Here is a 288358-nt window from a genome sequence, read left to right on the forward strand (position 1 = left end):
TGTTATTTAAGTTTGTGTCATTGAATTAATGGAATATGAGCATGAGAAACAAAACCATCCTGGCAAAGAGTTCTTAGTCCTGCATACTTTCACAAGTATTATATCATTATAATTAATAATAATTGGATGGAGCATTTCAACACCACCACTACATTGATTTGGACACCGTAACATCATTCAAAGAGACGAGTGTAACCACAGCTACTTAAACTATGTGTGACGCACATATTAACTGTTTACTGACGGAGGAGGTAGAAACAAGCTACTTTTTGCAATAATAAACAACACAACATCTCGAGATGAAATCTGCAACTTAAAATGAACGTGGGCCAAGGGCATAAATTGAGGGGGGGTAATTGCCTCTTTCCCTACTTCCTAAACTCTACTTCTGCCCCCTCGCTTGGACCACGGCCATCTTCAAACTCGACTTTCATTTTTATCTCATCTACACACCTGTGGTTTTGTGACTGCATCTTGCACAGTTGCAAAGCTATTGTGCTGACAAAAACAGTCTGCAGAAAGACATATTAACAAAAGATGAAAAAAATAAAGACTCAAAATGGATTCACTCTCTCAGACACACACACACACACACACACACACACACACAATACGAAAACAATACAACAATACAAGCCATTGTGACGTAGCGTTTGGTAACAAAACTCTTCCCTAATGTGTAATGCCAACTGGATATAGACACCATGGAGGTGACACAGAGGAGATTGATTTAACACTCACCCGCCCCTTTGGCATGCACCACTCTCTCTGGGATTCGTTCCCGGTCAAAATGAGCCATCTCATCTGTAAAGACCACATCTTGGACCAGCAGAGGGCCCCTGGGTCCTGCAGTCTGCAGGTTCAGCTTGTCTCCCACTGGATGGCCAGCCCCTGTGGTCAGTGTGTCTGACCTCTGTTGCAAACAGAATTCATGGTTAAAAAACAAACAGTACAGTAAGTACTTACTTAAGATATGTTGACAAATTACATCACATGTGCATGTATCACAATCTAAATTTGATATCATATTGTAAATAAATCATCATATAGTAGGTCAGATAACCCAAGATGACAGCTTCAATATTTTGTTTTGTTAGAAAGAAAAAGTAAAGATCCAAAAATAATATAAAATACAGAAGTAGCAAATCTTTATATTTGTCAACACAAGATACCCAATGTTTGGCTTTAGCTGATGGCAAACAATCACAATTGTTTAAGATTCACTTCTGTCAACCAACCAACCCAACAAATTGACTAAATGTTTCATCTCTCATAAAACAAACAAATAAACAAAGTTTCCCAACTACACTAATCTGCAAAAACATTAAAACCACTGGCAGGATGAAGTGAATATCATTGATTATCATGTTACAATGCAATGTTCTGCTTGGGTGAAACCTTGGATCCTGACATATGTGTAGAAGCCACTTGGCTCGTTGCACCCACCTATACACTGCTGCAGACGTCCAAGTTTGGAGGCCAGGTCGGTGCCTTGTGCAATGTCAGGTGGCATCCACATGAATGCCAGGGTCCAAGGTTTCCTAACAGAACATTGCACTGTAGAACGCCATTCAATTCAGTGTTACTTACTTGCAAGCAAACTGCATGCATATTTCTACAGCTGACCAGACACTGATTGTTGCAAAGTTGCACCTGATGCACCAGCTAGGTCCACCAGATAAATGTGCTGAGAACACTCCATCTTCATTATTTTCACAGCTGTTTGTCACATATCATTTTATTTATATTCATTTGAAAAAGGTGCACTCTGCTTAGTGTGAGGATTATCACAACACTGCCCAGGAAACCTGCACAGCTGCTAAACAGCTTGAATGCAAAAAAACAAACAAAAAAAAAAAACAATATTGAGACAGTAAGTTACAAAATCCAAACTAACTCAACATGAAGTGGTGGGAGGGGCGTTGGGTCACTTAAGGTGATGGTCGCTATTTGCTCCGATTTCCTCTGGTTATATAACCCACATGAGTAAAGTTCAACTACAAACATGCCTCAAGACCATGGCCTTGTTTAAGGCTGTTTGCATGTTTCTTTTAAGAAAAAGAAACGGGTTTTGGTCAATGCCACATAACGTTATTTCATATTAGACTGGCTAGCTTAGCATGTAACGTTAGCAAACGACTCATGACAGGTTTGCTTCTGAGCGCTTTAAAAACGCAACGACTGTAAACATCACCTGAACACACCGTTAACAGTAACGTACTGGACACGTTAAAACATTATGAAGTCGTCTGCAAAGCCGGGTTTCGGTGTTGAACGCTAGCTCACCAGCAAAGCTAGCTCTGTGTTGTTAGCTTGTTACCCTAAACGACCTCTCACCCATTTATCCCAAGTCAGGCAGCGCTGCGCAGAAAAAACACTAGCTCAAATGCAGGGAATATACAGACCTGGGAGACCCTGCTCTCCTTCCATATCTTCATTTGATCGGTGGCTTTATCTCTGTTGTCAGCCATTTCGACAGTTCAGCGCCTCTGGACGTTAAGACCACACACTGCTGGGTTGGTGTTGCAGGGACGCTGTTATCTGTCTGACCCGATGTCTGGCAAATTCTTCCTGGACTTTGCTCCATGTGACCCCGCCCCCTCATGCGCCCCTCCATCCTGATTGGCTGAAAGAAGGAAACTGACCTACTTTTGAGACAAGAGGAGAAAGCCATGAACTATACTCTTGTCTTTACATAACACAAGATGTTATCTTTTGGCTTAGTTAAAAAAAAACTGTTTTAAAGTGCAAAAGTCTTACAAGAGACTGTTTTTAACATCAGATAGTAAAGCAAGACCCACCTTCTCACTTTTACCATATAATTTATATATGTAGGCCACCAAAGCACTGTACTTAAAGGACCACTGTGTAAGATTTAGGGGGATATACTTACAGAATGTGATAAAGTTTTCTTTATGTATAATCACCTGCAATGCATGCAATGGATTTTTAGGAATCAGTCTCGTACACATTAATTTTTCATGCCAAAAAGTTTTCAAGAACTCTGGGAAACATGTATATAATATTTTAATATCCATATATTGTTATGTGTTCTTATTATCTATGGAATGTGGCCTCTGTGTGTGTGTGTGTGTGTGTTTGTGTGTGTGTGTGTGTGTGTGTGTGTGTGTGTGTGTGTGTCTGTGTGACTGTTGTTATGATTTGTATTTTACTGCTGCCCTTAGCTGCCCAGGGATTGTAGATGGAAATTAGCTAGTAAACTAAATCTGGTACAAAGCATCTCTTTTCTTCTGAGACTAATGTTATTCTGTACATTGTCCCTGATTAAAATAAGCTTAATAATAAATAATAATAATAACCTAAGAATAGGAATTGTCTCCTTACCTTAACATGAGCTGTTTTTATGTACTAAGCAGTGGGACTACTGTTTCCACAGTAGTCCAAAACGGACAAACTGGACTCTAGAAAGGGCCATTCATACTTTCATGTTTTGTCTCAGCCCCCGTAGTTAGAAGCCCAACTGCAATAAGCAGCGCAGAAAACTGCTTAATTCAGTGTTTCTTATGGTTTAAATAACAGGGCCCATTTCTTTTGGTGAGACCTCTGCAGATAATTCAGTTTCTGGTGAAAACCTCCTTAAGTCTTTTATCTAGTCTATTTTAAATTATTGGATTAAAAAAAGTGACCATATCCAGCATGTCTTGGACGAGTGGCCGGCAGCTAAATGCCAAACTGCATTTGAAATGTATCATTGTAATGTGCAACTGCTGTATTCAGTGTTTTTACCAATTGAAATCATAGAGTTCGCTTGTTTTTGGAAAGGAGAAGACCGCTGCGGATAATTCAGCACATAGTTAAAACCTCCTCAATGTCTGGTTCAGAGATAAGGTAATTACACATTAACTTATCAGAGAAAAGGGGTGAGCATACAGCAGCATGTGGTGGGTGAGCCGCCCATCTCCAAGATGCCAAGCTGCGTCAGAAATACATTATTTTTAATGTGAAAGCTCTTTATTCAGTGTTTTCAGTGGTTTTAATTGCCTGGTCCATTGCTGTCAGGAGGAAGAGACCTCTGAGGATAGTTCTGCTCCAGCTAAAAACCTCTTGGACGATAACACAGAAGGAATTTAAGCCAGGAGAAGTTTTAGCTGGTTGCAATCTGTTAGACACCACTAAATGTCCCTAAATCTTTCACACTTAAACTTTAAGTAAAATTTTGAGGTAACTGCACTATATCAGTGTCATTACTTTCTTCTTTATACTCCACTAGATTATGAAGGCAAATAAAGGCAAATGCCTTTTACTTCACTACAGTTATTTGATAGCTTTAGTCAGGCTATTTTCTTTGCAGATTTAGATTATTATTTTAAAATAACAAGTTAAGCTTTTTAAAATAGTAAAATAATAAAATTAAGCTACCCAGCAGTATATAAAGTAATTCAAATTAGGTCCACCTTCATCTGCTGCAAAATTAAAGTGATGTGGGCAATTCTGCATAATGAGTACTTTCACTTTTGGTACTTTAAGTAGGCTATATTTTGAAGTCAGTAAATTCTTTTTACTTAAGCAACAGTTTGAGTGTAGGGCTTTTACTTGTAACAGAATATTGATACACTGGGGTATTGTTACTTTAAAGACTTACGTAAAAGATCTAAATACTACTTTCACTACTGTCTTTTAGTGCTGCATACAAATGGAACTCTTGAACTTGTGTTTATGGTATGGGAAGTTGCAAACACGAAGTTGTGAACTCAACAAAATTTCCACCAAGAAGGTTGAAAATGCCACAGCAGTGTGGCTTTCATATGGCCTCTTCTTTTTAACACAATAAACATGACCCCATTTGAACTTTGCAATATTCACAAACACATTTATAAATACAATTAGCACAAACAGTTGCCACACAAATAGCCTTGAGTCTTTGGGGTCTCTGGAGTTCCTGGAGCACCTACATGCTACTCACACACCCTGTACCTGTTGTACGATTTACTTTTGCGGTAAACACGCAAGATAGTATGAAGACCTACTTTTTTTTCTCCAGTCACGGTATCCAGAAATAACAGCAGAGTGAGACATCTTTCTTTTTGCCGACAACAACAACACAAACATGCGGTCAGACAGTTACTGTTGAATTGCTTTTATTTCAAACAGCATTCACACAATACACTGTATTCTTGAGGCACATTCACATCAAGTGCTAAATAACTCCATGCATGGTCAAATGTAGGCTACAGCTTTGTTGAACTGATTGCAAATGCTGATTGTAAATGAAAATATTGCTTCATTATTTGGCACAGTAGGAAATATTGTCTATTATGTGACCACAGGTGTGTTATTTTTGGATTGATTTTCAAAGTGAGGTGAGGAATGCAATCAGAACGTGACCAAAAATGTGTTCTAGGTCCTGCTTGATTGAAATGAAAATCACAACAGTGCAAAAGGCTGATGATTCTTGAGTTAGCAGATATTTCACATGATAATTCACATTCAAAAAGTTACAACTAAACAGCACTATTGCACAATGTTGTAGAGAATATCTCAGACGTAAAAAGCCACCTTGACATTCTGACTTTTCTAAGACCCCTGTCACACTGTCTTCATTTTAACTTTAATTTTTTTTAGCAGTAGGTACTATTGGTTTCAACTAGAAAGGCCCTCAGTGCTAACAAAAAGTTTGCAGGTATCTTAATGACAAAAGCTAAAATGAGTGTGACAAGTGTCTGGTGATAAACAACTACAGATTAATTCAGAATATCAAGGTGTTTCCTCTAAGACAAAAGGAACTGTAAACCCATTTAAAGGGGTTAGTATACTTTACATCACAAGTTAAATTCCCAGAGGTGTTTTGATAATATTTCATTGATCAGCAACAATATGGGTGTTAAATATAGTGTTATATAAATGAAGTTGGAGTTTGATGTTTATTAAAGTGTATTACTATGAAAAACATAATTTGCACCCAGAATTTAGAGAGAAAAATGACAATGACAAGAATGCTGTAGTACACTATTTACACTATTAAATATGCTTATGCAACTTGTATTGCATTAATCATGGTAAAAATAGAACAATGTAATATGATATTTATATGCTGATTACATCTGATTTGGCCACCCTGTTAACAACTGCTACAAATTACAATTATTTCACCTGGATAAGAGTACCTGGATTTTTTCTTTTCAAAAGCACAATAAATACTTAAATCTCTATTATTTGTCGCTCTCACTGTTAACAAATCACACAAGCAAATCCAATAGAGCTTACTCAATCAGCTTTGAGACCGCTACGAAATCAATCAAGAAGGCGCAATCAATGACTGGTTTGAAAAGACAAATGAGTGTTTTCCTGAAAGAGAAGCGATTTCACCTCTCCGTCCAGTCGGTCATTCTCTAGACAGCTAGAACAGGCTACAACCAGAGTAGGCACCATGCAGAGAGGGGATTACGCCTGCCTAGTCTGGGTTCTTTTTGTTTTGTTTGTTTTGCCAACACAAGGACAGAGGATTAACATTATTTCAAACTGATCAATGATTTTCAGTGTGTTATTTGGGTAATTTGGCATATGCACTGCCTCTTCCACCTTTACATATAATGCACCCCAGACTTTTAAGAAGGGAAAAAGTTTCCACATAATCATGTTTTCTTTGCCACTGTGGAGATTTGGGATTCAGCACAATTTCCAAGCCAAGGAGAGAAGGTAAGGATGTAGGGTGCACGCCATTTGAAAACTCAGTTACTTTAGTGAGTAATTTGGGTAATTTGGCATATATGCTGTTCTTTCAGCAATTACACATTATGCACCCCTAAATTCTGAGAAGGGAAAAGGTATCCACATATTCATGTATCCTCTTCTGGAGTATCAGGATTCAGCACAATTCTCAAGCCAGTGGAACAAGGTAAGGATACAGGATGCACACCATTTTAAAACTCATCTGTTACTTTCAGAGTGTAATTTGGGTAATTTGGCATATGTGTTGCTCCTTCCACCCTCACGCATAATGCACCCAAGCCAGAATGAAGCCAAATACTAAATACAGGATTTAAGTGTATCCAAGGATCAATTAAAACAACCCGTTCAGAGTCAAACACTGGCTTTTCAGATTCCTCTCCCATACATGAAGATAAGGTGTTGTTAATTTGTTACTCACCAGCAGAACAACCCATAGCCCACACAGTATCCTCCTGTGGGCCAAAAACTCTTAGTTAAAACAGATTTGAGCATGGCACCAAATAAGGGAAGAGGTGAAAGGAAAGTGAAGAAGCAAGTGTTTTACTTGAAACAGGTCGGTATGCATGAGGGCAAAGAGGGCTAGATCCTGCGCAGAGGGTGCCACATGGACACGGGTTTCCTCAGAGTGGCCAGCATCTGGTTCCAGTGGGTGATCCCCATCCCGCTGGCTTCAGGGCCGATGATCACGTGACCCAGGTTCTCGCCCCGGCCGTCGTCTGTGGCCTCTGCCACTGTCACCCTCAGGGAGAGTTCCTGCAAACAGTGTTACAGAGTTACACAACCTGCTGTGTAGGAATGACTCAGCATCTTTTTTACAGCAGGGCTCATCCAGATCTTTAAGAAATCAGCTAAGTGGGCATGTGTAATAATAGCATTTGCTTTTTTTTATGGTTTCTGACATTTTAACCCCATCATCTTTTACTCACACTGAATTTTATTACTGCTTGGTTCATTTTGAAAATAGCCAGAAGTGTAAGAGCAGTTACTTTGTGCTTACAAAATGCGAAAAAAAAAAGTATGCAAAAAAAGATCAAATATGTCCCAGTAAATTACATGTCAAATGCAGTATGCCCAAAGTTCCAGGATGTTCGACTGTAACCGCTCTCATTTTGCAGTATGCCTGCCACTATGCATTTCTGGCAATTCTGATCCACAATCCTCTGCGATGCAGGAGATACGTCACATTGACTGGGCCAAAGACCAATGACAGCTTATCAGCATGTTGACAGCTGTCAGACGCCGCAATGACCGATGACTGACATTCAAGTCACTAATGACCAGTCAAAAAGTAAAAACAGGAGTATTATTTGTTAAAGTCAGCAAAAAAATCACATGGATTACCAACAACACAAAGACATACATAACTATAAAATAAAAAACGACAAAGAAATACATATGGCATTTATCATTTGTGAATATAATACAAACTGTATGTTAGATCTACTAATATATGCAATTATTACTTGAAAGTTAAAACTACATACATTACAAAGGAGCAACAGCAGTGCTTTATAGGTCGACTTCTGTCCCTGGCGAGTTTGGCAAATGGCATTTTTTTTTATCTCCAGGGAAATGGTATATAAGAAAAAGGGTCAAAAGTCATGCGTCAATGTATGACGAAGTAGTATGCGCTGATTGTGTGCATACTGCATATAACATAGGCCGACATACTTTGTAAGTACGAATAAAAAATAAAACGTATTTCACAGCAAAGCGTCTGTGTTATTGCTTTTTCTGCAACCATACTAAATTCTGTGTTATTCTATTGATATATTTTATTATTATCCTATTTAAACATTATTTATTTCTCTTGAGTTATGTCATCATCTTTTTTCAAAAGAGCAATTAGCACATATGCTGAAAAAATTATAAAAATGTACATATAAATACATACACAATAAAATAAGACCCGAGAACCATGAATATGACAGTCATAACTATTTAAAATTAAGTACATGGCAAACTCATTTTACCAGTATAAAAATGATAATGAAATGTTAATTCCACTTAACATCCATTGACATGTTATATATGTCAGCTGCATGTGCATACTTGTATACACAACTGTTCATGTTTTATTTGCTTAAATAATTCAAGCACTGATGTTAGAATTACTATTGCCCATGCTAGTTTATTATTCTGTTTTTGTTGCAAAGTTTCATCATCCAGGACTAGCTTAGTGCCACAGTCTAAAGTGTCACCTGCAGGACGATGGACGGCACAGAGAAGATCATGGCTTCATTAAAGATGGGGTTCGTGTCGTCCCTTTTGGTGGAAGTCTTCTTCTTACTGATCTTCCTGCCGTCTTGCAAGAGATACACTTTGACAAACGGATCTAATGACGAGAAGGCACAAAGAAGATTACAGCCACATTTTAAGCCTCTAAAACCCAAGCTACACATGTACAAACATAGACAGCCCCGCACACAGAGCATGTAATAAACTCCTCATTAAAAAGTAATTAATTAGAGGCACAGTCTTTTGCACACAATTAGCTCTGTGGATGATAATGACAGTGTTTCATTGGGTGACCTTTATCAGTACAATGTTAGTGTGGCACTTATCTGGACATTTAATGTGATGAACAAGTCATTTAAGTCCCATCTGCCTGGCTGGGTATGAATAAATGTGTCCTCTAGGAGTTGACATTAAGAGTGTGTTATTACTGAGTCACTAAGTGTTGTGTTCACTCACAGGATATGAGTGATAATGAAAATTTCTGTATAAATTAAAAGGCACAGAGATTTATATGTACAAAGTGTTATAGTCATATTGACAGTACTACATACTACTACTACTACTACTACTACATACTATTAGTAGTAAACTTTAACTTTACAAGACATATAGAATTGGTAACTAACTGCATTGTTAACTAATTGATTTGATAACTAATTTAGATATTTAGATTAGTTTAAGTAATAATTGATATGAGAGTATATCTATAAGGAAGCTGGATAATTAATGAAGTTATACTGACTAATGAAGAAGGGGTGGGATTAAATGCATTTTTTACTTCAGCCCACTCTTTTTTGGAAATGTGAAATCAAAACTGCCAAATGCATCACTATTATTATTTTTTGATGTTTGTTTGTTTTGGGTTTTTTTTGGTACTTTTCTGATATTTATATTATTAATTTATATTTTTTTCTAATTTTGTGGTATTATACTCGTTTGTAGTTGCTATTTTGCTTTCCTTGTTTTGTTGTCTTCTGTTTGTTTACTTACTCTTTTACATGTTTACATGTTTGAAATAAAGATTTCAATCAATCAGTCAATCAGAAAAGACACTCAGGTAACTTCTATTCACACACATTTACAAATAAAACACAAACAGCAAACAAACAATTGTTCCTGACCTGCAGTGTTCTTGCTGTTGGTCCACACCAGGTTCTTGCACTTGGCCACTACCACTGTGAGGCGCTCTGCTGTCGGCAAATAGCTGAGAGACAACAGGATCTCTCCAACCGCGTCCACAGCCTGCAGAGTTGCACCAGACATTAAATATAACATGTCATGTGCCAGTGTTAAACTTCTCTCTTAAACTGTTTTCAAGGTTTCTCAATTGCAGCCTTCTCCCAATTTTTGGCATCTTCTCAGTTCCATACGATTCCTATCTCCCCACTCACTTAAAGATCATTGTTTTTCCCTCTCTATAAGCTCGCTGCTCAATGATGTTTAAAGGGAGGGATGATACCCCTCCATCACAAAGCCAAAGATGTGATACAGAAGATCAAGCTGGAGAAAAAAATCAGATGCACCACCAATGGCTTCATCAAGATATTTCATTAAAACTTAGGACCCATTAATAAACTATGTGAATAGTCTACCTGGCCTTGAACTGTGAACTAAGACCTCTACAGGTGGTCTGTCTCATATGGGCTTAAAAACACTATTTGTACCTTGGGATGATGTTAATGTCTTGTTTGATAGACAGAACAAATCTCTATAACTTAAGCCTTAAAAAAACTGCAACTGCATTTTGTTATTTAATTATTAGTTTGCCATTATCATTAAGAAAATGGAAATAGAATTAAAAAAAATCTTCATTTCATTATCTTCCTGATCTATTGTTTTATTATATTGTTCATATTTTTAATGCAAATTTAATGAATCAAGTTATAATTGCTTTCCAAAACAGCTTGATGTGTTAACTGATTAGAATTAAACACAGTAAGTTTAATTAACCTATTCCATTGGCACATTTTAGGCTGCACAGCCATGAATATTGCTGTTATAGATACTGTGAGTCAGATTACAAGAGTCATTTTGTTTAATCAGGTTGATGAAGAGATGAAAAGTTGATAGCAAATTTAATAATCATTCAAGTTTGCCTATGGTCAAATTAAAGCTAGAGTTGGTAACTGTGTTTAAAAAAAATTGACATATATTATGAAACTGTTACTATATACTGACAGAAGTACATGAGACAGACAAACAGTCAGAGCCAAGCAGTCTCTATAACGCAGCTGTCAATCATTGATTATAAACTGCGAGCAAACCGTCAAACTAGGCAGTGCTAATCACCTATGAATTAAGATTCTGCTACTGCATTGTCTATTTCTTGCCTTAAATCCTTTCAGAAATGTATTTGAGTGTACCTTTCAGATGTAAAATAAGAGTGTTTATGACTCTGCAGCCATGTTCAAAACAGTCAAGCTGAAAAACCAAGCACCGCCCACCTGTCAGGTCACAAGCTTCCCAATTTTATGGCTTAACAGTACACAAAAATATATTTCTGACACTTTCTGTCACATTTGATCAGCACTGCCTGGTTTGACCACAGTTTACAGGCTGTGACTGACATGATTGACAGCTGCGTCACAGACCCCTCAGCTCTGATTGGTTGTTTTCATTGCGGCACAGTGGATGAATGCCTTTTGAAGCAGTACGAGGAGGCAGAAGAACATGATTTTCTTCACAAATTATCTGTTTTATGTATTACTGTGTGAATGTATAACCAGATTCCAGATTTTTTTTAATTTTTATTAATTACAAACTAAAGCTTTAACCCATGGTTGGATTTTTTTTACCAGTGAGAGTGTACAATAAGTAGCACAAAGCAACAGTATGGTTGTGACAAATGAAACTCTGGGATCAGATTATCTGTTATCAGTTACATTTAGCAAGGAATTTTTAATGACTATGATGTGTAGTTTCGCTGAACATCCAGCAGAGGCTCTCAGACACCACCAGGCTTTCTTACACAGTATTTAGATACTTCAATGTAAAGAGCAGCTCGCATCATACTGTAAATGTGCCTAAAATCTGGCATTTTGTTTCTGTATTGCATTATCAAATTGTACCCTTTGACACATACTGCATTGTAACTCACCTTATTAATATCTTGAAGGTAGAGCCAGGCGTTGAATGGTCTAATGGTCAGGTCCAGGTCTGACAGCTTGAGATCTGCTATCCCTGCGCTGATGTTTCTCTCGTCAGCATCAATGCCAAAAGCCGCACAGCGCAGGCTGTACTCCTCCAGCAAGGATGAATCCATGGGGACGGAGAAGTGCTCATCAAAAATCACTGTGAATGCATTTGTCTGGACCTATGAGAGGTGGAATAGAATAGAATAGAATAGAATAGAAATACTTTATTAATCCCTCGAGGGAAATTGTTTTTGTTGCAGCAGCAAATAAGAGAGCAAGAAGAGCAAGATTTGAAATGTAGGAATTTACAATAGTAAAAATTTACCTCCCAGATAATTTAGCTGTGTGTCAGCTTTAAGTAAGTTGTAAATGAAAGTAAAATGATTCTTATGACTTTGGCACAAAACATACAGAGGTAATAAAAACACCCACACAAACATTGTTGCTTGCAATGATTGTGAGATAAATCACAAGAATCAGGCAATAAGTTAACTTTACAAGAAAAGATGTAGGCTGTAACATCTGTTGGTATCTTCATCCTCCTCCCTCTTTCATACCATTTAAGAGTCAGGCTATCAAGCACAAAATTGTACTTACTTTTTACTTTTTTACTTTTTATTTATTAAATGATGATTATGTCTCATTAAATTGCCAAAAGTTCTGGTCCACATAGGCTTCGAGGTATCAGGGTGTAGCCCTTAGAGGCAAATATCTTTTAACTTCTAAAACTGTACATATTGTCTTATTGTTGGTTGTGTTTCCATTTTTCAATTATATTTGTATGAATTAATATGCACTTTATGGTACTGTTTGTACTTTTTGGTTAGATGCCAAACTGCAGTTTGTTTTACTGCTGCATATTGTGCACACAGACAATAAAGTTCAATCTAATCTAATCAAATCTCATTAAATATAAACTAATTTAATCTAATATCTCAAAATCATTGCAAATAAAACCAGAATTATCTTAGTAAATGAGGCAGACAGTGAGGCCATAAAACTGAACAGAGCTCACTATGAGGAGCAACAACAAGCTAAATATGTGGTTAAATGTGGTTTACCAGAAGAATGTCTGACATAATGTAGAAGAGACTGCAGAGGGGAAATTACATCTTTACAGTTTTTACAATAAATATTTCGGGTCTGCATTGTTGAGATTATGTAGTAAATTACAGGCAAGGGGGTCACACTGCTATTTGCACTATGTCACATTTCCAAACACATTTCTTTCACTTGACTGCGACTAGATATTTTTCTGGGTACAAGTGCATTCACATTTTTGGCATTTTGTGCAGGTTTTTTTTTTTTGGCAGGACCTAGGCAGGACGCCTGTTGAGCTACCACTGTCTGAGACCAACAAATATCAAAACAAGTTACTTTTTAGCGACACATTTTTCAGTGGCTTTTCAGACCCCAAACATGGGTGGTTTTTGGCGATCTGTTGCTGTTGTTTTTCAGCGGGGATAGTGCCACAAAAAGGGGTTTTTACTTTAAAGAGACATCCCCTGCCAATCTGCAGACCACTGTTGGAGACCAACAAACAACATAACCAGTAGTTTTTTGCCAAGTCATTGCGGTGTTTCCTGCAGCTTTTTAAGCACAAAACATGGCTGTTTTTTTTCGTGACCTGTGGCTGTTTTCCCAGCACCTTTTGAGACCCCAAGAGTGCTTGTTTTTTTCGCTACTCAATGCTGTTTTTCCAGTAGGAATAGTGCCACTAAAGGGATAGTTTTTTTTTTACAGAGATTTCAACTACCAAGCTGCCAACCATCAGACAAACAAACATAACCGTTTGTTTTTTGGTGGTCATTTGAGGCTTTTAAGGCACAAAATGCAGGTGTTTTTTTTAGTGATCACTGTGTTTCCAGTGTTTTTTCAGCCCCAAATATGGGTGTTTTTTAATGACCCATGGCTGCTTGGTTTTGCCACAAAACCTGCTGTTTTTTATAGACATTGCTTTGTTTCCTATCTGGATGGTGGCTTGAAAAGTGGTTGTATTTTACAGTGACACCATTGTTTATCCAGTGGGGATTGTGCTGCAAAACAAGGTTTTGATATATCTGCTACAAAATAACATCCAAATGTAACTTATCCATTGTTTGTAGAATCATAAAATGCCAGCATTTTTTCAGGCAAAGGCACAGTGGCCAGCAGCGGCTGTGTGGCTACTGGCTAATGCTAATTTCAGGCCATCAGATGCTAGTGCTGAATTGAGGGTTTAGCGGTTGGAAGTTACCAGGCAACTAGTAAATGAGGAGGAGAGGATTTAATAATAGCCCCTTTTCACACCACTGGTTGTTCTTGAGGTGTGAAAAACAATAGGAATATTTCTGCTAACAAATACAGTGAAGCAGAATAAAATGAAAGTATGCGTCATGGTCGGCAGGAGTTGTTTTTAGTTAAACAACTCACTGTACAATGAAAGGATTGTGAATTCAGAGCACAGGGTCTGCAGATCAGCCTGTAAGGCCGACCTTGGACTGAGCCTCATATCTACCAGCTGAATAGCACCACAATAATACATCCAACACCTACAGAATCCAGAAAAAGGCCTGGCTGCCGTTGTGCAAATATGTACAGAAAGATATAAAGCATCCAAAGCAGACAGTATCTCTGTGCCGGCACCCGAGCACACAGACTTACACTTCTTCCACAATATGTCTGTCTGCACTGTTAGGCTTATCGCTAAGGGGGATAACAATTGCGATGCGTGCGGTGAAAATGAGGCAATAAAAGCTCAAAGAGAGGCGTGTGTGTGTGTGTGTGTGTGTGTGTGTGTGTGTGTGTGTGTGTGTGTGCTACAGCAGACAGAGAGAGAAGAATAAGAGAAGAGTGGCATGCACATTATTAAAGCCAAAACAAAAGCAACAATCAAATAACTGGGGAGAAAAAGGGATGGGGGGGGGAAATGGGATGAAAAAGGAAGTGATAGACAGGTGATGGGTGAAACCAAAAACAGTGACAAAAAAGAAATGCTGGAGAAGAAAGCAAACGAGAGAAAGCACAGGAGAGAGAGGGGCTGGCTTGACCATTAGTGCGAGAGGAGCTGATGTCAGCATTTCTTTGGTCTTCAACACTCCTCGACATTAAAGAGGGAGCCACTAAAGGCACTGCTCCCATTATCATTACACCCAGCCTGAACGCATTAATATAACACAACATGCTCAAGTGAAGGGAACCGTGGTGAGTTCTATGTCATCCCCATCAGCCTGCACAAACTGCACACAGCCACATTCACATGAGGCGAGATGCTGATGACTCACAGCCAGGCAGGAATTAGTGCATTTTCTGGCAAAGTCTCACGAAGAGCAGAAGGCGAGTGGCAGGTGTAGCAGATGGAGGAATGTAGCCCTGTTCTCTTCCTGTCCGAATGGTCATTTCAAATTAGATTCAAGCTTTCTATAAAATTGTTTAAGTGGAGAATTCAAGGAAAAAGTAACAATGAAGACAATCACATCTCTTCTAGGAAAAAGAAAATATGATTAGTAAAAGAAATACTCATCGCAAGTCAATTAGATTATTATTATTATTAGACACTAAGATAAAATGTTTAACTTAATAGATATGGTTTTTCTAGATCGTAATAGTAAGCAGGGGTGTAATTTACAGTGGGGGAACACAGGGGACATGTCCTTTGCACTTGCACAAAAAAAAACAATGATTCTGGTGCGCCCAGTAGCTCCGTTGGTAGAGCTGGTACAGTTGGTTCTGGCCTCGGCCCTTTGCTGCATGTCTTCCCCTCTCTCCCTCTCTCCCTTTCAGACTTGTACTGTCCTATCACAATAAAGGTAGAAGCCTAAAAAATCATCTTCAAAAAAAAAAACAACAACGATTCATCAAAAAGAAGAAACAGGGGAAATTGCATGAGTCAGTGTGTGTAATTCTAAAGGTAGGGAAGTTGGATTGGTATTTTTTTTTAAATTGTAGTAAATTACAGAGCGAATAAATGGAGAGTCCCGATATATAAGAATAACTTCATAAACTAAAAATAATTTTAAAAAATCTGAGTGCAATCTTCAAAAAATATAACTGTCTGTTATAGGGGAGCTCTAAGTGTCTAGTTTAAACATCGTAGGATGAGATTCATTTTTGAATCGTGAGCTCGTGAGTTAAAATGTCATTTTTGATATATCTCTAAAAGTATAAAAGAACTATTTTGTATACTTTGTTAATGCATGAAAATATGCACTTTTATCCTCAGTTAACACTGACATTTGAAATTAACTGTGCCAACATACCATCATATATCACCTCGGGTCAAAATATCTTTCTTTGATAAGGAACTTAAAATCTCTGCCAATGACAACTTTGTATTAAAGGCCTCTTGGCTCTAGTTTATAATTAATACATATTATTTATATTGCTTTGAAGTGTAGGGCACTATTTTACTTAACTTTTTTATCACTTCTTGTTGTATCTTGCTCTATAATATAGTGAATAATAATAGTGAATGTGTGAATAATCAAAAAGAACTATCTATTAAATGAAATATCTTCTGAAATATCTCATCATTGATTTCCAGAGATTTCCCTAAAGGAACTGACAGGATATTAAAGTCTACACTGTCACAAAGTACATGTGTTGCCATATCACCCAACCCTATCTCCGCTCACCTTTATTATATTGTGACTTGCAGTATCATCATAAACACTTTAAACCGACCAGAAAAGGAATCGCTTCTCATAGTAAAGATCATTACATATCTCAATGTAAAAAAAGTAATTATCATTATAACCTAACTTGCAAGTAAACACAAGTTACATTTCTCACTGACTAAAAGTCAATCACATCTCCTCCTAATGAAGGTAAAGGATGTGAAATGAACCTCTCTGACTGCATCCAGCTCCCAAAGGACTCACCACTCAACTAAATGAAATGGGCTCTTCCGTCAGACAGGAAAAGATTGGCTTGTCAGGCTGCAGGATCAAGCCTCTCACCCCGCGGGACGGATCACTGTCTCAAATTCACTGTCTAAAATTCAGCCAGGGCTACAATCTTCAACACAGTTCAAGCAAGCCAAAGCTGCCCCCTGAGCAAGAGAGCTTCAGCCGCTACAGCCTCACTGCACCCTCTCAATGTCAAGAGACACTTTTATCCCCAGTCCTTTGCCCAGTCGTCACGGCTTAACTGCTAATTAACCATCTGAGAAACTGTTTTTTTTCTTTCTTTCTTTTTCTTTCTTAGTCTACTGACAGTTATGCTGAAAGTCACTCACGAGGAATTTCAATTATTCTCTAATTTTTTTTAACGATCATGTTTGATAGGGGCGGCACAGTGGTGTTGTGGTTAGCACTGTTGCCTCACAGCAAGAGGGTCCCTGAACGGGGTTCGTTCTGTGGGCGGGGTACTTGTTCTGTCAGTTCTGACAGAACAACCAATCTGGCCCCGCAATGTCTGTTTTGAGCCATGATGGCGGTGTGGCTTGGTCGGTCCAACACTTTAGTCAAGACTGAAACATCTCAACTGAATGATTATGAACAAGAGTGTTTGTATTTTTTCCATCTATAACATTTGAAAGCTGATTATTTGAAAGCTTTTTTATAAAGCAGTGTTAATTTTCTAGCAGTCCTCTTCTTCTCTGCCTTTTTCCTGGTTTTTGGTCAGATTCCTGAGACAGTGGAATAATGTCACACCATAAAGTGCTGAGTTAACATTTCACTTGCAGAAAGTTCCCTTGTCTCCAAGTCAGTGTTTGTTTTTATTGATGGGTTTTAGGTTAGATGCCTGAAATAAGGCCTGTTGTTAACACATTTGGTTGTACAACATAAAATAAGTTTGTAAATACCCTGTTCTTTATGCGTCTTCAAAAATGGTAGCTGCAAACAAGCAGCTAAATTAGGCTACAGAGGTTATCAGGGACAAGGAAAGTCATCACGCTGAAAACTCATCTACTCATTTCTATGCCTTTACAGCCTTGTTGTGTTTGCACTTGCCCTAACCCTAACTTGCAAACTATTCTGCCACAAACGTTACTAATTGACACAGCCATCACCACTAGCTACATTAGGTCATGCTAAGAGGAGAGGCTTAGATAGAAGATGTAAGTGCACAAAATCAAATTACAATTTGGAAGCTTAGTGGTGGTGATATTAAAGTAATGCAACCATGGTGTAGTGTGTTTGTAAGCTAGCGTTAGATTTTTTCCTTCTGGCAATTCCATTTCCGCTTCAAGAATCATGACAGTGGCGTTCATATTTGAAGATTATCTAGCTGAACAAAACATTTAATTGTCAAAAACTATTGCCATTACTTGCTATAACTATTACTGCCACAGAGCTTATTTTACACAGTAATCCAAAATCCAACGGAATAATCCCGTAGGCTTTTGTTGAGGGAAGTAAGGTGATGTTTCCTGAAAATAGTCATCCCTGCAGCACTCTATTGGCAGGAATGTGTACTGCTTCATGTGCATGGGCACGCACGTACGTCCTCTGGAACCCAGTCTTAAAAGCACTGCTCAATAGCCCTACTAGTGACCAAAAACTCTGCAGGATACCTTTAAGTGACTCATTTCCTAACTCTAAACCCTATCTCTTTACTATTCACAGATACAGTGTCCACCAATTGCAGCCTCAGCAAGAGAAACGTGAAATACGTCTGAGCTAAAATGAAAAACGCCATCAGGATCAGACCATGAGATGGTCAAGCTTTCACGCTCAATGCCAGTCTCTGCTTACTGAGGAGAACCACTGTTTATCACTCCAGTGCTTTTTCCTTATTATTTGAAGACAAACATACACATACAGCATAATGACAAAAAGACAACAGCTTTCTTACCCTTGTGACTCCCACATTGATCTCCTCTGGCCCCAGGGAGACTCTGATGAAGCAGCCGGGGAAGTCTCCCTCCTCCCTCTCCAGCAGGTCTTTGCCCTGGTGAAGAGTGATGTGGAGCATTCCCGTCCCCTGGCCCGGATGCCTGGACGGCTCAAACTCGAGCGTGATCTCCAGCTGGCCGACCGTGAAGTCATGGCCAAAGTTGTTAGCGATGGAGGAGATGGAGCTGAGCGAGTCGGTGGAGATGGATCGATTAAGCTGAGCCATGCCGGTTGGGTCCAGCTCCCTGCTCATCAGCTCCAGGTGGCCCAGGTCCCTGAAACCATCAGGGGTGTCACCGAGGGCCAGGCTGGGTTTACGGCTGGAGGTGGTTGAGGTCCGCCGGTGGTTGTTGGCAGCCACTCTCTTCAAGGAGGAGTTAAAGAAAGGATGAAATATTTTTTATAAGGACTGAGATGAAAAATAACTCACAAAGAACTGTTTGCAACTACAAGAAGAACTTGTAGTTTTGAAAGTTGAGATTTAGTGGATAACAGTTACTCACCCCATATTACATTCAATTCATGAAGAAAATTTTGTTTTTTTCTTACATGCCTCCATGGTGAAAAAACAATCCAAACAGAGCAATTCTTGATGAATTGAGATCACAGAGGTCCTCGTTTAAGATCATTTAAATTATATCAAAGCATCCTTTTAGTTACTCTCACAGAACTCATGCAGTATAATCAAAGTCTCATTTATCCAGTTGTGTGCTCAGTACTTCCCAACTTTTCTGTGACCCCTTCAAAAACAGACTCCATAGAGAAAACAGTAATTTTACCTCCCTTAACTTTAAAATGAAGAATTAATTCGGGTTCACCAAATTCACACAACAACACAAACAACCAATCAAGGCACTGGTGGACCAGCAACTCCCATATTTAGAGATGTAAAATTAAAGTATGTTTTTGACTGTGAAGTCTGGCTTTAAAGAGAGCATTGATAAGTTTTACTTTCATTTCAGTTCTCCATCAGAAATGGCTGTATTTCTGGTAAGTACTGAGGATACGACCGAATAAATGAGACTTGGATAATATTGCACAGGTTATGTGAGCGTTTATCAACAGACGTTTTGATAACATTTTGCTGTTGTCCAGTGTAGTTGTGTATGACTTCAATTGATAAAATATGTTCTTCGATTTTGAAATCTTTGTTCACCAGAGGCAAAGGAGAAAAAAAGTTTCCTCTCCCAATTCAACGGAACATAAAATTATTTTTTAAAGTAGAGATAGTCAATCATGTGCCATTGAGGCCCAAGACTCTGAGGTAGAAACTAAAAGCTATGAATTAAAAAAAAAAACAACAACAAAACTTTGCCTTTGATTCAACTGCTGCCTTCTTCCCTCGGAAAAAAACCCAGCTCTTGATGATCTGTGCCACATGATTGCTCATCTCATGCCCCAAGCAAAGAAGCTGGTTGATTTTGCCACTAACTTTACAAAACCTCTCCCATCCTTGTCTTTTTGTACAATTCATATAGCTTGATTCTGGTGTAAATGTACCTTTTGTCTGACTTCTGAGAAGGAGGTTCCATATTTTTCTTGAAGATATCGATAGTCAAAGTTGGGGAAAGGGGACGGTGCAGGGAAGGTGCCAGATTTCCACAACTTCCAGATGTTGAGTCCGGCCACACCCAGCAGAACAAAGAAGCCCACCAGGTAGATCCCCACCTCCCAGCCGGGCGGGTTACGCACCACTGAAACAGAAACAAAAAAACAAGTTGTCCTCACTTCATTTCATCAATGGTAGCGTAAAGTTTGTCCTCATAACTGCCTGTATTTTATATCTGATGGGGAGGTTTGATTACCGGTGGAAGTGCAGAGTTGGGAGAAACCCAGGACAGAAAGTTTAGTGAGGTTTTTTTTATTTTGAGACCAGCAGGAGTCTTAACAAGCTATCACTGAGCACAGTCAGCCACTGTTGCAGGCCTTGTCATTTAGCTCTCAGCATTGAGATGACTTTGGAATCGTTCAGGATGCATAATGTAAATCAGACAACAGTTCTGGACAAAATGACAGACAAACTGAAACGCCTCTCTGAATAAAACGTCATTCATGTTGCATTTTCGAGAGGGATTACGAGCCTATGCCAAGCTGGCTCTCTCAAGATGAATTGCTCCTGTGGGAGGACTTTGACAGCTTTATCTCTACTTTTTAACACAAGAGATAAGACAATTATTGGGTCAGTCATAATGTGTTGTAGCATTGACTGTGTTCAGCGGGAGATGAGGCCAGAGAAACTGTAAAGCTTGCGTAAAAATGTGACAGCAGCTGTCAAATACACCTGAGATCAGACGCACAAATGCAAAATGACGGACAAAAAAAAAAAAGATACACACACTCACAAAGACGATCATGCAGAAAAAAATCAGCAAGGGAATATGCTGGAACTGTCCACTCACCGCTCAGATGGTAGCCTGATATATCCCCACTTTGAGCGGAGGACATGGTGCTGCAGCCAGCCTGGAAAAAAAACATCCAAACAATAATCTCTTCAAGTGGCTTTTTATGTCAGAGACCATAACAGAGTAAAGTCTGACACATTTGGGGCTGCTGCCAGACTTGGTCTGGGGACAAACTATAAGAAAAACCACAACATTTATTGAAATTGCATTTTTGTTCATAATCCCGAATAAAATTGGGTTATTGTTCTTCTAAAATATATTAAATATTCCACTTACGGAAAAACTAATTCTATTTGCAGAGTGGAATTACATAAGCTTTTTATGCATAGTACAAGAAACATTTTTAAAAACTCCTTAAAACATCTCTTTTTTTCTTTTGCTATCAGCATGAATCACAGTACATGTGGCCAATTTAACCCGCTTTGGGCCACACGGCAAAATGTACCATGGGAAAGTAACAACTCCTGACATCCACTGCTGCTTCAGATACATGAACAGAACAGGTTGTATGCACAATAACATGCATGCATAGCAAAGGACATCAGGGCTACATTTTTGCTTTGGGCCCCCTGCACAGAGTGGCCAAAAGAGACCCAAAAATCAGCAGTTTTCATACCACCTAAAAAATCCACCTACTGATAAGCAGTATACTGTCAAATCAAAGTGAAAAAACCCATCAGTGAAGTCACCTGCTGAGGTGACTAGTTTGAATGAAAACCTGCAGAAAATGGTGCATTTTACCAACCATACTCTTAACAGGTTGATACCACATAAGTACACATAGTAGTGTCTCCTGGTTGACAGTGGGTTAGGTTCAGGCAACTCGTAGGTTAGTTTAAAAATGGGACAGTTCACCCCAAAATCAAAAAGTACATATTGTTCCTCTTACCTGTAGGGCAATTCATCAGTCTAGATCATTTTGGTGTGAGTTGCTGACTTTTGGAGAAATCAGCCATAGTGATGTCTGCCTTTTCTACTGTATAATAAAACACTAAAAGTGTCAACAAATACAAAACTCAACAGCAATGTCTCTTTCCATAAATGATGACCTGGTTACTCAAGATAATCCACAGACCTTGTTGTGAGCAGTTTTATGTAGGAACTATCTTCTTTCTACTAAATTACATGTGCCAACCATATCATACCATGCATTTACTCGTAACACAATAAGATGTAAACATTTACGGCGTCCTCCTTGGCTAAGCTGTAACATTAGCTAGCTCAGCGGTGCTAGGTGACACTTCCTCTACCTGCAGCAATTTTCATCCTACATTTGGTTAAGAGGAAAAAAAGTTCCTATATGAATCTGCTGACAACTATGTGTGGTTTATTTTGAGTAACTGGGTCATGATTTCTCAAAAGAGAAATTGCTGTTGAGTTTTTCAATTTTTGTTTTTTTTTTCTTTTGCAGTTTGAGCATTTAGTTTTTTGAGTTCCATTATATTACAGAGAAGGAAGACATCGCTACAACACTCTGCAACTCTCAAAAAAAAAAAACAAAAAATGTGTTGAATATGTTGAATTTTTGGGTGAATTGTCCCCTCAAGGAAAAAATGTTGAGCACTTCACAGTTTTAGCATTACACTTGTTGGATTCTTGATTTACAGTTTAAAAGCAGAATTGGAGATATTGTCTTTTTTAATTCCACACATTCTTGCTGCCTGTCAAAACCTGGGGCCTACATTACCCACAATGCAACTCGACTGCCTTACAGCTGGGTCAGAGATTCAGGTGCGTAATGCTATAGCAGCTAATGTAGCCTGGAAGCCGCCAGTCTCCAGCAGAGATACAGCACAGGATACAGAGGTCTGGTAAGCATACTTCTTTATAACCCCACATCTCTGATTAGACTGCATGGCTTCCTCTGAAGCCACAAGAGACTTTCTTTAACCTTTTCACATATGCAGCAGACCAGTAAATAGTCCTTGATGTGAAGAAAATTCATTATGTAACCAGTTCAACAACAGGTTAAAGACAGGATGTCTGTAATGTCCAGTGTCAAAGTCTGACACTTTTTACACTCAATCATCCATTTCAACCTACTGGCTAAGAAGTTTTGTCGGTGTATGACAACATCATATTACTTCTATCTTTGCTTGACTAGACAACAGTCATTAAGAAGTCAGTAAATCTACAAGAGGTTCAGAAAAACCTAAACACACCAAGTTCTAAGTCTTTGAACGAATGACTAATGCTGCTTTTTTTTGTCTCATCTCACTATTTTTACCCAAATTCATGTTGAAAGACTTGGGAAAGACTAAGGGCATATTCTACACAAACAATCAAATAAATATATAAAATCTCAAATAATAATACATTATGTTGTGCTCCAGACACATTTTCGTTTGTCCAAAATGTATTCTTTTCCTGCATGAGCATATACAGTAATGTGACTGAAACTGCAAGGACTCTTGAAGACAGAATTGTGGATTTGGGGCCCTGGGGAAATTCAACGAGCAAACACCTGACTACTGACTTCCTTTTCACAGTAACAGTGATGATGCATTATACACATGAAAGACATAGTATTAGCTTCTAATCATACTGCTGAGATAAACAGGAAATGAAATGAATGGTACAGGGCTTCTGGGAGAACTCAATGATTGCACATTCACTGTCGGACCATGCAGCTATTAGGTTTATTCAGTTTAAAATAAGAAATCAATTTGGCTTTCATGGCTCTTTCTTAAAAAAGCAGCAGGGGCTGTTTTTCAAAAGACAAAAGAGAACAATATTTCCCTGTGCCCCTCTCTTCCTCCGCAAACTGTAAAATAAAAAACGATGGGTGCTGGCGTGTGACTCATTCCTCCACCCAACCTCCCCTCCCGCTCCCCCGCTTGTTGGAATCTCCCCATATCTCGGTGGCTCGGGGGGAAAAGGGAGCATTACACTAATGATATAGAAAAAGGCTGGAGGGGGGTTGGGGGGTTGCCGACTCAATTCTGCTGAGCGCTTTGCAGACCACAGCCATGCAGGCCAATTAAAGTGGCTGACGCAGTGCAGGGCCCACTGACAGCTGCTGATATGCCATTAGCAAAGCATGGGGAATCTCTAGCAGTCAGGGAAGTGTGAGCGCAACCACCACCCCATCTCGGCCCAGTATCTCTCAGATAAGCTTGGTTCAACCTAAGGCAACATATGAGAGTAGAGGAGGTCCAGGAGAAGCTGAAGAAAAGGAAGAAGAGGAGGATCAAGGATGGGAAAAAAAGAAGAGAGAGACAGCAAAACATGTTTCAGACAGATTTAGTAAATAAGGATGAGGCAGCGTGGGCGCTCTGGTGCCTCAGCGGGCTTAAGGTGGAGGAATACTAACAATGAAATCCAACTTGCCTTAAAATGCATTTGAAAAAAAGGAGGCTCATACTAACTCACTGCAGTTTTGTAAAGTCTGTTTGTGAGTTTGGTGCAGGTGAATTGGATGTCATTTGATTAGTCGATCACCTGTCAGTATCACCTCATCGTCACTAACCGTCATCATCCAAATGTGTTTATTTGAAGTGATTTTTAACATTGATGACTTTTGTTTATTCAAAAGCAGATATTGTTAGAGTTTACAACCTTTAAATGATATTTAAGGTTTTTTAAAGTGAGGTACTTATCCATTGTCAGTGCATTACCTACAGAGACATCGGTCGACAATCGGCACGCCCCAGTATGGAGAAGTAGACTGCAACAGAAGCTATGCAATGCTCTGCTGTGGAGGAAGGCAGCAGAAAAATCTATTTTAGCCACTTAAAAATGTAAAATATCTATATATTTTAACCCCTTTATCTTGCCAACAGTCAGCACAGATGGAAACTTCTGTACTGTTCATTTCATCTGTATCTGTGCATATTTTCTGACAGCTCATGGATACAAACGGAGCAGTACCACTGGAGATTGTGGGGGTCATTACGTTCTCATCCCAAGTCGTAACATGTTGCCACACCGCGACCAACTTCCACGTCTACATATTTCACTCGAGGTATCCTTCTGTGTCTGCTGTTGACATTTAGGAATGCGACTACCATGATGTTATGCTGCACGTGTTTATGTTTTGGCAAGAACAGCAACATGGCAACCAACGCAAGGTGTCAACAAACACACATGCTGGCATGGATGGCTAGGATTAGAGGAGGAAGGCGCGTGGGAATGTGGAGGAAAAAACTCCATCACATTAAAACAGGAAGCAAATATGGTACCACCAAATAAAAGTCCAGGGTTTGTTGGACCCATCCATTGCCCCTCGTGCTCCTAATATTACCCGTTACCAGTTGCGTTTCAACCTGACGCTGTTCTGCCACATTTTATAAGGATGCAACAGGTTCTGTCTGGCCGCATTCTCAAGTGATCCAGCGTGTGCTGTCTGGCCATCTGTCGGCGTATAATAACACGGAGACCAGTTCTGGCAGGCCAAGTTCTCATCTGAAATCATCCATCAAAATACATTTTGCTGCTGCCGCTGGCGGCAGCACTACATTGCTTATCTTCCACGTCAGTACTCCTGCCTCTCCAAAATGGGGGGCGTGCCGGCTGACATCTACTGTTGGTACGACACTGACTATGAATAAGTACCTCACTTCAACCTCACTTCAAAAAATCCAAACTATCCCTTTAAGGTGGATCCCCAGCACACTGCCTTTGACAGAGAAGAACATAATCTGCTGGTGACCTTTGCTGCTTGCTATCCCCCCTCTCTTTCCCATTCCCCTGTCACCATCTAACAGATACAATCTAAGCAGAAGGAAGATGGTATGAGGCTGAAAATAGTTTGTGTAATAAACTGAGACAGAGAGAAAAAGAAAAACAGACAAGCCGATGCTAACATTAGGGAGAAGGAACAATAATGAGGAGCATGTTAAATTTTTTACATTACAGAGTTACTTTTTTTTATTGCAATGATTAAGCTGAAACCCAAAGAACAGGAGCAAGAAGTATGCGAGTCTCGATCTGAACCACGATGTCTTATTTCCATATCAGCAGTTGTCAGGTGTGTCATATTTTCTCCTTTAGATTTCCTGAGGCTGACAGCTCGTTAACACATGGCTGTGAAGGGTAAGGTGAACATTTGCGTAAAAGCTTTCCCACAGACGTGTCATCTTCATGCCCACATGATCTCCACTCTCTTGCTTCTTTAGATTTACCTCACCGCTGCTGCAGGGGATTCTGTGTCTGATAACATTCCTCATAAAGCCTAAAACGACCGTCTTCCTCCACTGCACACAGAGAGCAGTTGTGCGGAGGATGTTTTAATTACCGAGATATGCATGAAATGAATATCTTGTCACAATGTCAGCTTGCAAAACAGGCTGCGATGAGCGTTAAATGGCATGTGAATAATGAAATGGAATAGAGCCTTTGAAATTTGCGAAATACAATTTTCCAGAACAGTAATGAGCCTGTCAAAGGGAAAAAAATCAACAAAAAGGGAAAAGTCAGATTTAACAATAATGCATGATTATCAACACTGGAATGCCAAAACAATACAAAGATCTTTCCCCTGCCTCATGGGGTGTAAAGTCAGGTCAATATTTTAGATAATGTGCCTTTAGTTGTTAGGAAAACATTGAAAATTTAGTTCTTCCTTGAAACTCTATAGGATGTGTTTACATAACTTTAGACTGATGTAACTGGTATGATGTCTTTTAATATAGCAGCAAGTTTGGGCAGTTTTATTGTTTATGTGCTTCCCCAGTAGATGTTGCTTGCATTAGTGTTAAGTAGAGCTGTGACAATAATTGCATTTTCACAATACTACAGCCATGCAACGCTACTGCAGTGAAGATATCATCGACGCAAGTTAACCACCAAACTGCATTAATACGTTGCTTTTTCACTGTGGTAATAGTTGCTGGGTACATCAGTCAACTATTTAGTCACAGAATCCTGATTCATATTTGATCAGCACAGCTCGGTGTGACCGCAGTTCACCTTTTTGCAGGTACATGAACACAGCACACGTAAAATCATCATGCTTCATTTCTATCCCTCCGCAGAAGTTTTAATCACAACATGGATAATTAATCAGCTGCTGCAGAGGTAGTGAAAGTAAACTAAACAGTTTTGTTTCACTTTTCACTGTGCCTGGTGTTCTGCTGCTCCATCTGTGACAACAGTATGCCCTGCGCTCTGACGGTGTGGTGCTATATATTACTGAATGGTAAAGATATTCCAATAGTGCTCCTAATGAACGCTCTAGCATCTAAAACTTTCTTCATCTAACTCAAGGCCCACTTAACACATTGAGTGCCATTGACATATATATACGTCATTTAAAAGCCAACGCTTGAGTGCCATTGACGTATTTATACGTCAAAGTGTGTTTTTGGCGGCTGACACAAGGAGGCACTCTCACGCTACCTGTGTGTAAGTTGTAGTACAAAAGACGGCAGATCAAAACATGAATGAGTAGACAGGATCAGAAAGCAGAGCAATCTGTACGGAGGTGATTCGAAACTACAGCAACGAAGCTACATCAATTCAATATCGGCATGAAATGGCTCCCAAAAAACGGAGAGGGTCAAGTGGCCAGTTTCGCCAGCGGACGCTGGAAGAAACTCTCATGGATCTCGGTCTCCCCCCCTCCCTATGCTCTTGACTGTGTGTCCTGCGGGGTCCGAAGCGTTTACTTTGAAAAAATGAGAGTGTTGAGAGTGAGCAGGCCCGGCCGCCCGAATACTGCAGGTAGGAATAATGGAATAGGACTCCGGTTCTATCTTGTGGGTTTTCTCTCTCTGAACTGGGGCCATGATTTGTTGCATTGTGCTGTACTTTGCATATTTACACATTTACACACATTTGTAATACAATTTTCAGATGTCTTTTATGTCATTGAAGGCAAAACTATAACATTCAAATCACTGTTTTGCTTGACAGACTCCCTTTCACAAAAATGCATTTTCTCAGCTTTCTAGAAAGAAAGTGGTATTTTTGATGAAACCAGCCTCTATTCAACTTCAGATAAATCAAGAACGGAACAAGGTGCAAACAAACGTTTTTTCCATGACGAAAAGGAGAGTTTCTTCTTTCATTTGAGCTATTCTGTGTTTCAGAAGTCTGAAATATTATTATAATATAATAATATTATATTAAATATTCTGTGGGTCTTGAAAGACGACTTAAAATGGCCAGAAAAGCTGGCACAAGCCACTTTCCATCATATAATAGCGCTGGCACTCAATGAGTTAATGGTGTCATCCACACCAACTGAGCAAACTCCCATCTATTTGAAAAGACTGTTAAAGAAAACTCAAGAAAAAGCTAAAAAAATGAAAATTCTATATGTAGATCCTCTCTCCACTTACTTTCTATTTTTGGGTGTACCTTATGACCTCTATAGCTGAGTGAAAGATGTTCCCCTTGCAAGACAAGACACACCACATGATTTCTATTGGTACAACACTGTGAACTGGCTTTACAGGTCCATCTTTTTTAAAGTCTACTACACTTTAGTGTTGGCACTGGCGATTTCTTAGTAGTTCCTGAACTTCAGTAGCAGTCATCCTTCATGCTTGCATCTTCCAACAGCCTTCAGTACACAGAGGGAAGTTAGGCCAAATTCGCTCTCTGGCGTAATTTTATATTTATTATTTATTATTATATATTTTGTCCTGTAATCAGAATTACAGTTCTTGTTGGCAATAAAAACCACTGCGACTAGGGAGGAAACAGACACCACCAGCAAGTGTCTCTATCCGAACATAAAGCAGCTCAGACAGAAACAACAAACCCAAAGCACCTGCTCAGATCCGACACTGAATGTAAATGTGCCATAGCTGCCACCATTTGCTCCTAACAGCTAGGAAAAAAGAAAACAAGAAATTCCCTTTATTGAAGCTGAATGTTAAAACAGGTCCGATCAATAACAGCAGACACACAGATTTATGTTTGCACACACACACACACACACACATACACACACAGAGCAATAAAGAGGAGAGAAATTGAGGAGTGTAGAGGTTAGATAAGGAGAGAAGCAAGAAAAGGATGAGATAATAGAAAGAAGTGATTGGTGAAAATAAAACAAGATGAGAGTCTGTGTTGAAAAAGTAATAAGAAACAGAGAGCAGCTGGGAAGAGAGGAAGGGGGAGGAGGGGGAGGGATCACAGACCCGTCAGCTCGCTCTCCCAACAACTGATCAATCAACTTTGCTTTTAATCTCGCCAAATGACTCATAATCAAATTAACTGCCTCGCTGCCGCACTCTGTGAAACGGCCAGATATAACACTGCACAGCAGTCTCTCCCTCTGTCCTGCCTCCTCACATATCTGCCTGCTTCCATGCCAGCTACACTGACTTTCTGGTTTAGACAGCTCATTTGGTGCATGGTTAAGTAAAAGTAGCATTGCACCGGCTGGCGCCGACTTTTATATGTCAGCAGCGGCGCCAGCTGAGGCAGGAAGAACCTGCATGCTACAGCCAATCAGCTCAATCACTCAGAGTTCAGACAACAAACCCTGAACTCATATATTCTCTGGCAAGGATGCTTCAAATCTAAAGACTGATAAAAGTGTGGAGAAGGTACTGAAATCACAGTTACGGTAAAGTCGCTCCAAAGGATGTTTAAACAAGTCCGAGAGTCTACAGACAGCTACCAGCTCTATTATCACTTTTTCCAACGTGCTACCTTGTTGAAGAATAAGAATAAGAGATGGAACAAAAATTGTTGTTGGAGTAATGATTAATAAATACATTTTCTTGAGTAACAAATCACTGTCAACAAACTGAAATGTTGAGCACATTATGGCCCTTAAATAAAAGTTAAGATCAGAGATCAGCAAAGTTATACAACTGATCTTCAGGAGACACACATTTCAGGACAATCCATTCAACTGCTGTCAAGATATTTCACTTAATTAACCAAAAATGTCAACTATATGCAGAATGTTCTCGTGCTCTGTTTGTACATTTGTCTCTGAAAACTAATGCAACAAACTTCGCACATATCACATATAATCATGAGCCAGTGATTCATGTATAACCTATGTATTTGGGTAGGCCGAGGTCATGTTATAAGTGCACTGACGCAATAAAAAGAAGGAAGAGCTAAAATAAAGAGGCAGGTTGGGGCAGTGAATAAGTCACAAAATACTGGACTTTCTGCTAGTTTGGTCATTTTGAGGTGGATCATCGCCATGTTTCTTTTCCTAAACCTAACCTACATAAATCTATTTGCCTAAACCTAACCTCTGTCTTGACGTGAAGAATGTGGCATCATTCACTGGGCTCTGATTCACAGGATATTGCACAAACTGTTGTATGAGGATATGCTGCCTTATGGTGGCCTAGAAGAGAAGTCCAAGATCACCAAAATCAGCAGCACTCATCCACTTGGTGCCATGAATGTCTTGAACAATGTGATCACTTGAACCAAGGAACTAACGTGGCTAACAATACAAATGCTGACTTGAGCAAAGGAGGTTGTTTAAATGTGTATTGATTGGACGTCACTGAAACATATGTTTAGCTCTCCATCAGATTTAGTGTACAGATCAGCCTGGGATAAACGAACAAAAAGATCATTTTTGACCATCAAAATATCTTAAACTTTCATTTGTATGATTAATTCTTATAAATCTTGCAGACATAACTGTGAGACTAACAAAGATGTTCGACTTAACATTGTTAAACAAGATGTTTGCAAATTTGTTTAACTCCAAATGGAATCAATGGTAAAGGCGTCTTTGAGTGTAGCAGCAAGCAAAGAGCTGTTTGAGCTCCGTCTACTTTGATTATTCAGTCGAGAGCTACTTAAACAACTCACACAACTGGAATTTAATCTGTCTCCAAAAAATCTGGCGGGTAAATATTTTCTCTCCTTCTTTGCGGAGAAAAAGGATTATATGAGAAAAATGGAAAAATACGAGAATAAATACGAGAAAAAGGCTGCTGACTTCACTCTGAACCACATTAAACATCAGAATGTTGAAAAGGCTAATATACAGAGGGGATAAAACTTTATAAACACAATTGAACCAGACAAACAGAGACAGACTGCTTGTTTGGTTGAATTAACTGCAGAATAATTAGTCAAAATCATGTTTTTTTCCCCTTATTTTATCCTGAAAAATTATGACAAAGTATGTTAAGTTTTAGAATCAGCTTGATCATGGTTTGACACACGTGGATGCATTCAACTACAACCACTGTCAGCGAGGTAATTACAGAAATTGCTGTGTTTCCTATTTATTTCCACACTTGGATAGACTTTTCCTCATGCCACTGATTTTTCATCACTTTTGCAATCATGAAGTCTCTAACTCTGTGTTCAAGGCTGAACCCATGAACTCATTACACCTACTACTTATCAGATTAACAACCTCACAATTAGGCTAATACAGGACAGGGAAAGCACTTAGTGTTACAAAAACGTCTGTCAGACCCAACTTAATGTTTTGGAAACAGGTTGATTCACTCTCAGTAATGTGAAGGTGGGCGGAAGCTTAAATTCTCCAAAGTGGGGAAGAGCAGATTTGAAGCCAAGCCCAAGCTTATTGATTAACTATTGGGTAACTGCAGTCAGATCCAAAGGTATTTGGACAGTAACATAGTTTTTTTATGCTTCTTCTCTGCATCCTAGTTTAAATTTGACTTTGAAATCACAGATGGGACAGAGGCGATTTAATATCTGCTAACGACGTCAGCCCTCCAGCTGGTTAACTGCTGTAGTGTAGCTGTTGGAACTGAAGTGATATTACAAACTATTATTAATGCCTGCCCACACAGATACTGCACCAGTTAAATTACTCAGACAATGTTAGTAGGTAAAAGTCAGTTTGACTTTCATTTTCGTGTATTTTCATCCATATGAAATGAGCTGTAAGAATGTGCAACGGGTTTTGTTCATTTACAAAAGTGAAAGGACATTTTGGAAACTACTAATGAGAGGATTGATACCACTCTTGTATACAATAAATATGTAACTGGAGCCAGCTGTGAGTTAGCTTACTGTAGCGTATTATTACGAGAGGAAACAGATAGTCTGACAAAGGTAACATAATATGCCCAACAGCACCTCTCAAACTCACTAATTACACCACAAATGGCTGGAAACTGCTCCCAGCCAAGAAACAGCCCAGCACTTAACCCTCTATAAAACTATATATTGTCATTTTTACATACTGGATTTTGCAAGGATTAAACAACAAGATTCAGCATGTCTGAAAATGATGATGATGAAATTTTTCTCCCCTCCTGCTATTTCTTGACATTTCCCAATGGCACATTGTCGCTCGTCCTGGGTTTAGCGCCTCCCAAGACGACTGTGATTAGTTTAAAGAAATACAAACAAACCATAGTGTTTTTTTTTCCTCTTAGTGCACAATAATGATATGTTCAGGCAGACCTGTCCACTGTGCTGGAACAGTGGTGAAACAAAGTGTGGAGGGACAGACAGACCCAGGGAAGCTGTTTACCCTTAATTTGGGCCTTAATGCTTATGCAAATACAAATGAAAAGTGGTACAAACAACACTGTTAAAAGGAATACTCCACCAGCAAAATGACCATTACTATATCAGTTACTCACCCTGAATTACTCGATTGTGAAGAAAACGTTTTCCCGCATGTCTCCACACTGAACGAAGAAACCAAAAAGACAAACATTCCTTATGAATAGATGCCATTGGGAACCATGTTTGACAACAGCAAAACTATATCAGAACATACACAGACAAACAACTCACACAACTGCAGTATGATCCAAGTTTCATTTATGCAGTCACATGCTCAGTACTTCCCAATCACATGCATTTTCGCTAAAAAAAAGTTGCAACATAAAACACTTTCGCCTACGAGCGCGCCCTAAGCATGTCCAGGAATGATCTTGCAGTGAAAACGTACCTGATTGTGAAGTAATGTGCATAAGACTGGATAAAGAAGATTCGGATTATATACCAAGAGTTGCGTGAGAGTTTTGATGTTTTGAAAAAGATTTCCTGTTGTTAAATATAGACCTCTTTTTGGATTTGCCGTTCCCTGCGGAGGTATGCAAGAAAAACAAGTTTTCTTCACAAAGTCAAGGTCACACGTGGTGAGTAACTGATATACAAATTATCATTTTGCCAGATGAAGTTTTCCTTTAATACCCGATAACCTTTAGCAGTCTCAATCTCATAAATGTGATTCATCTTACGATACTTTCTTTTACGATACCCTCTCCAGCCTGCTGCATTTCAAGGCATCTCCAGGAGAAGTGAGCTGTAGCAACATTTGGCAGCAAACTGCTCTGACCACAGGCATTCACCTTAAAATGAGGCAATCCATAATACCATCTATTCTGGAAATATTAGCAGCGATACATTAAGGTGTGAGCCAGCACTCGATCTTTGGAAAGAACCATTTTGATAATGGCAGAGGGCCCTAAAGGTGTTACAGTAGACTTACAGAGCCACAAGTCTCCCAGGTTCATCTAAGTGCTCTCAGTTTTCTTAATGTAATAACACTTTTCTTCCGAGGAGTTCAACGGGGACACAGGAAGGGAGAAGGTGGAGTGTTAGGGCTGCAAGTGTGTGTGTGTGTATGTGTGTGGGTGTCTGTAGAAACAGGGGGAAACCCATGACAGAGAGCGAACGAATGGCAGAGATGATTGCGAGTGCTGGTGGAGGAATTGAATTCTGAGCTGGTCGTATTTCAGCACAGCGAGGAGGAGGAGGAGAGAGTCCCAGTGACACACACACACACACACACACACACACAGAACAATATTTTACCTCGACTGCCAAGCCACTTCGCAAAGACCTCCAGCATCGTTAGAAAGCTGCAGGAAATACACTGGAAGAGCCAGCGCATTGAGATCATGTTAAAATGACTGATTTTGGTTTCTGAATTTGCTTCGTTTTAAAATCACAGCTTTGAGAGACAGGCATTTTACTCCCACGTAACTTTAAACTGTTAACTGATGCCAAAAGTTTTCCACATAATCAGTATGCAACATTTAATTTCTGAGATTGAACACAGAAAGGAAGCCAAGAGGTAGAAAGTAATCAGTACAGGTGGCTTCAGGGGGAAACAGGACATCTACAAAGCCAGAAAGAAGGACAATCAGTCAACGTTAGTTCCAGTAAATACAACTACAACTCGCTCCAAAAGCCACAGACATTCAACCAATCGAAACCCTCTGAAAGCCTCAAAGACAGACACCAACCAGAAAACATTCAGTTATAAACAGGTGCAAATATCTGCATCACTTTATAAGAATAACGAAAGCAACATTCAAAACCCATGTAAGCATCTTTATTCTGACAGTGTTTACACTTGGTTTTAAAATGAGTCTCGGTGGATCAGATCGCAAGTGAACAGTGCTGGATACAAGTGAACGATCACTAAGTTACATTACAACCCCATTACTCTGGGATGCATTTGACCACATGTCTTCATAGTGTTACTTTTAATGTGTCCTGATGTGTCCCTGACAAGGACAGGACATAACCAGGTAAATATGTCCATGAGTACAAGATGTGGAAGTTGTTTTAGTGACCAATGCTCAATAATTTGCCCACTTAACAACAAATTAGCCCTTGTTTGATGAGACAGAGGGGAGGACATGCAGCAAAAGGTCACAGTCAGACTCAAACCCGCTGCAGTCGGACCACAGTTCCTACACAGTGGGCGCCCGCTCTACCAACTGAGCCACCATTCAGAAATTTTAGTAAACCGACACATTTTCTGGCAAAGTTAAAGCAGAGCCACAAGTCCATTCACCAACGTCGCTTTTTTTTTTCCTCACTACGCCTGCGCGAAATCGCAAACAGAGCGTCTAAAAACGCCATGGCAACAGGACACTGGATGTCCCCGAGTCAAACTAACATTAGCAACACGAAGTTATAACGAAGGAAGTGTAGTTTCTGGCTGGTAGCAACGCAGCAACATGAAACGTTAGCGAAGGTAACGTTAGCTATGAGGTTAACACCAGTTTAAGTAGCTAGCTTACCTCCAATTCTCTCTGCAAAATGGACAAGCCATCCTGTCCACGTCCTGCAGACCATCTGCGAGTCCCTATGCGCCTCTGTCTTTCTTGCAGGCTTCGGCCGTGGATGTATTACAGAGAGTTTAGGCACACAGGGTTGCACAGACTATCAAGACAGCAAGCTGCTGCCTTGTTAGCATTGTTGCTAATATCTACCGCGGAGCTTTCAAACTAATCTTTATTGACAATTGTCAACAGCCAGGTCGGGCCGTTTATACGCGTGCAGTGTGAGCTGTCAGGTCTGGGCTCGATCATCACAGTGTGAGCACATTAATCGTGAGCTTTGGCTTTACATCGCAGACGATTTGCTCAAACAGTATGAGTTGGAATCAACAACAAAATTTCTAAAGTCATACAGTGAATGCCCATCCTAAGTGACAAAGTCTGAACACAAGAGATGTATTATAGACGATAGAGATATGAATGTGTCTCAGCTGTCCACTCAGCTCAGTTACCAGCAGAAAATGTTGGCATTTTATATTTTGGCAAAACAAGCAAGATTTGAACATTTCATACATAGCAACATTTCAAAAGCATGGATGGTGTGTCACCTAAGCAAGATGGCTGCCAAGTTGCAGACAACAGTTGATGACCAACAATTTTAACAAAATAAAACAAAAGGTTATTTTTTTTGGCATGCTATTGATGCATTTCCAGTGGCTTTTCAGCGACCAAACATGGGTGTTTTTTAGCAAAGTGTTTTGCTAAGCGGTTGTTTTTTTTTAACTTGACATTGCTGCTGTTCTGTTTGGATAGTACCAGCAAAATCAGGTATTTTAGGCCCAAAATATAATCAATTTACAGCCATAACCAAGTGTTGTTTGTGTCTAAATCTAACCGCACATTAACCACAGCATTGTTGAAATGATATGTTTTTATGTAGTCACTACCATATAACATACACATGTAATGTAATGTAAAAATATATTTGTGGTTTGCAAAAATGTACAATGCCAACATTTATTCTGCGGTTGAGTTAGTCTTCTTGTCAAAAATGTTTTAAAACCAAGGATCAGTGGGACAGGGTCCCAACCTTTTAGGGCTTTTGATCCTTGAGAGCAATGCAATGGCTGCTTGAGACTCCTTGTCACAGGTTGCATAATGCCTGAGCTGCAACCTATTTAACCTGAGCCTTTTCAGATTATTTCATTAAAATAGTTTTTAGAGGCCAGTAATTCTTTAATGACACAATATTTCTAAATTATACCAAAATTTAGATGGTTAAACCACAGTAATTAACGACAACCTCCTGCCCATTCTGGCAAGGGTAGGCATCTTTGTTGCATGTCACCCCCTGCTTCTTATTTCCTGTCATCTTTCCCTTGCCAACCTGATAATAAAAGCATAATAATGCCACTAAAAGACAACAAATAAGTTGTTTTGGGTTCGTAAACCCTGGGTTAAAAAACAATGTTTGATTTCACATAGTTAACAATCAGAACAATCATCACTGTAGTATATTTAAGCCTCGGAAACCTGAGCAAATTGGCAGAGAAATTAACAAAAGATTAGTCTAAAGTACAAGAAAATTACCTGAAAATTAGAAGAAGAAAAAAAAGTTTAAAAAAAAACAAGGTAATGAACTGGAAAAGAACTCAAAAGTTTGAATAATTTATCATGATAACTATAAATATTGTTTTTCTGCTATTTTCTTTTTCCTGTTAGACATTATCTCCCAGTTTTTAAAAAATAACTTCCTAAATCTACTAATTTCTTGCAATTTGTGGAACATTTCTTGTCAAGTTGCTCATTGCTTTTTATCCCGTGTTCTGGAAATAAATCTCCCCATTTGCTCAGAGTTTTAGGGTTTGAATACTCATGAAAGGCATCTGAAAGCAGCACAAGAAGTTTTGTTGCTCCAGGTTTCAAAGTGTTAAATTCTGTCACAGCTATCTGTGTTAGGATCAAATTAAACATTGAATGTTTGTTTTGGGGTGTTTTTTGAGCAGAATATATTCAGCAAAGATTTGCAGAGATTTACAGATTTGCCCTGAAGGACTTTACACTGTGCAGTATGCTACATTTAGACCCTGGACTAGAAGGATACCCGGTGTCGCAATGGTTTTATTAAGTATCCAAGGCATAAAGATTAATAGCAGCTCTAAAAAACTGAGTGAAGTCGATCCTGCAAACAAAACACTGTGTGATCCTTCATTTTCATTGTCCTCATTTCACACCACATCCCCAAAGCTGCCAATCAAACCTGCATTAAGTTCTTTTTTCACCACAGTTTGCAGTTGGAGTTGAGCAGAGTGGTGCTAAACGGACAGTTCCTGCTGCTCTGGGTGCCATTTGTTATCCCTCCTTTAACCCCTGTAGCTACAAGAGGCTGCCGTGAGCATCACTTTACTCCCACAGCCAGTAACCCTCTCCTAGTTCAGGTCGACTTGCGATGCGGATCAATATTTGGGTCGACTAAAAGAGAAATGATTAGAGTCAGGGGGGAAAAACGTCGTGGCAGAAAAAGCCTGCTATCCCGTCTGCTGAGATACATTCACTCGCTAATGCTTCACGCTTTAAATGAACCCTTTCACTGTCAATAAAGAGGCAGAGGAGGAGAAAAAGACGCATGCAAGTCCCAAGTCTCGCCATGATGCGTGTTGTGCACGGAGGAGTGCAGGAGCACAGCGGCTTATAGCAGGTGGTCTATGGGGCCAAATGGCCTGAGTGAGCACGCATTTCTTACCAGGAGTTTTCTTTTGGTGCAGTAGGGAAGAAGGAGGAGGAGGAGGAGGAGGAGGAGGAGGAGGGGGGGTAGACCAACTCCACCGCTCTCCCTTCTTCAGGAGCCTCTCTCCATCCAATGACACCGGTGCCGGTCCGGTCTATGTATCCCGGGGGCTGGAGGAGGGGAGGAAACACGGCGTTCACGCACACACTCACACACACACTCCTCCCGGAAGATGGGGAGGAGTGTGAGGAGCAAGAAGGATGATGAAGAGGAGGAGGAGGATTTATCTTCCACTCGGAGGTGTCCGTGTGTTTGCGCTGCAGCTCGCTGGACTGTGAGAAGCTGGTGCCAGAGGCATTTCTGTGTGAGCCGCAGCTCACCCTCGACCGACCGACTGCAGAAACAAAGTCCCACCCCTGCAGCGCAACTTCCACCGCCGGGCCGCTCAATAACACGACCACCGCCTCCTCCTCCAAGGCTCCAACAGCAGCAGCAGCAGTCAGCACTAAGGAGGACCTGCCTGCTGCACACACGCACACACACACACACACACACACACACACACACACACACACACACAGCCTGTTACGCAATGGGTGCATGAAGGGGGGGGACTGGAAGGGGAGGTGTGTGTATTTCAGGGACACCCAAACTTTTCTTCCCCATCATCTCTCTTCACAGTCATGACCACAAAACCCTCCTAACCCCAAATTTTTTCCCAAGATCAAACCTCCTCCTCCTCCCCTCTTAATCATCATGTCAGCTGTTAGGGATGATTCAGTGTGAAATTACATAACTGTCTACACTGGAGGTGGGCAGGGTGCAGTGATGACACCAGTGATAGCAAAACGCTCATCTCTATCAGTCCTCTCAAAGTGGTAATCCCCAAACAAGCAAATTAAAGGTAAACTGCTCCTCACCCAAACGCCATGCAGTGCACAACTACAGTCAGTAAAGGGTTAAGTGGAAATTTGAGGGGCCTCTTTCTAATAAAACACTTTTTTAAAATGAAGGGTTTATTGGTGTCAGTAAATCTTAAATTATTGATTTATGGATCACTACACTCAAAGGAAATTCCCAATTTGGCAATCAAAACATTATTAATTATTACTGATATTTAAAGCATAAGTAAATGATTTTTTACCCATTATTAATGCCACTGGCTATAATCCAAGTAGGAAATTCCTTTATTTTACTTGGGTAATTCATTACATTATTTCACTCTATCCAACAGTTGAAGGACATATTTTTATTGTGCATTTTATGAGGCAGTTTGGAAAAATACAGTTTTGTAGATAAAGTGTTTGAATGTAATATGATGCCAGGTTAACATTTTCATGAATGATGAGAAGCTCTCTGTAACTAACTAAATAAATTCACCGTTAACTACTGGCAGCTGTAGTTGCCAGCATCCTGCCATTATTTTAGTGTCAATGCAGTACACTACCTCAACTGTGTGTTACTGTTAAATTCATCACACTATTCTACAGTAGAATTTGAGGTGTATAGCAGTAATGTTGGCTTCAAAACACAGGAAGATTTACAGTTTCTTACTGTATTTGGAAAAAACGGTACATTACTGTTGGCTGTATTTTTACGGTAGTTGGTTACAGTAACAGGAAACACTCCACTTTACAGTCATCCTAACCTCAACCTGCTAATATTACTCTATCTTGAAGATTTATTGTATCTTTAACATACATTTCCACTTTCATTAGATCAGCTGGAACAATCATCATTGAAAGAAATGTAAATGAAAACTAACACTGATGCTGAAGTTTGATGAATACTGGTGGAGGTTTGTTTCAACATTCGGGGACCCACACATGAGAAACGAGGGGTTTAGGGCTCCTTTGCCAATACATTTTGAGCATCAAAGATTTTTTCCTGCAGTCTGGTGAATTTTTATGCACCATTTGTTTGCCTTTTTTGCATACATTTATGATGTGAACGTGTTTATTTGTGTCGAAATAAATTCCGCTGGTACTTTCATGTTTTTATTGGAATAGGCATAGACTTCCCCAATAAAATCTACACCAACGCAAAGGACAATATCCCATCAGGTTATCTTTATTTTAACCCTTTGGACCTAAGCATATTGGTTTGATTTCTTCAAACACGGGGAGAGGGCAACTTAACAAAACATGGTGGAAATTAGTAAAAAAAAAAAGTAACAAGAAAATTAACTGAAATTACGTAAATAAATAAATAAATAAAAGTCAAAAACAAACAATAAAATGACCCCAAAGTGCAGAAAATTAAAAAAAAATGACAATATGTATTTTTCTCCTGTAACATAATTTTAAATAAATAAAATTATAATGATTATAAACATTGTTTCTGGACATTTTCCCCTAGTTTTTGATAATCCCAAGTTCTCACCTTTTTAAAAAATAATTTTCAGGTTATTTTTCTCATTACCTTTCACTAAAATTTTGCAATTTGTGGGATATTTCTTGCCAGGTTGGTCATTTCCTTTTCCCCCATGATTTTGAAAGATATTAAACCAATTTGCTCAGGTTTCAAAGGCTTTAATGGTTTGTGAGAGGCATCTAAAAGCAGCACAAGAAAACTAATGTTGAACCAGGTTTTAAAGGGTTAACTAACAGATGTTACTAGTTCTTTGCTGCCTGCTGAAGATCACAGCCTGACTGCAGTGACCCCTGACCTGAAGTTTAACCTGCTTTGACCTCATTCAACCAGATTATTGTTCAATGGCTCATAATAAAGGTAATAAACTTACTGAAGCATCACTCTAGATCCAAAGTGAGAAATATGAGGATTACTGCAAACAGGAAACAGCCACCACAATGTAATGCAGTACAATTCCTTTGGAAGAGATGCACAACACCTACATTGGAAATGGACATAGTAAATATCAAAAGTTTTATCCCTCTGATCAGTCAAACAACATTTTGCAACAGTAAATTTTTTTTCCCAATTCTGCAGATGAGGGACAGACTAATCAGCCCAGTCAGCAGAAGAAAACGTTGGCATTGCACATTTCTTCAAACTAAAGATATGTTACTTTGGTACGTCTCATATGTATCATATCAACATTTCTAAAGTAACACAGTTTGTTAGTTAACTTTGACATCAGGAGGTGGATGGGATGCTGGATATTGTGAAATCTAGGTGAGCCGCCTGCCAGGCTGCAGATCACTGATCACTGTTTTAGACCAACAAACAGAGTTTTAAGTGGAGGGTATGCCCCCAACACCAGGTATTTTAAGCCAAAACATGATCTTTTCTGAACCAAAACTAAGTAGTTTTATGCCTAAACATAACCACACATTAACCACAGTACTGTTGAATCACACCTGCTACATAGTAATGTGCAAATGTAACACATCCGTGGCTTGCAGAAACGTTCATTGCCAACATTTTTGGGGGTAATTGTGTCAAAATAATGTAAAGACTTGCATCAAATGTAGAACACGATGCAGTGAGAGCACATTCTGTGCTCTGGTGAACACTTTCTCTGTGGGTTTTTTTTTGGTGGCCTTGTTCTCAGCTGCAGCTGTGACAACGGATGGCTGACAAAGACAGAAAAACAAGCAGAGCATGAAGAACAGGATTAATGACATCTAAACTTGTTTGCTGACATCACATGCCCTCTGATCAAACAAACCTCTCTCGCCTGTGATCCGGAACTCCACTTGTGGTAATTTTGCCTGACCTGAAACACATGAAATCTAGATACACCACAGGAATAAAGTAAAAGCATCCTAAAAATACAAATGCAGTTTTCTTTCACTGTGTGGAAATGATTTCTTTCCACTCTTTTGAGTAACAAAAATGAATGAGGCAGAGTGAAGTATGTGAGATGAGAGTATAATGTTAGCATCATCTCAGCTGTTTGGTTTAACTTTGTCCTTGTCCTCCCTTAATCATTTTTCTCTTTTATATTTGTCCTGCAGAATTCACACAGCATGTTTGCACAGCTTTTAGCCACACTGAACTCATTACGGCATGAATGCAAATTTATGCCACTTCACAAAATAAACACTGACAGTTTTTAAAAGGCCTGACAGCAGGAGAATGGTGCATTTGGGGTTTTCTTAGCCTTTTGAATGTCTCCATCTGGTGGTGAAGCTACTGTATTGATGCTGGTAAAGAAACACCTCAGACTTCACTAAAAGCAATGTAGAAAACACCTACTGCACTGAATCTGGTTGTGACTGACTTAAAATTCAGTGTTTCAGGTGACTGTCATTAGAGTAATTAGACACATTAGACTAATATAATAATGTGAGTGTTTTTAAAATCTTACTTACCTTCACGATTATGTTTTAGAAGAAGTATGTATCCCTAATTTCATTAATCAATAGTGAGTTAGAAGGAAATTATTGTGCTTTGGGGTTGATGTTTGGCACTGAAACTAAACTGGAGTATCTTTGAATCTCAAATCTTGTGTTCTAAAAAACATCAATGGAACCATGTAAAACGAGACCTAATTAATAACTAAATAACTCTCTGGACATTTGCATACTGATCTTAATCTTTAAAATACGCTGGCCACTTTGAGATATGCCAGCAAAGAAACATAAGATATGCAAGTCTTTAAAGTGTATAAATAAAAAATAAGTCAGACACTCAGACTGCAGGTTTCTCTTGAGTTTAAAAATTCACAGGGCTTTGGTTGATTTTCCAAAAAACCCTGAGAAGATTAATATGTTTCTAGTTTTAGTATGGTCACTGTAAATAATTTAAAGGCTCATTATCAGCCCAGGGCTCGAGGATAGTTATTTTTGCCAAAATCATTGGACTGATGAAATCCGTTCAGGTCCAAAATTAGTGGAAACAACGTTTTTTCAATGCACAAACTCAAAATAAAATACTCAGTGAATTTCACTTTAAAATGACTAAAATGGCATAAAATCATTCTTAATCTTAATCTACAGATTAGGTACAGTAACACTAGTTGAAGCTTCTACAATCTGTCCATTTTCTAGAAACTCTAGTTTTTCTTTTTAGGGTAAATCAAGTGTAAAAATCCAAACATTATTACCTATAACTGATATTCATTATATTATATGGATATTGTGACATATCATCTTAGGTTTTGGATATAATATCCAAAATGTGGTCTTTACCTCATTCAAAGGCTGTATTACAGTGAAGTGATGTAATTTTATGAATTTACCAGACTATTGTAGCTGTTCTATTATTTGCCTTTACCCATTTAGTTTTTAAATTCACATTACTGATGATTATTTATCAAATATCTCATTGTGTAAATATTTTGACAACGCAACAATAGTCAACAATATCAGCGCAATATTGATATAAAGATATTTGGTCAAAAATATTGTGATATTTGATTTCCTCCACACTGACTAGCTCAAACGGGACACTTCCACTAGATTCTCTTTTCCAGAAGAAGCAGTCACATAGTGCATGATGGGAGAGTTTTTTCATTCCTGATACCTATTCCTGAATTTGCATATAAGCCAATACTGAGTACCGTTCCAATACCATTGCATTATTTAAAAAAATAAATAAATAAATAAACCTTCAACACTACTTACCCTGTAAGGATAAAAAATAATTTCTATATGGGTGTGATTCAGCCTGCGTAAAACATAAACAACATGAGGAAATACATACAGAGAATAAATGCTATCCAACTTTAACAATAAATAAATAGTTTAATTTACTTTTTACAGTCAATTAATTCTTCGTTGTGCTCTAAAACAGTAGCTGCCAGTGGCTGCAGAGTGCTGTGCAGGGTACTGTTAAAGAGCCGAAAAAAACTGATTTCCAGGAAAACTGCAGTTAAATCCGGTGTAATGGACATGTAGTTGCAAATGCCAATCCACAATTTAGTCAGTATCAGAGCCATTTCTGACACTCATATTAGCATCAGAAAAACTCTAGACTGCGTGCATTTAGGCATATTGCCTATTTCTTGCCTCAAATGTTTTCAGAAATATATTTTAAAGGGTTGTTCAGATGGAATAACAGAAAGTTTGTGAGCATGCTGCCATGTTGTTTCCTGAAACAGCAAGCAGAGAATGAGGGACCTCCCAACTCGCACTGTTCATCCAATCAGGTGCATCCCACAGTTGGGGACATCACTAGTAGGAAGCCATCAGTTAAGTTAGAGCCCGCACCCCCTCGTGTTCTTCATGGATCTGATGAGAGTGTACAGAAATGGATAGGATTAATCAATGCTTTATTAGCTTCAACAAAGCCAGTAGTTAACAATTCAAAATCCGATTTAGATATCCCTTTGTTTGACTTGAGTTATTAATAAGACTCCTTCACTTCATCCAACATTTTTAGGACACATTTCAATGAATTTTACTTTTATAAGCAGCTTGTAAAATTATACTTCAAGAAAGTCACATCAAACCAAGTGTACCACAACAGCAATAACACACTGGCACAGAGTGTATAAAAACATATATTTATTGTTCTGTTACTGTTGGTTAACTTGATCAACAATAAATGGCGGCAGGCCAGGAGACACAACTGTACACATATTAATAGAAAGCCTTAGAGAGCTTCTGTTTTTCTGTTCAGTGGCAATTAACAATGCAAAGAGAGAAAAACAAACACTGTTCGCTGCAGGCCGTACAGTTGATGAATGCTGGGTTTTTAATGGTGCGTCCAAAAGTCTTCCGTCAGCCTCTTCTCAAAGTGGTTCGTCTCCTAAGCAGATAACTTTACAAGAGGGGTAAAAATACTGTACATTGTTCTGTATCTCAACGCTCCTTGACATGTAAGATCTTTTCCATGTATCCTTTGTTCAGGACAGTGATAACTACTCACCTTTACATTCCCCCTTATCGAGCGAGGTTGCAGAAAGTCAAGTAAAGCTTTAAAGATGGAAAAAAAAAAGATATTTAGACTCTAAAGACAGAAATAGAGGTGCTCCGTACTCGACAAAATAGTGTGTGGATTAAAATAGATAAAGGTTATATATATTTATACTATATATACTATATAAAGGCTTAAATCTCTAAATACAAGGACAGCCACCAGTGCTGTCCACACACATTCCTCAGTACACAAACCCTTTAATGCAGCAACAAATTCACACCTGCTTTGTCTCATTTTCGTGGACCATTAAGTCTCATATGCAGTAAAAGGATCATAGGATCCTGATCCCAAAAGTTGACCCAGAGCAAATAAAGTAAACTTGTGGATGCAGAGCCTTTTGGTGGAAAGCATCGTCCACCTGGATGCATATCAAGGGAGCAGCACAGACGGACACCGAGTACTGTTTAGATCTGACGCTTTTTGGGGTTTTTGATCGTCATAAACACAAGGGAACGCGTATGAAACCCAAAATGTTTCTTCTACTTCCACTCACTCCAGGCTGAAAGGTACTGATCAGTGACACAGAGCTCATTTAATTAAAGCAGAATGAAGCTGATGAGCGAGAAGCAGCGAGTATCAATGCAGGATCTGCCGTCCCATTGGCCGGATATCAACGAAAGTGGACGGGAAACAAAGGCAGGAGGAATGGAAGCAAGTCTGAGTGGTAGAGTTTCACCTCAAAGTTGTGGTTGATTATTACAGTTTATATGTGAAGTGGTTCGGTTGAAAGATAAAGTGGATGAGACCAGGTCCAAATGTCTGTTTCAGTCCAGGCAATCTTCTACATTCCACACGCTGCAAAACAAAATCCAGTTCCTCAAAAATTCACGGGAACGTTTCTCAGTCTCTCCTGCATCGTCGTGTCCCCGGTGTCCATCGAGGAGCACTGACGTTCAGACTGAATGTGCAAATGTCATCCGTAACGCACAACCGTTCAAAAACAACTTGACAAAAACAATAGACAAAGAACTCTGCAGTCCCTGAAACACCCCTGTCTCCCATCCACTCTAAAAAGTTCAGTTTATGTGCCACAAAACTAATGGAAGAAATGATTAGTGAAAGACTGCATAAAAATGTTCATACTTTGTTACCTCCAAGGGTAATAAAAGCATTAATTGCACATATAAATGTGTTCCATTTTAACTTCAAAGCCTTTAAAACTTAAGAAAACTACAGCTCTGCACAGAAGTGAAAAGTACAATATGAAACAAGAGCATTTAAGGGTGTAAGTGATTTTTTTTAAATAATGAGTGACATCTCGCTGACTTGAACTGAGGTTTAGCTGTTCGAAATTGGGACTGACAACAACTCAAGTTGCTGCAATCTTGTCTGACTGCATTCTGTAGCAAACATCTAAAGACTTCTAAAGTATCTGTAAACTGACTTTCTGGCAGATCTTTGGCTTCGGTGGTAAAACATATTTCACGTTTGCATCTATCCATGTGTGTGTATATATCAGTCAGATTATATAAAATTTTGAAGAGAACAAATCCATCAATGGTTTAGAAGTTCATTTTGACCTTTCCTTTCATTTTAAATGGCCTCCCTTCATTTTTTAGAGGTTTCAAATCTGCACCTTTTGAAAATTGAATTGTTGCGAAAAATTAGGGCTGGGTATTTTAAAATTAGAACTAGTACCAATACCAGAACACATGAAGATACCAGGGTTTCCCACACATTAATGTATTTCTGGTGGCCTGCCAACATATAAAAAATCTGCCACCATGAATTGATTTTATATTTGCGCAGATGTTGGAAAATATGCACCTATATAGAGTATATATATATATATATATATATATATATATATATATATAGCATTTACACAACAGTTTTGGAGTGCAGGGTGTACTCTGGGCACACATGGAGCAGTAAAACACCAGCTGCGGTACAGTTCATTGTGTGGGTCCTAAAGTCTGCAGCAGCTGCTCCTGTCATCCATCGATCTGCTCAGCTCTGACTGGTTAAACAAATGAATTATTTTCTCCACGACTCAAACACCTCAAACTGCTGCTGAGGAAAAAAAGAAGTCATGATGAGTTCCACCTGCACTGTGTTCTTGTACCTGCAAAAACATCTGAATTTAGAGAGGGGACACAGAATGATGAAAAGGGATTCTCAAGCAAAAGATACAAAAACCCAGAAAGGTTGCTAACACCCCTGTCTTAGCCGCCACCATAGAGATTCTAATTCTGTACGAAAGACTGTATTTGTCATTCAAAAAGTCATTAATTATTAAAGAGGCATTTTTGTGTTTAATAATTAATTACTTTCTCTACATTTGCTGATAATTAAACTTTTAGAACTTGCTTACTTTACTTGCCTGTTAGACATTCCCACCGCCAACGTCTGTTAATGTGATACCAGTGACATTTTAATGGTCACGCAGTGCAGCACTGGGTTAAGATTAGTCACAGAGCATATTTTGCATAATGTTAGACACGTTCATTTTAAGGCCCGGAAAACTGTTTTTTTTTTTTCAATTTTCTAACTTTCCCAGACATTTCATGACCGTGGGAACACTAAATAATGAATAGCATGTAGTATAGTCATACTTTCAAACATTTTGGAGGCTTCTCGTTATGCTGAACAGCCAACTCTAGATCTAGGTCCGAAAAGGATCAAATGCAGGTATTGCTTGATTGGAGAAGTTTTGATATGACTCAGCACTGCGTTATTTTGGTTGACGCCTTAAAGAAATCGAGTACTGATACCCAGCCCTACTTAAAATACAACACTCAAGTTTTCTCCCCAGAAAACGGGTACTTTGAGGGAATCTGTCTTGAGATCACTATGAACACTATGAAATCTCAAAATTATTCAATTTGATAGAGCCTCAAATAAATCCAGGAGACTGCTGCCATGCAAACTATATCTAATATGTAGTTATCACAACTCTTCTTGCAGAATTTGGCAGAAAAAAACCCCATAAAAAAATAGAAATGCTTCACATATTCAGTGAATCTCTTCAATCTGGAACTGGTGGAGTGTTTTAACACACATGAGATGTGACCAGCTGAAGAGCAAGATGAAGAATGAAGAGATGTCTGGCAAGTGACGGCTAAGAGCCACAATGACTTGAACTTGCTGTAATGTTTCAGTTTGTCATGGCCTGGATCTGAGAACAATGTCAGACAGACACCTCATTTGCTTGACTCTCAAGCATCCCGCTGCTGTTAATGAGCGCTAAGAATAACCCTGATCATAACCCTGTTTGATGGGAGCACAGCCGCTCACTCTCTGGATCTATTTGTCCATGAAGAAAACACAGACATTTGCAACAACCAGCTGTTTAGTTTTAGGTGAGCACTGCTGCAACAACAAAGCTGACTATTAGCTTACATCACACATTAGCGTCAGCAGAGGGACCACACGGGGGAAGTTGGATCTGTTTCCATAGTAACTGGAGGAACTCAGAGTGGCTGCGACTGAGTCAGGTGGAGGGTGTGCGTTTGATGTGTTTGGGTTTGGCTCGGTGCTGCGTGTGCTGACTGGCTCTGGGGCTGAGGATGTGGTTGCGGCTGCTGCAGAATGTGCACCACCCGGCTCAGGGTGTCTGTGGTGGCAAATGCCAGATACTGGCAACACAACCAGTCCTCCAGGCTCACGCCGCAAGCCGCATCCAGCGAGCGCTCCGCAAACTTGATCATCATCAGTGTCCTCTTCAGGTCCAGCCAGTTTTGGAGGGTGGCCTCGCGCTGGCTGGAGGTGGCACCTGACATGGGGCCCGTGCTGCTGCAGCCAAGCGCCTGGAACAAGTCCTCACGAGGGCCCCAGAGCAGGCACTGCAAGCAGGCCCTGGCCTCGGACATGCGGATCCTTTCGGAGGGATTGACAGTGAGCAGTAGCCTGGCCAGCTGCTGCAGACCCTGTGAATAGAGCGATCTGACAGGCAGCGGCGGCAGATCCGCCCACGTGTACTCCCGCTCCTTCAGCTCCGGCGTCTCCTCGAAGGGGTTGGGTCGGTGCAGCATCTCATAGATCAGAATCCCAGTCTGGAACTCGTCACACTTGCGATACTGAGTTGCTGTTACTATTTCGGGTGCCAGGCGTGACTGGTCGCGCAGCGTACCAGGGTCAGCAGCCATGAGAGTGCTCTTCTGTTTTGCTTGGGAGAAGTTACTGATGATGAGGCGGGCGGGGCAGGTGGCGTTGGCAGCAGCAGTAGCAGCGCCGGCAGAGGTTGCACCAGAACTGCTGCTGCTGCTGCTGTTGCTGTTGTTGTTGGGCTCAAGAATTTCCAGATTCCAGGGGTTGCCGGGTTGGCAGTGGACCAGCAGCAGGTTTTCCAGTCGCAGGTCGCAGTGGGTCACATGATAAGGCTTCATGTGCTCCAGGCCAGAGCACAGCTGCAGCAGCAGGAGACAGACCTGGCGCTCGTACAGCTCAGGGTTATGAGTGTGCCGAGCCGCGCCTTCTCGGACAAAGTCAGCCACCGTCTGGAAGGGCACCTCGCGTGTGATGACCACCACTCGGCTCCTCAAGCGGCCAATAGTGTTCATGTGACCTGCTGCTGGGGTTTCATCTAATTTACCATTTGGAGCTTTGGAGTCCGTCATCTTGGTTTCAGTCTTTATATCTTTCTCTTTCTCCTTCAGCCCGTTTGCATCTTCCTCCTCATCCTCTTCATCCTCCTCACCTTCTTCCTCTTCCCAGGGCAGCAGCCTGGCAGGGACATCAGCCAGGAAGTGTCCACAGTCCTGCTGGATGTTGAAGTGCACAGCCAGGCTCTGTCTCACTGCGAGGCTGTGAAAAAACTGCTGCTGGGTCTCCTTCACTTTGCTCCGACAGATCTGGGGAAGGACAGAGAGAATGTAATCATCAATTTTAAGGTTTCAGCTGGAAAACCTCTGATAATGAAGCTATATCTAAATTAATGGGAGACACCCCACGTGAATAGGGTAGAATTTTTAACTAAAAAGATATCACCGTGAAACTTCCCAAGTTCTTTTTTATTTGCATTACAAGTTTCCTGAAATATATGTTTAAATATGCAAATTATGCACTATCTAGTTAGATATGGGCTGATTTGCATACATTTCCTTAGAAAATCTGAAAATTGGATTAACTAAGGTTCAAAGTTCTTGTTTCACTTTGTAGTCATGTTGGAGTCAAAGAGATATCCAAAATTCCCTCTGCAAAAACCTACATCACTCCTTTTGTGGGAAAATACTGTCAAAAGCCATTAAAAAGCACCACGTTTTTAGGAATAAAATGCTATATGATCTGGCATTGAATGATATATGATTTAGGGTTAGTGGAGATTTTTGGTTCACAATGCGAGAAAAAAACAATTTTGAATCTTGAAACGCTTTTAATAGAAAACACTTACTCATGATCAAATCTTGATAGTTGATTTCTTCAAGTAAGAAAATTATATTCTGTATTACAAGTTTTCTGACCTTCCCAGTTTAAATATGCAAATGCGACATTATCTAATTAAGTATGCACTTATTTCCAGTCAAAATTAAAACAAACAGCTCAAGGTGTATTGTGGACATTTTCTTTCCACTAGTCTGAGAGAAGACGTGTTATTTAAGCAAAATAGCCCCAAATATAAAATTAAACAGTGCATTAAAAAACTGTTTTCACCTGGGTTGTCTCACCTGAACAATACACCAAATTACCAATATTGCTTTACAGAATATTCTAAATTTTTGAAAAACTGAATTGTCCATTTCTCACTCGTGGGTGATAAGTTGGGCACTCTCTTTGGCTCTTGTACTTGTCTGGGCGAACAGGGAGGCAAGAGCGCTTGTCAGTGTGGTTTGGCCGTGTAGTTGTTGTTGAGGAGTAACATGTGTAGGCGGAGCTGACTGGAGCTCCTGATGCTGCATCACGTTATTTGTACTATTTGTGTAGTTCAACACTCTCCTGAAATATTCGTAGACTCTTTTTGTCTTTCTTATTATCTTCTCACCTTTATATCTTTCTGACTTAATGAAGCTCAAACAACGCCAAGCTTCCAATATGAAACTGGAGGGTGCAACTTCTATTTTAACATCGCCTGTCACGGGGCCTTTGCTTCTTGTAGACAAAAACACAGAAAAAAATATTCTAGCCTTCTTCTTTAACATGTCATTAACTTTAAAACGTTGAAGGTTGATGTTTGTACCTTTGTTCATTTAAATCTTAATCTGCAAAGCCCTGGTAAAAACTGGTAAAAAAAAAAGACTGCTTTTAATTCTAATGAAATAAAATGATCAGAAATTGCCTTTCGGCTGCTGTGGGAGATTTTTCAACCAACAGCAATCTTCTGCAACATCGGGGGAAAAACACCATTTTAGAAGCAAACACACAGAAAAACTCCAAGATCAAAGATGTTTTCTGTCTCCAAACTCTCTGTTCTGCTCTGTTTCTCAAGAACATTTCCAATAATGATATATAGAGCAGAGAGACGCATAGAGCGAGCAGACTTCAGGCTGTCAGCGACAGCAGCGAGAGCGTGTCTCCGTCTCCTAAACCGCAGTGACAGCCCTCTGCAGCTCTCTGTCTTTCTACACTTTGATCACAGCACAGAGAAGAGAAGCCAAGTCGAGGATAGGATCGGTCTCTGCAGACGTCACAACATTCACTAAAATACCAGCAAAGGGAAAGAAGTCACGACATATTACTTAGATATTTTTGGCTGAACATTATTTTAACTTTTTTTTCATGCAAGTTTACAAGTAATTATCTTTCAGAGATTAGTCTTTGCACTACTGACACCAAAAACACCAGCAAACCTTTAAATAACAACGATATAATTAAAACTGATGCTAAGATTCTGAAAAAAAGAGAAACATAGGGACAAACAAAATTAATGAATCAATTCTAACAGCAGGTAGAATATTAAGAGGTAAATCTTGCTGTTATTTTTGATTTCATGCATTTTGAAAGATGGCATCATTCGCCTGATTTCATCAGTATTATTTGAAGGTGTACTGTATTTTTATATATCAAATTGATGGAGTGCAGACCCAGTAGGAAAATGATGCAAAAGAAAGAATTCCAGCAGACTATCGGCACTAAATATGACAAAAATGAAACAAGGTTCTTGGCACTCGACCTTTGTCGGAGCCTGAGGTTGAATTTGTTTAGAATCACTGATTATTAGCTGGTAAAAAAAATCTAACATTTCACAAAATGTTTATTTCACATATGCTAAGCAGGAATTCATAGATAAAAATAAAATGTTTCCATGAGAATATTTTTTAAAGCAATATTACATCAAGATTTTAATATGTAAAATACATTTTGTCAAAATCAATTTAAAGGCTTTTTTACGACTGAATTGAATTAAATTGCTTCCACATTGACAGTAACATTGTCTTGACACATGTGGATAGGATGGGCCGTGAACAAAATCATTAACCCTACGAGAACTGGTTTACCCACCCTTTCAAGTGAACTACAGCCACTCTTGACAGAAATTGTTACATGGCACATGTATGAAAATTTACAGACAATTTAAATCAAATTATCAATAATATACTCTTCAGAATTTCCTCAAAACAAAGTATGGACTCATGTAGCACTTATGATGGAACACTTAATATGTATATTCATTGTATTTAAAAAAATATAATCATAATACGGCATAAAGTAGATAGAATGGGGCTAGTATTGGTCTACTTATAAAGAAGTAATCCCTCTAAATCATTGCTTATAACTCACTAGAAGTCAGCAGTGTCGTATTTTTCTGCCGAGGCTCTGCTCTCTGCCTGTATTTTCTTATTTTTCTCATATTTTGCTGTGGTGTTTATGAGTGTGTTGGCCCCAGCCAAAAAAAACAGCACACAGGTGAGGTCAGGACTTTATAAAAAGGTAATGATCAGGTAGCAGGAGTATGTGCTCATGAGAAAGCTATGAAAATTGCAGAAACAGCATCTAAAAAAAACCCCAACAAATAAGTATAGCGAGGTGAAGCACCAGGGGGACAAAGGGGATGGTAGTGTATATTTTGTTAACAAAACTAAAAAAAATATACTTCGACATTTTTTTTCATGGCCCAAAAGACAAATGAAATATAAATTAAATGTAGCCTTTGAAAATGAGAATTGTATGTATAATGTATAACATTAACATAAAAACTAAATAATAATGCTGAAGACTAATGTGATGTTAGGTGAGCAGAAAAACAGAGATGAAGCATTTTCATCAAAAGACTAACTCTAAATGAAAGTGCCAAAATGAACACCAGAGGATGGGGATGAAGACCAATGCTGAGTCGGCGTGTTTTCCGTTGGACATGTAGGTGCCGGCAGTTAGCTTAGTAAGCCTGCCAAGGTATTGACCTTTCCAAAACAACAAATCTAACATTTCTACAACAGTGTCTTGCAGTGAATGTGTAAGTAGTGAGGGAGGATGGGCAAAGTTTGAATGTTGTGTTTACAATCAGAAGCCAACAATTCCTGCCCAATATAAAAGGGTTGAATGTAAAGACAGTCGACTGTTCAGACATATTCCCAGGTCATCAAATACAGATGCTTTAGGTTGGTGGTTTGGTCCGTCTACCAACCCAAAGCGTTGGTACTTCATGATCTCGGAATGAAACTCAGCAATTGACCATCTTTCTCCAGAGTTACATACAGCACCTTTAATTTCACTGTAACACATCCCAGAGTACTATATCAGACAAAACGCTTTACACGTGTAAAACAAAGTGAAACCTTTGAGGAGCAAGGCTGCAATAAGACTGTTCTCTTACGACTGCAACTACCTCAATCATTTCACTTTATTGCTTCTATTAGCAGCGAGTTGAACCTTGGTAGTCTCTTTGGCATCGTTCATGTACAGCTTATTATTAGATTGTGATGTGGGATGAAGCTCCTTCTTTCAATTAAACTGTGTAATTCTTTAGGAATGTGCATGTGCACTGGATGTTTGTTTGGACATGTTTGCTCTGAGACTACAGCTGCCACCTGATCATTTCCCAAGCTGAGTTTTCACTGTTAAGATGTCTTATTTTGTAAGCAGAATTGCTGGTTGTGACAAAAATCTCAAGTTTAACAGGCAATCCATTTAATTCGTCATTCCTTGTTGTTTCTTAATGCTGGCATTTCAGAGATATCTTAAAGCTTTTAAAGTGCACCGGCTCATTCACTGAATTCCTCCGAGAGTCAGGAATTCACACAGACATGCTAAAGGTGGATTTTGAATAATTAGCACTGCTTTAAAAATATCACAGCATGTAAAATCTCATTTGCAGGAGGATCAACTACACTTACGGGGTTAAGGAAGGCAGAGACACAACTGGGCCACATTAAAATGGAGAGTTGGGGAGAGTTTAATTGGGAAGCCGGGGCCTGTTTGTGTTCGGCTGCTCCTGGTTGCCTTATTTATGGATGAGCATCATAAAAAACAAGACTTTCTCCTGAAAGCCTGCTGCTAATATGAGGGTGAAGCTTTGAAGTGCTGTGGAGCGCAGAGAGAGTTTCATATCCTGTGAATAATGCAACCTTCATCCATATCTGCTTTGTATTAGCTTCAGAACTCTTCCTTAAGCTCTGCCCCCAACTCCCACCTCTCCCTCTCCTTACACACACACACACACACACACACACTGCTTTAAAAATATCCAATAGAACACACACACACACACGCTCTGACAAAACTGCTACCCACGCACAATTATATATAAATATATATATAAAAACAAACAAACACATGCACACACCGGTTTTATTGCACAAGGTTGTGCCCTAAAGGCTCAAAGTTTAAGTGCCAATATTTCAGCCCAAACACTTCCTCCACCTCAGCTAAGGGAGTGGGAGGAGATTCCTCAACACAAAAACAAAATACAAGGATTAAATAAATCGAAACTCCAAATGTATCTTAAAATCCATCCTGATGCAGGGAGTAAGCACAGCAAGGACTCAAAAAAAAAAGACTAATGAGACACTGAAAGTAAGGGGTTTGTCACAGTATTTTGGTAAAAGCATAAAGTTTAATGTACTCTCTTTAGACAAATTTTCATTCTTTGGAAAGTGGGACAAACTAGCTTTTGTTAGTGTTTGTTTGAGGGTCATACAAGTCTGGGGATTATAAAAAATACATATTCAATGCAATGTTAGGAATAAAGTATTACTTATCAGAAACTGCAGTAAATTAATACATTATTAGAGCCAAATTTGTGTCTCTCATTACGAATTCAAGGAATATTATCATACAACAAACTCTGACTCCTAAAGTCACATCTAGGGTTTCACATGGAATCAACACTAAAAGCAACAATTATTTTCATTATTGCTTTATCTGCCAATTATTTCCTTAATAAATGGTTGGTATATGAATCTAATGTTTATATTCTCGATATCTTCGAGCCTACAGTGAAATCTTTAAATGTCTTGCTTTATTCAAGCAACATTTGGAAACACAAAGATATTTCATTTGTAATGTTGGGATGAAAAAAATATCCGAAATGATCAATCGATCATCGAAACAGTTTCTTTATCTACCAGTTGATATTTTGTAAATGGACTAATTGTTTAATCATCTACTGAACTACACCCTTCAACAGTATCACCGTGCAGAGGAGGCGTGCATCCACTCATGGTTGAGAGGCTTGTGCTATTGACAGCATGAGATGTAAACAATAACGGGTTCTTGGACGGCTGAAGTGTAAATTTAGCTATCTCAGTGGTGCTAGGTGAACTAGCAGTATTGATTAGCTAAACACGAGATGGCATACATCTCTATGGCCGATATCTCCATCACTTGACAACTCACACGAAAACAATCTAGACCGATAAATAGCAATACAGTTAAAAGGAAAAATATGTATTTTTGTTTTTGGGGTAACTGTCCATCCAAGTTGGTAGGCAAACAGAATAAATCTGCACATATAAAAAGGGGCCGATTTGAATCTGAAAGAACAATCTGATCTATAAACAGAACCAGACATCTCACCTTGATGGCGTAGTTGACCAGCGGGTCCTTGGCGTAGGAGGCAGTGTAGTAAACAGCATCCCCTGCCTCACAGCAGGGTTTCCCAGTGGTCAGTCTGAAGTGGGACCAGCTGTCAGTGCCGAATCTCAAGTGATCTTTCTGACCGGCCATGAAACGGTCCTCACACTTTGCTGCCAGCTTCCGCAGCGTGTCCGTGTGGAGACCCCGAATCCTCCCCACCACCTCATCCCAGCTGTCCAAGCCCCTGTACAGAGCTGGTCTCTGGGGTTTGCAGCCTCCAGCACCTCGTCCTGTTGTCCGACCCCTTCCAGCCAGAGACTCTGTACTTGGGTAGACCCTCCTCTCTCTGCCAGCTGAGACACTGGGTGCACCCGATGCAGGCTGAGAAATCAGAGAGGACACGCTGTTAGTCGGGCGGCCCTTGTTGGCAGCCATGGCAGCTGTTGGTCTTTCCAGGGAGTCACCGCTCTCGTGGTCATGGACTCGATGGGGCTCGGAGCTGAGAGATGAGCTCTGACTAGCTGTCTCCCAGGTGGAGTCCAAGTCATAGATAGGGTTGGCCACGCTCAGGTTGGTGCCCCCAGGTCTTGCCTCAGCTCGAGGTCTCAGGCCTCCCTGGACTGACTCTTTGCCTCCAAGGCTCGGTTCAGTACTGGAGCGAGGTACGGCCTTCTTAGGTAGTGGTGGTGGTGTAGCTTTAGGGGCCGGCTGGTCAGCGAGACCGTCCAGGTCGATAGAGGCCAACGTATCATTGGATGCTTTGATGTTTCGTGGCTGTTTCAGTGGGATCATGTTGGCTCTGGATTGACCTGGAAGAAAGCAAAGATAACATGAATAAGAATTTAAAAAAATCAAACTGATTAAAACCACTGAACTCTGAATGTCAGTCTGAAACAACAGGAAAGACAGTTAAAATAATTTTGGACCTCCATTCCCAGAAAATAAAATTACAAGATAATGTAATGTCAGCACTTTGCAACTGCATTACAATTACCAACCCAGGCAGTCTGCCTTTGTGCAGACAGGTAACTAAGTATATTTACTTCAGCCTTTTAACAAAGCACTATTCGGACTAGTACAGTACTATGCTGCTTTACAGTTTTACTCTCCAATGTTTCTGGGGAAATTTTGGACTCTACTACATGTATTTTATTGCTACAGTTACTTCATTGCAGATTAAACTCTAATTTCTAAGAATTAGCCACTTGTTGCCATTTACATGGTAGATTTGGATTTTATTTTCACCTTTGACCACATGACTTATTTTCCTGGACAGAAAAGCATTATTGGTAAAAATGTGGGCAAAGAACACTAACCGTTTCCAGATTTAAGATAAGACTTTATTAATCCCACAGCGGGAAAACTCACACACTACAACAAGCTCAAGAGTCAGAAACAGTAAAAATTCAAAAAAAGTGATTGAGTGTAAAACGAGGATGAAATACTACACAATGCAATTAAGATAAAGTAAAACATAAAGTAATACAAAATATGAAATATAAAATCTATATCCACTATTTACACCTTTTACTTATACAGATACTGTGTGTACTGTAGTGGTAGAAGGTCACTATTTTGATTTTAGGTGTAAGATTGGTCCTACTGGTCTGATAAATGAGACTTGTAAAAGGTTAAACAATGTCAAACAAGACCATGTTGAAACTGTGTATGAAACTGGCATTTTATTTCAAATAACTGCTTTTGATTTGAAAAAGGAAGTGGCAGCATTCACTCTCAATTTCGCTTACAGTACTGGCTCAATTGATGCAATCCAAGCAAAAAGCTCATCTAAATATATCTTAAAATAAAGAACAATACACTTACACACAGTCACACACTAAAAGAGACCTGCTTTCTCTACAGCTCTACACACTCATCAAGCTCCTTTTTGCTCGATTTAACACAACTCTACCCTCTTTAGCACAGGTCGGTGACGTAAAGGCTGATTTATAGTTGTAGCGTATGTTGTTATGAGCACGTGTACCATTGTATAATTATTATACTTGTGCCGTGGTGTGTCCACTCTGAAACTAAAAATCTAGATGGTGGTGAGGTTTCTATGCTACTGTGTGGAGTTGGCTGTTATATACAGTTATGACTGAATTTGATATTTTACATAAACTCAAACCAGAATTTCTAACAGATGGAAAAAAAAAACCAGTTTAAAAAAACCTGAAACACAAATCACTCTGCCTTTTTTGGCCAACAGCTTCCCTGAGCTTCTTGTTCCTTCCATGGCGTTTTTAGCCACCCACTGGCTTTCTGCCTCTCATAAAGACGAGTGGCAGACACGAGGTTGTGTGCTGTGGCACGTGAGGGAACTGGTGTCCCTGAGGAAAAATTCAAGCCAGAGAGCAGGACAGCTGGGCACAAGTCGTCCCTCCAACCGTCCAGCTGCCCGACTCAATCTGCAGTTCTGTTCTGCAGTGAGGCTTAAAGAGGCAGCATGGAAAGCACATTTATCACTAGCTGCGAGTGACCTTATTTTTCTGGGATGTTGGTGGGAGGGAATTGGAGAGTTGAGGGGTTGATTGGACTCCCTCGATGCTCTCTGGAGTCGAGGACCACAGAGGCAGATGGGTCAGAGACAAGAGCCTGATGAGATGAAAAGAACAAAGGAGCTGTGGCGCTTGCATGATGGGAATGAAACAGCCTGATAGTTTTTAGTGAGTGGGTACACAAGGTCACTGACAACCCTACTGCGCAGCTCCTAACTCACTGGAGAACACCCCAATTTCTTGGAAGATCACGATGAGAGGCTGCTGAGCATTTTAAAGATCATGCTTCCAAAGTCACATCTTTCGCCAAATTACTTTTCTCGTCCCTACGGTGAAGGCACTGCTTAAACAAACCATTTCTCTTTGCTCAGTGCAAATGCTACCGGTTACAAATTCTTGTTAAATGATATGAGTGACTCCTCACGTGTGCGTCACACTGCCATCATCTTAAGAAAGCAAAAGAGGCCTTAAGAAAGAGCTGTCAGGATGAAGTAAATGAGTCTTGGTAATCCTCACTGGAACGGGTATATTTAATGTGTTCTTCCACCAATCTGCAGTAATCCATCCACGAAAACAACCCTCTCCCTCGTCCAGTCGTACGGATCTTCTATTGCAGTAATGTGGCTGCGACTCTAACTAAATTACATAAGACTAACTCAGTCTGCCAGACTGTCATTTCTAAATCAAGGATACTTTTTATAATTCATGTTATGATGAAACAACCTACATGGAGGAATAGAAAACCTCATATGAACATATCACCTTACAACAAACAAACTAATGACATAATGTAACTATTAACTATTTACAATAGTGATTAATCTGCCAGTTATTTTTGACTGAGCTTTTGCCATGAGGGCCCTTCAGGTTTGTTAGGCTTGCCTGAAGAAATAAGGCCTGTGGAATCGTTGACCTCTTTTAAATTAATATTTTAAAATCCATTTTACAGACTTGTTTTCATGTGATGTTTTCTTGTTCTTGCAAGTATTTTCATTATGTTTATGGCTTTTATTTTTTCAAATATTATTTACTTAAGCAGATTTTTGTTATTGTTTTTATTTTTTATTTCTCATTATAATATGTATTCTCTCCACTTCATCTATTTTCTTAATTTTGCCTTTGTTTTGTCTTGCTTTGGATTAGCATTACTGGCTTTCTACCTTTCTGTTACCTTCGGGGTATCTTACCTCTGCTTTGCAACCTCTATTTTTAAAAGGTGCAATATAAATAAAGGAAATATTATAATTGTTATTATTTACTGTTGAAAAAAAATCCATCAAAAACATTTTCAGAGCCTGGGTTGAGACCTTTAAATGTCTTCTTCAAATAGTAAATAGTAAAAAATCACGTGTACCATTTTTTAATGTCAACAACTTTTCAGTCATTTAATCTCTCTGATTTCTTAAACTGAAAGACAAGCAAGCACAGTTGTGCTAGTTCAACATGGCATTTTAACTTAACTACACAGTATGTTGTAATCTTACTGAGAACAAATATCATTAGTTTTGGAAATGTTAACTGTTAACTAACCTATCTGTGTCTGGCAATTCTGACCAAATACCTTGATATCAATGTGACCGTTTGTAGGGCTGACTGTTGATGCTTTCACAAAATATATACAGAACGAGATTTTAGACAAATATCCACCAGTTATGTGAATATGACTGAGTGGGTAAAGGCAAATCACACCACCTTACTGTAATGCAGCCTTTACAACCAGTTAAAGACACAACTTGTGTTACCATATCCAAAGTCTAAGACAATATATACAGACTCAAATCACAGTATTGATATAATATTGATATATTGCACAGCCCAGTTTAATTAAACAAACAGCGTAACAGATGACTTTGTGACAGATGCATGCTAAATTTAAAACCCCAAAATAAGCCCCCCCTCTCTCTCACAGACACACACACACAATTTATGTGTTCCAAGAAAATGCTAAACAGTACAGGTATTTTCTTATGATTTTAAACACACTGCTGTTCAACTAAACTTCTTTTGACCTGAGTCCATCTCAAGGAGATAAAACAGCAGAGAGTCCAAATCCCTCTGAAATCTGTTCTGGATTAAAAAGATAATAGCATTTTCTTTGCCTCTCAAACACAGCACTTCATGTGTCTGACACAACTCTTTTGCTACTGCTTCATGTCTTCTCAGTGCAAATGTGGGTACTATTAACACATGAAAATTGAAGAGGCATCACACATTATCTTGTAGGGTTGGGCTCATCATTTCCATTCGGTCTCAGTATATTTAGAATATAAATTTAAACTACAACTCACAAATGGCTAGGAATAATTTACTGTTAAGTCATCTCTTCACGGATGGGACATTATGTCGCATTAGCACTTTCAAATTTAAAGAAAAGAGAAATATTAAATGTACTGTTCTTCAAATCATGCATATATAAAACAATACTGAAAATACCACATTAACGCCATCCATTCATAACTCTAGAGACCAGTATTCTCCAGTATGTGCTTGTAAGGGGAAGAAGGAACTTGTTGCCGAAGCAAAGTACCATTCAGCCATCACGCTACAGTAAAACGATGGAGGAGGTGGGTAGCATGTAGAGGAACGGGGGGAGGAATGAACGAGAGCAGAGGAGTGGGTGGCTAGAGGTGTTAAAAGTGATGGAAGTGACAGAAAAAGAGAAATACAAAAGAGGCAAATGGGTTAGCAGGACGCACAATGATAACATAGATAAATGAGGGAGAGGTAGAGAAAAATACTGAGAGATGAGGAGGAAACAACAAGAGAAACAAGCCTACCTCAGTTCCACTAATACCTCAAAGTTTTTAGGTAAATGCTGTGGAGCAGCTGCGCAGGGAGGCAGAGTGAAACGCTTGTCTTTGCTTCCATCCCTGAGAGTCTGCACGGAGCCGCTGGTGCCAACAGGCAGGCTCAACGCTCCCACCAATGCTGGAGATCTCTCACTGACTGAGGCTGTGAGTGCTCTGCCTCCTACTGCCTGATGCTCTGATTAAAACACAAGTGCGTGTATACTGTATATATAGCCAGAGAGGGAGAGAGAGACAGAGTGTGAATGTGATTCTCTACTTAAATTTGTGAACAAATAGTATTACTGGAGGCGCAAGTGGTTTGCAGAGAGAGAGGAGGCATATCAGTTCTATATCTGCAATTCTGACAAGTAAGACAGACAAGACAGAAGTGAAAACTTCAAACAGACCTGGACCCTATTTTCCCATGTTTTTGTGTCCGAATGACATAACAGAACAACAGTTTCTTGAAATCCTGTTTTGTGCAGGACTCCTGCAGCAGGCAGTGGCGAAACAGGCTGCAATGTAACCATTTAGGGTATAAGTAAATTATATCCACTGAGAGGGCTCGTTTTTGCCACTGAGAGGCTCAATTTGACAACATTATGGAAGGATCCCTACAGAGAAAGCTTTATGCTTAAGAGTATGATCCTTTTTGTTTGGCAAAAACAGCCCCGAAATCAGTCTTTAAACCCACAACTCTCCATGTAAATAAACAGTCATTTTAGCATGTATATAGACAGCATATATTTTCACATTAAAATGAGTGAATTTAGCCTTCATTTCAACCACATCAGAGTTGCTGATAGTTTAGAAAGAGACTGAAAAGACTGTTTTTTGTGAGTTTTATTTTGTTTCTGTTTACTTTGAAAGAGGCGTGACTGGTGATAAAATTGCTGTTTATTTCAATGGAATCTGATGGGTTTGGCAATAGTTAATTGGGGCTGTTTTTGGTTAAATAAAATGGATCCTACTCTTATAACAAAAACAAAAATCTCTTTAGAGATCATTGTCATAATGTTGATAACAATCTGAGCCTGTCAGTGGCAAAAACAAGAACTTCTGGTGGACATAAATCAATGACAGTTTCCCATTAATGCTACATTGCAGCTGGTTTCGCAGCTAAGGGCTACAGCCCTCTCACTCAACTGGACCAGTTAAAAAAACCCATCTCCATTAGTCACTTAGACACAAAGTCCACATTGAAAAATACTGTTGTTATCCTTTAATCTTGAAGGCTGGACACACCCTCCCAAACAAAAAATGATGTACTGTTGTTGTACAATGTTTGACGGCAGATAAACACACACCCTGCCTCGTTCCTCATTAGCAGCATGCAGAAGAGTAAAATTAGGCTGCAGGCAGCTCATCATGCATCATCCAGGGAGCTTTTAACACATTCACAATATATCCTTCTACAGTGCCTCTGTGCAGCCGGAGCTCCACAAATACACACATACACAGGATACACAGTTTGCATGTATTGTAAAAAAATATATATAATTAGTACAACACTGACATATAAACACAAACAAACACTTTGTCTGTGAAGAATCCTGTAACAGGAAGCTAAGACCCATGTGCCTTTTAAACCTCATTTAACCATACAAGCAAAATGTGTAAACACACGGTGAAGCACCTCAGTACCGCATCTGCTCCACAAACCCACACTCTCCATCTGACCACTTTGTGCTTCAATTTCTTTTTTTTCTCACACACACCATTTTATCACAGCGAGATCCTTTCCCACACACACAGAGCTCCATGTTTTAAGTGCCCGGCTATGTTTGACAGCTGTGCCTGCCTCTCTCTTACTCTTGCTGATAAAAAAAACCCAGCCTGGTCTTAATGTGCTCATCGCTCCACCACCAAACCTGTCTTACTGAGCTGCTGACAAAATCTAATGATATTATTGTCCACTGACAACTTCTCACAATCAGGCTCCAAAACAGGGTCTGTAATAGAAGAACTTTGTCATCGTGGCATTTGAGGAATGTAATGTTGAAGTCTGCAGCAGCACTATAAAACCAAAGATGTGGTATTCTATGGCTATATCTGCGATTGTCATGAGCTCCCGAGACAAACAAAATAAATAAATAAATAAATATATAAATAAATAAATAAATAAATAAATAAACACCATAATAAATCCAACAAATTTGTCTCTCTTGCCATTTGGTTTTCTTGCTTCCAAAAAGAAGAAAAAAATATCTATATCTGTGCACTGCTGTCTCTCAACCAAGTCTCTCTTTTTTGGGGGGGGAAACAGAAGAATTGAGAATAAAAACGCAGTATGCTAGTTTTTTTTTTTGTCTTTTTAGGATAGCAGGTGTACCTACAAAGGATTTTTTAGATGTGCTTGTGTCTCCTGATGATTGTCTAATATTGTGCTTTTACTTTAAAGCGAATAAAACTTTTCCTCTGTTATTTCTGCATCGATCTTTAGTTTTAAATGATGCATGGACATTAAGAATAAGATGTAAAAGAATACATAAATAGACAATTGTATTATAGGTTTGCCTGTGTCTATTTCCTACTGTAAACTAGTTTATCTGTGTGTCTGCTCTTCTGACTCCACTCACTATGTTCATTTACACTGGAAGGCTAAGATTACACAACGTGTCTTTTCACTCCCACTAGAAGCTGTTTGTATTTGCTAGAAAAGATTAGACTTGTGTACTACAAGCAGAGGAGTTACATGAAAATGAGTCAAATGCCTACAAGTGAAAAATTCAGGCTGTGGAGAGACTTTCACGCTTTTTTTAAAGTGGACTTGAAAATTGTCGTGTCAGACCACACAGTCAGGAATATTTAGAGAACAAAGACATTATAATAATTAGTCCCAGATATACAGTAATATGAGGTTAAAAGCTTTTATGACACTAATAGTGGTGCTGCGGTCAGTCGTGCAGTACGTGGTCTTGTAATGTGGTTATAAGTGCAGCCCTACTTTAAATGCATCAATCTAATCAAACATGGTTTTCAGAAACAAGCGAAAGAGTCAAAGACTATGAGACAGAAGAGAATACAAAGTCTAGAATTTAGATGAAAACAGGAGGGTTATCTGTTGATTTATGTTACTGGTATCACAACTTACTGGTATTGATGATAACTGTGATATTTAAAAATGAAATACTGACACCATGTAAATAATACATGTATGATAATTAGGGTTGCAGCAGAATACCAGTTTCAAGGTATGCCATGGTATAAAAAATGATGGTTATCATATTGCGTTTATATTTATTTATCTACAGTATCGAAAGAAATTGCAACGATATAGAGAACCTTTATTTTCAAAAGGGAGACTTTTTACACAGACTTCCATTAAAAAAGAAAACAAGTTTTCAAGTTTCAGTTATAGTAATAACCATTTGTTCAACTAAACAACAAACTGTTGTTTTCATGACATTTTCTGACACGGTTATCATACCTTGAAAATGTCATACTGCTGCAACACTTAGATAGTGTTGCATGAATAGTCTAGTGCCCCTCAAACCTTTTCTGTTTCTTTATGTTCTCACTTTGTCTTCCTCCTCCAACATCATCTGGTTGCCTTTTCACTGTCTGTTAAGTGTCATTTCAAATTTTTTATAGATATAGCAATAATATCCTTACATGACTCTTTAAGCCACGATAATCGTGTATAATCGTGTAGTTAAGATATTTCACCAACCAACTCTCTGTACCTTTCTGCATCTAAAATAACTATGCCAAAGAAAATCTTTCCTGATAAGAATTGGTCCCTGTCCTATAAGGAAAGAAGCAGCCCCACAAAAAGGAGAAGTACCCCTGGGGCAAAGATTTTCACCTCCAGCTGAAATAACATATTTCGAGTTATTCTAGATTTCAAGTGTGTGTGACAAGATGTGTCAAGATGTGTTAAGCTCCAGCTGTTTTAGTAGGGAATAAATTATGATTTGTCACATGTGGAGGTGTGCTGATGCTGAAGAAAAGTGAAATCAGCCATTTAGAAAAGAAGCAGCAGATACTGAGGACTGACAGGTTACATCATATAGGTAAAATGCATCCACTGATTCCAGTTACCCTTTACAACAACGCTAACAGAATAGATACACACGATAGTTTCTTTCTTCTTTTTTTTATAGATGCAAATTGGACATATACCAAATACCATTTGCAGTCCAAACACTGTGGAGTTTACCATGTATAGCTTTTTTATTGCTCTGAGGGATTGTGGTGTGCAATCAGAAGCTTATTTGCATTTTTTTTCCATGTTTCTCTTCACAGTTTTTATGAAAAGTATAATTTGAGCTGCAAGAGAACCTTGTTCACTGTAAACAGTGTCTTTTTGCAGGAGGAAACAAACAAATTTGGGAAGCATAGAGCCATAAAATCCAGGTGAAAATCAGTTAACGCATAAAGTAGTGGCAGTTATAGTGTGCAGTCATTTTGTGAGGAGTGGATTAGCAGTAAGTGAGTCCAACGTGGCAGAAATATGTTCATTTGAATGATAAAAGCTACAGTTTAAGTACTTGCTTTGAGCTTTATGAAACTCAAGTTTCAGACTAATAAATCATCTTACATGCGTCGTTCTTACCAAGGTTGCTGTATGTGGCACTGCACTGGCTGGATGCGGGAGAGTGGGAGTGATGGGAGTGATTCCCGTCCTCCTCTGGCTCTCCGAGGCTGGCACTGCCATCGCTGGCTGAGGCTGGTGTGGCAACCTGGTTGGCATGACCCTCCTCTCGCTCCCCGAGCACCAGCCCCAGATTCACTCTGGCAGGCAGGGAGGCGGCACCGGGCAGCTCCCGATCCCTGGCGCTGCTGGCACTGACTGGTACCTGGCTGTGGATGACAAAGAGAGGCATTGCTCATTTAGTCATGAAAATGTGGAATACTTGCTCCATTAAGAGTCTGCTTTAATTAGTACTGTTTTTCTTCTCGCTTTTTTCATTATCTACATGTTTCCCACTGCTTTGACTAATTCTCTTGATGATGAGGTTTAATTCTGCATGAAAATATCTGCAAAACAAGTCAGAAAAGAGCGGGATAATAATAGCGAGCTCTATTGCTTAGACAGTAGTGTTTGTAGATGATAAACGTGCTGCTATTGATAAGGGCTTCAGTCTGCCATTGTTCATTTTGTCTATCTCACATCACAGGATATGAACAAAACACACAACAATGTGTTTTATCTGGGCAGTTTTTTTTTTTTTTTTAAATCTTTTGAATCATCGTCTGCACCACTTCATCAGCTCGCTTCTTTCGTCTCAGCAAGTGATGAATTAGAGGTGGCATAGCTGTAAGTGAGGGGCTTTTGAAGCCTGCTGTGGTTTATATGCAGCCACACATATGTTGCCTGAGGGGAGGTATACGAACGATGCAAAGCAGGTCACAATGGCGTGTGATAATATGATTTGAAGATCCCTCAGTGACAGTGGGAGGCTATGATTTGAGGTGTTGAAAGAGGTGAGATGAATTTTATCTGCCACAGCAGATTGAACAAAAGGTGTGATGATGAGGTGACAGAATTAAATGTGATCATTAGCTGCCTTTCATGAAAAAAAAAAATCAGATGCTTAACAGAGCTATAAGTGTCCTGAGGCTTTCTTAAGCATAACGAGATAAAATGGTGAATTAAACAGAAATAAAATCTGCTTGTCAGCTGACTGACATATTTAAAGTGCGGCAACATTGACATAAACTGTCACCTCAAGACATTGTTGCAAGCATCGTGGAGTGTGGTATTATAAAACACGACACATGTCCTCTTTGATTTGTTGCATTTTATGTCTCTGTTGTAACTCTGCTCCTCAAAATGACTTACAGCAGATAAATACATAATGTTGTCTATTACAATGGGTTGCCATAGACTTCATAATGTACTGACGGCGGCCCGGATGAGTTGTGGCCACTAGAAATCTGGGTCATATCTTACAGTTACTCTGTGTGTTATCACTGAGAGTGTTGAGATTGCACAATGACTCAATCACAGTGTGAAAGCCCTGGGGATGCTATGATGAGACTTGTCGTATACTGAAGCTCATTGCTGCAAGAGATGCGAGTTGTACAGGCGATCTGCCACATACAGTATGTGTCTCCTCAAGGAAAGCGACAGGATCACCATTGCCCATGAGGCCTGTGTGCAACGCTGTGTTATTACACTGTGAGAAAAAAATGTTTCTGACATGTCTGACATGCTTGGAAACCAGTTTGAATTTAAAGGTACCATGGGGAGTTCTTGACTATAGGTAACTCCATGAATCAATCATTTTTAATGGTATGGAATTATACAAGGTACAACTCTACTTGTGGACTGTCATTTCTTTCCATTGCTGGTTTTCCAATGCCTGTAGAATGGCTAACAAGATGCTAGTGTGACTGTGCCCATATTCTCCATCTTTTCCTATATGATTATTGATGTTTGCATTTGAAAACCTCAACATGGCTGGCAGCTAGCAAGTCTGCAAGAGGACAGTTTCCCATGAGTGACTTGCTACCACCATCCAAAGCCAACCACAAAAAGTACACTTGCAAAATGGACATAAGAGCCCAAATTTAGCACAAAATTATGCAATCTAACAAATCTAAAAAAATGATGTAAGATAGTAACAAACAGAAAACACTTGATGTGCAATAGCATTTGCAATTTGCTTTGAAGAAGGCAAGCCTATATGTAACAAATGGCTGAAGCAGGAAGTAAAGAGTGACTGCAGCTGCACAAAAACATGAACTGCTAAAAATGAAGTAGAGCAATTCCTTTTTCTTTTTAATTAGAGTTAACCACAACATGAAGTCACAACCAGTGTTTTCTTCACAGTCACCTGGGTATCTATGTCTTGCTGCTGTACGCTGAATAAACCTCAACAGCTGGTGTTTCATCAAGAGCCATCTGGGATCAGTCTGCCCCTCTGATCACAGTAAATAAGATACTCAAAGCGACTGGGTTACTGCCCTCTGATCTGATAACAGTTCAGCTATGGTCTTTCACTGTGATCTGACTGAGACATTACAGCCTCAGGCCACCTGGGTTGTGACCACCCAGGTAGAGTGACATTCTAAACTACTGTAGATTTTAACCCTCATTGTAATACATTAAATACCTGCTACATGGCTCTGTGGCAAGTGGCTGGCCCTGCCGTCTGTTCTAATTTTTACATGTTGTTGTGGTGGCATTTTGTTTATTATTCTGGCACCATTGCTTTAATCGATCTATTTATCTTTTCTGTCCTTAAGCTGAATAATAAAAAGCTTTAAAATATGAGCTTAAATTAAAAACAAAAGTAGACAGAAATAAAGAAAAACAAAGGCTTAAGGTCATAAAAAGTTCACTGAGTTGGTTTCATAGCCGCGGGTGTTGTCATGGGTGGAGCTGGTTGACAGTAATGTTTGTATTAGTCTGAATCATATGTGTAATTTCCTCTGACTGGAATCTTCATTACACATGTTGCTAATATGACTAATGATTTCTGTGATCATCGGCAAAAGTTCCCTGTCAGGAAAAAGTGCAGCTCAAGGGACGACATTGCTCAAAGAGGGCTTTGTCTAACTGAATGTTTGGGGCCTGAAGCACAGTTTTTTTTTTAAAATAGTGTCCAGCGCACTACTTATAAAAAAGCTGGCAAGTTATTTGCAGTCATAAAGAGACTAAAATTAAGTGCTAAAGCCTTCATGTATACATTGAATTTAGTTTAAAATTTTAAATAGCTATTTACACCTTCTTAAGCATCAACTTCAAGTACTTTTTAAGGGCTTTCCAGGCCTAATTCCCTCAAATTTAAGGACCCAACACAGCATAGTTTGAGACACAGATCAAGGTTAGATACTGCTGCAACACTGAGAATATTTATAATAAGCATCTGGCTTTATAGAAGCTCACAGACAACAATAAATAAGAGAGAGAGGCTTCAATGTGTAAGCACTTTTGTGTTACGATGATGGCAGATTATATCAAAGGAACTTCAACTTGTTAATAAACTCAAGCACTTTCAAGTCAAACTTATTTTGTAGAGAACATTTATAACAACCTCAGAGATTTTTAGCAGCCCATGTCTCTTTATGTCTTTTTTCAAAAACGCTCAAGACCTTTGTTATTTCCCCTCAAGTTCACAAACTCTCAAGGATTTCAAAGATCTGTGGGAACCCTGGATGCAGAAAGAACATGGAACCAAGTTTAAAATTCAATTTGTATCTAAAAGAATGCTAATATGGTTAAAAAAATGGTGGAACAATCCCATCATTTCTTCCAAGAAAAGGCATGCGTCATCTACAGAGCAAATATGATTTGAGCCAAGTTATTTCTCAGTTTTTACTTGAAGGGTGACCATTGTTTTCTCAGTGGACATTTTCTTTTAAAGCGAAACTGCCGCTGACATGGTTGGAATGCAACTTTTTGGGATGTTAAGGTCAGCAGAATCTAATAACTCGATCTTGTATAACTCCAAATACAATACTAATCTGAAAACAGCCATTTTGTGCAATAACACTGACACCTTGGAGACAGGGTTTTCATATGAAAGCAGTGTTCTTTCATAAGAAACAGTGCTGACCGTGACGTGATAGAAAAGTGAGCGCTCAAAGAAAACACCGAGTTTCCCATGTGCCTGTCTCTACCCTCGGGCTCTGTGTCTGAGGAAAACACCAGATCTGACATGTTTATGATCTGTCTTTGTAGACCACAAGCCCTCTGTGTCTCTTTTAAAGTAGGGAGTCGATCAATAGCCTCTGAGTTGCCACAGTGCATTACTTAAGCTCTTGCTAGCCTGCCAGCAGCAGTCAGTTGAGATTTAAAAGGCCCATCACAGTGTTGTGAGCCAACTGGAAAACAAAGAGTAAGTAAAGTGTGGAAAGATAGAGGTGTAAAGAATGAGTAAAACTACAAGCAGCATATACTGTAATACAGTGTCTTATGATAGATTGCAAAAACAAATTAGCATAAGAATTGGGCATAAAATATGCCACTGGCCTGACAGTACATGTTTCCACTTTTATTCTTCCTCTGCATTGTTTGCATGAATAGACATCATTACACAGTTCTGGTTTTGACTAACTGGACATACTGTACTTTATCACGCACAAGGCTACGGCTAACATTTATTCTCTTCAAAACCAGACTGCTTATGGATCAAAGTCAGTAATAAAACTATCCAAAATATCACTAAATCATGAAGAGGACAATCCCCAGCACATAATCCTTTGTGGATACACACCTTGAGAGGCCCTTGACACTATAAATACCTTTATGGCTGCTACACATTTCAGTGTCAGGACCTGACTTGTTCAGACAGCATGAAGCTGCCCCAGTGCATTTCACTCTTTCACAGACCTCTGCTGCATGAAATGAACAATCACTGGTCCGAAACACAAATCATATAATCTCAAAAACGTCTCCTCCCTACTAAGTCAATATGACTTCAAATTGGCTGGATGGTCACAGGTATTTATACAAGTGAATGAAAGAAGAGGCTTTCATTTCTTACCCACTGTACTGGCTCACACAGCTTCCCATCTGGAAACCTTGACTACGAGGCAAAAGGTGAATTGTTGAGAAGTGAGTGCAGGCTGGCCATTGTTGGTATCAAAAAGTATTATCCTGCATGTGCTCTTTCCTTGTCTTCCTCTGTCTGCCTCTTCGAATGCTCTTACCTGCCTAAGGTAAGGTAATGTGTGTTTGCCAACGCTGAAGAGCACACCCACTGTTAGCCAATAAAACCACTTCCAGTCAAGAGAGAAGAAAAAAAACAAGCTGAGTTAACCCCTCATCTGCCAATCAAAATAAAAGGTTGGCAGAATGACCTGTGTAACCTGTGTTTGAGAGGTAATGACTGACCTGCTGGTCTGTTTACCCAGAGACAGATTATATCGGATTTTAAGAAGCATATGTAACAAAGTCCTGTCTCTTACTCAAAATACATTGACACCAAAATTATTTAGTTTCATATGGTGACATACAATATTACCATTGTAATAGTGGGGAGAAGAAGCAAGTGGGACTAAAAACGTATTTTAAAGAGCAAAACTTAACTAAATAAAAGCTAAGTTTAGAAACAGCTTTGGTTGCACAGAATTTAATTTTTCAGAAAGATTTTAAAGCTATGGTACATTGCAGTAGCACTGATTTGAAAAAAACAACAACAAATCTATAAAACCTTCATCAAAAGTGGAGGGACTTTGAAGTTGACAATCAGACGAGCTATTACAAAAAAATCCAAACCCTCCCTGTCCCCCAAGCGTCTGCGTCTTGCACTGTGAGGCATTTATCCACATTTCACAAACACATTCCTCCTCCAGACTTTGATTTTGTCACATCTTCTTTCACATCAACAAAAGAAGCTCAGGCACCAAGGGAGATGTTTTGCTTTTTTCTGTTCATGGGTCAACTCAAAATCAAGGTTCCAATACCTGAGATAAACAGGAAATAGAGAGTGGACTAACACTGTAACCCACAGCCAGCACACCACAGAAATAACTTAGTTACTCATTGACAAGTTACAGACAAGGCTGTAAACAGTAGGTCACAAAAGAATGTATGTAGGAGACAGGTGTGAAATTGAAATGTGAGAGAGAGTATGGATGGGATACTATGTGATTTTATTGCAAATTGTGATAAAAAAAAAACAAACTCTCAGAATAAGGTGGTTGGTGTGAATTTCTGTAATCTGGATAATCATGAATATTTTATCCAACAGTGACCTAAAGAGACTGCTAGACAACAACAACAAAAGACAAGCTGCATACAAACCCACCTCAAAAATTGCAAAAGATCTTAATAGTATAGTATTGGCATATTTTTTATCTAAAGATAAGATAAGATATTTTATCTAAACATTATTTGATTGATTTGTTCACTACAAAGACAAAGCAAAAAAAGAAATATGCAATAAAAACAAATTGATCCTTAACAAAATGTAAAGTAATGTGATTCCAGTATGTTTTAGTGCCATTTTATGAGATTTAAGTATATTTTGATGATTGTTGTTATTTTGGCCAGGATAACTGTGACATGACATTATTGTATCATCCCATGACTGCAAGATAGCATGTAAATGGATCTCTTTCAATACTGGAAAAACTGATCGTAATAAGTGTGCAATTATTAAAGAAAATGTCGTTGGTTGTATCAAATATAAGTGACTACATGCTTTTGTTGCAAACTTCTGTTCAGCATTTTAATGTTGAGGCAGATGTCCCCTGATGCTCATTGCTTATATTGTTCATTGAAAACCCAGCTTAATTTTGAGGATGCAGACAAAAAACACACATAATTTCTCTTGATTCGATTAATTCATCATCCTCCATGTGAAGGGCGTGAGAACACCAACCAAGACATTGTATATTTTGGCATCAAAAATTTGGAGAGTATTTTCCAACACATATAGTACACCATCACAATTTTAGCACAACATTACCTAGACATCCCATATTAAAAGAAACTAGTACACACTTGATTCTTATACCACTTTTTATAAAGTGAGAAATGAGACAGGAACTTCTGGAAGAAATAAAAGATGACTAGAGCTCAAACTTTAAGAGGAGAGAAAAAGCAGGGAAGCTAGAGAAGAGACAGAATGGGGACGAGCTCTTGACGGGATGGAAGGGAGAAATGTTCAAGAGTTCACAGTGCTCTGGGCTCAAAGGATAAAAGTGCAGCACAGAAGGCATGGAAGAGGGGCGAAAATTACACGAAACAGAGACTGTGATGGTGGAAAGCCATGCACCTTGAAAACAACCCAAGAAGATGTAGATAATATGAGGGCGACGGGGATGCAAAGAGAGAAGAAACAAATACAGGTGGTGTAAGGTGTATGTCAAATTGTAAGAAGATGAACAAGAACATCTGAAGAGGTTGTGTCTGCACTAAAAATGTGTGTAAGTGTGGCGAATGCTACAGTCAGTAAACAGTCCCACAGTGCTATTCCATCTCATTGTGTGGGAGGCTGTGGGATGCGTTTTGTGAAAAACAGCAAGATGCTAAATGACACTCTCCCAAAACAACCCCCAAAATACATCTGAGTCCAAGTTCTGCACAGTCTCTGCTTTTAGTTAGTTTTGTTTGCTTGATTACAAGTATGATCATGACACACCAGGAGGAGGAATTGAAAATATACTGTGCAGAGTATTCAGCTTCAGTAAAGAGTGGAAGCTTTGCAAAAGCTGTGTTAAATGTATGCACTTGTGCATACATTTAACACAGTGGCTGGCATTAGATAGTTGGAGGTGTGTGGTTGTGAGTCACTTTTCATTATGAGGAAATCAATGCATAAGTTTCTCTCCTCTCCTGCTGACCTCAGATAGCTAGCAAGGTAGAGCTTTTCAAATGTAAATAACAGTAAACATCAAGGAAACGATGGAGTGGAAGGGCACAGCTGAACAAGCATCCTGCTAACCATCATACAAGCCTTGTAAAACAAACTGGTCGTCTGTCGTGCCGCAGCAGTTTCCAAATGGATAGCAGGAATTGTAACAGCGTTTCCCACTCATTCATTTATTTGCAGCGGGCAGCTACAACTAAATCATTTGCCGCCACAAATAGATTATTGAAGCTGGACTGGTTATTAGGAGCGCTATTAAAATATATAAACCATGCCGTTATTTATAGCACACTTAGAGCAGAGACGACGCAAGCGGAACTTAAGCGTCCATACTGCCTGTCGTAAAAGATTGCTTTCACTTACAAACTGCTCCTCTCATCCATCCATATGATCTGAGCCCCCCTACCGCCAACACATACGCAGTTATTCTGTGGGAAACACTGTGTAATATCATTTGATTCCTCAAAACTTGACTAAATCAAGGACAGCACCATTCAACCAGGTGTTTCATTTTTATATATGCCAATCTGACAGAGCAGAAAGAGAGGAAGCTTGTTACTGGTGGGACAGTGAGTGCTATCCCATCCCAGCTCTGGATTACTGCTTTATGCCCCATTGCCCGTGTTCTGGAGGAGAGACCACGCAGCCATCTTGTTGTAGTCAAGATATGTACTCGAGAGCTGGGGCCATCAATGAATTGAGTCTGTGCTAGATATGTAAAACATCAGGAGTGACTGTACCCAAAACTACATAAATCATTTCACAAACAGAAACCGTGGATCACCAGAACAATCCAGGAAACCATTAACACACACACTGCAGCCATTCGGGAAACATGGATACCTATGAAGAAGCAGCCTACAATGTTAGAAGAGGCAAAAAGTATTAAATTGTTGGAAGAGCTGACAGGATAGCATTTTATTGGAGTAGTACTTTGTATGATTTCATTTGTCTTATAAATGATTGATTTATGATAATGACATTTACTAATTAGTCAGGTTGCATCAAATATTAGTCTTTATTAGGTGGGAACCATATCCATTTGTAGAATGTTACACACGCTGAAAATACAGCACGTGTGGTGAAATTTAGCACAGGAAGTAACTGTTTCCAACCTACTGCTTATGCCAGGTACATTACAATGAGCCAGACAACTCATTATTGAATCACTCACACTTTTGGTGTGGAGTTTAGTGGTAGTTTACTGGATTTGTAAGTAAAAAGGCAATTATTTTTTTTATCCCACTGGCTTGAATCATTCATGATCCAATCCCGCTGTCATTACACACTAAGCTTGTAAATATTTTGCTAAAATAATGATTAATATAAATGGATTGTGAGTGTTTTCATGGTGTATTATACAAATGATTAGTACTTCACATTATTAGCAGTGCCTTCGCTTTACAGCTTTCCTGATAAATTATTTTTTGGGCCACTGCTGCATCCATTTGACTCATTACCACCTTTTAGCATTTCTGGGCACTTATCTTTATTTCCATGTCAAAAAAAAAGTCACGTTCAGCAGAAACAACCTGATAATTTAAAATCACAAAATAAAAACGTATCAGACATGTAAGGGTTACCTTTATCTGGCACCAGTAAAGGCAGGGTGGGGGCTGATCACAAAATTTCACCTACTTTTATAGTGCCAAGGAAAAGAAATCTAGACAGAAAAGGTCAAAACTCCAGCAACACTTGGAGTCAAAAGAACAACTTCATTGTAAGACTTACACATTTCGGCCCCAGTGTTTTCACCATTAGTCACACCGAAGGAAACTTACTCCAAGAAATTATACACAAAGGGTAACATCAGGCCAAACACAAATAATGACCTTATGATGCAAGAACAGAGACACTAAACTGCCAATAAGACTGACTGCTGTGACTGTGTGTGTGTGTATGAGGCTTTCATGTTAAAGGGAACATGCCATCTATAGTAAAGTGATTAATAGATTGAAGGTTGATCCGACTGCTGTTGGATGACTTGTCAGACACTGAGATCCCCTCCTGAAGGGAGACCGGAGCACAGAGCCTGCTGTTCAGGTAATAGATGACATTAAGGAAGAAACCACATAGGCTGTGAAGCCTATGCAGTCACTGGGCAAGTGGGTAAGCAGATTTGCCAAATTAGGAGCAAACACCTCCTGAATCTGTGATGAGGGATCTGTATGATAGGGGAAAAGTACCCTGGGGCTTTCGTGGCGCAGCTGGCAAAGGTTGAGCATCTTAATTTTAAGCTGGGCACCATGAATGCTCTGAAGGGGATGCATGTGGGTAATGGTAATACGGGCACTGCATGCCAAATAATTCATTAGCTCAACAAGAGGTGATGTAGGAAGAGCCTGTGAGGACTTTGATAAATTACTAACAATTCCACCACAGGCCTTAAAGACAAAGGCATGTTTCGGTGTAAAAGCTATATTCATCTTGCAGCAGTGCAAAGTATCATTCACCTCTTAAAACACCTATTAAATTGTTTTCTGTAGGAGCAACTTCCCATTGTGAGGTTATTCTTTCTACATGACTTCAATAGCAGCCTAACTGCACTCTGTATAAGGGCCAAAATCCTACAGATCTCATCTACTCGATGTACATGTGTATACCTAGCAAACAATAAGATTACATTTTTTATCCTTATTAACCCTTACTGATTACAAAGAGATATATTTACCTTAAAGGGATAGTTTAGATCTAAGTCATTAAAGTGGGCTACTATGAGGTACTTATCCATTATCAGCATTTTATCTACAGTAGATTTTAGTCAGCATGCAAACACTTTGGAGAAGCAGACAGGGGTACCGGAACGAAAGCTAAGCAATGTATAGCTGTGGTCATGTGCAACAGCAAAACATATTTTTTCCAGCAAAGAAAATCAATACGAGTAGAAGTATATGCTATGCTTGGAATATTTTCACCAATTCACCTTGATGCAAACTAACAAATCAATCAGGGCAGCAGTAGAACAGCAGCTCCTGTGTTCAGCAATGTTAAATTACAGTTTTTCACAATGGAGTCTAGTTTTGACGAGAGCGATAAAACAACTTCAGTTCCCGCTCTGTGTGAAAATATTCTAAATATAGTGTACACTTCAACTGATGGTTATTCTTTTGGGGGGTGGCTGCAATATATTTTGCTGCAGCCCCCGTCCACAGTAGTTCATTGCTTAGTTTCTGAGTTGGTACTACTGACTGGTTTTCCAAACTGGTGGCATACTGACTGACATCTCCTGTATGTAATACAATGACAATGGATAAGTATGTCACACAACCATACTTAAAAAAATGAACCTTTTAACTATGTCAGTTCTTGGTTTGAGATTATTTAGGAACCCTCTGCAAAAGGCCCGAAAATTTAGCCGCTTAATAATTTTTATCCCTTTGTTTTCAGAATTCTGCAGAAAATCTGAAACCACATTTAACCAACAAATACCTTTTAAAACAAATGTCAAAGCAAATTTATACTGTTACAGGCTTTACTGTTGTCATAGAAGCATCATTTAATACAGTCAAACAGAGGAGAGAGTAAAACCTTTAAAAATTTTGGACAAATACCTTAAATTCTTGCTGATGAGCTCACATCCACTGGTGTGTGAGGGTGTTGTTCGCCCTGGGCTCAGAGGTCTGGGTTCTTTGCTCTCATCAGGTGTCTGTAGTGCATTTTCTCTGCACTCCTCTACTCGTAGCTCGCCTTCTCCATCACCAAGAGTGCTGCCACTGTCTTGTTTGTAGCTGAAGATGATGGTTGGCTTTTGGGTGGGATCCTCTGGCTTGGCCTCAGTGAACCAGTGATGCTGTTGGATTGGTGGTGGTGGAAGCATGTGAATGACTGTACCATCAAGCCCAACTATCTTGCCTTTCTCCTTTTCTCTCTCCACCCTCTCTCTCTGCTCATCTTCGTCTTTCCGCCGACGAAAAAAGCTCTTAAAAGAGATCCAGCGTTTGGGTTTGGAGCTTTCTGCTGAACTACGTCTTCCCTCTCCACCTGGACTTACTTCACCTTCACTAGGTCGAACAGGAGAACTTGAGGCAGAACTCTTGGTCCAGTTGCTAAAATGCCTCTGGAGGATATTAGAAGCATGGTAGGGGGAGGATGTAGATCTAGGAGGGGGGAAAGGCGCATTGGGCTCTGACCGGGGGCTGGAGAGTGGGACAGCAGCAGAGGCACTCTGAGATTTAGACAAAACTTTAGAGGGCGTGTCCTTCTTGGCTTTGGAAAGACAGCCTTCAGTTGTGGAGAAGAGAGACTTGGGTCGAGTGAGGGTCTCCTTCATGGCATCAGGTGGGAGGGCATACAACTCCTCAGAACTAAGGGTATTGGCTTGCACAGAGGGTGACTCTGGAGGAGACTGGGGAGGCTGGATTGAGGCCACAATCTGTAAAAGCACAGCACTGGCCTCCTCCCTTTGGCTTGCCTCTGTCCCTGAGGACAAAGCTAAGTCTGTGTTATCATCTTTACTGCAAGTAGCATCTCCATTTGTCTTGCAAGTGTGAGTAACAGAATTGGCAGTGGGGCTGGTTTTAGGTTGGTTTGCAGTAATAGCAGGGGAACTTGTCGATGCAGTGGGAGAGAGGGCCCCAACTGCGGAGCTCATCACAGTGCTTGTCACAGTGCTAGAGTCTTTAGTGGTTCTAGGTTGTAAATTTGGTGCTTTTGAAACTGCCTCGGGTGAAGTTTTTGTCTCTTCAAAAGAGGCTCTCTCTGATGTGCCTCTACCAGAGATAGTTTTCTCTGTTGAAGAGGACTGGACACTCTCAGAGGATCCAATTTCCTCATAAGTATGGCTGGTTACCCTACCACCTACCCCTTTTGGCTGTGTCAGTTCCCCGCTGAGTCCTAAAAAGCTCTTGTACACGGCTAGGTTGTCATATGCACTTGGATTGATAACAATTGGTACCTTAACAGCATTCTTGGAGCTGCGGGCATAGGCAGGCTCATCTCGAATAATAATGGGAAAAGGAGGCATGCCTGCATTATTGAAGCTGTTAAACTTGATCTCTGATAAGTTGGAGGATTTTACAGGAACAGTTCTAGAGGAAGACAACCCAGCAATTGGAGAAGTGGGAGCTGACTTGTGGCTGCAGTGTTGAGTAGGAATGGAGGGGCCAGGATTACTCCCAACACCTATATCCACTTTAGGTATCTTTTGGCGAGGACTTGTGCTTGATGTCCACACTTCTTGATAGCGTATGTTCCCTGATTTCTTTCGGGAGGTGCTTGACAGAGCTACAGATGAGGGTGATGTTGGCATCACAGGAGAAGAAGGAGATAGAGGGGAGGTTGGAGACAATGGCTGACCAACAGGAGTGCTACAGAAGGATGTAGGACTGGAAGGCATTGACAGGTTTTTGGGTTTTGGAGTAGATTCGAGAGTTTGCTCATCTTTGTTGGCCATGGATGCTGACACATCCACAACAGTGTAAGGCTTACAGATCAGTGATTTTTCCAAATTCACTACACGGTATGGCTTAGCTTGCTCCTCTGTGGGACTAAAACTAATTGTGACTGGTTGACCTGGAAGGGCCTGGGGCATTGGTGTGCCTTCTCTGCCATCCTGATCTTCTAACCTAATGGCCAGCACAGCCTTGTGCGTTTCAGTCACCTTGAGTGGACTCAGTGCTCTGTGGATGGGCTCCTTTTTTAGGGGAGAAGTGCATGGGACAGGCGCCCTAGAGGATGTAGGCGAATGCAAGCCATTTCGAAGAGCACAGGGGGCACTGCTCCCACTGCTGGATGTTGTTCGGGAATCTTCTGGTAGTGATGACGATGATTCTGGAGAAGTAGTAGACTCTGAATTTGACAGGAAACCACTGCCTTGCATGTCATGGGGCCCATAGGGTAGAAGAGCTCCATTGGAGTCAATGGATGGGTATCCATTCAAGATCTCATCATAGCTATCGTCATAGTCGACTGCACAAATCCGCTGTAGTGAGCGGTTGCGAAGTGGCACAGTATTCCACTTTTTCCCTGCAGCAAAGGGCACTGGAGACAATGTGGCAGCACGGAAATTTGCAAATCGTGGCTGGCCTCGCATACGGATCTCCATGGCCAGTAACTCTTCATCACTTTCATCCCAGCTCTCATGTTCATCATCATCTCTTTCTGTCTCTTCCTCCTCATCCTCCTCTTCTTCTTCATCTTCACTGGAAAACTCTGGATAGCAAAAGCGACCGCCCTCTGTGCTGATGATCTCAGAGCTATCGCTAAGAGATACCCGTTTTTGAGCAGTGCCACCACCACAACTACTGCTGCCTCCCATGGCCAGGCAGCTTGAGGCTGGAAGACCTCTTTCCAAGGACCGCTGGTACGAACTACTAATTCTTCCCCAAAACAGGTCCTTGGAACCAGAAAGGGGAGTAGGGCTAGGGCCAGGGCCTAACCCTGCAATCTCCTTTAGAACATCTGCCAGTCCACTGTTGTTGTTATTTCCACTAGGGGTCCTAGGGCTAAGTGGTCCATAACCCTCAATCTCCTCACTGCCATCCTCTCCTTCATTGTTGTTGCTGGGCCCACTAGGCCTCTTACGGTTCAGTCCATTGCGATTCCAGACTGTGAAGGCTGATGTTTTGCCCTGTTCTAAGACATTTGGTGGTCGTTGCAGGTTGCCATCTGAATCCAGTCCTACAGATGAGCAGGGCAGCATCATAGTGGGCTTAACAGCAATGGTTGGCTTTTTAGCCACTGGTGGACGGAAGTGTCCTGAGCGGGCAGACCCACTGCTAGCCCTCTGTGAGTTGATGGTAAGGTTAGTGTTTGCTCTGGCGCTAGCAGGGGGTGGATTTTGTTGCTGAATTGTTGGAGGCCTCTGCTCAGAGGGAGGCTTCCCTCCACCACTCTGAGCCAGACAGTGCAGACTCTTAGGTTTAAAGCAGTTCTTGCACTCGCCTGGCTTCCACACGTGCTCAGTGAAGGTGCTGCAGGCGGACATGGCTGCTGGTCCAGTGAGGCAGCCTGCTGGGTCAGTGGACAGGAAACCCCCCCATGAAGCTACGGGCTACAGAAACTGACTGTAGTATGATGAATACTAATTAGGCCTCCAATGTGGGGGACACTGGACCTGAAAAAAAGAACAAGAGAGAAAGGCATAATTAAACATATGATTCAAAACATTGATTTGACTTGTTTAAAACAAATAATTTAACTAAACAAACTGCACTGAGTAGTTAGAGACCTAAGCAGGACCAAAATAGTGACCCAAACAAGGAAAATTAAATCCCATCATATATATTTAAACCACTCACACAGAAAAGTAAACTGGTGTAAAGAGGATACATTTGTGTAGAAAAAGGGAATAAAGGGGAAATAAAATGTGTGAAAAGGAAGGAATTAAGATGGCAGTGTGACATTTTCTCCATTAGGTGGCAAACTTTCTCTACTTAGCAACCAGTCTATCTTGTGGGGCAGTCATCAGTCTCCTTCTAACTCTTTACCCTCAACTGGACCGCTAAGACTTGAAGAGCAGAGGGGCAGAAGTGAAGGGGATTAGGAGAGCTTATTTCAGAATTGCTGTCCTGTGTTGTTGTTGGCTGTTTCAGCTAGGCTTAGGTGAGATAAAGGTACTGATACTGCTCATTGAATCAAAACCTCAATATCCTAAATCCTATGAACTACATGAGTTACATGGAAAATGGAAATCAAAAGTGCTTCGGTTGAGTTCAGATGTACTGAAGTCTGACAAATGGCATAGAGGAAGAGCTTTTGAGTGTACAGAGGCCTGAAAGTAGAACAAAAGTAACACATTGTTTTGAAGTTTTGGCTTTGTACTCCAACAAAGTAGACCTGAAACTGAACAAGTGGGAGAAGTGTTTGTGGGTGCTTTTGTCCTTCTAAATGGAAAGTTTTGCTTGCCAGCAGTTGTAGTATAACTATATATATATATATATATATATACATATATATAAATTATTTTGTTATTTTTTCAAATATCAAATAAATCATTTCCCTCTTTGCTTCACATGTTCAATAAGTAAATACCAACGTACAATTCACAATTTAGTCTTTGTAAGATAACAAAGACTGACATTTTAAAATGTGGGTACAAGAACAGTCTCAGGTTATCAACACCAGCACATACATATCAGTCACATCCTGTTTTCTTGGCCCACTTGTGGCACCAGGAAACCACATCTTTGTATGTTTTTTAATTAAACAGTGCAGAAGTGCCCAATTTAAAATACTTTCAAGTCTATCACACAGACCAGAAGACTTATAAATAATAAAATTTGAGTGCAAAAGTTATTGGCTGTTCAATTAATATTTCTTCAATACCACACTAACATCAAATCAATCAACAATAAGGGTTGTGTTCTGCTAAAGTAACCAACTAAAATCAAGTTAATATGTAAGATGGTAGAGTATTCACATTATTTTGTACAACTGAAGTCTGTTTTGGGCCAGTACTTCAAGGACAGTATTATATTTATTAGACAAAAAACAACTAGAAGGGTAACACATAAAACATTAAAAAACCTTGAGAGTGGGTGGGAAGAAATGATATCAGACTTAAATAGCACAGAAAAAAAGAAAATGAATAAAGGATTTGGGATGGGAAGAAATTATGTCAGACTTAAATAGCACAGAAAAAATGAAAATGAATAAAGGATTTAACCGCCATTATCTAATAAGGGTCATCAAAATTTCAAAATTTAAAAGTGTATTTCAAGTCTCAATGCTGTGGCTGTTATTGTGGTCTTGGAAACACTTTTTTATTTTTGTGATTATAATGTGGGTTTTATACCCATCTAGTCGCACATTACTAATGCAGCTAAAGCCATGTAAGCCTTTAGGTGAGATTAAAATGCATGGCTTGCATTTAAAATCATGAATATATGAAGTCCTCCAGATTTTGTGGATACCAGGCGTTTAGTTTAGTCATCTATTTAGCAGTTTGCTGTTCTCACTGAAGCTAGACAAGAATCAAATTTTAAGATTTCGTTTTTCTGTTGTACCAAACAAAAGCAGTCAAAAACACTGAGCTCCTCCTGAGGAAAAGTGACAGGCAAGATGTTACAGGTCTGCATCTGTTTCTGACTGTGCTCCTGGCTGCTATCAGAAATACTTCAGATCTTTTTTTCCTCAGCCAGCAAAACCCGATTAAGTGATTTTTTTGCTGAACTGGCTAGCAATTGGCTGGAGAGAGACAACACATTCAGCTGTTTGACATGTGAAGGTTGCCAAGGGTTTATTATAAGCACTTAACCTGAATTCACAATTGAATATTGTGTACTTTTGGATAATGCTTTCTTAGTTACACTGTTAGGGCAACATTTAAAGAGAGATGTCTTTCAGGTATTGAAACATACCATTCATGTAATGAGCAGGCCTCACAAGGATGGCGCACATACAAAGTGCATGACCTTGACACTTGAGGTCATAGTTCCTGTCCAAACTCTGTCCAAAGATCGTGATTTCAGTAAAATCTTTAAAAAAAAACAAACATACAAAATACAAAAATAATGGTGTAGTCACTACGACTGGATAATGTGTTGCAAGATAGCTTCTTTTGGAAAAAAAAAACTAAAATAAGCTGTCAGAGAGCATTTTGCTGAAACATTTAGTATCAGCATTTTTACCACTTGCCTGTTACGTTCATATAATTTTTTCATTATATTACTATAAAAATAATTCACTCGGCATTATGTCTCCCTCAAAGCATTTTTGCTGTCAAATTAGTTGTATGAAACCTGTGTCAGTGAGCCTTAGGGAGTCCTCAGAGGTATTGCAGGGGAGACACTGAAGTACTGTTTGAATTTAAATCTTTGACACATTAACCTGAATCCAACACATTATTAGCAAATATAAAAATAACATTTCATTTGCAGTTCACAACGTTAATGACAGAATACAGCTAACTAAAAATCACTATTCAGCACTTATCCATAACCACGAGGTCAAGCTGTTAGATAACATTTGCTTACTGTTGAAACACATTGGGCAATTAGCTGTATTATTATCCCAAGTGTACGAAATTCTTGTGAGCCACGACAGAACATTTTAAAACTTTTCAATCAAGAGACTTTTAGACACCATCCATCTGGGAAACCACAGGTGAAAGTGCAGAGGGTGAAGCTAATGCGCCTGGCCAGGCTACCACTGCTGCTGAGTTGGCAGTTACAGGCAAACGCAATTGAGAGAAGATCTGAAAATATACAGAAAATTATGTCAAGTACAACTCAGTTTTATACAATATATGTAGCAGGGGGTTATTACTCCATCTCTCTTTGAACTAAAGCCTGAAAAATGTCCTCTAGTATATAAAAATAATTTCAAGGAAGCTGCACACACTGGGTGGTACATGTCTGACAGAGTGCCTTTCTGGATGATGATGAATTTAAAAAAAACAAAAAAACCCAATAATGGCCACACAAACATTGCACAATGACTCCCTGAGGAGTGTGACACACAATAATTGAAAGATGAGTTCAATATGCTTATAAACACTGGCCCTCCATCTCTTATTTCCACCAAAATTAAACCAACAGAGTGTGTGATGATTCTGTCCTTTTATGGGTGACCCAAGCCTTCATTTCATCAAATAAAGACAGGACTGCAATTCACTGTAGGGCTGATATCGACAGGCGCGGTATATCAGTCATCTCATCCACCTAACAAGGTCACAGGTGTCAGATCCTGTACGGAAGGATGTTACCATGACAACACCCTGGACCTGCCCAGGGCCAGACACAATGAGGCAGGAACTCTTGAATCAAACTATGCTGACCGAGCCCTGGTAGGCGGGGGGAAGATTTATCCTGTTACACCAAACAGGTCACATCCTCGCAGGAAACAAAGACTGTAATTCAAGCAACATTACTCAAAAAATTTCCGTGGCATACTTTCAAGCTTTCACAGACAACCAAAAGCACCACCAAAAGAACTACTGAGTCCTCTCCATATGTTGCTCTCAAAGTGAAAAAAATAGTATTCTGCTCATTTACAGCAGCCAAAATCATTAGCTCCTTTGACACTGCCTGTTAAAGGCAGGAACATAACGTTGTTATGCCTCCTTGCCCTTCTGTGCAGGGTCAAAGTGTTTTGATGACTTCCAGAAAATAAATTCACTGTTATGTTAAATTATGTCGAAGTTTATCCATGGAAGATTACTCTAACAATCTCATCACAAACATCAGAACTTCAATGACTTTTCCAAATATGTCAGTGAATTTGACTAATCCCATGACTTTCATAGGCCTGGAAAATATGATTGTGAAATTCCATGACTTTTCCAAGTTTTCCATGACTGTGGGAACCCTGTATATTAGGAACTATTGGAGATTGGAGGGACCGAGTTGTGCTGCCATTTAGCTGCCATGAAAGGTAGTAACAGTGCCAAAATGGTGTCTGTATAAACAGGACAGCCGGCAGGATGGAATAGTGGGGCAGGATGGGTGTGATGTTTTGATGATGTGTTATGTATGTGACCCACAGCAGGAGATTTCCAAAGCAGCAGTTAGTTACTAACTCATAGAAGAAAAACAGCAGTCTTAAATGTCTGCAAATTGGAAAAACAATGAGACTTGGGATCTCCTCAGCTACCATATGTAAGGGATGTAATTGTCATATTAATGCAATTGTTTTTGTTTGGAAAATGCCATGGACATATATGTTGGCCAACACTGTTGTGTTAAATGTCAAACCCACCACACCTCTTCTGCTTCAGTGATGCCAGCATGCCGTTTAAAATCACTCACTGAAGTGACAGGACGCCGCCATGTTTTGATTCTGGGTGAAAATGCAAAGGCAGCACAATGAGGGGACTTTGGAGCGTCCCTATAGCTTGATCTGTGCGAAAAAAGGATTTTTTTCTCATCTCCAGGGCTCTGTCCTCCTTGAAATACAATGGGACAAATTTAAGACTTTGTTTTGCACAGCTGTAATGCAGCTGCTGCACAAGAATGTTTCATGAGAAAAAACAAAGGGAAACAGATGAATAAAACAAGTGGTATTAACATGGATATTTTAATAATTCTTTGCACATTGAGGAAAAAGCTGAATTGCTTTTGTGACATCTGCACCAGACAGACTTTCTTTGTAACTACATTATTTCTTCCCTGACAGACAGCAGAGGGGGCGGCAAAGGGAACAGTTTTCTTTTGAAATCTAGATAAAGCCTCTTTATTGTGTTTACTTCTTCAAAGAAGCTAGATGGAATTATGAAAAGCAGCTCCCAGGCTGCATTCTAATAAAATAATTCAGTTCTTCTTGCCTTTGTTGTTTCTGATCACGCTTCTGAGAATCAACAAATATCCAGTATATGTCACATACACTTTTCCGCCGACAGAAACCCCAGTGGTCGATGTGACAGCATATTTTACTTTTCCCTCAGCCACCACTGAAATTCCATTGTTGTTTTGATTTCATTTTTTCTTTTCCTTTCATCCGCAGTGGGGGCTGGTGTGACACTCCCTCTACCAGCCAGCAAAATATACTTATAATTTAGTTTCTCATTAAGCCAAAGGCAAATAGTAGTGCCATGTTGTTACTGACAAGACTGTGCAACATTTAATCTGGAATGACCGTTATGCCCCGGGGACACCAACAATCCCATCTGCCCGACAACCCTTTCTGAAATCATGCAGTCCAGTATTTTTAGTTTGCACAGCTCGCAGTGTGTGGCGCATCATTAAAATATGATAACTCCACACACCATAGAGGAAGAGGAGGGAAACCTCTTTTGCTTATGTAATCATCTTTGTTTGATTCTATCGGTGGTTATAATCATCGCAATATAAGTGTTCCTACTCATGGCCATCAGCCAAATAACGGACTGCTATTTTTGTGTTCCTTTTATTATGTAACAGATATTACACAACACAATAGAAATGTGATGAATTACAACGAGCATATCCGTTTCACTACAAAAACCTCCACAACACGTTTTCAGTACCACAGTGGGGGATGTGTTGCATAAACTGTGCTATCAAACACTCACACAATATTATAGAGATATTTTTGTTCTCTTCAGGTGGGATTGTTCTATAATATCGACAGTGTGTTATTGATCCAAGCTTTGCGTGTGTCCACAGTTTGACTATGCAATATATTTGATTGGAGAGACGTGAAGCAACACTAAGATGCAGGCAATTATTGGAAAACAGGGTGCAGTCGTACATATTTTATTTCGCCTGGTCCTCTTCCCCAGCTCTCTCTGACTTCACTGTCAAATACTGTAAAACCAATGAAATGAAGAGTTATAATTAACTACCTCTAATACTGGACAAAACATTGATTTTACATTGCATATTATTTGTTGAAAGGTACAAAAAACATTTAGGCTATGATTTGTCTGCATTGGTGACACATTCCTATTGATGTCTGCTTAGTTATTCTCCTCAGTCTTGTTTTTGTTTATCACTGACTTGCTTGTCATGCATATTTAATGTGGTGGAGGCATTAGAGTCGATAATTTAAATGGATCCCTTATGTATAAAGACTAATGACTGTCTGAGGTGAAGGGAGGCCTGCTCTCCATCAAAGATATAATTTTATCCTGTAAAATGAGATTTATTTGTACTCACAAAGATGAAAAGACAAAGAAATCTACATAAAGCAGAAAAAAACAAATGTGAAATATAAGATTCCAATACACTGTATGTGTACTTTAACTGTGAGCTGTGGAAAGATTTGTTTTTACTTTCAAATTCTTACCCCACTTCCAATTATTGTCTTTAAATACTATTTAAAAAAATAAGAATGATGGAAAATCTGTTTATGTTGATACAGAAATATTTATAACGGATGTATTACTTAAAGTTTATCATATGTTTTTGTCTAACGTAACCAAATATTTAATTGGGGAATTTAAACTGGCAATTAGAGCGTGGTGCTGGGAAACCAGTCGCAGGTGCAGAGCCTGTGGATCAGCACAGTGTGTGTGGGGGAGCAAGCCAATCTTAAGAAGAGCTAAAGCCTTGTTTATTTGTTCACTCTGCATAATGCTGCATCCTTCTGTGCTACAATTATTCTATTTTTAAAGTGGTCAAATGCATATTTTAGGACACTGTTCTCCTCTTTGCAGATTATGCTGTTCGCAACAATCTGGCACTGCACATAATGATTGTAATCTGTCTGTTGGTGACCAGAAGTTTCAGCCTGGAAAGCAGATGATTCTGTAAACTCATGTATTGTTTGCTCAGAAAGACGCATCTGGTCACTCTCCCATTCGGACAGATTTCCACCAGACATGATTTGGCCCAGTCATAACTTTTTATCTAATATGGGCCACATTTAACAAAATGACAACTTGCTGAGCCTTCACAAAATGCATGACGACATCATATTTGGCTTGTGCACCCTAGTTCTGGGGACACTATGGTGAGAATAAACCTAACCTAGATAAGAGTGAGTGCTGTGAGGGACTTTTGACAACAACCAAGATGGCTGCAGCTGATTTTGAACTTTCTATACAAGTTATTTTTTTCAAATTCTGATGGCAAAATGGGCAACACTCGTTCAGACGTACTGATGCCACACCATCACAACTCACCTGCTCGCTGTAGACTCTCTGCATTTGTCTGTCACTCAGTGCTACTACAGGTTTCCTTACTCTGATTGGTTATAGGTCTATCCAATTGCATCCAGGCTATTATGGCACCCCTTGCAAATCAAAAATGAACTTAGAGCTTCCAGTGTAACTTGCATTTGCTAGTCGTTCTTGCGATTCCAGGCTACAGAAGTTAAGATTTTCTGCCACTTAAAATGAAGATTAGAGCCACAACGATGAAAAGTTTTAGGTTTTGTTGCATGTAAATGCTAAACTGTGATACAGCTAAAGAATAATGTGCGTCAGTGTATATTTATCCAAATAATACTGAACAATACTCAGACACTGAGTCCGTGTGTAACCGCTGACAGAAAGTGCACATTGACATGCACACAAACACTTCTTTCTGCAGCAAGTAGCTGTAAAAGGTGAAAGGTCAGGTCACAGATGCCTTATTGCAGAGGCTGCACTCATTATCCCGGTTGTTAACCTCAGCTGCCCCCTAGTCTCTCCTCCAGTCTCCTTCTCCTCTCATGCTCAACTATTTCTTTCCATTTACCAAGGCTCTTCCTTCTCATCTCTTCTTCTTCCAACTCTATTCAGCCTCTTTCAAAGTTTTTCTTTGCTGTTTGTCTTTTCCCCTCTGGCTCAAAATTTTCCACTCTATTCTCTCTCCATCTCCTTTTTCCCTACCCACTCACTTTTTATTCTGGCTGTTACTCTTCAGGCTTTTTCTCACTTTTGCTCTCTCCTCTGAGATATGTTAATCTGCCTCCCTTCTGTCTGTCTTTGCCTCAAACAGCGCTTCAACAAAGGACTGCCAGACTTAAATTCTGCAAATCACCACCACAAAAACCCAAACTTTAAAGTGACCACACGCAAACAACCAATTAAACCCCTATAACACAACCCTGAACAGGAAAAGCAAAAACTCAGTCACATTTTCACTGCACTCATCAGACACCAAACTTGAATACAGTGAACACCAAAAACAAGTCTTGACTCCAATCAGATTTCTGATGTGTAACTTTGTATGTGATTCCATCCTGTATGGGGCAAAATATAATATAGCAAATATAGTTAATTACAACAATATGAAGCCTTGGATGAAGAAAAGGAGTAAGAATACAAATGCCACCTGCTTGTCCACAAGGACACCTACTACTACCATGTCACAAACAGCATCATTTATCTATCTTCACATAAATCTAACCAGACTTTGAAAACAAACACACATTAATAAAATATAAATAAATAGCTTAAATAATTTATTTGTCCACATATCCACCCAGTGAACTCTGTTGCTGTTGACCTGTGGTTATGCAATATGATTTTATCCTCAACTGCTCTGTCCATGGTTGTCCACATGTTTCTTTGAGCAACGCGCTAAACCCCAAATTGCTCCTGTGCCTGTGTGTGTGTGTGTGTGTGTGTGAGAGAGAGAGAGAGAGAGAGAGGCAAATTGTAAAGTGCTTTATTAATGCATTTGAGTCCATCCATAAATTGTAATGATTTTTGAAACAGTTCCCAATGCCACTGTTGCTTACATTTGCTGTTGTGTCTGATGCACCTACCCACACACACATGCACGCACGCACACACGCATGCACACACACAATGCGCTAACTTGCTTCTCTTGATCGAGATTTAACTGTATTGTATATTTATACTTGTGATGTAATTATGGCTTCAAACTGTTGAATATTATTACAGATTAAACTGTCAATTACTTTGTTGAACATTTTGCTGATAAAATTAAAAAAGCCTGTCACTCGGAAGCGTTTTTTATATGGCCAAAAGTCTAAAATTGAAAATTATTAAATTTATTTGTTATATAAAAAAAAATCTCATTTGATTGTTGCTTCTATAGATCTATCACTAGGCCCCGCCCCTTTGTGATTGCCCCTCAAGCTGTCAGAGCTACCATGTAGCCCACTGTCACTAACGGCACTACCTAAAGACTGGCGATTTTTTCTTAGAAAAATAAACACTACAATGGCACAGGATTAATTTGGGGGATAAACTAAGCAGCAATTTCTGAGAGAAGCAGACAAAAGGAAACTAAAAATGTGTTTGTAGGATGCATCCAGGATGTCAAAAGCAGGGTAGGTCGCAACTCACACACAGCAAAAGATGCATGTAAAGATTCAGTATTTCTTTAGTAGCTAGCTTAGCACAGAAGTACTCAATATAGCAATTTAATTAATAACATATATTTATAGAAAGCTATTTGGGTAAGGAGTATCATGATTACACAAGCCTCAGGCACAATGATTAGCTCTAAATCCACAGATCTCGCCTAAAAATGAAGAAAATCTGAAACGTTTGCATAACTCTATATAGCATGGCCTTATAGTTGTCAGACCCTGCATCGGAGCTGGCCAATACCAAGCTTTGATTGACCAGTCTGCATTTGGAGGCGGGACTTGGTGAGGTGTAAATTGTACTTAAAAACTGTGCATTTATCAACTAATTGATCATTCATTTTCTATCAATACAAATTCCCTTTAAAAGGATCTTTATTCAAAGGTTTAATTTCTTTATACTGTATGTAAATATCTTCAGCTGATCATTTCATTGTTTTCTCCTACAAAGTTGTTTTTAGATGAAGTGAGCATCCCCATCTGTGCTGTCAGAGGTTCTGATTTGTGAGTAAGTCACAAGAAGATAAAAAGAAATCTCATGGCGGTACGAAGACAACCGAGGCGGCTGGCGCACTGAGCATGCACGACACAAAACACATGCGCACAAACAAATGCCATTCGTGCCTACATGCACGAGTCATAACCCATATTCCCTCAAATATGCTGCAAATCCAGCAGTGCCACTTGAGGCTTTCTCTCTATGAGAAAAATCTGAAAACGACAAACCAGTCACACAGATGACAAACACCATACAAACCAAGTTTTGCTTCATCAAAAACAAAGAGAGTCAAATAAAATATGATGGGGGAGTTCCAGAGCTGGTCTCTGTTGGTTTTTCCGCACTTGCTGGCGCAGAGTTAGCCATTCAGATGAGATGCAGTGTTGGCCTTCGATCTGTGACCATCTGCTCCTGATTTGATAGCAGCAAATACTGTCTGGTTTAGCGCCAGACAAGATATCACACAACACCTGCTGCATGGTCCCACTACCACCAAGACACAGGCCCCATGGGACTGCCAAGCGAGACCCAGACTCGTACTAGGATAAGAATAACTTCTAAGGAGCCAGTGCTGGGCTCGAGCTTTATTTACTGAAAGCTACCGTGGCAAGACTTATGCATAAAACATTTCCCTCTGTGTGTGACTATAAATGAAGAAATAGTTGAAGAAATCAGTTTAGCATGCACCGAACCAGCCCTGATCTTTGCAATAAGGTGAACGCAATCACGGTGCAATAGAGAGAACAGATGAGAAAGACGACCTCTTAGTGTGAGAGCCACTTCTTCATTTAACCCCCAACAGTCACACAGAAAAGAAAAATAAAGGGGCATTTCTTCAGGTATTTCTTTTTCAATATGGTCTTTTGATCCGACTTGACTGGAGTCAAAGAGTGTGTTTACTGGGAATTTTAGAATGATTTTAACATGACACAGCAGACAAAACAGCCAGACAAGACTTTAACTTTCTTCTATATAATCAGATCAAATTTATTTATTTTTTTAAGAAAAGACAACACCAAAGTGCCTTTGCTTTGTTACATATAAATGTTACACAAAGGGAAGTTTTAGAATATCAAACTCCCACAACTATACCATCCTTTCATCTTTTCCATTTATCCTATACGCCTGAGGCCTCCCTCATCACTTCCCCTATCAGTTATAGCTCAGTGAACCGACATGCCAGAGAACGAGTCACTCTGAGGGAAATACAGCATTCGGGACCCCTCAGAGACCGACTGTGAGGATGTCACTTTGCGTTTAGCACCAGCACATTTCAACTGGGAAGAGTACCATCACCCCAACCTGATCTCGACCTCGTTTCTACCTGGCTTGATTGATCCTGACTCAGGCAGAGCGGTGTCTGACTGTTTGAGTGGCTAGATGGAGAGAAGGGGAATCGATAATGGTGTCTCTGGGTGTGTGTTTGTGTGTGTGTGTGTGTGTGTGTGTGGAGGGAACATGTGACTACTGGAGACAGGCTGAAAAACTGTATGCAAACAGTGTCTAAATGTGAGCTTGTGAGAAGGCGAGGGAGTAAGAGGAATGCAACTTCTCTGCATATTTAAATAGTAATCTAACACCATGTTTTAGCTTTAACACACCAACTTCAAAAATTCAAAACATGCATTCAAATGCTCAGCCTTGGTAGCAGCAGTAATGAATCCGCTACTGCTTGTCACATGCTCTCAAGTCCTGAATGTTTTGTTGTTGTTTTTTTTTTTTTTCAAATAACAGCTCCAAAGATTTGAAGCTTTGAACTACTTGTTATGGCCCTATAGATTCAATCTCTTAATTTTTTGGTCTACTGAGCAGAAGTGCTTGAGTTTTTATGGAAAATTTGCTACTAACAATTGCTGGATTGAACACTATACTGAGGCCAGGATAAGTTGATAGTATAATGAAGTTTGTGCATTGAGGCTTTGGTGTTAAGTTACTGTTGTGAAGGAGAGAATCTCTGCAAAGTGCATTTCACATAGTTTTTGTGATCCATATACAAAGCATGTAAATTCCCTGTGACATTTAAAGGACAACATTCACACAGGGGACAAGCTTTTCAGCATAATATGAGGTATTGATACATACAGTGCCAGTGACTGAGGTACGGACTGTGAAACATGGCGAGGATAGACAACAAAAATGAGACAGTGTCCACGGACAAAAATAAGAGATGGAGAGATTGAGATGTAAAGAAGTGAGGCATCAAAGCCACACAAAGAAAGCTCCCGTTAAAATTTGAAATCAGGGTCTACCACACTGATCCGTCCACAGAGAGGCAATGTTTTCCCCCCGAGAGAAGTCAGTATGCCGAGGACAGAAGCTCATCTCCCACCCAGAGCACGTTCATAGCGAGGGAGTGGGAGCTCGCTGAGCCTGGTACATAATAGTGGAATAACTGAGGCTGAAAGCTGAAGCCATGAGGAGATGGGATATGGGATTTTCTGCTGCTTTATGGCAGAGGGCTTGAATGATAAGACAGCCGTGGCAGTGGGATAGACAAGAGCAGAGCAGATATGAAATAGGAGGGGAACCGCAGAGAGAGAGAGAGAGAGAGAGAGGCCAGGCAGTGGGAGAAAGCTGTGCGCTCGGTTATTTGTTAAGGCAACACTAAGCCAGTATCTGCCACCACATGTTATGTTGAGAAAAATCAACCATAATTTATTCTTACAGTGTCACATCAGGAGCTTCAAGATGTTTTTTTTAGGATAAAAGCAATATCGGCCAAGAAGCACTGTATTGCTGTTACAGGTCATATGTTTGCTATCTATGCTAACCTGTTTTGCAATGTTTACATGCTTAAAGACCCCCTCCAGTGAAAATCACATTTTTAACCTTGTTTATATGTCCATTTGCTAAGTTATATACAAGACTTATCATGAGTGAGTAAGAAGTCAATACCATGGCTGAGCATTTGCACCGCAGTGTACCAATGACAGTGTCAAGAAGGCAGATTGAATCTTCCAAGTTTTGTTACGTCACAGACCTACAGAGCCAATCCTGTCAATTTGCAGAGTGGGACTTTCCATATCATTAGAATAATGCTACAATCAAGGGGGTACAAGGGGTATCAGAGAAGAAACCAGGTGCAACTGTCGTATTTTGCGAGTTAAGCTCCACTTTCATGTCGACTTGTCAGAGCTGGCAGTCATGAACAAGGTGACATTAGCATCATATTATCAGCTGTTTGAAAATGTACACAGTCAAAGGCTCATGATATCTATAACTCTTTACAAGCAGAGGTTTGGGTGTTTGATGAGCAGAGTCAAAGGCAAGTAGGTACACTCAAGCTGCAGGCGAGTGACTGAGGGCCCCGGCTAAAATGAATACTCATAGATAAACAACTACTAAATAAGGGAAAAGGTGTAGAGTTACATCTAAGCCATTTTCAGGCACACAGGGGTTATTTCTATGGAAAAAATGAAAATTTTAATTTAATAAAAAAATGTGATTTTGATATGACTTTAAGTTTAACTTTAAATTAGTATGTTTCTTTCACACCTGAGTAGTGCTTTTTTCTCTCAACCAGGAGGTGTTTGAGTAACGTATAAGAAATCATTTTATTTGATCATTTCCTTGCTGTTTGCTCAGTCCCATCTGTTTTTGATAAACCTTTTTTCTCAGGGTGTTTTTCATTTCACTACTTTCCTTGCAGGACCAAAAACAATGCTGAGAAATCTACAAAAACTCCTTTAACAGTGAATATAACAGGATAAAAATGTTAATTGAAAAGCCAAAGCAACCCCCCTCTACCTGAGGCAGTTGATGCCATTAAAAAAAGAACAACTTTACAGCAGTTTGCTATCTTTGTATTACAGCCTGAGCAATATGGACTTCTGATGGTGATATGGGTAACAAAAGTTATCCTTTGTTATATGTAATGTGCTTCTTTTTTTCTTTTCAAACTATGTAAGAGAAACACTGTTTCAAAATTACCTTACATAACTTTTGCATTTCTGTACTACAATTTCTTGTTTATTACAGAGTGGTGCAGGAATGAATCCTAAAACCCTGACATGAGTTAGCATTTTTGCAGTTTTTCACTCATCTCAAGGTCACTGGGTTTTTGGTTAGGTGCCTTAGATAAGATCTATGATGAACATAAGCTGAAGAGAGTTTGACTTCTTAAATAAATTAATATCCCCCCCAATAACTCTAAAGCTTTAAAAAGGCAGGTGCTTACAAGAGGAGAAATGGGACTACAGAGATTGGAGGGGACATTAAATGTCACCTGGTTGTGACGCTGAAGTCGTGAGACCATGGAGTAGTTTGTTTATAGTCTAATGTTATCTTTTTATTTCTGGCAAATGCATTTACGCTTCAAAACTTGTAAAAGTTGTGTTCATTTGTGAAGATTATCATGCTGAACAAAACATAGGCATCATCAACTTTTTTTTTTTTTACCATATAATCTATTTTCTGCAATAATCCAAAATCCAGTGGAACAACCCCACAAGCTTTTTGCCAAGGGAACCAGGGGGCTGCCAACTTCCAGGGTGACCTACAGAAAAAACCTAATCCCTGCACCACTCTATTGTCTGACATATTCACCAATAGCTATAGGTCTTGGTCTATTTATAGGTCTAGCTCTTATCTGCACTGCAAATTCATATACTGTATCAATACACCCATTTCCTAATCTGTCCATCTATAAATCATTTTACCTGGTCATTGCAGGGAATGTTATCAACATCCAGTACAACTATAGGGTGTGAGCAGCAGCTCAGCACTTTGGTGAAGGGCACTGTTGACAGCAGTAAATGAAGTGCAGACTGCACTTATTGCCTCCTTTCCTCAGATTTTCTCAGCTCATCACAGGATTTAAAGTGATGACCTTCAAACATCTCCACCAGCTATTCAAGCACAGTCACCACAAAGTACAGTTAGTGGTGCCATTGACTAATCTCTGCACTTAGTCATGGGTGCTGAATTGTGCATAACGTGTCTCTTCCATCATAAACTAAGGTTGGAAAAAAAGCAGAATGCAGAACAGGCAAGAAAAGTGAAATGAAATTACGTGACAACAAGAGATTCAGCAAAAACCTTCCTGTGCCATGTTTGAGTGTGGGTTTATGTGTACACGACTGCTGGCTCATGCCAACTAGCTTACAGCCTCAGTAGCAAAGCCACGAGTCACAGCTGACTTGTTCAACACAATTTCCAATTTCCACCAAATTTCAGCTACTGTCCAGAGTGATTCTGCCAAAGTGCCACTGTATGTCACTCCAGTTTCGAGGAGCTTTTCCGCAAGTATGACTCTCATTAGCTGCTCAATTGAATTGTCTGTTTTGAGTAAAATCAGCTATTCAGCTGGTATGAAATGTGTTCCCTCGTTTATTAGTGAAGTGGAGGTTTAATGGACTGAAAAAGCATTCTCCTCAAAATGAAAGTGAAAAGTCCTCTCTGCTGAGTAACTTTCTCTTTATTGAGATTGACGGAATAAAAAAACGAGAGAAATCTAGAAATGTGAGCCCTGTAACTAAAACAAAGGGTGTTATTTTAGTCCATAACATAAAGACAAGTGAAACAGACCGATCACATAAAGAATCCAGATGTAGGCTTGAATTGGCAAAAGGCAAGACTGAGATATCATTCTGTTTCATCTCTTTTTTAAGAGTTGAAAGTCAGCTATAAAGTCCACTATAAACTGAACCTCTTTTGGCTGTAATAGGTGTAATAAACACTTGGTGTACAAATATCAGCCTCTGGCTCACAGTAAATGGAAGAGTTCTTAGGGTGGCATCTTTAATTAGGGTAATCGAAGCTTGTTTTCGATCTTTATGAGAGAGAAGCCAATGTTCATAAGTACTGATTGAACCAAGGCAAGTGGAATAAAAGATGGATTCTCACAGTGAGTGGGGAATCAAATAAAATATAAATTCCATACAACTGATGAACAGCCAACCATTACGAGACGCAAGTTGGCAATTATTAACTGAAGTGATTCATGCATCTTGAGTTCACTAATTTGGTTACATAAAGATGTTTTAATCATTCCATTAAAGTTAATGTGATTTGTATGAAATGCTGCAGAGAGAAAAATAGTCTGGAGGAAAATATGCACAGCTCAGACAGAGCTAAGTCAAAGAAAGCTCCAAATTCAGATCTCACTGTGAGAGTTATATACCATCAAATGAGCAACAGTGATTGACATGGTATGTAATCTACAGAATTTCCCCTGAGAGTGACTTTCACAATCCAAACAAGTCAGTGAGCTGACAACACACAGACCACCAAGGAAGCCAAACAAAACAGAAAGGAGGTGAGACGTCATTTCAGCTCTGTCACAGAAAATACATGAATAAAAGTCAACATCTTATGAGCCAGTTTCTCACTTAATGTACACACTAATGCTAGCCAATGTGGTAACGTAAATTGCGTATTAGAAGCATTTATGTTTTGTCACATAGAGGAGGACTTCCTTTTATATATGTAATTACTCAAAAAAACACTGGCTCATATTTTGGTGTAACTCAACACATGCAGAACAAAGAAACATCTGTCAGCAGGCGACAGTCATGCCACTTTTAAATTTGTAAATTTGCATGTAGTTCTAGTTTAGTTCAATGATTAACCCATTGATCAATTAGATGTAAACTAGTAAGCTAATCAACAACTAATTTGATGTGGATTAGTTTAGTTTAGATCAGTTTGAGTATTTTTTTAAGAAAAGAAAAAAAACCCCATTCTGTTTACAGCCTCCAATGTGATTAGCTCTTAATAAATTCACTTAAACTTAATAAATTCACATAAATAACACCTAACCCAACTACAATAATTTAACACTAGATGGCAGTCACAGTACTAAAAGCTAAATAAATAATGTACACAATCAGGTATTGAAATGAGGCAACGAAATCTGCGTTGTGACTCTGTCCAGAGTGTATGGGTCACATAGGTTTTGGTATCCAACTTGAATCGACTAATCAAGAAAATAACCAAAACATTGAAAATGAAAATAATTGTTAGCTGAAGCCGTATTTGCATTCAGGAACAGTTAACAGTTCCCTCAGATCTCCAGGAATGTCATTACACTTTACACTGTAGTCGTTGGGGACTATTGATATTGAATTTGATATCTGCAATAAGATAGAAGACCACCTTAAAATACTTAAGAAATAGTTTCCATTGTGGATTTGACTTTACAGTGTTCATGCTGCATGCAAAGGCTCATCCATATTAATGAAACACAAGATGGACTGAGTGTAATGGACTGAATCCACTGTGATGTACTAAGTGGTTAGATGGCTGACTCTATATGCATGTTGTGTGTTGTGTGTCTTTGTGTATTTTTGATCATATGCATGTGGCTGTGTTTTTCGTGTTTGCTGGCCAGTCACAAAGCCTGACAGAATAGCATACAGTGAGTAACAAGCATGGAATACATTATCAAAATGAACTAAAGTACTAAAAGCTGTTCCTGTCATTCATGTGCATGGAAGAAGTGAGAGATTATAGATTGCCATCACTCACATGAATGCCTCTAATCCCAGGTGTTGGACAATATCAATAGAGGATGCATATTTAATGCTGACAGTCGATGAGCTTAAAGCCCCCGTTGCAGTGAGAGTCAAACACTACCGTCTATTTTATATTTAAAGAGAAGACAGTTGTTTCACTTGAGATTTTATCTTGTAAACAGCTACAATTGAGCTTTAAATTAATGGTGGGGGCATAGATACTGTTTCATTAAAAAGATACACTGCTGCTGAAAATATACTATATAGATATATATACTTCAAAGAATACTTGTCGTGTGCTCCTCACCTCCTCTTTGTTTTATTGCTACTTCCACTGCCAAATGAATCCATAAGGACATGGAGTGGGCGAAATCAGTTGCCAGCAATTTGAGCACACATTTTATCCACAACATTTACCAGGCCTGCTTTTCAGTGCCTTCAAGCCTCAAGTCTTCCCAGAGTAAACAAACTAAAAACACGGACTGCGCAAGCCCTTTCAGTAGTGGTGTTGACAGACAGTGATGAGTAATGTGACAACCAAACGACCTCATTATAAGCTTACCTCCCATAGCTGATTCACTGACAGATCCGACTTGGAACAGCCAATGCAAAACCAGATGATACTGTCAAAACAATGTCCTCACTGCAGTACTACGGCTAAGTCATTAGCCCTTGGCAGTTCCAACTGTCACTCTCAAGTTGTTTAACCATCTCATATGATGGTTAGATGCACTTTAGTTTGAATATAGCCAGTGGGGACCTCAACTTTAAGCCCTTGATTCTCTTGGACAAAAAACAGACTATTTTTTAATGTTAGCTGTAAATATCAAGCTTCCCGTTGTAGTTTTGTTTAACATGCACCTGAATGGGTAAGAACATACGTATCTGGAATGTAGGACATGCCCTTTTTCCCCACATCTATTTTCAATCTTTAAGCTAAGCGAAGAAAAATCTGACATCTTTGTCAGAGTGAAGGCTGTTAGTAAGACCCACTGTGTTAAGGGTACAGTTCACCCCAAAATAAAAAACACAAACAGCTCTTGTCCATGAGTAGATGCATGCTTCCTCCTATGCAGTGATACAGTTGGAAGGCGAAGTTTTGGTTCTACATCAAACTACTCATAACAAGGTCTGTGAATTATCTTTGGTAACCGGGTCATGATTTCTGAATGCTAGTCAGTTTTTCAGATGTTTATTTATTTATTTTTTTAGCCACTTAGAGCACCACAAGCTGAGTGCATCTAGTTCCATCATACTGGAGAGAAGACAGACATCTCTATGGCTGATATCTCCAGCACACTGCATTTGACACCAAAAACAATCTAGACTGCATGATAGCACTACAGGTTAAACAAAAAAAAGTTTTTTTGATTTCGGGCCGGACTGTCTTTTTAGGGTATTAACCTCTATGTACCCTGACACATCAATGTGAAACATATTTCATGCAGAGAAGCTGTATAAAGATGATAGCAATACAGTTTGATAGGTTTGCAATTGCACTCAGTGGGCAGGCTTAGCTCAGAGCACCATCTGGGTCCATTGGGGTAGGAAACAGAAAGAGAAAAAAGAGAGAGTCACAAGCAGAAACTTGAAGACTTAGGGAGGGAGAGCAAAACTAAAAGAAGAAAAGAGGGGAAAAAAAGAAAGAAAAGAAAGCAACAACATTCCAGTGCAGTGTTTAGTATTGTGCAAGCTCTGGGAGAGTTGCTGCAGTCTGCCCTGGGAAAGAGCCAGTGCAGGTCTCTGGGGAGACCAACCCGCTGGCCTCCAGACAAACACCAGCAAAGTGGCAGAGCAGACACAGCCAGATGTGTGGGAGTGCATTACACACACAAAATAGCTCGGAGATTTATGTACACACAAACACGCAAAAGACTCGAATGACACGTAAATACAAAGTTTCATTCCCAAAAAATGTAACAACTATCTTGTAAATGTGATACCTACTCAAGGTGAATTTAAGATTAGTAAAGCTGTTGGTATCATCACACCTCTGCTTTTTTAAGGTGCTAGATGTAGCATTTCTTTATAAAAACTTAAAAGTAGAAAAGACAAAGAATATTCGAGGAAAGCTGGAACCTGCAGGAACTGGTTATGTAAATACAAATGTATAATATATGGTGCCCTGAAGATGTGTTGTAACAGTATTAATATGCTGTATGTAATGCAATGCATACTGTAGCTCCACACTCAATACAATGATGATTAACCTTTCCATTTCAGAGCAGAGCTACTTTTTACCTTGCTAAACATGAATATTATACTATGAGTTAAGAGATATTCCTACTTGCCTGATTGAGTACTTTCAAAATCCCACCATTCAATATGCAATTGCTGGATATTTGCAATATCTAAAGAGCCAGTTACATGTTCCGATTGTAAATACAAGGCAGCTTTTGTAGAGCTATCCGCCTGCTTACACAAATCTATATGTGCATAACTTCGACCTGATCACATAAATTCTGAACAGGAACAAAATGTTCCTTGTACTCCACAAAAATCACAGTGCGCACTGCCTCGCTGCTCACAAAGTCCTTGTCACTGGAGCAGGTAAAAATGTGCAACATGATATCATCACAGATTAGAGAGCTGGCTCTGTACTTTCCAGCTTTTGCAGAAGCTATTTGTATCAAGGGAAAACATCCCAACTGTCCAAAATCATGTGCATGTTTTGGTAGTTCCAGAGAGGTTTTACTTGCTCTGGTCAAATGTGAGCCACGCTTCTTTGACCATAACTTGCATTCAATGCAAGGCTGAAAAGGCAGAAAAAGTCATTTGAAACATGTTCAGTCGCTGCTGTATTAATGCGCAGGTCATGGGAAAAGCTCATGTCTCATCTGCAGTGAACACATATGAGCTGAAAAATTCAAACCTTGAGTTACTACAAACAACTGCAGCAGTGTAGCGGGTCTGTTCTAATGCACAATCCGGCTGTATGGCTATAAATAACAAGCATGTCATCATGAGATTTTTTTTCTCTCTCTTACAGTTTTCTCTGTCTCTCACCCACACTGCCACGCCAACACACACATACTCTTTCACGTGCACACACACACTCATTCACTCTCACTCACACTCTCCACGCTCTGGTGTAAAACTGACACGGTGATTAGCCAGGGGCAGGTGATGACTGTGGAGAGCTCGTGAAGGTTTTCTCCCCCCCTCCAACTAACATCGTCCCTGCTGCCGTTCCCTCTGTTTCCTGTAGAACAGAGGCATGTTTGGCACCAGGAGACATCGAGGGTACAGCATCACGCTGGGAGCTGGATATTCCTGGGAGGCCAGCGGGGATGCAGGGAACAGCAATCAGTTAGGATCACAAAGAATTATTTTAGCTTCAGGACTGCAATATCACACTGACACACACTTGCCAACACTGCGTGCACTAGTCGCCTTTACTAGCAGCGACAGTCTTTCAAGGCAAGCAGCACTTTGATGTGATAAAGTTTACTCTTCATTTTGTCAGCTTCGTTCTCAAACTCTTCACTCTGTTCAAGATCTAAAACAAGCAATGTGTAAAAAGAAACTAAGAAAGGAACTCACAAGTCTGCTTACATTAAAAAAATAGTTAAAGGACTTGAAAAGTTGTCAGACTGCCAGAATTATTTTTACTTAAAAAAACAGGACAATAAGTGCACTTTTTTTTTAATCCCGTATCTATTTATGTATTTATTTGTTTGTTTAGCTGTTTTAACGTGATTTTAAAAGCCTAAACATTACTTCTCCCATAGTAAAGTAACAATAGCCTGTTGACAGCGATAATATCGGGCCGTTATTCCGCTTTGAGGGGGTCAGCTGGCAGGACGGGACCATAGACAGGACGGATATCACATTTTGATAACGCATTATGTATGTGACTGACCGCAGGAAATTTAAGAAGCAGCTAGCAACAGTTTTGGCTGACTTTTTGAAGAAAATGTCAGCAAATTAGGAAAAACATGAGGTTTTGGAGCTCCTTGCCCTCCGAGCAGAGGATAAGACCAACTGCCATATAACAGACACGGTAAATGATTGTTATTGCCATGTTATACCATTGATATTATTAAGAAAGAGCTACCAACACATATGTGATATGTCTCACGAGAGGCTAGCGCTGTCGTGTAAAATGTTTCACCTGTCATGACTCTTTTTGTTTCTGTGACGTTGGGATGCTTTTTAAAATCAGCTGCTGCAGAGTATTCTCAGAGAACGGGTCACATGATAGCCTACGACAAATGCATGCACAACAGTTCGCACGGTTTCATACAAATTAGCTCCCCATGAATGATGTTACATCCTTACGTACAATTATGGAAGTTATGTTCAGGCAATAAAAGTTACTATGGTTAGGTTTAGGAAAAGAAACATGGTGAGGATGTATGTAAAATGATTTAAAGTTCACACTGAACACGTGTTTCAAGGGGAAAGTCCTGAGGCAGAGTCAAACTTTTGAGAACCGAGCATCACCCTAACCTGTCTCCTTACAAGACCACTTGGGATTGCTTCCATCCTTGTAACTCTGATCAGCACATTGGTCACGAGATTGCAGCCTTTCAAAATACCAGGGATATGTACAAATTTGGGTGCATTACTATTCCTAGGAAAATGTACACACAGCTTTTGAGAACACTGGATGCTGCTGTTGTTCGGCTCTGTGTAAAAATACAAAGGCGGTGTAAAGAAAGGACTTCACTGCAACCCTATAGTGGGACTCGGTTAAAAATGCTAATGTTTAAAATGGATTTGTGACAATGGTACCAACATTACCAATTTACAGTATTTTACAATACCAATAAACATCGTAAGAAGATATTAAGAGCTCACATACATGTTAGTCTTTGACACTCCTTTTACAATAAAATATCCAGGCTGTAATCAGTCTTTTTAGAGTACATGCATAAGAAACAGAATACAGTACACTATATGGGCAGAATATATAGGAAGCTACAAAAGACAGAAACAGCCCCAAGACAAAACCCAAGCCATTGGAGAAACTCGTCCTACTTTCTTCGAAGAACAAACGCCTCTTTCTGTTACAGTGCTTGACTCAAGGAGAAATGAGAAGGGGGGAAAAGATTTGATAACAGTTCCCAATTACCACCATAAGAAGAAACAGTGTTTTTGTGTGTGTGTGTGTGTGTGTGTGTGTGTGTGTGCGCATGTGTGCATGTGTGTGCAGAAATTCTCCTCTGTTTCCCATGGTGGGGTTGGACTATGTCAGGCTGACTGTAAAAGGGGACAGGCTTATTTCACTAATGATTTAACCATGGCTTTGTCTGTTTCTCTGCCTGCTAACTGTGCTCTCTGGAGAACGGCTATGCTAATCCAGAAATCTGGCTCCACTTTGAACAACATTCACAGCTGTCTTTTTGTGTTATTTGAAATCAGGGGCTTTATTCCAAAATGTGACAGGCTCTGATGAAAAAAAAACCCTCAATACCAGAGATAATATAATCATTGTACTCCTTAATGAGCTTCAGTTTTATTTTAAAGATTAACTTCTATGACGTTGCCTCTACTTGTGTCTTAACAAGCGGGTCCTTTTGCATTCTTTTCCTTGTTTTTAAATGTATTTTAGCATCCCGAAAAAGAAGCACCAAAAAATAAACACCAGTTTAAGTGTGCGCTACATTAAGATTTTTTTTACTACTTCACCTTGCCATCAGACAACCATTTCCTAGGAACCTGAAGCTGTTATATCTTCCTCCTCAAAGCCACCAGACTGTTGTCAACAGCAACAGGAACTTTACCTCATAGCACAGAGCTGGTCTACCAGTGACTCGATTGTTTAGCAGTACAGGAGTATATATAGCAACACCATTGTGTCGAAACCTACATCAGGTCACATGGGAAAATGTTTTTAGAAGGGCTTCAGAAAATACAATTTTTTAAGAGCTAAAACATACATATTCTGACCAAAATTTGGATTTGGGGATTTAAATACATCAGGAACACTACTGTACAGCTCAAAGAACCCAAAACTCAGAGTCACCCTTTAAAACTCAAAACATAAATGGTTCAAGTTGGAAAATGATAAACTCAAAAAAGGGATGACATACAGATTCAATGAAAGAGCTGCAAATCTGTGTAGGCCTGACCTGCATCATGAAATAGGCAAAACTCCTGCAAAACATTTTTAGAAAGGGTCACGCAAGAAGAGACGCTGATCCAGCTTGCTCGTAGCTGGCAACAGTGTCATAATAATCAAGAGAAAAACAACAACATATTGAGGACCAATCCATTGTTATTTACAGTATTTTCCAGCAACTACTTCCAAACAAACATGTAGCTTTCTTTCTTTGCAATGTGAGCAGTCACTCTTTTTACTGGCTTTGAGGAAGATGATGAGGTGTAGGCCAAGAAACGACTGCTGGCATCAACAGCCTGGAAAGCAACACCACATCATCCAATTACATTGAACACAACACCTCCCTGCTCTTAACTGCCAAGTGCAAAACAAACCAACAGCAGCAGAAGCGAATGGATGCCAGAGAAGGCAGAGGCAGCAGGAGAGAGCTAATGCCATCCTACGCCACTGACACTTCCAGGTGAAATGCACAGGGGACGAAGGCAAGCAGCTGCCTGTTGGTCAAAAGCTTTGAAAGAGAAAGCATATGTATGCTTAGTACAGCAGCTCACACAAGGTACAGTACATCTGCCTTTGCCTGAACAAGCATTTCACCCCCCCCCCATTTCCTCCAAACAGCCCCAAACCATTTCAGCTGGTGCATGTGTGTGGAATAGAGCCTGATGGGTCTCATTTAAAAAATAAAAAAAATAAAAAAATTCAAAAATATGGTTTTACACACTTCCTGGTTGTGAGGGGGAGTTTTGCTGCCAGCCAGTCTTTGCTGCTTACTACATGTATTTTTTTTTTCCTTGGCATGGCGAAGAGATGAAAAATATGTTGTTTCAGCACCTATATTGCACAGGACACATGTAGAATCCTCCAACGAATCTCTCCAACGATCTTTCCAACTCGGTATTCATGAGAGCTTGCAATATTTTTCAAATAACATTTTTTTTCTGCAAAAATGGCTTGACTGGAAGAACACCAACTTCTTTGAAAGTACGCTAAATACTATCTTTCCCTTGTAGCACTTGGCAGCCCCATGCTATGCATTGTCCCGAAGAAAGTCCTCTGATTTATACTGTGAAAACAAAAACGTATCCTACTATTTTTCTCAATATAGTTCAGCCCTAGTTTCTGTGTGTATCTTCAAGGTCTCAAAGCACCAAAGAAACGCAAATGTTGCAGACAAAACTTAAGAGGAAAAAAGTTGTCTGCTGTTCCTTTGTAAAAGGTCAAGTGCAACAAATGAAGGATCTGTTGTTACACACACACAAGCACGCACACAGCAACATCTGTGGTGGGAGCTGAGGAGACACAGCACATGCAAACAGAGCACAACCCAAACCTGCCGAGACACAACACAGATGGCTGCTCTTTACCCAGCTGGCATTGAGACATATGGAAAGATAGATCATTAGTTCGATAATAACTGCATGACAATGTTAGTAAAGGTAAGTCATCAACAAAAACCTCACAAGTTCAAATAAAAATTTGCACTTATGCACTAATCTATACTTTTGTATTGACAATGTAATGTGAAAAAAGTTGGTAAAAAATGCCTGGAGAATGAGACTATTAACCCTCAACTGGTTTACAACACACACACACACACCCACACACACACACACACACACACACAAGTTTTATAGTAATAAGGATATACGTTTTTTCTTTCTTTTTTTTTTAATAATCACCACAAACCATTGAGCTTTAGTTTCTGACTGTCTGACTGACTAACAACAATCCAACATCCACACATGGTATCATAATCTAATATTCTAATATATCAACGATAGTGCATCTCATCTGCGCATCTAATCAGGACATTAAGAATCCATTAAATAGATATGATACCAGCTGTTACACTTCCATTATATATTATATCAAATATGGATAGAGTAAGTTGTTTTGAAATCATACACTAATGAGAAAACTGAAGAGCTTGTGATCAATATAACAGCCTGGCAATCATTAAGTTGAGGACACTGGCCTCATGCATTTCATGCATACAGTTTCTGTTTTGGAGAAAGCCAGAGTTGCCACACTAATGCCAGAGTGTGCTCAAGCTGTGTGGAGAGTGGAATCAGCACAATAATGAGCACAGCATGAGAGTCTAATCACGGCACGACTCTGGTCCATAGGGAGTCACTAGACTCTCGGCATCAACATTTAGAGTCACAAAAATGTGTCTTTGCAATTCAAAACAGCGTGACAAATAGAGTCACAGAGAGGCAGCTACTGCAGAGGATGAACCAAGGGTTTGGTGTGTCATTAATTCAAGTGGGAATGCTGCATAGACTGACTAAACAACCAGGAGAAGCTTATGAGGGCAAGTGGAAAACACAGATGGGCAAACAGACGAACACACACACACACACACACACACTCACACAAACACACACACACACACACACACACACACACACACACACACACACACACACACACACACACACACACAATAAAGAGTGAACTCACAGTGCAATGAATCAAGAGGCAGCACGGGCAGCCATGAAGTCCAGTTGGTGAACCTGCAGATGAATGAGAGACAGAAGAGGGTGGACAAAGACGGAATAGAGAAGTTAAACAGAATGAGATTGTTAGAGAAAGAATGAAGAGACAGGGTGATAGAAATGGAAAAAGAGTAAAACAGGGATGGAGGGAAAGAAGAAAGATCATTTTGTTAGTTTGCCTGAGGCAGATCTCTTAACATCATGGCTCATTTCAGAGCAAGGCTTTGTTCTGGCATGGCATTACAGAACACATATCAGCTTCATTGGTACATTTAGCACCCCAGAAAATTAATTGAAAGAACAGAGACGCTTTATTATGTTGGACACAACTTGATGCATATGAACTAATTTGAGCTTAAAGGGGCCCTGAGGACTAGTGCTGCTCCGACCTTCAGTACGACAAATACTATTTACAGATAGTGTTTTTTTTAGTTTGCTTGGCATACAATGTGAGATGATGCAAGTGAATAATAAGTGCCTGAAAGTTTTTACTGGGGACTACATATAATTGTTTTTATTGGAATGATTCATTTCCATACAGCCTAAAGAAGGTGTGGACAACAGATTAACTGACTGAATGAATGAATGAATGAATGAATGAATGGCTTAATTTTGAACCCAAAAATAAATAAATAAATAAATAAAAACATATTATTAACAAACAAACAAAAGTACAGTGTGAGAAAGGGAGTAGGTAGAAGTCAAACTTACATATCCCTATCCCTTATACTTATTAACATAAAGACGCATACTTAGTGATGTTCTTGATTTAACCACAATAAACGTTATTTAGTATGTGTTGATGACAGCCAAGTGGCATTGCAACAGCAACAGACACGATACTGAGACATCTACTCCATGGCGACAACCTAATTGTCAGTGAGTCAAACCATTTCTCGCTGACCTCTCAGACAATTTGAAATTCCTTAAGATTCTGGACAGAACGTGCAGCAGCTCCGGAGATGGAGTTTCCACCAAGTACTTTACTTATTTTTGAAAGCTGTATCGTTCATTAGGAGAACTGTCTATATATACAATCCCAACATCTAAGACACAATTTCCACAGAATTTAAGGAAAATACAGTTGGAGCGCTGTCTGTGCTGGTTGTTGCACTGCCACAAATATTGAGCCTATACAGTTTATTAGAGGGTATAATTCTTTATGCGCTATGTTATATACACTCTAGTAAGCAGCATGCAAACATCTATCTTGTCCTGGTATCCCTTGTGCTGAAAATAAACTGAACAGTAACAGTTCTCCTAATCCAGTTGGTGGATTTAATGCCAACTGTGAAAGGAGGACATATTTTCTGAAATTGCTGAGCTCACATCCATATTCCATCCTCCCTTTGCTCCTTGAAGATCTGTTTGAGGTGTATTTGCAGACAAAATAGGTGGCTCTACGAGTGTTGCTATGCAACCAAGGACAACTTAAAAAAAAAAAAAAATCGCAAAACCATCCCCACATGCATGTCAGGGATTCTATCTTTAAAACCGTACAACATTAATTCATCCGAGGATGAAGCATCTTGTTGGGGGATAAAAATAGCCACAGTCATCTCAGGAGCTTTGGGTTCTTTTTTTATGAGCCTATTTATTGGTTTTAGAACGGAAAAATGATCTGTCAAAATGGGAATGTGAGGGAAAAAATGCTTGAAGTTCTGCAGCTATCAAAATGCTGTTGTACATTAGTGAACTCATATTATGAAAAATGCAATTAGGTTAACAAAATTTGTGCTTAAAATTCCTCTCTTCTCATTTCCGTGTGGGGTTTTACAACATTCCCAATTGTGAATATTTGTGACTAAGTTGTTAGTAGCATACCTAATTTTTGCTTTTCATCATGAGCTTCAAATCTCTGTGGTTTCTGTTTTTTTGTTTATATATTTTTGTTCATGTGTGCATAAGAAATAACTCGCGTGCAGACTCAAAGGTTCTCATGCAAGTTTCCAGTTAACTCGTAGTATGAATCCACAAAAAATTGGGCACTGGAAATATGGAACAACTATATGTGATGATTCTGACTCTCTATGCGTCCTTAATTTCTACGCAGAGCATAATCACCCAACCCCCACCGCTTTGATGATAGCTAATAAACATTTCTGGCAACTCAAGCCAACAACCACTGAGTCTATTGGATTGTCAATGGCTTGTTACAGGGAAATTGTTGGGTGCATACAATAAACATATTAGGAAGAAATCAAAACAAAGACAGTTTTCTTGACTGTTGCAGTGCTTTGCCTTTATTTTTATTTTCTCTTAAAAAATATGTATTGAACTTGTAAGTCATCACGGGTTATCCAATACATTTTTCTCATCAATTTAAGTGTTTAGAGTCAGGATGTGGCTTGAGCTGAGTAGGGTAAAAAACCCAAGAAAATCTTTAACTTTACTATACAAACTTGAAAGTCAATGCAAATGCAAGAATTATGACCAATTCTTTTGTGTAGGTCAGCTGACATTTGTATAGTGACTACGTGGTTAAACTTTTTCTACCAGCTGTCTTTGCTGTGAAAGATAGAGGATTACATAATCACACGAACAAGTTGTCAAGTTGGAGATTTGTGTTTTATATTTGTGTTCATTTGATCACTTACATTGCTTGCCTGACTAGACTCTGTCTTACGGCGTGTACCCACCAAACGCGATTAAAAATGATCGCGCCTCAAGATTACATACAAAGTCAATGCAAAGACGCGATTTGACGCGTCATTTTGCCGGGCGACGCGATGGACGCGATTGCGCGGCGCGTTGGACGCGAAATTCGCGTCGCGTCCAACGCTCGAGTTGAAACAATTGAACTTTTGCGGCGGCGTCGCGTGAAGACGCGCCGCGACAGCCTATCAGCGTTGAGATCGTCATCGACGTGCTGACGTATGGACGTCCTGGTGTTCCCGCAGACAACGCTGGGAACTTCTCCAGAGCAGGTACAGTGCAGCGATCGTGGTTATCTCAGGCATGGTCAACGAGAGAATGAAATGGCGGAAGAAATGTTGTTGTTTGGGCGGGCTCGGCGCAAGGTGCGATTTCGTCGCGCGTCGAGTCCCATTTTGGGGTTTTTGTACGAGCGTCAAAACTGGAGCGTCCGGCGTGACGCGATTTCATTTGAGGCGCGATGAAATAATTTTCATCGCTTTTGGTGGGTACGCAGGGTAAGTGATGTCCACAGATGACGGTAATAAAGTCTCATGTTAAAACAGTCAAAAACTATGAATGAGGCAATAAAAATAATAGTAGGGTTGAAAAAGAAATGCAGATTTCCCCCTAACACTGCAGCTATATCTCTTCTATGTGATGCCTTGGCCCTGAGTAAGTACCCTGCTAATAGTGAATAAGTTATGAGTGCTATGTAGAGCCGCTAAAGGATCAATAGGCATGCCCCAGACAGTTAAGACTCATTTTTATAATGGAAAAGTTCAGAAAGAACATTTCATAAAGCTAAAGATTAAGAGCAGGATTACACACCCTTTGCTCTGGTAATGTTTCAGTGTTATTCAAGTACAATAGATTGGTACTTATCTCCAACACCGTCCTCCCACATGCATCTGAGTGCTATACACACCTGAGAGCTACACACACCTGAGAGCTACACACACCTGAGAGCTATACACACCTGACAGCTATACACACCTGAGAGCTATACACACCTGACAGCTATACACACCTGACAGCTATATACACCTGAGAGCTATACACACCTGAGAGCTATATACGCCTGACAGCTATACACGCCTGACAGCTATACACATCTGAGAGCTATACACACCTGAGAGCTATACACACCTGAGAGCTATACACGCCTGACAGCTATACACGCCTGACAGCTATACACACCTGAGAGCTATACACACCTGAGAGCTATATACGCCTGACAGCTATACACACCTGACAGCTATACACACCTGAGAGCGGATTGATAAAACCAAATCTGGTTGACCCAAGCAGGTCAACATTTCCTGATAATGACACATTTCAACACCATGGTTTGGCTCAACTCACTTCTGATACCAGGTCTTTTTCTCGATTTGTTTTCGACTGCGCCCTCAGAATGTAAGCGGCATTCTCAGCTGATCGCCACCACGTGAAACTTCCATGACATAATCTTCAATGCGACAGTGGGTGGATCCTTTCATCGGACACCAAACAGAGAAATGTCTTCACTTTGTCAGTTGTGCAGCAGGGTGTATAGCATAGTTTTGCAGGCTGACATTCATTAAAATCTGGGTTGAGTGACTAAAAAAACAGCTGCTTTTGACATTAGCTTGGCGATGTCCTGTGTAGCGCAAGTGACAATTCTTTCTGACCAATCAATAGTCTGCAGTGTTGTAAATCCACCTTCTAGTATCCTATTAGCTGGCTTAGAACCTTTAATGAGTTGGTACCAAAAACGGACCTAGTGCCAGGTACTATCCACAACTTTTGCTGAAGGTAAGCCAAAAAGAGTACATCCAATTAAGTAGATCCGTGCCATTCTGTGCAATGGAAATGCAGCCTACAGAAGATGGCTCAGTGCACATATGGCAAGAGAATAATCACTAAACATAGGTTTGTTTTGTTCATTGCCTCAGTCGAGACTTAAAACTTTGAAACTGCAGCCTTGCAGTCATAAACAGGATTATAACAATTAGTTCATCACCACTCTTTGCTGAAACATTCCTCCTCAGAGAGTTGCAACTATCAATCCAACAATGTTTGTTCTGCACATTTCAGCAGACTTAAAATTAGTGCAGTGTTTGCAGATGCAACTGCATGCATGCCTTTTCGTTTGTGAACTTCAGGACTGCATTGACCCCCCCCCACCCTTCCTAGTAAACATCAGCTGGTTCCAGAGGTCCATCTGCTACCTATAAATTCCCCTCCACAGCAGTCACAGCTCGAGCATACTATTGGTTTGTCTCCTCTGAGAGGTGGGACACCGTGAGCGTGTGTTGCTGCTTTGCCACCTTAATAACAGTCGCAATTTTCAACTGGCACACTCTGTGGTAAACAGGCTTTTAATTGACTGTCTGAGAGCTTCTTTTTTAAAGTATAACTGTGTGGCTTGAAAATAAATGTAATGTATACAGCTGTACTGCTATTTTTAGCATTGAGAGTCCCAGTGTCTGTTTCTTTGGTGTCACTATTGAATGAAGCATCAGAGGAACTTTTGGATAAATTGTTTATAAGTGCCAAAGGATGCTCAATCAAGTGGAACCAGGTGATATGTATTCTGAACATTTTCTTGTAGGAAAAATATTTTTTATTTTCAGATAAATGTTCAAATGTCTGTTTTGTGTGCCTGCTTATGCTGCGTTTCTGTTCACCTTCAAATCATTATGATAGTCTTTGTTCGATCCAGTGTGAGAATAATTGGCACTGATTTGCTGGCATCTTTGTAGGTACTATAGAGGCTTTTCACCTGACTCCCAGATCACCTTCACCTCCATGGTCAGACTGTGTGAGCATAATTTGCTGACTCACTGTCATTAACGTTGGCTGCAGAGAGACTAAGCAAGTACCCCACAGTGGAATCTCTTAACCAAGTTAAGGCAAAAAAAAAAAAAAACACAACAAAAAGAAACTGAACCAGAAACACAAACACAGGTATCTAAAGTAGTATCTGTGTTTGGTGCAAACAATACTTTAAGCAATAATTTCACGAGAATTGTGCGTAATGCGTTCTTGAAATCAGGATTAAGAATCCGTCAATCACGCGCACAGCTGTCAAAGAAAACATACCAAGTGACCACAGTTACTAAGCTAGACAATGACTGCACGTGCTAGTTGGAAGTTACTCTATAAGGTATATACACAACATAATGACAAGTCAACTTTTCTGTTTTTAATAATGGCATTTCAACAGCATGATGTTATGCACATAAAATACCTGTTGTGTTAAGAAAAGATTACAAAAAGCACTTAACTTAAACTGCTGTTTACTGTCATCCTCCAATAAATTTCAGGGATTGCACTGCAAGCCTGTCTTAAAATGTAAGACCTGTGTTTTTCTTAAATATGGTGTGTTGGATATAGTATAAGTCTGTGGTGTACAAAGATACAAAGGAAGCTTTTACACAACAACAGGGCTCAGAGGAAGACCACAGACAAATTATCACTTAAAATCCTGAGCTTTCGACGCCACACAGACAAGGAAATTGTCACGATCAGCTGTGACCAGAACAAAACACACATCTCAGTCCCCTGGCAGCTTCATGAACATTAAGGTATGGTCCATCCTACTCATCAGAGTGGTTGTTATGCCTGGTCCGCATCGTTATTACTGTGTCCTGACGTACTGCTCTACCTGGTCTCCATAACAACCTCCAAAATCCAATCTCTAAAATACTCTGCATTTTCAGTGACAGGCTTGTCACTGCTGGTGGCGAGACGGGATCCACAGTGACAGCTACTGTTACTCTTTATTTTACGGACAGTTCATACCAAAATCAAAAATACATGTTTTTCCTCTTGACTGTAGTGCATGGTGTATTTAGCAATCTGGATTGTTTTGGTGTGAGTTGCCTAGTCATGGAAATGTAGAAAAACAATACATTTGAAAAACGGATTAGCAATGTCTCTTGCCAGGAATCATTACCCAGTTACACAATATAATCTATAGACCTTTTAAGCAGTTTCATGCAGGAACTATTTTCTTTTCACTGAACTAGATACACCAACTGCATCAGTGTACGACAGGAAGCGTGCATCAGCTTATGGACAAACGGCTCGTACTGGTAACAGCGCAAGATGTAAACATAAATGACGTCCTCCTCAGCTGAGCTGTAACGTTAGCTAACTTTGCGGTGCAAGCTGAGGTTGCAGTAAACGCACACTTCCCTCTGTGATGTGATACAGTTGGCAGGTGGAATTTGGTAGAGAGAAAACTGTGGATCATGTCAGGATTTCTGAAAGAGACTTTGCTGTTGAGTTTTTTATTTTTTCAATTTTTTTTTTTTTTTTTTGCACCGCAAGCCAGATGCCATCTAGCTGTATTATATTTAAGAGAAGCCAGTCATCTCTACGGCTGATATTTTTGACACTCCGCAACTTACACCAAAACAATCTTAATTGATAAAAAGCACTAAACATAAAAAGAAAAACATGTTCTGATTTGGGGTCAATAATGAAAACTGCTTTCAAATGGCAACGGTAGCTTTTCCATGTGTCTCTGGAGTTGGCAGAGGATGGTTTTTAAATGGTTTGTTTTCCCAGTTCATTTTGTCAGATCTTGGCCTCAGTTCTCCCACGTGGGTGAAATGAGGGAATAAGGAAAGGCGTGGAAACATGCCAATCTGCACTTTGAAAATCTGCCAGGATTATTTTAACAGTTGCAGTAAAATATTTTTATACTTGAAAAGAAGGAAAAATATGCACCAAGCTAAAAGGACACAGAGGTAACACGAGGCTGACTCCCACCTCCACAAATATTGGTCTCAATCCAACACCTCCAGTGCTTTTGTCACCTGTGACATTTCTTGTTTCTCCTTCAGGTAAGGTGCTATCATGAAATGAAATGAAGACTAGGCATGTGATAGTATGCACAATGACCTTCCAAAAATATCTTTAAGAAGCTCTTGCTCTGACTGAAACTCAGCGAATCACTTTTAGGTTTAATTTAATTCACTGGCAAGTCAGCTGAATGAGGTCAGGTTAAATCACACTTGATGCAAATCCACTGCCCGGTGACATATGAATGGATTGAAATCAAGAGTGTATTGACTTACAACTTCCACCCTGCAGTGAGATAAACACGAACTGAACTGAAAACAAGAACTAAATGAATTGTAAAACCCACTCTCTCTGGTCCAGCCTAAAAGCATTAGCAACCACGCAGATGTGTGTATCGTGTCTTCCTGCTTAGTGCTGATGAGAAAGAAACGTGTTGGAGGAGGGGTGGGATTATCCAATATACATACAGCAAAAATAGTCACAGATAAGCCAAAGATCAAGTTGTATTAACTTGACTGCACCCCAAACACTGCTGAGCATGTACTTTTTCACTTCACATTTGAGCAGATGAGAAAAGGGTTTCCGAATCAATCATTTGCCGTCTCAATCTCAGTGTGCATTTCTCTCTCTTTTACCCTCAGGTTCTTTTACTACAGTTAAATCCTGTAAAAAGAATCCTTTTAGTATGCCTTGAATTTCTATGCAGACAGTAAAGGGATTGTGTTGAAAATGCAGAAGAGAGTCAGGGTGCAAACAACAGTTCCTGTAAGCAGATAAACCTTCTCTTTTGAAATATTTTTAAGCTGAGCAAGCTGCTTCCACACAAATTGTTCGCGAGGAGAGAAAAAGAAGCACAGGCTGCTACAATAAAAAGTATACAACTTTACAGGACAACAAAACATTAACATTGATCTTTGTCTCTAGTAGGTTAAGCTGCATGGACAGACATAAAGTAGTGTGCAAATAAGCAAAGACACAAGCATTGCTGAGCAGTGACACATTCCTATTGTTGTCCCAACTGTGACTAAGAGGCTGCAGCTACTCCAGTGTATAAAGAGGTCTCATTAACATGTGAGCCAGCTTGTCCAAAGCCCCACATCCTGCTTAATTAGAGGGTGTCCCTTCAGCGCTGAAAGTCCCTTCTCCAAACACTTGACACCCGAGACAGGAGATGATAATAATGATGCATTGACTGGCTCATGGCTCCTTCTCCTCGCCTCTGTCCCTATACACAACATTTTTCTCTGTGGATCTTCAGTCCTGTGTGATCCATCTGTCCATCTGTGTCTCTGAGCTTGTCAGTATGCTAGCAAGCCTCTGCCATACTGAGACAGCAACAGTTGTTGAAGAGGAGCAGGAGGAGGAGGGAGGTGAAGAGTAAACAAACAAACAAACAAACAAACAAAAACGTGCCTAACTACTTACAAAGCAGTGGCGTGTATCCCATCAGTAGCCAGGCGAACGAATGGGAGAAGCGAGCCACATGACAAACGTAGTCGATACAGAGCTAGTGCATGAATGAGAGACAGAGAGGGAGGGAGGAAGAGCTCGAGCGATATGTGAGGAGGGACAGAGGGAGGGAGCTAGTATGAGAGTGATGATGGAGCCATAACATTACAGCGCAGAGACTGAAGACATCAGAGTGGTAGGGAATAAAAAGCTAGGTCAAAAACAAGAGGGAACAAATTTTGTCATTTGGCCTTTTACATTTAAAAAGGACAAAATGGGTGAAATATAAAAGGGGATGAATGATAGAACAGGAACAGACCTGGCCTTTCCCCTCTCCTTAGCAGTACTCATTGTGTTCAGACCCCAGCTCACTACAACAGTCACATAATCCAGGCCCATTAAGAACATCCCATGGTGAACAGAGTGAGAATAAAAAAGGGACAAAATGAGAGAATGAGGTTGAGCTGAATTCTCCCAGTAGGACTGAATTCCCAGGGAGACCTATCAGTTTCATGACGCCACTTAACGATACATTTTGCAGGCAAGGCCGGATTTAAGCAGCTGTCAACCTCCTGTAGATGTGAACCTGAATAACTTCCAGTCTGCTTAGTGCAAATTTAGTAGATGTTTCAGTGACCTAATGGATTGTAAAGTGTGTGTAACTATTATTAAAATACAAGGCATGAAGCAGCAAAGCAAAGCAATAGCCAGAAGAGCAGAGTTTTAGTTTTTCTGGGGAGTTGCTAAATAACAGTGCTTTAACGTGTTTTCATTCTTGGGACTGCAATTACACCCCCTGGCTGAAGAATGAGATAAAATTTTCTAACAGGGATGTTCAATAGGATAAGAAAAAAAAACAACTATAAAGAAAATTTAATATGATTTATCAATTATTATCTCCTTTGTTAATGCACACAACTAATGGGTTGGGCTACAGCTGTGTCCAGTGTTTCAGACAATTATTATGAGTTAATAAGTCTTATTTATCACATTATGAATCTTAAATTTTTCAGAAAAACTCTTATTGTGGATTAGAATAGATCTTTTTCAGACTTGCCACAGCAGGAAAAGCACAGGTTAAACAAAGCTCCTTAACAATGGGTCAGCTCCATTAAATGTTGCAGTGAGCCATGCCAGTCAACCGGCATGCACAATACCAAGACCCTGCAACCAGCTCACCTAAGACGTATTTAGTCATTCTAATGTCATCAATTATGTTCCTACTTTTACAAGCTAAAATGCGTGCCGCGAAAAAAAAAAAAAAATCATTCATTGCTAAATGTTGTGCTGAGGTTAGCCTCCTTTCCAACACAGAGATCAAAACCCTTCAGTTTAACATAGTGTCTATAAAGATATATCTGCATATGTATGCAGAATCTGTACACAACGGGACAAGATTTTGGTATTGGAAGCAAGTAGGATTGGTCGAGCACATCTGATCCAGTTGTGGTTGCCTACAGGTAAACAGTATGTTTGGATGGCAAAAGAGGTGGAACATTTTAGCCGAAATAAAACCTCAGAAATCATCGGATATGATCTATTATTTGCATTTATATGCAGGTATTTAATAGAACAAATTCATTAATTATCTGGACCTGTCTCAAATTGCTAATCGAACTGTAAACCATCAGCTGTACATGGAAGAGGAGGTCTTGGCCTGGATATCTGCTGGCTACACCGGGTCTACCAAAACACTAGCTGCTGATCCCAAATGCTTTATCACTGTCAGATGATACCAGTTGGGAAAACACAGTACACTAGTCTACATGTTAGTAATTACATCCACCTAATTGGCAGATATTTGGTTTAGCCTCAACTTAATATAGTACTGCTGATTTTTGTATTATTGTTGTATTATAGTATTGTTGGCATCCATGTTTACCAATTTAGGTTAATACTTTAGACTTCAAAACAACAAAACCTACAAATCAGAATAAGATTATTCTGCTGCCAATATGAGCCTCAAACGCCTCGTTTCTAGTATGTGTGAGCAACATCTTTATCAAAGCGATCAGCAGCATTCACTGTAGAAATCTCTGCCAACTCAAACACCTACAAGAGGATGCAATCTTCAATGCATCTTCAACATAGTGGTCAACGTGCATGCATGAGCCTTTCTAAAACAGCCCAACCGAAACAAATCCCATCACAGTTTCCACATGCAATACGCCTAGTTTCCAGGGCTCCCTCCACAGTTACTCATTCTTTCTTGACTTACAAGACATTTGTTAAAATTAGATGGGTACTATGAGTGACTGTTTAACAACCAACACAAATTGGAGGAATTTTCACTCAGAGTTTTTATGCAACCTCTCTAACGACGAACCTGGAGACAGTTGATGACTACCAGCTTTTTCCAGTGTTTAGTCTCGGTGGCACTGTTACTAAATTAGCTTAAAGAGGTCATTTCCTATTGACAACAAAGGTACTATGCATGCAGATGTCAGTGCTGTTGGCAGATAATGTGGTGAGGTCTATGTGGCCCCATCATCTGTGCAGACATCTGGACCATATGTCTTCTACATTGAGGGGCCAGGGTCCAGACTCAGAATAAAAACAGGGCACTGGGGGTGGATTTAGTCCAAGGACCCACAAGGGCATTGGTTGTAAAGAGAGAAAAGGGCTGGTTTAGTTCTTTAAACTGAATTATTGCAGGCATTTTTATGAGGGGCTACGATACGAGTGAGAATTAAGTGTCAATGAAATATGCACTTTTTGGCATGTACTTCACCATGTAATGAATATTCTATAATCAGAGGAAAGACAAGAAAAAGCAGAGCAAAAGCAGGGGAAAAAACTATTGCTATGCTATTGCTTAGACCATTGGTTTCTCAGGATGATCTCCAGGGGGATAGTGTGGAAAAAGGAAAAGAGGAGGGAGAGGGAATTCAGTGGGATAAAAGTAAAGTTAGAGCAGATTGGTTAAAGTCAAGATAGAGGACTGCCAGTAATAAGCCATTTGAATGTCTAAGAAAAGTACATAGCTGATACAAACAGGAGTTTTCTGGGAGATGGTTTAAAATAACACAGAGAGCCTTTAAAGCTTTTGTGGTCACTGGTGCTCCTCTATCTCAGATTAAGTAGTTCCATGAAAATATTTCTCACTGCGAGATAGAGTGTTGTTGTCTTTTTGATACTGTATTTTGTTAAGGATCAGTTCTATACTATACTATACATAAAAACGTGGGTTACACAACACTACAAAAAGTAAGCATACAACGCTAATTATAAGGGCAAACACTGACCATTGTATCAAACATGCAGTGTGAATTGTTTCCAAGAGTATGATTAGGATAATATAAAGAAAGCAGAGACTGACCAATTTATTGATTTGCTGATTAATTAGCACCAACAGAATTTTTTGATAACTACCATTATTAGTGAAAGTTGCCACCGATAGTGGTCCTCCTGTCACAAAGGAACATACATTGCCGCCGGAGAGGGGAGGGTTGCGGTGGAACAGGGAAAAAGGAGCAGTGGGTACAGAAAGCAGGTCCCTTCTGCTTTCTGACTATGTCTGGTGTATAGTTTGCCCCAGGGATGACGTTTTTCTTGGGCTGACACATAAGTAAGCGTCAACCTGGTTTCCTCAACAAAAAGCCTCTTGGATTTTTCCATTGGATTTTAGATTTTATTTAGATTATGGCAGAAAATAAGCTCTACAGCAAACACACATTTATATTTAAACATTTTGTTTAGAAAGACAAAAGACTCACAAATAAACACTACTCTTAGGGTTTTTGATGACTAAATGCAATTGCTAGAAGTTAAAAGCTAACATTAGGCTATAAACCACGTTGCATGATTTAACCTCACCACCAAAACGAGGCTATAAAGCCTTGTCCGGCACATCTCAGCGTGAAGATGTTCTGTTGTGTAAAAACTTTTTTTTTTTACTATTTACAAAGTACTTGAAAGTAACTGAAATACAAATTTAAAATACAAGCAGGCCCGAAGCACCCAGTAGTTCAGTTGGTAGAGTGTGCGCCCCATGTACAGAGGCTGCGTCCTCGCTGCAGCGCCCCCCCCCAACAAGGCCCAACAAAAACACTGCCAGTCCCTGGGGTATTCAGCTTTTTCTGCTCTAAACTATAATTATTATATCGGCCTTTATAAATCCAATATTGGTCGACCTCCAAAAGAAAGAAACATGTTTTGTTTTTTTTCTAATGTACCTTTTATTCACAGGGGACCTAAAATGCTCTTACTGTAATAATTCATAATAGGAGCTGTTTTGAGAGGTTACTGAATATTACCTATTTACTGTCTGTTTTATAGATGTTATTGAACCAAAAGCCGTAACAAAATGGCATAATGTTGGGAAAATCAATGTGATTTACATCCAGATTTATTCCAAATCACTGAGGCAGGTTTGACTCTGAATTCAGATGCTTCAGTGACATACAGCTGCCATGAGTCAACTGTTATACGCAGTCTGTGACCGCACTTAATGTCAGACGGCTTCCAAGAAAAATGCTTATGGTTAGACAGCATTATGTATGGCCAACCTGCCATTAGGGTTTACTGCCTTTCATCTGTAACTGTGAGCAGCGTGTTCTCTGTGTGAGGCGGTACTCCTTGCATAAATATTGCCATGTCGTGTACATTCATGCACACACTTACAAACAGCAATGAATCCTCACCAAACAGCTGTTCTTCATCACAGCCCTCACACGTGTTGGCACATTTTCAACTTTGTCATCCTCATCTATCCCTCCTTTTATCTGAGAGGAGGCTGAGACAATCCCTCACTCATATTTTTATTTTCCCACCTTGGAGTGACAAGGACCATAACAGGATCATCCATCCCTCTGTCCTTTACTATCAGCTGCCCTACCTGCAGGTGGGAATGCTTGGGAAATCACAGCTTTGTCACTATAATGACTCCCTTTTACATGCTGTGTCTGCAGCGATAAAGTGAGTGAGGGGTGTGAATCCTGACCCATTCTTCTTTCTCAATGCAGTTTTACCAAGAACCTTAATAAATCAATTTTCTTATTGATCTCTGGGGTCATAAAAGTCTATTCCAACTACATTATTAAAGTAGAAACAAAAGTAGGCTATCAATCAATGATTCCAGTGACTCATGAACTAAGAGGGAGATGAAGCTGGGTTATGCAAGGGGATGACGGCTTTCCCACGATAGGCTGTAGCAGTGTCTCCAAAGCTAAACCGTAACCCCTTGACACACAACTACAAATCGTGCCAGTCTTATTTTTGGCCATTTCTGAAATTCCAAAGTCATTATTTGATGGGATTTGTAGATTCAGTTATGTATCCCAGCTCAACTCCATTTACTTATTTCACTTGTGCACAATTTACTTCTGTATTTAACTTTTTTTTTTTTTTTAATGCCTGAATCAATATAAATCAAATGCAGAGGCTGGCATAAGTTACTGCTGTTATTGTGGTAGTCTATAAGTAACGCCACATTGTATCCAAAAAAAAAAAAATCTTAATTGATTTTTTGTGGCTGCTGTTTCATAGGCCCTGGGGTGTGCCAGCTGAATTTGAGTCGCTACAGCTGCTAATGAAGCTCCATCGCTGGAGATCTTGACCACTCTCCAGGGATTAGTCTCCTAAAGACGCAGTGACCGTGGGGTGCACAAGCGAGTTTATTTGTCTCATTTGTTGTCTAGTAAACAAAGAAAGAGAATGAGAGCAGGGCGTGGGGCTGAGCCAATTCATTCACTGCACGTAGCTCTACAGTGGAATAAGATTTTATCCATTTCAGTAAGTGGTGGTTAATCAATCCTGTTATTGTGGCGGTTGCCACAAATAACTCAGTAAATATGTTAATAAATTCAAAAAATATTTTTTACTCATCCTGTTGTACATGTACATATAAGTAAGTACGTTAGTAGAGTTTAATTAATATAGCAGTGCTTCCCTAGAATAAAATTGATAAAAAAATAAGACCTAAAATCAAGTAATTAGTTGGGTTTTTTTTTCTTTTCTATGCAGTAACATGGTAGGATGCTGCTTAAATTTGAAGCTGACTGACATGTGATGTGCTTTGTTTTTGGGAATATGTCTTATAAAATAAAGTCTCTAGTATGACTCATCTTTTCCCCATGGTCTAGTCTTAAAAAAGTAAAGAAAATGTGCAATATTGAATCACAGTACTTAAAAATTGCGATACATATTGAATCGGCATCAAAGTATCGTGATAGTATCAAATCCAGAGGCAAGCATATCGTCCCATTCCTACAGATGACTGTGTGTGTGTGACTGCTTTACAATCCTGCCTTTTAACACTACAGTACATGTCTATCTGAGTGCAAAAAAAAACCACCTTCAAATGTCTGGATATGTGTGATAGTAAAGCTCTTCGTTATACTTTACACATTCATTCTGAGCAATTCCTGCATCAAACAACTAGCTTCCTGACTCTTGGTGGAAACATGAAGACCTTTCAGCTTTCTGATCACGAATCCAGTGAACAAGAGGCCAGTATGAGCTCCAGTATCTATGGAGAAATGTAAGAATGTCATAGTAATCTATCTCCAACCCCAGTGGAGAGAGGAGGATGAAAAAACAGCTGAGCTCCTTTGGCTCGCTTTCGCCCCCCAGCCAATGCTTTCCTTTTTCAACCTTGCCAGCAGACCAGTGGGGATGTTGATTCCAGCTCTGTTCAGAGCACATCCAGAGCCACTCTAGATAAGGAGCCAGTCCAGGAGGGAAACGTTTTCAAACAGCAAAGGAGGGCAGGGAATAGATAAGGCACTCTGAATTCATCAAAAAGACATCAGAAATAGAGGAAAATAAATGGTGAGGAGGGTGACAGTGAATAATGCATTCTAATTTCAGACACCCATTTTTTAAATTTTTTTAAGAGTTTAGGCAAAAACAAGGAAAAATAGGTTTCAAATTTAACTATTGTTTATCCAGGGCAGGAATGTTGTCCTTTGGCATATACAGTTTCGGATGAAGCCTTGAGGCTGTTCTCCGCTTTTTCATATTCAGTGGAAATGTCTGGGAAGGACAACACAGGGTTGTTGAAAAACTCCCACACCACAAAACGTTCCAAGTCTTACTCCCCCCCTCTCTTTCTCAACGCCACTATCAGCGCAAAGCATTCTGGTGCTTTTTCAATCTGCCCTCCTTCTTCAGCAGCATAGCAAATAATTATTAACGGGATCAAAGCATATGAAAGGGCTTCTGCGTCAGTGAGGTTGAGCTTGGGGAGCCGGGTGACTGAAAGTGATAATGGCAAAGCACTGAATTGTTTTTGCCCTCTATATGCAGCGCTGGAGTATCTCAGCTCTGCAATTAATGCTGGTAGAATTGAGAAACAGTTGAAATTATTTTTAGGTAAATCAATTTCTGCTGGTGCTTTAATGACATTTAAGTTATTTTCCAGATTTACGCATTTAAAACTTTCACTTTATGGAATAATCAAAGTGAAACCAGAAGTATCATTTTAGAGAGGCAATATAAAAATTATGAAGATATACTGTCAAACATTCTTGAGCAAAGCTATTACCAGCTCATTCCATGCCTACTATATATCCCTCGCCATCAGATTCCCTTCAGTGAACAGACAGTTTCATGCAAATATCTGCTGCGAAAGTATGTGATGGTATAAAGCACCCTGACTCAGTTGGTAAGATGCTCCACCAGCCGAGTTGGACTTGGACAATTTGGTGCTTGACAAGTGTATGTGGATGCTTTAAGACAGTTAATAAACGTAATGCACACTGGTGCTTATTTCCTGTAAGTGGTGAGCATGGACTCCTCTGCAGGAGCCCAGAGTCCTGCAATCTCGCTAAAAGGTTGTTGACATGCACAACCACCGTCTAGTGCCCGTATACTGTACAACAGCATGACAAACAGACAAGATGCAGTTCACTCATTGGATGGCTTGTTTGTAAAACCGAGGGAAGAATGATGAAACGCAGTCCAGGATAAGATTTTAGAGCACAGCACGTGTCTGACACTTGAACAGGCTTTGATTCAGTGACAGACTGAGCCTTTATTCACATGTCAAGAAGGAGAAGACAGTATCTGTGAAGGGTTTCAGAGATGTGCTTGAACTTGCATTCCTTAAGGAGATAGTAAAAAACCTTGAGGACACTCAGCTTTTGCACTCCTGAATGGAAAATACACTATAGAGACCCACTGTTCCCAAAACCCAAATGAAAAATACATTTTCTAGTTTTAATACTGTGTCTCTGTGTTTATTGTTCATTTACTTGCAAAAATATTATGTCAAAAAATGAGTGTTAGGGTGTTTTTACATAAAAATCTCTGTCTTTGTTGTTGACTCATTCTGCACTCAGTGGCGCTACCAAAAGTTCAGTCAATCAAATGGGACTCTGGGCGACTAGCTGGGTCATTGTAGCTAACAGAGCAATGTGGAGAGAAATAGAAAGAGACGTGTGCCTGGATATCAGTGAGCAAAATCCTTTGTTTTCATGTCTAAACAATGTTGTGGAAGTCTAATTCACTCATTTTTTTCCCAAATCCTCCTCCTGAGCACATTCAGCACCAAAAATTGAGCAAAAAAATTTATTTAAACCAAGATGGGAGGGGTTGAAAACCCTGATTTGTTATGCAAGCACACTGCAATTTAATACGGCAGATTTAATTTACTCATCACTGCTGACTTGGTTAACACTAACACACTCACCACCCACAAGACAAATTACTTTAAAGCCCATTGCACACTGCTTCAGACCATTTCGTGGACACATGCCGTTCACCTAGTAAACTATAGCCACAAATAAGGGAGGTATGAGTGGAGCCAACATTCTGCTATAGCTCTATATTGTGTTTAACTCTAAGCCTGCCCTCTTTTTAACGGTCCAATCAAATGCAAAGGATTTAATTTAAATCCATCCTGTAACTTTACACTAATCAAATATTATGTTTCACTTGGAAAAATCTCACAGTACAGCAGCTAAAGATGCTAAGACCTCAGTTTCGCTGAGACTTTAAATTCCAAAAGCAAAGCTCAGTGCTTCACAGTTACAACCCACAGCCCTTACTTCTTTTGCAATAATCTCAGTTGCCCTCAAACAGCTACTGTGCCTGAAAACACACCCCGACTTTATCGTACATTTCAGGAAGGTCTCGTCAAAATCAGGAAACTCTGAAATAACAATAAACATCATTATCTAAGTATAACTTGACATGTTGTTATTAATGTTCGCTATTTTATTTCAACACATCTGACACATCATCGCTTTAGGCTGCCTAAACACAAATTGTTATGCTTTGTTCAGATGTAATGCAGAGCCAAAATTAGAAATGTCATGAATGCAAACGAAGGCGATGGAGAGACTGGAATGGAGCGTATGAGCAGACTTAGGTTAAGATGTGTCCTACTGAGGTAAAATATTTTAAGCTGAGTAAAACATGTACCTTCTCGGTGTTGAATGTAAAAAGGAAATAAAAAGGAAAACAAATTAGTTCCTGGTAAGTCTAAAAAATTGTAAATGAGCAAATACAAAGTCGTAGTGTATTCACAAAAAAAGAGGAAAAGAGCAAGTGGTGATACTGGCTACTTACAAAACCAAAAGAATAACAAGTGGTATCATAGTTTACAGCCTCATTTTTTAGTCTCATTTACATCTTTTCTTCAGTTATTTGTATCTAAAGACATTCACGTCTCTCACATGGTAGTATCTGCTGATGGGGTGCACATGGGGGGAGTGTGATTCAATTTTCTTCTCCCGAACTAGAGATAGATTTTACATTACATTACATAATTTACAAGGTAATTAAACTCTACACAAGCCGCTGCGCTTTTACTTCTCAAGAGCACGACGATGATTTAAAATTAATATTTCACAGGGCCATTTCATCCTATTAAATAGTAACAATGACAAAAAAACGTAGAATCCCTCCCAGATTAAGGGCAGAGGCCATCATGAGAGGGCAACGACGACAGATTGGCCTTCACTGAACCCGAGGAAGGCATTGTGTCATATATTATTCAGTAGAGAGGGATATTTGATAGCCGAACCCAAATAGAGAACATAAAGTGGCGAGAGTGATGAAATGGTGCAATATCAGTCTGTGACCATTAAATACTGAGTCATAGTTTAAATATGCACATGTGTAGAAAGGCTCAAAAATCTGTTATCTAATAGGGCAACCGCATTTGGCTGCCCTTTGAGAAATGAGGAGACTCCAAAGGGTGCAGTGCAAGTTCAGAGAGATCAAGAGGGAGGAGGGGGAGTGTGGAGAGTTTAAATTCAATATTTTGGATGCTTTTCACCCCATCCTCACTATCCCTTCTGTTCTCTCCTTATCTGCAGTTTTAGCTACTCTATGCATTTTACTAAAGCATAAAAAAATAAACAGTTTGAGAGAGGGGTTGTTACAACAAAATCTTGTCAAAAGCATTTTAAACAGTTTGAAACACCTTCCTTATAACTAAAGATCAGCAGCAACAATATCTTACGAAATGGAGAGGCTCTTCAAGTGTTTAATTGTTAAATTAATTTTACAAGATAATGTCACAGGAAATCAAGACTTGGTATAAATAGATGATAGATAAACGTAATTAAATGAATGTCACTATTACAGGATGCAGGAGGACCAAGAGTTATGGGAGGTGAGACTTCCAGTGTTATTATTTTTGAATATGTTTTTTTTTTTTTGTTTGTTTGTTTTTATTATTGTTTTGTTTTTGTCTGTATTACTAATGTTTTGTACTTTTTTTCTCAATCGTATGTTTGTCTTTATAATAAATGTAACAAATTAGACAAAAAGGCAGGAGTAATGTCTTCTATTCATGACTTTTCCCCGAGAACAGGATTTATTAAGTTATTTTGTCTGCCACCTTCATCATGCATATGCATTTAAAGGAACCGTGTGTAAGGTGCAGGGAGATTTAGAGGCAGCTAGTAGTGAGGATTACGGATTGAAAGTTTCTCTCAGTTACAGCTCCATCAGTGTTCATTGTAAAGGAGTGTTGTACCAGGAGCCAAATTATCTGCAGAGGTCTCTTCCTCTCCAAAGCAAATAGCCGACATGATCTGAACAAGTAAAAACACTGAATAAAGCAGTTTCACATGGAAAAATTTGTGTTTTAAGGATGTTCTTGTTGCAGAGGGGCTGCGTACAAAAAATGCATTGGCCCTATTTACAGTCTGTCTTTGGTTTGTCCTTTTTGGGCTACTGTAAAAAAATGGCAGTGCAACATGGTGATCGTCGTGGATGAGGACCGCCATGATATAATTGAGCTCATTTTAATGCAACAAAAACACAACAATTCTTATTTGCAGGTGATTATACAATAAAGAATATTAATTAATATTAATTAATTAACTAATTATATTCCATCTATGCCAATTTATTTCCCTAAATACACACTGAACCTTTAAAGGATGGCTACAAAAATAACAGTGCATAGCAACAATAGTGAGACAGCACCAAGTATCAGTTACCTTAGGAACCGATGTGGTATACACAATGTCCCCCCTGCCTCAATTCACCACAGGAACAACACTAATTAAATTAAATTAGACTTAACACACCTGTAGCACATCAACGTAAGTGACATTTCACAGAGATAACAGCTGAGCCTCATTAGAGGTTAAGACTGTTTTCATATCCTTATGAAATTAGGGGAAAAGGCAAGTCTGTGGCTATATTTTAGTGTGAGCTTACCACCCAGCTGCCTTTTTTGACACCTCGTCGGTCTTGTTGTCACCCCATCAAGCACATAAAACTAAGCATACCACAAGTGACAGGAGCGGAAAGACTGTGATTTGCAATTTTTAAAAAAGGCTACTGTTTTTCCTGGTAACATACAGTAAATAATATCTGTTTAACATCAATGACATCTAGAACTCTCTAATATACTAAACAGAGAAGGGCTTCAAACAGCATCTGGGTAATTTTTCATCTTTCCGAGGGCACCTTGACATAGAGTGATGTTTTTCATCATAACATTTCATTATTATTCCCTTTCCTGCGCTTTCCCTCTTTCATACCCCATAATAACAAACATATCAAAGTGCGAGGTCAAGTCAGTCTGTTAGTCAAGCTCTGAAGACATTTTCTTCAGGCAACAGTTTGTGAAGTGTCACTGAGCTGACTCTCGAACAAAACGCTTGACTAGAATCAGAAAAGTATATCAAATTGTGTAGGAACTTCTAAAATATGTAATTTTGCAAATTCACAGTGCTTCTACATTGTTTTATAGTTATTACTTGTCCAGGCTGATGAGATAAATCTCTATCAGAGCACATGCAATATGTGGAAAAACACACAAACATACAAACATGACCATCATATATTTATATGTGCTGTTTCCACTCATCACAGAGATGAGATGTAAAATCATACTAACAAGACAAGATGGGAAAGAAAATCTGGCATCATTAGAGCGTGACTAACATCAGTTCACATATTATTTCTAAATATATGTATATAATTATAGCTACACAGGATAAATCTGCAAGTGCTTGAGAGTGTCGTAATAAATTCTATTCTATGCTCTCATTATCAGCCCTTGCCACACTCCAGTTCGGATTCCTGCATGCAGATCCACATGTGCTCTGTAATCTGTTAACACCTTGTACGGGCTGATTTAACAGGGCTTGATACTGTCAACCTGTCCAATAACCTGTCAGCAGTTTATCAGCTTCCCACCAGTAAATCTTGATATGTCATACATCACAGTATATTACCTTTTGCCATATTCCGTAATATAAATATACAAGGCTTTTCAAAATGTACAAAATTTACTGTAGTTACTAAAAAAGAGAGAAAAAATGTACTCCAAGTAAGTCATGTATTACTATGCATTTCCACATAATCCTAATCTATATGGTACTTAGTGAAATAGTGAAATACAATACAGGAAAACTATAAATCTATCAATGACATCGCTGATAAATATCACTACTATGGCTATCAGTCTTTACTCAAAATTTTAGGACTTATAGTGCTATGGTTTTGAGTAGACGCCTGTGGGTGGATAGACGCAGAATGTTAAACTAACACCAACACCTATACAACTTATTATAATGACAAAAAAGGTTTTAAAAGCAGTGTTATCATTGAAATTATTCAATATACTTGCTGTACTCAGAGTACTGTTAAGCACAAAACATACTTAAAAACAACAGATTATAAACTTATGCCATATGCCAATTCCAAACTTCTGATCTATGCAATACATCCTCCTTATGTTTAAAATATAACTGCCATTACCTAAAGATTTCTCCCTTCCCCCAGAATTTCTCATTTTTACACATTAGCTGAACACTCTTTTCCTCTGCAAGCTTTTACTATTTCAAAGAAATCTCTGGCACTGCACTCAGTGAAATTTAATACTCTCTCTGGATCAACTTTCATGACAAGGGCAGATTTGAGGGAGAAATGAACACCCAGAGCAAAAAAAAAAAAAAACAATAGTTGGGAGAAGTGCACAGAGAGGAAGGGGGAGGGATGACAGGAAAGACAGAAGAGGGTCTTGATTGTTAAGTACAGAATAATGCCCTCTTCATAGTCTGCTCATGTTGGCTTCCTGCTCTGGGCTGATTGCAGCAAGTCTCCAAGGGCCCGTCTTAGACTAAACATGTGATAAGAACCTGTGAAGTACACTCTGTGAAACAGAGAGAAACACAAGAGGGAGACAGAAAGAGGCTGACACAAAGCGTAGAGATGCAAAGACACTTAAGGAATACAAAGAATGACAAAAGTAGGAAAGAAGAGGCTCTATCTCATGTGTGTTTTCTTAACAATAGATTGCTGAATATATGCTATCCGAGGGAAAAGAGAAACCCAGTGTTCCATAGTATGGTGCACACATCATTTAAAAACTAGACAATGAAAATAATTTGCAGCTCTGTGAGGATGCATAATGAAAAGGGTGATATTTCTGAAACCACACCCATGTGTGGGAACATTTTTCTACAATTTTAGCATATAAATGAAGCATTGTGGTGCTCACTGAGATGTTAAAAAAGGAAAAGATACATGTTGTTCATTACAGTTGCTGTGGGTATCTTGCAAAAGGTCAAAAAGATGGTAACAGTGGCACAACCCCTGCCAACTCATTTGCGGCATAGAGCAAGCATCTTGGATGCTTCTTTCTGCCACTTTGCCGTGCATCTCTTTCTTGCCACTTTTTCTTAATTGACCACTTCTCTCTCTCTCTCTGCTGGACCCTATTATTGCTGGCAGTGAAACGCAATCATTTTAGTGTGACACACAGGCCAAGACATTTGATGTGTGTGAGTTGTTGCACATATTAGACACACCATACAACAGGGATCATCAACTGGCTTTGCTCTGGTGCCACTTATAGAAAATGCCAGAAGGCCAGTTAATAAACACACAAGCATATTTTGTCAGTATATAAGGGCATTTGCTGTTTTCAACCACCAAATTCGAATTAATTAATCCCTGAGTCCAAGTGGACGTTTGTGCCAAATTTACGATAATTCCCTCAAGGCCTGCTATGGATATTGCCTTCCCGAGCATGAGGTTCATGCAAGGTTATGGTGACTTTGACTTTGACCACTAAAATCAAATCAGTTCATCCTTGGGTTCAGGTGTACGTTTATACCAAATTTGAAAAGAAAATCCCTCCTGGTGTTCCTGGTTACCAAGAATGAGACAGATGAGGTCAAAGCGACCTTAAGCTTTGAATATCAAAATCTTATCAATTTATCATCAATTCCAAGTAGACCTTTGTGCAAAATTTGAAGAAATTGACTCAAGGTGTTTATGAGATATTGCATTCTCAAAAATGGTACAGCTGGACAATCCAAAAATATTATGAGTAAGAGAATAAAGTGGATGAAATGTGACTGAGGCTCACTCAGCTATAGGAAATCAGAGACTGCTCTGCGCACATCTTCACAGAGATATGGTTAACCTCTAACTTCCAGGATCAAACTACTGCACTGGATGGGTGGACCTTGTTTAGAGCCGACAAGACACAAAGTCGTTGGTGATATTAATCAACTCATCCTTCAAGTCCAAAGATGTAGCAGAATAAATTTTAACATAATTTTTTAAACATGGACTAAAAAATCTACCTTGTAGCTTTCGTTTCATTGTGAATTAGTAAATGGACCCTGGACCCTTTCTTATGGCTCGCAGGCAGTAAATTGAGTACAACTATCATACAAGGTACAGTGGCAGAGATGTGTCAATCTGGGAAGCAAATGTTTAAATTGCTGCTTTTTCTGGAGTTATGAGAAAAAGGACATCAACCTTCAATTCTGAAGCTACAGTGCGGGTCAACATGCCACCATGACTTTATAGAGAAAAAAAATGGTGCCAGTGTCTCAACATCTCATATATCATATGGCACAGGACCTGTTTTATGCAGCTGCAATATTTTTCTTTCAAAAATGAAATTTCACCCAAAAGTGGTGAGTTTGCAGGTCTGAAGCTCAATTCATAGATCTCTGAATAATCTCAGAAAGCTGGGTCTGCTTTGGCACTCACACAGTAATGGATAGTTATTCCATAAATGGGAGAGGGAAAGACAGGTAATGAGAAAAAAAATGACAAGACTGCATGTCAAAGTCATTATGTCACTTTGTGAATACTCATTAAAAAGTCACATGGCTGTCCTCAAGCAGAATACTTTGACCCTCATGATAAGTGCTATAGATGTGATGACTGAGTCATCACAAAGCATGGCAAGACATCAAAACCCATCAGCACTGCTCCCAATGCATAGAAATGAAGTCATTAAAACAGTGAGCCAAGGCAATCCCTGCTGCGCTTTACAGCCTTGTGTCGCTCAGTTCTATTTATAGAATGTCAGGCCCAAATTAGCCCTTTGAAGTGTAATTCGTAAAATTTACCGGGTACCAAATAATGAGGGAAGTCACTGGTAGCGACACTGTGGATCACCATGAAAGCCGAATTTGATTTGAGCAGAATTGTACATACAATTTACAAGGGCAGTGTGGAAAATGAAACGATTTCTAGGATAATAGGGCTCGCTAAAGACGAGTTTGCAAAGGAAGATGCTGCCAGATACCGTTACATATTAAATGCGTCTGCTTCAGGTTTTTCAAGCAGTGAAATAATCTAGCTTGCAAAGGACTAAATGAATGCTGTGCTTTTTTCTGTCTTCTCATTATTTTAAACATGAAAACCATATAAACAGCCAATTATGAGAGGGTTGGAAACTCACATTTCCACACTAAGATAATAGTCCTTTATGCAGATGATCGGAAACACTCGTTGAGTCTAGGCACAGCTATGACAAAAAAACGTCTCATCTAACAACAGGGTTTGTACGATATTGTTCAGTAAAGCTGGATGAAAAAAAGGTTCACATATACATCGTGATTCATCATGATGAATTTTGGCTCCCAGCAATTACAAAAACAATGTAATTGAGAAAAAACAATTCTTTTTCCACATTCCGTTTTGCAAGTGAACCATCATTTTGTCTTTTGCCCTAAATGCCATGTGCATGCACATTTCGCCCCTCCTTCCCTCAGCCGAAGCTCAAAACTTGCAGCCCATGCTACCAGTGGGGCAAGTTGTATCAGTGCGAGGAAAGATGACGTAATAAGACCGATAGCGTTTGGTGAGCAAATTAGGCAGAACAAATTCCATTGTGTGGGAACACTTTGGATACGAGGTGTCCAATGTGGAGCAAAAAGAGTAAAATGCACCACATGACAACACATCAAATCTTTTTATCATCTTAAGTTTTAACATAAAGTGACCAAATCATTTGAAAAAAACCCAAAACTTTCAGCGTTTTTCTCATACCTATTCTATTTTTTCCTACTTCTTTTTTTCTCTGACAAAATACCACTTTTTTTTTTTTAAGCGCAATTACCTCAACACACGCTGAGCACACTAGTCTCCATTCATTTTTTTACTGACCAATTATTGTTGGTACCATTAACTACCAATTCAAATTGAATATCTTGGTGCCAAATGTCCATACTTTAAGACAAGAGGAAGATGTGCCGTGAAATGCTTGGAAGCCTGAAGGCCAGCCAAGGGAGCTGGATCAAACTTGCTGGGTCTAAAAGTTTACTTTCACTCACAAACAGCTACTCCTTTCATCCATCAATTTGATCTGATCATCCCTGATCAGACTGACAAATCAATTATCCACCCCGCAACTCAAAGCTCCTGCTACGGGATAAAAGAACTCAGGAGGAGTTCCTCCTGCACTGCTGTTACAGACCTGCAAAAACCTACAAATTTAGTAAAGGGGAAACAAATTAAAATTCTGTGGGAAACACTGGTTCAAATGTGACCACTATCCAACTGTATCCTCTACAATTTGACTTTTGTAATAACTTAAGTTAATAACATTTATGTTGGTGGAACTAAACAGCAAGGTCACAGTGCAGCACCAGTGTACAGCACGTACATAAGAGTAACTTTGTAGTTCTACTTCAAAAAAGGGCAGCCTTTGGGCACATTTTGGATTTAAGGACTTATAAAGTGGCTTTGCAAGTCAAAGGTAAAGTATTTTGTGAACACCTCTGGCCATATCACCTAGAGATCAACGCTAACCAAACTCCATCACTAACACGCCAGACCAGCAGACCAACAGACACTGCAGCACATTGCAAAACTTCAAAGAGAATGACTTGACCCAGAGTCTATTTCATTTCAAATGTGCAGCATGTGTTAAACGTTTTGGATAACGATATTTTTTCCCAGTAGTGTCGTTGAAGAAGAGAGGTGCTTCTCAGCTGCTGGAGACATAACATTAACAACAACACGACAGGATACTTCCCTTTTTTCTTTTCTCCCCCTTTACTTCAGAACAAACACACCAACTTGTGTTTTTACAAAGAACAATTGGGGTCTTTTAGTTAATCACACTTTCATTATTTCAATGCACAAAGAAGACTGTGAAATGCTTCAAAGTTAATGCTTTTAATTGAATCATGACACCAAGAATGGGAATAGGTTCAGTTTATACTCCTTGTATAAACCTTGAGCATTGCAAACTGTTATCACAACTTCAGACTCAGTGCAAATCATGTCTTGGAAAACTTGTGAAAGCCCCTGAGTACATGCTTGGTTGCTTTGCTCTGGCCTGAAGTGGTGCACTCTGATGCTCGCACATCTATGCCAGTCTGCTGGGAAATATTTTAACTCTACCAACCTTGCATTCCATCAACAGCTGAGCTTGTGAGAGACGTGCAGCAACAGGACGCCACAACGCAGCCAGAACCATGGATCAGGCGCTGAAGGCTTTAAGGGCCATATCACGTTGCAACCTGACAGGGTCTGGGGATTCATAACAATGTGGCTCTGGATTGCTGTGAATTCTACCCTTTGATATGTCATGATGATCTTAAACCACTGCAACCTGTCATGTGACATGATACCTACATCATGTGAAATTTGGATCTGACTCTTTTTAAAACAGGTAATAAACTAAATGTTGTGTGTAGCTTTAGGGCTCAACATGTTTTAAGATAAAGGCAAGTCACAGGAATCGAAAAAATGTTTAGTGCTAACACAATAATCCTGAAAGAATTCAGGAAAATAAGGCAAAATATGTGGCAATCAAGTCCTCTTAGCGAGCCATGTTTCAAGCTACATCATTATCTAGTGATTGTGTGTAACAGTAGATGAAGAAGCTGCTGAGGAGGCTACTGCTGCAAACTGCAACTAATGATCCTCGAACAGATTTAACTTTCATGAGAAGAACAATATCAGAGTATAGCTGAATGTAATTGCCTGTATCATGACAACAAGATGAAAAGGTGATAGTGAACTGCAGTTTTTAGAATGTATCTAATAAAGCATGCTGTCAAAGATGGTAAATAAGGGGACATGTTAACTTCCCTGCTTCTAGAAATTCCTTTAGTTACCGGAAGAGGAACAGACTGCACATCAGATGGCCCTCACAACCATTCAAACATCAGTCATATTCTCAAAATAAAATACCAGCACTGCTTGTGATTAGTGTTCTTTACCATTGCCATTTTTCTTGCTACACCCTCATTTTATCTTCTTCCTGTCAGATTCTTGAGATATGCTTTTTGTGACATGTTCAATTGAGCCCTGTAGTGGGTGAGGTATTGAAGGAGGGTATGAGGCTGTGGAGGTCCTTCATCAGTCTACAATTCACAACAAATGTTCAAGAGTGCATGCAGAGAGGACTAAATATTTCTATTGAGTTGTGTGGAGGGTAAGTTCTACAGATTTTTGGTAAATAAGACAGGACAGGTAGTAACAATCAACAGCTTCTCCCATTTGACTAATGTGTAAAAAAATGGCGGTCGACACGAAAATGTGAACGGCTCTATCTAAAGCCAGTGTTCAGTTTATCACAGGGTTCCCACATTTTTTTTACCTGTGGCAGCCCACCAAGATTAAAACATCTGCCACCACATTTTATATTTTTGGAGCTGGATTGTTCATTAGTAGTGCTATTGAAATATATATACCATTCAGTATTGATGGCACCACACTTGGAGCACAGAGTGTACTCTGGGCACAGATGGAGCAGCAGAATGCCAGGCGCAGGAAAAGTGAAACTTCACTGTTAATTGCACTGGGCTTAAAAGTTTGCTTTTTACAGCAGCTGCTCTTCTCATACATAGAACTGATCAGCTGCGACCGGAACGACAGATCAATTATCCAAGACTTAAACTCACCCCTACACCCCACCTGTTTTCATGTCAGCTACTCCCACGCAGATACTTTGTTTGTTCTTGGCTGCTGTAGAAAAACCATGGCAGACTCCATGGAAGAAGGCTCATTCATGTGTATAAATGATTAATTCTAACGTAATGGAACAACAATAATTCTTCATTTCGGGTGATTACACACAAGAGAAAACAGTTATTATATACAATTTCTGCTGATATATTCCACTGTAAATATATATATCCCCCTAAAATATACAATGGACCTATGCTGGACTTTGGTTTTCATCAGCTTTATAATGCCTGATGAAGGAGACTGTAATGTAGATCATATACAAGCTTAATATCGCAATGACAGTTCTTATTTGACAAAATGATCACGTAAAACAGCTCTACTTTCATCATTGCTTACCACTGTACTGACTTTTCCTGTTCAAATAAGTTTATATCTACTTATTATATTCAGACAAACTCTCCTAGTCCTGAGAAGTATGTGCACACTCATCTGCAATGCTTTTGCACAAAGAAAAATCTGCAGTGGATATAAAACTTTATCGATGCTCATAACTTTGCATCAAGTTTCCTTTTTCACCTTGATGGAATATTGAAAGAGATATCATATTTCTGGTCAATTTTTAACCCTGTCCCACTTTTCTCTCCTAAAATAGTTTCCACTTTTCACCGTCCCCTGCCAAGCTCCCTAAAATCTAATTTCATTTTGGCCATTTGGCATCTGAAGACAGATTTGGCTCTGGTGGACTTCTGGCAAGAGGTAACATACAGTGTTTCCAAAGAAAAGGGACAGACTATCAATCCATGGACCGAAAGTTATTAGCTTCAGACGCTAGAAGGAAACAATCATAATCTTAGCTATTAAAAGATGCAACATAGTGGTTTGCATAATACTTTCACAGATCAGTCCCCATTCCTCTAAAAACAAAAGCATTTCTTCAGATTCAATTTTCTCTCAAGGTTACACAGAGATATGCGATTATTATGTGCAGCAGCCTCTTTCACTGTAGTTAGAAATGCATTTCATATTCATTTAAACACTGTAGTCTTCCTCAAGCTATTTGCTTAAACATGTCAAGATCACAGACTTCTGCAATTACTGGACTTAAAATAACAGGGCTCTATTTTCAGGTTAATGTTGCTGAATTTGAATTTACTTTACTTGCATTTGAACCAAAATAATCTCTAGTTACAGTGACTGACAACTGAGGTCAGAATATCTTATGCCCAAAGCTTTAAACCATAATGAGCCTGATTGTCTATGGTTATTCCCCATGGTATAAGAAGGGACACAAAGAAGGTTCACTTCTCCCGAAATTTTCCTCTGTAATCATTATGTCTTAATCATCTCTCATTCTTTCTCAGTGACATAGCTTCAGTGTTAACATCTTGATGACATTACCAGCTCAGGTCCCCATCTGGTTTCTGCCTTTGTTGGAGACGCACTCATTTTTCAGCGCTGTCCATCTTTATTATAAAAATATCCATTCATGTCATGATTTCTTGAACTAAATGGCAATGTGAAAATATGATTGATGAATAGAAGTTACCTGATGTGATGTTCTCTTGGCAGCTCTTTCAGCCGGGCTAATCAGGGACTGTGTTCAACTGGCTGTGTCTATACTGTACCTCCAACTTAGCAAATGCTTTAAATATATAATATAGTGCACTAAATATTCAAAATCACTCTTCAGGGATTTCAGTACTGGTAATCCATACAAGACTGAGAATTAAAATCAAATCAAACACTACTGATTGTACACTGTTGCTCTGTAAAATGCAAACAAACTGGATATAAAGGAACAAAATAAAAAACTTAAACAGTGATTGAATTGTACTGATGCATAATTTATTTTCACATTACAACTGGTGCAAATATTCTTGTCAGGCTTAATTGTGTATCCAAAAAGTCAAAAAAAAACAGTGATGATTTGATTCTGATTCAACAACATTGACAGAGAGAAGGTGACCGTATGACATTACCTTGGGGGTTGACTCATCCTCACCACATATTGCCAACTCCACCAAAACCTCTCATTTCCAGGCCTTTGGTTGACTGACTGCATTGCATCCATATATAGTGCACATTATTCTGAATGAAATGGGCCAAATTGGAGCGCAAATGATCAATAACAAAGTAGGAGTGCAGGGTGAGTGCCAAGGAATGGACTCTCATATTGTGGGTTCTAAATGTGCTGTATACCACAGATGAAAGATTACTTAGTAGCTTCATCAATAATGCATGTAGTATGGATGATTTTCTCCCCTGTTAACTGAATGAACGGCTTGCATTCTTTGCCATGGAGGAAACATTTTCGTGTGAGATGGTTGGCATTAAGAGAGCACAGCTCCAATCTTTATGTCTTTATGTTATTTGGGAGCACAACATGTCTGGGGATGCAGTCTAAAAGGGTAAAAAAAAAGGCATTTTTTATTTAATCTCTACTATAAATAATGACAAGAAATGTTGAATTTAATTTCAATTTCAATATTTTAAAACAGCCTGGGATGCCCAGTAACTTACCTGGTAGAGCGGGCACCCCATGTGCAAAAGACAAATGTCCTTGCTGCAGCGATTGCAGGTTTGACTCCAACTTGCAGCAGCCCTTAGCTGCATGCGACCCCCCCCCAAATTTATCCTTTTAAAATTAAGAATCTAAAAAAACTGCCTTCAGGATAGCTTGCATCATCTATCCTCAAGAATTATACTTCTTCATTTTCAAGTTCATAGTAGCCAACATTAGTATGCAGCTACTGCAAGTCACAGAAAATATGATGTGACTACGTCAGTGAAAGCAAGAAAAGAGTTTGAAATAAATCAAATAAACAGCAGAAATAAGTTTTTTTTTTCTTTTTCTTCAGCTGAAGCGTTTTTTAATGTGGACATGAGCTTTGCATTTGCATCATGTAATGGGTAAAGAAAAACATGAATGATGTTAAGTCCTGACAGTTGTCAGAAGTCTGGCACAGAGGAAGGCATTCACCCCACCCCTCAAGTTTCAGAGAGCTGGCATGTAAACACAGCTGAAAAAACATGCAATAGAGGGTGGGATGAACAGAGTCTGGCCGGGTGTACAGGAGTCACAACAAGGCAAGATTACATATGAAGCAGAGAATCTCAAGTCTCCTCTCTCATTACATCCACCCAGATGACAATGGTCAGCAGTTACATTTGTCTGAACCAGTGTTTTGTTATGCTAAAGGATTAATAAGATTGTGACAGAGGGATTATACAACATCTCTGCACAGTGACGGCATTAGGTCATTACTTGAAGCCACCCATCCCTCTTGAAAATCCATGCCAGTTCTCTTCTGGGAGGCACTGCATTTTACATGATATCATACACTAATTTCTACAGTGCCTCTAGCCCCTCAAAACCTTCTTCTGGTAAAACAAGATTATATACTTTCAGCAGTCGCATTTCATAGGACAGCTCCTGGGTTGTCAATATTCCTGGTGCACTTAATATGTGTCTCGGTACTATCAATATAAAGTGATCCTAATAGCAGCTAAATCCCTTCAAAATTTACTGGATGACAAATCCCTTAAAGGTAATTCCATCACTTCCTTATCTGGACCTGCACATCACCACCAATACTGAGTGACATCAATCATGTATTAGTTTGTGTGTGCTGGTGTGTGTGTGTGTGTGTGTGTGCTCAAATGTCCTGCTATAAAAAATAATATCCTGCCAATCTGTCTGTTCATCAACTTTAAAGAATAACTGGAAGAAATACTTTGAGAAGTGCATAACGCAAACCGGGGATGGCAAAACTTTTACAGTGGTTTCCATCATGCTTCAAAGTTCCACAAAGTCTTTACACTTTTATTAGCAGTCTTTTGAAACTTTGCCAAAGGCGATCAAAAATATGAGTCTCAAAGGCCACAAGAGTATGAGACAGAGATAAAAGCTTGAATTCAACAGATTAAACTCTGCAGGAGGCACATCAAGTGATTTCTGAACAGCTGCAACCAAGGTAAAGCAGATATAACATTTGCAACTTAACTAGTTTACCATTACTAAAGCTATTTAAAAAAACACTTGTCAAAATGTCATTGTGTTACAAGACTGTCAATACAATAAGAAAAGCTGTTGAAATCTCTACAAAAAATCCAAGTAAAGTTGTGCACAGCCTTTATAAATAAGTTCTAAACCCAACAAAAGATATATGCCACTTATACTGTTATCAAATGCTCCTCTATCAGACACAATCAGTCTGCTTGTACAGCTATAAAAAAAGTTTATGTTTTAGAGGTCACGTGACTGCACAGAGCTGCGACAACACTGCTGAAAAAAAAAGCAAAAGCTCAGTGCTATTTGACAGGAAGGCCAGAGGCATTACTCAATTGGAAAACAGAGATACTTCTATCAGAAAGTTTCCATTTTAACTTTAATATCAACTCCAAAGCATGAAATCTAATTTCTCATTCCATCTTCAAAGCACAAACCACATGGGGAGGGGTGGGGGGCTGAACAGCTGAAACTTCAGCTTGTTTGAAGATCCAGGCAAGACAAGGTTGACTAAACAGTGAAACAATAGGTGGTCAGACTACAGGGCTTGGTGCAGATCAAGTTGAAAGTCTTTGGGAAGACGAGTGACCGATAAATCTGAAGCACAGATTACATGACACCGTGTGAAGTAACTGGATCTGTTTTCAAAAGTCAGGGACTTCCCACTCAAATAAATTAAACAATGCCCATGATAAGATGGAAATTTGAATCAAGCTTATCTGCATCATACGTTATGACTGCAGTTTTTCAGAAACTGTAAGATCATCTATAAATCTTATTTGACAGCCCTTTTTTTTGTGGTTAGAAAAATTGGCCTTCCACCAGAGAGTCCATGTTAAACCAACCACTGACAGCAACAATTCACCCACTTGAGTGCTTCAGCAAAAACCGACAGTGTACCAGCTCCATCTGTCTTTAGCTGAACAGTTGGCCTTTACTGGTTGTTAACATTAAAATGATTGAGTCATTTGCTTCAGTTTGCTTTCAGATGATTAACACCAGTCAGCACTGGAAAAAGAAACAAAAAGAAACCAAGGTAACATGATTTTTTGAGAGAATACCAAATTGCTTTCTTACGCACATGGAAAAATGACTAACGCATTCCATTATATTTCAAGGCAATTATGGGGTATAGAACTACAAGTAATATCCCAGTCTTCAGGGTAACACCAGTGTAAACTGTCACACACATGCACAAAAGTAATTGATCATAACAAGCGTTACAAATGAGTGTTGATAATGTTGTTCCCACCAGGGCCAATGGTGAAATATTTACAGTAAATGTCCTAAACTGGTCTAATTACTCAGAGCATCTTGCACAGAAAATCAACTCCAGCCACTAATCCCACACGATGGGAGACACAGAAAATTGCCACTGCATTTATGGGTTAAGATGTGTGTGGGAAGGCAGCTTAAATGACGTTGTTACGGTTGCATTGCAATACACTAGAGATGATTTGGTGGCATTTTTAGGGTAAGAGTGAGTGTAGGGCTCTTTGTGAGCCACAGATCAGAAAATAAAACAAGATCAAGAATCTACAGCCTCGACAGTGACCATGAGAGGCTATCCTGAAATTAAATGCTCACATCAACATGCTAACATGCTAAGTTTTGACCAGATCTTGGTGCTTTAGCTAGAGGAAAACTCAGAATATTATTCCATTCAATATAAGTTGAGATATGTAACAGGATAAGTGAGAATTACCAAACATGAAATGCCTGTACACAATTTGATGGCAATCCATTTCATAGATGCCAAGATATTCCAGTCTGAACCAAAGTGGTGGACCAACCAAACGACATTGCCGTCCCTAGAGCCAGACTTCTAGCATTGGTAAAAATGCTAGAAGTAAAAATGTTTTAAAGTGAAAGGAGTTATTAGTTTATGAGAACCAGAAATGGGAACATCGGTTTATTTAGATAGCAGATTCAGTTGCGTGTCAAAGAAAAGATACTACTATCTTTACTAAATAGTTCCTCTTAACAGTCTGGATAAGGAAGAGTAAAGCTCCCTGCAATAATAAATAACAACATTCCTCATTGATTAATGGGAGGGTGGTTGCATGCGTGGGAAAGCATGTCCCTATCTTGGCAGCCTTGACTAAGGACTGGGGAAGAGCCACGGCAGGCCATAAGGAGGGATGACCTCTTCTCATGCAATGGCACATTCCTGCCATAACTAAGTTGAAACAGGCCTGGAATAACTATAGCAGGCAGCATGGAGGGGACAGGGGTCACAGCTTGGTGGAATTTAGGGGAAACTGTCACCCAGACCTCTAAAACCATTTTGTATAGGCCACCGAAACCCAGCAAGACTTCCCATGGGGGAGAAGGTTAAGGATGTCAAACTGACGTCATTGTACGACTTGACCTTTGTTCCATCAGCAGGTGATGGCAAGAGAACGCAGGAAATTAATTTAAAAATGTGGTCAGTGTCCTTGAGATGTAGGCAGAAAACGTATTTTCTTAGAAAATGTAGTCTTCATCGATAAACGCAGTGGTTCTCAAACTGTGGGTCAGGCTGGCATAGAGCCACTGTGGGAGGGGCATAGATTACCAGGGGAAAAGTATGGAGATTAATAAAAAGCTGAATGAATAGGATTTAGGTAAGGGAAAACAAACAAACACGAGTTTGCTGATGCTATCATGCTGACCTTTATTTCACTAAAATCAACAGTTTCCCCCACAATTATTGTTAAGTTTGATTTAAAAAAATGTGGAGTGGGGGGAAATTAACTTTTTTCAGCTTGTGAAAGGGGAAATGTCAGAACTAGTTTGGGAACCACTAAAGTGAAGGAATGTTAGGAATGTATCATGTGATAATGAATAATCAGGACATTCCTCATGATTCCCACACATTTTCATGGACAAAATCCCAAAACTTTTAAGGACCCACGCAAACACGTCTTGCCATACATCCTTCAAATATATCACATTCAAACTCTGTTCAAACCTAATTTCAGCTTGCAGACATACATGGAGGGAGAGACACAACCTGGGGAGAAAAAGAATATACGTTGTGGGAAACAAAACGTCACACGCCAACGCATATTAGAGCTACGTTTCACTGACACCTTCATTGAATAAATTTTCCACAATATTACATTACATGTAAGATTATTAATGAGGATTATTATAAAAATGCAAGTACATACAACTCAATTCCATGACTTTTCCAGGCCTGGAAAATGTGATTCTGAATTTCCAGGTTTTTCATGACTGCAGACACCCTGTTTACTCATATTTTAAAGAGTACTGTGTCTGCTCATTCTCCTGATCATTAAATCTATAAACTGAACAGTCATTTAGGCTGGGTATCATTTTCATGAAATCACAAAACCAGCACCCTTAAAGTGAAGTAAATACCAATACAGTACTTGATACCTTTTTTCCCCCTTCATTAGATACCCATAATGTGAATGAAATGGAAGCACTGAGTTGCATAAAATGCTACCAGACACCACAGGCATGTAGCATAGTCATACTTTTAAATGCTCTGTCAAATACATCACACTCGACTTCTATCACACCACAGGCTGTATGGGTTGTAGCTGTCGCACTAGTGTGCCAGTCAAATATAGCATGAAGTGGAGGAACAGTTGCAGTGATGAGCTATAAGCAAAAAAATTAACAAAAAGTGTTATTTTCTATGTCTGGGTACAAAAATGATTGAAAGTATGTATCGTTTGACTGAGGTTTAGATACTACTTGATTGCGGGTGATTTTGGTCAATACCTTCAAAGGTATCAAGTCTTGGTATCAGCGCTTGCAATAAGATGTGGTAACTTCAACAAACGTATATTCATCTATTTTAATAATGAGGTTTCCCCTGACTAAGGAGGTTAAAGAACGGAACAAAGAGTTGACCCACAGACCATTTGATATTGATGTTTCAGACTTCTGTGACTCCCTTGGTAAAATTCACTTTCGCTCTCTGAGGTGCTCTGATGGGAACTCCAACAGCTGCTGGTTTCCACAGTTCACTTAGCGGGGCCTTGAGGGAGAGTCAGGGATTGAGAGAGAGAGGCAAAGCAGGAGTGTGATGGGAATACATGTTCCAGACACCCACTCATTTATTGATCTCCACTGACCTTGGCTCTACTGACATTATGGGCTTTAAGGACAAACTATTATCCAAGGTCTATCTTTTTCCACTTTCACACTACATTTCCTGCAAGTTGGATACTTTCTATGGCATAATTGATTTAAACCTTATCAATGAGGTCCTAATGGGAAAGCTCTACATTGTTTACTGTTGGAGAAAGATAGCAAGGGCACTTTTTAGTGAGCATTGCTGAAGTGGTAACTCTAGAGGCAAAAAGCACAGGGCACATCCTAATCCATTTATCAAGGACAATCACAGCGGGGAAATGCAGCAATCAATAAGCAGAGTAACTTAAAGAGCTTCCATGAGTCAACAGTGTGTAATCTTGATGGATCTATACATATATACTGCCAGTCAATACACACAGACCTTTTGAGTGCTCAGAAACTCCACAGGGACTTTAACGCTACACTTGGCCAATGTAGCAAAGCCACAGGCATCTAAACAAGACATAAAAAAAGTCTGGTAAAACTATGGGTGACCTCATTTATTTCTTCCCTTTTTATTTGAAGCCAAGGCCAATATTCTACAGCAGATACAGATAAGATATTCATCAAACAAAACAAAAGCGATTAAGAATTTTACAGTGCAATCCTAAGCAGTAAGGTGACTTTCAAACTAAAAGCAGGAAGTAACTTTATTTTCCTCCTCTTTTCAAATACAAAAAAGAAAGATATTGCACATTCACATATATTTTTGCCTTCAGTGTCTTCAGTGAAAAAGTATATTGGACGTGTATGTAGATGTACTGGGGCAGAAATTGCTAATTAAGATGTTATAAGAGCTGAAACTTAATTTATAATCTACTTCAGTTCATCATCTTTGCTACACCATTTTCATGTTCAGTACCCCAACATTATGCTGCCAATCCCAAGGCTGAGAAACCTTTATATCTTGCTAGTTTATTGTATGTGATTTCTAATACCTCTGATATTTATGACAGTGTGAGCAGCATTTTACCAAGAAATACAATAACTTTCTCACAGGTGTATGTTTCAATGAAATTAGCGTGTGTTGTCACACATAAATACGTTACTGAAGTGGAAGTTTAAAGACTTTCGGTACTTTGACTATTCACCATTTGCCGTCCTCTTTGCAGGACAAGGTCTGCGTAGAAATGTCTTAATATGCGTTTAATAAAACAAGTCTTGTGGGACAAAGGACAAAACATGCATAAAAAGAAAATGAAATTACTTCTTCAGCTTGTTGTGGAAATATGATGGTTGACATTGTTTGGGGCCAGCATCTGGAGGCCATTTAAAGAACTGTATTTTAATTGACCTGTGTTTCCATTTCCCTCGATGATATTTCAGCATTCTCAACTTTAAATAAACAGTAAATTTATCATTTTCATAATGAATTTTGATTTTCCAGGGTCTTTAAATATGTTAGTGTTGCTCTACAACTTGACCAAGTCCAACATCTACATTTTCAAAGGGAAAAACTTAAGCAATAGTCCTTGATATCCTGAATAACTATGTTAGATGCTGATTATCTTTCACATACTCTGACAGCTCTAACAACCCCAGTGGGAATTCACCTAACCTACAGCAGCTCTGCAAATTCCTATTCTTGTTCAATATGACCAACTATGCTACAGCTACAATGGCGAGGAAGACACCTGCCTGGGGAAACAAAATATCTTTCAATGAAATGTGCTGTGAAAAAGGATGACAGCTCTATTAGACAAGTATTTTGACATAATTTGCTTCTCTTGTACTGTTACTTCATCTGTTCAAAAACACGTGTTTAAATACTCACTAAATTGGGAAAATTGTTCACAAAAAGGGCTGAGGTTACAACAAAGTGTTTGCACTGCATTTGTTCTGACAATGCTAATCAAGGGATTAGCTCAAAATGAGGGGAGTTGATGGGCCTTGACTTGTGCATTCATTTGTCGTGTGTTTAGCTTCTGTTTCTTCATTGCATTTGTTCTTACAAAGAAACCTTTTAGAGACGAAGTTAAGAGTAGAGCGTAGCAGCAGGATGGAATGAAAATCTGTTGGATGGTATTTTAGCCCCCCCCCCCCCCCAGAAAAGACATGCAGTCTTGCGAAAAATTGTGTAGGAGTTGAAGATCTTGAGGTACTTTCCAAGCACTGACAGCAATGACCGGAAGCAGGCAGAGACTTCCTTTCAATTAATTCTTTGTACAGGGATTCTTACTTCCTGCGCAATCTCCACGAAAGAGTATAAATAAATATTGTTGCACTACAGCACATTCATTGGCCTCAACAACAGAAAAACAGCTCTGACTTTACAACTGCTGCTATCATATTTTCTTGGATAATTATTACCCCAGACACCAACATCCCCACTCACTAATTAAGCTCCCCTGAGGAAATCAAGAAGAGATGTGGATGCTGCATTCTTGCAGCCTCTTGAGCACATTCAAGTTAATGACCCTCACTATCAGTGAATCAGCATTTGGATATAATTATGTCAGAAACAACCCCCTCAAATCATCTCCCCCTAAAGATCCCACTGACCCTCTGTGAGACTGGATGGCGCAGGGGTCTATTGGTGGGAGCCTGTGAACACAGAGCTATGTGTGGTGCCTGGCCTGGACTCAGCCACAGAGCTGGCAAGTCCAATTATGCTCAAGCCATTTCAAAGTTCATCTAAACACAAATGTGGGATTTTGCTGTGGCAATAATTAGGCCTGAGAGTCATGAGAGACCTTACAGTGTACATGACAGTGCCACAATACTTAAATCACAGATCAAAGTAACCCCCCCATACCCTAAACTTTTGCATTTTGAATGGATTACTATAGCTGTTTATTATTTTGTTTTTAAAAAATTGTGAACGCACATCACATTAAAACTGAATCATGATACAAAAAGCTAACTCTCTACTGCTAACAAGTTCAGCACTTTTAAACCTTCTGATAATCGCTGAAAGCAGGTCTACACTATCTGAAGAAAATATGCCATAACACTGCTGAATATCATGAAAGCAAACAAAAACAAACTATATATTGAAGTGTATTCACTTATGACTCAAACTTTCACAGAACCTGTGCTTGTGTCAGGTCATTGCTCCTGTATCCAAAATATTGCCAGATGGCTGACAAACTATTTTTTGGGCACCAGTTCCTCTCTGGCATTTGCACTTTCGGCTGCACTAATTGCGCTGAACCCCCAACAGTCCAAAGTAGTACAGCAGCACTAGTCTTCAACACAGAGATTGCACGATATATAGGGACTCTACAAACTCCCTGTCTCCCTGTTTGTGGATGTTTTTTGGCCACTGTATTTCTTTGAGTTAGGTGCTAACTGCTCGTAGCTGCTTTTTATATCATCCACGCATAACAAATCGTCAAAATGTCACACCGGTCCTGCCTGTGGTCCCATCCTGCTGGCTGTCCTTTTTACAAAAACTTTATTCTGTGCTGTTGTTACAACCTCCACTGCAGGCTTAAAGGTGAGACAACTCTGTACCCCAAGTCCACAATTGTACCTTTTATAAAGAACAGCAAGCCAGAATAGTGGCATGATATTCCCGCCTTGAACAAGTAGTGTACAAAGGGCTTAATAAACTTCACTTGCATACTTACAAGTTCTGACCAATCAGAAAATGCCTGGCCCCGAGTGTTAACAGCATGGCACAAAACAAAAAGCATACAAAGCGCCAACAGAAGGAATGTAATTTTATATATTTTTTATATATATTTTTTTATTTTATATAAGTGCAAAAGCGCAGTCTGTCATTCTGTGTTTATCACACAAGTTGACACTGCAATGATGATTTAAAAAGGATATATTGTGCTGCCCTAAATGAAAGTAATTCTTTCATAAACCATTCAATCCAGACAATATTCTATCAAAAGCATTTACATGCTCAACATCCTCTGTACCAAACAGACTGAAAAAAACTCCAACCGAAATCTACCACTGAAACTGTCTTCTTGTAGCAACATGAGCACGGTATGTTTGCAAGACACACCAACAGACAAAACAAATCAAATGTGTCAGGGGGGAGGAGGGGAAAAAAAGAATGGAAAATATGTATTGTCAATGTGAAATAGAACAACAGTGACAACTGTGTTGGCATTAAATGCAGAGGGACTTACTGAGACAACACATCAGACAACATAGCAGTCTCAGTCATCAAAGTAGAGCTGGTAATAACTACCAAAACAGAACAAAAAACAAAACATGGCCAGAAATAGCTCCTGAGCTTTTGTAGGTGACATGAAGCTACAATTTTGAAATACCTTGGTCATGCAGTCAGAAGGGATGAAATCATCTCCCAGCAAGAGAAAGATGAGCGTATACTAACAAGAATCCTTCCGTATCAACTAAATCATTTAAACTTGGCTTGAATTGACCTCTAACATAGTCAGCTAAATATAACTAAAAATACAACATAACATGCTTTCAACATGCAGTATTACACCCAAAATTACATGTTGTATCATTGTAGCACTGAGAATATGTGGAGAAAAACATGCCTAGACATGTTTTTGACCTCTCCTTCCTCTCCTTCTCCTTGATCATGATCTTTAACAACACAATGCTTGTTAGGCTTCTTAGTGTGAGCTTAGATCAGGGGGGTTTACTTGAATACAAATACGCTCTGGATAGACCTAAACAGAGTTGAAGACAGACACACATCTGCCTCTGAAGAGCATAGTTCACAGGACAGGGTTAGTGAACAGTTTGACAAATTTGACTGCTTTGTGGCTGTTCTTCTGTGCCAAAGCGTGAGAATACTGGATACATAAAGCAAGATTTATAGAGGAGCAGTCACAAAGGCAAAGACCTAACAAACATCAGCCCAGGCAGCAAGGGCAGAAACTAAAACACACATTACAGCCATCCAGTCTCCCTGTGCAAGGATGACTAACCGTGTGTATAACAGACTAAGTCTTCTTCAAATATTATGTAAAGTCAAAGCTATTAGAATGAATAACTGCTCAAAACCAGCAAGTCTGTGAAGAGCCAGGTTGATTTTTTTGTAGTCTAGTTTCACTCTGTTGAGGTGATGTTTCACAGGGTTGTGAAGTTGTGCTGCAGTTTATTTGTACAACCCAATATCACTCTTGTCTCAAGATCCTTTACAGGCCCACAAGAGCAAGCATTTCCAACCCAGCCTTGGCTTTTAAAAAAGAAGAAAGGGTAAACTCCTATAGCACATAAAATGGTGTAAAGCAAAATTAGAAGTCCTTAGTTTAATGCAACAGATCTCCCTTAAAATCCCAAACTGACAGAACTACCATCATGTACAAAAAGACTGCAAAATGATATGAATTAAAGCAGCAATTTCAATATGATCACTTTTGCAGCCCTTCTGCAGGTAATAACAGAGAACAAAAATTTTGACTGTGCTTACCTGCCAGGCTTTGCAGCTCCCTGCTGTTTTGAGTATTTAAGGTCTGAAAGCACCAAAGTCGCTGATTCAGACAAAGCCACAGGGCATCTTCAGGCTGCAAGCCAATTTTCCTGCAGACAAGGGAGGTGAGAGGGCAGATGTCAGCTTAATGTCACCATCAAGTGGTCCTGTTGAGATCTACTCCTGAGAAGTCACAGATACGGGCTAATTAAAAATAATGAGTGTAGAAATGGCAAACGGATGCTAACTTTTTTCATATTTAAATCAAGAGAAGAGCATAATTTACAATTCACATATGTACTAAACGTTCAGGAACAAGTCTGTTTAAGTATTTAAACAGTCCACATTGTGCATAAAACTGAGACTGCAGACAAATGAGCAGCAGACACAGTTGTGATCTTTGTACGATAACTGGCACAAGATTGACAGATTTCATGCCCGGTGATTGCTTCCACAACAAAAGGGGACTGAGGGAAGATATGACAGGGTTAACCATAGTAAGATGTAGTTATAGGGCCCCTGGACAATGAGCTACTCAATCATCTTAATTAAAAAGAAACCTAACCTGTACAGCTTTGTGGCCTTTTGGCACCTGTTTGCTTCATGCTGAGGTTGATTAAGCAGGTACAACTCAATATGACACAAGGCTAGCCTGACAACATCAGCACATAATCAAATGATGACCAGGGCAAAAAGTGAGGAAATAATGAGAGATCTATCTCTACTCAACAGGAATAAGTACTACATAGAATTCAAACTGGATATTTTTGTTGGCAGTGCCTCTCTACAAGGCACCAAGCTGAATGAACCTGAAAACACATCTCATATTTGATGTGGGATAATCTTCATAAACATTCACATCGCCCAGCCAAAAGGCACTGTGCATTAATAATGCCAACTGAACCATTACAAACTCACTCTCCACACCACTGTCACGCCATGTCCCGATTCTCATTAAAAGCCATGAGTCAACAGAAATTAGACATGAACCACTCCCCTGCCCTAAATTCATCCCTGCAGGCATGGCATTCTGGTTTCGCCCTCTTTATGCTGTAGTCTGCTCAGGCAAGAAACCGAGCTATATAAGGAATTGTTAGTGTAGAGGACATTGCTAGTGGTTCTAAACTATTAGAGCCAAGGGTTTAGAGGTGGGGAGTCTGTTTACACCAAAAGCCTTTTTATTTTTTGTTTTAAGAGGGTCCACTTGCTAAACATGACTCGAGCTTTAATGTCTTATCCAACACTAATATTGGTTGCCAGTGGGCAGAGGACGAGGGGGAGGCGAACAGCATGTTTGTGTGAACTCATGCAGGTGCGAGTGTTGGGCACATGGCCATGTTTGGGAGTACACATTCATTCTGTCAATGTGTATGCTTCATAAAAATCTAACTGGCTTAATTCATTTGGAACATATAGTGTCTTAATCATATTTTAGTAAAATCCTGTATTGAGGTTTGGCACTTGTGTCTTGCTAAGACAGCTTGTAAAGAGAAAGCATGTAGACAGAGAGAATGAAAAAAGCCCCTTTTACACATAGATCTTGCTATAGGGTCACTACAAAGTCGCCACCTTTGCATTTAAGTCAGAACCAAACGGCAGCAGCATCGAGCCAATTCAGTGTGTGATTTTAAGCAGCATGCTGGCCTTGTGAAATCGAAAGAGGCGTGACATGTAACACAACAGCATCTGCTTCTGCTGTGTCATATAACATGTGCGTCGGCATTTCTTGCCAAACAATAAATCTGCAAAAATAGTAATTAATTGTCTCTGTTATATGGCGGCTGATCTTTTCTCCTGCTTTGAGGATAAGAAGCTCCTCAGTGTTTTGCGGACATCCTTGGCTGCTGCTCTTCTTTTCTGACTTTGCTGCTAACTGCAAAGACCTGCTTTTTAAATTATGTCACTAAAACATGACATCCGTGTCACCTATGATCCCATCCTGCCGGCTGTCCTTTTTACACAGACATCATTTTGGCGCCGTTACTACCTCCAATGCCAGCCTAAAGGCGAGACAGCCCTCTCCCCCACATTCCATAATTGTATTTTTCATACAGATGGACAAGGCTGCATAACGGCCTAAAATTGATGCCTTCAAGAGGAAAGTGTAAAAGGGATTAAAGATACTACAAGAGAAAACAGAAATGTAAAAAAACATACATTTTACTGAGTCCAAAATGCTCCTCATATCTCAGCTAGAAAAGGAGATATTCGGTCTAATACTTATGTACAGAGTCAGGCCAGTTTTCCCCTGAGCTTACCTTTGCTCCTGGTATTAGCCATAACCATTTCCTTCCTCTGGATCTAATTGACAGTGCACTACAGTACCTCTATGTAGGCAGATAGCTTAACAGGTCCATATGTCCCTTTATGGCAGTTAAGCAATGGTAATCAGGGCTGATACAGAGCTGAGCACACCCGGCTGTTGCTACTGTGTTGCAAACTGTTTTATAGCATCCCAACAGCACTACTGCAGATTGCACCCACACGTTTAGCTGTGCCTGTATTACAATGCCTCCACAGGCATTCTTGATTTACAAGCTGCTGCTATTCCAGGATGGACAACTTGGACTCATGCATTAAGTTTTAGAAATGATCACTCTGAGACCAAAACTAAGAGACTGAGTCGACCTGCCAGGATATTGCAGTTGAGAGGACATAATATAAAAGGTAAAGATGCGAGTCTTAGGCAAACACACATGCACTGAGGTTTTGATCTACGACTCAAGCTACGACTAAAGAGATCCCTATTGGAAAGAAACACTCCAAGCTCAACAGAACCTAAATCAAAGACTTTGCCCGATACTAGCCCTCAAACCACATATGACATTACCGTACTTCACTGACTTGAAGAGAAGCGTTTCAAAAACATTGGCATGTTTGCTATTACAATTCTGCTCATGAAAGACTTACCATGGCAAAGAAATATTTAATATTAAAAAAGCTATACAGGAGATATCTGTCAGGAGGGACGATATTAAACTGAGAGGAAACAGCCTCTGATATTCTTTTTTGTGATTCACATTCATTTTGTAGCAAACACCACAACAGTTTAGGCAAATAAGTATCTTTTCAGACCTCATATTACACTGACAGACATAAACAGTGCTTCTTAACATTCACAAACACTCTGGCATCTGCATGAAATGCACAGATGTTTCCTCCTCTTAGCCTCTGTGCTTACATTGGTGTGTGTGCAGACTAAGTGGGCTGGGAGGCCACAGGACAGGCAGCCGACTGTTTGCAATGGTCCATGGAGCATGTCTTCAGGCCAAGACCCTGTTCCCAAGAATGCAACAACTGAGAGTTCATCATGACCTTTGCAAGAGCCTGGAAAGGAAAGCATTCCAGATTCAAATAAAAAGGATTTAGAGATTCTCAGACTGAAAAGGAAGGACTGAGGAGTTTTTTTTCTCTAGGATTTGATGTTCTTGCTCTAAAAGCCAATCAATAATACTCTGATAAACAGATAACAGCTGCAGGTTGTGTGAATCAAAGATTGAACCAACATCTGAAAAAATATGGTTGCAAAAAGACCATCAACAAAAGACTCACACAAGTCTACTCTAACCTAACCCCCCATAAGCCTGCCTCTCTGTCTCCATGGTAAAAGGATTATGTCATGACTCAAGCATCTTGAGGAAAATGCAACCAGGCTAGGCTGTGACAAGTGACTGAGGGGATATAATATTTGTGAAAGAATAAGCATGCCAGCCAAACAACTTGATAAACAACTGGAATGGAGAGCGACCCTGCAGTACATTTGCCATGATGTCATTATTGTGCATCTTGGAGCCGGGGCAAAAAAAGCATCTGTACTGATCTGAGAGCAGAAGGCTTGCATCACATTCAGATGGCATCAGACTCTATATTTAAATATGATTGTGCAGGAGGACAGGAATGACTCTGACATCTCCTGGATACAAGTTACTTAACAAGACCCTCTTTTATCACAGTCTTTACAAAGTTTCCTCTTCCTGCATCTTTCAATACTCTTTGTATTTATTTTAATATCAATGTTTCTCCACTCCCCAACTATCTCTTCCCCTTTCTCTATACGGTAGGCCCACTGTTTAACTCCCAGGGCAGGCAGCTGGCTCTACATCAGACACAGCCGAAGACAAAAGGGAAAATCCAGATTGTCGTGGTGAGGGCAGCCACCCGTGGCAGTGCTCAGTGGGATTCCGGTTGTTTATGGTTGGCACTAATTACAGATCGGCAGACTCACCAAGCTGTAGAAACTCCAGTTGGTACAAAGAAAACACAGGCCTGGTTTAGACAGAAAGACACTGACTGACCATTAAAACTGTATTAAAGAGAGCCAGATAAAACTTGGAGTGATGTAAACTCAATAAAGTGGCTTAAAGACATCACTCGGGATCAAGCTTGCACTCCCTGGGGAAGCCTATTAACATGAGCTGGAGCACAACGTTACAATGTTTTTGCAACCCCCAAGGCGTGATGTAGACAGCATTTTGAGCATGTATGTAAAGAACTGAATTCACACTATAGGCTGCTGTAAAGCTAATCATACGGATAATCTCCCTCTTCAAAGCTCTGGGTCTCATTGTACTATCACTGCAAATCACTAGTGGCAGCATGTTTTCAGCTAAGTGTTGCATTGAGTTTTATAATTGATCTTTTACAGGGAGACCCTTTGCATGATGTCTTAATGGACTGAGAATCATGTGAAAGACCCATGTCAGTGATTTTTAATCAGTTTGATCAAATCAAAAAAGAAAAAAAAAAAAAGCTCCAACCATCTTGGAACTACCCTTAGTCCTTAAACAGAACTCCTTTTGCATGGTGTCCCGAGATCACAACCAAGCGGCAACCTCTGGGACTGAAAAATGAAGTCAATACGGAAGGGCCCAAAACTGCAGTTCTCCATCTCTACAGACCCCCGTCTTCAAATGCCCTAGTTTACAGCAGAAATAAACATGTTTACGGCCTGGCACAAAAAACAGTTTGTTCTCTATAGCTAATTTCACACTTCATGACAAAATATGGGGGTGAATTTTTAAATAACTCAGCTGTACACATTTTGTTAAAGCTTAAAGTTACGCATAAATAATGACAACCTGCTTAGAGTGACAGGTTATTCCCCCTGGCCTCGCAGTCAGATTCACCCCTCGCTCCTACACAGTGCCAGCCCCTCACCCAAATAAGAACACTTCTAAGTCTAAAAAAACTTCAAAAATGGGTAGTCAAACCAGTTGGTGATGTAAAGAGACACACATTACTTTTACATTCTAAGATTACAACAGACAATTGTATCATCTGACACCACTAATGATAGATGGATTCTGCTGACAAAGGAGTGCCTTCCTTTTAAGGGATACCAGGCTTTACGTTGATCTGGGTTTAAAATTTTGTTTCCATGTATAAATATAGAGAACTAGACACAGTGTTGGAGGCACAGCTACATTATTTCCTATTAAAGTTGCTCAGTGGCACATGAAGCCAAAAAAGGTTCCCAGCTAGAGAGTGCACTAGAGACTTTCCGCAGCCAGGCTACTAACTTTTACTGGCCGAGCGGCTATTTTTGGTTAGCCCTCCGCTAGCATAAATTGGAATAAAATTATTTAATAACACGGCTCTTTCAGACATTCAAAATGTTATCAGACCGAATGGATCACATCCTGATTGTGAAGCCAGTCATTTTGAGAGTTGTGAAGCTCAAAAAATAATTGATCACTGATTTACAGAATAAATCTTTCACATTTCATATGTGAGCCCAATGGCATCCTCTGACAAGGTTTGCCCAAAATGTCAAATTGACCTTCAAGCTCTGCTCTGAAAAATCACATATTCACTAAACCTTATTTTCACATTAAGGAACACTGTTATGGTGGTGTAAGGTGCATTTAATATCCAGCCTGAGATTTAATATCCAGCCTGAGGTTACATGTCATCTACCCTCTGGGCTTCTGGTTTTATACCCCCACATTTTTTACATCTATACAGCATCTTGACAACTGTGGGTGTATAATTTCTTCTACCCACAAAGCTTTGACTGACAGGTTAATAGACAATCACACAGGAGGTGGGCATGTGTGCATGGATTGTTGATAGCAGAACACATGAGCATATGAGGGAACACAGTACATGTAATTACAATAAAAGCTAAAACCTGTTAACAACCCATGGCTTGTTGCAAAGAGCTGCTTGTTTGAGCTGAATGAAAGAATTGCATCAGGTGTCAACCTATGAAATTCAGCAAAACAAACACAGTGTTGGGTAAAATCCAGTATGCAGTCTCTCTGAAATGTGCACTGCATAGCAATCCAAACAGAGCAGCCCACTGCTTTGCAATTTAAAACTTAAGTATGTTTCACTTTCCTCTCTGTGCTGGCTGAACCCCTGGTATGACTACTACCTGCCTCTTTTATTATGGCTGAACACCAATCTGCGACTAATTATAGGCAATGCAGTAGATTAAAATAAGGAAAACAAAAATATCTAGATATTACATGAGTAAGATAAGAAATTCACTAAATGTTGACTAAAAAGAAAATTTAGTTTTTTGTTGTACAACATACATAGAACACAAGTGCTGACCTCATTTTATGTTTGATATGTTTGCTCTTTTTCTTATTTGTCTTAATGTCCTTTGCTGTTGTATAAACCTTCTGTGACAAACCTGTTTAATTAAAGCCCTTTATGAAGAAAGTCAGCCTCATCAATATGCATGTCTTCCTTTCCGTCATGCTTCCACACGGAGCCTAATTTTTGCTTAAAGAGTAAAAATAAATTAACATGTCTTGCTTAACTGGCTGAGATGTAATGGGGGGCTGATGAGCATGTGTGCAAAGGAGATAGCTTTTAATTAAAAGTAGAGGGATGGTGGATTTAGGGAAAGTATGGGTTATATGATATATATATATATATATATATACATAGAGAGAGAGAGAGAGAGAGAGATAGATAGATAGATAGATATTGTGCATGGTTGTGTGTGTGTGTGAGAGAGAGAGAGAGCGCGTAAGCAAGCGAGCAAGAAAGAAAGATCTGAATCATTATCAAATTTCAACCTCCTTAAAAACAGTACAGGCTGAATCATTATTTACTTAACTAATGAATACAGTAAATCGATTTAATTCAAATGAGCAATGTCCTTGTATAGGAAAGCCATACATTTATATAAATATTCAATGTGAAGTTATATTTAATGATATTAACTCTGCAGTTTTGAATAAAATAATTACTTTCTGATGACAGTGACCTAAAAACATCTAAAAATGATTCATCAAAAGATTTCTGCACTGGTTTACAACACAATTTAGATTAGTTTATTGTCTGGTTAATGAGTCCAATGCACTTCTGGCAAAATTACAAAGGTTCACTGGTGCATACAATACTAAAATTACCCCTAGATAAATTGATCTCATCCAAATCGGTCAGTCATATTTCCCTTGATAAATTTTAGACGGTCTAAAAGGCAGTTCAAAATGACCTTGAGTAAGAATGGTGTCTTTAACTGCTATCAAACATCTTGGATCACTGTTTTTTTACAACAACTGAACCCGTTACACATTCTCAATGGCACATTAACCAGAAATGATAACACAAGCGGGGGTGTTTCACAGTGTAAGAAATGCTATCATCTTTCCAGTTTCAGTCCTCTCTTGAGTGCACTTTCCACCCCAAAAGACCACCTTGCTTTTTCTGACGCTAAAAGAAACAAACATGAAAAGGGTTTCCTCTGATCTTTGCCGGGTCCCCAGCACGTGTCGGTGCAGGTGTTCTACTCCAGCACTCGCCCAGAGGGAAGATGTGCTGGCACAGGGGAGAAATATGCAAGCCAGAATAAATACACGTGTGTATATCCTCAATTTACATCCTTTCTTCTCCACGAAAGAAAACAAACACACTTTCCAAAAGAAATCTCTTGATGTGCATTAACGTTGCAAGAGCAAAACCAAGGGAGAAACCAATTCTTGTGTTTGAACATCACATTTTCACTTTGAACTTGCAATATGCTGTCCCGGTATTGAGTCCAAACATATGAAATTAACTGAATACTTGAGCTTGTTGTGCTGTGGTCTTGTTTGCGAACCTCGTGCTCATTGGCTAGTTTGCACACAGCCACTGTTCCTGTCAGTCAACACTCCTTTGGATCATAGCACTTCCAATTCCTCCTCCTCCTCTTCCTCCTTCCATGGCCCAGATCTACTGGCTAAATGCCAATATCTGGGCAGGACACCCACCTGCTATCACAATGACACACTCACGCATACCAAACGTTTCACAAGCAAGCAGTCAGTTCAAACACCAAAACCACCAGCTCCTAAAATCCAGATAAGGACTTCCATAACTTCTTTCCGCAAAGTGCAACGTGCTTGCTTTCACACCATTCTCAGACAGACACGTCACACTTATCTCATCGCCAACGAACCACCAGCCAGGAGCCCCCGTCAGTCTGCCAGCCTGATATAGCTGTGGTATGGGCATGGTCTGGGCCAGGGTCTAAAGGAATGGGAGTGTTTGTTTTCTTGCCATTTCACTCTTCATGTGATCCAGATCATGTCACGCACTGAACAACAAGCGCTTACACAACCAGGGGGAGTTCCTGTCACAGAGATTCGGCATGCACTAATATTGCTAATGAGATCACAGCATGGACGGGTTGTGTGTACTGTATGTGTGTGTATGGGAGACGGCGACAGCAGTTGAGCAGGTAATATGAGATGTGCCCTCTCTCAGCTGGGTGACATGGAAATGGGGTGAGTCTGCAGATTTAATTTGAGCAGCACCGACCGAATTCTTTGCAGAAAAGAGTCATGCTGTGTCAGGCAAGGTCAGGTGGCGGATGTTTGTTTACAAGTGATGCACTGGTGAAGGCTGGGATGCATTTTTTCACCGTGAATGCTACATAGTGTCTTAACCACCTTGGAATGCTCAGTGACAAATACTGTCAGGTATGACTGTTCATCTGAATCCCAGTAAATTTACTTTGCTCGAACTTCATATTAAAAACATATATAATTTTCTCTCATTGTCAACAGAATCAAGAAGCGCAATTCCAAGGAAAAATCAATTGTGGTCAAAGCTGACCTATACTATCACTATACTAATAGTCAATATCTCTGATATCTATGGGTAAGCTCTAATTCATATTATAGTTTTTTACATAATGGAATTACATTCAATGTTTTAAGGTGCACCTATCTAAACCAAATGCATTATACAGAGAGGTGTTTCTTATTATTTAATCCACCCTTGTTAATGTAACAGGGCTGAGCAAATAACAGAAACACCTGGTAGTGTAAATAAAAAAATCACAATATAAAAGCACCACCACTAGGACTATACCTGACTCAGAAGCAAAGGGCCAAATTAGCACGGAAAGCTAATGTATGCTAACTATGCTAACAACAAATCAGAAATGTGCAACAACATTTGTTGCGAAAACTAGATCTTTTTTTTATTTTTTTTTTTAAAGCCAGAGACTGTAATGTATTAAGTTACTGTGAACTGTAAATTCACAGAATCTATACAGAAGGCAGAAGATAATGTTATCCTGGAGCCTGACTTGGCACAGCCTCTCTTCCTGCAGGCAGCTGCCTCCGTTTCACTCAGACACACCCTGGGTCTGGGTCCACAGCTGCCTGTACCAGAGAGCAGTGTGAAAAAGAGGAGCACTCGCTCTGCAGCATTATCTAAATAAATATAATTAATAACAAATAAATAATAAATATACAAATAAATTGGTGACTCTAAATTGCCCTTAGGTGTGACTGTGGGCGTGAAAGGTTGTCTGTTTATATGTGTCAGCCCTGCGGTAGTCTGGCAACCTGTCCATGGTGTACCCCGCCTTCTGCCCGATGTCAGCTGGGATTGGCTCCAGCCCCCCTGCGACCCTTGCGAGGACAAGTGGTTATGGAAAATGAATAAATGAATGTATACAAACAAATAAATAAATGGACAGTTTGAATTAAATAATCTTAGTGGACCGAGAGGTTTACGACTGATGTTTTGAATCTTCCACTTTTAGTGAGCAGCCCTAACCACCACCACCACCACAAATTGCATCCTCTAAAATGACTAAAATGTTTAATAATGCCTTAAACAATTTCAGCAAAAACCAAGCATCATATCATCATCATCATATATTTGTAAAGATGGGATTTATTGCTGGACTGTTGAATTAGACTGCAGAGAGTCCTACATACACCACATACAGACTGCAAGAACTGGGATTGGTCTGCCTCAGACGCTTGTATCTTGTCCTACATGTTTCCAATGGAGACTGTTGACAATGAAGAAAACATTTAGAAGTTGAGTTAGTGAACTTCAAGTTACATAGGTCATCTGGTGATGCCATCTCCACTGCAAACCCTCTGTTCGCTGTGATAATTGTTCACAGTAAATGAAGAGGAGGACCACTGGACAGCAATAGTCTCCTGTTTAGTAAAGAGACAGGGCAAACCTTACTGTCATCGTTCTACATTACAAAGAGAATACAAGGATGTAAAGACTGTGACATAAAGGCAGGATACGACCTGATCATGTACAAAACATCCATCTAGTGTTGAGGTAGTGCTATCAACAGCTAGACAGGTCGTTTGTGTCAAATATTAAACTTAACTCTGCAGTTAAATGCAACAACAAATATGATTTTAAACACATCATGAATAAGATGTTGGCCATACTGTCTATCCTTCTGTGGTTTTTGGTGACCTAATTACTGCACTGTCTAAATCCAAATAAGGGATTACTTCTTTTGTTTACAATTTGTGTGCCAACATTGGTCTACAGTATAGATGACGTAGAAACTGGGCTCACATTACATTTCATTTTGCTTGATGTTCTATGCATTGTGGCAAGGCACTAAAACTGTGATTAGACAGTAGCCACACTACACTGGCAGTGTATACTGTATTTCTGTCAGCTACTGCAGTTTAAGACAGCACTTAACACAATGTTCCCAATAGTTCAAATAAGCCAAAGCCAATGCACAGAGGCATTAAAGGCATCCCTGCTCCTCATTGAATTAGGACAAGATTAGAAACTGCCATAAAAAAGACAAGAGGTCTTACTGTAAGAACAAGAGATAAGAAGCAAAGCTGCTAAATTTCACATTTGGATGGAAATAAGTGAGTCACCATGACCTAGTTTAGCTTTCAGAACAGTGGAGGAAAGGTTTTGTACATCTGCAGTGTCAGGAAGAGCCATTAATAAGTGTGGATTTGCAGAAAAGCACCACACCCACCACCCCCATCCATCTCATCTGTAATTTATGACTTCTATATTCCAGTGGGCTTTGTCAAGGTGCAGATTAAGATCCATATAGAATATTTACACAAAGAGACATATGAATTACATCCACACAACTAAAGGGAAATCAACAAAGACAAACTCCAAAAAAATATTTTTTATGAAATTTCACCTCTGCAGACAAAGCTGTGCACCTCTATTCTGATATCACACATACACACACACAAACTCAGATAATCCACCTCCAAAAACCTAACATACTCCATCCTGAATAACTTCAGATTAATGCACAAGATAATATTGAGGCATGTAAGTGGCCCCCATCCAGCCCTGTAATCGCCAGCAGCAGGGGGATCTCAGGTTCACTATGGTAAACAAGTCTAACAGCAGCAAGGTATGTCTGAGAGATTTCAGCACAATATGTAGCGTGTTATTTTAAGATGCAGGCTGACTCCAGCGAAGTTGGTGAGGTCAAAACTTGGCCAAATGCAAGTACCCCTCTGTGCTCTCAACACATTTGAGTAAGCCAGAATCGTGTTGGCCTCACCGCAGCAACAACCAATCACACAGGCCTTGTCCTAACTCAAACAAATACTTGTGTAGATAGATCACCACAGATCCTACAGGGGAGGATTATCCTTCCATATATGGACTTCAATACAAGGCAGTTAAAAAACAGAGATCATGCATCACTGTTTTGTTTTTTTGTTTTTTGATTTACACAAATTGAAGCTCTTTGAGAGAGTTAGAGCATTTTCTCCTAGGACAGACATTGTCAGGAGAGTGTCTGTTTCCTTGCTGGGTGACAGTTGTCCAGTGTAAAAGTCAGTCACGGTCTTTGATAGTCAGACTGAGTCAAGGCAAATCCCCAAGAGCAGCAGCCACTGGGCCAGACTGGTGCCAACACTCTCCCAGATCAAAAGCCAAACTGTAGAAACACTGCTGATGCAGGCGATATTTTTCACCTGTTCCACAGATACATGATGACAGTGTTGGAAATGTAAAGCGTGCACATGCAGGCGTTCACACATGCTGGGTGGGCTCATGTGACTGCATGACACTGTACCCACAATGTTGACAGAGAATATTATTTGTATTTCATAGTTATTTGCTTTAGCCCATATCCATATACACACCCAGATTTAATCACCAGAAATGCAGAGCTGTGGAACGGGCCTGAAGGCATTTTGCCTCTAAATGAAACTGGATACCAGAATCATCCAGAGATTTTGATATCCAACCACATATTGTTGGGTCTTTATTGGCCATCTCTCATTCCGGCCTCAGGCTGTGAGCTGTGTTAGTTCTCAGAGTGAGGGATGTATTAGGAGCTAGGATTGCAAAACTCTGAGGAAGAATAATTTATTCAGGCACAGTTTCCACATTTCATGGTAATAAAGAAAGCACAGATTAATCTCCTGAGAAGTCAGTGCTCAAGAGTAAAGAATTTATAGCAAAGTTCCTTCAAAGACAATAATTAAAAGGTGGAAAAATTAGGCCACATGGAGTAATTACTGCATGACACATTCCTTACTGCTGGTTTGGGACTTTTAAGGTCAAGTTCCCTCAAAACTCCAAAAACAATTGGCTAGAGACCTTAATTTGATACATTTCAGCCACAATGCTGACACAAGTGACACAAGAAGTCTGTTCAAAGTCTTAGCGCAAAGTTGAGTTTGCATTTCATGGGGGAAATGTGATCAGCCTGATAGTCAGGCTTTTTGCCCATTTGTTAGCAGCCCATTAGTCATTTTCTGTGGGGGTATGATTTGATTTTGCCCCAAACAACTAATAATGATTTACGTGCTCCCTGCTCTGACACTGCCGGTCTGCACTGAAGTTAAGGGCAGATAGCATGAATCAACCATATAGGCTATTAACTTTTAACAGGGAAACTTAATATTCAGAGAGCGCATTCTTAATGCAAATTTACTGGTTAAATCTGTTTAACATTCTCTCATATATCAGCAACCCCAAAATGACATATCAATTACTGATCTAAAGGTCACAGTTTTGTCATTAACGTCATGAAACGGTTGCAGTTCTGCTCAAAAACTACTTGGTTAGGTTTAAGCAACAAGACCACATATTTCACGTAACATATGTCACATACAACACATCAAATAGAGTATGTCACTAGCGTAGCATGCTACTCACACTAGCATACTAGTCTATGTTATTAAAAGAAGTCAAGCTTGGCTTTGTGACACAAATCCCGATCTACTGGGTGACAATCCTGAGGTTGTTTGACCCATTTGCCACCCCTCCTGCCCATCCTTTAGGGCTTTTCTAATATACACGATATACTTTTTCATACTTTTTAGTACTAAGGCTACTAGAGGGCAGGACCTTACAATAAACATTAGCATGGGTCATATTAAGTTGCTTCAAAGTTGACCTACGTGGTCGTTGTTTCTGTTAGAGTGGGCTGATATGTGATACTGAAAAACAAGGTGTACTTTCACTTTTGCAAGATGGGAAATTACTAAAGAAAAAAGGCTGTGGTAAACGTTAGTTCCCCCAACAACAAGTTGACTGGCTCGGGTGCTTCTCCAAAACCGAGGAAACTGCAAACAACTTTTTTTTGTCCTCTTTAGGAAAAAATAATAACAAAAACATGCACATTTTCCTTTACAGCCTTCTTTCAAAATGAACTACCACTCTCAAGTTTTCTAGTTAAAAGCTAAGAAATCTCTTGAACACCGCTGACGGGCTGCAGCCACAGCATCACTCAGTATCCCCATTAGTGCTCTGTTGGTAAGTTGGAGCCTGAGAAATAACAGAACATATCGAGCTTGGAATGCAACACAGCTGGAACGAACCCTTGAAGGAATCTCCGAATGAAGCTTTTGGTTTCAGGGTCATAGAGTCTGCTTAAGGACAGAGGGCATATAAAGCGTGTGAAAATCTGTGTGCAAAGAAAACAAATTTGTCAAGGCTCTAATCATTAACACTGTTATGAATAAAGTGATTTAGCTGACTTCGCAGATGGCCAAGGCTCATAATTTTCCTTCAGAAATATTCAAACTGAAAACCAAGTGGTGTAAGAACCATGTGTGAGGGCAGGTCTCCAAGCCAGGGAGAAATCCTAGAGGGTCTGAGACAGAAGTGCACCATCAGGTTATTCAACATCAAAAATGGGAGCGCATTCATTCTCTATGCTGCCACGTTTTCATCCATTAGGCTTTCCACTGGCGGCCAAAAGCAACAGCTAATGTCCGACATGACCCACATCAATCAGCCATTAAACAGACTTTAACGAGACATCGTAGCGCTTTTTACAAGCAGGGAGACAGGTGAGAGGTCTGGAAGACGTCAACAATGAAAAGGCCTTACATCACCACTGGCTCTGGTTCAGCCTTTGTTTTAATAACCCCACAGGATGACGATGATGGTAGGAGTAGTCCATCCCACACCCACTATTCAGTTCAGAAGGAGAATATTTGACAGCATTAAATCACTGACTCCAACAGCTTCAGCCCATTAAGTCAGTTTGGGATATGCTGAATAGCTGAACTCTGCCTGCCCTGCGAGGAGGAGACACACTTTTAAATCACACGCTTTGGTGAAAGGAAAAAGTTTGACAAGGGTTGAGCAGCAGCATACAGCTTTTAGCCAGAGTTAAGTCATTAAGGTCATCTTCTAAGATAATAGTACCCCATAAGTACGCATCACAAAATAGCTGTTGTTGTTTTTGGAATAATGCATTCTGACTAGTTTATGAAAACTGCAGCTAAGTATTCAGCTTGGGACGGCACAATGTAAAGCATGTAAAGCATGAATAACTTGTTGAAAGGCTGGATCTGAACATCCTCACTACAGGCAAATGCGCCTTTTGATTAATTCAACAGTTCTCATTTGCAGCATTACTACATTATTACTGCCTCAACACAGCTAATAGCTCATTAGACAAGCTCATTTTCAAGGTCAACACCTGAGCTAATAGCTTATCAGCACAGCCCTAGCCCTCGATTTCCAGATAATCACAACGGTTTACAAAGTCAACACTGAATGTGAAACAGAAATAATTAAACAAATAAAAGATAACTCCTTGTGGTAAAAGCTTCACATTGAATGCAGTACCATAGATCAAATTTGCTGTTTATTTAGAAATAAGCATACCACAGTAACAAATATTTGTCAAGCTGCATGTTTGGTCACGTTTAGAACATTTGAGTACACAAATGGTCACGCAGACACACTGACGAACATAAGCACAGCACTCGCAAGGTCGCTGGTGAGACATTTATGATTGTCTCTGTCTCGTAGATCATATACCCGGACAGGAGGAGATGCCTTCTGGCTTGATATAAGATGACAGTGTCACTGTAATCTGCTCCTTAATCATCCACCTTCTTGCAACAAGCCACAAATACAAACATGACTCATAACTCTCGGTCTACCTGGCATTACAGTAATGTAATATTACATGCAACAAGTGTGAAATCAAGTGAACTGGAAAAGTCTGTCACTTTATGTGATTAGTTTGCACTTCAATTAAAGTACAGAGCTGTTTCATAAAAAACAGGCTTTTGGTAATCAAAACAAAACCCAACTTTTTCTGGAACTGAAAAATGTTTTACCATTCATCTGATTGACCTCTGGAAACCTGAGGATTACTTTAATGTCTTCTGACAACATCCCACCTGGATGACTCAGATGACACTACACTTGCTTTCAGTAGGGTGCTGTGCTATTGCCTGATAGCTGCAAAATGTTCTCGGCATAAGCCACGACCTGGAGCTGCCAACACGAATTATATCAAGACTAGAGATCCAAAACAAAACACAACTGGGCTCCAGCTTTGTCTTGATTGCAGACAGAGCTGAAGTTTTAAGACATGGCTTCCAGCCCAAACTGCACTTTATCAGGCTCGTGTGACCTTCTAAAGCCTGGAGTGTTTTCTTTAACAGGCTACTACATGGCCAGATCTGTGATGGTGTAAAGGGGAACAATGCTGTTTATCACAAAGAGTGTGACAATTGGAAAAACTGAAATATGATTCTGTTTTGTTAATCTGAAGACCTTTATTTGGAGACGTAAAGTGATGCAGGTGTGTTATCCTGAACTTTAGACCTTGATCCTTATTTCCTATCTCACTAAATGTTCAACCAACTGATGAGTGTTAGAAGGAACATTTCTGTTCATTTTGATCATTACTTACTGTGTACAAGGACTACTGTGAGCGAGATGTTGGTGTAAATATGAACAGTTTACTTCCCTATCAACAAGAATATCAGAATATAAATTATGAATGTGATACTCCCTTGATTTCCAAAAAGAAAATGTTATTTGACTTGTTCCTCACGACAGGTGGGTCAGAGAGCAGATCTAGCCTCGCAACAGCTGAGGGATTCAGGGCCTTTTTCAGAGACACTTTAGTGAAGGAGATGCATGAAAGATAAGGTGAAAGTATCGAGAGGCAGTATTTTCAATGATATGACAGAGTGTTATTACTGTCCTCAAATTACATTTGTATGCTGAGGTCAGAAATCAGAGTCAGATAATTGTTACGAAAAATAAAAAAAAACAAAACAAAACCACATATTAGTGTAAAAATAATCCAGTTTGAAAACTAATGTAATACATTTTGCAACACTACTGTTTGTGTGTGTGTGTGTGTGTGTGTGTGTGTGTGTGTGTGTGTGTGTGCGCGTGTGTGTGTGAGGTGTGTTTGCTACTTGACCTCTGGGTTACACCTGTTCCCTTGCTCAAGCCCTGGCTCAGGGCAAGGGGGAGAGGTCAAGGGTCATGGTGTCACATGAGACTTCCATCACAGACCTGTGTCAGAGCCCACACATATACATGCATTCTGTCAACAAATAAATTACCTACTCATTATGTCACTGAATTTTCAAAAACAAATGTTTGTGTGGTTCATATCGGCCGAGCAACACATTTTGAATTGTTTCTAAATAAGCATTCATTGCTTTTAACCCCAGGTTACAAATATTCCAATTGAACCAACTGTGTAATAATAAGAAAATAAAAAAGAAATAATAAAAATGTTGCCTGAATACAGTCTACTGAAATAGTTAAGATGAAAGTTATGTAAACTAAAGCTCACAGAATACATTTTGGAGATCTGAATTTCCCCTTATTTCTGGAGCACAATATTTTTTCTAACAATCCAAATTATTTTTTGGAATTCAGGTGAAGTTTCATGAAATTAAATCAAGAGGGGTGGTGCATAACTTTTTGTCTTTGAGGTGAACAAAAGAGTGCACTCATTCTTGGGCTGGGTGGTATGGAGAAAACAAAATATCACATTGTTTTTGACCAAATACCTCCAGGGCTTCCCAAATATAAAAATTATTTGCGGCGGCCTGCCACAATTAAAACATCTGCCACCACAAAGAGCTGGACTGTTCATTAGGAGCGCTGTAGAAATATACTGTTTGGTTAATCATTACATGTCATACTCTGATCACAGGGCGCACTCTGGGCACAGACAGAGCAGCAGAACATCTGGTTCTCTGAGAGTGAAACTTAACAGTTCATTCTGTCTAAAAGTTGCATTCACTCACAGCAGCTCCTCCTCTTATCCACCAATCTGATCAGCTCTATTACGATCGAAGACAATATCTTGTCTCATATCATAATATCAATATAAATGTATATGTTACCCAGCCCTAACTCATAAATAATCCAATGCGCCCCCTCCAAAAAAATTATACTACTATTTCTCTGAAAAAACATATAGATATAAAAGCATAAGTGAGGTGTACACTTCAGTCTTAAAATGGCTAATTTAAGTCAATTTGATAAATTGCATACTTGACTTAAAGCCAAAATTATAACCAAATGTGTTAAATGCTTTCAAAGGGAAATAATGCTATGTAAAACTGATGTTTAAACATGCGGCAGCAGCACCAGCTATTTAGTTATTTTGTTCCACAGAAACAAACAAGCAGAGTCTTTCTGCTTTCATTCATTCAAAATTCAAAGATTAGAATTTGTTTTATCGCTAACTGGCACTCACATCCACTTCCTAATGACATCTATTTGATGAACACATAGTGATAAGCCTCAGTTCAGGTGAAGCTCTGAGTCATTGATCTCTCTGGCAAACAGAAACTATTCTCATTCCAATTCACAGTGTGCAGGGATTGATTTTGATCGTCTCATTGCACTTCCATTTCATGATGTGCCTCGAGGCCTGTGAGTTACCTATGGCATTCTTTAACAACACAAAAAGAGCCTATTGTAATGGAAAAGCTAATTTGTGTCACATTTATGTCATCTCCTCTATCAAACTGCTAAGATCAATACAACAGCTATGATAAGCAATCAGAAAATACTAGTGACTATTGAGCAGCTGCCCTGAAATAACAGATGCCATGAAATGTTCTGAACATCTAGGCGTTTATCCTGCAACTGTCCAATTTTATCTCTATCAGTCAAAGACACTGTGAATCACAAAACCTCTCATAGCCTGGCTGTGAAATAGAAACATCACCACAAACCACTATCTTCCTGTTGCTCCCCACAAAGAATGTCAGGTATGTTCACGATTCAGAGCTGTAGGAAACAATCCAACAAATATTTGTCCCACGTACTTTGGGGACAGGCATCCGCAGGGCACTTATCTGAAGGCAAATCTGAAATCTTGGCAAATCCACCTCCCCATCCGCTTTAAACAGGTGAAGAAGTAACAATGTCAGACGCCTGGCTTTGTTGACACTGTCAACTCATGAGTGGTAATCAAAACAAGAGCACGGAGCAAGTAAAAACAAGAACTGACAACTGCAGTCCCACGTGAAGGCACAAAGAACATCTCATTTATCAAGAGCCCAGGGTCTGTTTTGAATGGGCTGAGGTTTAGAGTCGCAATGTACTTCAACTTTCACTGGCCTGAACTTGTGACACTGAAACTAAAGAATGTGCCACTTTCACAAACACATTCTTCTTCACATAAACAGGGGGGGTGTTGTTTTGTTATTGCAGAAGAGTAAAACATTTCATGGATTTCCACAGGAATGCAACTCGGATTCCATTGATATGGATTTCTGAAGCGTGATACTGTTACGTGTTCCCAAAAAACTGACAATATTTTGAACATCTTTTAACCCACATGCTCATGTCGTGTTGACGCGTGGGTTGGAAATCCACCCTCAGATCGGGGTATGGTTCACATGTGTTACGTGTGATTTTGTGGTAAAATGATCGAAGCAAGATGAGCAATTAGCTGACTGTTATTTACAATACATACAGCACATGTTGTGCTGCTCATTCTCTCTCAACTCTTACACCCAAACTACAAGGATTAGTTAATTCACCGGTAAATGGATTTACAAATTGGCAGCTTTTTTCATAATTGGTTTCTAATTGTAATTTTTCAAGCAAAAGCGCCAAATATTCACTAATTCCAGCATTTCAAATGTAGGAATTTGCCTTTGAGTTTTGGACTACAGGTGGAACAAAAAAAAAAGCTTTTTGAAGACATCGCCAGAAAATTGTGGTGGTTCTTTCCATAGTTTAACCCCCGACCTGGAAACTAAATATTTTTTCAGTCCTGCTCTGAACAATAAAACACAATTCTTAATGCCCATCTTATGCCTTCTATTGTATTCCTAGGAATAATGGGACCCAGAATTACATTAGATAGCACTATGCGATGTGCTTCTCTTGTATGATATCTTGTCCAGCACCTAGTTTTTTTGTTAACTGAATGTGCATGCTTTTGCAAATATTTGGAAAATATTTCTCATCATTAAACAGAATCATGCAACCTGATTTTAGCAGGTGTCGTTCAGATCAAATACATGGCTCAGAACTCAGGTGAACATATCACCTCTAAAAATGTTCATATCACCCCTATGAGCCCCAATTTGCTCATTACACATCGCCTGCATTCAAAATTTAATTTCTGTCATCTCTTGTCAGAGCTTCTGTGCTCACTGCTCAGTCTTCATTAGTAGATGGCAATAACGGGCAATTTAGAGAAACTTTTTTTCCCGAAAATTAAGCACAGTACTGATAGTGGTATATTTTATGTGTTACTTAATACTGTAGGTTATAATTACAGTTTCAATTTGGATTTACAAGGGCAGAGAGACTAACATTCAAAGCATGTCTCTGATAAAAAACTATTACTGGTATCAAAGTCTAGTGTAATGCAGACAGCAACAACTGTTTTTTATAATACGCTAGCTAACACATATCCACTCTGGATATTCAAATGTCAATGGCATGTCATGGGGATAACAAAATGGGTGTTATTTTGTAAAAGAGTCTCACCTGGGTAAGCATACTGTTATAGACTACAGGTTAAAAACAGGTTTTTGATGGATAAGGAGGACGAGGCAGAATGATCCTGCACCCATTTACTGGGGGGGGGGTTATTAAACACTATTGAAAAATATATTTATATATTTTTTCCTTGGCAATGAATTGTATTGATGCCAGGGATTGATTATTTTTAATTTATTATATAAATTATTAATATTTACAAATATAAATGAAAATTTTGGTAGCCTACTATATAATGATTAAAATGTGAAGCTAAACACAACTGGATAGCATTTATCTATAACTTCGTATTTAAAAAAAAAACTGAGTTTAATTTAAGTTTTCCTACGGGGGAACTTAATTAGCAGCTGAAAAAGGGTAAACAAAATCACTCTGTTAACATCACAACGAAACATGTATATACTCTGCATATTACAACATGTTTATGATCTTAATAATATTGGATTGTGAACAGTATAATGATAATAACTTATCGTGGAGCAGCTGGTGATTCCCCACCCGCTAATTATTTTACAAGATAGGGTAAGGGAGAATTCAACGAAATTACACCACATTAAAAATGAATTATTTATTTTTACACTCCCGAGTCCAATTAGTTTTAATTTTCATTTATATGGCAACTCAGTAAAACTCTCCGCGCCACTACTCAAATGTACATACAACACAGACTTCTACAAAGTCTGTCCAGACTTCATAATTAAGTAACTTAGAAGGCTTAAAGTATGCTCCTGATAGAAGGGGAACAATGCTGGCTAACAGTATCTCGTCTTCTCTCTCCACTCATCTCTCTTCAATTATTTAATCAGCATTTTAGGCGCGATAATATAATATCTCTCTAATAAAACCGAAACTCCCACTGGTTCCCTGCTGAAAGAACCCCCGTGCGTTTTGTCCCCTGGGACCCCTGTTTGGGTCGGCAGGAAGCCTATCCCATATTGTAAACCACTGTGAAGTTGACTGTGTCTTATGGTATTGGACTCCTAACCAAAACCTGGTGTAACGAGCTAAACTAACTTTTTAAATAAAGCCCAAACACATGCAGAGTCAACTGTCTGAGCAAACGGACTTAGCAGCATTTATAAGCCCTCGGTCACAGTTATGACAGCCGCAGCTAGTTATGCTTGCAACGTTAACGAAAAGTGGGCACAAGCAGTCGGTAAACTGTATTATCACGAAATTAACGTGTGAAGAACGTAAACAACCGTTTGCAAAAACTTCTTACGACTGTCTTCCGCCATCCCTGAACCTTGGGACTCAGTACTATTAAGCATAAGCGCTAACTTCAATATTAGCTTCTCGCAATATTTTCCCTGCTGTACAAACTGGAAACTGGGCAGCCTAAGGAAACTGGCAGAGACTTTGTAGCTGAGACCACTTTCAATTTGGGGAAAAAAGCAACCTTAGCTAAATCTTTTTCCTTACCCTTTCAGACGCCGAATATCTCTCCGCGGGTACTAAACACTTTCATGGCTGCCATAAATTCGTTTGATCTGAAACACCGTCCGTCCTCGGCAAGGAATAACGAAAATCCGAGTGAGTGTGGTGTAGCACAACTCTTGCCCATGCCAGCGATTTTACGCTCACATCACCTCTGCGTGGCTCCGTAACAGCCGCAGCAGTTTTTTTTCCACCAGCCCGAGCGGGGGCGCGCGCAGTGGATACTGGGCAGTGCATGAGAACCGCGTGAACGCGCAATTTATAAGGCACCACCAAACCGTCTGTGGAAATGTGGAAATCCACTCAAGAATTCGACCTTTCTGCAGTTTGTCACGGTAAGGATTTATGGGTTTGCAATCCCCGTCAACTTCAGTTTGCATCTGATTCACGGAAGTGGTCTTGGATGTGGAAAAGTTAAAAAGTACACACAAAAAAATAAAAAAATAATACACACAAATTTAATTGGTTTGACCAGTAATGCATGGAATTGCATGTTTTTTTACTGTCATCCTAATTTTTTTCTCTGCTTACATCTCCTTATAATTGCCTTTTGGATTTGAAAGTGTGCTATATAAATAAAGCTGCCTTGACTGTGTGTGCCTTCACCACAGGTGCAATAAATGTAATGATAGGCGCATTCAATAAAGGTATCTTACATCATAAATATAATATATTACCTTATAGCTGCAATAATTCATCCGATCAGTTGTCAACTATCTTAATAATTGATTGATGATCGCTTTGAGAAAAATCTGATTTCAGCTTCTTCAGTGGGAGTATTTTATGGTGTCTTTACTCTGCTATAATAACAATAATAATAATAATAATAATAATAATAATAATAAGAAGAAGAAGAAACTTTATTTGTAAAGCACTTTTCGAAAAAAACGTCACAAAGTGCTTTACAGGACAATAAAATAGTATCTACAGTCAAAGATAAAACAATGGATAACACATACACACATAGACTATGATAGTTAACTGAATATGTTTGTGGACAAGATATTTTAGGACGTCATATTGTGAAACGCTGATTGATGCTTTTCAACATTTTCCTTACATTTCATATTTCAAATAACTAATTGATTAATCAAGAAAATTGATGACACATTAATCAGCATTGAAAATGATAGTTACTTGCAGCCCTATATAATCCAAGTGTACTTTGAAAAGCAAAAATGTCTGCCAATAAAAAAGTTTTGTTTTTTTTAAAACACATTTAATTTGTCTTTGAAGGGATGTTTTTGCAAATGTGATCTACACATATAATGTCATGTATAATATCTTTATGAAAATGGTTACAGGAACTCTGGGTAAGGCCTTTTTTAGTGTCCACTGAGAGAAAAGTATATTTACATTAGTGCCATTTTGAAGTGATTTGTGCTTTAATTAAGTAATCCCATTTGGTGTTACTTATACAGTATATAGGCAATTTTAGATTACACCAACCAGTATGACTAGAAGTGTGTAAAATTAGTGATATACCTTGACCAGCTACATTCTTTTAAATGCTTCTTGATGGTCAGTAATAATATTAAAAACTTTATGGAAATAACAACACTTAAAAAGGCACCACTGAACCATAGCAAATAGCAGCGCTGCCCATAAGCAGGGGGAAGGGGGAACGCTCTCTGTGGTCATAAATATTGGCCAAAAATAAGCTTATCTTATTTTCAAGCAAAATATTTTACCATTACTCATTAAAACAACGACAATAAAGACTGTATTAATTGTTGTGATAGTAAAATTAAGCCTGTTTCATAATGAAAAACCCCTTTCCTGAAAATGGGGTGAGTCTTATTAAATTTGACTGAATGACTTTTATTGATAATGGAATATTTGACATTTATACTTCTACCCAAAGCAAAGGATTTTCCATCACTGCCAATGAGCCTGTCAGTTTAATGGTATCGCAGCCTACCTCATATGCATGATTTTTATATCATCTGATATTACATGCCTCTTTTTTTTTAATGTGACATTGTTCATTACAGTGTTCTTTCCATTAATGCCTGTAAATAAAATGATGATAAATTATGAGACCACACTTGTGTTGAGAGCAGCAAATGTTTCCTGTACTGACATAAGGCTTCTTATAAGGGATAATGACTTCTGGAGAGGAAATCTTCCTGCTGCCTTCAGGTGCTGATAAAAATATTTGAATCATGATTAAAAGCCAAGTTCACATGAAAAACACAGGTAAGTGGCTGTGTAACTATTTTTTCCCACTCTGGCGACAATGTCTAGGTTAGAATACCATCAAATGATTTTAAAATCACACATTTACTTCACACCCAGTTTATCAAGGTTTTCTGGAGTGTCTTTTCCTAGAATAAAAGTCTAGTAAATCGAGCCGTGTATTTTTCAGTCAGCAGCAACAACAGTGTGTTCAGGCAAGTGACATTTACAACCTTAGAACTTGGATAAAAGAGCTTGTGAACAGAACCTGAAGGCAGCATGCAGTTGGGAAGAGGAGGAGGAGCTGAGCCAGAGGTTGACATGTGGGAATGACTCAAGTTTTTTACACATTCCTGGCATTGTTTCCTCCTTCTCCTTCTCCTCCTCCTCCTCCCCGCCTCAGTCCTGGGCACCGAGGCCAAGGATTTTCCAGGGCTGGAGGAGATGGAGTGGATGATGGATCAAGGAGGAGGAAGGATGACTCGCATTTTCTGTTTTTGTCATTTTAAGAGTAATGCTCTCATTCCCCAGCTGAATAAATAAGAGTTAGAGGGGTATTGTTGTATACTTCTGAAATGCCTCTCTGGGTTTTGCTTGTATCCTTCACCTGTGGAAGAGTGCCATGCTTGTCTTTAGGGACAAGGCAGCAGGAGATGAAGACAGAGAAGACAATAAAACAAATGACATTTGGGAATTGCTTATTTCAAAGAAGTCTACTTTTGCATTTTAAACCAGGGCATTCGATCAAGAAAGCTGCTCCTTTAGCGTTCACGAGCATTCTGACACTGATGATAGGAGCTGTTAGTTGAGTCAAAGTAAAATCAAAAGAACTTGCTTAATAAATTTTAAGGCACAATTTTGATCCAATAGACCATTTTATCATGACAACAAATAATCACCATTGTCTTTTCATTACTACAATGTAGTATTTTGTGATGATTTGCAGTATTTAACAGTTTTCTTCCAAAAGTGCTGGTTTGTTGACTTTCATATTGACAAGATCACTTTCAGCGCCTTCATATATCTTTGTTTGTGTGGCCAAATCATTTTGGAAAAAAAACGACAGAAAGATCTATAAAGTAAATCTTTATGCAATATAATTTTTGTGCAGAGCATGAGATGTCATGAAAAACAGTTTTGGCATCACAGCCACTCTAACCCAGTGGTTCTCAATCAGGGGTTCCAGGACCCCCAAGGGTTCTTGAGGGAGTTTCAGTGAGTCCCCAGAAACAACCCAGTTAACAGAAATTTTTTTCGGCATTGCACAGTTCTGCAAATCACCAATATGTTACATTTGTACGTTATTATGCAGTGGATATATTGATCAGTTTCAACATCCCTGTAGTTGACATGAGATGGGTTTAGGACCTAAAACCACATATAATTAGTGAAAAATCAAGTTCTGGCTAAAAAAAACCCAAACTTGTTTTTTGGGCACAGTCCTTAATGAAAATGCAACAATGTCTCATTAAAACACAGCAGCTTTTCTGTGGCACTGCACTGGAAAAACAGTGACGACTTGCTGACTGCAAAAAAAAAAGAAAAAAAAAAAGGGAAAAAGATTATTTTCATTATTTAATTCACTGTAGAAGTGAGCCCATTGTGAGTAATGGGTATTGAGTTCCACATTTCCTTAACTGCAGTCGGCCACAATAGAATTCTGGTTTTGTAATATCTAACAACCAAAATCTTTCAGGTGGAGTTCCTTGAAGAAAAATGTCAACTTAATTTGTATCATTTTAGGGGTTCTTGACACAAAAAAAGGTTGAAAACAACTGACTCTAACCAATGTTTCAAAAGAACGTTAATGCAAGCAAGTAACACACAGCGCAGAAAATCCAAAACACACCAGCATATAAAATTTGAGAAAGTGAGAGAGTGACAGGACGGTATGAGTCAGCGTCAGCTGGAACAGATGCAATAAAGTCTGAAGTAACTCACATCAGCATCAGAACTGAAAACAGACATTGTCCAGTAAAGAAGTTACACAGACATTAGGGTCTCAATCTATGTATGTCACACCATTGCCAAATATTACAGAATATTTTGCCCACTGCTGTCCCAACATGCTTCCAGCAAACCCCCCTTTAAAAAACAAAACAAAACTGGAGGGATATCTGTCTCCTGTCAAATCCCTTTACTTTTATGAGAACAAATTTCCTCCAGACATGTTGAGAAACTGCCATTGAAACAGAAGACACTGGTTAAAGCTTTTGTTACAGCAAGTGTCCAGCCAGCTTAAGTATCTTTAAGCGGACCTCAGATGACAGGACACCAGCTGCAGGGAAGCTTCTCTCCAGCTCTGTAATATCTGTTAGGAAACTGACCCGAGAATCATCAAGCTATTCCACTGAATCGCGGCTCTGTTTGAAGAGGAAACTTCAGATGATACACTATGAATTATTCGAAATCATCTGAACAGGGGTTGAATAATAGATTGCCCTATTCATAAAGAAGTTTCACTTTCGATATTTCAAATGTGCCATAAAAAGTGCATGAAAAAGCGACTCAATCACAGTGAATAGTCGTCTCTCATCCTTGAATCTGAGGTCAACAGTGGCCCTCAACAGTGGCCCTCAGCAGTCTCCTACTCAACTGAATACTTTATTGATCAAATAAAGGGGGAATTTTGTGCCATCACGAAACATTTCAAAAGATCAATCGCTGTTGCGTCTCACTTTGCGTTGAAAAGGATTTCAAAAAATGGTCCACATAACCAAGGCAAAGCCACATTGCTGAGTGCTTTGACCATGCCTGAGTACACTAACAAAAGGTAGCTCATTCTGACCATAATAGTGCATGATTGTGCTAACAGAAACCATTCGGGAGACCGGGACTGCTGAGTGCCAATTCAGCACATGACGCCTGACTCATCCTCTCTGCTCTGAGTCACTCCCTCCCTCCCCTGGTCCAGGATCTGTGGCTGTTTGCTGGTGCTGGCTCCTCTCTCCTAAGACTGACCCACCACTCCACGGACAGGAAGGATGCCAACACAGCCCTGCTGAGGAGGAAGGGGCTGTTTTTATTTCAGCGGGTCTTTATTTGTGAAGACTGAATATGATGTGGCGACAAACGGGCAACTCTAGAGACGGGACACAGCCATGCTGCTTTCAACAATTCTGTCATGTCTTAAAGCAGATTTATTGGGACAGATTGGCCTCTTGGAGTTGCGTGAAACAGGTCAACATCAGGACATAAACTCAAGGTAAAATGGGATAACAAGGTACCAGTCGTTACTCTTCATTATTTATCCATTTTCTGTGTTGTTTTTTGCAGTTTTTGGGCAACATCAAAGCAAAATAATTTAAAAAAAAAAGCCGTGGCTAAGCTCATTATACAAATGAGCTTTGGGGCCTACTGCACACACCAAGCAGTTAACATGTGAAAGATGATCCCAGAAGTTAAAAGGTAAACAACTCTAATAAGGTAGTGAGTGTCTCGCTGGTCACAGAAGCTCCACTTAATATAGTTTATGTCCCATAGCACATCTACAGCATACAAGCTAGGATTTCTTTATTTTTTGCCTTTTTAGCCACAACAGCAGCATGGCTGTAGGGATGGTGATGTTGGATGGTTGCCCACATAGGTCCAGACTGAAACATCTCAACAAGAACTGAATGAAATTTTGTACTGATATTCATAGTCCCCAGATGATGAATCATATTTTGGTAATATGGTAATCTGGTAATTTTTAGACATTTCTTCAAACTCCACCATGAGGTTGACTATTTTGCTTTTTCATGTAATGTCTCAACAACTGTTTAATGAATGTTGATACAGATGTGCACGGTGCCCAGAGGATGAACTTTAATGGTATTGATTCTCTATCTTTTCATCTGCTTCCACCAACAGTCAAAATTTTCACTTACCCACCAAAGCAGCTCAACATCAACTAGATTGGTGCCAAAGTTTGTACATATATTCATGGTTGCCAGATGATGTATTCTAATGACTTTACTTCTACTGCCTCCATGAGCTAGGCATTTGTAGTTTTGAGTGAAACAGCCCAACAACTATGTAAGTGGCCATTTTTGTTTTTAAAGGTCTCAACAACTTCCTCATTAAGACTTGTATAGATATTCTTGGTGCCCAGATGATGAACTTAAATGACTTTTGGGATCCTCTTTTTCATCTAGTTGTACCTTCAGGTCTAAATTTAAATTTGTTTACTAAAATAGTTCAACATCAACCAGACTGCACTAATTTTTGTACACAAATTCATGGTTGGCAGATCACGTATCCTGATGACTGTTTTTCTGCTGCCACTACAAGGTGGAAATTTCTACTTTTGAGTGAAATATCTAAACAACTATTGGATGATTTACCCAAATTGTGGTACGCACATTCGTGTCCCCCTCAAGATAAACTGTACACACTTTGGTGACCCCTCAACTATTCATCTAGGTCAAAATTTTAATTTGTTCAACACTCTGTGACCAAATACTTGCAAAAGTGGTGATATTCAATAATGTTGTGTTTAGTGCTAAGTTGCACTCTGTTGTATATGCATACAGTATAGCTGCTACACATTGGCATGTTTAAATGACTGTTGACATTTTGTCTCAGCAATTATTCCATGAAAATTGATACAGATATGCATGATACCCACAGGATGAACTAGACCCTTAGTCTCGCTGCAGCACATTGTTCACAAAGTGTTTTAAAACTATGCATATCTTTCTCATTTTCCTTTGACAATAAAATATTACTGCCAGAACAAGTTGGCGTTTGATCATCTTCTAAGTTGTAAAAATTTCGAAGTTTCATTACGATTTGTAAAGTCCACACTGCATCACATGGCCTAGTGTCTGCACATACAACCAGTATCATAGCAGTCAGTGATTATGTATTATTAGCTCACTATATGAACCAACATGCTCTCCTGTGGGAGCTGAACATCTGTTTGGGACATTGTTGGACATAACACTGCGACACATGCAGCCATTGTGGACAGGAAGTGTCAGCTGGCAAAGAGGAAATGGGCATCAGTGAGTGGAAACAGGAAAGGCTCATAATGTAAAGTCAGAAACAAATACAGTAGTATGTTAGCATGCATCTTAACTACTTGGCGAAGTCTTGATTGGACAAATAGGAACATTCATTTTAAATTTCCAAATGAAATGCAGGGAAAATCTGATTTACTGAAAAGGATTCATGGCAGAGTCATCTACAGTCATTTTGTTCCTTATTCAAGGCTACGAGTGGGAAAAGTTTCAAACATGATACAGTAGGTTATTGTTTCCCTAAGCTGTGTGCAGCTCAGTGACTGTGAATGAGCCACAGAGTGCAAAGTAATGTGTCTCTTTCTCCAGGATTCTGGTCAATTACAGCAGAGCTGCTCAATAAACTTAACCCATCCAAATCTTTTTGACTCCAAATCCACTGTAAGTAAATAAGCTGTGGCGCTGACCAAGCACAATTCCAAACAGTGACGTATTAAGGCAGATTAGCCTCATAGTTCTTTTTCATACAGTAGGCTTCAAAACGAGGCTGTTTAAGTCAATAATTCTTTCAAGTGTGACAAATCATGAACTGCAAATGCAGCATTTAGTTTGGCAAATACTTAAAAGTAGCTGCTTTAATATTTATATAGTAAATTAAAGATACACCATCAAAGAGAGATCTTTTTAACACTTTACAGTTGCAAATATAAAGTTGCAGAAACTTTGAGAGAGACTTGCTGAAAAACATGAGACAAGAAATCTAGGGCATTGGTACCTAGTGTATTTAACTTTGATTTCTATTTCTGCGCAAACAAATTCCCAACATGTCATAAACCTACAAAAACAAACTGACTGCTAAAATGATGTAAACACGTTTATTGAAAACACACTTTTTCACTGGAAAAAAAATGGCACATTTTTCTTCAACTGAGTACGAAAAAAAGTCTGCTCAACTATATTTCTTGGATATGGTAAATACAAAGCCACTGACATTTTTCATCGATCAGAACATGTTTGATAATGCTTTAGATATGTTGTGGAAGCAATTTTTTTTTTTTTTTTTTTTTTAACAAATGGACGGTGAAGGCAGAACAGGAGGAACAGGAAACTGTTTCATGCCCTACCATTTGATTACTGCATAAAAACAAACTACAGCTATATTAATAAAGTATGAACAAAGTTAAAAAAAAAAGTAAAACAATAATAAATAAATATGAGACGCTACATCACCTTCACCTACATCACCTTAGTGGAGCAATAAAGGAGGTTTTAAAATCAATTGGGATGACAGATCGAGAGGAAGATTCACCGTCAAGGCGCAGCCTCTACTGAACGCTGCTGTGAATCTCAATCCATCAAATCAGTGGGACTTGGTCCAATTATCTGGGACAAAAGCATGACAGCAAAAGATACTCTCATTATTCATTCACAGTTGAAACAAACAAAAATATCTAACACTACTGAAACATTTTTTAAAAAAGCCCTAAACGAGCTAATATATGGACTGTGAGGTGAAACTGTCTCACTATTAGACTAATTGCTTTACATTTGTCAGACTGAGAGGAAATTTAAGGTCACCTTTGAGGCATTAAGGCATTACATTTTATTGACAATGCAATTAATCAAAATAAATAAGTCATTAGATTAATCAATCATGTAAAATTCATCAGTTGCAAGTCTAAATTCTAATTCAAAGCAGTTCTTACCTGTCCAAACGGTTGACCACGTCCCTCACAGTGTTGATGAGATTCTCATGTTCTTGGGGGCTGCTGACAATGATGCTGTGGAGCTTCTTCATGTAGGAGTCGATGGTGTCAAGAGTGGGCGTCTCTCCACTAGCTGTGGGACAAGAAAAGTAAAAGTCTTCAGTACTTGTTAGTGCTTGTGGTTGTTCATAGGACAAGTTTGAAAAGGTTACATTTTATTAACTGCAACTCAAATGGGGGTAGACAACATCATTAGGTTCTAACTGATATCATCTTTAATTTTTAAACATATTTTACATGTTGTGAAGAGTCATTTATTTATAACTACTGCCCACATAGTGTATTAAAAAAACAACTTTGATCAGTCTTTGTGTTTACAGATATGAGCGTTTTTTTATGTTTAAACATCAGTTCAGCACGGGCAGGGGTGCACACCAAGGGCAGAAAATCACAAGATGACGAGTCCAATCGGAATATGAATGACCCAAGCACATCAGCACCAGCCACAACTTGTCACTACTGATGCTTTTGCTGCACAGCAACATCAAAGGATGTCCCACAACCGGGTCGAAGAGTTAAAGAGTCTGGCTTGCAGCAGGCAAAAGCAATCAGTTGTCATAGCTCAAATGTGTGTCAAAACAGCATTACCAAAACTGTCAACACTACAAGAGGTGCACAACTGAAACATGTAATCTAGAATTTTTTTAAAAATGATGTAAAAACACTAATTCATTTATCAAAATTGTGTTTAACATGCTCAGAAATGCAGACATTGCCTGCTGCTATAGAGGAATGTGAAAATTCCTCTCTAGTTACAAACTTTACACAGATAAACATCAGTATAGTCAAGGTCAGACATTTTTGGGGACATTAACAGAAGAAAAACACATTTTTGAGTGTGGGGGGGCTTTAATATTGAGTAAGTGCAAACACCAGCATTTAAAGATTTCAATTTTATTTAACCTATATAAAGTAAACTAATTAATGAAAACGGCGCAATTACTGAAAGAAGGTGAACATGCTTATACTCGGAAGAAGCTTTGATGTTACTGCTCATTAATTTACTGACACTTTCTTCGAAACAGAAAGAGCCACACAGCTTCCCTGAGGCCAAGTCTAAGTGGATTTTGCAATCATCTTCCATCTTCAAGCTCTTGTGAAATCATTCCAGTGGCGTCAATTTGTGCTGTTTGCAGAGTCTGTGTCTCTGCTGTGTGAGCAAAAATTTAAAAAGGTGTGCAGAAAATTGCAAGAGAAAACCTGTGGGCGGGAGCTCAGCACGAGTTCTGTACCGTATGCGCATAAGACAAGTGTGAACAAAGATGAGGTACATTCCTTGAAATGGCCAGGTTAATATAAAGAGGGGGTCACAGCCTGACTTACATAGCCAGTCTCTAAAAGAACAGCGAACAGTCCTACTGCACAGTCTGCTGATGTATTATCTCTCCAAGATGAGAGACGTTGGAGTTCAAAACACATTAAAATACACAGTGGGTGTTAAGAGCAGGCCTAAATTATTTTCAGGCCTCTCCAGCTTAAACTCTGACTCTGTATCTAATAGTTTACGACAGTATTTGTGTTTGTGTCTAGGCATGGATTACTGGTGTGATATATCATGTCAATGGCAGTTTATAATGTGCATGGATCAATATCAGCAAGCCCAAGGGCCGCATTTCACAATTTCAGAAATAAAAGCGAAATAATTTTATTTTCCGACACACAGCAGAAAAGTTGATTTCAAAAAAGGAGCATATTTCATTTTTGTCCAAGATTCACCATAATTAATTGTCCAAGTTAATGCTGATGTAACAGATAAGACCTAGACTCTTAATTAGCAAATATCTGACAAATTTAGGAGGCTGCAGCAAGTGTTGAGTCATTTATCCTACTTTCTTCGAAACAAAAGACGAAAACAGTATAATTCTATCTCTTTTGGTTAAAAAAGGATGCAAGTGAAAGAAACATTACTCATTTCTCAACAGGGGAAAACTGCCAAAGAATTTATAGTGGAGAACATGGTTTTAGAGGGACAGTTCAGCCCAAAATTACAAAAAGACATACTTTTCCTCCTACCTACAGTGCTATTTATCAATCTAGATTGTTTTGGTGTGAGTTCCTGAGTTTTGGGGATATCAGCCAATATAAAGGAACTGGATGGCACTCAGCCTGTGGTGTTTCAAAGTGCCAAAAAATAAATGTAAAAACACTCAACAGCAATCTTTCTCTCCAGAAATCATGACCTGGTTACTCAAGACAGTCCACAGACGTTGTTGTGAGCAGTTTCATAAAGGAACTATTTTCTCTCTACCAAAATACATCTGTCAACCAAATCACCGCGCAGAGGAAACTGTGCATCTACTGCTAGCTCATCTAGCACCACTGAGCTAGCTAACGCTACAGTTTAGCTGAGGACGATGCCGTTATGTTCACAAGTGGTGCTGTCAAGAGCACGAGCCTCTTGTCCATGAGAAGATGCACGCCTCCTTTTTCGCAGTGACACGGCTGGCGGCTTGGTGAACAGAAAATGGTTCCTAAATGAAACTGCTCACAACAAGGTTGATTATCTAGAGTTTGGACTTTTTTGTTGCATGTTTGTAATTACCACTGAATAAAGTGATAATAGTTCCCACCTGGCAGAGGTACGGAGGAGAAGCTGGAGGTGAGCGCCTGCCGCAGGGTCTCCAGGTGTTGGTGGAGGAGCCCGTTGCGTCCCCTCTCTTGCATCACGTCGCCTTCCAGCCTCTCAACTGCGCCGCGCATGCTCTCCACATGTTTCTGCAGCGCTGCGTTACGCTCCTCATACTCCATGTTGGTCTTACGCAGCTGCCGCATCTCAGCTTCACGTGCTGTTGAGGAACAGAGAAAGACGCAAAGAAGTGAAACGATGGTAGATAAGAGAAGTCCATATGGATGACAACAGCGAGACACGGCGGTTGGTGCCGTCATTCATTTTTAATCTTCTCTGAGAGGTGTGTTCTTTTAAAGGTTAGGGCATCACTGAGTTCGGCGGTGTGGAAACTATTCTGGGACGATGGAGCACTATAAAGTAAAGTTCTTTTTTAGGTAGCAGAGGAATGTGTTTAGAAACACTTAGACAAATGGAGGTTTAAAAAGTCACCAGCTACAAAGCGATTCTCAATGAGACGGCTGTCCTTACCTTTGCTGTGGTTGAGAAACTCCTCTGTGAAGATTGGTATGTCAAACACAGTTCTGTCCTTCCCTTCCGCATCCTTCTGTTGATAGCCAGAGACAGTAAGAGGGAAAGAGATAAGCTGAGCACTGAAAACATTTGGCCGCGCAGACGCACAGTGAGAGGTTGTCATTTATCTAGCTGGGCTGTAGGTCGGTGGGTAATTGATTTCATACCTAGCCACAGGGGAAATTCAGTTAGAGAAAATGAGGAAGAGGAAGTAATTTCATCAAAAGTGCTGCTACGATATCAAAGGCCCTGAAATGCGTTCCAATAAATTTGCAACATAAATGTGTTCCACGACAGCAGCACGAGATGCAGTGCAGGTTTCATGTATTTACCTCTGAAAGAATGCATCCTTCCTCGTTTGTTAACATAATTCAATTTATGCTGAATCCCGTGTCCTTTGAAATCTAGAGGGAAACGCCTGTATCCCCACAGGAACGCTGATTCCGATAAAGTCACCTTGACCATAATAACCCTTCAGGAGTGTGCAGTAAGACTCAAAAGAGGAAACCTCTTAATTACATGCAGAACTTAATAAAAATGAATTACACACTTAGCAGAAGCCACTTGTTTGGATTATGAACACAAACACAGCACCAAAGCGGATTAACCCAGCTTTAGTGATGCAACAATAAGCACTTAATGGGTAGAGCAAGAGGAGGGCAAACACAACAGATTTGGGTTTCTGGGTGAGAAAAAAAAACCCAAAACAAAAACAGACTCTAACCATAATTACACAAAGTCACAGTGTATGAAACCTTTCACATTTTCACACAGGTCCAATTGAGCTTTTGAGAAATTTTGTTTTAATATCAAAAACAACCTTTGCAATTCATGTAAACTGAGCATTTTCTCTGATATCTTAAGAACACTGTATTTTTAACTGAACTTATGTGTTCAGTATGTATTCCTGCTCCAACCATCTGAATCTGTGAGAACAATTTGGTGCTTTGCTTAACTGGACAGGAGTTGTGGAGCTAATAAAATAATGTTTCAATGATAAAATATTTATTCCCTTAAATAACTGATATTTACTTCTTAAAAGCTGGTTGGCACTCAACAGTTTGGGGAATGCAACACGAAAGCTCAGTAATGTACCGCTGCCTTTTTTTTTTACAAATCCATTTTAAATACCTAAAAAAAGTCCCACTTATATAAGGAAACAACAGTTTAAGTGTATGGTTTTGAGAATACTTTTCACTTTGCTCAACTTTGCAGACAGCTTTTTCCATTGGGGAAACCGTTAAAGGCCCATCTACGTTCTTGTCAAAGCCACCAGACCCCATTTAAAAAAAACGTCGTTTTATATCTTGCTGAGCACAGGAGCTGCTGGTCTTCCGGTGTGTAAATTGATTGGTTAGTTTGTATTACTGTGTGGTTTTAGTGAATTCAAACTAATTCTTTAAAATGTCACACAATAACACAAACTAACTTCCAGATGCAGGCATCAGTAGAACTGCTACTCCTGTGTTCAGTGATGGTAAATTAGTGTTTTTTTCTCATGGAGCCTGGCTTTGAAGAGAGCAATACAACAGCTTCAGTTCCCTGTCAGAAATTGCTGTCTGACAGCTAAATAAAGCAGTTAAAAAATGTCTGTATCTAGCAAACAGTTAAAACTGGGACCTTTTTAGATGGCTAGAATTAATTTTGTTACTGACCCCCCGCCCCCATGGCAGAACATAACTTATTGTCCTGACTTCTTCTTCAAACTGGTAGTGTCCCGACTGACATCTATATGTAATACACTGACTATGGACAATTACCTCATACAAGCCCACTGTGAAAGCTCTGAACTATCCCTTTAGGGAAAGTGACTGTGAGTGTGAAAGGGCAGGAAAGAGTTGCTGACCTCGTGAAGAGCCTCGTTGGCTACCTGGTGCCCAACATCTGGAAAGGAAGGAAAGAATAAAGAAGGCAGATGATTCATGTCTCCCTCGGTGCAGCATGTCTTTACTACATCGGGAACTGACACAATGAATGAAAGTAATAACAAACAGCATCTCTGCACCCTGTATTGTGCAACACTTGAAGTGAAGCAGAGCATCTACTTCAGTAGAGCAGCTTTTATCTGCCGAGGCAGAGCTGTTTATGTCATCAACATTTTTGAAACTCAAACTAAGATTTATCCACAGTAACAAAATGGAAGCGATAATGCCGACCATGTGTTGTGCGGGATAAGTAACGGCTCCTTGGCCTCAAGTTGAACTATAACTCATAATTTGAACTACTATGAACTCAAAAAGTATCCCTTTTCTGTGCCACATTTCCATTGACTGAGCAAAGCAAATAATGCGTTATGAGTTCCTTTACCAAATCATGGAATATATTCAAATTATATAGAAAACATTAGACCAGAACAATACAGGAAAATAATCTAACTGTAATTTTATTAGACCACTATTTGCACTGCAATTTAATATGTGATTTTTTCCTGTGAATTCCACATTATCATGATGAAATGTGATGAATGGATGCATGAACTGATATGATGCCAACTTGTTGTCCTGCTGCTTTTCTAAACGGATCTCACCTCCCCTGTGCCGCTTGCCCTTCTGCTTCTCCTGGACCTTCCTGGTGAAATGTTTGTAGGCCTCTGTCTTCTGGTACTTCTCCAGCTCTCGCATGTAGCGCTCCTTATCTCGCTCTGCCTCATCCAAGTATCGCTGTGAAGAGAAGAAAGAGAGGTGAGACGCGCTGGGAAGACTCAGCCAAAAAAGGAGGAAAATGAGATTTGGGCGAAGCAGGATGAAGGAGGAATGTGGGTGAGATGGCATGATGAGTGGAAGTAATTATTTCTAATCGGGATTAGTTCCTCTCAGTAGACAAAAATCGGTAATTTCCAATATTAATAACCTACATTCACTCAAGGCTTGTTACGAAAAATGCATCTTGTAATATCTTTAGTTTGGGAATTAGAGGAAACACTCGTAGAATCATCTTCATGCAAAGCCCCTGTCCCAAGATACCAGCATATCTGACTCAGCTTTGAACTAGTGGTTCAACAACATGATACTAATCAGCAGCAAAGCTCTCTGGGCTCCATCCCACCTTTGGATATATAAACAACACATGTCCAAATTTCTAGACTTTTGACTGGAAAGAAAAGGCAAGAAAAACTGCCAGTTCCAGTTTTGGAAAATAGCAGCTATGTTGTTTTGGTAACAGACAAAACTGAGTAATTTTGTTCAATGAGATGAAACATTGATGCTGGCCTAATATCAAAGGGACAGCATAATATAGTATAATATAGTGAATAAAAAATACATATTTTTCATCTCACCAAAAGTGCTATATATCAGTCTAGACTGTTTTGGTGTGAGCTGTTGAGTGTTGGTGACATCAGCTGTGAAGATGTCTATCTCGTGTTGACTATAATAGAACTTGATGGCGCTCTGCTTGTGGTGCTCAAAGCGGAAAATGAAATACATCTGACAACAGCAATGCCTCTTTCCAGAGATCATGACCCGGATACTCATGATAATCCACAGATCTTGTCTTGAGCAATTTCATGTAGGAACTATTGTCTTTCTGCCGCACTACACCCACCAACCATATCACCATGCAGAAGAAGCGTGTACCTACCACTAACTCACCTAGCACCACTGACATTAACATAAACATGCATTATTTTCAAATATCTTTGCAGTGAAATAATAAATTCTTATGGAAAATCTGCCCAAACATGACTGTAATAATGATTCTATCACTTCAAGACAATAACTTTATCCTTTGTGATCTCTTTCTGCTTTTCTCGCAGCACAGTTGAGGGCACATCTAGGACACAATGCAAGATGCCATCAACTATGGCAAGACAATCTGTAAAAGGATGTCAAACTACTAAACACAGTCATGTGTAAAGTCTCCTGCAGACTTTGAGATTTGTGCGATCTTTTAAGTTTAGTGCAAGTTACACTCAGCGACATGAATTGTAATAAACTTGGGTAAGACATCAAGTTTGATGAATGCAGACAATGCGATGACATATTCTACTGAATTGCAGGCTACGACCTTCGTCCATCGACATCAATACGCAACAACAAAAGTCATTGGCGTGTCATCCACCCACGCCGCTGTAGTGGTAAAAGCAAAATGTAAACAAACAAATTGTGCCCTTGCTAAAGTGGTCTTTATACACGTCAAAAAAAACTACTGAACAGGAGGAGGAGGGGAATGTGGACGCGGTCGTGGCCGGGGAAAGGTGGCCAGCTTGGCTGTTCAGCGTGCTGCGTTAAACATGCTGATCAGTGCATCATTTCATGCTGCATTTCTATCGGTTGGTTCGTAAGCGTAGGTCATAACAGCAGTCACACAGTGAGATTCTCATCCTAAATTTCTGACACTGTCAGAATTTTATCCCAGGCTGTCTTTAAATGCAAGACCGTGACTACGGCCATCCTTGAACCCCTTTCATTGTGCAACACAGGACCACTTTTTAAGAGCCATGACCAAAGATATCACCGTGTTTTATCTTTCGTCTGGGACAGCCCAAAATTGCAGAGTGCATATACTGGGCTTAAGTAAGCGTTTTGTCAGCTCCAAGACTCTAACACCATGGACTCGACAAGCTTTTGTTTGTTTGTTGTTTTAGTTCACTTAATAAAAATAGCTGAAAGTCTCTGCTGATTTTAGAGTGTTAAATGTGGCTGTGGATAGTCTTAGGTTTTGGCATGTTGCAGATGAATATTTTAGTCCATCTCTAGGGCTCCCTTAGTGCAATTATCAAAAGCCAGAGGTAATAAAAATTAAAAATCCACCTCCTTGTTAATCAAAAACCAAAGAGATTTTGCCTCTGGTCTGTGCATTTTCTTCCACTGCTATCTCAAAGTTGCTTGCTCTAGGTGTTGGCTTTTGTTGCACTGATCTATGTGAATAATTACATAGAATTACAATTTAATAATAGGTACAATGTGGAAAAGGAAAGAAACGCAGAACTCTGACACATTATTCCTCGCAGTCGCATGCTCATAGTGTAATCCTGTCTGGAACTTCTTCACTGACCTGCTTCTCCTCGGGGGGCAGCTTGCTCCACTCGTTGCCCAGCATCCTTGTAATCTCCGGAAAGGGCACGTCTGGACGCTCTGCCCGTAGCTGCTCCCGTCTGTCGTTCATGAAGCGAACGTAGCCTGTTAGGGGGGCCTTGGGTGCATTGCTGTCCTTCATTGGCTTCTTTCTCTTCCTCCCCTTGGTCCAGCTGCCACGTCGGGGCTTCTGCAAAGAGAATGAAAAAAGATATGTTTTGAAGGTTCAGGTAGAAATCTCCCCTGATAAACACTGGCAGGACATTCTTGGGGGTTTGAATGGGAAAAATATGTCATTTGATATCTCAGTGCTCGGCTCTTACCTCATCTCCATTTCTCTGGCTGTTGTTGTCGGTATTGGCCCCCGGAGAGCCTGTCTGCTCATCCATGACTTCTACGACTACAGGGGAGATCTGAAGAAAAACAGGGGGACACGTAAGAATAGGAAACATGTCATATCAGTACGGTAAGAGCTGAAAACCTAACAGGTTTTAATAAAAACATCTGAAAGGGTCAGCTATTGGTTAAGGTGAGGGTTTTGCTATTTAGGGGAGCCAGATTCTAAAAAATGTCCCATGCATTGCAGCTCAATGAAGGTGGGTTAAGCATTTTGAGACAGGGCTGAACTGAGGCGTGGAGCATTGTCACCAGGGATGCTGCCCAGCCAGGAAATAGAGAGCAGACTGTTCCTTCTGCAACACTATCGCCATTTCTGCTTTCAGTCCAAACTCCTCCCAGTCTTGGCTACAAACCTCCTCTTGGCCAGCCACGTTTCCTCTAATAGAAATGTCTTGCTGCTCTCAATCATTATTGAGCAAGTGATTGAAAAAACACAGCTCCCCCACTCCTCAGACGCTAATTTAGCCTACTTTCAACAGAAGGAAGTAGTGTTGTGGTGCCGCCTCATAATTAGAGATAAGAGAACAGCTAAATGGTAAAAAGCTCTCTGGAAGAAAAGTTCTCCATCTGAACTTATTATCTATGCTTTAAGAAGACAGAAAAGTCAAAAGAAGTCCAAATTATAGTTAGGTAAACTGTTTACTAATGTTAAATTCTGTCCTGAATATGTCAATATGTTTGACTATTTCTGCACTGTAAAATCTGACAAGTTGATCTTACTTAATCTTGGAAACTGGTGGCCTTGAAAAAGTAAATATAACTACTTAACTAAATATAAATTTAAAAATTTGTATAAAGTTCATATATAGTTGTTAATTTACTTGAAATTTAGTTGCATTCTCTTAATTTTGTGAAGTTGTAGCAACTTAAAAATGACGAATAAATTTGCCTTGTTCTTTCTAAGTGTCAGCAATTCAGTAAATCAAGTCAGTCTGATTTACCTTGATCACGACAAAGAGGATTTTGCCAACGATGAAGTGAGGAAAACTGTGAGTTCTGTTTTGTTAACATGTTTATGAAAATATAAATATGACCGTCTCGTTTGTCATCAGCAGAAAACAGATTCATAGCCCAGTTTATTTGATTTACTGAAGTTGCTAAAACTTAGAAAGACTGATTTGATTTAACTTGTCATTTTCAAGTTGCATCAACCTCACAAACTTATGGAAATATAACTACATTTTAAGTAAATTTAACTATTAGACATTAAGTTAACATAAAATAACATTAATAGCTAAATAACATGTCTCAAGACAATCGGTTTTCCTAGATTTTATTAAGGTAAAAACAAATCTTGTCAGATTTTAGTCACAAAAAAAAAAATCATTACATCATCAATGTTTTTTAAGACTGAATTAACTGAGAGAACACCTACTTAAAAGGTATGCTGACTCAGAGTACTTGAGGGCAAACCGCCCAGGTTGAGCTCTGAAAATAGCATCAACATCCTTGTGTTTTAACCTTTGACCTCTTCTAAATCACTGTGTGGGAAGTGAGCCGCTGTATCCTGGATGTGGTTTTTGCCCCCTGCCACTAAGTACTGTGGGAAAAGTCACAGAGGAATTAGCTGGTCTACCACCAAAAACCCTTTTGGGAAGAGAATATGAGGGGGAAATTCCCCTTACAGCAGATGGCCCAGGTAAGCAGGGGTTTTCTTTCTCATTCAAACATATCTGTAATGCTTGAAGTCGGTTTCTAGTGACACCTTTGCAAGCCTTCATTACAGATAATGCCAAACAAAAGGAGCCCAGTTGTGTCACATAATCCGTGAAGTTTATTTAAGCAAGTCTGAGAAAAAACACACTTCCAGGAACTTGCAGGTAGGTTTTAAGTTTCTGTGTTTAAGCTATGAACCTCTAAAATTCAAAGACCAAATGACAGTTTGAAAGTTACCGTTTTGCCATTATTTTTCTTTCTACCTAATTTAGCAAATATAGGCTATGCTGCAGTGCCCTCTGCTGGATTGAAGCACTAAATGCACGATTAAATTACAGAGGGTTGAGTTTTATCTACATAAAATGATATAACATTACACTATGTGCGACAAGGCGTTTTATAGTTTTGCCCTTTACACAGTGATGATATCTTTGGAAATGTCCATAACATCTCTTTTTTATGGATAAGTTAAGGTAAATTGTATGGATATTGAACAATAAAGCATTGAACCCTTATTACTCCAAACTAATAATCCCAGAATAGGCCAATTTCGCTGTGAGGGCTCATCAACATAGACTAGCCACCGGGCTATTCCTATGTTTTCGAAACCCATAGATATGGCCAGATATCATTAAATACTACAATACGCTGTTTTATCAACATTAAGCTTTCACTGGGGGTTGTAACAACGTTACTATGTGGCTTATAACGCAGTATGAGCACCAGCCATTATTGATGTAAAGCCAGATTCCTTATTGCCACGTTAAGCGAATATTGTGATTGGTGTATTCATATATCAGAATACCACTTACCTCAGCTGCTTTAATGCGACGTTAAACTTAAATACTAATAAAGACATTCACAAGAACCGTATGACCAGCTAGCAAACACCACCATTATTAGCTAGCGTCAGGTATATCAACCTGCACGAGCTAACGTTAGCTAATGTTAACTTTGGCAGCCGCGGTACATTATCAGCGCAAACACCTATTGGTGTATAGTCGTTGAATGTCGGATATTCATGACTACTAACGTTGACTTTGAAAAGCAAAGTCATATTGAAGACATCATTATCAGAAACAATGGTCTGGCACTAGCATCTCAGGCTGGTGCACTGCTAGCAACTAGCTAGTGCTAATGCTAGCACTTAGCTTGCATACGGGCAGCTAACGTTCCGTTTTAATTCACGCTAAACCGTCAATATGCGATTTGAAAAAGGGTTAAATCAAATATTTAATGTAATAAAGTAAAACTACAGAGTGAAAACTAACCTTAGATAACGTAATCCGTAGCTGTGCTTGTCAAAAATGATTTTCACTAATCAAAACAATACAGCGGCCACAACCTAGAATCAAACTGCATAGACAGGCAAGCAGCTACAATACTGCTTTTTTTGCCTGTATTTAAAAAAAAAAAAACATCTCATGCATTAATTTTTATATTCTATCGTACCAGTGTTTTTATTGTTAAATGTGAGGACAGCGAGAAAATATATCGGATCGCAAAATAAGTGACTCATATTCTGAGAGGATAAGTTAAAGTTAGAGTTGACTTTAAGTGGATGGCCTCTGATTCAGCTCATAAAGCTAAACAGCAGATCCAACATTCTAACATTATTATAAAAAAATGTTTTTTCATTCTCTTTTTTAAAAACGTCGATGTAAACTAACAAAAATGAAGACAAATTAATTTAATTGCAGCACAGTTCTAGATATTCTGTTTCTATGACCCCGCGTCGCTCACCGTTTTCTTCGCCTACATTCACCGATGTCTTTTAGTGCGTTGCTGCCCCCTACTGTTGATTTTGCAGATTACCGTTTTCACATTCATTTGCAGAGTTAACTCCCTGTCGGGGGTTTAAAGATGTATTTAATGGATGAGATTAGGAAATCTTTCATTTGATTTTTACTTTTGTAGGTTACAAAGGCACATTTTGCTATAATGGTGGAGCTGGCTGGACTTCAAGCTTTTTGTAGTTTGTAGAACATTCCTTAACTCCAGTTGAAACTTGAAATGCTGCGATCACCTGTTATTTCAATAAACCCAACTTTCTCTGTAACTGATAATGACTGTCAGCTCTGCCAGAGCCACACACACCTGCACACACAACTCACATACGGCAATATTTACAGTGCCGATTGCAACCCTGCAGTACAATCAACTTCTGCAAATAATCACATCCTCGTATTGCATTGAGTGTCCCCCATTTGAGAAATTTACACTGCCTGTGGAAACTGTCTCTTTCATTGCAACCTTGTCTCTGTGGGCTAATATGTCGTATCCAAACAAGAAATTCAGAACCACATTACTGTCCTTTTTTGAATGAAATACACATGATAAATAATGAAGCTCCCAACCCAGAAAACCTCCCTAACTTGAGAGACATAACATGTGAGAGAGCATGAAGAGACTAATATTCTAATTCCACATTAACAGATCACAAATCAACACTCAGGCCGGAGTAACCTAACTGTAGATGCAGTCTAATTGAAACTTTGATTGCAATCTTGTCGCAATTGCCCACAGTTAATCCAACCTAATTCTTAGGCTCATTACACACACAGGTTGGGTCCACCCAGAGTTCAGAAAATAAAGTCACAACCAAAATCAAGACGGCCCTGCGATAGTCTGCCGACCTGTCCAGGGTGTACCCCGCCGTCCGCCTGATGACAGCTGGGATTGGCTCCAGCCCCCCCGCGACCCTTACAAGGACAAGCGGTTACAGAAAATGACTGACTGACAAAATCAAGACTTTTAACTGGGAATGCTCCTCAAATTTTCTTTAGGCTATTTTATGGATAATTAGGCCTAAATTTATTGCTGGGGACAAGAGACACATTTTTGTGGTGAAATAGATGTCTGCAGATCAGTTGGTGCATTATTTTTGCATCACAGCTTTGATAATATTTCAACATTTTAGCTGCCCAACACAATTAAATAATTTTATCTTCAGAGGTTAAGTACTCGGCCAGCGAAGGTTAGCCACTTGGCCACCGTACGTCTCTGGTGCACTTGTTCTAAGGGCTGCACAGTGCAGAAATGGTGCCAGTCATCCCTGGATCAACCAGGCAGTTTTATACGCGGCAGTTGAACAATTTTAGCATCATGCACCACTAATAAACTTTAATAGGTGTGATCAGGGCCCTACGTTCCATGCTGTATCCAGTTCTCTCAATATATCCATGGCCTTAAACATTTTGATGGGCCACTTTATAGACATCTAAAATGCAGCCTGACATATCCAGTATCATTGGAAACACACGAATCTCGATTAGAACAAAACTACATGGATTTATAATGACTTGCCCACTGATCAGTAAGGCTTAAAGAGTTTAAGAAAAACATCCACATTCCTCATGTTTTGTCTACTTCTCTTTGAGGACATTTCCAAGACAGCCTGCCAAATAATTCAGTTGTTGCTTGTTATACTGTACCTGTAGGTGCTGAGGGCTATAATAGTAAAGCAAGAAAGTGAGTTTTCTCCATAGGTAAGAGAGCAGAGTAACAGCCGTTAGTCAAATGTCTTGTGGCTGCATTCAGAGGCTGCTGTCAGAGGGAAAACTGACACCTTTGGCTTTGCTACAATGGAATTCTCCCTGTAAGACTGTTGAACATCAGTGCAAAAATAGCAAGTCCACAGGGCCCACGCCAAAACCTGACATTTTGCATTGATGTTTTAGATGGCTGTAAACTCAACTGAAGCTGCACAGTTTACCAGCTTTATTTATATCATGATAAAAAAAAAAAATAAAAAAAAACTTAACACAATACAACCGGCCAAAAATGAAAGCAGCTAGAAGCAGTTTTTTATCCCAGGTTTGTTTAAATAGCTGTAATTTATTCCTTTGGGGACTAACTAACAATTAAAACAACAGGCACAAAATTAGCAATGATAATGTTTAGTTGAGGTGAATAGAAATAAAAGCATCTTGCCAATAATATGGTAATATCTACCAGCAGATATCTTATATTCTCGCTCTCCAACAGTCATGAATTAATAAGAGGTAGCATTGCCTGTGGAATCATGTTTGTCACTAATTGGCTGACTTGGAACACAGAAACGATGCAGGCCAACTGTTCAACTCCCAGAACTGGCATGTCTGGCTTGGATTTTAACTTTTTATTTTTTGACCATTCAACATCAGTGCTCGCTGCATTGTGGGTAGTGTCACAGCAAACAAAGCTTGGGAAATGGCGAGCCAGGTTCAATCAGCTCTGAACTGGAGAGTGCTCTTCAGATCCCGGCAGGCCTGCGGGGCACAGCATCCAGCTGTCCCCCGTACCGTTATCCACCTGTCATGTCACGTCGAATCATCTGCTCCCAGCCTGAGAAGTTTAGTGCAGAGGAAAGGTTTCCAGCCACTGGCCCTCTGCGGGCCGGCCATATGTCCTTGCCAGTCTGCCCGTGTGGCCTGCAAAGTGGCAACGTTGTGACACCCACACTGCATGCACCAAGTCCTCCTATTGCCTCAGGATATCAGAAGGTGATAATGTCACATGACGTGTCAGCAGGTTGAGAGTAGATGGTTGTTAGCGAATTAGAAGGTAGAAGGTAGATTTATATAAATTAGATGAATTACATTTGTCCTCGATTCTGCTACATCTTTGGAGTTGATGAGTTGATTAAAATCAGCAGATGATGCTTGGACATGTTGCTGCTGATGGCATCACTCAATTCCTGCAGTGCAGTTTTTGAATTTGCATCAGAGTTTTGAGTCCTTTTGGCTGCAAACAAGGTTCGTCCATCCAGTGCAACAGCTTGATCCCAGATGTGCGGGGTTAACCACCCCATAATTACTACAATGAAAGTGTGCTATTTTTCTGTGCTCTAATAATGTACTTGATACATTAAGTATGTGTTATAGTGCTGCTAAAGGCATTCTAAAATACATTTAAAGTGCACTTGATTGCTCTATTTTGAAACACTATTAAGATGTACTTAAATATACTCAAGTACATCTTTTATTCCTAATTCTGTACTTTAAAAAAATATAACAGCACATGGCAACCCTTACTGGAACGTCAACAAATGCACAGGGTGGCATGATTGCTAGGTTTAGGCAACAAGGGCACAGATGGTTAGGATTAGGAGAGGGAGGCACATGGTGAGGTGTAGGAAAAAAACACCATGTTCCGACGGAGGCCAACACTGCCCTCCCGCATGAAAGTCCAGTGTTTGTTGGATCCATGCACCACCCCTCTCGCCCACCCTGCAGTCATCCTTGCATTCCTGTCATTACCAGCGGCATTTCGACCTGACGTCGTCCTGGGACACGTCACGCGGATGTGACAGGTTCCGTCCGGCCGCGTTCTCAAATGATATCCCCCCCGTCTAGATATCATGCAGCCACAGCAGGTGCAGTCTGGCTGTCTGCCGGTGTATAATAACACCGCACCCGGATCTGTGCAGCCACGTTCTCAGCTCACGCTGTCCAGTGGCGTATCAGGCGGACACAAAAGTGGCTTTTGGCATCAGGTTTTACCCCAAAAGCACTGTTAAAACGGCGGTATCTGACGACTTTGACTTACAGTATGAAGCCCTGTCTACAGCTCTTAGAGTGTGATACTCCTTTTGTTCCTCTCTGTGTTATGTTTGAGGTTTTTAAATGAAATAAATATGTAACACACGATGTTCATCATCATTAATCTCAGTGTTGAATACAAAATGAACGTTGCAAGTTTCTTTATCATTCTCACAAGAGATTCACTGAGTTACATTACAGCATCAGAGGATAACACGCTGTATGTGGGGTAGAAAATCAAAAGTGAAATTTTCATTTGTTCCACCAGCCAGCAGTATGAAGCTGTGATCAGACCGTGTACCTAACATTATGATTGTAACGTGTAGACAGGGTGACCTCATGGTGTGTCTACATGTAGACACAAGGGTGACAAATTCATTTCAACACTAACACAAACATCACATGAAATAAAGGTCATACTCGCACCACAGCCATCCTCTACGGAGCAAATAATTGGCTTCGATTTTTCAGCATCTTGCTGCATACATTTGGATATTAATGAGAATAAATCTGCAGCTCCTTCATGCCTTCATGCTTTAAGATAGGTAGTTAATATTAATACCATCGTGTGTTGTTTGAAAACAAGGCTGTCAACATATGCTAAGTAATGCATGCGTTAGCTTAGTTAATGACCTCATCAGCATAACTGGTTATGGTTCAGCGTATGATGGCGAATATGGCAGGATATTAGGCAGCTCAAGTCCCTCTTGCTTCTTATACACAAACAACAAGCACAGCTGTGAGCTTTGCCAATACCACAGAGCACATGAACTAAAAGGGCGTAAGGACTGTTGCATCATCTTGTTGCTATGCAACTGTCTAATTAGTCTTAGGTAGCTAACCTGAAGAATCAAAGTGGTATGATGTTGAAAATAAGTATGGGATGGAGATAAGTGTGGGTACATTCTCTCCTCACAGGGAGAACAGAGCGTCGAGAATTTTCTCATCTTTCCTAAAAGCTGTGGCCTGAGCAGGGATGGGCTGCCATGTGGCGCACAGGGCCAAGTGTGCAGGATTTCATACCAATCAAACACGATGCCAGCTGATTTCAGTGATTAGTACCTCTTCTCTGGTTAAAGCTTATCAGTGAAACTACCTGAGAAAAAAGGCTCCGAAATTTAAAAAAAAAAAAGATCATATGTAATCACGACCACAATGAATAAAGCTAGAATTTCTCAGACCTGTCATTATCATCATCTCCTGATCCCTTTTCATCAGAACAGTTTCATCCCTCTTTCAGCTCATGTAGTCTGGCCTTCGTGAAGTGACATCATAAAAAGTTTACTTTCACTCAGTGGAAGAGAGACTTTTGACTCTATATTCACATTTCAGATGAATGCTAATTGACCTACCTGATCAGGGATTATATTATGTAACAACAACAACAACAAAAATAAAACAAACGAAAACAGGACTACTGCATTTTCCAGGAATACGGCAGTTAAATCTTGTGTTTTTCTTAATTTGTTTATGTGAGTAAATAAATAAATAAATGAAGCAGCAGTGACAGTTTTTATATCGTAGAATAATGATAAGTATGGGGGAACAATATGGAATGACAATAAATAAAACAAGGGGGTGTACAAAACACATAGAAATAAGTCTATGTTAAAAGAAAAAAAGGTGAAATAAAAGTCATAACAGTTCTAATAATATCTTCAAGCAACAGTTGAATTAAGGGTCATTTGTTAACAGTGGCATGCATGTTTATCTGTATGATTGTGTGTGTGTGTGTATGTGCGTATATATAAGGGAAAAAATCAAAATAATTTTTTCTTTTTCCAAATTAATAGTTTGATATTTGGAGTTGCCATCGGTAAGGTAGGAGGTTGATTAAGGGGTGTTGATATGTCCATGCGTGTATATTTAATGGTAAACTAGTGATATTTATATTGATGAATGGAGTCCAACATTTGTGAAATGAATCTATTTATTTGGGGTTTTTTTTTTAAATGTCATTTGTCTTTTTATGAAAATGTTCTGGGATAGTAGGGAATGCAACTGGGATAGAAAGGTTATTTCTGTGTTTCTATTTGAGTTAAGTTGTCTCTTGCGATATTTTATTTTCAAAAGTTACTCTTACAGGAAAAGTTCAACATATTGGGAAATATGCTTATTGACTTTCTTCCCAAGAGAGATGAGATCAATAACACTTTAATGTTACAGCTCGCCTGGCTCACTCACAGATAATAACCCAGCAACAGCGTTCACTAGCTAAGGTGTAAGCTACACACATACACAAACAGAAATGTAGAAATGACTATTTATGGTTTTACAGGGATTTGCATAACGTTCATGATGTGACAAACTGGAGTCTTGTCTCGTTGTGAAGTTTTCAGTCAACCAGCAGACACACCACACAAGTACCTCATAAAGAAGGCTACAACACAACTAGATAAAACCATAATTTGTCTGTTTTTTACATTTCTGTTTGTGAGCACATCAAACAAATGGGATGCATGTTAATTAGCACGCTTCAGAGTTGCTGGCAGGCAGAGAGCCAGGTTAGCTGTTTGCTTTTCATCATTGTGGTTCTACACCCACCTGCTGTTATGTGACCTTTGATGTTATGAAGATGTTACTGATTTAAATATGAATTTAATGTGATTTGCTGCCCTGTATGATGATTTTTTATATTTTACATCTCTCTTTGCACCTTATTTTCTGTATACTTTATATGCAATGAACAATACTTCATAAATTTTAAATCTGCATCCTTGGTGAGGAATGATGCCCTGCTAATCACCACTGGAATAAAATTAGCATTTGAAACAGGTGCATAAGGTCAACAGATATGCTACATCAGAAGAGGTACTTACATACAACAGCTCTGGCTTCATTCAGAGGCAAAGCCAAGAATAAAGAATGTAATTGGCTTTTTCACAAAATGAAGGAGTTCAGTCTCATTTTGAGAAAAAAGAAATGTATATCTGAAGATGATTTTCTTGGATCCTTTATGATTAACACAGAGGTAATTCCTGCACAATCCTTATTTCAAAAAAACAGTTACAAAATGTTCTTTCACAGATATATATATAACACATGTTTTCACAGAAATACAGTATGGAGACAGATCAAATAAAACAAATGAGACCTTTAAAGTGAGACAACCCAGATTTCAAATGATGGCTCGAAAGCGACTAGACTGCCCTTTCTAAAGGGCTAAAGAGGCGAGAGGAGATGACAATGGATAATAACTTGATGTATGACGCTTCTGCACTGAGCTTTAAATGTCTTATCTAAATTCACACACAATGACAGCGCTTCTCCCCAACCATGTCACGTTTATCATTTTCGTTGCACCGGCTGGCAGATAATGGACAAAAGAAAATCAATAAGTAAGAAAATCTTACTGAATGAACCATAGGTGATAGCAATGAGCGTTGATGAATGCACTCTATTCTCACGCATACCGTATTGACTTTGTGGAGGATGGTCATAAGCCTTATTCACAGGGTTTATGCTGCACCTAATTCACCACTTTGCATTGTGTTAAGGTGAGAGGAGAATAAAACAACTAATGTACAAAAGAATACAATACTCTTTACTTGTGCATATATTGCAACTTTCAAAGACATGAATGCATTGACAAAAAAAATAAATTAAATAAAAATCAGGCCGTGTGTGAGAAGCCTGCAGTGAGAAGGAATTTCATTTTAAAACTAGAAAGAAAGAAACTCATGACAGACATTCAGCAATCCATGGCCAAAATAACCTACTCAAGGGCAAAACTGAGCTCCCCATAAGCCACCCCAGCTTCACACTTCTCTATGCACTGTGTACAGTGTCCCTATGCTGAAATATTATGTAACTCTAAATCCGTTTTACGGTAATTAGGTTGAACACAAATTAATCGGGGAATACGCACCATGTCTGCACAGTACGAGTTGAAATAATGAACGCTAATTGTAAAATTTTGACTGGGGGACCCTCTACGACTCAAAATCAGATTTTTTTTTCAGATTTGCTTAAACTCTCACTATATCCTGGCAGTCATACGGTCCTCCTCACTGGGTCCGACCAAAAACAACCAATTACTGCTTGTGCACACACTAATAACCTGCAAACAACAGGATACATGGCAAAGACAAGTAAACAGAAGAAGACGGATGGACAACAAGCTAAAAAGAAAGAGCCAGCCAGAGATAAAACAAGTTTAAAAATGGGAACGGCCTTTCCGAGCTGTAAAAAAGTGGACCTGAGGACCTGAATACATTAAAAACCAAAACCTGAGGCCACACCTTGAGGATATTGAACTTGACTGAGTGAGAGCATGCTTGGGGGGGCTGCGCTGTGTGTGCACAGGCAGTGATTGACAGCTGTGTTAGAGACTTCTCCTGGCTCTGCTTGTTTGATCTGATTCAAGCAAGATTAATTCTTGAAAATGCCATTAGGAGCACTAAGAGGAGCCAGAGGAACCTAATTTCTTCACAGAGTATCTGTGTCATACTACTGTCAGGAAATAGTGACAGTTTCAGCATATATGACCGACTAAACCTTTAAGGACCTTATTGTGTTTTTACATATTGTCCTTTAGTTAAGCATATAGTGCAATAATTACAAATCAATACAGATAAATCTGGGGCTTTTTGCGGCTGACAACCAATCAACCATAATAGAAATTATACGTTGACTGCCTGATAAGATGTTTCACTGGCATCACTGTGACCGTCAGAATAGTAAGAAATACAAACAACAAAAATCTTCTCAAATGGGTGATGAACTTCATCACGTGGGGGTCCAAGAGGTTTCACATGAAAAAAGGAGTGCAGGGAGTCTTGTTTTATAGATTACTATATCTACCAAGCCAATTATCTTAGCAGCTAGCATTACGCTAAACCTACTAGCACACTGTAGGTTTGCTGATATATCACACTGTCATCTTTTCATGACTTTTAGTTAGCTGACCAGAAAAGTAAGCTGACTTTCTTTGCAAAGCAACAACTGGCAGCAATCCAACAGTCTTCAATGATAACGGCAAATGTTTTTTTTTGTTTTCAAGATTAGTCAAAAATGTGTTCAGTCCAGGAGTAACAGCATAATCTGACAACACAGAAACTTTGAAGATGGTTACTACTTTGCTACAACTGATAAAAAGCTTATTTCTGACATGTTGTCACTGTTCAAACTGCAGCCTATCAAGAGAAGCTACTTCATGCTAACACAATAGCTCATACTCCGCCCCCAAATCTCTCGCCATCTGGCCACTCCCCATCATCAGCCTCATCACCTCCAACTGGTGCTCCCAGCTCCTCTTCATCTCCAATCAAGCCAGTATTTAAGCAGCCTCACTCCACTCACTCTTTTACAGATTGTCTTCGCTTCCATGCCTGACGTTCAAGCACTCACTCGGACTAATTTCCTGGTTTCGACCTGGCTCACCTCTGATCGCCTCTCCTCGTCTCTCCTCGTCTCTGCCCCGGTAAACCTAACAGCCTTCTGTCTCTGACCATGAGTTTTGCCTGTGCACTTCCTGGCTCTCGTCTGCCTGTGGCTGTGTAGTGTTCTACTGCTTTGGCGAGAGAGATCTCCATTCTTCTGGCCATCTTCAGAGCCTCCCGCTGAGCGAAAAATCTCCTCTGTGTGAGTGCTGCTGGTGTTTATTGTTCTGATGGTACATTGATTCCCCGCCTGTTCTCGTTGATCCTGCTACCTGTTCCTACTGGATTTGTCTGCTCTGCTACCTGCCTGCCTGCCTGATGCCAACTCTGCTTTCTCCTTGACCATGAGCTCTGCCTGCCCCTCTCTGGTGTCCTTGCTTTTCCTATAAGCTCCCTGATGTAAGTGTTTCTGAAACTTACCTGATACATTCACCTGCTAGTCTGCTCCACAATCACAATTTCCCCAAACTCTCAACTATCACCTGTGAATGTGAGCTCACCCCATTCTTTCTGCGAACACTGTTTGACCCTTGAACTCTGCTCCACCCCAGAACTGATAAGTGTCCCTACTTACCTGCAACCTGAGTATACACACCTTTGCTCCATTAAAGCTGCCAAAAGACTGAATAAAAGGTCATTACCAACTACTCACCTGTTCTGCTCTCTTGGTCCTACCACAACCCGTTACAAATCTAAACATTGGCAAGTAAATTTAAGGTCATTTTTGCCATGTCATTTTTAATCCCAACATGAACATTGTTGCTGCTGTGTGAATTGTAACTTTGGAGTGCATTTAACCCTGATTGGTTGTTTGTAGCAACAGACAAACACATTTTTTTTGTTGTATAATGTCATTTTTCTCTCTGGGAAAGATGAGCTGGAGATGGGGAATTTAAATGAAGGTAAAAAGCTGAATATTGTGCTCTTTTTATGTTGAAATACAATGTATATATAATGAAGGTCTGACAAGAGGAACATCACTGTGCTTTTGTTTTGGTAATTTCCTAAAAAGGAATATAACACCATACAAAAAAGACATACCACTGTTAAAATTCAGTCAGTGTGTTACCTTTGATAATTGTATTTCAGTTTAATTATACAAGCAGCATCTCTTGAAAATGGACTAGCGTGAAACAGTTTTAGTTTAATAAATTCATAACGTTCTTGGGGAAACAAATTTTTTATGTATGCAGCAACAAGCTGCTTATTGTGCCTATGACAAATTCCAGTCATGGATGTCATGTTGGATCAAAGACGAGATTATATTTATCACGCATTTTGCATTGGTGTGTATTTGTGTGTGCATTCTATTCAACAACAACAACATAACCTGAACTGTTGCAGTCAAGTATTTTGCTGCATGACGGCATGCATCACATCAGGGGAATTGTCACAGCCGCAGAATTCAGCTGTGTGTGTTGTAACCTATGGATGTCCTCACTGGCTCTTCTCCCTTGGGTGACAGTGATGGACAGGTTGGTTATGGGATATCGGCAAGGTCACCAGATGTGAACTTTTCTCATAGTCTACATGTATCTGCACTTTGCAGTACTACATGTATTTGTATTGAAGCAAAGGGAAACATGTTTGTAGCTTCAGGGAATACATGTATGTGTCCATCTTGTGCTTTAATGTTCGTGATGGACATTGGACGGAAAAACATGTCTCTTTACTGCATGACCTGGTCACACTACAAACAAGCTGAATGATTGCATGTGACACTCTTTGATGCACAGCCAACACACAGAAATAGACTCAGGTCTGCGCACGTAAGTGTGTGGCGTGTGCATTTGCAGTTCATGAGGTTCAGCTTCAGCGTACATCTCAAACACTAAGCTTGTGATGTTCTTTCTTTTTACCATCATGTAAGCAGACAGCTGACTGCAACACACGCAGGAGTGTTCATATAATAGCATGTATGCTTTATGGGTCCCTGGAGAATTAAAGGGGACCTATTATGCTTTTTCCTTATTCTCTGTCATATATAAATACAATATCACAGTGTCAGATATTCATATGAAACATGGCCAAAGTTTTAAATAATGGGTTAAACATAAGCGTAAACCTTAGCTTCATACCATGCTGAATACTATCTCAAATTTTTTTGTTAGGAACATACAGGCCGATGCAGGCTTGTGGCGGATTTCTTTATATGGTCATCTCCTCTTGGCACATAGTGTTTACATTACATAGCCTACATTGCCACATGCAGCCACATACTAACGTCAGGGAAATATGTAATCTTGGTGGCCAATGTTGTAAATTTCTTCTCTATTTCTGGTTATATTCCTGCTGGAATGTGTGTGGATATGTTTTAAAGCTTTTTTCTGTGTGTCTTTGTCAATACAGAAAATGTTGGGCAGTATATTCAATGACACACAAAGGTTCAAAAAAAAAAAAAAAAAAGATTGAAAATAAGTTATTTAAACAACCAATGTGCCCTAAAGTCACACAAAGGCACAGAGAAATATCTGACCTGAAGCGAGGTCCAGAGGTCTATTTTTACGTGTAAAGAAATGTGACTTCAAACATGTCCCATTAGCGCACTTTCTTTCAGCTCTGCTGAACTATTTGGAGCTTACATGTGCATGAACACCCTTGACTTCTGTAACTTATAGCATTACAACAGGGGGGATCAGTGATGTTATGCAGCAGGGTAGTGTTTCAGTCCCCCTTACATCTCTTTCCCTTTTCCCTCTTCTTCCCTTTGACCTCGCTCCCAGGCTTGCCTTTGTCTCTTTCTCAACCCTTCTTCCCTTCATCTTCTTTTCCTTCTTTCCCCCTGTCTCTTCTAGCCTCCGGCAAAGTCTTCCACTCGGCGCCTTGCTCGAATGTTGGCTTTGTGCAGTCATGGTGTTAGGCGGGTTGGTTGAAGACGCAATTTAATTAGCAAGCCAGTCGATAAATTACCCCTGCAATTAAAAGGCAGCCCCTCTTTTTTGTTTATGCCTATAGGGAGAGCTCTCTAAACAAACCAAAGCTCTCTCTGTGCAGACACGACACTTCACTGATGAGCGCACATGAGTTTAGCGTGGCCGAGCTCCCCCTCCAGAATGATGTAAATACAGTTGTGAGTGGCCTTCTCCAAAGAGCCAAGCTCCATTTCCTCCTGTCTTGGTAACAGACGAGCTTTATCTTCTGTTACAGAGCTGTGGCTTTGGCTGAGGACCAGGAAGCACCAGAGAGAGAACACAGAGTCGACTTCAATAGCCCACACACAGACACGCACAAAAGTAAAAAGGCACGTTCACGTACAAACACACAGAACAGACGTGTTTCCAAAAGCAGTCCGAGGACTAAGCCGTTCTGTCCTTGGTGTTTCACTTCCTGCTGATCAGAGAAGACTTTCAAAGGTGAGCAGTTCTTCACAGGCTTTTCATCAAATAGGCTCTTTGAGGGTACTACAGAGTGGATCTCAAATGATTGTTTCTTTTTCAACACCTCTTTTTAAGTGAATTAGTAATGATAATGATTCATGGGTTAGGCACTCTTTTTTTTCTGCCCACCAGCAACACGTACAGTCATTTCATGTTAATATGTGGCTCATGAGTCCTGAATCAACACTCCTTAAAGGAGCTCTATGATATTCTGAGTGTATCTGTGATTTAGAGGTTGTCTGCACATGGCTCTCAAAGGCTGACAGAGCTTATGGCATTAACTGTGGGTGAACTGGAGGGCGGGTGCTATACTTCCATGATGACACTGTCCTGATATCAGCAGTACCTGAGTGCAGTGAAAAGCAGCAGCAATTGTTCTAGCCAGTGAGTGGCTGGACTGTCGACCACAGAGGTAGCGTGACTCTGCTCAGGAGATCATTTCTCAACTATTTCTTTCCATAGCAAATAATTGCTTACATTAATGTCCTGGTCACACTAGATGCATGAGCAGCGTGTGACTGCAACCTAACTGAACTGGTGTTCACTGGCAGGGTTGTTGCCGCGGCGCTGCTGCAGAGCTGCCTGTTGTTATAACCTCTGTATTTCCAAAATTAAAAGCACATACCCCACTCATTTATGAGGCTGTTCAAGCTACTGCATTGCCAACAAAACAACCTTGCAAATGTTTGACAGTGAAATACCTTGTGTCAACAACTGAATAGATTCTGTCAACAGAAACACTGTCAGAGGCCTTTTATTCTGAAACAGAAAGAGGAATTCAAGGTCAAGTTAAACAAATAAATTCGTATTTCGTCATGTCTGTGACAGATGAAGACATTGAAACTGTAATGTGGTATAGTGTCAAAATCAAAAGACCATTTTCATTGTCTATTTTTGCTGAAAACAGCACAGATCACACGGAAAAATTGGCGTGACTGCTTTTCTCGAGATGTGCCACAGCTGAGCAGCAGCTGGGCCGTGCCTGAGCAGTGTTGCTCACGCCGTCAGTGTGGCTGCTGTAACCTGTTAACATGGTGGTCGAAATGAAAAATCAACAGGCTCTGTGACAGACACGCACTGCTCATTTGGGCTACCCACTCAACCCCAAATGGCAGACAGACACTGTTTAGCAGCTAGATGGTGAACATATTGCAGCATTCAGCAGCTAAAGAGAAAGCTATGTCCCTCAGGAGTTGGTAGAAATTAAAAACAGAGCTAAAAGAAAAATGATTTTTAGACTTATATTCACCAGGTGGCCACAAACGGGACTCCAAATGACTGCTAAAGGTGCTCTTATTTCTGCCAGCATTTCCACCTAAATCCTATACACTGAACCTTTAAAAAGACAGGTTGATGTGCCTCCACAAAACTTGTATCCGCTGTCCCTAAGAGGCTCACAAAAATCAGTTATTGCAGGTTTAAGTAAGAAAAAAGGTTTATCATGAGTTCTCAATTAATGCTTTGTGCAACTCAAGAAAATAACAAGCTGTCAGAGGATTAGACTGGAGGAAGGCCATCGAGGGCTGAAGTGAAATGTGAATGAATCATCAGGTTCTGTATGTCATTCAAAATCTTATTGACATTTGTGATGACACACAAAAAAACTAAAACTCCAGCCTTTGGAATATAGCCTTGCTCAACTGAGATAAAAATCTGATTTGACTTATAGCTGCCTTTGAACAAAAATCGGAAAGCTTTCAGCTTTAAATTGTAGAGACTATATTAGGTGTGCATTTATCTTGAAAACATTGATACTATATCCCAGAAAATATGCTTTATATTCTTAAAAAAAGAATGCTCAATGAACGATTATATTAAGTCACAGAGTCTAGTGCAACAGTGGCTATCACGGAGCTGACATCGGGACTTTGGCTCTCTGACTGACGAGCCGCTGAGCTGAATGACGGCCTCAAGGCTCCAGATCTGTCTCCTCATCTGTGGGCGACAGCTATTTAAAACATCTCCCAATTGAGAGCATTTACTTTACATGACATTTGCTGGCAACGTATAGCTAGTCATTATGATTTTGACTAAAGGGGGCTGTTACGTCCAGTGCCATCACCGAGCGCTCTTTCCGAGCTCTTTCTCCTGTAGCTCCGAGGAAATCATGTCAGACTTATCGCCGAACGATTAATGAGCAGGAGATACAAAGTCCAGGCGCACGTGATGGCTGTGCGACGAAAGCATTAAGGCACTAAAAAGACTGGCCTTTGTTCAACCGACTGGCAGCGCTGAGGGTAGCGGAGAGCGACTGGAGAAATGAGGCAGCCTTTGCTAAATAAGTCTGGGTAATCCATCAGATGCCAGGCCTCATTATGGCTGTGGGTACAGCATGAAAGAGAGCCCTTTATCTGGGCTTCCTGTTCTTATTAGTAGCACTCAAGCAAAGGATACTAGCAGCCCCTCCTTCAACCCCCCACCTCTGCGCTGGGGGGGCCGCTGCTGACACAGAGAAGCAAAGTCATTCTCTGGCCTGCGTTCCCTGGCCAGGTCTGTAGGCAGGCCTGCCAAGTTGTGAGGATAAGTGTGTCTGTGTGTTGTCTGTGTGCACAAGTGTGTATGTGTGCACGCACATATCCGGGGAGGGTCAATAGTCACTGTCAGAAACCTTTTGCCAGCTGCAGCACATCCTCCCCTTTACTGACGACAGCCAAATCCAAAATGGTAGAAGCTATTTTAAGCCACTCATTCTCAAAATGGTGTCATACATCACTGAAATTATTACAGTGGACATCTCTCAATCAGGGGGTGAATGCTGTGTAATAGTGTAATATTCAAATGAGTGTATTTTCTTGTTGTTGCATGTTTACAGAGCAGAGTTTATGGAGTCTGAGATCTTGAGGGGACACAAGTTTTGACACTTTGTGCAGTCCTTGTGGTGAATTTTTGTGTTGAAAATACAAACTATGCCTACTCATCCACCACAGCTGAAAAACTGCTGAATGTGACAAAATAAAGAGGAATGTGCCAATCCAGGGTGATAGCCCACACCACACTGTGTGAGAATGAAACCTGGTAGTACAGCAAAATCTTCTGCCAAATGATTGCTTTTTTTGTGGCTTACAGGTTAGTCAATAAGGAAGTACACGGACAAACTTACAAGTGCCGACATTAAAGATTACAACGAAGTAAAAGCCAAACTATTACTGCTAAATCAACCATTACATTTAATCTCCTCTTAGCAAGACTTCATGCTGGTGCTGCTGCAAACAGATGCAATACCCAAAGGGGCCAGCAGAGGACAGTAGGTGACAGTAGTGGCGACGCGGCACGTCGCTGTCAGAGCTGTCCATATGAAGGGCAGCGAGGGCTGTGCTGCATCAAGGAATCCTGAAGTATGGCAGGTGGAGCGAATAATGCCCTGAAAAGGGAAGAGAACAAAACGGTACAAAGACAGCAAATTAGCCCATCTCCAAAGATGAGGGGCTTCAATTATCACAGCCAGAGACTAGCTGACAGTGGAGGGGAGCCGGATTGAACTTTTCAAAGAAGAGGAGGCGCAGCGTGAGGGTCATTAAAAAGAGGGGCTGCCACTTGACAGAATGAAAGATGGCAAATAGGACTGGACTCATGCACTTTGGATGTCGAGGGTTCTTTAAGGGAAGTGAGATAGCCGGATGCCTCGGTGTGTATGTACAAGCATTGCAGTCAGTGTTTTGACATCCCTCTACTGCACCCCACCCTTCCTCTCGCTGTCTCTCCACAGGCTCCTGGATTGTGCTCTAATGGTCAATGGACTGCATTCATACATAGCACCTCTCTGCCCTACCTTTGCCTCTCATTCACCCATTCCCCCACAAATCGACTTCATGCAGACAGGTATCGAACCGCCGACCTAGTGTTGAAAGACGACCCACTCAATCTCCCTGGCCACTTCTTTCTGTATATCTTTTAACTGTGCCCCCTCTTTCAAACTTTGAATAGACTAATTTGGAACAACGTCTGAGTGTTGCTTGGGTGAGCGGATGGTGTTTTGTGAGCTCAAGTTAGTGCATTCACTTAAGAGTCATTTGACCCGGCTGTGATTGCCGATTATAACTTATTGTATTAAAAAGCCAGATGTTAACGAGTGTTAGTGTTTTTTTTATGCAGCGGAAAAAAGCTTTAGGTAGTGGCAGTGCTCATTATCGGTTACCACTGGTAAACCTGTCCTGGTGGCTAGACGATGTTGCTGCGTAAACATGGTGGCCTCTCATGGACACCCCCCAGTTCGCCTTGGTGAATAAGTGGCTTCAAAAACCCTTTAGCAGAGCTGCACCAATGTTCTTGGGCCAGAACGGCGTTACTGGCCAACAAGTTCTCATCCACAGTTGCAATATATTGCTACTTTGCAGTGGACTTCCGCATCCAAATATATTATGCTTTAGGTATCCTTCTGCATCTGCTCTTTATGTTCTGGGATAATGCTACTGCCATGTCATAGTAGGATTATGCTGCACGTGGTTATGTTTAGGCAACAACAGCACATGGCAACCAACGCCAGCATGTCAACAAATGCACATGCTGGCATGGATGATTAGGATTAGGGGAAGGAGCCACATAGTGAGGTGTAAAAAAAAGAATCACATTCACGGTAGTGGCACTCCTGCATGAAAGTCCGGTGCTTTTTGGACCCATCCCCTGCCCCTCCCTATAGGTTCCCTCGTGCTCCTATTTTATGTTTTTACAGGCAGTGTTTCAGCCTGACGCTGTCCTACCATGTGTCATGCGGATGTGACAGGGTCTGTCCGGTCGTATTCTCAAGTGACGCCATCCAGCGGCGTTTCATTAGAGGTATATTACAAGTTCAGAATGAGAACAAGCTGTACTGGTGATATTTGCAGGACGAGCGGCGCTGCTAGCCAGTTAGTTCTCACCTGACTCGGTTGGCTGAGTGGCTATGGCAAACTAAGCAGTGGAGACCAGAAGATGGACAGCATAACCGATGTTTTTGGATGTGAACATGGCCACCATGTGAGTGATGCACAGTGCAGTAAAATTAATCAACAGACTGACATGCGCAACTGGTCAAAAATATTAAGTATAATTAACTATTGACATCCCTTATATGGATATACATGGGGTTTTCTGAGTGTGTGTGTCTGTGGGGGAGTGTTGTGTTTACATTCAAACTCTGTAAACACCTGTCATGCGTGCGCTCTCATCAATATGGTCTTATCATCTGCATGTCAAAGGTTACCAAACAAGCTCACGGCTGAGCAAGCAGTGGGATCAAACAGAGGGGAGCAGGAGGCAAATCAGTTGACTTTTCCCCCAGACAGGATGACTACTGACAGCAGCTCGCAGCCTCAGTACAAACACACACAGCACAGCCACACAGTCAAACACATGCTGACACACACTCCTGAATCGTTCACACAATTGCCTTTGCCCACACACCAACATGCATAAATTGCTGACTATCTAGTCCTTCACCATGCACGCAGCTAATTGGGGCCTGATGAGGAAGTCCACTTCATCCAGAGAAAACAATGACGCAGGCAGCAGAGGATATCGCCAGCCAACACAAATGGAGTCACAGAATGGCCCTACAGATAAAATCTCCGCCAGCGCCTCCGAAACCCCACAGGAGCCTTTTCTTCCGTGCCTTTTCTTCAGGTGCTGGCACGGATGAACATGAAGGGGCCTAATTAAGGGTCGATTCCCAGGGGAGTCGGTTAGACCAGCTGTATTATTTGCCCGGTCCGATATGCAGGCAGGCTGCTGTTTTCCATTTCTTTCTGTGCCTCAGGCCTATGTGCTTGCCCTACTTCAGTCCACAAGGTGCTCTCAGTCTAGTAACAGTGGACGGGCAAGCCTGGAGGACACGTGGGATAGACAAGGAGCCTCTTGCTCCTTGTATGACATTGGGAACATGTTTGAAATTTAGCCTTTTGGACTTTGGGGATTGATTTAATCAAGGTAAAATTGATTACATTTGCACTACAGTAGCTCATTATCAGTTTGGAGTCTCGATATCTCCTTAAACTCTGGCCACAAATGTCAAATTTATTGATGACTTAGTTGTTAGGCTCCTTCAGAGCTATAATGCCCTTAGCACCTCAATGCAACCTCAAAATCAAATCAAAAGAACTAATTAAATATTATTAGACACCACAAGAAAAACTGTTTTGTTATCTTTGGGTGCGTAGCCTTCACAGCTCAGGCAGTGATATCCAAGCAACCCTGAATTTATCCCTTCTATTCTCTCCACACTCGCCATTCTTCCAAGCACAAAGCTAATATGCGGCGGGCCTGACAGTCACTACTGCGTGAGGAGGCATTTACATAAGCTTGTGTATGCTATTGTGATGATAATAGGCGTGTGATCTCCTGTGTCAGCGAATGAGAAAAACATCTCATCCATTCAAATAGATATGTCAGCCAAAGCATTAGCCTCCCCTATAATTGGCCACAGAGGTCACCCTGGCAAAGCAGAGAGGCGACATTTAATGTGGCACAAGAATTTGTTGTGCTCATTCACCCCCTCTCTGCCCGACAAAACTGCTTGTGCCCGGCTGAAATGTGACACCCGGCCCGCTCTGTGCCACTTGCAGCAGCCCGTCTGAGGGTCGTGTTTCTGTGTAAGATTTTTTTAATGGTTTCCATTAATATCACTCATGTCCACCATCCCTGCAGAGACACACAGCCCATTTCATTCTCTAAAAACATTATTTGTGCACTCTGTGGCAAAAGGCTGCGACAGTACGTTCAGAAGATCACAAACTAACATTGAAACTCGACCTTGTGGGGACGACGCTGCCGTTAATCTAGGTGTTCTAACTTAATAATTCTTTTTTTTCTGCAGGAAAGCATGTGGCCTATCCTTCTCACACATATTTCTTGTCAATGAAGGAGACAACAGGGAGACAGGAAGAGAACAGTCAAAAAAGCTGTCAATGACAGAATGAACTGAGACTCAATTCAAATATGATTCGAAGTACAAAATGTACCAGACACATCAGCAACAAACCATATAACAAGGACATACTGTTGCTGCATATTGACAGCTTTTGTAGCTTACTGTATTTTCGACACAGTGCACCCTTCTGTCGATCAATCAGTAAAAAGAAAAGCGAAGAGAACCTAAGCTGTATACTTCACTCAACAGCTAAAATCAAGATCTAGAAGACTATATTTTCTGTCAGGTGACATTTTGTCTTACATCACCTCAATTCAGGGGCAATATTAATTGACTTCTTCACATTAAACCTATGTGTATTGATTTTGCAGAAACATTTGTCCAAATGGATGTACCACTGAGGCACAATCCAAGGAGATTATAGACAAGCTATCGAGAACATTCAGTTCCATGTTCCAGGCTTGCAGCTGCAAGAAGTAACACATACATGCTCACCAATTTTAAAAAAAAATGTATTTAAGGAGAAATGGAGGGATCAATAGATAGATAGATAGATAGAGAGAAAGAGAGCCTGTTTAATAACATGCGTTTTGGTGATGCGAGCTGAGGGACATCGCTGTTCACACCTGTGTCTTTTCAACACATTATCATCCCAAGTCGTCACGTTATTGCTTTGCAGTCGACTTCCATGTCTGCATATGAAGTTTAAGGTATCCCTGGTATCCATGGTGGGATTATGCTCCACATAGTTATAGTTATACAGCACAAGCGCATGGAAACCAACACCAAGACACCAACATACACACAAGTTTACACGGATGGTTGGGATTAGACAACAACGGTATAAGTGGTTAGGATGAGGGGAAGGAGGCACATGGTGAGGGGAAGAAAAAAAATCACATTCAGCTGTAAAGCAAACACTGGACTCCCGCATGGAAGATCAGATTTGAAAGATCAGATCACAATGTGTCTTGGAGGTTATGGTATTTAGTGCTAATCTCTCATGATCTAATCACCCAAGACAGAAGTTAATATAAAGAAAGGGAGAGGATATTACAAGAGTAAGTATGAACAACTTTATTATTCTTCTGAGGTACTCCAAATCTCTTCCTCTGCCATTCTTAAATTTCCACCCTCTCCACTTTCTCACAGTCACACAATGCCAAAGCTCCTTTCATTCACTATCTTCACACACCACTAATCAATTATTGGATGTTGCTCTTTAAAGCCCCTATGAGTTGGATGGGAATTTTCGACTATGGCAACTCCTAGTGGTAAACCTCCCTCCCCCAAAAAACCCACACTGCAACAGACAGCAAAACACAATGTCACGTTATATCAGTTTACACTAGAAATAAGCAATTTTTTTTGCCACGGACAAAATGATTCCATCAGAATAACAAAAGCATTGTTATAAAAACCTTGATAATCTACACATAGTGGCTTTAAATTTGTCATTCATCAGTGGCCAGATCTGATTAATTTGGCAACACCTGTGGTTACCTTGGTAACAGCAAATCCGGTGTAATACTGCAGCAAACACTCCTTAAACAATCTCTTTGTCAGGAATACAACAGAGGAGCAACTAGTTTATTTTTTTTAGTACAACAAAATGCTGTTGAAATAAATAACTCCTTCTCCTCCTAAAATTGCTACTGTGATCAGATTTCATGCAGTGTACAGCGTGAGAGATTTTCCGCACAAAAAGCAGAGTTCAGAACCAGTAACACACGAGCTGTTGACCTTGCTGAGAACCTGGAGGTGTGCAGCCTGTTGCCTGCAGCTTTTCATGTAAACTACTAGCTATTGCTGCTCCCACTTGTTGCATTACTCCATTTCAAAAATTTAAAATGCTGACAGAAAAAGGATAGCAAATGATTGTGGTCATGACACATTTTTAATAAACTATTGCAGTCAGCCCTAACCTGTGACTGCTTTCATAATAAATGTCATCCTTTGCTTTACTAACAAAATGCTAAACAGCAGCAGAAATAAATATTTGATTAGCATTAGCAGTAACTTAACACAGCTCTCATGGCTCTAAAAGAGTGAACAGTAAACAGTGAGGCTGATATCAATCAGACAAAGATATGATTTCTGATACAATAAACAGCAATGCTGGATTACATGCTACATTGTAACTTCAATCCAGTGTGGAAATGGCCGGCTCCGTCACTAAAGATAAAACGTATATAAAGAGGTGCTTAAATGGAAAGAATGAGACCATAAGTAGGATCGCAACAAAGTTTAATTAAGTGAAACTATAACTTAAGCAACCACTTCCCTGAAAATGTCTGCAACGTTTTTGTGTTTTTATGTTTTTCAATAAAATGATGGTCTGATTGTCGAGAAGAGATTTCAGAGAGTTTACAGCATCCCACCGTTGACTCTATTCCACTAACAGTGTCTTGACTAAGGTGATTCTGTCCAAGCTCCTGTCTTCAGGGGCCTGCTTCTTATTGTATGATGTAAATGAAGTATCAACATATGATTCTTTTGCTGTCTTAGTCCTTTGAGTATTTTTTTAATCAATCAATTCTCAATTAAATTATGTGTATGGATGTTGTCCAGTCTGGGATGAATTTCTTCCTTTCAATCTTTCTCCTCTATTTGTCCACCAGGTGCAATACTTAAGACCTCACTGACTGGAATTTGATGAAACTTTGGGGACTTTGGGGGGTTTTCTGGCAGTTTAAAATGACGATGCCGGGGCAATAGCAGGTGCTGCAATTCAGACAGGTCAAAATAAAGTGACTTGTTTGCTGCTGACAGCTTCAAAGAGGGAGTGTAACATTTGTGGAGGACAAATGCTACAGTTGGCTATTGCCTTGTCACTTTTTGTCATTCTTTTTCCAAAGTCATCCCACCGAGCTGTCATCATCTGCTCTCACCTCTTTAAACCAAACAGCAAGCTGAAACACTGTTCTGGCATTAGGTTTTTCTTGAAATAAATACGGACACCTCCAACAAAGGCATTAAATTCACAGTGGATTAAAAGGTCATTTGATATTGTATATCAAGAAAATGAAATTAAGCTGATATGATTTTTTTCTAAATTTGGCTGCAACTTCAATATTAGCGCTAAAAAGACTTGGACCTGAGTCAGACTCAAGTCACACATTTGATGACTTTAGACTCAACTTGACACAATCAAAAGAGACTCGCAACTTGACTTGGGCTTTTACGTTAATGACTTGTGACTTCACTTGGAGCCTTCTGACTTGAAAATAGTCTACTTTATATCATCCCCCAACCCTAAAGATTAAGATTAGTGTGCCATGAATCCATTTCCTTCCCTTCATTTCCTGAATAAATTACCTCTAAAGCCAATTTAATTCTCACCAAGTCAACACTTGTCCTGATAATGAATTTTGGTCACCTGATGTCACAACTTAAATTCAACCAAATGTCTATGGTGGCCAGCTGGGTTATGAAATTAACATTTTTTTGGGGGGGGGGTTAAGGGTGTAGCAGATTTTTGTAAATATTTTGTAATACGTTATTGCTGTGTTGTTAAATAGCCTTAAATCTAGTTAATAACTATGACTTGTTCGGCATTCAAAACTCAAAACTCAAGGACCTGGGACTTGCCTGTCTTAACTTGGGACTTGACTTGGATTTGAGTGCAAGTCTTGAGACTTACATGTGACTTGCATTATTTAACTTTGGTTTGTTCAGAGCAGCTGTGAAAAAGGTTAACTTGTAGAAAAGACATAAAGGCAGAGACTTTCTTTCCACCTTAAGGTGTCTGTGGGCTTCAAACAAAGTGAATGTTGGTTGCTTAAAGATACTTAAGCAGTATCTATCAAGAGAAAGGAAAGCCTGGTTCACTAGCTCCTTTCCCAGATATTGTCGGATTAACCAGTGATCATCTGATCTGAAACAGGCCACTGCTGCAGCCTTGGCATGTGGAGACACATTTAATTGACTCTGTTGGAGTTACAAGCTTCTCAATGCCAGGGAAAAATTAATCTTCAGATGTGAAAAATGCATGAGCCACAGGGCGCCATGGGCATTATATCCGAATATAAGGGATGCTTGTTTTAGAAACGTACAGAAGAGAAATAATTACTACTTTTGAGTTGATTCCAATTCATGTTCATCTGCATTCATAAAATTCAAAGGCGCTTCTGGGCCTTTGTGTTGTTCCATGCTCTTCATGTAGCAATCGAATCGCCTCTGAATCTTCTCTCCCAGTGTGAGTACAGGAGCACGTGGGACTGAGATTGGTCTCCTCATGCGTTAATGTTACACCTCATCTCTGGGCATGGCTGCCGGCAACGGCGTGTTTTCTACACAAGATGATGAAAAGAGACCTCTGATTTTTATGTAGATGAGAGGAGCTTCGTACACAGACCATTCCCTAACCCGCCTTGTGTTGTTGTTATCATTTCTGCCCAAGGCACTTTTTATTTATGTTTAATAGAGTATTACATCAAGTTCTCCCTCTCCTCAACCATTATATACATACCACCCAACCATGAGGACATTAATAATTGATTACCCCCAATACTGGCCTGCATTGCATTGTTTGTTGACATAGCTCGACTCTTGAGGGGAGCCATGGCCCTGTGGTTTGTGGTCTTAGTTTCACATCTGTCCTCCAGGGCAGATGTTGATATCAAGCCATGCCAACACCACCCATAAGCAAAGTACACTTCTTCAGTGGCAAAAGACAAAACAGAGATACAATATGGCAGAACAGTAATGTAAAATAATAATGTAGCAATATAGAAAGTCAGAAAAACTGCATAAAACGGCCAGTCAAAGACTAAAATGTGACACAGCAGTGGGCCAAGTGTGGTCAAAAATGAATTATTTGGCAATATGGTAAAACTTTCTTCAATATGTCTTGGAATTAACTGGGTTTTCTTGAATTCACTTCTCAGTCATGTTTAAATGGGTCAATAAACATTGGACTTCGCTACAGGAGACAGCTGTCATTAGTGGTTTCCACCTGGCAGTCAGTGTTTCTATGTACCATGACCCTGGCCAAATCCTGTCTGTGCTTAAAACTAACCAAGCCTCAGCCAGAACAGTGTCAGATCAGTCAATGGTTTATTGTTTGAAACCGTGATTTGTGATGATTTTGGAGGCACTGACAAACAATATCTTCCTGTTTATAGTGACACCAGATCAGATAACAGTGAATTGTGTCGTTCTGGAGGGCTGCTACAGACAATTTATTTTGTTGTTTAATTTGGAGGATTTGTTGCTATCTAGCCATGCAGTTAGTTTGGTGTTATTTGCCCAGTTTGAGGTACAATATCTGTCTCTGGTTCGGTACTTGAATCAGACTTTTGATTATTTCGAAAAATGCTGTGGCGGGGAGGGAGCTGAGTCAGTTGATTTACAATCTATTGCCACAACATTTTGAGATGCGGGGAGGATTTTAGACATAGGAAAAGAGAACCTTTAAAAAGGAACCAGCTGAGGGTGTTCTGGCATCTGATGAGGATGACTCCCTTTCTAGGTTTTCTGGGCAGATCCAACTAGGAACGCTGCCAGAACATGCGAAAGGGATCACATGTTCCATCTGGGCTGGCCTAAGAACATTTGGGCGAAAAGACATCTGGGCTACCTTTCCCCCGCCTGGCCACAGCAACCTGGACCAGGATAAACAACTGAAATTGGACGGATTGGATGACCAACCTGATTCACTGGAGGTAAATGGAATTCAAACAGCGTCTCCTTTCATAATTAGCAGACATGTAACTAAATAATGTAAAGGTACTATTCAGGGACTGGACTGACTTTATTCTGGGGACTTTTTCCTTGCAGTAAAGTTGTTTCAATGAAACTTTTGTCATTGATGTCTATGGATTACTGTATGTAGATGGATGCTGCTATTGCAAAAGATGTTATTGTTAAACTTTAAAATGTAGCTCTGCAATGCAGTGAGCAGCGCAAGCATCGTTTTATTCATGTGCATTCAAATTGAACCTTTCTGCATGTCCCGACACTACGGAGGAGTTTAAGGCATAAGGAACCTTTTTTAAAATTTTGCAGAATAATGCAGAAATATCAAGAATAAATATTCAATATGGAAAATAAAGTTGAATACTTGGTATGTATTTTATTTATTTATTTTGCATTTTAAAAATAAAGTCAAAATAATGAGAATAAATTCAATTCCCCTGGTCTACAAATGGTGTCTTGTGTTACAACATATCCTCTTTATATTGCATCCACGTCTAACCATCAATACCCTCGTATCTGTTCATACCAGCTTTTTCAGGTTGCATGAACGCAGCAATCCTCTTCTAAGTTTATGTGGTTTCTCCCTTTGAGCAGATGCAATTGTTGGCACAATCTTCTCAAAATCCCAATACTTATTACCATGCTGTGTTTAAACACTACAAGAGAAATAACTTTCTTGTTTCTAAAACCAGATCTGAAGTACAATTTTAACACATATTGTCTATTCAAAGTATTTGGTAGAGGCAACCATGTGCCCTAACGCTAGTAGTTTCATATATTACCTGAAATCTCACCTTTGTTGTTCCAACGGTATTCTCTAAATAAATAATGAATGAAAATTAATCCTGGACATTTTGACCTAATTCTTGTCATGCAGAAATAAATAAATAAATACATACATACATGTAATACTCTTGAAACCCAGTAGATGGATATTTTATGTTGCCCTGAATTTGGCCTGGCCTCTTAAGCTAAGAATGTAGGATTCAGCAGCATGAGACAATATGAGAAAACACTACACCCTTACATCCAATAATGAGATTCATGCAGCAACAGTGTGCATCTGAATGTCAGACTGGCTTATTACTGAATGGGAGTGATACCCACTGAAGGTTACTGAATGCTAGACAAAATTTGCAATGCTCTGGATGGCTTACTCATCAAGCAATTACAGTTGTTCAGCTATTGCGCGGTTGATCCCAGCAGACCATCCGGTGTGGTTGTCAGGGAGACCAGTGTGTCTCCCTGTGTGCCCAGGATTAACATGCATCTCATATCTGGATTGATTGATTGATGTGATTTATCCCGATCACCTTTGAACCTGACGTTAAAATCTGACTGCAGTGTTGACACTGAAATCAGATCTCTCGTCCTTCACAACATGCAAATATCTTTGCTTTCTTTGCTTTACATCTAGATCTTTTATAACGGCAGCACGTCTTACCATATACAATTTTTATTTCACTCCAAAAATGATCAAGATCAGAAATACTGTTTTGGCATGTTGGGAATAAAAGTTGAGGAGAAAGCAGTTCCATAGATTCCCTAGATTCCTCTCACCTATGTGCGCATGTTAAACCATTCACCTGGAGAATAAGAACAGCTACATCAGGATGTTGTTTGTTGACTTCAGCTCAGCAGTCAACACAATCTCTGCCAGGAAGCTGATTGGAAAACTTAACACTCTGGGCTTCAGTACAACACTCTGCAACTGGATACTGGACTTCCTTACATGCAGACCCCAGAGAGTTTGGATTGGCAGTCACACCTTCTCTACATTAGTGCTCAACACTGGAGCCCCCCAGGGCTGTGTGCTCAGCCCCCTCCTGTTCACACTGTACTCCCATGACTGCACTCCCAGCCATCAAGAGAACTCTATTGTGAAGTATGTTGACGACACCACCATCATTGGCCGTATTACAAACAACAATGAGAGTTCATACCAGGAGGAAATCAACAATCTTGCAGAGTGGCAAACAGAGAACAACCTACTGCTCAACGTCAGTAAAACCAAGGCGCTGATTGTTGATTTTAGAAAGAAAGAGGCAAAGACACACACCCCTGTCTACATCTGTGGAGCTGAGCAGGTGAACAACTATAGGTTCCTTGAAATTACTGTCATTGAGAACCTGTCTTGGTCATCACACATCACCACTCAGGTTAAAAAAATCACAGAAAAGGCTCTACTTCCTACGGAAACTTAGGAAGGCTAAATTCCAGAGCAAGATCCTGGTTCACTTTTACAGAGGAGCATTAGAAAGCATACTGACTGGAAACATCACACACACGCATAATTTGTGCACGGCCCAGGACAGGAAGGCTCTACAGCCGGGGATTAAAACTGCCCAGAACATCACTGGTTCCCATCTACAGAGCATCAGTGACCTCGGTGAAGTGAGGTGTCTGCTCAGAGCCCAAAGGATACTGAAAGACAGCAGCCACCCCAGGCTGAGACTCCCCAACTCCTTCTTCGACGCCAAAAAGATGTAGCAGGAGTTAGGGTCAACTTAAACCACATTTAAGAAAAATGACAAATAAATCTACGTTATACCTTGCAGCTGCCACTATATCCTACACACTGCACCTTTAAATCTAATAAAATTGTATTTTTAACTAATCCCCTCCACTTTTACATCTCTAAACTAATTATGAAACCAAACATAACACCTGAAACACACTGTATGCTGACAGGAGCTACACAGGCAATCACTGTCACATTCTGCATGAGTCACGTTGAAAAAACAATTTCCCGCTTCTTAATAGTGAAGCTGTATTATAATGCAAACCAAAGACCTCCCTGCTTTCCACCATGAGAAAAGAAACACCCTCTGTTTGACAGAAAATGCAACATTTAAACCCTGAGATGTTTGTTAGTTTGATGGTTTTAACAGTGGACATCATGTTATATAGACATTTTTACAGCTTGGGCGAGTCAAAACAAGGAGGAACAGCTTTTCTTTATGGTCAAATCAAAGCTCTTGCTTTCCATCTGGCATGACACAAATCGCAGCGACAACGAGACGGAGCGCTGAATTCTCTCCAGCATAATGAGAGGTGATAAGGATACACAATGTGCCTTGGTGGATATTCTGTTAAGTGTCCATATTTCTTACAATGACCGAAGGACTGGACAGTTTCTGTTTGGGTCTATAAGGAATTTCCATTTAAACAGCATCATTAAAAACGATAGAGAGAGAGAAGCAGGGCAAATTGAGATAACCTGACACATACATTTCCTTTAATGCTGTGCTCAAAACCCGTTTTTTCCCAGCACAGAGTGTATGCATGACTTGATATCAAACACAGACTGAAATTCAACCTGATTTTTTAATTAGATGTTCTTTTAGTCGAGTTGCTCCTTAAGGATCAGTGCAGGCGGAGACAGTATATAGAATCGCTTCTTTTCATAAATCAAACCCATTCAGAGGTTAATGAGTTGAGCCAAGCCATAGAATCTCTCTAAAGATGCAACACACACTCAGCCATGTAAGTGCACACAAACCCAACATAACATAATGTTCTTTTTTTTAACAGTTAATGTGAGTGAATATCCACATCATAATCAATGGGACTTCCAACAAGGGGCAGTGTTAAATCCAAAGAGCAGGAATTGCTATTGATGCTTTCGATGTGCGTAAATAGAAAGAAGCTACAGAGCAGCAGACGAACAGAAGGGTGGCAGTAATCTAACATGCAGATACAGTACATAAGGCGTTTGGAGCTCTGTGCTCTTCCCAAGGCATAACTCTGTGCGCCTGCTGCATGGGATTATTTTCAAAAACAGTTGACTGCGGGTAAGAATTATACTGCAAATGAACATGTTTTTGGAAATTTGAATAAATTAAGCTTCAAACTGTCTTCATGTTTTTTACTAGCTCATATGGAATGCCAGTATAGATATTTTCTGGGGAAATGGACCAGTAGGAAACAGCCTTGGTGCATATTTATTTCCTGTCAGCTGCTGATATTTAGAAAGAATTGCAAACTTGGGTTCATTTAAAATGTCTATGCCTGAGAGTGTCGCAAACAGAGTGTTTATGTGAATTCACTTGAAGTGTAGAGAAATTAGACATCAAGCACTCAAAGAAATTATATAGTTTGTTTTGTCAGGTTATGCATTTTATTTACATTGACATTTCTTTCCAATTGATACAAATCAGTCTAGCATAAACAAGAAAGTATGTAATTACTTTAAATTAGAATTTTTCTAGCTTACAGAATTTACCAAATTAATTTAAGTTTATGTAATTACTGTTTGTGCATTCTATGCATTTCATATTTCATATCTGAAATACCTGAAATTAATTACATAAACTATGAAAAGGTCTAACGTGCAGAATTTTGTGGGATCTAGCAGTGAGTTGCAGATTGCAACCTGATATTTTTCCGGTGTGCCAAGCATGTGAGGGAACTATGGTGTCTGACATGAAAATGTGAATGGTTCTTCAAGTTTTGGTAAACAGGACAGAAATGCTAGCTACAAGCATTTTTAATTTTGTCTCTGTCAAGCAGTTAAAGGTTGAATGTGTAGGTTATACTTGTATCTATTTGCAGATTGCAACCAATTTAAACTCATTTCGGGTGCCAAGCACGTAAGAGGTCCAATTAGTTAGTCCTTTTGTCTGTTCTCGGCTGATGTAGGAACTACATAGTGGACTCTATGGAAGAGGGTCCGCTCCATATGTGGATATAAATGGCTCATTCTTAGGTTAAAAACACAATGATTTTTAGTTTCTGGTAGATTATACACTCATGAAAAAATAATTAAGCACATTATGCTTCATTTCTGAATCCCACACACTGGAGCTTTAAAATAAACTTGGTAAACTCCATGAGCTATAGTTACATAAATTCTCATTCTATTCAGTCTTTTCATCTCAATTTTCTTTGATTTAATTACATACATGGTACTTTTTGATTTATTTTCCAATTATTTAACTAAATTGGATGGGAAAATTATATGTAATTGAAACACATAAGCCTGACAAAAAATAAATAAATATTTGAGTGAGGTTGCAGAAGGTGTTGCCCTCAATGTTAACAAAAAATACTACATAAAAACTTAAAAAAAAAAAAAAATGTATGCAGCCACAACATTATCATGACTGCTGTCCAGGGTGCTGATTCTGGAGCTGTCCAGGGTGCTTTTTTGTCATCTGTATAATTTTGTTGTGACACTTTCTGGTGTGACCAGGCCTTTGGATTGTCCATTAGCACCCCTGTTTACCTCTCTGTTTATTGTGCATGTGCCAGGTTCTGTTTGCCGAGCCTTGGAGTCACGGTCATGCAGGTAGCTACCAGTTCAGTCGATCCTGCTTCTCGTGATACATGTTTAGTTCTAGTTTTTGGGCATTCTAAGTTGTTTGTTTCTCTGCAATAGCGGTTCTTGGCCTTCTTTTTAATCAGTGGAGTCGATATAAATTGTTGGCAAACTCAATTCTGCTTTTGCTTTTGTGCTATTACAAAAAACTGACTCAATTTCATATTTAGTTGTCACACTCTGACAGCCTTTGTGATTTGAGAACATCTCTTTATTAAAGTGAATCCAATCACAAACAAAGCAAATAGTAGAAAATCAATTACTGTTGCCATACTGCAACAACAGATTAAGGTTCAGGACCATTTTGGATGCCAAAGCCAAAGTTTCCAAAAGCAGCAAACAAAAAGGGAACTCAAGAAACCTCCAAAGTTTGCACTGGTGCTTGTGAATTTGGCTGTGGCTGCGGCCTACCCCCTGATGTTTTTCCATCACAGACGCATTGTTGCCTTCAAATACAGGCGGCTCTGAAAGGGCTCTGTTTGAAACTGTACAGCAAAGGTCATATGGTCAGTAATCTCCCGATAGCCTCCATTTTTTAGTCTTCCGCCATTTTGTCCGGTCATCCATTTGTGTTTGCACCTGCTGCGCGCTGTCAGAGGACTGACATTCTGCTTCACCTCAAGGCCAATGTTGTTACAAGAAATTGCTGGATAATTCACTCACCTCCACCTATTGACAGGTTTTTTGAGGCAAAGTGCCTATTAGCAAGAAGTTTCAGTCCATTCTCCCTTTTAATATTTCAACTCTGTAATGTATGTTGTTAAAGACATCTGGCAGAAATTGCCCATATTGAGAATAAACTCTATGCTAGTATCCATATGTCCACATCCACCCTTCAATGATCACAAGTTTCTTTCTGTGCCTGGACAACCATATCATAACATTATGTCTTTTGAAAATTCATTGAAGACATAGATTGGAGATGACTTTGCTTCATTCATTTAACATTGCAACAATTTTTAAATCAAATTTTGATTACAAGACCTTTTTTGCTAGATATATTCAATGTATGAGTAGCTTTGGATGCATTATTCACCTGCATGATATGCTGAGGTCACTGCGGCTTTCTGTTTGAGAGCTCCAGAATTAAAAATGTATCACAAGTTAAAACAAGTACTATGTTTTCTCCAGTGAAAAACAGACCTTTTATCACACACAGGTAATCAAACCTCATTTACTGTGCAGCAACAGTATACAAGGTTGTTTACCTATTTTAAACAAACATGGAAATAGTAATAGTTACCTGCTCAAAGAGAGAAAATACAGCCTAGGCTCACTTCCAGGGCATCAAAATATGTTGTTTGGGCCATACTTCCCACAATCACCAATGTAAACCCATCCGCTTCGTTATTAGATGCTCAAAGCAATTGAAATAGTTTTAACAATGGAAAAGTCCACGGTGAGTGGGAGGGGAGATGGATGGCTTCAACAAACACTGGAATGGCACAGGAGACTTGTGTTTGAGACCAATCAACAATGGTTGCAGTGTTTGTGCCACTCAAAGCCAGGTGTCTTCAGGGACATCTGTGAACTATTCCTAACCATAACCAAGTAGTTTTGTAACCTAAAGCTAACCTAACCCCTGACCCCTTCTCACTGGTGTGTTTGTGCCATGCAACACTGAGTATTCTTCCGTCGTTTCGTTGCCTACACCTACCCCCTGAGCCATTCTTACCGCCACATTTGTGTTACACAAAGCTGAATGTTCTTTCAGCAACTTCTGCAATATTTTTGCCCCCATGACCAGTTGTTTTGTTGCCTAAACCTAACTCCGGGCCGCTTCTTACCGCCACATTTGTGCCATGCAAAGCTGGATGTTCTTTTAACAACTTTGGCAATCTTTCTGCAACCATAACCAAGTGGTTTTGTTGCATAATCCTAACCGCTGACCCCCTTTTACTGGCGCATTTGTGTAAGACATCGCTATGTGTTCTTTTAGCAACATTTGCAATCTTTTTGACACCATGACCAAGTGGTTTTGTTGCCTAAACCTAACCCAAGAGCTCTTCTTACCACCAAGTTTTTTTGACACAAAGCAATATGTAAGATAAGCAACATCCACAGTCTTTTCCCTGACTTAATTGTCTGGACCTAAGCCCCAAGCCCTTCTTACCATTGCATTTGTGCTACAAAAAGATGAGTGTTCTTTTATCAACTTCTGCAATCTTTTCGTAACCATAACCAAGTAGTTCTGTTGCCCAAACCTAATCCCTCTTTACTGGCACGTTCATGTCACACAAAGCTGGGTTTTCTATTAGTAACATTTGCAATCTTTTTGTAGCTATTACTTAGTCATTTTGTTGCCTAAATCTAATCCCTGAGCCCGTCTTAAAACTGTGTTGGTGCCATGCAAAGCTGGGTGTTCTTTCAGCAAAATCTGCATTTTTTTTTTAAACCATAACCAACTGATTTGTTGCCTAAACCTTACCACTGTCCCCTTCTACATCAAGATCTGATGTAAAACGCTGCTCCTGGCATCATTTTTAGCAACACCTTGGGCTTCTGCCCAAGATGCAAAATATAAGTAAGGATGAGATCACTTTTGAAGATTTTAACAGTGAAGAATGGCAGTTTGGCCATCATTTCTCTTGTCTTTTTTTTTTAATCCTTCACAATAAATTACAGTTAGAACTGCAAAAAAACGGAGGTGCAGCAAAATCTAAAGGTCAAAGTGGAAAATGTATTCAAAGATGTATTAAATATTATTTTTGAATAAATGTTTCACTTTGTCCTTGTAAAAATGTTTTTTTTCCCCATTAGACAGTATTGCATGATCTATTTAAAGAATATAATATATGCAACACATTTAAAACATTATATGGGGTGACCTCTAGCTCCCCTGGTAGAGTATGTGCCCCACATAGGCTAAGTCCTTTGCAGAGACCGGCCTTAATTCTGACTCATAGCCCTTTCTTTGATGCATGTCATCCCCCTCTTTTTCCCACCTTCCCTGTGGATATACTGTAGTTGTCCTAACAATAAAAGTGAAAATCCCATTAAATCTTTACACTGATAATAATAATAATAATAATAATAATAATAATATTAAAACCGAAAAAATTAAGATTGTGACATGCGAAACAAGAGAAAATAGCTCTTTCTTTAAAGTAAAACATGGGCATTTGGAAACATAGCCACACTGTAGGCATTTGGTTTCATGTGCTTAATAATGTTGAGTTACAGGTAGCAGCAATTACCAACCCAAGCTGTTTTGCCTAAATCTGTGGGATATTTCACAGGATTTTATTTGAGTCATATCAAAGTGCTTCACGTGGTCTACATGGCCTCATTTCTGCAACAGGACTTAAAACTGTAAGAAAATCCCCCTCCAAAAGGACCGTTGCTTCTAATACCCTGCAGTCAGCCACTGTTGACTCTGTGGAGTCCAGTTGGTGTTGGAGGCGCTCCATATCTGTACATATCGACCTCCCCAGAAGGACTGCTGCTATAGTCTCAGCTGCATGTCACTCCAAGTCAATTAAAACTGGACTGGAAGGCCGGTCCGAAGAGACCGGAGACAGGAGTGACAGCTGGAGTGAGAGAGGGAAGAGGGAGGGAGGAGAATGGGGAAGGAGGGGCGTTTGAGAAAAAGAACACGGTGAAGAGATAAGGAGAATCAGGGGAGACAGGAGGGGGTAAGGAGAAGAGTTGGTGAATGAAAAGGAGGCCGCAGAGAGAGGAGGAAAGAAGCGAGGGAAGGCCAGCGAGGAGACCGCGGGTGTGAATTCATGGCGAATTTAGAGACTGTGTTCTTAGTTTGAACACACACTGATGTCTCAGTCTGCGCCATCAGAGAGGTCTTTCTCTGCTGGGTAAAAAAAACTGGCCAGCTGCTGGGAAGGAGGCGGAGGGACAGGATGGAGGGAGAGGATGAAGGGAAGGATGGAGGGATCTGAGATGGACACTGGAGGCAGAGCTGGCACTCATCCTTTCCTGGCCCTCTCTGTGCCCCGAGCTCTCCCTTCCCTCCCTTTAAGCCCTCTCTCTCTCTTTTTCTCTCTCTCTCTGCGCCTCAGTAATAAGCGATGCCCTGATCCAAAACACAGTACTTTGTGTTTGTGGGACTCAGCCGGACGGATCACTGTGGGAAGGAGGAAGACGCTCCGAAGTCGCCAAATCCCTCTGCTGAGCGGTCTCACCAGCTGTCATTTTTTCTCTCTCTGCACATACATAACTTAAAATGTGATGGTTAATGATAGAATATTCTGGTAGTAATTAGCACTTCCCTGCAACCCACTTCATTCTGCAGATGAGTTGCTCAGGGTTTATTATTGAGTTCTTTATAACCGAAAACTTTGTCTTCGAATATCCACTGTGTTGCACTACTTTATGATAAACGTCATTTGATGATTTATACTCTGGACCAGGAACAAAACCATTAATAAGAAAAACATTGAGGTTGGATTATTTAAAGTGAGTAAATCGCTAAAGGAACATAAGTTTGGAAATGTATGATCAGGGCTCTGACACGCCAAGAAGGTAGGCCATTGGTACTAATCAGCCGATTCAGCACACTAATTTATGTAGGAGGTGGTGGAGCCTGTTAGTGGATAAAATCACTCTGATTGGCAGTTCAGCTCAGCGCGCGAGAAGTGAATCAAGACAGAGGAAAGCAAACAAATGATTGACATCAAGAGGGCGTAATATCGAAACTAACTTGTCATATTAGGCAACATCATATTTTTGGCCACTGAGCTCTTTAGCAGGAGCAGTTTGTAATTGTTTGTATTATTGTTTGGTGGTACACGAACGGAGATGTTTTCTTAACATTGGGGTGTGCTGTCATTGGGTAACTGGCTAACTAGCATCTTGAATCTAACCTGTAGGTCTTCCAGTTTCCCTTTTTCAATGACAAATATAGACTACTGCTGCCTGCCAGTTTGGTCATTGGCTGTAATCTTATACAACATTGTGCTCAGGTACAATTTTTTGGCCAAGACACAGGACACGTAAGGTAATGCAATTGGGGCTGCTCACACCGAAATGCATGGCTCCAGGTGCAGCCACTCCAAAAATGCCTACTCCGAAAACGCCTTGGAAGTGCATCTGGAAAAACAGCTGGGAGTGTCTGTGGAGCCAGGCTGCGTGCACCAATGTGTGTGGCCAAAAGTGACATTGATGAGCGGTGCAACCCCGCATCTTTTATGCATACCCCAAAACTGCTAGAAGAACATGTCGCACAACAGCAAGAGAGGAGCGCCCGACAGGCGTACTGTACCATGGGGAAACAATGGTTTTGCTAGCAACACTTTTCTAGAAATATCCTGAATGCAGCAAAATAAGAAAAAAATAAGAAAATACAGGCAGAGTCTCTGCAGATAAGTACACCACTACTCAATTTTTGTGGGTTATAAGTGATTGAAAGGGATCAATTTTGTACGAGTCTCTACATTGTCTTTTAAGAAAATCACGCATAGTATGTCTTTAACAAACAGGAAATGAATGGACTTAAGTTGGGATGTTCTTCAGCTTTTTAGCAGGAGGAGAGTGGAAAACAGCCCACTGCAGGTGTCTTTGTGTTTGCTAGAGATGGATGTAAATCAACATAAAATAATGACATCCTACCATTACTAATGTTATTATGGCTTGTAACTGGTTTACAAATAATTAGTGTTTATAAAGTCGATAGTCACAACTTAAACTGTAAAATGGTACCCAGAAGATTTACATATCTCACATGTGAGCTACACTAAAGACGCTGTCCTTGCCGTCTCCATCTGCATGTAACAAACACACAGCGTCGACAAGTGCAAAACATGAATTAATGTCATGCTTTCTAAAGAACACCGTTGTGCTGCAAAGATTTCAAGCCACCTACTGAGCTGAAAATGTCAGGAATGAACAACCTGTGAGTGATGCATAAATCCTGGGCAGCAGCAGCAGAGGCGGCGGCAGCATAACGGTGTCAGTTTTGACAAAATGCAGATCTCCTCGAGGCATGACCTTGTTGTCGTTGTGCTGTGCAATAATGGATGCCACAATGTAGTAATGGCTGAAGCTTGCAAACCATTGTTTGTGTATGTGTTGTGCACCTTTTCCACGAAAAAAAGAAAGAAAATAATATATAGGTCCATGTTTGCTGCCATGAAGGATTGTGGGAGTGTGTATACCCCCCTTAAAAAACACACTACTACCTGGAAGGCAGTATGCTGTCTCTTAGGATTTTGTGTGTAGACGTATGAGCATGTGTGTGTTTTGGTTGTGTATGTGTGTGCGAGATGACAGAGCAGCTGCCCCCCGGGGACGACGGACACCAATAGCCATCACTGCAAAAGGAATCCTGGGGGACAGCGAGCTCTCACTGGCATAGTCCAAGCCAGCATCTTTCTCCCTGACAACCTGACTGGACACACACACACACACACACACACACACACACACACACACACACACACACACACACACACACTTTAAAAACCAAACCTGTCTCTCTCTCTGCCACCTTCTCTCCATCTGTCTCTCTCTCATCCGAGCAAAATCTTGCAACAGTCTTTCCGCATCACACTCACTCATTTCCAATTACCAGGCAGGTAGCTGCCGTTCCAAGACAATAGCTCACCAAACTTGATTACCTGTTCCCATGGAGCCAGTGGGACAACAGATGAAGTTAGAGGTATTGAACGTAGCGAGAGCGTCGGCTCATGTTGCTTAGAGACTGTCTCATTTATCAAGATGGGCACACTCACGTTTGTGTGTAGAGAATTTTTAATAACATGCAGTTTGAATCATTTCTATTCAAAGTTGTTTTGTGAGCATTTCTGGTTTGCCATAGCGTACGTGACAGAAACAGAGAAACTATAAAAACATAAACTCAATTAAGAAGCTTTGAGAGTTTGTGCTGTGGCCCTTCTGTGGGTGTTTTGTGGAAACAATTATTTTTTTCTGGTTTGGATAAATACAAAAAGACACATTTGCAGGGGAAATTAAAGAGATACTTTGCTGATTTTTGAACAGCTTTGTATCAAAACAATGTGAGTCGTATGTTTAAATGAATTACATGCCTCCATCTAACCAAGTGTCTAGATATCCCTCCTTCCCCCACAGCAAGCAGCACTGATCAAATTTAAAATCAAGAGTCTGTTGCATATTTCTTGCCTCAAATGTTTTCAGAAACACATTTTATGTTTGTCATTGAAAACCTGAAAAAGTCATGGATTTGGTCAAAATCATTTAACATTTGGGAAAAGTGATGGAAATTTGTTGTGTCATGAAATCGTTACAGTAATCTTATATTTATAACTTTTCACTTAAGGTAGCATAACTGCAAATGTATTAGCTGTAGATGTCGACGTAATGCTCTCACTCTTATATGTGTCGTTGTAATGTTTAATTTATCATTAAGTACATTTCCCCCTCCCGTCTCTCCAATCATGTATGCCAGCTAAGTGAAACTGTTTTCAGTAGAGTTTGTATTTGGTCTGCTTGAAAAATGCAAGGCAAAATGTTGTTATCACTGATCCTTAAAAAGGCATGTTTTTAAAAAAGTTTTCAAATTTTGTCCAGTAAAATGTATAGGAAAGCTAATTTTAGCTTATTATTTATGTGCTTACAGTTTCTTGCTGGGTGGGTGCCATTTTTTCACATGTAATAGTTTGTGTTACATCACCTACCATTGGGAGCACTTGTTGATTTGGTGATGTGCAGTACATTCTGTTAGCTAGAGATTTCCTTTTCAAAAGTATTTGCGCCTTTCTATTGTATAGACAGCGTAGTTTTATGAAAAAGGCCAAAATTCCAGCATTGAAATACTTGTTTATGCATTTGTTTGGGCCTAGGCTACATGTACAGGCCAGTATAATTTTTCATACATGCGTTCGCTGTTTGTTATTTTCCACAATTAGCTTAAATATCACATAAATGCTTTTACTTCCTGGTGGGAGAGCATCTTTGTTTTCTTTTCCAGTTGATTGCCTTTCTTTACATCTCTAAACAGGCACACTATGTGCGAAACTGCAGCACACGCAGTGTAAAGTGTCTGATTTCAGGCAAGTTCACCTCCATTGTAAGAAGATCACCACCTCGATCTTGCAGTGCCACCAGAAAATCCCAACTTCAAGCCTCTCAGCGGTGCATTTGACTTGGAAAGGATTCTGCACAAAGTTTAGTGCCCTTTCAAAGTTGCAAACATATTCATGTATGGATTAAATGTAACCCGGTGTCAGTAGCCATGTGGCTGAGGGAAAGTGTTTCTATAGCAACCTCCAGCGCGACGATGGAATGCAAAACCCCTATGTGCCAATGCACACAGACACACACAGACACACACACACCTTTTTCATTTGTTAGCACACACACTTCAACGCACACTTCAGACTCAGCAGGAAGGCAGACCAGACTGTATTTGACGACCTGGAGCACTCTTGTTCATCAAGCTATGAAGCAAAGAAACAGCTTTTAGGTAGAGACAAAAACAACAACAGCAGAGTCTCTCGCTATAGGGAGATGTGGGGCACATCCACAAAGATAGTCAGTGGGTGGACAGAGAGATAGGCAGAAGGTGTGCTCTCTTTCTCCTCATAACGATGGTATGATATGACGAAACAGCTGAGATTTCAACAGAAGCATAAAACACCATCTGCATCCGAGAAACACGTGTTTCCGTGCTGCTCCCTGATATTAATCCACTCTCTCAAATAAGGACACCAAAGATACCAAATTGGGACCAGTAAACAGAGATTGTAGATTATGACGATAAAAACGCACTTTTGTGGTCGGATGCAGACCTGCTACTGATCCACGTCATTAATATTGATACCAGTGAGTCCACACAGGATCTCTGGGCGCAGGAGCTCAAGGATATTCAGCTTTTACCTTCACTATAAAAATCAGTTGCATGCTGCATGTCAAAGCACACACACATGCACAAGTGAAATACAAAAGAAAACTCAAAAAACCCTTAACTCTCAAATCCCAAAATTACAATGCTCATCACAGTCTCTCTGTGTTCCTCCCTGTTAATCATATGAATTATAATTGCTTCATTAATATTTTGAGGGTAGAAGGAGCCCATTCTACTTCTATCTCTTCTATCTCAACACCATCTCACCCGAACAACAACCTTGTATTATGCTATACACATCAATAAAGTATTGTAAACACACTGTATGTATAGACAACATAAAAGCAGCTATACGTATGTGTGGCGCTGGGCAGCTCACATGTCGTCGTCGCAGCGGCCCTGGGTTCATATCTGACCAGCAGCCCTTCGTTGCATGTCACTCCCACTCTCTCATCCTTATTTCCTGCCATCTCTCCAGGTTTCCTGTCAAATAAAGGCCATAAAACCTCCAAAAATATCTAAAACAAAAAGACACTATATATATGTCCTTATACGTATATACAGTCTGTGTTTCTGTGCGATGTTTCATGTGGAGACAAAAGGAGGTTATGGCATCTGCATCTTACACTAAAAGCACTGTCAAAGTAGTGGTATTTTACTGTTTTTACTGGTTTGAAATGAAAACGAGCTGAGAAATGCACAGGGCACCCTTTAGCACACATGACACACACAGCTGAAACACATAGTAACACCTGGATAGAGTTGCGAAACAATTTTGATTAGGTTAAAGCAACAATGCTACTTGGTTAAATTTACAATGACATCATGTTTCTGGATAAAAGAATGATGTTTGTTATGTAAAGTAACATGACGTCAATATGTCACAAAGCAGCGGTTTTATAGTGGAAAAATTCAGTGATTACCGATATGGCGACTAGCAGCAAATTGTTGAGTTGGAATGAACATAAATAATTCTATGTGGATTGTGCGCTGATTTTGCACCGATATGACTTTGCAAAAATATGCAGAAGGCTGTTTTCTTAAACAAACAACCTTTCTGTGACAATTTACTTACTGACCATTATACACAAACAAAAATAAAGAATAAATAAAAATACAATAAACATCTGCTCTGTATGTGTTCAGCATCAGTCTTTGCTGACCATTCACATAAATAATATAAAAATAAAATACACATCAGTACCGTATGGTCTTGGCTGACTATTTAAATAAAGCATAAACACAATAAAATAAATAGCTAAATTCACATCAGCACAGTTCACTATCAGTCGATTGCTGACTATTTTAATAATGCCAGTCAATTAGGGGCAGGTTGTAAAACAAGAAGCAGCATTTACACCTGCCAGGGAGCTCCTCTTGTCCTCATAAATGTTCCCTATTGTGCTAAAAACCCTCTCAGTGGGGACAGAGGAGGCTGGAGGAATATTCTGTTTGAGTTATAGTGGAACTATAGAGTGGAATATTCCCCAAAATGTCAGGAAGCACCACAGCTACAGAACAGTCCCTAAGTAGGCCAAATGGCTTTGTTGTGATCTCTAAATATATTTACATATTGTTCTGCTTGTTGGGAGTTGGAAGGAATCAAACATCAAATATCAGTTTGTTCTTTCATCATATCCGAGCTGGAAACTCACCACGCCTGAATTCACACCACGAGCAGCGTCTCCTCCCGTCTCCTATCACACACAAACCTGGCGCAGGAGGAGAGAGGAGGAGAAACGCTGGCCTGACAGCTGCTGACAGTGGTGTTCTGCGGTTACTGAGAGCAGCGAGCATGGGAATAAATGACTATATCTTTCCTCTTTGTTCCCTGATGATCTAAATAAGTTGCTAAATGTGTCTCCTGTTGCTATGAAATATAGTGCCACCGAGAGGGTCCGAAAAGCAGCTAAATAGAGAATAAGTCAGCATGTTAGTAGTTTTCTCCTCCCTTCACCCTGGGACCTCAGATCGCCTTAATTGTTTGCAAAATGATGAGGCCATTGTTTATTAACAGTATGTGTTTCAATGAGGCTTACCATGACGACACCCTGCACCACCGTCTGCTCCAAAGTGAGCTAGCTGTGCTACATGTGCTTTAGAATGCTAAGAGTAGTGTAAACAAGTCAGAGCGCACTCTTCTGGACAAACTATATAATGAAACCATTTCTAAACCACCCAAGCATTGTTTTCTGCATTATATGGTCTGTTAAAAAAAAGTTTTCTTTTTTGGTGCATATCAGAAAAAATCTATGGCGATGCTGATATGCTCCGATATGTCCGTGAAAGGCTAATAACGGCAGATAAATCGGTCGGGCTCTAGCATTTAGTAAATATCACATCTAGCATAGTCTGTTTTTAACCATTAGAGATATACACACACATATATAAATGTACAATATATATTACATTTATGTAGGCTGCACTTAACACATGAACATGTGATACTTTCAGTGTTGCAAATACTGTTGAAATAGCTTTTGACGCTCCTCTGTCTTCAGTCAGCCAAGAGTCTGAGGGATAAAACCATTCTTGTTTGGATATTTGTTTTGTTTCTTTGCGTGAGGTCCTGCTGAAGGAACAGCTTGTACCTCTCATTATTTCAGCAGACACATTTTCAAACCTTGGATGGACTCACTTGATACTAAACTGAACAGCAGGAGCTGAAGAAACATAATTCTGTGTGTGAAGGGCACGGGAGGTAAGAATGAATCACACTCTCCTGATTACCCTGAGTAACGCGTTCTAGATGAGGGAAATGAACGTGCATTAATGGAGCACTGCAGATCTCTCCCTCCTATGTGCGGAGGGGGGGCTGCAGGAGGGCTTTGAATGTTCAACACACCTGCTCACAATCAGTCAGCCTCGCAGCACTTAGATAATATCATACCTGAGTTCTTTCATCTCTCCCATTGTCCCTCTCCATCCTGCTGCCTTCTTTCTTTTCCCATAAAGACCAGCTTTTCGCTGGTCTTTCGAGGCTTTAGGAGGACTGCTGTGAGCTGTGCTTCTCTAAAGGACACTACTCTTTTGTCTCTGTTGCCATCATAAACTGCACTGAACTGTTTCCTCTTTGCACCACAAAGAAATGGATACCACTTAAGAGAGACATGAGCATGCACCTTTTAACTTGTGCTTTGATAGTATGTGCCATGGTCCTACTGTTACTCTGTACTGCAATGACAGACCACTGCTAAATGCCAGAAGGCACACAACCTGACAGCTAAATTCACTAGCTTTGCACCTCAGCTTGTGTGAAGCAGCAGTGAGCCCAACGTGGGAGGTTAAAAGCAAGCATTTTTGTACTCGTTTGGCACTTAGAAGCAAACCATCTGCAAATGTATACAAATTGAAGCAAATTTATATAAAGTGCTGCAATTCTGGCTAAATAACATTTAAGAGTGTAAAATGTTCAGGTTAATGTTTTTTGAATAAACTACATTACTACTTATTATTACACATATTTTACACCATACACTGTTTTGGCAAAGATATTTTTTATTTTTTAAAGATTTATTTTTGGGCGTTTTGCCTTTAATTGATAGGACAACACAAGTGTGAAAGAGAGCGTGAGAGGGAGGGTGACATGCAGCAAAGGGCCGAGGCCAGATTTGAACCCACGACCGCTGTGGTGAGGACACGGCCTCCAAACACAGGGTGCCCACTCTATCCGCTGAGCCACCGGGTGCCCCAAAGATATTTTTTTAATCCAATTTCACATGGTAGTTAACCCTTTGAAACCCTTGATTTCTTTTTAAAACACAGGAAGAAGACAACTTAAGAGGAAATGATCCCAAAATTAGCAAGAAATTAATACAAAAAAAAGTACAAAAAGTTGCCTGAAAAATAGCACAAAGTAAATGAAAAATAAAGTAAAACAAACACAGAAATTACCCAAAAAAGGTGCTTAAAAGCTATAGTAATTCTGTAACATAATTTTGTACATGTAATTATGATAATTACAAATACACTTTTTCCCTAGCCTTTTTTTCCTTGACATTTTCCCCCAGCCTTTTAAAAAACAATTTTGTAAATCTTTTAATTTCTTGCAATTTGTGTAAAATTTCTTAACAAGTTTCTCATTGCATTTTCCCATGTTTCTGAAAGAAATAAAAAGAAGTTTCCTCAGGGTTTAAAGGTTTAAATAAAAGTGATTTCGTTTCAGATTAAAACAGTTAATTAACTGGAAACCATACATGTTTACTGAAAGTTAAAAAGAAAAGTTTTAAAGATTCAGTATGTAAGATTTAGAGGAATTTAGTGGTAACTAGCAGCAAGGATTAGAGATTGCAACCAATGGAGACTCCTGGCTAGAATTCCTTCAGTGTTCAGGAGGTTGTTCACAGAGGTCTCTTCCTCTCCATAACAAAACGGACCCCCCTACGAAAATGTGAACGGCTCATTCTAAGGTTAGGAAAACATATCTCATTTTCAGGTGATTACACAATAAAGAAAACACAATTATAATATACAATTTCAGCCAGTATATCCCCGAATCCGACACACTCAACCTTTGAAGATACATTTATTTTTTAATGACTCTGTGAGGTATTAGAAAAATGCAGTCAACCTAGACTGTTGAGTCTAAGTGCCTGACTGAAAAAACAAAACATCAGGTTATTTACGTGCAGTGTGAAAAGCGCCCTGTAATAATCAAAAATAACACTGTTCTGCCTGGGACTTAAATCACAGAATTATGCTGGCGAAAATTACATTACTCGACATCGAGTAAAAACTAATCCCAGAGGACAAGGCTTTTGACACACCCGATAGGCAGGCACGTTGCCTTCCATATGGCTGTGAGAGTGTGAGGATGAACACGTAAGCAGGAGTCAAACTCCAAGCTTTGCAGGTCACGGTGTCAGGGACTCCGGGGGAAAAAGATCTTATTCCAACCTGTATTTATTCAGGTTTTCACACATGCACTTGTCAACAGTGCCTACCTTCACATTCATGCAGCTCAAATTGGGAGCTGCCCAGCAGGATTTTACCTGCCAGCGAGTGGAGGTCAACAGTATGTTGATCAACAGCTTTGCGACTGTCATTTTTCACTGTCCTATTATAGGGCAGCATTTATTTAAATAACTACTGGTTGTTGAGGCTAGAGAGTAATTTTTCATCAGTAATTTGTCAGAAAATCCAGAGAGCAGGAATGCCTCCATGAGCATTTTTAAATGATTATATATGATCTAACAGAGATCATGTATTCTGATTATTTTGCAGCACATGCTGTAATGTTTTTTCAAAGTTTTACTTTCAAGGTGTTGTTTTACATTTCCATATGAAATGAAATCTCATGACACACTTCTGAAATTGAATCTCAAATTGTGTAACTGTGTGCACAGCATGTTTTGCTAGAGTTAGATTGTTGTTGCGAGGAAATGCAATACAGAGCTTTCAGCTAAGTAAAGCACTTCAAGGAATACTTCACCCACAAAATTGCCTTGAATTTATGAAGACCAATTTGTTTTTTCTTGCATGACTTCAGTGAACAAAGAAAAAGTAATCAGGGTTTGCATTTAGCAACAGCAAAAAACACTCATTTACAAACACTCAGTATAATCCAAGTTTCATCTATCCAGTCTTATGCTCAGTACTTACCAAACACGTGCATTTTTGAAAGCAAAGGTCAAATTCAATTGCTTGCAAGAGTTTTATATTGTAATATTTAGGCAAAAAAAATGCATGCATCTGAGAAGTACTGAGCATAATACTGGATACAAAAGACTTGATTTATAGTACACAAGATGTTTAAGAGTTTGATTATAAATGTTTTGATAAAGTTTTGTTGTGAGAAAGTTTTCTTCATTAACTCACACGGATAACACACGGTGAGTAACTGATTTATAAATGGTCATTTTGCTGGTGAAGAATACCTTTAATAGGGGCGTAGGTCATTCTGTCAGGTACAGATAAATATCAGAATGGACTACGACCAGTATAGATAGGGGGAAAGGTCATTCTATCAGGTACAAATATCTTTCAGAATGGACTACTACCTACATAAACAGGGGCGTAGGTCATTCTGAGAGGTAAAATATCTATCAGAATGGACTACCATTAGTATAAATTGGGGCGTAGGTCATTATGAGAGGTAAAAAATATCTATTAGAATTGATTACTTCCAACATAAATAAAGGTGTAGGTCATTCTGTCAGGTACAAAATCTATCAGATTGGAGGACTACCTATGTAAAAAGGGGCACAGGTCACTGACTGAGGTAAAAATATATATCACAATAGAAAGAGGGGGGGTAGTTCACTCTTCCATGTATAAATATCTATCAGAATGGACTACTACCTGTATAGACAGAAGGGTAGGTCATTCTGTTAGGTACAAATATATGTCATAATGGACTTCTACCAGTAATTTATCTATATGATGAAAATGCATGGCTTTTGTTTTTGGGGGAGTTCACAGATTATTTAGACCAATGTTTGGGGTGAAATTGCCGTTCAACAAAATCTGTCTGCTACTAAATGATATTACCCTCTGTGCACAGGCTTAGAATGTTTCTTTAATATCAGTTTCCACTCAGTTCATCCACAGGGATCAAAAAATTCCATCTGTCCTTCTCAGCTCATCATCAAGCTCATCAGCAGCAGAGACATAATAAAGCACTGGTCCTGGGACCCAAAACCCAAGTCATAAATATAAGATGCCTTTTTTAATCTGTAATTTGTCATGTGTTTTTTTTTTAAAGACTGAGAATCAAACCAGTTGCTTCACATTTTATCCCTTGACAAAATGCATCTGTAGGTTTTCCTATGAGTGACCTACTTCAGCACTTTTCCAGCACCCACAGTATATTTTATTTTTGTGAGATTTACAAGTGATCACTCTTTATTTAGTTTGACTTCAGAGTAATGCATAAACAAACATAATTAATCTTTTTGGAAATAATGATAGTCGATATAATATTATAATATAATATTATATCAAGGTATAATATTCATTGATCAGAGCAGATACATCAAATCAGTGATCAATGATCCACCATTATTGGTGAAATTATTAAGACAATCTCCACATCTTTAAGATACAACTTTATTTTGAAATTTCTGTGGCACACATGTCACCACTTCCATCCAAAAACACTTCATTTCAAAATATGCGAACAGTGCTAGTGGCCTTGTACCAGGCAGATAATAGTAAGCAGCCAAGAAAAAGGCAATTACGATATGATCTAATTGCACTGTGGCAGATTATGTGATATCAGTAAATATTGTACTGCTGTCCAAAAAATCAATTGTTATATCACGATGAAACTTGTGACTGACACCTCTAATTACTACTGCGTGATATCAACCCCATCCATAGGGGGAAGATTAAAAAAATATATGCAATTTTATAGGTATTGAAGGTATGAATCTACATGACTGAGATAGTTTTGCTCAGATTGTCAGTAATTTGTTCTTCTCCATACCTGGTTTCACTCCCAACTTATCAAATCCCGATGCTTGGTCACCTGCCCTTGGTGTCAGACACAAAAAAACACCCTTTAGCGGCGGTATGAGATGCAGTGAGTGATGGACAGACTTTCACCCCAGAATCAGAATCAGAATCAGAAAAAGATTTATTGCCAGGTATAGTTAACACAATACGAGGAATTTGTTCTGGTGGGTTGGTGCAACATAAATATAGAAAAAGAAAAGGGATAAAATAGAACATACAAATATAAAATATAAAATATAAAAAGTACGAGTCTTACAGTGCAAAACAAAACAAGTAACACAAGTAACAGTGTAACAGTGCAAGAAACAGAACCATGGAATTAAGTTATATACAAGAATGGTTGGAGTGCAAGATATATATTGATATTTACATTGTAATTCACATTTATACAGGTTTGAGTGCAATTTTATGGTGTGGATGTGCCGCATGACCAGCAGCAGTGCCGGTGATGTGCAGAAAAAGCTGTTCATATCCTGTGTGAAACTAAAAGCCTTTCTAATAACAATGTAGTGTACTTGTTCATGTAACGTGTTACAGTAATGATGTATGTCATGCATATATGTGATGTATGTCATGTATATAGGTGATGTATATCATGTGATGTAACATTACATTAGTGACAAATGTATGCATTTTTAGCAAAGCCATGAGTTTTTTTTTCCTACCCCTAAACACTCATACTTTTGTTGCCTAAACCTAAGGAAATTATTCTTTAAAAAATATTTTTTTTCTTACCTACATTCTAAGTTTTTTTTGCTTTTATCAAGTAGACACTATACAAGTGAAAACTGACATGCCATCCCTGAACATCCAGAACCAATGTTTGAGGGGTGCACAGGGCGTCACAGTTTGACTTTTAGGGCCACCGACTACAAGCATCAGTATTTGACCAGTTGGGAGAGAGAATGTGTTGCTCCTACAGGAAAATTTCACTGTTTTCCCATGATGTGGGATCCAAAATGGGTTTCAAAATGGTAAGAAATTTGTGAGGGCAAATAATTCCACCATCAAAAGAAGGTATAATGTTTCAATTTTGTATGTAGCTAATAAAGCAACCAGATTTATTGTGCCACCTTATATTAAAACCACAAATTCAGCATTTGAAATGATAAAAATAAACCTATAACCTTTATCCACCTGCATGCATCTGTACCAACAAGAACTGAAGCTGCAGAAACAATCTTCTGCACAAGCCTCTTACAGAGCACCTGGTATTGATAAGAATCTCACTTGCTGACATTTTAAAACATATTTGTCTGTGATTGTAAATGTTTGTTCAGTTCCTACAGCAGCAGCTCTCTCTGTTGAGTGTTTATCAGCTTGTCTCTTTGCTCCCTCAGACTTTTCCTTTCAGTAAATCCATCAGTAAAACCTTGTCTAAACTTTTCTCTTTCTCTCTCGTTTCATTTGTTCTTTAGCAGCTCAGACTCGGCCTCAATGCTTCTTTTCATCAGCTCATTGGCCAAGCCAGTCTGTCTCCAAGAATATTTCACATTGTTATTTTATCAGCAGAGGCTTTCTCAGTGCCTGCACTGTGTACAAAGAATTTTTTCTGTATAGATTGAGCAAAACTAAGGCTCTGGGGGGTATTATGCTGATCCATGTTTAATAATTGCTGCCATCTAAACAGTTTGGTGTTTGTTGATTTGCAGCATTATTAGTTTGTTTCAAGAGATGTGATAGAAAACCAATGTAACTAGTTTGGCAAATGGGTCTGCGATTCTGTTTCTGCTCTATGCCATATCTCCCTCACTGTTTTAAATCATGACAAATGAGCTTGCAAGGGGGGCCTGTTTGAAGCTGGATTCATGAAACACACACACACACACACACACACACACACACACACACACACACACACACACACACATCCATACAAACACACGTATACCCACACTCCTCCTAACTCTCTGCATCAAGCGCAGTTAGTTGTTCACATTGGAGAAGCTAGAGGGAGCTGTGGGTGTTTGACATTAACACTCAGACTTCCCTCTCTCTTTGACAATACATCAACACAGACACACATACACACAGACGTACAAACACACAAACCCACACACGGACCAAAACATACACAGGTGAGTTATTAATATCTCATGAGCAGCTCACAGATTGGAATCAACCCAGGCTACTCTGACATGTAAAATGCAGCGTCTGTAGTCAGCTGTCGGGACACAGAACAGAACTAAAAGGTAGCTTTTAAGTGCACCCTTCAGCTGCATCAAACCAATGGAACGAGACATTATACCCACAGCCCAAAGCAGGGAGTGGGTTGCTCACTCAGGAGCGATGTATTAACGTTGTACGCATGCGGTGCCCTTTTTGCAGCGCTCTCGTTTCAGAGGGTGACTGACAGTTCGGCTTAGTTCAGAAGTAACACACTGGCATTTTGATTTCATGCTTGTGATATTTGAGTCTTTAGACAAATCATCTAGGCAGAGTAAATTTACTTTACATTATCCAAATGCTCGCAGTAGCATATGTATCTCCTTCGTGGGATTTTAGAGGAGTCTTCAAGCGGCACGACAGATGCAGAAAAAGTCTATTTGGTCAGGTTTTTATTGGTCCGTTTGTTACTGATTAAGGAAGGTTGCAGTATGATACAGAAAAAATCAGAAATGCAAATCCACTTAGTAGGGATTTCCATAGGTACAACAGTTATTCGGTGAGCTGCAGTGGATGAATCTACGTCTTCCCATTCCTACGGCCCAGCTGCCAGATGAAAATGGTAATGTTAACCATTGACATTCCTAGACTTGTCGCTGCATTTCAGGCAGGGATAGTTCCACAAAAACAGACATACTGAGATATTGCTGTGTTTTTTATCTGGATAGTGACACCAGATTGAAGTATTCTAAGGCAAAACATCTTTTCCTCACCATAACCAATTGCTTTTTAAACCTAAACCCAACCACACATCAACCGTAGTGCTGTTGAAACAAAAAAAATCAACATATCCACTACATAATGATGTACAAATGTAGCCATACCTATCTGTGGATTGCAGAGACATGTATTCTGGCAATTGGATCGACTCTCGTCCATGACCACTACAATGACGAAATGGTGGGAACCTCTTTAGGAGGTAATCGCTCTTCAAGGAAGTGCTATAGAGGTTCCTCATATCCAGATAAAAATAAAGGATGAACCAAACGACCACAGGCCTTGGCCATTGTCCTGATGGTACACGCCTACTCACCAACTGTCATTGCTGATTGAAACCACAGAATGTTCCTGGTAATCTCATTCCCCACAATGTGAAAAAGGGACAAGAGACTGATTGGAGATCAACCGTCCTTTTGTAAGATTACACAAGATTCTTTTTAGTACCAAACAAGTTGTTCTCTGTGAGCACTGGATGTACCTGCAAACAATCACCTTCCCTCAACCATTACTGTGTCCCGAATCATATCATTTTTGTGTCAACCGTCATACCCTCTCTACAGTATCTGCTGTGTGTGGGGTTTTTTTTTTTGCATTCTTTCACCTCTGTGTCTCTTGCACACAAAGCTTATGTAACCACCAAAGTGTGATTTCCCAGAACCTAATTTTGCTATCCTTTCATTAGGGGATAATAGGAAATTCTGCCTGTTGGATCACTACATTCAAAACAGAAAAACACTTTGAGAGAAAGACGGTTAGCCATTATGCCACAAAAATAGCATTCACAATCAGCACAATTTTGACAAGATCAATTTTGCCACAAGTAAACACAGGAAAGAATATGACTCACCTCATTTGGAAAGAAAAATGTACGAGTGTTAACTCTTCCTGGATTTTAATAACAGGCTTTATTTCTTCAATTGTGGTGATTTTATGGTGATGTCTAAAGCTCTGTTGACTGTTGAAATAATTCTCAATCTAGCTGCTTGAAAACAATCTCGGCATTACATGTCTCTGTGTACCAAGAAAAAGTTACACTTGCATGTTTCATACATACCAACCCTTCTAAGTGATGACGTGTCATCTAGCTGCAGACCACTGCTCGAGACCAACAAACGACAAAACTGGTTGATTTAGTGATTCATAGCCATATTTCCAGCAGCTTTTTAACAACCGTGGTTTCTAGTGACCTGCTGCTGTGTTTACACCTGTTTTTATACCAGAAAAAGTTGTTGACTTTTACCTTTTACCAGAATTGTTTTTTGTTTTTTTTAATTTAACCAGAAAAACCTTTTTGAGATTAAAAATCTCTTTTTAAAGAGGGTTCTGGCCAAGACAGGGGGCAACATAAACAACAGCGACAACATAAAACAAAAATACAAAATCAAAAATGTAACTCCAAAACAAGCAATATAAAACACATAATTCAATTACTATAAAGAAAGACTAAAAAGTCTGTTAGTATATGCTACAAGTGAACCATGGTGCCCCCCAAACTGGGTAGTTTAAGCCAAAAAGTTTTTGTGCCTAAACATAACCACACATTAACAACAGTAGAAACATAAAGTTTCAATGTATCTGCTACATTATAACAAGCGTGATTTGCAGAAATGTGCAGTGCAACATTTGTCCTGGTGATTGGGTTGGTAATTCTACAAGACAATCCACAACTTTTAATATAATGGATTATTAAAAAAAAAAAAAAAAGTCATGAAGATATAAATGCTGCATTGCCACGATAAAGATTTTCTGTTTTAACAAAGTGGTCAAACTACCCATAATTTTAAATGTTAATTTGCAAACTGCAAATCATTTTGATTTTTTTTATCACTTGGATTTTTTTCCCATTTCACAGAAAACATTAGAACATATGTTGACCTGAAGCATGGAAAGGCTCATTATTTCCTGACTTCCTTCCTCATCTACATGGAGAAAGCTGCTGTTTTCCACAAATGTCTCAAACGGGAATACTCTGCTAAACACGTAGAGCAGTATAACTCAATTTCGGTTGTATATTGTCGAAATTTTGTCGTTGTTTATTAGAAAACAGTGGAGTTCTTTTCTGCTAAGCGGGCCCACCTGGGACACAATAACCTGGTCAATGTTTGCCAGGTAATTTGAGTTTTATAGCATTGTTTCATGGTGTGCATTCAAGATCATTTTGGCTAGCGGGGTTATAACGTCAACATTTCTACAAAAGTAATAAAATGTTATAGGCCCTGTTGGCTACACAATTGAAGTTTCTTGCTTTGAACCTACTATTTCTGTTTTTATTTTGGTGTAGTAAATATAATAGTAAGTGTACTTACTGCACCACTACGTGAGACAGACTAAAGTTGTTTTCAGATGTGTGGGCAGGTGTGGATTTAGAAATTGGAAGGAATCATCAGGTCGAGCCTTTGGCAGGTTGATAACAGTAAAGTCAGAGGTGACCTGCATCCACAGCCCACAGCTTATTGATCAGTCACACACTAAACATATAAATATTTCAACACCTGAAATTTCATACCCACGTAGGAAGGTTGATACTGAGTGATGTAGAGCTATGTTTGATTTTGGATGTTAAAGAAGTTTCCTTTACTCAAACAATGAGACAGTTGCAGTATAAAGAGAGCCCGTTTGGTTTATGTGTTATCTCTTGACGCAGATTGCTGCAAGAGGCAGTAAAATATGACATACCTTGCAATTTAAATGGCTGTGACAGTAAATCCATTGAGTGGAGTTTCCACAGGTACAGCATATATATCCAGGGCATTGAAATGTCTACCACATTTGTGCATTTACCTTTCCCAACCATGACCACTGCAAAGCAATTTTAACCTGCTTGTGAAAAAATCCAAGGCCTTCACACTCTCACTGAGATATGTTCACTCTAGCCTGCAGATCTCTCACCCATTATACACAGAAACATATTTCAGCATGTGAAATTCTATGCAAAACAAGGATAAAATGGCACAGGTTAGATCCAACATTAATTCAAGGATGTTTCAGAAGTGTCTTATAACACAGCAAGGGTAACACCTTATAGTACATGGTTGCTAAAAGGGACAGCTCACGCCAAAATCAAAAATACATATTTTTTCTCTTACCTGTAGTGCTATTTTTCAATCTATAATGTGTGTGTGTGTGAGTTTCAGAGTGTTGGAGATATCAGCCATGGACATGGAAAGATGCAAATGGGCCTAACAGGCACTGCACTAGGGGCCCAAAGTGTCAGGGCCCCCTGGACTTCACTTGAAAAATTAAAATCATAGCCTAGAACTAGAATCTACTGACAATACTTCTTACTTAAAGTAAGAAGTATTGTCAGTACAAAGTAGGGATTTGAATGCACATATTCTTTAACTATTTAAAACCTTGAGCAATTTCTTGTGCCACTTTCAGATGCCTTTCACAATTATTTAAACCTTTGAATTCAAAAACATTGGAAACAAGCATTTAGCAGCTTAGTAAGCAATGCTCCACAAATTTCAAATTGAAAAGCTAGGGAAAAACTATATTTATAATTATCATAATAACATATTTAAAATTACGTTACAGAATTAGTAGAATTTTAAGGCACTTTTCGAAGGTCTTTTCAGTGTTTTTTCTTTGTCAAACCTTTCTATTTTGTTTTAGTTTTATTTTTTCTCTTTTCTTTTTATCTAATTTTCAGGAAAATTTTGTACTTTTTGTACTTTTTATGAATTTCTTGCTAACTTTGGGGTCATTTCTTCTTTTGTTGGTCATTGCCTTCCTATATTTTTGAAAGAATAATAAGAAGAAGAATCATTAGTGAGTAGATGAAACTGTTCACAATAAGGTCTGATATCTCCAGAACTCAGTAACTCACACCAAAAAAATCTACAATGGTAAACTGCACGACATGTAAGAGGAAAAATATGTATTTTTTATGGCAGGGTAAACTGTCCCTTTAAACTTTGTGGTCATAAATTGAAGACAGAGGGATCTCAGTTCAAGAACAGCAAAGTGGCAAGGGCAGTGGGCAAGTGCTGCTCAGGGCCAGACATCATTTATCACCCTGAGATACTTCAATGACCCTGTTCTTAAAGTCTCTTGTGAAAATGAACAAATGGGAAACAAGTTAAGTTTGTGTGTTGCACCATGTACCAGAAGAGCAGAATACTTACTGTTGTTTGCTCTGAAAGGGGCTAAAGGCAGCGTGCTATTGAAGCACCATCAGACGGCGGCCCACAGTTAGAGCAGGGGGAGCTATTTGTTTTATCTGTCCATGCAACTAACAGCCATTCATCATACAGAAAAGGCTGAGCAACTATCAATGCACTTTCAATAACACAGAGGACTGCCACAACAACCACACAGGCAGCACACTTTCATGTGCGTTTAATAGGAACAACACTATACAGCACCAATATTGTACAGACACATGCAGCCACAGACACACTATGCCTCTCCATAGGCCGATCACCTTGGCGTTGACCTTACCACCTCCCCCTCCTTTCTCTAGCTCTATTTCCTTCAGACCTGCGGGTTCAAGGGGTCAGAACAATTGAACAAGCTGGAAGGAACATGTTGTGCCTCTATTTAATAGTGATGTCAAGTCATGGACCAAGGTAATAGAAAAACTTGAGAGCTGCTAACAGCCAATAATATAATGTTAGTGCCCTGCTGAGGGCCCCAACGGCAAACTCAGAAATTCATTTCTTGCAGCTCGAGCCGCTCACTGCAGCACTGACGTGCCTTGTTTGCTATGACACAACATCTTGTGTGCTTTCTCTCCAGCGTAACCTGGGCTTGTCCCTCCTCTCCTAGGCTCATTTCAGAGCCTTTGAGGCAACACAAGAGAGGAAATTGTTGTGGAGTAAATAAGTCACGTCGCATCAGCGGTGCAGTAATGTGTTTCTAATGACCGTCTAAAATGAGAAATCCTCTTGTATTAAGCTGAGGTAATTAATATTAGAAAAAAAGAACTGACAATGAGCAGCAAAACAATATGGGGTGTGCTCGACTAACGAGCCTGCAATATGGATTTATGCTGATATATTCCTACGACAGAGACACTGAAGTACAGTCACAGGGCTCCAAGTTGCATATTATGTGTTCTTTGACACCAAAACATGTCATTAAAAATTATGCTTTTCACTGTAAACATTGTTTTTGTTTACTTTGACAATGGATAACTAAAACTGGATGTGCGTGACACATTTAAGGTTCTGTATACAACATTCAGAGTATAAATGGAGCAGTAAAGAACTATTTCCCATTTATAGCAACCTGATAACCAAAATAAATGTCTGCACTGAACATTTCTGTAAACCACAGACACTTCATATTTGTAGGTTATGATTTAGAGGATACGTTGAAATTTTCTTTATGTTCCAATAAGATAAAGTGGATAACGTGTGGTTTGGTTTAGGCACTTTGTTATTTTAGGAAAAGATGTTATGGTAGTTCTGGTGGCACAATCCCCACTAAATACCATGCAGCAACCTCTAAAGCCAAGTGCAAAAAATGCAGTTCCTCCAATGACTACTTGGGGCTGGTTACAAAACAGAGAAAATCCCTATCTCCCGCGTTAAAATGCTCAACTTTAAAGTAGAAAGAAACACGGTTACAGCCTGGTACTAAGAAACACTTTTGGTCTCTAGATAATTTCAACAATCATGACTGTACAATTGGTTTTATTTTACAGCTCACCTGTTCTCATTTTATCAACACCTAAAGTTATGCATATTTACGGGTGGGGCTTCTTGATTGTCTGCAAAGCATAGCTGCAGTCTCTGAGTCAGATCCACCATCCAATACTTCAGGCTCCAAAAAAACAGGATGGCGACAGAAGAAATGCTAAACTTGAGGCTTCAAACGGCAGTTGACAATCAGTTGGTGGTGTCACAGTAGATACATCGTATATTTTTACATTCTATGCTAAAAATTAAGGAATGTCTCTGTAAAATGCACTGCTTTCCTTTTCTAGTTCCCCCAAAGGTTATCACCCTTGGCTCAGTCAGCACTGTTAGCACCATGCTAGCTAATGGCTCAGCCACCTCCATGTTGAGAACCGTATGATGCAGACAATACTGGCTCAGACCCTGACTCATAGACATGCTCAAAATGTCCCATATGGCTCTTTTAATATTACTAGTTGTCATTTTTGACTTGATAACAAACTTAAACTTGCCCAAACTTACCCATTTGTGCCCAAATGAGGCTGAGCTGACTTTTGTCTGATCTGAAATGTTTGTTGAAATAAATTAAATGAAAAGGAAGCAAATATTTTGCTTCTCAGTCCTTGCGAACAATAATCCTTTCAAAACTATTTGGTCACAACATCTGTGCACAGTCTCTACAGTAAGCAGAAGATACAGACAAGCACAGTACCATGTGTAGTCATTTTTGACTTGATAACGCACTTAAACTTACCCAAACCCTAATAACAATTAGGTGAAAAAAATAGCGCCAATACAGTTGACACTAGTGTTGACCAGTATGAGTTGTACAGCGGGCGAGAACAGATTACATTGGTCTGAAGAAAGCCAAATTTAAAATCATATATGTATCAGTATATAAAAAAGTCAGGCTGTCTGTTCAATAGGGAACTTTTATAGCCTAAAATAGATTGTTTTGAAGTAAGATAAGATAATAATAGGCCTCCTGAGATGATTGCATCAAAAAAAACTGAGAGCAAATCTTTTTAGTTTTGATTACGTGCACCTTTAAGGTCTGATAGCAGAATATCAGCCATTGATTCTGTGTGTCTATCAATTTGAACCCTTACAAATCCCCATACCCGGTGTTAACATGACTTTGGCACCATAGCAATAAGGCACGTGTTATGATGGAGATGATATCTTGACTAACATCATGACCGCAACATGTCTACATTGCACACAGTGCATCAGTCTGAAGCCACTCGTGGCAGATGGTGCTGCTACACGTGTGTGACAGCTAGCATCGGCGGGTTGAGTCACTGACAGCTTGTACCATCACTGATGTCACCAATCACACACCAATACCTCAAACTTAGTCAATGACAGATTTACCCATTCTCCAGACGTTCTTTTCCTCCCTGAAAGCGCCCTCTTCAGCATCACCCTTTTATGCAATCTTGACACTTAAAAGCATTTACACACAACAGATTGCAATTAAAACCCTGGCCTTCAACTGATTGCAACTGGGGGTTAAGTGCCTTGATGAAGGACACTTTGGTGAAAGTCAATGAGGAAATAAGAGCTCTATGAAACCTTGAGGTCTCATATTAACTCTTTAATATTTTTACAAACAACTGATGGTAATTACCATTGAGCAACTGCAACCCTAAGGTTAGGGCAATTTCACTCATGTCATCTGGTAAACATCATAAATATTCCATGCTAAGCAAACATTATAAGTCATGTTATGATTAGGTCTTGTTAATTCTGAGGATACACAATAATATCGGTATGTCATCAATATTAGCAGATAACAGCTTAAAACTAAAATATTGATATCAGCCTGAAATAAAATGTATTCCGATATGGCAGGCCATTAAGACGACACTTTACTCATGTGACTTATTATGTGTGATTATTTAGAAAAAGGTCAGCTATGCCCTGGAGAACATCATCCAAGCCTCTTAAAGTGGGATGGATTTTATAGTTTTGTTTAACATTAGGATTCATATTTCTCAAATACATAAATAAACAGCTTAAAAGCATTATTACACAAGTCAGAAAGCAGTCAAAACAAAGCAACAGCCAGAAGACATGCCCCAAATACAAAATATCGTCACTGCAATCAAGGCCATATTGTCAAGCACATGGCATCAGTATGTGGACATGAGTTTAAAAGTAAGAATGAAAGCACAGCACAGCAAGCTGCCACATCAGCCCATTACTTTGTGTGAAGTAGCCTGTTTCTCATGTTAAGCTAAATAATGTGTGTGAAGAAAATGTGTAAGATCATTTCAACAGTATAAAAGTCAAAATACAACCACAAACAACAAAAAATAAGCACAACCATCATCATATTAACAATTATTCCATTAAAATACTGCATAGAGATCTTAGCAGCAGAACTCAAGCTCAAAACAAGAATTAAAACACCATAGCAGCATAGTAGCCATATTGTCAAGCACCCAAGCAGGGCCTGAATGAGGCCCAGACACAACTCACACTATGCCAGTTTGCAGGAGACAGTAAAAAATTGGACACTTAGCCTACCTTTGTGAAGAGACACACCAACCACAGCCAGTGAATATTCCGCCCTGAAGCAGCCTTTTTATAATGTTGGCAGGCGAGCTAGCTAAAACAGCATAAAATGCTACATGAACAGCAGCAGCAGCAACAGCAGGCGTGCTCATCGGTGAGTGGGCGGAGCATTGACTGCTCTTAAGGAGCCCACCTTTAGTGACGTAAGTGGCAGTGGGTGTTAACTATTTTGATAGCAGGTCAGTCCCACTCTGCCTGAACTAGCAGGCTATCAAATAGTTTGGTAATATTTAGTTCATCAACTGTCATGGTTAACCTGTTAACCCTTTGATACACATATGCATCTATCTATGTATCTATATATCTATATATATATATGTGTGTGTATGTGTGATATACATCTTATGTAGATAGTTAATATTAGTTCTATGACGAATTCATGTAATAGATCATAAGAGTGTTCAGTTTTTACACACTTGTAAAGTAAAGATAATAGCCAGATGGTGGGGGCATGAGAATTAATGTGCAGTCATTTTGTAAATGAATTATCTTAGAAAGGAGCGGGATGGTTGGGAAAATTACTGAAATATTATCGCAAAATTAGGGGAAAATGTCCAGAGAATTCTATTTATAATTATTATGAATATAAAATGTATGTAAAACTGTCCTTAAAAGTGCTTACAATATAAATATATAAATGTATAAAAGAAAAAAAAAAAACATTCATATGAATCAAATAATACATTACTTGTGTATATAGAACTAATATTTAGAATTTTGGGTTTAGCTTTTTAATATCAAAATATCAAATTTTCTGTATTATAAATACATGTCTGCCATTTGAAACAAATCCAATAGCTTGCGCATCATTTTAAAACACAGTGAGTTTTGATGATATTAACTATTGATACACCTCTGCCTGTCTCTGCCATGAATGTATTATGGTGAAATCCGTCTCTGCCTGTGCCACATGTCTATGAGGTTGGCTCTTTAAGAGCAGTCACTGATGAGCACACCTGCTGCTGTGTTTTTACTAGAATGGATCGTCCGGGGGGAGGTGGGCTGCATATCATCAAATACTTAATTTAGTCACTTTTCATGGGGATTTAACATGACTGAGTTATTAAATTTCGGAAAAACAGCAGTCAAATAACCTAAAGTTAACCAGCAACACTGTAGCTAACATGACGTTTCCTGGCTTATAGCAAATGTTAGCCAGCTACAAAGCATTTGTTCAGTTATTTTCTTTACCTTTGTCATTGTAATGCTGCTCCACACTGAGAGTAATAAACTCTTTCTCCACCTCTTAAATAAAAGAATCTAACTCGGCGGAGTTATCACACTTCTGAACCACAGACTGTAAATAAAGACAGACGACACTTACCTCCGCTGTGCAGAAGTGAGGGTTAAAATATCCAAAAATATCCGGGATACCAGCGTCACCATATTGCGAGGGTGATGTCATGGCTGCCCTGCAAGTGCGAAGTAAGGATATCCGCGGTGGGGGAATTCCCGCCCAAACACCCGTCCGACCAATCGTGAGCAGCGCCATTGAATGCGAGCGCACGGATTGGCTGAAACAGCTGTCAATCATGAAGGAAACGCCCCCCTTTGTATAATTAAATAACTCATTAAAACCAAACTTATCATGAAAACAAAACACTTGAACAAATATCAAGGTAATGAGAACTACCTTCAGTGACAGAAACCATCCCCGTGAAACATTTATTTGGTGTGTACTTTGACTTTTTAGTTCAGCCTATGACCATTTACTAACACGGAGGGGCGGGTCTTGGGACCTGTACTGCTATGTTCCGAACGGGAATGATGCAGACAGATCATAAACTGTATGTAAAGACACAGATAAACAGTGATAAACAGTCTACAAGATACATAAACCGAAAAGTCTGCGAGAAACTACAGGCTGCTGTGATTGGTTGATTCTGCTGTGCGCATTTGATGAGGTACGGCGGAGTTCCCGAGGTCCCGCCCACCTCCCTCCAACGATCCATTCTAGAATCAACCATGGAGTCAACCCTGTTGCTGCTGCTGCTGTTCATGTAGCATTTTATGTTGTTTTAGCTAGCTCAGCTGCCAACTGCATAAAAAAGCTGCTTCAGGACGGATTTGTAAAGGAATATTCACTGGCTGTGGTTGGTGTGTCTCTTCACAAAGGTAGGCTAAGTGTCCAATTTTTTACTGTCTCCTGCAAACTGGCATAGTGTGAGTTGTGTCTGGGCCTCAGTCAGGCCCTGCTTGGGTGCTTGACAATATGGCTGCTATGCTGCTATGGTGTTTTAATTCTTGTTTTGAGCTTGAGTTCTGCTGCTAAGGCCTCTATGCAGTGTTTTTAACAGGATAATTGTTAATATGTTGGTGGCTGTGCTTTGTTTTGTTGTTTGTGGTTGTATTTTGACTTTTATACTGTTGAAATGATCTTTACACATTTTCTTCACACACATTATTTAGCTTAACATGAGAAACAGGCTACTTCACACAAAGTAATGGGCTGATGTGGCAGCTTGCTGTGCTGTGCTTTCATTCTTACTTTTAAACTCATGTCCACGTACTGATACCATATGCTTGACAACATGGCTTGTCATGGTCAGAATCAGAATCTGGTTTTATTGCCAAGTACATTTACATATACAAGGAATTTGACTTTGTGTTTTGGTGTAAAAAAAATTAACATAAAGGATGTAGAAGCACTTTAAAAATGTAAAATGAAAAAACAGAATGTCAAGAATACAAAATGTATGTACAATAGGTACAATGGAGGAAGTACAGATGTGCAGAAGTTGTTTTTACAGTGCATGTAAAGCAGTGTAGATGTTTTGTATTTTGGGCATGTCTTCTGGCTGTTGTTTTGACTGCTTTCTGACAGGTATAAAAATGCTTTTAAGCTGTTTATTTATGTATCTGAGAAATATGTATCCCAATGTTGTGTATGTCATTAGCTAAATTGGTTTTGCAATTTGTTTTTTTTGGATGGGCTACTGTTGTCAACAGAGGAAAGAGTAGGCTATAGTGTCATAGCTGTGGACATTGTATGTGTAGTATTGTACATAGCTTCTTTTGAATCCTAATTTCCTTGCATGGAGATTTAAACTAGCTTTTGATACAAACAATGTAGGTCATGTTCACATTTTCTTCTCACAGCACTCTCAAAGCAATGGCTTTATCTGATTCCTTATTCATTGCTCGTGCTTTACCAGTCTTAAGCTTGTATCCATGTACTGATGATCACCTTGGCTTTGTTCAGTCACTGTTTTGTACTGCAAAATATGGCTGCTGGTCCTGTGTGGCTGTTTGTCTGCTGGATGCTAATTTCTGCTATTTTTTATGTCTTGCATTCTGTTGCTTTCATGCAGGACTTTGGTTTGTGTTTGCGTGCTCAACAATGTGAATGCTGATCCTACCCTGCTATTTTATGCTTGTCTGCTAATTTCTGCTGCTATCATCTGTATGCAACAAACGTGTGATCTGTGAATTTGTTGTTGAGAACATTGTTAAAAACAATATCAGTTTAATATGTTTTTTTGTCTTGCTTTCTGCTTCATGCTGTTGTTGCATGTAGTGGTGACATGAACACTCATGCTTGAGTGGTTCATAGCTCTGCTGTGATTGTTGTAGTTGTGTTATGGTTGATGGTGAGGGTTGTCTACTGACTCATTTGTTGCCTGGATTGGCTTCTCATAGAAAGTAATGGCGTCTAGGATGTAAACATGTCTGTAATCTTGCTTGCAGTTCAGTCACATTATTTTTTTCTTGTAATATTGACTTTGTGTAAACTCAATGGTTTTTGTTGCACTCAAAGTACAGTATGGTGGCATATTTGCATCTCCCCACATAACTGTAATTCATATTTGAAATAGCATCATAAATATTTGACTCAAAGCAATGGAATTGTTTACTGTCCTGCTCTTTCATTGTCACTGTTAAGCTTGACTCTTTACACTGATGGTCATCTTTGCTCTGTTAAGTCAGTGTTTGTGTGCTTGAATATACAGTGTCTGGCTCTGCTTTTGTGTTTGATGCTTTCTTTGTGCTTCTCTGCTGCTGCTGCTGCTGCTGCTGCTGCTATAATCTATGTGCTGTATGTGCAGTGGTTTTGATTTGGCATTGTTTGGCTTGCTGTATGAGTTGAATTTGGTGCTTTCAATGCTGCTGATTTATGTCGCTGTGAAATATGAACACTTGTGTTTAAGCATTGTGGAGTTCTGACCTCATTACCTGATTGTTTCCTTGACTGTAATCTTGCACAAGTTTCACTGTCAACCATTTCACTGCGATATTTTCATCATGGGAACTCAAAAGGGCTCATGTCCCACTCAAGGTAGGTGGTCATGTTCATATGTTCTTATTGGAGGAATAGTCAGTGGCCATTTACCTCAAAGGCCGCTTCAACCCAGAAGCAATGATTACTTGGATCTCAACTCTCCATGTTGCCAAGGTAAGCGCCTTTTTAGTGCTTTTGCTAGCATGTACAGTGAAAGTTGATGTCTCGGCAGTGTCCGTTTACTACTTGTGCACTTGACAGTATGCTTGCAGTGCTCTGATGTTGATGGCTGTTTTGTGCTTGTTTGCTGGCTGCTAAATTCCACTGATATTTATGTGCAGTACATGCAGTGGTTTTATTTTGTTGTCTTGGCTGAGCATTGATTTCCTCTCTCATCTGCATGCTTTAATGCATGATGTATGTAGTGGGGAAGTATGAATACATATTCATATTATAGTGGTTGTTGTTGTTTTATTGCATGTAGATATAGTGAGTATTGTCAGCTTACGTGTTGTCTGCTGGTCTCTTGTAGACTGCATTATTGTATATTGACTTCAAGGATGTAAACATGACTGTAGTCTTGCACGCAGCTCATTCATATTATTTATCTGCACAGCCTCATAAGCTTTTGCCACACATAATGCAGTTTGTCATGTTCATGTTTTGTCTACATACTTCATATTTGGCAAAGCATTACCAAGTAGATTTTCTCTTACAAGGAATCTGCTTTACTTTTTGGTGCCAACATTAAATATACAAGAAACATTAAGAGGAATAAAATAAGGCAATGTACAGCAACATCCAAGAACATAAATATATCATAATCATAATCCAATTTATAAAATAAATATAACAGACACTTAAAAAAGGACTATAATAATAACTTTGTGGAGAATGTACAAAAATACTAGTATGGGAAATTTTAAAAATTGATTTTAAGTGATTCATTTATTGAGCTTCTTTTGTTTGTTTGTTTTTTGCATTGCTTTGCAGGCTACAACTTACCTTGCACTGAAAGAAGTTACAACGAAGCAATATAGAAATATTGTTTATAATTAACGCAGCTTAGAAAAACTAGATCAAAATATGATCACATTTACTATATAGCCTACACATGATACAGAATTATGACAAAATATAAAAAACATGAAAGGTCATGTGCCAGCAAAAACTATCACTCAACTGAGTTATTGCAAAAAGTGATCACTTGTTAAACCAAAAAAAAAAAAAAAAAAGATAAAATACCTGCACTATTCATGGGAAAGTGCAAGAAATGTCATTTTTGGTTTTGTGTAGTGTCTATCATTCACATGGGTAACTCAGCATGCGACAACTTCTATGAATATTTGTTAATAAAAAGCAATGATAAATATTGACTACTTGACATCTAATATTTAATGGGCATGCATTTACAGCCTTTAAGGTGAAAGAATAAAGTAGGTAGGTCTCCTCAAAGCGTGTTCAGATACAGTAGAGAAGCTATGTTAAAATGGCCCAACATTTTTAGTAGTTGTAGTAGTTAATTACACAAAAAATAGCGGAAAAATAACCCAAACAAACTGCTAAAATACACTATGCAACAAACTACTGCAAAATGCAATTTAACTAATTACCTTGGCTTTGTTCCGTCAGTGTTTTTGTGCTTCACAATATGTACTGGGCCTGCTTTGCTGCTTTATGCTTTTCCACTGGCAGTTTATTTCTTCCACTGTCATCATTGTGCCTTATGTGCAATGGCATTTAGTTCTTAGCATTATTTTAGCTGTTGCCTGACTTGCTTTATGATGCCTGCATGCTGCTGATTTATCTAGCACTGAAATACTGCCTTTATGGGACCCTCAACGTTGTGTTTGTCACACAACGGATGTGCATTTTTATTTCTCTTCTTAAACTTCATATTCATTGGTCTCTACTATAGAGTAATGTTGCATATTGGCTCTAAGAATGTAAACATGACAGTAATCTTGTATACAGCCTCTTCACATAATTATATCCTTTTTGTGGCGCTTGTCATGGACGAGAGGTTGTCACATTCCCATTTTCCCCACACACTTCATATTCAGCAAAACATTAGATACATATTTAACTCCGAGCAATGGCATTATATCACAGCTGCTTTACTTCTTTATTTTTTACATCTTACCATATATGACAGTTCTGCACTGATGCAAGATATATGGCCCTTTGATGATGGCTACCATTGTAACAGTATTGTACTGCACGACCCGTCTGGTTGCTAATGTTGTACAGGAATTTATTTCTGGTCTTTAAGTCATTCGGATGAACCCACGGCTGGAAGTAGCACGATAACGAGCGAGTGGCCATTGTGTCCTGAGGCACTGCAGGGGTGACATTGAGCAGATTCCGCGGAGCTCCAAGGCGATACGGACTTACAACCTCAGTGAAGTGCCCGAGCAAGGGGAAAGCAGAAGAAATCCTCTTTCTTCTTTTCCCTAACACGGGACTGAGCTGGCAGTAGTACAAGGCTAGGATAAATGGAAGTACATCAGAGTGGAGGGATGAGATTATCCTGGTTGGGATTTGGATTGGGACTTTGAGGAAATGCTGAAGGTGGGAGTACAGGCGAAGTTCTCACCTAAGCCACTGCAGGCTGGTGAGAACAGTCGACTGAGAGATGAGAGGAAAGCCTGAGATATAGAAAGTTCCCATCGGTTTCTCTCTCGCCTGTGTAGAGAGAAATGGACAAAAGCTGTGAGTGAGGATGTTAAAATGTGTTAGAAAGTGTAAGATGCTGGGCCTGCCTTATGCAGTTAATGTCTGCTACAGTAAAATGCTATATCTACACAGTGTGAATACTTATGTGGTAATAAAAGCAATTATTTGTGCTTAATTAGACATTTTGCTGGGCTCCATTGATTAGAATTCCCATGCTGAAACATGCAATTTGAAGCACTTAAACAGTTCACTATTTGCATCTTGGAATATTTCATAAAGCACTTACGCCATCCTCTCAACTTTTCTGAGGTTTGTGTACGCAGAGTTCTCCAGGGCTCATTGGTACAGCAAGAGCATGTAAACCTCATGCTCTGACCTCATGACCTTGCTGCTGGTGCAGCGGAGAATAGCAAATGGCAGGCATGACATTATTAAAGCCTCTGGAAACATGGCTTGAAATAGTAAGAATTCACATATTATATCAAAGTTGAGTGTCATATTAAGTATCTACATAAAACTGAGTGAAAATACATGTCCCTAACCATTAGAAAACCTAATACAACACAGCTCATTTTGAGGATAATGGAGTGCCTCAAGGCTTTGGGTGTGGCAGATCACATTTTGATTGACACCTCCTTGGATCCCAGTTTTGTCGACTGTCTCTCCTCTCCATGACAGCCATGGAGCAAAGCAGAGTCAGTGTGGCGCAGCCCTCTCTGTTCCAGCCCTCTGACTCTGGCTGTGTTCGTAAATCCAATCTGACACTCTACACTAAAATTTAGTTTGACACCACAGAGTGTACTGTTTTGCCATGAATTAACCAACAGTTAAATTCATTACATATTCATTCCCAAAGTGCAGTGCTCTGGATAACTGAATTGTACATTCCTCCAGTGCTCTGATTTTATGATCCAGTTTATGCCAGAGTTCGCTCTGGCACTCAGAGTGAGTGTTTCTGAGCACACCCTCTTGAAAGGAGTGTTAAGGGATTCCAATTTGGCATGTTTAATTAGTATCAACTGACACCTGACTTAAAATTTTTGATTGGCTTTATCCCTATTATGTGACATTGATTGGAGATAACTGCCCAAATCAACCCAACTTCAGCAAACTGTGAAGGAACTAATATGACAATATTTCAAATTTGGATTGAGGCTAATGTCTGATCATTTTTGATGATTGCTATTATACAAGTAAAATCCTAAGTTACATATTAAGAAAGTTTTTAGTGATTTGGTTTCCCAGAGGCTTCAAAAAAAAGTCATAGCCACTGTGGCACTGTGCCCAGCGCTAACACAGAGTCCCCCGCTACATTAGCAGCCTCTCAAAGAAAGTGTATCATTAAATTTTCACAACTTCTCAGCTTTTGTCTTTGTGGAGACATACACCATTCAAGTTATTGTCATTTGAAGTTACAAAATACAGGGTGGAGCAGGATTTCGTTTATACTTTTGTTTTCTGTAAGCGAGTTGTTTGAACCACATACAGAGATCTGCTCCAGCAGCAAATTGATAAATAAGATTGTATGTTCGGTGACTGTTTTCAAGTTCATGTGCCTACTTGATTTATATATTATCCTCTTCATTCTCTGGATCTGCTGTAGTGACTAGTTGCCTTGAGCCATCTTGTCACAGTAGTTATGCCAAAGATGTGTTCAGAGTATCCTCTTATCCACTTTAGTCACTCTTCTTTTTCAGAATATAAAATGTTTCCTTGTAACCAGGAGCTTCATGTTTGGGTTTTCCTACCATGATACACAGTCCTGTTTGCTGTCGTAAGTCGAGTCTCTAATCTACAATAACTATGGCTTCACTTTGTCAGAAATTCTTACAGGATATAATGTAGTTTTCTCTCCAGTAAAAAAAAAGTGACTGGGTTTGGCATGTAATTTAATTTCCCTCAAACAGGGGATGAAGCTTGTTTATCATCAACACAATCATTTTGTAGGATCTCTTCTACTTTTACACGTTATCTATCAAATGTCACAAATAATACACATTTCTTAAAGGTATACTATGCGTGATTTCCACAATTTCCTGGTTTTATCTACTTAAAGCCTGCCCTGTGCCCCTCATTTTCTTTTCCTCTGATTTTGCTGTTTTCCGATGTTCCAGGGAACAGCATGCAGGTGAGGTCGAGACATTGTAAAAGGTAGTGATCAGGTGGTAGACAAAGGTGGGGTTATGTTACATTAACAGTAGCTGACAATTCCTGCAGAGTATACCTTTTAATATAAATGCAGAGAATAAATTAGATGGCAAATGTGGTTGAAATGGTTCATAAAATCTATCTTATCTGTCTAATCTAATCTATCTGATCTAGAAAAACATTTGCGTTCGCATGGATCAGTAGCCTACCACATACCATAGCATGTGTTGCTTAATAAGCTTGTTTTAATGCTTGATATGGGCATTTAAAAATACAAAACTCTCACAGAAAACACACACAATAGTACAGTAAAGTTATTACGTAAAACCATAGACTTTATAAAAAGATAGACAGTGCATCTCCAGTTACTTCTTCTGGACGCCAAAATATGAGAAAATGCCATCTGCTGCCAACTTTTGCTGGGGACATCATTTGGAGCTAGAGCCTGCTCAGTCATGGTGTCCACAGTATCAAGGTTTGACACACATAGCTTTCAAACATAACCTCATTCTAGTATGAAAAAAAAAATTAAAACCAAACTCATCAAAAAAATTAACTCAAACAAACATGAGCATGATAAGAAATACAAAAAAAATGACCAGAGCCCAGTTTTGGGGATTTGTTTTTTTGGAATTCAGTCCATTTTTGCACACTGTGACTTAAATTCAACTGTCAAATGCTTTTAATCTTTTTGTTGCACACTCCTCAAACCTCAATTGATTACTCAACACATACGCATGGGCAGTCCAAGACTGAATAAACCCAGGTTAGATGCCATCATGTTGCACCGTCGTGTGATTTGCAGAACTCCATCAACGCTTATTAATTCACTCATACATTTATTTTCTCATTCAGTATGTTAATTGGTTGTCTATGCATGATGAATTTTCTAAGGGGGAGCAAATGTTACAAATTATTCTATATCCAGCCAATTAGCAGTGCTTTGATCTCTAAAGTGGTCCAATCACAACTTGTCCCTCTCACCACTGACCAGATTGCTGGATAGAATTTCGCAGCCAGAGAGAAAAAAGGCAAGGGGAGTTGACAAGAGGTGGCCTCCTAATTAGCAGGGGAGAATGGTTATTTCATGGCTAACTTTAAACATTTATGCTTCGAGTCCTGCTGTCAGTGTGGGAACAAGGAAGCTACATTATGTAACAGTCTCAAAATGGACCAGGGTTTCTTTTTCCTTTTTACTCTTAGGAGTCTATAGAAGTAATCAAATAAACATGGGTGCTTTTACTGGAACTTCAAGGAAAAAACCTAATGAGACTTTGAGGAAGATCTTCTAAGTGCATCAGGTGCCGGTAGTCATTAAAGAGCTGTTTCCCTTGGTCATGAAAAACTCTTCATGAACCTGAAATGGGGAGCAAAAAAAAGCAATTGACTGCATTTGAATTGTAGATACACTGAGTAAAGCGGGAAAAAAACAGTCGCCATGAATTATTTATTTCATCATGACAACATTATAATTAAATGCATTAACACAAAATAGTCCTCTTTAATTATTCAACTCTTGTGTTTTCGTGAAGGAATGTCATGTAGTTTGTTGGAAATGGGGAGGTTGCATGCATAACTGAGCAGCAATATTTCCATAATGGGACATAAACTGTATTCAAAGGAATAGAAGGTTATAACAAAAAAAATTACAGAAGAAAGATGGTGACTTTTGTGGAGTCTCCAAAAACGTTTATGTGCAGCATATTTGAATTATTTTTGCTCCCAAAAAATCTCAAAAGTAAAATAATACAGCTACTCAAAGGCTCAGTGTGTCTGCTTTTGTATCGTGATGATTGCATTGTTCAATAGTCTTATCCAATTCAGATTCTTGCTGGTGAATATTGTCATGTAGACAGGCAGACTAGTTAGTGGTTGTCTTTTTCACTTTCTGTCATCCTCGAACAGTTGGTATTTCAGTGCCGAAACATCTAGATACAAAGTGATAACTCTGTTGACATTAGTGCACCCACATTAAACACGTTCCATATCAGACCCTGCGAGACGACTAGCTTTCTCTCCCGAATGGCACCAGTTGTTGAATTTCATCCCCCCCTTGCCCAAGATTTTGGTTTAAATTAATGGACAATAAAATCAATTACCTAGGTCTGAACATTCAATCAATGGCCTAATTACAGGTAATTTAATGTCTCAGCTGGAATTGATTCTTTTTATTATGCAGCTGTGAATTAATCAAATGTAAGTGGTGTAAAGGAAAAAGCCTCACGAGACGTGTTTGGGGTGAAAATAGCGAAGTTCTCTCCTCAGCACATGGACCATTAAACTTGGAGAGCTTCTTGTTAACTTTTTCAAAAGCTTCCTTGGGGCTTCCAGCAAGCCTTGACTTTTTAAGATGGTTCTCCAAACAACTTGTTAACTTTAAGCTGATGAAAATGGCAATCAATTGATTACCCCTCTTATTAGTGTGATACTTTGGCATGTAAATAAAAAAAATGGAACATTATTTAATAGATAAAAAGGCAAACATGTACTGTTATGAACTCATGTTTCAGTAAGCCTTTTTCAGTGACAGTGGCCTTTTTTCAATCATTAGATGTTGGACTTTACAATTTGTGTTATTGCTGCACAATCACCTCGTTCCCATTCCCTGGTCGTCATGTAAAGACTCTTTGTTACGCCCGCTCAGCGTGTGATACCGATGTGGAAGGCACCCTTTGGTGTGAGATGCACATAACTTTCAACAAAGTTTAATGTAAACCCACCCACAGCAATATTTGTACTGAAAGCAACTGATGTATTACAAAGAGTAAGAAACTTCACATAGGGTGGGTGGGAAGGTTGTTTAAGGGGTCAATTGAACATAATTTCACCCAGGATACCACTGTTTATGTCCCATGAAAAAACCCAAAATCAACATTGATTTAGCAATATGTCACGTGTACTTATTTTAACCCAAAACATGATGTAGTAGATGCAGTAGTTTTGTTGCTTAAACCTAACCCTGACCCAACGTTAAACACGTGTTTCAACCAGGAGACAGCTGTGCGTGACATACAGAAACTAAAGAATGCCGTATGTGTTGGTATGAAACACAGAGGGGGGCATAAAAAGTGACTGTATTTGACAATGACAGCAGGTTGGCATAACAGACTCTTGTGGCAGTTTTGTAATTTGTTTGCAAGTTCTCTGTTTAATGAAGTAAATTTTCTCCTTTTTCAGTTTTTTTAATTTTTATTTTAACATCTCATTTTTAAATTGTAGAGGATTATTTTCTATAGATGGCAGTTAGAGACAACAGCACCCATTGTGCAAGTGCAACTTCTCAGTGCACGTGACAAAAAAAGCTTTGAAGCTTGTATGGAAAGAGTTTCTGCATCCAGTCTAATAATCATGCCTTAACTGTAGTTAAAGTAGTGGCAACATGCTTTATCCTTACTCGCTCAGCAATGATGCAATCATGCACTAATGTACCACACTACATGACAGCTGGGTGTGGTAATAAGTACAACAGATCACAACTGACCACGCCCAGCTGTTTAAGGTGTGGTCATAGTTCAAGACTTATTGCTTTTTAACCAATAGCAGTCTGTGCAGCCATGTTTTCCTCCTTTCAGATTTTCAGTGCATTCCAATACCCATACCGACATGCTAATTAGTATACCAGAAAAAAAAGATTTATTATGTCCCAATACTTAATGCAGCAGTCAAAACTACCACAATGTCCTACTGCGTCTGGTCGCATTTCGCAGTATTCAAGCCAGCATGCTTTCCTGACCCACAGTCCTCTGCCCAGCGGAAGATACATCACATTGACTTAGCAGCAGACTGATGACAGCTGATTGACAGCTGACAGAAGACGTAATGACTATAATAAATCAAACATATCAATCACAAACAATCTACAATGTATGCAGTTCTAACATATAAATTAAAACTACATACATTGCAAAGTAACAGCAGCAAAGTTCTCCAGGTTGACCTCAGTCTCTAGTGACCTCGGTGAATGTCATTTTGTTTCATCCCCAAGATAACATTCAGTGATTACCATTAACATCTACTGCATTACAAATCCCATACCAGCACTTTTTATGTTTACTTCAAATTTTGTGTTATGGACTGCAAAAAATATACAAGGTACCTTATATAATATATAAATAAGCAAGAGGGTCAAAGTTTAGGGTGCAGAGTTGTCCAATTGTATGTATACTCAATGCAACAGTACATATTTTGCATACTGCATACTAGTACATACTGAACGTAAGCAGAAAAAACAAGTTATTTGGAATGCAGGGCCAGTGCCCCTTTATTTCAATATTTGGATTACTTTAAACTACCAGCATGAGATATGATGTGTCTTTCTCATTACTGTCATTTTTTTGCTGCATTATAGAGCGTTTTCCATTGCAGCCTTATCTAACTCTAACTTCTCTAAAACTCTCTGTCAGTGTAAATACTCTGGTAATACATAGTGCTACATTTTGTCCTATCAATATTGCAACAAAGCCATCCACTGAGCCATCGCCACTGCTGCCGCTGCTGTACTCTTAACAAAGTTTGAAAGTTCTGAGTGTCTGTGAGAAAGCTCTATCTGCAGGTGAGATCACAGATTGCATTGATCACACATTCACACAGAGGCACTAATGATAAAACAGCCATGCCTATTTTGTTTCCATCTATAATGCAGCCGAGTCAGCGAGAGTGTTTGCCCGACTCTTGCAGGCTTTCAACTTAGATTGCAGAAGCTTTCACACAATCTGTAGCCTCCAGCATCTGTCTCATTGTTAGTCTGCCTCTATTTTAAGTGTTTTATGACACCTAGCAGTTGGCAGAGATGGAGGGAGGGAGAAATATCCTGCTGCTGAATTAATGCAATAGATGAAGGAGCACCGTCGGCTATTGTCCTTACAAAAAGAGAATTTACACAGGCTTCAGTAACATAAAGAGTTTTTTTTTTAATTTTACTATTACTATAACCCCCTCTTCCACTCTTATACTCAAATTTAGTAAACAAAGATTCACACCATTTTTCTGACATATCAAAAGGGTGAGCACTATTTCAGGAATCCTCTTCAATTTTTGCAAAGAATAACAAGGTTCAACCCCAACAAACCCCTTGCCCTATCACTAAGCCCTTTTAGCCCTCTGTTCTGCATGTTCAGGTCTAGGCAGAGGATTTCCCAATTCTTGCTGGGAATGAGTAGGACAGCAGGGGAAAATGTTAGGGTTACATGGCCCTCCAAACTGGCACACTCCAAACCGAGCATTATGAAAAAGAGTCCTGGTACTGACGCAGTGTTCTTGTTTATTTCATGACTTGATTGATCAATTAATGGCTTTAAGCTTGTGAGCAAATCACAAGTGTCCACGCTTTTCTATTTTAAGATAAACGACACATGCAATTTCAATAATACCAATTATTGTCATAGTCTGTTTATGTAAACACAATCAACGATAATGACCATACGGTTGACTTTTCAGGGTCTTGAAAGTAGGGCTGTTCGCAATGCTATTTTTGGGGCTTTGAATCCTCAGTGATAATCAGTCATATTACTACAGGCTAATCAACCACCCAAACCTGACCCGACTTTGGTAGGACTTGGCACCGCTGCGTATGTCTGAGAGAGAGAGGGAGAGTGATAGAGCGGGGGGAAAGAAGGTGGAAGGTGGATGATGACACGCAATGTATCTGCAATTTCATTCAACGCGGTGGGTCAGCCTGCATCACTAGATGCAAAAACTGTGCTCTGCCCTATTCCTTTTCCTCGTCAGACTACTATTTTAATCACTTGTAGTGGGGATCAGTGTCAGCTCAGGACACTGGCCCCATCAGTGTCTGACACTGACCACCTCTTTTTACTTTCATCCACCAGTTTAACTGTGAAAAACAAAACAAAAAACAGCATTCAAATAAAGTTTTGGATGACTAAGCGTGAAACTTCAAAGCTTTGAAGAGTTTGGGCCAGCCCTATTAGAAGGTAGAGGGGTTGTTACATGTTTGGGAGAAAATTTCAACCACTGCTCCTTAACCCTTGCAATTTAACAGCTGACGACTATTTTCATTTTATGTTCTGAAACTGGATCTACAGGAACATGTTGGTGGAGTACTTCTGTCTTTGTCCTTTACATCATTTCAAGTGGTATTTACTACAACCTATAACCCTCTCACCCTTTTACTCCACTCTCCCACACACACATTCATAGTTAATGCACTTTTTTCCCATCAGAATTTGCCTCGTACACTCTTTGTGTATTCTCTAAGTTGTACATTTACGAACACCTTGAGCTGCAATCTGATGGGTGCTGTGATTACCTTTATATTATGAATATTCTTATATAAGTGTTGGGAATTTGCACCCTGAAAACAGACATTGTTAGGAAATGTTCTGAATGCTCTCAAAACCCATTTGAAAAATTTAAAATATGTTGCAATTTTATGGCTTCTGTACCAAAGTGCCTAACAATTGGCCTTTCATTCATACACCAATGGTGCCGGAGCTGGCATGCAAGATGCTGTCTTGGTGTTGTCGGAGGATGCGAGCCACAGCTGCACAGATTTATAAATGCAGCACTTATTATTTATCAAACAATTCAAAGTGGAAGTCATCACAAAAAAACAATACCTTTAAAAACCACCTGTTTTTTTCTGCATCTGTAGATGCAATGTTTTCCATGTTCCCTCAGAAATTCAGTGAAATTGCTAGTTTTTAGCACACAACAGTCAAAAATACTTGGTGGCAGAATAAAACCTGTAAGTAGCAGAGTTCAGATCCTCTTTCTAGTGTCTTCTATTTGTCATGCAGTACAGAAAGTACTTTCAGATCTTAATATCTCCTGTGGAAGCACTGGCACAAACACAGAACTACATACCACAAAGCATTATAAGTGTAGCAGTATTGCCATAGGCACAAGTGTAACTTTTCACTTTTTCATGATGCATTTATGACAGCAAGTTGAATCCCAGGAGTAGTAGTAGCTCAGGTTGAAACTGTGGTGGTTGTCATTGCTGTGCGTCTTTATGAGATGTTTCCATCAACCTGAGAGGACAGATAACAGCATTTGAACTGTAGCAGTAATATCAGTCTTATTTTTCTATGGCATTTATGTTGTTTTTAGGGCCTTGTTTGCTTGTTTGGATGTGTCTTCAATTTTCACTGGAGTGTGAATATGTTTGGATAAAATGGTAAAAATGAAAAAACAGCTAAACAAAAATGCCATGATGAAATGCCTTTTTCAGCGTTTTGGCTCTGCAGAACTAATGTGTAACAGAAGTGCTCACTCTGCCAGTGATGTACTAAAATCGTGCCATAGCTGTGAGTGAGATCACTTAAGCTCCCACCAGAGCAACTCCAAAACTCACTTTGAGAACTATTCCGCTGAGGTGTCCCTTCCCCCGAACACCTGTGACGCAAAACTCCTCTCAGAGGCGTAATGAAGTTGTGCGCGGCGGAACAGAGTGACTGAAGTGACAGCGCTGACAAATGTGGGCCAACATCACAACAAGTCAACAGAAATAGTCCTCAGTTGGGGGAATTATGAGAGGGTTGCCTACATCTGGGTGGACCGACAGTGTTCACAACCCACAGTGTCCCTGCTCTGAATCCATGACGAAGGGGTTGTCTCTGTCTGCAGCGACTGAGGCAACTATCATGGCGAGCTGTGGGTGCCAGATGGCGCAGTCTCATGGAATGCGTGGATGAGTGAGTAACGTAGGAAACTGGAGGTGTGACATGATTGAATAAAACAGACTTTGCAAAGGGAGGGTATATTACATTACTCTGCCTTAAGTGGAGCTGAGTCAGTAGCTCAAGTACACTTTTACAATATTATATTATACAATTGGATTTTATTGTCCTCCATAGATTATACCTTAATCTAAACCTAGTCTCCACCATTGACCCAACTGTATACTCTATCTTCCACAGTTTATACAAGTACCCTGCATCCTTCTAATAGTTTACCCTTATTGTAACAACTTTAACTGTGAATACATTTTTAGTAAAAAGTTCTGTTCATGACATAATTTATTGCAACAAGATTTCACATACAGTTTTAATGGTAAACACAGTAATCCGTGGCATTGACAGCAGTGAAGTGGTGGCAAAGAGCCCCAAAAGTGAACTTTATTTTTATTGAAAGTGAAGGCGTCACTCTTGACTTGGAAACAGTAGTATGACAAGGACAATCTTAACTCAAGGTCCACCTCCAGTTTGAAATGTTGAAAAGGAACCAATTATTTGTATCCTTTTCATGTTTTATATTGGTTTAAACTGTCATGCCTACACTTAGCATATAAAATAGCTTGAATGTTTTAGTTTTCTCTTGTCATCTCGCCAGGTACCCCATTGTTGCCACCAACAGTGTTTTGCAAGTTCACTGTCAGAGCTCAAAGTTGAGCTTACACAGATTCCAATAAACTAGTTCAAATTCGTCTGCTTTTTTCCCCCAACTTTGTGTTATTCCAAACTCATTGCTTATGTGGGTGACATATTGTTAGTGTAAGTTTGCCTTCAGGTTTCTGGTTAGGTTAAGGAAAAAGATCATGGTTTTGGTTAAAATGTAAAGACCTGTGACATCTGTGGCCAATCTTCTCTCCATGTGCAGCTGTCTTTCAACTTGTTTTTTCTGACATGGTGGGCAAAATTTGGTTATGATCGTTACAGTTTTTCAGATTTCTTCATAAAAAGCAAATATTGAATATTCATATGAACCAGTTTTAGTAGTACCAGTGTTATGTTGAAGTTTATCTCCCAATCAAATAGTGTTTTCATTCTGTTAAAGTGCATAGTGATGCCTTGGTTAAGGATAGGGTTTAATTCAAATTTAGGGAGGGGGTAAACACATATTGCCAGGGGAACAGATTTCATCACAACTCTGGCATGCAAGGTGCCATATACCTTATTGTTAGGTCTCGCGAAAATTTAAAATGATCATGTTCATTAGTTACAAACGAATATGTTCAGTTCACCAAAAACATGAGGCACGTTCGCTGAACTTTTAGTGTGTTATTGCACAGCACTGGTCTCTGATGTAGTAAAAATTACCTTGTCCAGCCACAGTTTGTTTAGTAAGGAGTAGTTGTCACACTTGGTAACTCATATTAAAAAAGTATGCCATATCTCTGCTTTTTTCCTACAGATACACTCACATTGTAGGCTACTGTGCACACACTATAGCCCACAGATATGAGTACTTGTGAGAGCATCCTAAATGGAAACATAGTTAGTATACTAGAGCACGGTAGTATAGATTCATCCACGCATAGAAGCTATCCAGCAAAATGCTTTCCCTTTTCAATGATGAAACCACCACGAAGCACTCCAACAATGATGATTACGTTTGTGGGACAAATGTTAAGTTTTGCACAAGTGGTCTTAAACTGACTCTATGTTTCCTTTCATATGCACAGTAATCAAATACAATACAATGTGCAGCACTGCGGATGACGTGTGCAGCCCACAGCTGAACAGTCCTCTCCTGCCTCAGAGTTTGACTTTGATAGAAAAACCCCTTTGAAATGACTGTACAGTAGAATGTAGAAGTCACTGGAGATTGTAGTTAAGAGTGAGTGAACCGAATCTTGACTCTGTTGTGCTACTTTTGTAAAACCACCCAGGACACTGCCGGCCCTGTGCCAGAGGGGGGCAGAGAGAGGTGGTGGATGGGGACTGGGGGAGGGGGGGGGGTTAGTTTGAAGCATTGATGGAAAGCGCAGCAAAGACAAAAATCAATATTTGCAGGGTGGATGAAAATTCCCTCCGCTTCCAAACCGGTTGTCTGGAGGAGTTTGGCTGCTTCTCCTCCCTGCTGTTTTCTACTCTGGGTGCCCTTTATCTCTTGCCAGAATCCCTCATTCACTGTGCTTACTCTAAAGCTCTTTATCATACAGATTGAAAACAGAGGGAATCGTCAAGGAGTGAATCGCATACGTTTGGGAATTCGCCACATGGTTGTGTGCCTACTTCACACTTTGAGTTGTGACCTTTTCTATTGTACCTCATTAGCACCGTTGCGTATGTGAGTATCAGTATGTGTGTGTGCCTGTAGCTTATTGATGCATTGGTGTCCCAGTCACTGCTGCTGTTACCTAGAGCTGATAAATGACGGCCAGCTTCACCTCCCCTACCCAGGATCCTTTGCTGCCCCTGGCTAGTTTCTCTGCTGTGTATTGATGTAGAGACTGGGAGACCAGTGTCACTCGTGCCCTTTAACCCCACCTTCCAATTTGCCCTCAGTGTATGGTAGGCAGTATTGAGAATTTGCTGGCTTGCGCTCCTACTGCTGTATGATGTATAACCTTCCAGAGTCCTTTAGAAATAAGCCTAGTAATTACACTATGAATAGGGTAAAAAGCGTTACTTAACCCTTTACATAAACTCAATAAACTGTTAAACCATAAATCTGAAGGGTTTCCAGCATGTCATCTCCTTTTTATAGAGGCCTAGCTAGACAGTGCATGCAACACATCAGTCATGGAACTCTGCTTCATTGGCAATGAGGCAATCAGTCAAGATGTCACAGTGAGCATGTGTCAACTGGTGGCAGTGATGGAGGGCATGGGTATGGGCTTGGGGGGTGCATTCTGGGTTTTGGCTGGATAAATCTTCCATGGCAGCTCCCAGTAGCTTCTGCCAAAACACTTGGTCTCAACAACAAGCCAGCGACTGCATCTATGTAGGAGCCTCCATATTGGATGCATCGATAGCCCCAGGCGAGGAAAAGTTACCCACATCTCAATTTCACATTGACAAGATCTCTGCTGTGAGGATAATTTTGGATTTGTTGCCCCGCACATTGAAACAGAGAGGGGAACAGAGGAGAAGGAAAGAAAGGGGAAAGAAAGCATTGGAGTATCAAAAATGATAAAAACAATCATAACGACTGTACGGCAACATTTACCTCTCGATGTAATTTCCTTTTTATAATGAATGTTAAGACACAAAAAATCTGCTTCTCAAAATGCATATTTTAATTGCATTACATTCTGCCAGAGCATGTAAGTGCACTTCCAATCGACATTATATGCTATTAGCAATTCTCATTACATTATACTCTTCCATGCAATCCTGTCTATAATAATAGAACACATTTGTTCACTTTCAGCCTAAATGAACTAGAATCCTGATGGGCTGTAATGTAACTCCATAAACTGTTGAAATTTGTGGTTTTTCAAAAGAAACTCATTATGACTGTTATAAAACTGCAGATGGACTTTGAAGGAAACAGCTGTATTGTGAGGGTTTCTGGTGTATTGCTAGCATATAGGCCTGTTGGGCCTAAGTATCAGGGTTTTAAAAAATGTGTTTTTAAGATGTTTTTTTTAAACTACAGTCCGACACATTCTCAATTACACAATTCCATCTGATGCCAACCATAACAGCTGCAGCTGAAACAGCAATTTATCACAAATCAATGGACTTTGTTCAGCTTGTACTTAATTGATGTTTATGCTAATATCAAAATTACTGCTTGTTAACAGGTCAGCCGCTGACATTTTTATTTACAGTGAGTGAGCTGAGGATAATGTTACATTAACTATGAAGAGTCAAAACAACTCAAATCATGGTCCTAACGTTACCTGCTTACTGACTTATTCCTCTTAATCCCCTATGTGGGACTTGAGGCTTCAATGAGATCTTTCTATCTTTGCACCAAACCCCCATGACAGGTGTATCTTATCCAGCAGTTCTTCTTAGACACACCAGCTAACAGTAAAAGGCGAGAGGGATATCCAGGCACTTCAAAAGTATGCAAACGTGAAAAACGAGGAGGATTTACATTAAAAAGCCTTTATTGTAGTGCCTAAATCATTAAAAAAGCTAACATGTTTTGACCAAACACCGGCCTTTGTTAGGACTTCAAAAACAGCAGCAGAAACACCACCTCACACTGTTTCAAACATTCATGAATAGGCTACATACCAAATCTTTACCATATTTAGATTTTTAAAAAGATTTAAAAAAAAAAAAAGAATCAGGATGGTCCGTGTTCATTTGGGACGTCTTCGATTTGCCTGAAGTTTTCCCTGATGTGTCCCCCTCTGTAGCAGGTGTAAACAGGCACACGGGACATTTACAAATTCTCTTTGGACATGTCAGAAATTATATACTTATTGTAAGAGTATATTTGAATGTTTTTCTAAAGCCTTTGAGAAGAATTGGGAGCCTAATCCTCTGGTCACTCTCCTTGGTGCCATGAGTATGTTACCTTTGGCTGACAAGTGTGAAACTCAGGCCATCTTTTTTGGTATGGTTATGGTAAGGACACTTATTCTGTGGAGGTCAGACTGTGCACCAACATATGATATTTGGATGAGAGCTGATGAATGTATTATGTATAGAAAAATTCAGGTTCTCTAGTAAGAATATGTTTCAAATATTTGTTAAAATTTGGAGCCCTGTACTAGAGTACGCAACCTTAAGGGTAGTGGGGTGTAATGGCCTGACAGTATCAGCAAGCCCTCTATCGCTGTATATATATTTTATTTTACTGGTAACATTGAAGTCCAAGGACTTTGTTTTTCTTCCATTTGTAAAGAATTTATGGCTGAGTTATTTCAGCAACGTACTGAGTGTTTGTTCTATATTTTCTTTTTTAAATCCTTCTTAAAGCAAGACAATGTATCTCTAGCCAGAGAGTGGCAACTATGGCTGAAAGTGGCATTAACAGAATAGTGACACATTTGATTCCCTTTCTTAGCCTGAGATTCTCTTGAGTCAGTTGCTTTGAGGACAGCCAGATTGCCTTATGATGATGAGGTAGAGCTATAAACCATGAGCATGTCTCCTAGTGAGGTTATGTTTACTTTCCATTTTACTGTGTACATAAATAAGTCAAATGTTTATCTGTGACACGCTTAAGCATTTATTCACAGTAACACAAGACTCATTGTTGGCAAAGTTGGCAAACCGACTCATTAAAAAACATCAATACAAAATTGCTAATATTAACTAACAATTGGCACTAACTTTGGGTAAGGGGCGAGAAAAAAACCCTGCATGTATTGAACTTAGTTTTTGGGAAGACTTTGTTCTTACTTATCCATATACACAAACTTACTTAAAATATTTATCATGTTTTGTAAAAAAACAAACAAACCCAAATCATGTTATGTTCTACCATTACTAGATAAAATGAAGTGCCTTTACTCTTCCATTCAAAATTCATTTTGCTTTTAAAATGAACAAACAAAATATTTTAAGAATACACTCAACTGGTTACTATTAAATGTTTGACCACGCTAGTTATATTAAAATTTGAAAGAATATAACTGTAACTTTCTCTACCACTTGGCTGTAGTGTAGGATTTACACTATTAATTTTGTGAGAAAGTCAAATACATTGTTTCACTCTTAGGCAAATTATAAAACAGAATGAATAAAAAAGAAGTGCTCATAACAAAAGTTTCCATACCTCCGCTTTTATCGTATGATTGTGAAACTCATGTCACTTCTTTCAACCCGATGAGACAGCATTCAAACTCCCTCACATAAAACAATAAATCTTTTTTTTTTTTTTTTTTCCTCAAATAGAGCTTGATTCGTGTGTACAGTCATCCTGCTCCCAATTCCAAATGCTGATTGGAGCGTCGGCATTGAGCAGGTGCAGTCCACTACAGTGGTGAATCACCGGACCTCTCGCCCTGCTTGTGAAACATCACCTGATTCAGAGCACTCACCCTCTCACTCCTGCCATTTTCTCGCAGGCCCATTGAACCCGTCTTCCTGCCTCCCTCCAGCTGGTGTCTCCACCACACACCAGATGGCTCCGCTTGCCTGAAAATCATTTTCCCTTTCACTGTGAACGTGACGGATTCTTTGCCAAGCGTTCACATCCTTTACCACCAGTATGGAGGTGGCATGGTGGCTCAGTGGTTCGCACTGTCATTTCACAGCAACAAGGTTCAGTTCTTGTTTCTGTGTGGACAGAATAATGTTTGCCAGGTTTCCTCCCACCATTAAAAGTCCAGTAATTGATTTTCCTTCATATCTGAGTGTCCTTGGCTCTCCATGTTTGCCCCGTGAAAAGCTGCTGCCCCATCCCTGCTTCCTTGACTTCGACCCAAACTATTCAGGGGTAAAATCCATCCCTAAATAGAAATAAGTCGGTAAACAGAGCATATGCAGGCACAAGGGAAAGTTTGAGTAAACTTGATAGTCGTGATGTCCTACTGACACTGAACATGGCACGCATCCTCGAGCAACCCACAGATCTTTTGGCAGTGGACAATGACTCTTTCGTCACATTAAGAAAAAAATCAACTATTGGTTCAGCAATGATTGGCTGATGCAGGGATCTCCTAATAAGAAATGAAAGGCAGTCATTACTGTGTTTTTCTATTATTTTCTAGACCTTTATTATCACAAAAATGCATTCTACACACACGGTCAACAGCAATGGCATGAATGCCATTATTTGTGCCATTTCATTGTTTAACATGTCATTTAGTTTCAAGCATTTACTTAAGAGTTTTCTTTTCCGAATGCAGATTTATTGGCTAAACACTGATATCCGATGATATTGGCATTGTTCACCAATTCACCAATGGCAGTGGCTTTTTTGGTGTGTCACACTCATTTTATGTTAGCTAAAAAGCAGGGCTCGAGAATAACAGCATCCCAAAATCACGGGGACAATAGAAAATGCTTGTGCGACAAACAGAGACTTTCCTCTGGATGTCTTTGGTACAAAAAGGACTCAGTAAAATGTAGTTTTTGGCAGAAAGTGAATATATACAGATAGATATTAACAGGAAATTATGATATATATTACAAAAAGGCTTTTGAGGCAGTTATCTTTGGAACAAAGTGTTTATTCAGAGTTTAATAATACATTGTCAGTTTTTAGACAGTAGAAAGGAATAGAAAAAAAGACCAAAAAATCACTATTCAGCAAACAAACATGCAAGATATGATTCATGGCGATGTTTGCTTCTACATTTCAAGAAAATAAATGAGTACAGTGCCATAAGAAATAAAAATACAAGAAACTAATTCAGCACCTTGTTACTTTAATAATCTGAAATACGTGATTACGGGAGCCCACAAAATCAAAATCTTATCCATCTGCACATGGAGTTTTGCTGCCATTTGAGTAACCATTCATTAACTTTTCTTGTCATTGAGGTAGGGTGGCAGGCAGAGGTTTGAGCCAAGATAGTGTTATAATTTTTTTCTGCCACCAATGAAAGGATATGCAGCAAACAAACCTTTTTCTTAAACATACTTCCATCTAGGATTGCGCCTAAAATAAAATGCAATGAATCTAATGGTATGTCAATATTCAAAATTGCCAGTACCTCTGCATGAATTCCTTTCCAGTATGACTTTAATTTTGGACGGTCTCTAAAAATGTGTGTACAATCTCCAGGCAGTTATTTTTAAAAATATGTTTTTCATTTAAAGGGTATATCAGAGATTGTTTCATAAATGTGTATGGTTGAATTTGTGCTCATTTAAAAACTGTGTAATTAAGGACTGACTTTTGTTTTCCTTGCACTAAATGGGGAGTAAATGACAAAAATAAACAACATCAAGGACAAAAAACATTTGTATTGGCTAAATTGTTATTTTAAACATTGGTATTGGCGCAGAATTCCCCAGCCATGCATCCCTATCAGTTACTAATCTTATGGACTCTGGACAAGCTGAATATGAACATTTAATCTTAAATGTAAAGGTAAACTGATTAGATCAACAGATGAGCATTTTAAAGATGGTGAATCCTGTCATTTAGTAAAATTACTCATGTAGGCCTTTTGTTCAATTCAATATTCAAAATGACCTTGTATTGAGCACCCACACTTGTGTGATAATAAAATGTGTAATGACTAAATCAATAATGCGTCAGAGAATTTGAACTTGTATTGGCAGAATATAAAATGAACAAGTTGAATCAATGAGAGAGGATTAAAAGGACGAGCTTTACAATGTTCGAGAAAGGAATTAGAAGCTGATAAAAACATATGGCAAAGCCTCTGTTGTAATTTTTCATGGACGACGTTGTTAGTTAATGATCACAATATGAAAACGGTATACAGTCAAAATGACCATTTTATGATTACTTTTGTCTATTTTTGCCCATGTGTTTTTGAATCTATCTTGCTTAGATCTAGCATCTTCATCAGCTATCAAACTGTTGGCCTGCAGGCAACAAAACAGATAGCAGATTATCTTGTTTAACACCCCAAAGTACTTTTAAGGCTTAATTTCTCCAGATGCAGAAATAATGATGCCTCTGCTAATAAAAATTTGCTTTTGCCAAATCCACATATAATAAGAAATAATGGAGCAGCCAGTGACAATCTGGAGTTACAGGGCACATGCTGTTACACTGAAGCACACAAAAATGGACAGGATGTGAGACCACATAATGATGTAAAACCTTTTACTTACACAAGACATGACATTGGCCAGGACAGGACACCTAATTATCTGACCTTTTCTCACAGACGGACCAGTGGCTGAAACACAGACACTTTACCAGCAATGTGATGTCAAGGACCTAATCTGTGTCAGGAGTGTGACCTGTAAAGTTCAAATCTCAAGCTTTCAATTTCACATGCGGCCAGTGTGAGCAGAAATGATGTTTTGTTCTAAATGGCTTCTACTTTTTATGTCGCCAACCTTAAGGCAGTTTGTTCCAGGTAGAGCTGATGATTTTAAATGTTATATTGGTATTTATTTAGGTATTCTGGAAAAATGCATGTATTCAATAATATGACATTAACTGTAATTAAAGTTGTCTGGAGCACAATAGCTATATATGGAGTTTATGAATGTGGAGCAGGTTTTTCAGTTCAGTATGAATCATTGATGCCTCTACAGCAGTAGTTCCCAAATGGGATACAAGGTCCAGATTTCCCCTTAGTCATTAGTTCAAGGTTAACACATCAGATAAACTGTCACGAATTCAATTTGATTTCACGAAAGGCAAACATGTTCGAACACAAAGAAACAAAACATTTGCAAGAATGAACAGAATCGACACTTCGAAATCTAAAGCTCTGTGTCTGAAATTCACTGTACTTTCCATACCTTCCATGTAGTCAGTTGAGCAAGGGTTCCTTTCATTGCTTATAAATTAGAGTTGTCACTTAAAAGAGAAAGCCTGTGTTCTTTCTTCCCAGAGAAGTGACGCAGTCTCACTTTAAATTGTTGTATTTTAATAATAGCTAGTAATGTCTATTAAAAATGTTACTTAAGAATATAGCTGTATTAGTTTGAAGGAGCTGTGCGTCCCCTTTGTAGGCTGACGTGGTTGATCTCAACAGGAGACTGACCAGTTTGTTGTTTTCACTCAGTGTGGCAGAGAACGTGGGTGAAGACTTTGTCTTGGGAGCATTTTCCCAGGAAACTAGGGAAATGTCCAGTTTCTGGTTGCCTTTTAGGTTCCAGTGGAATCAGTGCATAAGTACCCACCACCAGTATCTATTCGAAGACTAGGGTTGAGATTAATGTCCCAGTACATGTATTTGAGTTTGCAGGTTTGTATTCTTAAATACAGCAGTTAATATTGCTAAATTAGTGCCCTTTGTGTGGTCTTGATAAGATACATTAATAACTTTGTTTGAGCCTAGCATGCCTCAAGAGGTAGGTGGTAGAATTTGGTTTGGTATGTGAGGAGCTAGAGGGATAGCAGTAAGGAAGAAGATAACTGAATTTCTTGTCAGTGTTTGCGAGTTGTAGCTTGGCCCTCTAGCTTGAGTAATAGGTGCTACAGCTCATGCTTTGTCCGGTGTTGTGTGTGAGCTTTGTTGGTAGCTTGGTTTTCTGTTTGTGTTGTAAGTCTTGGGTTATGAAACTCAAAGTTTTTTGTGTATTTGGTAGCTGTTTTTTTTCCCTTGCCAATCTAATCAGGCAGTTGGCTGACATGGGAGGGGATATTGCACCTTCAACGCCTCCACGGCACACCTGACACACAACCATGCATGCATCACTGACTTTGCTGATTGACATACTCCATTGTTTATTTAGGTTGATCATAGTTTAATATTTTATGATTGTTTTTACCAAATCTCTTGTGTGGACTCCCTCCTTGTCACATTCATTAGCCAGTTTATGACCCTATTGCTTTTCATATTTAGTCATACTACTTTAAGCCCCAGCCTAAACTGTCAGCACAGGGGAATGTACCTGAACTCAGTCCCAGATTTGCAGATGATATGACCCACATGGGCAATCTCCTCCTTTTGTGCTCAGCTGAGAGTGCACACCTCAGCCAGTTGGGTTTTGGTGGTGATCATCTGGCTTTTAGTGATAGAGTTAAGGTTATTTTAGATTTTGTTTGTCCAAAAGAAATGACCAAGTCCAGCGAGAGAGCCTTTATAGAAGTCAAGAATGTTTACCTATCAGGTTTCACAACTGCAGTAGCCACGAGTAGATGGGGTAAATTGAAGTGTCAAAGTTTTTCGTCCTTTTTCACCTTTTTTTTTCTTACCTCCTGGACCTGATAAACCACAAGGCTGAAGGATGTCTGAAGGCTATGCAAACACTCAGGGATACAGTGAAAGTAGTCAAAACTTCCAGATTGACAAAAAAAGCCATAATACTTTACTTTGCTTCATACTGCTGTCTATCCCGTTTTGCAATCCCCAAGAGGGATTGAGAGGAAGCATGAAAATGATATCCATGGTCTCTCTGGAGTTCAGCAGATGTCGCGCCTGTGGTCCAGAATTTTTAGTAGAACTTAAGCAGAAGTGATGGAATGTGTATGGCCGAAAAAAAAGGAAAGGTGTGCATCCTATAAAATGTGCAAATGTGGGTTTTGAGTGTGGTTTCATGTTGTGTGTCTTGTGTCAAGCTTGTGTGCACCCGAGTGTGCACGTTGACACTGTCATCGTAAAAGATACCTTCAGTGATTAGACGTTTATGAGTTTCCACCATTTCCCCGTTGGCATTTTATATGGAATGCCTCCATCAAGACCTAACAATTCATAAAAATGTACTGGAGACACTTTGGCTTGTGCAAGGCAGAACATACACAAGGAGAGACATGATAGAAATGTGGTAATTACGGTGCTCTGCAGAATTTCAAGGCTGCCTTGATGTGAGCTGTGTGATGTGACCCTTGGTAAGACATCTTGATACTTCAGACTTGTAATGGGAAGAAGTGAAGGATTGCTGATAAAATGGCAGGCTTTCAACATTTGCCATATCCATTATAATATGAAGAAATGTGGGCTTTTTTTCTGACTTGTTCTTTAATGTAGTTTGATTCAAGATAAAAGCACTTTTCAAATCAGATGATGGCAGTACAGCAATGCAAGTTAAAGCTCAGGGCTTCTTTCACCAGCTATAAAGAAACTTTACAAATATGCATTCATTTTCACTATACCAACAATTATGAGTGGTGTTTGAAACAAAATGCATCCATATCTGGATTCTCAGGTGCCTTTACCGCAGCTTGTGGGAAATTGAAGAATTTTTGAGCATTCTGAGTTATAGCTATACACATTTTTCATTTAAGATGACCAATATGACCAAAATAGTGTTTTGGCTAGGCCCCTTTGTTCTGTATTTCTATAATTAAAGGGATGCTTTGACAGTTTGTACCAGTCTCAAATCATAGCACTGTGGTTAGATCGTGTACCTGAACTATGGTAAAGCTCCCTCCATTTTACCAGCGCCCAGATCTCACCGCTCATCTTTTAGCTCAAATCAGATTTTTGCTGGCTCTAGGGTAGTTGCTCACACTACAGATTGTACTTCTGCATTTTTGTACGCCGTGACCACAGATACAAGTATAGAAGCAGATTGAGAGAAGAAGCCACCTCTTTCTATCTCTCCAAATTCTGTTGGTAAAATGGCAAATGTTTATCTTCATGATCATTTTCAGGGGTGTAAACTTATCTTTCTGTGAATATCCCTTTTTTAAATCTAATAGTGGTCATTAGTGTGATCCGTGTCGATCTGATGAGTTTTAAAAATTCAGCAGGAGGGGCGCTTGGGTTCTGGGTCTGTGAGGACAGAGTCCTGGGGAATGAAACAAAGTCCATTTTTAACTGCCTGCATGTCTGAAGGTAAAAATCCCTTATACTAGAGTTATGATAACCTTAAATGTCTTACAGTATGTAATATGTCAGAGGACTGTTGATAAATAAAACTGAGTTGTTGTTTTTTATGTAGCACACTGTAGTCATCACAATTTGAAAGTAACATTAGGTGTTAATAGTACTGGGCAATATGGCTTTAAAATAATATCGCAACATTTTTAAGGCTATTTCACAATAGACAATAGCCATAGTGATATTTTTAAATGTCCTTTAAACTAATGTTAACTATTAAAATACAAAGTTATTGAATGAACTGCCGTTACAATAAAATTAAATAAGTAGTTACTGTCATTTAATAAATTTGAATACGCTACTGTTATAATTACATTAAATAAAAGACAGTTATAATAAGTTAAATAAAGTACTCTGAAAATAACAATTTAAAAGGTATTGTTATAATTAAAGCACAAAACACAAGGTTAATTCATGAGAATACAGCATGGACATTTAGCTAAAATGGACTTATGTTACTTATGATAAAGTTAAACGAAATGCTTGTCAGAGTAGCCTTATCTTGTTTGAGTAGGGAGCAAATGCCTAGCTCATGAAAAACGACAAAGGTCAAATTGAAATTACCTTACGTCATTTTTTCTTTCAGTTGTAGTTGTCGTGACAGTATTGCATAATACAGAGAGGTTTTTTTGTTATTGTTGTTAACGTGGCCAATAGTGTGGTAACAGTGTTTTCAACAGGGGGCGCAACTATAAGAACTGTGGATTTAGCCCTTAGCCTTTTGTGGCAAACAACACTGAATGACAAACTTGTTTACTAATGATGTGCTGTTCTGCATGCAGCATGCCATACATTGCCCATACCAGCTAATGTCCCCCCCATAACAATGAGCAGAAGGAGACAGGTGGCGGGCGACCTGTGAGAGCAGGTCCCTCCGGATGCTGGCTGATGATGGTGAAAACATGGACGGGCATTGTATTAATCCAATTCCATGGCAGTAATGTGGAAAATCCAGCAGCTGTCTGAGCTTTATATAGAAGAGCCTGGGGCATGAGAAACCTGCAGTGATTCAAATGGCACAAAGGCACTGTGCCTGAAATACAGCACTCTTCCCCTGGCATATAGATCTCCCCGGCTACCTTTTGCCTTTCTCTTCCCCTCTCAGCATCACTGCTTAATTTTACTTTCCCTCCAATTTCCTCATTTGCTGTCTCTTATGCTCTGATGGCCTTTCTGCTTATTTTTCTGCCTGCAGTTCCTGTCTTTCATCTACCCCTTACAACCCAATTGCCAGAGCAGTTACAGCCCAGAATCCATCCTTTTTTCCCCTCCCATCTCCTCATTCACTCACACTCTCACCTTGTCCTTCTCCCATGTCTTTGCTCTCTACAGGGACTCTCAGGAGTCTCCAGGGGTGCTGCATAACTCTCAATGGGGAGTGAGGGTGCAGCTAAAGAATATTGATAAGTACTTTTTTTTCTATTTGATGAAAATGCTGTAATATATCTGCAGGGTTTGATAAGGTAGTTGATCAATACCAGTGACCTAATAATTTATTTGCAAGGTGCTTAGATTTTAGATTGAATTGCTAGCCCAGACTTCTAACACACAGAGAGACACACAAACACACAAATACACAGCAGCAGCAGCAGCAGCTCAACAATGGAGTACGGTGACCAGCACCACAAGATATTCCAGTCATAAAGGCTAATGAGCCTCATTCTCACGCCAAGAAAGCAAATGACCATAATAGTGACCATAATTACAGTACTTTGCATCACAATACCGCACATTACCTCTTCGCAAAGCAGCTAAGAGCTGGATATTGAAGCTGACGGGAAAGTGGCAAAGGGGACATTTTCTGTAATGCCATCTAGTGGCTGCGAACAAAGTAGCTTCCATGACACAGCAACTGATCTCCTCACTGAGTTATCAGGTAAATCTGTTGTTTTCGACGGTGTGTAATGGTGTCAGTATTTCGCTGTAATTGTGACTCCTCATGATCGATTTATTCAAAAATAACTGCATCGTTGAGAGAAAAAGGAGAAGAGAATGTGAAGGCAGGACAAAGACAAAATAACCGCATGCACTGTATTGATGGCTCACTGTTGTCTTAATAGAGCAATATTTTGATCTCACTGAAATGTTCATCAGACTTTATGAAATCAACATGAGAGAGCAGAAGAGGCAATATTCTGAACACACACAAGCACATTTATTACTGAATGGTTAGAAACCTGAAGAACTGAAAGTCAATCTGGTACCAGACTTCATAAAAAGGATTACAATTAAAAAATAGAAAAGATTTTTGTGCCGATTTTTTTCGTCTGGTTTTTGTTTTTGAGTTTTTGATCCAGCATGTGTTAGAGGTTTTCTGGGATGCCCATGCTCTCCAGGTTGTCTGTGAGTGAATATGAAATTTTAATTATTGGTTATTTGTTTAGGAATAAACAAAAACAGTTTCCACACAGGTTTCACTTGTCCAATCTTGGCTTTAGCTTTTGGCTCGTTCTGAGTGCTCTGACTCCAGACAACAAAACTAGGCAATAATGAATATGTTGGTGTCAATTGGTGACATCCAAGCAAACAGGAGCATCGTTGGGCTTTGAAGCCAATTTAACAGTGTCCAAGCATGGAATTACAAAGTCCAGGCCCATGATGTGATGCAGTTGGACCGCAAACATTTTTCCATTGAGTTACATTAAGAGAGAGATGGCTGTAAATCAGTGGATTTTTTTTGTTGTTGTTGACTGTTACTGTTACTGTTACTGCCTCTGGTGCCCTTGCTTTATGGGCACCACAATGTGGAAGATCAAGCATATAGAGATTTTTTTTGGCATCATGCACCACAAAGCAACTCTCATAGGAATGATTGGGGTCCCGTCTACAATGCTGTGTCCTGTTCTCTTCATACATCCATGGTAACATCGCCCTCATGTTGTCCATCATTTTGTAAAGTTTGTCTCTTGATTAGATGTTTCTCTTGGAATCATGATTGTATTACAATAATTGGTTACCGTACTCACACTTCAACGCCATTGATTCAAATTCAAATTAAAATTGCTCATAGGTGCATTTTTTTCCCCCCTCAAGGACTGTTTCGCCAACTCCCGCCCCATTGTGCTGTTTGGCTAGTACTCATCATATTGTTCAACCCTTCATGATTTAAACATAGGTAATAAAGTGATTCAAAATAAGCGATCTCATTTGCAGTTTAAATATCTTGTCAACAGTTTTTAAACAGTTCTCTTTTTGAATGGTGGTCCATAGGGAAATGCCTTTTTTTTTTTTTTGACGGAAGGGGGATTTTCTGTTGCCGTAATGTGGTTGGCTATTGGGCAATTTAGTGCAAAATTCACCTCTTAATAGAGTCTTGAGTGGGTCTGTTCCAAAGATTTATAAGAGGCTTGGATACTGCAGGCGCACTAGAAGCATGCAGCCTCCAAGCATGGCTGAGCATAGCCGAGAGGCCAACTTCCACCAGCCAAGAAACTGAGTTCTGGTTTAGCTCTCTGCTAGCTTGAATAGGGATAAAATAATTTAATCTTGCGGCTGTTTTAGACTTTCCCAGTGTTATCAGACTGAATGGATTAAATCTTGATAGTAAAATGAGTCATTTTGAAGGGGTTGGAACAATTACAAAAATGTATCCACTGATTTTTAGACCTTTCTCTCCCAGTGTAAGTTTAGGGGAAAATGTCTTTTTGGGCCTAGTACCGTCATGTGAAGGACTCCGAGAAGTGCAGTATCGCTGTTTGGCCACTATGAAAATTGGCATCAAAGCCTGACACCCTTCCTGGGGACCTGGTCTGTGCTCCTAGTGGACCGTTACTGTCAGTTACAGGCCACTGTCACTGCAGGGGCGCTGATTCATTGTTTGATATGAAAACATTTCTACTTAGTTTCCAGTAGTGGTCAAAAAATTTGTTTAAAATACATTTTTCATCAATGGCTGGAGTTTTGGGCAGCAACAAGGAAAAAAGGTCAGGAACAATTGCTTTGCACAGTCAATAAGCGGGACTTTTGACAGCCATTATTACATTATTTTCCTCCTCTATGCCTGGGCACTTGAAGCTTTAGAAAGTTGGAATGTCCTCCCTCCTCATTCTGTCACTTCCTTCTCCTCTGCTAACAGTTGTGACCTTTCATCTCTACCGTACCCATAATTGCAGTGCCTGAGGTACTGAGCATTAACGGCCGGAGACGGAGAGCAAGAGAATGAAAAGAAAGATGGAATGAGCGAGGGAGACAAAATATAGCTATTGCCCAAACCCTGAACAGACTGCTGCTGCTGCTGGCCCAACCCCCACACCCCACCCCACCCTCCGCTCCTATCCCCTCATCTTTCCTCATTTCGATTGAAGGCTAATGTTCAGGTGTCACATGCCTCTGCCTCGTGAGCCCCATGTGAGCTCCAGTTTTGCCCTGTAGCGGCGAAGACTTCTCATTTCACAGTGGAACAAAAAGGGTACACACACAAAACAAATGAGGAAAAGGTTAATGTATTCCAAACACCTTATCTACATTGAAAGACGACATGCCATCTCGGCGACACAGCTCTTCTATAAGACTGAACTCCGACAAGCAGACAACATCCCGGCTCCCTTCACTTACTTGAATTATGCGCTCAGAGAGAGCTAATGCAATGACTGTTTTCCCTTGCCAGTGGACCATAGTGAGCCTATTAAAATCACATCGCTACTTGCCTTTCTCTACAATGTGCCTCTCATTAAAAGCCCATGGCGGCATTAAATGAACAGGCCTGAAGACAATGCAGAGAACTCATGGATTTGATGCGACTTGATTATAATATCTAAAATGACCTCCTAAACACCATGACCAGTTATATCAACAGACGCTGAAGGGATTCATCAGCTCTGTCATACTTGAACTCATTTCGTAGTGTGGCTTGAGGAAAAATCATGAGCCAGTCTGGGTCGGGCTGCATTAAAAGCCGCACACAATTGCTGTCGTGATCGGGAGGAAAAAGACGACCACATCTTGAAGGGAATGATTACTCACTCACAGCATGTGTGGGTGCTCGCAGTATATGCTGCGAGCGCAAATGTGTGGAATGCCAGGGTCCCTCGCATAGCAGTTGGTTGCCAGGTGGGCACAGTGCTTTTAATGGCACTGACCTGTGAGATAGGAGGGCACATGTTTCTTTTAATGTTGCACAATGAGAAAGTGGGAGACTGGAGTTACATAACTCAAGAGTTCACATGAATGCAGAAACAGAAATGTCACCCAGCTGAAAGGGAGGGGCCTGTTTTTGAAATGGGGTTAATTTAAACCTATTCATCACAGTCTCTCCTTGGGTATAAAATTAAAATGACAACTTTGCTCAAACCTGTCAAGGTTTTCTTAAACTTTACACAAGCAGTTTATTAGAGGACTCACTGAATAAAGGCGTAGGTAGTGCAATTTATTCTAACATTTTTAATATCTGCCAATTGAAAATCATCCTGGCAAATGATTGTGAGGGCCCTAAGGACAATAAATGAGCCTGCATACGTAACACCCACACAGTGTGTGACTTTTTCGAAATCTAGATTTAACAAAGTACAAGTACACTCCTTCAGTATACTTGACCTTTCCTATACATTCCGTGTGTATATTCAGCAGCTTTTACATGCTCAAGGTATGGTGTAGTTAACTGAGATCTGTTTGGAAAATGCGAATACATCAAGCATGAAATTAGTGGAAATCCTATCTTGTCATCAGAGCATCAACTCTACTTTTATCTCCGATTTTAAGCTTCCATCCTGCCTTCATTTTAGGCTGCTTTATAAGCATTGATGAACTGTCAATCATACACAGTGCAGTATTTCTTTTTTTTCTCAGTGAAGATGCAGACATGGCAGTTGAGGACAGGTTTCTTGTTTAAGGGTTCAAACAAGTCAGAGTAAGCAGATGTCAGCCACTTATTGATAGCTTGCAGTGTTCACTCAGGACTCATTTAACAGTGTTAAGGATCCAAACGAGGGAAATATTTACGAGAGGAAATGGGACCTTGGGGAAAAAAAAAAAAATTTTTTAGACTGTTTCACTTCCAATATAAAAAGACCACAAGGGGCTGATTTCAGAATTTTGTTTTTTCAAAATACATTTCCCAAGCATTTCAGCTGTATTGGACAGTTCTAGCTTTGAGAGAGACAGGAAGGATAGGGGGCATATAAGGGCAGACATGCAGCAAATTGCCCAGGCTGGAATAGAACCCTGGCTGCTGCGGTAAGGATTCAGCCTCGATACATAATGTGTGGGCACTACCATCTGAGCTACTGGGATGCACCGCTTTAAAAAATAAATATTCTGGCTGATATATATATATATATATATATATATATATATATATATATATATATATATATATGTATATAGTATTATTATTGATAATAATAATAACTCAAAATTCCTCCCATCTAATTGTTACTGTGGTTTCAAGTATTAATGCAATCTTTGTAACCACTGGTTGCATAGTCATTGTCATTAATTGTTGACGAGATAAAGATGCCACAAAAAAAAAAAAATCACGTGCCGGCTGCTCTCAGTTGTAGAGTATAGTGTACTCTTAGGGCTATGACTGTAATCGCAGTATTGAATGATTGTTGTGTTCGTATCTACCATGTGTTTTAGGCCCATGTTGGTGAGTAATTACTAACATGTAACAAGTAACTAGTAATTAATCTACAAAATGAATGTAATGTAATCGGTTGAATGTACTAAGAATGATAAAATTACAGTTGTTAATCTAATGTTTGTGATTATGAAGGGGTTTCATCTAAATATATGCTTTTCATTAAAAAGCTTATTTGTAGAATATATACATTGATTTTGTTGTTTTGCATTTTTTTCGCTGTCCCAGAATGCCTGCCTTTGGCATAGCCACATTTTTTTTTAGCTTTAATGCCCAGTTAAAAAATTTCATAGAAAAGTAGTAGAAAGTAATGAGTTACATTACTTTGATTCAGTAATTAAAGTGGTAACATTACTTGTTACATTTTTATGTGGTAACTAGTCATCTGTAACCTATTACATTTAAAAAGTAAATTTTCCAAAAATGGTCGAGGTAGGCGTACGTTCTGCTCTCACAGCTTGAATTGAGAGGGGAATCTGGCACAGGAGCCGGCTGAAGCTACTTTAAAATGGTGTGGCGTATACTGATGTGGCAAAGATGCAGACCCAGCCAATAAATTTGTTTGATGACTCATGGAAAATTAGGGTGATTGGTCAAATTTGCAGAAAAGTTACTGTGATTAGACAAGATTGCAAAGTAGTGCAGAATTCACAGGGTTTGGTTGAATTTCTGTTAAATGATGAGGTTTTAATGTCCTGTGGCTGATTAAAGGGTTGCAACTGCAGGGTAACCCTATCAGAACTATAAGATATGCCAAAAAGAAAATATATATATTAAAAAGATCATATTGCCTTTATGTTTGACTTATGTTTGACAGATATTTTAGTGGGAATGATAATTTTTGCATTTGGCTAGGAAAAAAATGCTTTCTGTGGTATGTTGTGACACAGTTTTCCTTAATCAAAAAATTGCAGCTCCTGTAGTTTAAATTACACTTAGCTATATTGCAGTTTTGATAATATGTCAATTAATTTTGCAACTCTATATCAAAAAAGCAAGAAAATGAGCGCTTCCTGGACTCAAAAGCCAGTCTGTTGGAGGTGCTCTTTGGGAGGGGATATACAGTACTAGGATTTTAAAAAACAGAAAGAAAACTCCAAGGCACTCTCTTTTAAAATGTTAAAATGCCTTTCTTTCTACTGTATGGTCTTGATGAAACACACTCCTATGCATTTTGGCAAACACCTACACTCTTTCCAGGCCACAACCCCCAGATACATGTGTAAGATTGGTGGATGACCAGTATAAAAAGGGCCTTTGGTGTCTTGAGATCTGTTTGACCCCCTGACGAACGCTTGCTTGCCGAAATGCGTAGGAGTGTGTTTTTAAGGTCCATCATGACCATGCCGTAGAAATAAAGGCATTTTAACATTTTAAAAGAGATTGCCTTAGAGTTTTCATTCTGTTTTTTTCAAATCTTAAATCCTATATGTATAATTGTATGTTATGCAGAACTATAGGTCATTGTTTCAATTACATTTCGGGAATGACCATTGCATGTCATGGCAGAATTAGTTGTTATCAAAGTGGTGGTGTCAAATTTCAAATAGTGCCCTTGTATGAACATCAGCAGGATTACTGAGCGTTTAACACTGAAAGCCACTAAATGCCTCTCACCTGTTACTAGCCTTTAACTTTGACTGTATGATTTTTTTTCATTTTTGTAATTAACAGTTTTATATTGATTTTAATAAATGCACAGCAATTAAATTAAGAAATACACCAGAGTGCTCACACATCTCACCACATACCTGTACAACAATGAGAAATTTAATTAACAATAGAAGATGAAAGCTTAAACGCCCACAGTCCAGGACAGAAAGCTTTTGGCAGTGTCTGGGTGGATCCTGCCAACTGGAATATCCTCAGGTACGATTGAATGACATGTGTTGACCCAGAGGGGAATTGAGAGGTCAGGAGGTGGTTTCCGTTTAAGAGGGAGCAGTTCCTTTTGCCAACTGTGTGTCAAGCAAACCAAAATGTCCTTTCCCCAGCTGTAAAATTTAGCTCAGTCTTCATTTAACATTTAACAGAGGATCTTCGGGGAAAATGGAATGAAGTATATTGTGGGATAAAGCATATTGTAGATTGGCAACTGAAAAAAACATTGCTGTGATATTTTGAAGCTATATTAAATTGAATGTGATCCAAGAAGTCGAGTGGGTGGAAGCTGAAATATTGCCCTTGCACCAGCATCAATACCATTATTATATAGTACTCCACAAGTTATTTTCTATGCAATATCATAAATGTCACTGAAGAATTACAGAGTGAATCATTAGCATGAAGCATTTAACCTAACAAATGATTTCCTCCAAATAACTATTGATCAGAGTAATGAAGTCATATAAATCTCCTCTCAATACAGTTGTTCTCTGCAGTTATCATTATGGAGTGTGCATTTGCTAATAATTTATTATCACAGCAGTGATATTTTGTGCAGATGGAAAATGTAAACAATCTAAAAAGTGCTTTGTAATGAACTCATTAGTATTTGCATTCAAAAGTACTGAACTGATGAGTTTTTAAAAGGAAACTTTGTTACAGTGTGGAACGGGAGGAATAGACTGACAAAAACACTCTCGGCATGGAAATGATCCTGAACTGGAGAAAAGAAAAAAATGTTAATAACGCTGGTATCAGAAACTGCCTCTGGAAAAAGACTCATTGACAGACAATACATAAGATCCCAATTAGATAGGCTTTATTTCGGCGGCGCACAAAATATGCGGCCTCCTCTGCCCCGGTTCCCTGTTGGCCATTCTCTGGATTCTCTCTCCAGCGGCCCTCAGGTCATAGAAATGACTGTGATAAAATGTCATGATGAGAACAGAAAAATGTCATTCTTGTTAGTATTGAAACGTGACTTGAAATTTAATTCTTGTTTGCGCTGCACACACCTCCCCAGACATGTGTGCTCACACACTCACACACACACACTTCTCTGACCTATCTCAATATTGAAAAGAAATCCCGTTTTGACAGGACTGTGCATGTACACGCAGACGCACTCCGGCACATATCAAAACAGATACACTCATGCAAGCACGCACATGCACACACATACACCAAGCAGATTAATCCGAGATAAAATGTCTAGCTTTTTGTCAGCTAAGTCAACAGTGGTGACAGCAAAAGGGCACAGACGCACACAAAAATGCACAACACACACCGCACGCTCAATTTAGTCGGTCTTTGTGACAAGAGTGTTTGTAACGAAGGGGAATTCATTAGGCAGTTGTTGTCACTTCACAGGAAGACAGTAGCAGGTTGGAGAGAGACATGTTGAAGGTGAGGATTGTGTCTGGAGACTGGAGCCAGCTGGCAGAGCTACGAGCGAATGAAACACGGGCTGAGCAAAGAGTTGGAACGGGCACATATATATGTCTAAACATACACGGGTTACATGGCTGTATCATGTAACATCAAACATGCATATCCACGTGATTTCTCCTGCTCTGTTCTGGGTTGTAAATTAACTTTTGGTTCAAGCCACACAATCGGCATGGTGGGAGGATAAATTAGGGTCTTTGGTGATCCTCAGACTTTCCATCTAGTGTAGGGTGATGATATATTCAAACCCCCAAACCTTAAGTGTGCTTTCATTGCACGCACAATCCATAGGCAATTTCAGCAGAATGGGGGGCATTGAAATCTGAGCAAATTGGCTTGATGTCTTTCAAAAACATGGAAAGGAACCAATGAGAACCTTAACAAGAAATGGCCCAGAAATTAGCAAGAAATTGGTAAAAAGTTAAAAGAAAATGACCGAAAAATAAGTCCAGACTAAATAAATCCATCAATCAATAAAATCAGACAAATTTTATTAACTCCCAAAATCCAACAAAGTATTATTTCGATATTATTTGAAAACTGTAATAATAATAACACCGTAACACACAAGACCAGCTGCACAGTCCATGAATCCACCGAGGATAAACGCTTTGGTTGTGTTTCACTTGATTGTTGGCAAAGGTCCCCTCCTGAGCTGCCTGTTTCAGCTGGCTGTCACCTGCGCT

General features: G+C 39.5%; 4 protein-coding genes across 6 annotated transcripts in view; all 4 read right to left on the minus strand.

The window, feature by feature from the left end:
• The window catches only part of cat (catalase), a 14280-nt gene extending 11717 nt beyond the window's left edge, over window positions 1-2563 (minus strand). The window contains 2 exon segments of the mRNA XM_042495969.1: window positions 742-913; window positions 2406-2563. Of these exon segments, the coding sequence (XP_042351903.1) occupies window positions 742-913; window positions 2406-2471 (238 nt within the window). The 5' untranslated portion in view covers window positions 2472-2563.
• A 3070-nt stretch (window positions 2564-5633) lies between these two features.
• On the minus strand, window positions 5634-38400 carry syt12 (synaptotagmin XII). The gene is made up of 8 exons (XM_042496318.1): window positions 37915-38400; window positions 21280-21340; window positions 20381-20574; window positions 18840-19244; window positions 12026-12241; window positions 10050-10170; window positions 8892-9025; window positions 5634-7443 (listed from the first exon to the last, which is right to left on the minus strand). The coding sequence occupies exons 2-8, from the start codon at window positions 21323-21325 to the stop codon at window positions 7270-7272; spliced, it is 1290 nt and encodes a 429-aa protein (XP_042352252.1). The 5' UTR covers window positions 21326-21340; window positions 37915-38400; the 3' UTR covers window positions 5634-7269.
• A 5897-nt stretch (window positions 38401-44297) lies between these two features.
• Window positions 44298-148338, minus strand: peak1 (pseudopodium-enriched atypical kinase 1). Of its 2 annotated transcripts, XM_042495643.1 has the most exons (6): window positions 148233-148338; window positions 106283-106335; window positions 76728-80230; window positions 65463-65710; window positions 55618-56426; window positions 44298-49520 (listed from the first exon to the last, which is right to left on the minus strand). In XM_042495643.1, the coding sequence occupies exons 3-6, from the start codon at window positions 80099-80101 to the stop codon at window positions 48141-48143; spliced, it is 5811 nt and encodes a 1936-aa protein (XP_042351577.1). In that variant the 5' UTR covers window positions 80102-80230; window positions 106283-106335; window positions 148233-148338; the 3' UTR covers window positions 44298-48140. The 2 variants fall into 2 exon arrangements, with proteins under 2 accessions (XP_042351577.1, XP_042351578.1); XM_042495644.1 differs by lacking the exon at window positions 106283-106335.
• A 29782-nt stretch (window positions 148339-178120) lies between these two features.
• Window positions 178121-190577, minus strand: hmg20a (high mobility group 20A). Of its 2 annotated transcripts, none has more exons than XM_042496244.1 (9): window positions 190506-190577; window positions 187503-187592; window positions 187160-187369; window positions 184692-184824; window positions 184011-184048; window positions 182123-182195; window positions 181596-181811; window positions 178966-179098; window positions 178121-178642 (listed from the first exon to the last, which is right to left on the minus strand). In XM_042496244.1, exons 2-9 carry the CDS (start codon window positions 187566-187568, stop codon window positions 178639-178641), a joined length of 873 nt encoding a protein of 290 aa, XP_042352178.1. In that variant the 5' UTR covers window positions 187569-187592; window positions 190506-190577; the 3' UTR covers window positions 178121-178638. The 2 variants fall into 2 exon arrangements, with proteins under 2 accessions (XP_042352178.1, XP_042352177.1); XM_042496243.1 differs by having other exon boundaries at window positions 182123-182198.
• Window positions 190578-288358: the final 97781 nt, after the last annotated feature.

The sequence above is a fragment of the Plectropomus leopardus genome, chromosome 11, assembly GCF_008729295.1.
Source record: "Plectropomus leopardus isolate mb chromosome 11, YSFRI_Pleo_2.0, whole genome shotgun sequence".
NCBI classification, from domain to species: Eukaryota; Metazoa; Chordata; class Actinopteri; order Perciformes; family Serranidae; genus Plectropomus; species Plectropomus leopardus.

Coding starts and splice junctions, on each gene's coding strand:
- syt12 (XM_042496318.1), bottom strand. CDS start 21,325: ATGTCCTCCGCTCAAAGTGGGGATATATCAGGCTACCATCTGAGCG. Junction 19,245..20,380: donor TCTCAGAAGTCAGACAAAAG/GTACATTTACAC, acceptor TCCTCCTTGAAG/AGAGTGGCTGCCAACAACCA. Junction 12,242..18,839: donor TCAATGTGGGAGTCACAAGG/GTAAGAAAGCTG, acceptor CACCTCTCATAG/GTCCAGACAAATGCATTCAC.
- peak1 (XM_042495644.1), bottom strand. CDS start 80,101: ATGTCCGCCTGCAGCACCTTCACTGAGCACGTGTGGAAGCCAGGCGAG. Junction 65,711..76,727: donor CTCATCAGCAAGAATTTAAG/GTATTTGTCCAA, acceptor TGTCATCCACAG/CCAGGTACCAGTCAGTGCCA. Junction 56,427..65,462: donor TGCCACATACAGCAACCTTG/GTAAGAACGACG, acceptor GCTTTCTTCCAG/GTCAATCCAGAGCCAACATG.
- hmg20a (XM_042496243.1), bottom strand. CDS start 187,568: ATGGATGAGCAGACAGGCTCTCCGGGGGCCAATACCGACAACAACAGC. Junction 184,049..184,691: donor GGGCAAGCGGCACAGGGGAG/GTGAGATCCGTT, acceptor CTTCCTTTCCAG/ATGTTGGGCACCAGGTAGCC. Junction 179,099..181,595: donor CTCCTCCGTACCTCTGCCAG/GTGGGAACTATT, acceptor CTTGTCCCACAG/CTAGTGGAGAGACGCCCACT.